Source organism: Lissotriton helveticus, chromosome 7 (genome assembly GCF_964261635.1).
Source record: "Lissotriton helveticus chromosome 7, aLisHel1.1, whole genome shotgun sequence".
Classification (NCBI taxonomy): Eukaryota; Metazoa; Chordata; class Amphibia; order Caudata; family Salamandridae; genus Lissotriton; species Lissotriton helveticus.
Genome location: NC_136068.1, coordinates 1476539051 through 1476827408, shown reverse-complemented (window position 1 = coordinate 1476827408; position 288358 = coordinate 1476539051). Strand labels below are relative to the sequence as shown.

Genomic DNA, 288358 nt, shown 5'->3' with positions numbered 1-288358 from the left:
TTGACTCAAGCCTTCTCAAGTTGGTTATTCTATCACCACCTCTCTCATTCTCGCCAACCAACGCTATTCCTGAATACTTCATGTCTTTCCAGGTTTTCCCTGGATGTGAGTTCAGGTGTTTAGCTGTTGCGTAGGTTTGGTCATTGTTCTGGATTGCTCTTGTATGTTCAAGAATTCTCTTCTTTAAAGGGCAAATTGTCGAGCCAATATACTTTTTTCCACAGAAACATTGAATTAGATATACTACAAATTGTGAGTCACAAGTGATTTTGTTCCGGATGTCAAAAGTCCTGCCCTTGGGATCAGTGAGTGATTTCAAATTTCGGCCAATCTTACAGGCTTTGCATGTCATGCATTTACTGAAACCCAATTGTCTCTTTTCCAACCAACTTTGAGTTCTTGTTTGTTTGAAGTGGCTGTTAACTAGAGTATCACGGATTGATGGAGCTTTGCGATATGTTACAAGTGGATTATCGCCGATTAGGCTGCCTATATCATTGTCTTTTTTTAACACATTCCAGTATTTTTGCAGGACTCGCTTGATGTTGTAGCTTTCCTTGGAGTATGTTAGTACTAATCGCGGTTGATCATTTCCATCATTATGTTCAATTGGACTCTGTTTTGTTATTAGTGTTTCTGCTCTGGTCTTGGCTCTTGCTTTTTGTTCTCCTTTGATTATGTCAGCATGTTTATATCCACGCTTGGAGAATCGATCTTTTGTCTCTTTAAATTTGTTCTCCATTTCGGTTTCTTCCGAGCAATTCCTTTTCATTCTAATAAATTCCCCATAAGGGATGCTCTTTTTTAATGAGGTGGGATGGAAGCTGCTTCCATGTAACACACTATTTGTAGAGGTTGCTTTTCTGAATACAGTTGTTTCCAGTCTATTGTTTCTGACATAGACTTTGGTATCAAGAAATTCTATTTCTTCTTTCTGTATGTTTGACGTAAACTGTAGTCCAACTTCATTCTCATTGAGGATTGCAATGTATTCCACCAGTTTCTGTTTGGTCCCCTTCCGAAGGAGGAACAGATCGTCTATGAATCTTAGCCATATGACCACGTCCGTGGTATATGGCTCATTTTCTTCTCCCCAAGCTATGTGTTTCTCCCACCAACCCATAGTAAGGTTCGCATAGCTTGGAGAGAAGGAAACACCCATGGCACATCCGCAGGTTTGTCTGTATACTTTTTTGTCAAAGGTGAAAACGTTATTGTCTAGGCAAAAGGTCATCATATCAATTACCATGTTGGTATGCCGTAATTCTGATATTGGTCTTTGACCCAGAAAGTACTTGGTTGCTGTCAGTCCGATGTCCCGCTGGATAGAAGTATATAACGAGACAACATCTATTGTTGCTAGCCAGTAATCAGGTTGCCAGTTCACTCCCATGATGATTCTCAGGAAGTCCCCAGTGTCTTTAATGTAGGAACTTAGAGTTGGAACAAGGGGTGCCAGAAAGTAGTCCACATATGAAGATACATTTTCACACAATGAGCCACAGCTTGATATTATTGGTCGGGCAGGTGGTTTGACTAAAGTCTTATGTATTTTCGGGAGAAAATATATTGTAGGCATTATTGGATGTGCAGTTGTTAAAAACTTTTTTTCTTCCATGCTTAGGAGGCCATTTTCTTGCCATGTTTGTATGCATGAATGCAGTTTATACATCATGATTGCCGTTGGATTCTCCCGTAAGACTTCGTAGTTATTTACATTGTTTAATTGGCGATTAGCTTCTTCCACGTAGTCTCTTTTATTCTGTATCACGATATTACCTCCCTTGTCCGCTGGTTTGATTTCTATCAGGACATTCGACTGGAGATTTTTTAGAGCTATGCGTTCCTTTTTTGTAACGTTTTCCTTTTTAGTGTTGGTGAGGTTATTCATAGTTTCAAGTTCTGCCACAACTAGATCATGAAAGACATCTATGCGACTGCCTGGATGCAATACAGGACAGAATTTCGATTTGCTCTGCAGAGTAGTTTTAGGACGTATTCCAATTTCATGACCCATTTGGGAGAGTATTTGAGTGTTAGTCAATTCCGTTGGATCCATTTGGTGCGCTAGCTCATAAGCTGTTTGTAAGCTGTTTGCATCCGCTACTGCCAATATTCCAAATTCATTATTGTGAGCTTGTTCACTAGCTGTGGTTGTTAGTTCTACACGCTTGTTTTTTGAAAAGAATTTTTTAAGTTTCAATTTGCGCACATATTTATATAAATCGATCCGTGTTTCAACTTGGTCCTGATGTTTGTCTGGACAAAAAGATAATCCTTTGCTCAACAAGGTCTCCTCCGGTTTGGTTAAGATGTAGTCTGATAAGTTGATTATCAGTCTTGGGTCTGATTTTGATGTTTCTTTTACTTTTTGACTGTCCTGTTTCGGAGAGGATATCTTTGATTTTTTTCCTCTCCGGGTTTTCCTCCTTGGGTGGGGTTTGCCATTCGTCCCCTTCCACCTCCTCTCACTGATATGTTGCCACGACCCCTTCCCCTTGGCTTTGGGGTTTGTTGATCTCTGTGGAGCATTTCTAGCTCCTCTCCAGAAGTAAGTCTTTTTGGCGGCACTCTATTTTGTTCTCCTTCGCTCACTTCAGACTCTGTTTCAATCACAGTGGTATCATATTGTGCATTTCCTGATACCGCATTTGGCTGTTTCAATGCGTCGAAGCGTTTTGCAAAAGTGAATATTGTGCCATTAGCGAAGTCAGCCTCATCACGTTTAAATTTCCGCTGTTTACGTTCCTGGATTTCGTTGTCATGCCTATCCAGGTTTTTATCCATGTTTTTACGTAGGTTATTGACAATTTCCTCATCTTCCCCTGTTGCCTGTATTTGGTCCTCCAACTCTTTTATTTTGATATGCAGGTTGTCAATATCAATTCTGGCATGCTTCAGTATGATTAAGATCATTTTTCTTGAACAGTCCATATTGTTTAAACCCCACTCTTCCAGCATTTCTCGGCTGGTATCCGGATGATTGGGTAGGGTGAATATGCGTAGTCCTCTCGGAATTAAACCAAGTTCTGTATATTTATCCAAGGTCAAAATTTCCCAGCTTTTTGAGATTTCTTTTCTCTGTAATTTTTCTAGTTGCTGGAATAGTTGTTTAGTTGTTGGTTTTGCGTTGGCGCCAGTTATGTTTTTGCTCGCCGTTTTGTTGGGCCCTACAGCGCTTTTGGAGAAGATGTTCTCCGCTTTTTCTGCGCGTTTGGCTGTTCTTTGTTCCATAGTGAGAAATGGCGGTATTTGGGATACGTTGTAGAAGTAGTTTATTCAATTGTGACTTTTATCTTTAGCTTCGTGACATATGTTTGTTATGGGGGGAATTTGTGCCGGTTTTAGACTTCACGGAACATCAGTGTTCCTCCCTCTTCAGAAAATATTGTTAACCCAGGAGTAAGTGAATCGCTGTTCCCAATATTGAGAACAGACACAATAAGACGCTTCAATCGTTTGACAGCGTTTGTTATTGTTTCTCTTGCTGCAGCTTCTGAGCGCACATTCACGTTAAACACAGAGCTTGTCACTTACCGGGAGTCTCCCGTAGCTGGTGGTGCCCTCCGGCACATCCAGTCGGCGCTCGACCGGTGACAGCGCAGGTTCCTTTCGTTTGTGTGTCTCTCGTTGGCTCCGCCCTCATTGATAATAAGGACACTCAGTCCACTACTAATATTAAAAATATAGATGAAATTGGCGCTTTAAGATGTGAGCATACTTAGCCACATCATCAACAGTCCGTAAGGACTGCACCCAGCGTCATGGTCTTTCTTCATTTAATTCAATTAATTGAGCATTATTTGTGTCGTGAAAATGCTGGGATCCGGCCTTTGCGGTGCATGATTTGGAATGAAACCAATCCATAAAACTACTGTGCCCACAATGCACCTTAATTGCCAAGTGGTGACTACAGGTATAAAAGGTGGAAAGTGATGATGGACTAATGTTTGTACCGTGACCAGGGACAGATTGTTGTCCGAAACGCGTAGGTGGGGATCCTACAGAAAATAAACCCAAGAATTTAACCTATGGAGTAGTGTGCGGCGTGTTTCTTTATTGAAACGATTTTGCTAAGAGGTATTTTGCGAGGGTGTCCTGAACCTCGCCGCCGGCACCAGCTACAGAGCTCCTCTCACTATTGGGACATTTGCTTATACATGAACTTTCCGTGAGAGGGAGCCCAGCCTCACTGCTTCGCTTGTTTGGTAAAATCGATCGATATTGTGCAAACCCTATGTGGATTACAAAGATCCTGCCAACACTAACGGCGAATCATAACGAGATCTGACGCCTCTCCGAAGGGTTTTCTTTTTCCAAAGCGGAGCCAACGAGAGACACACAAACGAAAGGAACCTGCGCTGTCACCGGTCGAGCGCCGACTGGATGTGCCGGAGGGCACCACCAGCTACGGGAGACTCCCGGTAAGTGACAAGCTCTGTGTTTAACGTGAATGTGCGCTCAGAAGCTGCAGCGAGAGAAACAATAACAAACGCTGTCAAACGATTGAAGCGTCTTATTGTGTCTGTTCTCAATATTGGGAACAGCGATTCACTTACTCCTGGGTTAACAATATTTTCTGAAGAGGGAGGAACACTGATGTTCCGTGAAGTCTAAAACCGGCACAAATTCCCCCCATAACAAACATATGTCACGAAGCTAAAGATAAAAGTCACAATTGAATAAACTACTTCTACAACGTATCCCAAATACCGCCATTTCTCACTATGGAACAAAGAACAGCCAAACGCGCAGAAAAAGCGGAGAACATCTTCTCCAAAAGCGCTGTAGGGCCCAACAAAACGGCGAGCAAAAACATAACTGGCGCCAACGCAAAACCAACAACTAAACAACTATTCCAGCAACTAGAAAAATTACAGAGAAAAGAAATCTCAAAAAGCTGGGAAATTTTGACCTTGGATAAATATACAGAACTTGGTTTAATTCCGAGAGGACTACGCATATTCACCCTACCCAATCATCCGGATACCAGCCGAGAAATGCTGGAAGAGTGGGGTTTAAACAATATGGACTGTTCAAGAAAAATGATCTTAATCATACTGAAGCATGCCAGAATTGATATTGACAACCTACATATCAAAATAAAAGAGTTGGAGGACCAAATACAGGCAACAGGGGAAGATGAGGAAATTGTCAATAACCTACGTAAAAACATGGATAAAAACCTGGATAGGCATGACAACGAAATCCAGGAACGTAAACAGCGGAAATTTAAACGTGATGAGGCTGACTTCGCTAATGGCACAATATTCACTTTTGCAAAACGCTTCGACGCATTGAAACAGCCAAATGCGGTATCAGGAAATGCACAATATGATACCACTGTGAGTGAAACAGAGTCTGAAGTGAGCGAAGGAGAACAAAATAGAGTGCCGCCAAAAAGACTTACTTTTGGAGAGGAGCTAGAAATGCTCCACAGAGATCAACAAACCCCAAAGCCAAGGGGAAGGGGTCGTGGCAACATATCAGTGAGAGGAGGTGGAAGGGGACGAATGGCAAACCCCACCCAAGGAGGAAAACCCGGAGAGGAAAAAAATCAAAGATATCCTCTCCGAAACAGGACAGTCAAAAAGTAAAAGAAACATCAAAATCAGACCCAAGACTGATAATCAACTTATCAGACTACATCTTAACCAAACCGGAGGAGACCTTGTTGAGCAAAGGATTATCTTTTTGTCCAGACAAACATCAGGACCAAGTTGAAACACGGATCGATTTATATAAATATGTGCGCAAATTGAAACTTAAAAAATTCTTTTCAAAAAACAAGCGTGTAGAACTAACAACCACAGCTAGTGAACAAGCTCACAATAATGAATTTGGAATAATGGCAGTAGCGGATGCAAACAGCTTACAAACAGCTTATGAGCTAGCGCACCAAATGGATCCAACGGAATTGACTAACACTCAAATACTCTCCCAAATGGGTCATGAAATTGGAATACGTCCTAAAACTACTCTGCAGAGCAAATCGAAATTCTGTCCTGTATTGCATCCAGGCAATCGCATAGATGTCTTTCATGATCTAGTTGTGGCAGAACTTGAAACTATGAATAACCTCACCAACACTAAAAAGGAAAACGTTACAAAAAAGGAACGCATAGCTCTAAAAAATCTCTAGTCGAATGTCCTGATAGAAATCAAACCAGCGGACAAGGGAGGTAATATCGTGATACAGAATAAAAGAGACTACGTGGAAGAAGCTAATCGCCAATTAAACAATGTAAATAACTACGAAGTCTTACGAGAGAATCCAACGGCAATCATGATGTATAAACTGCATGCATGCATACAAACATGGCAAGAAAATGGCCTCCTAAGCATGGAAGAAAAAAAGTTTTTAACAACTGCACATCCAATAATGCCTACAATATATTTTCTCCCGAAAATACATAAGACTTTAGTCAAACCACCTGCCCGACCAATAATATCAAGCTGTGGCTCATTGTGTGAAAATGTATCTTCATATGTGGACTACTTTCTGGCACCCCTTGTTCCAACTCTAAGTTCCTACATTAAAGACACTGGGGACTTCCTGAGAATCATCATGGGAGTGAACTGGCAACCTGATTACTGGCTAGCAACAATAGATGTTGTCTCGTTATATACTTCTATCCAGCGGGACATCGGACTGACAGCAACCAAGTACTTTCTGGGTCAAAGACCAATATCAGAATTAAGGCATACCAACATGGTAATTGATATGATGACCTTTTGCCTAGACAATAACGTTTTCACCTTTGACAAAAAAGTATACAGACAAACCTGCGGATGTGCCATGGGTGTTTCCTTCTCTCCAAGCTATGCGAACCTTACTATGGGTTGGTGGGAGAAACACATAGCTTGGGGAGAAGAAAATGAGCCATATACCACGGACGTGGTCATATGGCTAAGATTCATAGACGATCTGTTCCTCCTTTGGAAGGGGACCAAACAGAAACTGGTGGAATACATTGCAATCCTCAATGAGAATGAAGTTGGACTACAGTTTACGTCAAACATACAGAAAGAAGAAATAGAATTTCTTGATACCAAAGTCTATGTCAGAAACAATAGACTGGAAACAACTGTATTCAGAAAAGCAACCTCTACAAATAGTGTGTTACATGGAAGCAGCTTCCATCCCACCTCATTAAAAAAGAGCATCCCTTATGGGGAATTTATTAGAATGAAAAGGAATTGCTCGGAAGAAACCGAAATGGAGAACAAATTTAAAGAGACAAAAGATCGATTCTCCAAGCGTGGATATAAACATGCTGACATAATCAAAGGAGAACAAAAAGCAAGAGCCAAGACCAGAGCAGAAACACTAATAACAAAACAGAGTCCAATTGAACATAATGATGGAAATGATCAACCGCGATTAGTACTAACATACTCCAAGGAAAGCTACAACATCAAGCGAGTCCTGCAAAAATACTGGAATGTGTTAAAAAAAGACAATGATATAGGCAGCCTAATCGGCGATAATCCACTTGTAACATATCGCAAAGCTCCATCAATCCGTGATACTCTAGTTAACAGCCACTTCAAACAAACAAGAACTCAAAGTTGGTTGGAAAAGAGACAATTGGGTTTCAGTAAATGCATGACATGCAAAGCCTGTAAGATTGGCCGAAATTTGAAATCACTCACTGATCCCAAGGGCAGGACTTTTGACATCCGGAACAAAATCACTTGTGACTCACAATTTGTAGTATATCTAATTCAATGTTTCTGTGGAAAAAAGTATATTGGCTCGACAATTTGCCCTTTAAAGAAGAGAATTCTTGAACATACAAGAGCAATCCAGAACAATGACCAAACCTACGCAACAGCTAAACACCTGAACTCACATCCAGGGAAAACCTGGAAAGACATGAAGTATTCAGGAATAGCGTTGGTTGGCGAGAATGAGAGAGGTGGTGATAGAATAACCAACTTGAGAAGGCTTGAGTCAAAGCTAATAATCAGATTCAAAACAAGAAGCCCTTGGGGTCTCAACGCCGATGAGGAACTCTATGTACATTTATAAGTTTGATGCCTGTATTAATACCTTGTTCGACTAAATAAGCACTATAGTCCATAATTCTCGTAGGACATTGTCCCAGGGGGGGTTCCTCTTGTTGTTTTAGCCCTTCTGTTCTATCAGCGTTAGGAGTAAAGACAAAGGTAGGGGCTTTGAGTAATGACTTTAAAGAAGGTTTTATTGGGATATAAGTCTTCCTCTGCATAACAGAAGCAACAATCCTGTCTCGGAATCAGTCTTTCTAAGAGTTCATCAAAACAAAGGAGGGGTTTGGGACGTATCCGTCGTTTACACCATGGGGCTTCAGCCTTGTTTCTTCTCCTCGTTGCTGAAAGGCGTAGTATGACAGGTCCACCGGCACCCAAAAGCAAAAAGACAGGCAAGACTAAGGTTACTGGGACGTCCAATACGTACAGCTGTTAAGGAAGGGGAGTGAAGGAGTCAAGTGCACGTGAATCCCCTAATGTAACGCAGTGCTCGTAGTGCTCGTGAGGGTAAGGGCACAAGGGATACAAGGCACTCCCCGAGGCGGTAACTATTCAGTAGGGACGCTACCACGTCCAACCCACCCTGTTACCCGGCCCCGTACCTTGTCAAGCCACGTTCCTCCCTTGGGACCGTGGCAGGGCGAAGCGCCGAAACGATGGCCTCCTGGCTTGTCGACCTCAACGGGGCGCGTCTGGGGCTCGTCCTCCTTCCCGGTCTCAGTCGCGTTGCTCCTTCCGATCTGCACACCATACTCCTCGAGGGAAACGCCGTCCGCCCTGGAATCAGTACTTCCGCTTTTTGACGTTGCGCCGTAGAGAAGGGGCGTGGCTGCAGTACTCGGCTCGTTCCAATTAAAGGAGCCGTGTCCCATTTCAGGAGGGGTCCAGTAGTCGTCTCTCTTCTCGCTCCACTCGTTCTCAGGGGGCTGTGGGGACAATGGGCACGGTGAGAGGGGAGCGGCGGACCACCACTCCAGTTCATTACGGGGTTCACCCAGCACCCCGTCACAGACATGAAGAAATGAAATATTGTAGTAACAAAGAAGTTTCTGTGTTTATCAAGCCTAGTAACTTGTATTCAATGTGTGTGACAAGTAGTAAATAGATTTTGATTTTAATTATTCATGCATCGCAATTACTGTTGATCTACAGCATGGAGCGACTCAATGTATACTCACAGGCACTTAGCCCTCATTGATAATAAGGACACTCAGTCCACTACTAATATTAAAAATATAGATGAAATTGGCGCTTTAAGATGTGAGCATACTTAGCCACATCATCAACAGTCCGTAAGGACTGCACCCAGCGTCATGGTCTTTCATCATTTAATTCAATTAATTGAGCATTATTTGTGTCGTGAAAATGCTGGGATCCGGCCTTTGCGGTCCATGATTTGGAATGAAACCAATCCATAAAACTACTGTGCCCACAATGCACCTTAATTGCCAAGTGGTGACTACAGGTATAAAAGGTGGAAAGTGATGATGGACTAATGTTTGTACCGTGACCAGGGACAGATTGTTGTCCGAAACGCGTAGGTGGGGATCCTACAGAAAATAAACCCAAGAATTTAACCTATGGAGTAGTGTGCGGCGTGTTTCTTTATTGAAACGATTTTGCTAAGAGGTATTTTGCGAGGGTGTCCTGAACCTCGCCGCCGGCACCAGCTACAGAGCTCCTCTCACTATTGGGACATTTGCTTATACATATATATATATATATCAAAACAAAACCCTTTCAGGCATAGAGTGACGCATAAATTATGCAAAAAAGAAGGAGAGAACTCTGGGTAGGTCTCAGTTTAGGTGGAAAGCAGCTCCTTTTAGAGCACTCTCAACACCAGCGACACTCTAGATCTGCTCACCTCAAATGTCTGTTTTTCTATCAAAGTTTTTAAGCATAGGATTAGACAGTGCTATCCATGCCGAGATAGAAAATGACAAAGTCTTTCGCCATTTAAACAGCAAAGTCTTTAAGCATAGGACTAGTACAGTGCAGTCCTTGCCGAGCTGTCAAATAACAAAAGCCATTTATCACTCCAGGCACAATATTACAGCTTTGAATTGGTAAAATACCAACTCAAGCCAACCTGGAATGAATAAAAGCAACCCCTGACACCGTGTTTCGCTCTAATTAGAGCTCTTCAGAGAGGTATAGCTTTGTCCAGACACAAGGGAGCACCCAGTATTAAGTCAAAACAAAACCCTTTCAGGCATAGAGTGACGCATAAATTATGCAAAAAAGAAGGAGAGAACTCTGGGTAGGTCTCAGTTTAGGTGGAAAGCAGCTCCTTTTAGAGCACTCTCAACACCAGCGACACTCTAGATCTGCTCACCTCAAATGTCTGTTTTTCTATCAAAGTTTTTAAGCATAGGATTAGACAGTGCTATCCATGCCGAGATAGAAAATGACAAAGTCTTTCGCCATTTAAACAGCAAAGTCTTTAAGCATAGGACTAGTACAGTGCAGTCCTTGCCGAGCTGTCAAATAACAAAAGCCATTTATCACTCCAGGCACAATATTACAGCTTTGAATTGGTAAAATACCAACTCAAGCCAACCTGGAATGAATAAAAGCAACCCCTGACACCGTGTTTCGCTCTAATTAGAGCTCTTCAGAGAGGTATAGCTTTGTCCAGACACAAGGGAGCACCCAGTATTAAGTCAAAACAAAACCCTTTCAGGCATAGAGTGACGCATAAATTATGCAAAAAAGAAGGAGAGAACTCTGGGTAGGTCTCAGTTTAGGTGGAAAGCAGCTCCTTTTAGAGCACTCTCAACACCAGCGACACTCTAGATCTGCTCACCTCAAATGTCTGTTTTTCTATCAAAGTTTTTAAGCATAGTTTTTAGCAACCCCTGACACGGTGTCAGGGGTTGCTTTTATTCATTCCAGGTTGGCTTGAGTTGGTATTTTACCAATTCAAAGCTGTAATATTGTGCCTGGAGTGATAAATGGCTTTTGTTATTTGACAGCTCGGCAAGGACTGCACTGTACTAGTCCTATGCTTAAAGACTTTGCTGTTTAAATGGCGAAAGACTTTGTCATTTTCTATCTCGGCATGGATAGCACTGTCTAATCCTATGCTTAAAAACTTTGATAGAAAAACAGACATTTGAGGTGAGCAGATCTAGAGTGTCGCTGGTGTTGAGAGTGCTCTAAAAGGAGCTGCTTTCCACCTAAACTGAGACCTACCCAGAGTTCTCTCCTTCTTTTTTGCATAATTTATGCGTCACTCTATGCCTGAAAGGGTTTTGTTTTGACTTAATACTGGGTGCTCCCTTGTGTCTGGACAAAGCTATACCTCTCTGAAGAGCTCTAATTAGAGCGAAACACGGTGTCAGGGGTTGCTTTTATTCATTCCAGGTTGGCTTGAGTTGGTATTTTACCAATTCAAAGCTGTAATATTGTGCCTGGAGTGATAAATGGCTTTTGTTATTTGACAGCTCGGCAAGGACTGCACTGTACTAGTCCTATGCTTAAAGACTTTGCTGTTTAAATGGCGAAAGACTTTGTCATTTTCTATCTCGGCATGGATAGCACTGTCTAATCCTATGCTTAAAAACTTTGATAGAAAAACAGACATTTGAGGTGAGCAGATCTAGAGTGTCGCTGGTGTTGAGAGTGCTCTAAAAGGAGCTGCTTTCCACCTAAACTGAGACCTACCCAGAGTTCTCTCCTTCTTTTTTGCATATATATATATATATATATATATATATAAATAAAACGGGAGTGAGGCACTGCGCTCAGCGGTAGGGAGTCTGCTGACCCCATGGAGAGGCACCGCTGAGATAACTATAAATCTGGGGGCGCTCCAAAAACATAGTGCTTACCGACATGAAGGAGACAGTGTATAACACCGCAAGTAAAAGATCCAGTCCCGGTGGGCGGGGCTAAAAGTGGACAAGACGGTAACAAGGAGGGACTAAGAAGCCTCCTTACAATCAGAAACCAGCATTTTGCATGGAAGATGACGCTACCCAATAAAAAAGATGGGCGGGGCTTCAAGTCCCCTTCCAAAAGCTTCCAAAAGCGTATTGATTACAAAAAGCCCTCGCATGGCGAGAGCAGCGCATGCGTGCTGCTAACGGCAGGCGAGACCTAAAAATCTGTGTCAAAAAAATCAGAAATATCGGATAGAGAACCTAGCTGTGATTAACGGTCACTATCATAGATGGATGTGACTTAGAAAAAAAGAGAGAAGAAAAAGGGGAGGATACCCTTTTTCTTTAGTCCCCTCACTCACCGGAGTTTCCTTACGGTGACATGCTTCATCATTGGGGCCATCCCAACCCGCTGCGGGTTGAAGCGTGCTGCGACTTGCGAATTACGTAGGAGCACTGTAGGTTAGGACTATGTGTGGTGCAGTGTGAGAAACAGTGAGTGGAGTGGTGTAGATTAAACATATCTTACTAGTGGGTGGAAGAAAACTTTTATTCGTGCTCCTAGTAGGTATATTAAAAGGTGGGGTGGGTCTGTAGTTGAGTCCGGTTGTATAATGGGACCGGAAACCTAGTAGGTAGCCAACTAGTTTTGAGCTGTACCCCCCAGCTCTTCATCAGGACCTCACAGGGTCCGGCCCTGTGAGTGCCACTCCAAAGTGAATGTATGCCTAACAATGAGCACAGATATTCGATATATACATACGGCTTTTCAGAATTTCCGTCCTGTACCTAAAAATCTACAGGTAGGACTAATGGTACAACTGTGCAATGCTGCCACCAAAGGGGAGGGGGATACGGTACAACTCTAAAGCATCCCTGCCTAGTGGCTTCTATTTGTTTCCTTGAAATGCTGCATACATTGTGGGCTGCACCTGGCCAAACCTAAGACCACTGGTGGAACAGAACGCAAGTACTGCATTCCTCTCATCTGTGGTCGGAACCAAGCCACTGCAATACAATGAAGAGAGTGCAAGGACTTGAGACTGTTCTTTGTGTAGCGGGGGCCACGACAAGGAGGAGAACCACGCTCCCCAACATCGCAGCGCTACCTGTTATTTGCTTACCTCTCCGCTGGAAACGCTCGCTGTTGGGGGACCGGTGGCCAAGAGGGAGGCTGAACTACATCGCCCATAAGACACCGGAGCCAGGAGGCACCTTCCCACCACGCCCTCCACAGGTGCTTTAAATCCTGCACCGCGTATCGCGGGACGAGCCGGGCGAAGCCCGGGCCAAGGGCGGGCCCGTCTGAGCCCGTCAGAGACAGTAAGAGACTGGACTGGGCTACCTCCCTTGATTAACCCATACTACTAAGATTTTATTTACATTTGTGTAATAGTAATTATATTGTATATATTTGGTTAACTTACTGTTAGGTTTTAGAATCCTGGTAAAAGCATAGGCATCATTGGAGGGAAATGGCACTCAAAAACCCAAAAGGAAATAAAACGGGCAACAAGGGAGGGGGAGGAGGACTTACTGGTGCTTTAGATGCTTTTATTACTAGGGCTGCATCAGCTCTGGAGAAGGAGATTGACTTAACTGTACGTCGCCTATCCCTTGACCCCGTGTGTTTGAGAAGATCATCACTAGGGAGCATAGCACTAGTACCGTCACCTGAACAACCCCGTACCCAGAATGCTCCTATATCTCAGATTCACCGAGATTTATCGACTAGTCTAGATATAAGTGGGATTGATGCAAGTTTGGATTCTTTTTTGGCTTACCCGAGTGAAAAGCCGGACTCTAGCAAAAGTACCCACTTAGTTAATGAGTCGCTAACGAAACATAAACTATCTGAATGTACGCCGGTTTCCGCTCTTAAACGCAAACGTGGTGGAAATCAACAGAGGCGCGGGCGCACTAAGAAGTTTAAAGTTGTCTCCCCTAAATGTAGCGATAAGGAGAATATAGATAGAAACAAGACAGCTACACATGTGGAGAAAACTTGCCTTAAACAAAATAGTCCTATTGTTGAAATAATCAACACTCCATCAAAAGATGCTAGGAGTACAGTTTGCTCGCTGGAAAATGTCGAACAATTGATCAAATCCCTAATTCTTCCTTTAGTGGAGCGGACCAGAAGGATAGGCACTCAGTTAGAAATCCTTCAGGAGATCATACAGGCAAATTCAGAGCTGATGTAAAAGATGGTGTATATAAAATCCTCGCAAACTAGCGCATCCACATCAGCAAAAAAGAATCAGAAGCCTTTACCTAGGGAGAAGCTGGGGCAAGGTGGTAAAGAACTACCAAAGCAAGGAAGCGGTAAGCCAATCGGTAAGGTTCCCCGGCTAGCTAGTCCGGCGTTAAAAGGTAGACAAGTAGACAGTCAAAAAAATAGAACAACTAAGGGGCCGGAGGAAATTGTTACTGAGATGGAACCAGATAAAACCAAGGTTACAAGAAGTAAAGGAAATAGGAATAGAGTTGATCTCCCACCGGATTCCTATCCCTACGTAATTGTATTGGCTGGTGTCCCAGAATGGAAGTATGACAGGGATGAAACCTTTCATGAACTGAAAAATAAAGTTATGTTCTGGTTAGGAAAAAATAGGCCCCTTAGACCAGACCTACAAGGAGAAATTATAACTGTTAGGAGAGTAAGCTGGGTGGTCCATAAAGTAAAGGATATCGAGGGAGACTGTATGATAGTGAATTTAAGAGATTCTCGAGTGGTACAGTTTATCAGTGGTTTCCAGAATTATGATAATTCTGGTGGAATTTTCTACTTCGATTTAAGTTACTTTTATCCACCAGCCCCTGTTTCGGGCATTAGTTGGAGACCTTATAACTTACCTTATGGAAGAAAACATTTTCAACCAGGAAACCGTTTCAATGCCCAACCGGCACCTATAATGCATAGAGGCTGCTTGCCTAACAATTTTTATAACAGCAATCTAGCAGGGAATTTATTTAATGTTTCAACTAGCAACTGCTTTGAATCCCTGTCTGACCTGGGAGGGGGGTGGATTGACCAATAAAGGATAAGGTAACAGTGAATAGTACTGAAAATTCTTTGTCCCTACACCAATCGAATTTGGAACTCCTTGACCAATTGGGGCCATCTAAGGCTAATAAAGAACAGATATCCCCTGAAAGGTCCGATGTTATAACAACGAGGGACCTAAGTTTAAGTGGGGGGATACCAGATATTTACGTTGAAAATGTCGTGAATCTCGCTGATGATATAAAATGTAAGAATAGGGATAAATGGTCGATTATCTTTTGAAATATTGCCGGACTTAGAGCAAAAGTATATAACCCGCTCTGGTCTAACTCAATTAATGAACAAGATGTCATATTCTTGCAAGAAACATGGGCCAAGGAAGTGCATCACTTGAACGGTTTTAAAACTATATTTACCCCAGCTATAGGCTCAGTACATGGCAGAGCTAAGGGGGGGGCTCTGCACTTATGTTTCAAATTGTTTTAACTGTAAAAGTATTGAGATTTTTTATAATAATTGTTTTTATCATATAGTTGGTTTACATATGAATAATACTTTTTGTATACTGATTGTAAATCTATATAACAATGTCCCTTCAGCAGATATACCCTCAGTGTTCAAAGCCCTGAGTTCTGAACTTAACAGTGTAACTCGTAATGAGCGCAAAGAGTTTGTTGTTATATGGGGTGGCGACTTTAATTGTGCCCTTTGTAAAAGAGCTGGAATAGGGAATTGTGGTCTAACGGTGGATAGGGAATCTACACTGGCGCACTTTGAACACTCAGCAACGGGGGATGCCCTGAACGAGATTATGTTCATGAATGACCTAGGTTTTGCGACCAAACTGTGTCATCCGGAGGTACCGTTTTCTGCAACTTTTAACGGTCGAGGGTTATCCTCAATAATTGATTATACTCTGATTTCCTCATGCTATGGGGAGAGGGTTGCTAATTATAGCGTGCTGGAGATCTCCTTAAGTGATCACTTCCCTATCAGGGTAGCAATATCTGATCCTCGTGTTATTGCTGATAAAACCCCAAGGACTCACTCAAGAGATATAGAAATTGCCAGACAGAATGGTTATGCTTTAAAGTGGTCCAAGGTTGTGCCTGATGAGCTTCTTTGTAATTTAATTAAGGGCTGTAACATGTGTTTTTCGGCCTGTTTGGATATGAGTTCTGACGATACTGATATAATTAATAACTTCAGGCAAATCATAACATGTATCAAGGAAGGTTTATGGGTCAATATAAAGAATTCCAAAAGTAAAAAAAGAGGTTGGTTTGACTCAGTGTGCACTAAGGCGTATTCCAAACTTAAACTTGCCTTGTGCAGGCAGGATAGAGTTCAGAAACAGATTAGGGAGCTGTGAAAAGCATATAAATTGGCGTTAAAGAATAGAAGGGACATGATGAAGAGGGAAGCATGGGAGGCCCTATTAGAAGCGTCTGAATTAAAGGATATGACCGCCTTTTGGAAGGCAGTTAATGCGCCATATTTTAAGGATAACACCAAGGCACGGATAGAGCTTGTAATCTCCGAGGATGAATGGGTGAGTCATTTTGAAACTCTTTATAGCCCAATGGCCATAACTGTTGACACCCCAAGGGAGCTGACTGAGTTGGAGACGATCGATTTGATAAAAAGTAAAGAGGGGTTGAATCTTAATTTTACCCTGGAAGAAGTAATTAAGGGTATCAGCTCAAGTCAGGGGGGCAAGGCACCCGGTCCGGATGGTGTTCCGGTGGACATTTTTAAAAACAACCTTTAATGCTGCCTGTTCGGTGGGACTTGTCAGTACCTGGTACGAATCGATTATAGTACTTATCTTTAAAAAGGGAGATAGGGCTAGCTGTATGTGTTATTACCCAATATCCTTGCTCGATTCGACAATTAAAATTATTGGTAGGGTTATCCTAAATAGACTGCATTCATGGGCAGATGAGAATAATATTATTAGCGACCTCCAATATGGTTTCAGAGAAGGAGTTGGGACCATAGAAGGACTCAATTTGTTTATTCTCCTGGAAAAATACACTAAGGCAAAGGGAGGGAGGTTGTTTTTAACCTTTGTGGACTTGACATCCGCCTTTGACTGTGTTAGTCACAGCAAATTATGGTTAATTTTAACCCGGCTGGGTGTAGAGGACAATATTATCCAATTCTTGAGAGAACTGTATAATGGGGCAAGGGCAACGATCAGATTTGGTAAAAAGGGGGAGTGTACTAGAATGTTTAACATCGCGAGGGGTGTAAGGCAAGGATGCGTGCTTGCCCCTTTTTTATTCTCCATTTATATTAACGAGCTGGAGGATATTTTGCAGCGGAACTGCGTAGATATGCCTACGGCTTTAAATCGCCGAATACCAGCACTTGTCTATGCAGATGATGCTGTCCTGATGGCAAGGACTCCCGTAGCTATGCAAACAATGATTACATCTTTTACTACCTTCATGACTAATCTAGACTTGCTGGTGAACAGCACTAAAACTTTTTCTATGAACTGTGGCAGAAGAGCGAATCAGAGGAAAAGAACTATGTTTATTGGCTCTAAACCACTAGATCATACACCAACCTTCCCTTATTTAGGAATACTGTTTGACTGTACAGGTCAGTGTAGTAGTGCAGTTAAAAGTAGAGATCTGCTATTTACCAAGTCTGTAATGGCCCTTAAACTATTTAGTAAAAAGATGGGGGAAAAACGGTCAAGGAGCTAGCTGTGTTGCGGTGGCAATCTATGGTGCGGGAATTTGGGGTTATTCTAATGCCACTAGCTTACAGCTAACCGAAAATGGTTTTTTGAGATATCTCCTATCTATACCTGAGAGGATTTCCACCCATAATTGTCACACTGAACTCGGTATGCCCTATTTAGAAGACATCATTAAGGTGCAACCGGTCCTTTTGTGGCACAGGGTATGGGCTACTGATGAATGCCACCTGAATCGACTCATTCTGGGGGATGTCTTGAAATTGGACGGCGTCTATTGGGTGAAGTGGCTGAGTTACATAAAGTCTTTTTGCAGTAACATTGACCATCTTGAATTTTATGATGATCCCCTATCAATGACCAAGATCCCTAGGAAGGTGCTGAAAAAGTTATGCTTCACGTTTTTAGAGAATCGCAGAGAAAAAATTGAGCTAACTAAAAAGACTGTGATCTCTCATCAATTGATTTTAACACCGCAGGTCATTCAACCATACTTAACTCTGCAGATGAAAGACCACGAAAGGTTTCTATTGACTCGGTTTAGATTTGGGATTTTATTTAGGCTGTTGAGTTTTCCTGTAACAAATGATTGGACAAATGGAATTAGTAAATGCCCCTGCGATGACTTTCCACCCAATTAGATATTCATATTTTATTCTTTTGTAAATTTTATTTAATACCAAGGAAAAGGTGGATTATGCCCATATTAAGGTATATGAATTTAAGACAATGCCGTCCTGCCTTACTTGCGATCTAGAAACTTGATATTATATTTTTGGTGGCATCTGTCTCTGCTTTCCTAAAAAATGTTTTTTACTTACGGAAGTCGAAAATTATTAAAAACTTTTTATTAATATTGAGCCTATGTTATAAATTTGTTATGTTATTAATTGTGTTGATTGTATAATGCTGCGATTTTATGAACTTTTATGGTTATTTATGTAATATAACCGAATAAAGTCTTTGAAATGAAATGAGACTGTTTTATACGCACTATTGCACCAGGGGTAACAACAATGTGAAATGATTGCATCTTTGAACTTGTAATCTGCACCTGTATCTACGTCATGCTTCTTCCAACAAATAATTGGGAGACTATAAGCACCAAGATAGCCCAGGTGGAAGACAGCATGGTGAGAAGGGTGATGTAGAGCCCAAAGGGGTATTGTATGTATTGTCAAATTGGACTTTGTAGTATTCAGGATTATTGTGTGATTAAAAGTAAAGAAAAAGAAAAGCACTGGGCTGAACATTGAGTTATTGTTTCTGTAAGTTGAATGTTGACTTCTAAGCTTGTGCCTCCAAAAGCTATTACCTGCATGGACAGCGGCTGGGTAGAAGTCCTTTGCAACTGACCCGGATCAAATAACTTGAATCACCGACCAAGCTCCCTAGGATTCTGCAATTACTACAAAACAAATAATGAGTGGTTGCGCCAAACTCAGCCAACCATTACCCACAGTCAGTAGTTGTTGGCCTCCAACATGCAAGCTAGAAAGGGAGTGATACTAAGTAAATGTCCGCATTTCAAGATGTAGGACACTTTTAGATGGAGATGGCCTGCACAGTATTGACAATTGCTGAGTAACTTAAGAAACATCATAAATTCTTGCTTTTGATGACCTACTAGTACTCTACTGCCTACATACTTATGCCAATCTATATTGCTTAAGAGTGGTTGTATCTAAACAATAGGGCAAAAGCAGTGAAGTCTAATATTTGCTAGTAGAAGAGTATCTTTAAGAAAACAAATATTCATCAATAATACGGAATTCCTAGCTTTAAAATAAAGATGTGCAGGGCCGTTATTAAATCACGCTATCATGACTGTCCTCAACTTTCATGGCCATTCCATAATGGCAAAAAAAGAACCAATATGGCTCTATCTTGTCACACAATCATGGACATTTGTTTTGAAACAGTATATACTAATTTTCAGAGTAGAGTCCACACCACCTTTTAAATTTTCTTCCTTTACATCAATGAGCCACTTGCTTTGTCAATCTGTGAATCAAATTTCAGTTTGCAAGCAGGCCCTTCTCGGAGAAACACTGACTTATGTGTGTACTTTAGACACGTCAAGTTGAAAAAATACAAGCACTCTTCTGTGTGCTGAGCCATCATGATACGGCCTCTAGAATGAATTATTGGCATTTATTGTTGCAATTAATTTAACTTTTTCATCTTTATTTCGGCACATTGCGGCCATAAAAGATACATAAAACAACATTCATTGGAAGTTAAAATCGAATAAAAAGTTCGCAATATTATGTCCAACATAAGTTATTTCCTTGGGATAAAAGCGAATAGTCCATCTACAATAAATTTTTCTCATAAAAACATTTCCAACAATTACAATAAAAGTTCTATTCAAAGCCAATATACACCCTCGGCTGTACAGTAGAAAACTAGATCTCAATCGGTACATAACTTCTCCTGATGTTCCACATAGCAGCTAAAAATTTACTTACAGCAAAAACAATCACTGGGGATAAATCAGTTTTTAATATTTTGTAAGACTGCAAACATTGCCTAATCCCCAGGTTTCTGCATATGGGAACAATCTACTTTTTCCTGGGCTTCTCATAGGTAGGACAGAAGAAGAGTACATGGATGTCATTCTCTAGCTCTTCAGTACAAGCTGGGCAGTTTTTTGGAGTTGGAGAACGCCACCTACTAGTAAGGTCTCTAATTGGGAGGGAGTTGTGTCTCCATTGCAGGAACAACTTCTTGAGACCAATGGGGCTAATATTTTCAAGCACTGCTTCCAACTTATAGTAGTCTTTTGATGTGATAAATGTGCTGGACAATGTCCCACTTTGGGCATTCCGGAAGGAGGCAGAAAGATTGTAATCATAGTACCTATTAGCCAGAACTTTTCGTGGTACATTTCTGCAAGCCTCTTCTGGATTTTTCCACAGTGAAGGATAACCTAGCCTCTCAAATTCCTGCCTTATATATTTTAGCCAGGGGAGCTTCCAGACATTTGGGAGTTTCAACAAATCTGTAAGTTCCTGCCTATAGCTCAGGAGTTCTGGGGTTACCCACAAACGCCTCCAAAAGGTTAAGGGCTTGAGGCCCAACTCCTCCTTTAGTGGTCTCAATCCCAGGTCAAGCCTGAGGGGGAGGAGGGGCGTGCTGATAGGCAGGGAAGCCAGCTGTCTAATGAACCTGTTCTCTATGGCAGAAATCACAGGGGCACAGTTGTGGCCCCACAATTCGTCTCCATAAATTATTGCCCACCGTGCCTGCATTTTGTAAATTTCAAGGGGGGGTCCGACAGGTTTAGTCGTAGAATTACGCCATAATTTGATAATCCCCCCAACCTTTTGGGAAAGCTTTAACTGGGATTTAGTCTGGTGTTGGGCCCAGGACATATTTACGTTAAGGGTCAGACCCAGATACTCAAATGTCTGCACCCTTTCCAGGCACACAGCATCTATAGAAGGGTTTGGGCGGGTCGTCTTCGGAGGATTAAAAATCATAAATTTCGTTTTGGTGGTGTTTATTTCCAGTCCCCGATCGTGACAGAAGACGACAAACCCATCAAGGACTCACTGAATGCCCGTTGGTGTCTTTGCAAGTAACAAGGTATCATCTGCGAACATAATCGCTGAGATCCCTGTACCGGCGAGCCTTGGGACGTCTCTATTGGGGACGGCATTCAGATGCGGGATCAATCCGTTTACATAGAGGCAAAACAGGGTTGGCGCCTAAACGCAGCCCTGCCTTACCCCCCTGCCAACGGAGAAGCTAGATGACAGATTCCCTTCTCTCCCGCACCGGACCGTAGCGAAATTATGAGAATGGAGGCGTATTATGATCTCCAACAGGAATGCAGGAATACCCAGATCTCGTAACACGTTCCACAGTCTCGTTCGTGGGACCAAATCAAAGGCCGCACGAAGGTCTACGAAAACGGTGTATAAAGATCCGCCCTCCACCTTCACTGTTTTCCAAAAGAGCATAACCAGTCTGAAAATCTGGTCAGTGGTGGATACGCTCTTTCTGAACCCTGCCTGGTACTGACTTAAAATTGCTGACTCTTCCATTCAGTGCAGAAGGCGGTCCAAAACCAACCTTGCAAAGAGTTTCTGAGCCACGTCTATTAGGCTGATTGGCCTGTAGTTGGCCGGGAGCAGGGGCAACCCTTTCTTATATATAGGGACTACCTCTGCGCCCAGCCAAGTACTTGGAACCGCCATACCTCCCATGATGGCGTTAAAGATTGTCAAAAGGTAAGGGGCCCATACCGCGGGTTCTTGCTTATAGAGGTCCCCTGGGACCTTATCCAGCCCTGGGGCCTTTCCCGCAGGGAGCCTAGATATTGCTACTCTTACCTCTTCTAACGAGAAAATATTCTCGAATAAGCTATCAGGGTGCCTAATCAGGGGGTCCTCAGGGGGCACCTCCACAGTGGAACTATTCCCCTTATAGAGGGTGCTGAAATGATCCTCCCATGTCTCTGCAGCAATATTCGGCATCACTGCCAGGTCAGGCTCAGCCGAGCCAGTAGTCACCACCCGCCAGAACGTTCGTGAGTCCTTACTCGCAAGGGTTGATGTTAATTTAGCCCAGTTGTCATTCCCCCACTCCAGCTTGGCATGGTGGATTATCTGCCGGTATACCAGCCTCTTGTGTTGTATAAGGTCCCTACTGCTCTTCTCCTTTAATGCACAGAGTAGTTCTATCTTCGCCAGTCTACATGCCTTGTTATACCAGGATGGCTTCCTTCCCACCCTTTTCCTGCTGGGACATGGGGGATTGAGAGTCTCGGAAAGACCATTGATTAGTGTCTTGTTGAGTTCACCCAATCTTTCTCTGTAGTCGGGGGTGGGTTGATGCTCGACAAGATCACATACATCTAGCAACACTGGAATGACTCTTTCGTATACTTCCTCTCAATCTATCTGGGTTGTCGGCCACCTTATCCCATCTTACCCTACGTCTATTGCTTGTCAGGGTAGCCCTGCTTGGAGCATCAGACTGCAGGACTAAACCAGCCTTAGTGCCATCAGGTGACAGAAAATCCAGGATCAGGGGGTTGTGGTCACTCTCTCCCCTGGGCACAATCCCGAAATCGACTACTCTATTCCAAGCCCTACATTCAACAAATATATAGTCCAGATGTAACTCTCTCCCTATTTTATTGAAGGTTGGCTTGGGAGGGTTATCAGATTTTGTCCGGCCGTTACATGCTCTAATCGAATGTGCCAACGTCAAGTAAGTAATTTGGACCGCTAGTGGGGACCATGCTTTTGCTGTACAGCCTATCACTTGTGGAATTTTCCAGTGATCATCCTCCTCCTGGTTTGCAGCATCCAACAGACCCTCAAGTGGTTCAAAGTGAGAGTTGAAATCTCCTCCAACCACAAACAAAACCCCCTCCGGGATCTTAGTCAGGACAGTCGATAACTCTTCAACAGTTTTTGACTCAGAGGAGAGGCTCACAGGTCTGGAGTACACATTGACCAACGCAAGTTTAAAACCAGACTGCCACTCCAGGACCACGCATTGGACATCTTCCGTGGCTGTATCCAGAATTGCAGCCCTGCAACCCAGATGGATTGCAACCCAAATAGTCAGGCCCCCTGATGGTCTACCTGTTCCACCCCACCTTGCAGGGATTGTAAATGAAGCAAACCCCTCACGATGTTGATCTTCCCTGGCCCATGTTTCCTGGAAGAGGCATATCTCGTTAGAATCAACGAATGCACCCCAATCGGGACAGGCCAACTTGTTACAGAGGCCCGCTACATTCCAGGATAGGATCTTTAACGTATTTTCGGCCTGTGGGCTATCAATGAGTTGCAAGGGGGGCTGTGGACTATCAGTGAGTTGTAAGGGGGGCCCTCAGTTAAAGTTGTGGGGACACAGTTTGACTCCTGGAGATTGTTAACTTCCTGCAGATGGTCACTCTCAGGGTTATCTATTACCAGACCCTTCAACACTGTATTTCGAGCCCTCCCCTCACTTCCCCCTGCGTCATGTTCCTGATGAAGTCAATCTACCTGCTCGAGGGAATTAAATCTATTACTACAAATCCAATCACCTAGAGCAGGCCCATCATAATGGGGGTACCTGTGCCTACTCTCACGATAGCTAGGTCCCACCAGAGTCCACCCTTCTGCCATCCCCTGATGGAATCTAATATTCCGTGGGGGGTAGAAAAAGGACAATGGGAGGGGTTGAATGGCTGTATTTCCTGAGCTACCTAACCAGTTGCAAATGAGAGAGACAATGTGAGGATTTTTTAAATTGACCAAGATACAGTCGCCATTGGTTTTCTTCTGCGTCTTCCCCACCCAGGGAACTCTCCTGACTGTCAGTAGATCTGCTCTCATGTTCGGAGGGAGGGGCCTATGAATGTTTAACCAACTGATCACTTTATTTTTTAGAGAATCAGTGGTTTCGGGTGCTGAAATAGGCAGTTCCGGGACTCCAGTTAAAATCACTAAGTAGGGAGCCACCTCTGGTGGTAGGTTAACAGCCCTTTCCCTGCCTGGGCTGATTATGCTATGAGTGACGTGATCGCCAATCTCATTAGGCGTTTTCGGCAATCTAGTTAATTTAGGTTTGACTACCGTCTTAAGTTTCGTTGCTAGGGTGGGCGGTTGGCTGGGTAGAGGAACTAATAATGTAGGGTTGGAAATCGGGGGATTTGAGATAACTAAAGAGGGTCCTGGCGGTGCGGGGGTGGGTACTACCACAGGGATATTCGTGCCTATTGGGTTATGTGAGATTAGGGCGCATGGGGTCGTTGAGGAGACTCTTTGGGAACAACTAATATTCTTCAGTTTATCCTCAAGGCCCCCCGTAACCCTTTCTATTGCATTCAACCTTGTTTCAATATGGACCAGTCTGGCCATCAACGGGTCCAAATGTCTTTTCAGAACCGTGGCAAGGGTGTTAATTGAGTAACCCCCCTCCCCGTCCGGCCCCTCACCAAAAGCAAAGGATGCAGGCAGTGCCCTCCGTTGAAGTTGTGGGGGCTCAGGTGCAATAACAATTGGATTTGGATTTAAGGTTGGCGGGCAATCCACTATGTGCGGGGTATTAACCAGTATATTATTATTGTGTATGGAGTCCAGCTTACTTCTTTTCCCTCCCTTAAGCTGCCTCCCTCTTTTCCTTTTCTGAACAGCACCCTCCCGCAACCCTCGTAATTGGGAAGCAATCAAATCACTCCCCTCATGCAAAGTCGGTGTTGTCTCTACGGTAGGAGCACACTCAGGGATAGGCTGGAGTGAGTCTCTTCCTGGAGATGGGGAGGAGGTCCGTAGCTCTTGCAGGACAGACTCAATTGTTTGGTCAATGCTGTCCAGCAGAGCTATGTGGGAATCATCCAATTTTTCCGGGGTTCTGGCATTCGAAATTAAACCCAAAGATGATCTCCTTACACTTTCAATCCCATCTGAAAGTCGTCTTTCTAAAACAATCAATTCATTATCCACCACAGTGTTGGCTCTAATAAGAAAGTTATCAAGAGTACCTGCAACCATTGTTGTTGTTGCCGTGGCTTTCCTTCTCGCTTCCCTTGCAGCCATACCGCAATAGACAGTGATAGGGGAGGAAAATCAGGGGAGTTGGCCCGGTCCGGTCTTGCCCGAGCTTGAACGGGCTTAAACGGGCCCGCCCTTGGCCCGGGCTTCGCCCGAGCGCGTCCCGCGGGCGGGATGTGGTGGTGGAGTTATGTAAGAGAGAGTTGACTGACCTTCGTCAGGAAAGCACACAATTCCGGCCAATCACGCCCAGGATGTTATAGGTGAGGGCGGAGGCGGGAAGAGGACCTGCTGTGGCGAGTTGTAACACACTGCCCGCTGGTCCTCGCAGTCCCGGTTGGCGTTGTGGTTCCCTCTTGCGTTGGTCCGGGTGTCCGTGATCAAGGTTACTCCCCAGATGACAGAGCCAGCAGCACGAGCGGTCCCCGCACAGCGGGGGCCGTGAGGAGTAGGTTAAAGTGAGGCGAGTAAAATCCTGGTAAGGGAAATCAGAAGTCCAGCAGGGCAGCAGTATCCGTGTTACTACACAGACCCCCGTCAGAAAAGCACACAATTCCGGCCAATCACGCCCAGGATGTTATAGGTGAGGGCCAAGGCGGGAAGAGGACCAGCTGTGGCGAGTTGTAACACACTGCCCGCTGGTCCTTGCCGTCCCGGTTGGCGTCGTGGTTCCCTCCTGCGTTGGTCCGGGTGTCCGTGATCAAGGTTACTCCCCAGATGACAGAGCCAGCAGCACGAGCGGTCCCCGCGCAGCGGGGGCCGTGAGGAGTAGGTTAAAGTGAGGCGAGTAAAATCCTGGTAAGGGAAATCAGAAGTCCAGCAGGGCAGCAGTATCCATGTTACTACACAGACCCCCATCAGGAAAGCACACAATTCCGGCCAATCACGCCCAGGATGTTATAGGTGAGGGCCGAGGCGGGAAGAGGACCAGCTGTGGCGAGTTGTAACACACTGCCCGCTGGTCCTCGCAGTCCCGGTTGGCGTCGTGGTTCCCTCCTGCGTTGGTCCGGGTGTCCGTGATCAAGGTTACTCCCCAGATGACAGAGCCAGCAGCACGAGCGGTCCCTGCGCAGCGGGGGCCGCGAGGAGTAGGTTAAAGTGAGGCGAGTAAAATCCTGGTAAGGGAAATCAGAAGTCCAACAGGGCAGCAGTATCCGTGTTACTACACAGACTCCCGTCAGGAAAGCACACAATTTCGGCCAATCACGCCCAGGATGTTATAGGTGAGGGCGGAGGCGGGAAGAGGACCAGCTGTGGCGAGTTGTAACACACTGCCCGCTGGTCCTCGCAGTCCCGGTTGGCGTCGTGGTTCCCACCTGCGTTGGTCCGGGTGTCCGTGATCAAGGTTACTCCCCAGATGACAGAGCCAGCAGCACGAGCGGTCCCCTCGCAGCGGGAGCCGCGAGGAGTAGGTTAAAGTGAGGCGAGTAAAATCCTGGTAAGGGAAATCAGAAGTCCAGCAGGGCAGCAGTATCCGTGTTACTACACAGACCCCCGTCAGGAAAGCACATTAATACATTTGCAAGTATATAAAACAAACAAATACTTAAAATATCTTAAAATGCTTAAATCTAAATTTAAGAAAATCAGAAAAGTGCATTTTGTGAACCGACATCCACAATTCTTCTAAATAATATTTTGCATTATGGCATCAAGAAATGTACCAACGTTTGATAGAACACATGGGTATCAGAGTTCAGACCCAAGTTGATCACGTAGCAGATTGAATACCATATTTAACACATGTTAATTGCAACCAGGATCTCCTCTCATGGTCCAGCTACAGGCAGAGTTTAAAGCTTTGACGCATAATCGGAAAATGGCCTGTGTGGCTTGAAAGTGACTCCACTGACCTTAGTTCCCAGATTGGGATTAGGAGGAAGCATAATTGTATTTTGTTTGTCCCATAGTTAATCAAATTAATTTTCCTAGATATGCCTGGCTGAACCGGGTTGAACACTGGGAGATAATGTAGGGCACAAACTTTTTCTAACTAACCTGTTAGCCTAGATTTAATGGTCAACTGATTTGCAATTAAGGCCTTAAAACTTTATACATTTCGCATATAAATCAGTCAGCCAAGTTCCTAATAATTATATGTGATAGCAGTATATAATTTTCTTTTTCTAGTCGCCAGGTACCCCTGATGGAGCAGATTTCATCTGCAGTCAGGCATTGTTTTATTTTTTGTGCTTCAGACAGACTGCATTTAAATTTCCATGCACATTTTGGTGCAAGTTAAAAACATGGCACATGAAAAACATGAACATGAGGCCTATTCAGTCTGAAATGCTTTTGCTGAATTAACATGTGTTTTTGCAGTGTAGAGAAAAGTGGCCTTTTTACCTTTGAAGATTAATAGAATGTGTTTCTCTCTTCCCAGCTCATCCCATATAATCTACATTCACTATTTCTGTCTTAATAGACTTTGACTTGTTGCATATTTTGATAAATATTTTCAGTTAATAACACCTCTTTTTATAATGTGTGTGAATTAATAATGCACAAACACTACACAGGGGGCTAAATGCTTTGTGTATGAAAAGCTATCTAAAACACTAAAGCATGTTGCTGTGTGCGCTGTATTAACTATGTGTGCTTTTAAATTTTACACTAAAGCATGAAAATGCTATGTTGCACATTTCATATTTATTTTGCATGTTGTCATAAATAATAGAAAAGCTGCTTTTCACTAATAGCTTGGCTAGGTAAACATTTATAAGGGGTATTAGTATGAGGGAGGGAAACATAATGGGCTGATTTACATGAAATTAATATTATCTTTGTGTTTGTTTTATTTTTGGGGCCTACACAAAACATGGCTGCCTGTGAATCCATCAAGGCTATGGCTTGCAATTTAATGAGAAGGGAGCATGCGCAGACTGTGGCAGCTTTCCTCATGACAAGAAGTGAAGGACATCTTCAACTGTACATTCTTGTGATTCTGCCAATGTACCAGTGTTAGTTAAAAGTGTCCATCATACTACGCTGTGGAAGGAAGGAAGGAAGGAGAATTAGAATGAAACATGTTTCCTAGTAAATGTTGCAAATGTTTATAAATGTAGCTATTCATGTATGCTTCTTTTGTTAAAACTGGTAAAGTCAGGATTTTAGAATGAGTCAGGGTATTGAGAACTCATGCCATCATGACTGACCAATCACGTACAGGTTTTCCTGAAAGATGCTACATCTTTGTGTAGTCTGCCAATAATTAGGGTATAAAATAATGTCCTCTCTGAATGGGGGCTGGCTTTTTTTTTTCAGCTCAGCTGGCTTCTATGGGTTAGGTACGAGAAACGTCCCGGGAGATTGCTGAAGGGGAGGTGCGTCCGAGGAGATTCAGGGGGAGGTTTCTTGCTTCTACGTCATATCTTGGCACTGGAGGCCACATTCCTTTGAGGTCTGGTGAAGGGCGTGCTGTCTCCCTCCTTTTTTGCTCTTTAGACAGAGAGATGCACAGAGCAGCAACAGATAGAAAGGCTCTTTAGATTTAGATGCTAAACTTTGAGTTTATGTTTTGACTAATTAATTAGGTCTAAAAAGATGTATTTGTTTTATGCATTTATTTCTCTTAATGGGAGATTTTTGCCAACTATTTAATTATTGATTAGCTTTGCAAGACTATTATTCTTACAAACTCTTTAAGAATTGTGCGCCACATTTTCTTCCCTACATGTAATGCTTATATGCAGACTGTAATGTGTTCTGTATTATTGATATTTTCCCTGGTTTTCTAAATTATGTAACCTGATTGATATTTTACTAATGAATAAAGGGTCAGAGAAAAATTTACTTTTGACTAGAAGAAAATAAAACCCTTTAAAATACTCAACAACTCTCTTTATTGACTTAAATAATAAATTGCATTTTTGACTGTTCAGATTTATTTAAAGTCTCCTGAAGGTAATACATGGTGTGAAGGGCCCAACACCTTTTGAGCGGTAAATTAGAGGTAGCATGAAGGTTTTACATTGAGAAACTACCAGAAGAAATTACCGCCCCATCACCCCAAGTATGCATTTGGGGGGGTTTGGCTGGGGAGGCAATGAAGTGAGACATGCTTCTCTCGCTCTCCGTCCCACCGGGGCCCAATGTGCGACTGCTTTCCATGAGGGGTGCCCAACCTTGGTTTCGGGGGTCTCCGGTAGTACCCTACACTCGGTGGGACCGACCGGGGACTGTTACAGTGTGAACGGCAGAGCCCGGAGCAGCGGAAGACTCAAGGGAGGAGACAACACGCGTCAGGTGCCATATTGCCATTGGAGGCTGCCACGCTTCCTCTGCTGTATACTGCTGAGGAGAGCCCGCATTGCGTCAAGTGAAGCGTGCAGACTCCTGAGTGTGCTCCTGGGGCATTCGTCTATGTGCCTGGGTGGGAGCAGTCCCAGCTGATGCTGCAGATTCCCTGGAGGTGCCCAAAACCAGCAGGCCTGCAGGGCCCGCCACACTACTATGCAATGCCCAGATCAGTCCCCTGCCTTTCTGGGCATTATCTATCTAATCTAGGGTTGGCCAAAGACTTTGAAGGCCTAAGGGGTTGCTTGCGGAGGCAGAGGGGATGGCCAACTGCCTCCTCATGGGGCCTGTCGCTATGACTCTGCTGTGGGGACTGCTTGGCCGGGGGCCCACCCGGTGGAGCAGGGGCACTGGCCTGCCCTCACCGGCACCATGGGGACTCAAGGCGGCACAGGACTGCACCAACACAGCAGCCCAGCTTGCTCCCTCGCTCGGTGGGACCATCATTGAGGTCACAGCAGCGGAGTCCACCCTGTGGCACCCCACAGTGGGCCAGACGAATGCACTACTACTAAGAGCGGAACTGCTGTTGGGACAGACATAGGCTGTAGATTGGGTTGCCAGTGCATGCCAGCCGACACCAGGAGCTTGAACATTTAACCCTACCATATAGCAAAGTTACCGGCAGGAAATTGCCAGATCCTGGGCTTCGGGCCCACTATGGCATAGGGAGCGCAACTGCATGTAGAGGGAAGCAAGAGACTGAAAGCGGCAGCGGAGTGTTGTTGGCAGTGTGGCCCGAAGGCAGCCACATCCAGCCTGCAAGGGGAAGCATTGCCCACCACGGAAAGCAGTTGGCATATCTACACACGCCGCCTTGGGCCAGATATCCTGTAACGTTAAAGAGTTGGTCAGCACAACCAAGGTTAGAGCCTAATGGCAGGCGGAAACCTCTGTAAATGTGCGCTGCATGGACGGAGCAGTCAGACAGGGCCCCTGTCTGGGAAAAATCTGAGTAGAAGGCCCCTTAACCGACAGCTAGCAATCCCCCACAGACGATGCAGCCCTAGCCTGTGGGCCCTGCCAGGAGTGCTTGCACCCTTCTCACCAATTACCCAGAGCTTGCGGGAAGCGTAGGCAAGCAGCAGCACCACCCGCAAGAGTGCACTATCTCCATGTATCTGGACCCCTAAATGGAGCATCAGAGACAGAGGAGGCTGCACTAGCTGGCTTACCTGTGGAGGCCTCAAACACCATGCGCAGACGGAACTCACATGAGGCAGACCTAGTGGCGGAGTATTTCTGGAGCAGTGTATTATGGGAATGTCCACCCCCCTGGCGTGGGTCTTAACGACAGGGGCTACACAGTGGAGCGACAGACCACTGCACCCTTGGAGACCTTCTCGCCTACTATGCCACGCTCCAAATCAACCAAGGACAATCCAGTGATGTCTCTTTGGGTCAAGACCCAGCTGCCAGAAGCGGTGGTACCCCCCCAGTCCGGTCACGGAGGCAGTCGGAGGGTGAGCCCTCAGCCGCTATTACGCAAGGGTTACATGGATCACTTTCTGCAAGAAATAAGAATGGACATATCCTCGCTCAAAGAAGAGTTTTAATCGGGCCTACCTGACATACGGTAGAGGCATCTGAAATTGTGGACAGAGTGGATGACCTCAAGGGGACGATTAATGCCAGATGCAAAGATCAGGAGATGTTGTGGAAACAAATAGAAGACCAGCACAAAGATTTGTTTGGAAAACAGGAGTCACCGGACCAACATCCGCATACGAGGAGTGCCCCAGGGCATGGAGGGCACTGATATCATGGCTCTCACAGTAGAGTTACTACATGCAGTCCGGGGCAATGAGAACGCCTCCCCACCTGCCCTGGATAGGGCTCATCGGGTTGCCGCGGTGGCTGGGCGAGCAGACAGCTGCCCGGATATCCTGACCAGAGTCCACTTCATGGAGAAGGAAGCGATCATGCAAGCAGCCAAGGGCAAGACAGAGATTAAATTATAAGGCTACTCGATCCAACTCTACCAGGATCTCTCCCCTGTCATACTACAAAAAATGCTGCGACTTAAAATCCATCACAGACAAGCTATGAGCTCAAGGAATTCATTATCAGTGAGGCCATCCTTTTGCTCCTTTGTTCCAATGGGAAGGCAAGCGTCGCTAGCTGGTAGAAGCCAAGGCACTGCTGGGACTCTCAGACAACTCTCAGAAAGAGGACGATCCCCCCCCACCTGGTCCCCTCAGCAGTTCCTCAGCGAAGGCCAAACAGACAACAGGCAGAATCATCCTCCCAAAACGCAAAGAGAGACATCATTAGACACCTACCTACCTTCAGTAGGGGAGCATCCCCTGCTCTCTCTACCGCTGCTCTCTCTACCGCAGACCATGGAGCGAACTGGATATGGCCACGTGTGCAAAGAAAAGAACCTGCTGCCACATGTCTCTCCCCCCTGAACCACCGTTGAAGTTGATGGGCACCGGGAGGACTGGGGACCACAGTGAACTGGGCCCGTTGCCCACACTGCACTGCTGATGGCCACACCCCGTAGACTTTCTCTTCTAGAGGGTGACTCCTCCAGCGGGATTGGAGCACCTTGGTGCCGATTGCCGCAGGATAGTATACCCCACTGCCTCCCCATCTGTTGGTGACTGTTTTGATTTTGCGTTGATTGTACTTCGTTGTATTGTAGGCTCGATTGCTGGGTTACGTTTCCCCTTCTGTTGCCTGCTCCCCTCATTGTTTTGTTTTTCTGCCTGTTTCCCTCTGATGCTGCCCTTGTGGCCCCACCACCCGACCCAGCTGCTCCCGCCTCCCCTTCATATGGCGACCGATGCGCGGTCGCCCCTAAGGAAAGCCCCTCTGCGCCGTCTGCGCCTGGACCGCACCCAGCGCAGGACCCCCTGGCCCCTGCGATCACCACGGCACCAGACGGTGCTACGACACCACCACCCTTCACACACTCAACACCGGCAGACCCCCCACCTGCTTCCAGGCCACCCCGAAGATCACCCACGGAGCCTTCACCAACCAAAGCTGCAACTACATCTGCCAGCACACACCGGCACATCACACTCACTACACCAAGGCAGACCAAAACCACCTAGATGCATACTGCTCAACACCCGCTCCGTCCACAGGCACGCAGTCGAACTCTGGGATCTACTCGACTCATGCTCCCCTGAAGTCAAATTCCTGACAGAGACTTGGATGAACTCCTCATCAGCACCCAATGCCGCCATAGCCATCCCGCACGGCTACAAGATCGCCCGCAGAGACCTCACCAACAGGCCGGTAGGAGGAATCGCCATCTTCCACAGAAATACCCTCAGAATCTCGAACAACACCGAAGACACCTCAGCACCGAAGAACACCTGCACTTCAAGATCCACATCGACCCCAACACTACCCTCAGAGGAACACTTGTGTACAGACCCCCCGGACCCTGTCCACAGTTCATCGACTCCATCACAGACGCCATCACTGCGAACGCCCTGGCCTCCACCGACTACATCCTCCTCGGAGACCTAAACTTCCACCTCGAGAACGCCAACGACAGCAACTCCACCACCCTGCTCGACAACCTCCCCAACCTCAGCCACAAACAGCTCGTCATGACACCCACCAACTCCGCCGGACCCACACTCAACCCCATTTTCTCTGCCAGCAGTCACGTCTCCATCAGCCACACCACAGACCTCCACTGGACCGACCAGCGCTGCATCCACTTCTCTTTCAAGAAAGCCACCGCACACAACCACCACCAAGGAATCCCCCACCGCAGCTGGAACAAGGTCACTGAAGACCAGCTGATCACCGCCCTCCGACCAGCCCCACTGACACCAACACAGCTGCCCGCAACCTCAAGCAATGGATTGACGACTGCGCCAACACGCTAGCCTCGATCAAGAAACCCACCAACAGGTGCATCGACAGAAGAGCCGTCTGGTTCACCGTCGACCTTCAGACATCCAAGCAGACCCGCCGGAGACTAGAGAAGAAATGGCGCCACAAGCAAACCTCGGACAACCAAGCAGCCCTCAAAAACACCAACTGCAGATACCACCAACTCATCCGGTTGGCCAAAAGGACCTCCTTCAAGGAACGCATCGATAACAACACACACGATAGCAAAGAGCTCTTCAAAATTGTGAAGAAACTCGCCAACCCCAGCTCCAGCTCCGCCATCACAAGACCTCTGCGACTCTCTAGCTACCGTCTTCCACCGAAAGATCGCAGACATCCACTACAGCTTCAACACCCAGACCTCCAACAACCACAGTCACCCTAGACTCACCGTCCCCCCAGTCACACCGGCTGCCTGATCTCCTGGAACCACGTCAGCGACGAAGACACCATCAAGACCGTGAACACCGTCCACTCCGACTCACCATTGGACCCCTACCCCCATCACATCTTCAACAAAGCAAGCTCCATCATCGCACCCCAACTCTGCAAGTTATTCAAAAACTCACTCAAGACGGCCACCTTCCTGGAGTGCTGGAAACATGCAGAGATCAACGTCCTGCTCAAGAAACCCAAGGCCGACCCAAAGGACCTCAAGAACTTCCGGCCCATCTCCCTGCTCTCGTTACCGGCAAAAGTCATCGAATAGATTGTCAACAAACAACTGACCCAATTCCTCAAAGAAAACAACACCCTGGACTCATCCCAATCCAGATTCTGCGCCAACCACAGCACCAAAGCGCCCTCATCGCCGCCACTGACGACATCAGGGCCCTGCTGCTGGACAATAGCGAAACCGCGGTACTCATCCTCCTGGACCTCTCGGCCGCTTTCGACACCATCTGCCACCACACCCTTCACACACGCCTCTACAACGCAGGGATCCGCAACAAAGCCCTGGACTGGATCACCTCCTTCCTCACCGGCAGAACTTAGAGAGTCTGCCTCCCTCCATTCCGATCCGAAGCCACCAAGATCAGCTGTGGCTAGGTTGGGCAAAATACACATGGGCTAGTTATAGCAACGACCGGGGAATCCGAGAGCATGGTCATCCGCCTCCGCACGGACACATTTCGCACTCACTCCACTGTCAGTTCTCGCACACAAACCCCCGGCACTCCCCTTGGCCCACCACCTACCATGGGCGATCTTAAACTGCTCTCACTGAAAATGTAGGGCTTAATCTCTTCGTACAAGTGGAAACAAATCTGACGTTATGTGATGCAACACGACCCAGATGTCCTAATGCGCCAGAAGACGCATTTAGTGAAGACCGACCTCAACCGCATGACACACCCAAAATACCCCAAACAACACTGGGCATATACAACTTCTAAAACACTAGGAGTGGGTATCCTTTGCAAAGCTAGCTTTTATACTTCTGTAGTCAAAGAGAATAGAGATAGGGTGGGCCACTACTTGTCCCTACAGCTACTCCAGGGACAACAAAAACTGACTCTACTTAACATCTATGCCCAAACACTTACCAAGACGCGTATATTATACGCATTCTCCGAATGCAGTTAGACTGGGTGGAGGAGGACATTTTGGTTTGCGGGGGCTTCAATTTGGTTTGGAACCCCTTCTTAGATAGAAGCAGCGTGACATTTCAGAACACTGAGACTATGTCAGCAAATCTAAAGAGAGACATTGAGGATTGCGGGGTTAATTGATGCATGGTGCTACAAACACATGTGAGGGACTACTCCTTCTACTCACATGTGCATGCTTCCTATTCTCGCATGTATTTTGCCTTTACCACCCTCTCTATTTTACACCACCTGCACACAGCGGATATTTCGGACATCTCTATCTCTGACCACACCAACCTAGAACTAGTTTGGGATGCTGGGGCAACCCGCCCTGAACTCACTCCGCGCTGGCGCTTACCCCTACACCTTCTACGTAATCCAGTAGATGTAGTGGAGATACGCAACGGAATTACTGATTATTTTCAACTTACTGCCCTGCCCGAAATCTTTCTGCATACACTTTGTTACGGGTTTAAAGTTACTATCCGGTGCCCAATAACGACCATCGACATCGCAGAGGGGCGGGAGGTAAAATTGGTGGAATCTAAACTCACAGCAGCGATCAAGTAACTAGACGGCCTGGACACAGCGACCCCATCTCGAAGAACCAAAAGGCAACTGGCCCTGTTGCAAGGCCAATTGTGCGCCCACCACACGGTTAAAGCAGAGCGTACCCTTCTGTCCCTACAACAGAGATACTACGAGGGTAGTGATAAAGTAGGCAACCTCCTGGCCCGAATATTGCGCCACCTGAGCAAAGACACATATTGCTAAAATTCAAGTAGGGAACACAGGATGGGTGACTGCAAAGAGGGACAAGTTAGAGGCCTTTTGGAACTATTACCAGCAATTGTATTCCTGTGAGGACCCTTCCCCCATGAAGCTCCACTCTTACCTCGCCGAATGTAACTGGGAACCTTTACCCCCACACTATGCAGCCCTCCTGGATAGCCCCATCATGCCAGAAGAGCTGCGTGCTGCTGTTTGAAACCTCCCTTTAGGTAAAACCCCCGGTCCGACGGCCTTCTGTACTCTTTTACCGCCTATTTCTTCCCCAAATGCAAGAGCACCTCTTGCGTCAGTTCAAATCCTTCTTCCAGGACACAGGCCTTACCCCCACAATGGCAACGGCTGAGATACTCCTTATACCTAAGGCGGGCAACGATCCAGCACAATGCTCCTTGTCCCGTCCAATAGACTTTCTCAACACAGACGCCAACCTTTTCACTAAAATACTAGCTACCCCCCTTGACCTGTACCTCCCTGGCCTCATTATCCCCGACCAGGTGGGTTTTATTTGCCGGCGACAGGGAGCAGATAATGTCCAGTGCATAGCCCACATAGTAGAAAAAACACACCGACTGGACATTCCCACCTATCTTCTCTTGCTTGATGGGGAGAAGGCTTTTGGCAGGGTATACTGGTCATGCCTCCAAAGTCATGGCATTATACGTAGCCCTGACTGCCTACATTCGAGTGAATGGGTGAGCCACGAGGTTGATATCAGTGCATCGAGGCACACGGCAGGGATGCCCACTTTTGACCCTGCTATTTGCGTTAGGTGTAGACCCCTTTGCCATACGGGTTTGTGACTCAGACGGGATTAAAGGCAGGCCTTTTGGCGTCCAGATCCATAAAATGAATCTGTTTGCAGATGACCTCCTCCTCACTCTGACCCAACCTGACATCTCGCTCCCAAGTGTTGTAGAAAGCTTGCACGCCTTTGAGGCCGTCTCTGGCTTCGAGATCAATATGTCCGTCCTCAACCTCAATGTCCCAGCCCCAGAGGTAAAAGTGTTGCAGAACCTAATCCCCTTTCAGTGGTTGTCAGAGTCTATCAAATACTTAGGTCTCCATACCACCCCTACACTTACCCCATGGTCCTGTGTTAACTGGTCCTCCCTTCGCCGTTCTATCCTGGCGGACCTTCAGAGGTAGAAATCCCTCTACATCTCCTGGCTAGGACGTGTTAACGCTATTAAAATAACATTCTTCTGTGGGTTCTGTATATATTGCAGACATTACCCACGTTGATCCCACAGGAGTACATTTAGCACCTCCAGAAGGACCTGTCGGCCTTATAGGCAAAGAGGGGGCTCACCACTTTCCCGTCCCCTAACATCCCCATAGCGCGCAGCCCTGAATTTCCCCCAGGCTGCCGACACGCTCATTTTGTAGCTGGAGCTACGGAGACTGCTGGACACTATGGGACCTTTTTGTGGGACACGTCATGAAGTCCTTTGACAACTGTAGAACCGAATATGCACACCCGGCCACCGCGCAGCGCCAAAATCTCCAGCTGCGACATTGGGCATCACACCTAGGGGTTCACACACCGGGTGTTCACCCATTTACTCTCTTTGAGAAACTGGTACGTGCCTTTCATGGCACCAGGGGGCTGATATCTAAAACTTATCAGGTATTGCAACACTCGGCTCCGAACAGCACCCATAAATACCAAACCGCCTGGCATGACCCTACCCCGGGGGGAATAACCCCCAAACAGTGGGAAACACTTTGGCAGGACATCCCCAAAACCTACCGCAGCCCCTCCTCATGCGAGACAGCGTACAAACTGATATTACAATGGTATCATAAGCCTGCTCACTTGGCTGCAATTTATCGAACAAACCCTAGCCTGTGCTGGTGCTGTGGAAAGGAAGAGCGTATATCCTGTGCCATAAGTGGTGGTAATGCAAAGTTATAGCTACATACTGGAAGGAAGTCTTGGGACATATCAAAGGCATCATGGCTTTCGGCTCCCGCATCTGCACCACACGATTATCCTAGCCATACGTCTCCTCAACAAAACCGCAACGACTAACGCTGATTGGGCCCTTTCAAGCCATTTACTCCTGGCTGCGCGACAGCTCATACCATGTGCATGGAAGCAAATGTTGCCCCCTTCTGTGGCATAGTGGTTCTCTAGGATATGGTGCCTCCTGGTGATGGAACGGCTGTCCCACAACTTAGCCAACACAAATAAGAAGTTCCAGCGTATATGGCAACCATTGATATCCTACTTTGAGCGCATTTAATTCACATGCTTCAGCCCCCCAAAACTTAGAGCTCTCATGCTTTTTGAATAAGAATGATGCACCAACTCTCTCAGCTGCCGTGGGTTTCACTGCGTGGTCTGCTAGTGCCCGCCCCTTTCTCCCCTACGTTGAACAATATGGAACCTTTCAAGAGCCTCACACTTGGAATGCTCTATGACCTGTATAGACTTTGGTTACATATAATATTGCTACCCTGACCATAGAGGTCAGAATGCAATATGTTGTTTGATATCACCTGCATAAGACCCAATGACAACCCAATTGGCAAATGATGGGCAAGGAGTCAGCCAATATGGCTACTCTGAAGCATAGAACTACTTCCTGCTGATGTTTAACTCTTTTCAAAGGCAGGGACATTCACGTGTGATGCTTAGTGTTTATTAGGACGAGGAGCTAATACACGTTCCATGCGTACAGATGTCTCTCTGTTGTTCCCCCCTGGTATCTACAGTTGCTGAATTAATGCAGCCAGCCCTAAGGGGTTGTAGGCGACTTGCTGTGTATTTGTGTACCCACTGCTTTTGTCACATCTTACATATATATGCGGCAGGCCCGGTCTGGGCTGTAGGCAACACGCTGTGTTTAACAAAGATTTTTTGAGGATACCAATAAAATTGAAAAAGATTTAAAAAAAAAAAGATTTGCCTCTGTCAAAAACCATAATTTTAGTTTTTCCACTATTGACAATAATGTTTTTTGCAGGCCAGCCCGTGTGCATTCCACTACCAAAAGTATCATCAGTGTACTGGATGACCTGTACATAAAGTTGATTAAACTTTAGCTGGAAGGCGTTTACCTTTGCCATAGTTTCTCACATATCATGCGTATAAGGTTGAAAAGCAAAGGGGGCCAAAACAAATCTTTGTTTCAATCCATTGTTGGTATATATACTTTCTGAAACTATATTGCTCCGAGCTAGTTTTGATACAAACCTGTCTCTGTAGACTGCTTGAATTGTCTTTACCCCAAGTGCAGAGTTCATTCTATAGGAGCTCCTTATCAACGCTGTCAAATGTGGCAGTGTAGTCTATAAAACAGAGTCTCGTCCTGGCGGCGTGTACATAGTCATGGACAATCACTGAAATTATATGATATTGTTTATAGTACTGCACTATGGCCTGAAACCCATCTGTAGAATGAAAACAGGTTTTCCTATTCCCATGCCTGTAGATCTTTTAAGAGCAATCTTGTATGAATCTTATTGATAGCATCTGTAAAAGTTATCAGGAAATCGTTTTTTGCAAATTAAAATCTTCCATCTTGAACAGGGGAAGTAGTGTAGAATTGTTGCAGAGTCAAGTATTATCACTGTTGAAAGGCAGCTGTAATTAATGGAATGAGTTATAACAACCAATATTCCCGGTCTGTCTTGAGCACAGCGACAAGCAACCTGTTGGAGCCCACAGCTCCATCCAATTTTTTGAACATTTTAAAGTCCCTTTTTTTTTTTTGGTTTACTCCACCACGTCCTTTTGTATGGTGGTGGAACATTGTCTGCCTTATGTTGGATTACTACTACTTCTGACTTATACTTCTATCCACAGATTCCTCACCTTAGAACATTCTACAGGCAACAGACTAAGGGCCAGATGTAGGAGGCCAAATACCGGTCGGTAACGGACAATTTCGACCGTTACTGACCGGTTTTTGGAGTTTCAGATGTAGGGGGCCTTAAATGTACCGATTCGGCATATTTACAGATTCGGTAAATGTACCGATTCTGTAAATTACCGAATCGGTAAATTTGTGATGTAGGTGGCACTGAAAACAGTACCACCGGCCCTTAAGAATTCGTTATTTGGAGGAGGAGCTTCGCGTGCATCCAAGATGGCTGCGTGAGCTTGGGGCTCCCGAGACCCCCATAGCCCCCCAACTATATCCTGTCGTTAATCCTGTCTGCTGTGGAGTGCTTCTTGCAGTGGAACCAAAGAAGATCTAAATGCTGCAAACCGCATCCCGAAGGAGCCACGGATAGTTGACGGATTATCCTGAAGGGTCGGAAGCAAGGGACTTGAAGTGGTTCACCAACAACGATTGCTGAGTACCACCTCCCCGGATCCGACGACGAATATAGGATTGTCCCAAAATGGCGACCAAGCCGGAGGGGGACAAACGGCAGCAGAAGGCCACAAGGGGGGGACGGTATACGCAGTCGAACAACATGGACCGATACGCACACACTAAGGGGTCACCTAGTGGACTGGGAAAGTCACAGGAAGGAGTAAAAGACGCCTCTGCCCTGGAAGTGGAGCCTACATTGCAAGACGTGATGGCCGCCATTGATGGGATCAAGTCCTCGCTTGGACAGAAGATGGAGACCCTGGCTCATAAACTTGATGCTGTTTCCATTGAGGTTAATTTGATTCGGGCTGACCTCACAAAGACGAGTGAGAAAGTGAAGTCTTTGGACATTAAAACGGCTATTCTCACAGATGATGTCACAGAGCTACAATCTGAAGTACGGAATCTGAAAGCCTCCAATGACCTTGTTGTCCGTCGACTGGAGGATTTCGAAGGGAGGGCCCGGAGGAATAACATTCGTATCATTGGGGTCCCAGAAAAAGCAGAAGGGCAGGCAGCCGATCTTTTTGTGGAGGGTCTCATAATCAACCACCGTGGACCCAAAGCCCTGAGCAAGTACTTCACCGTCGAGCGGGCACACAGAATACCTGGAGGTAGACCGCGTGTTGGTGGCCCGCCTCGGCCCTTGATAGCCAGAATATTCAATTTTAGAGATAGAGACGCAATCCTCCAGGCTTCCAGATCGGGAGGCTCCTTAAAGTATGAAAACTCATCCATCACTTTCTTTCCAGACTTTACGCAAACAGTCCAGAAGCAGAGACTGAGTTTTATGGGGGTGAAGAGAAGGCTTCGTGATATGGGACTCAAATACGCCATGCTTTACCCGGCTAAACTGCGGATCGAACATGAAGAGAGAACTTATTTCTTTGATAAGCCGGAGATTGCTACAGATTGGTTAGACACTTTGACTGCCCGGCAAGAACCCCAGAGACAGAGTGGAGGAGAAGAAGGGGGTGCGCAAGAACAAGAATGAGACCTGTCATTCTTGGACCCGGGGAGAGCTGGGGAGAGGTCCATTCTTGTACTGTCTTGATTCACAGCTAAGCACAATACATAAGGGGGGGTAAACGGGCTATCGGTAGGTCTCTTTCCTCCTCGGACTTACTTTTTGTAGTTTAGTCTAGATGTGGGGGCGACAGGCACACTGCAAGTTGGGGAGGCTTGAGAGTCGTAAGCAGGGGTGCAGGGAGGGGGGTAGCGCAACGGGATGTTTGGGGGAAGTGGGGGGGAATTGTTGTTTTGTGGTGTTTTGTTCGTGTTTTCACAAGGCATTGTATTTCAAGATTGCTTCTTTATGGTGCGGGGCTCAGAGGAGGGTTGGGTCTTCTTTATGTTTCATGATGGGGGGGTAGGGGGCTGAGGGTATTGAGTTGGAACGTCAATGGGTTGGAGGATAAAATCAAGCGTAGTGTGGTTATACAATTCCTTAAAAGACATTCCCCAGATGTGCTCCTCCTACAGGGAACTCACTTAGTCGGAAATGTGTGTAAGGCGATGAATAGGAAGGGCTATCGGCTGGTGGCGCATCGGGATTTTACTTATGGGTCCGGGGTGTCGGGATCCTCCTTAGGAGTTCTCTCCCATTTGTGGCTGATTCGGTTGTTGCGGATGAGAGGGGACGTTGGGAGGGGCGTACTCTCTCTCTGGTTTCGGTTTATGTCCCTCCAGGTCTGCAAAACACGACCTTTCTTGAGTTGGGTAAGATTGTATTGGATCTTTCTAGTGGATTGTTGATTTTGGGTGGAGATTTCAACGCTGTAGTCTCTGGCACCTTGGACAGATCTCCGTCACGGGATTTGAGGCGAGCCCAAAGATGGCTGCCGGACTTCGTGGAGGCACTGGGCTTGGTTGATATTTGGAGATCATTTCATCCTAGTCAGCGGCAATACACCTTCCACTCTGGCGCTCATCTCTCTCGGATTGACTATGGTCTGGTGCCTGCGGCCCAGGCCTCGTCTATTGTCGAAGTACGGCATCTGGCCAGAGGTATATCGGATCATTCTCCTCTCTGGCTTAGATTTGATTTTGCTTCCGGCTGCAGTGGTAGAGTAGCCCCCATTAATCCCCGGTATCTGCGTAGTCCTAAAATCCGAAAGGATTTGCTACAAGTGTTGGAGCATTATTTTCAAGACAATGAGGTATCGGTTTCGTCATCGATTTCGTTGTGGGAGGCTTTTAAAACTGTAGTCGGGGGTCAGGCTTTATCCCTGATCGCTGGTGTTAAAAAGCAGAAAGAGGAGGATGTAGTGAGAATTGAGTCCGAAATAGCTAACATAGAAACGGAATTGGAACATGAGGTGACCCGTGCCAGACTGCATGTTTTACAGCTTAAGCAGCTTGAGTAAAGGACATTGGTCACCGACAGTGCGAGAGCTCTAAGTCGAGAGCAGCAGGGGCGTCTTTATGATGTAGGGGACAAGGCCGGTAAGTTGATAGCCTGGTTGGATAGGAGAGATAGAGCAGATCGGGTCGTCCCAGAGATTGAAACTACGGATGGGACTTGTGTGACCGACCCACAGGGGATAGTGGACCATTTTGCTGAATACTTCCATACTATTTATACTTCCGTTTCAGATAGACCGGAGGAAGATTTGTGTCAATTATTGAGAGATGTTAAGCTTCCGTGTCTGTCTGTGGAGGATCGTGACCTCATGGACGGTAAGCTTACAGCCGATGAGGTAGCTTTGGCAGTGCATTCCTTGAATTCCGGAAAAGCGACGGGTCCCAATGGTCTCTCTATCGAATTATACAAACTCCGACCCGATAGAGTCGCCCCCTATTTGAGAGATATGTTTTTGGAGTCCCGATCTCATTGTTGAACTCGGAGCCCAAGATCCTGGCCAAAATACTGTCCAATGGATTGATCAAAGTCATAGGTGAGCTTGTACATTATTATTATTTATTAAAGGGGCTTTTAAAGCGCCTGGTGACGCCTCCCGGCGTGTCCCCGCGCTGTGGAGAGAGAATCTTAATCAAAACCCAGGGAAGGAGGTGGGTTAGAGGGTAAACAGATGTGTCTTCAGCAATTTCCTGAAAGAGGCCTCATTATTTTCTAGCCTAATGGGAGAAGGGAGGGTGTTCCATTTCCTGGCCGCAAGAGTGCGGAAGGACCTTCCACCCATCCTAGCTTTTTTCACGAGCGATGTTTTAAGCAGCCCCATTCCCTTGGAGCGAAGGGACCTATTCGGTTCATATGGTAGGGCTAAGTCGGACATATAGGAGGGGGCTTTTTGATGGATAATCCTATGGCACCATAGGAGAGCTGACATCCTGACCAATCGGGATTTATTCCACATCGAAATACGGCTTTGAACCTGAGGCGGTTACATGGGGTTCTTGCAAGGGCGCATACCTTGCAGGAGCCTGCAATCATAGCGTCACTTGTCGCAACAATGGCTTTTGATACGGTGGAATGGCCATATTCATGGGCTGTTTTAGCTAAGTTTGGTTTTGGTACGGAGTTCATTAGCTGGGTATGCCTATTGTATACTGAGCCCCTTGCACAGATAGCCGTTAACGGTCGTGTCTCTGCGCCATTTTGTCTTGGGCCCACTTTCCCCCCTTATGTTTTCGCTGGCTCTCGAGCCTTTAGCGGCCTGGCTCCGCTGGGAGCCCTCGATCAAGGGTATTCGTTGGTCTCCGCAGTTTGAGGATCGGATCTCTTTATATGCTGATGATATCTTGCTTTATCTTTCCTCTCCAAGGATGTCCCTTATTGTTCTCTGTGATGTGTTGGCGTCTTACGGCAGAAATTCAGGATTGGTTATAAACTGGGCGAAATCTTATTTGTATGTATTATGTGATGACGCCCCCGTTTTGCCTCGGAACTGCCCCATCCAAATCGCAAGGGAGGGATTTAAATATCTTGGTGTCTATATTTCCATGGATCCTATGACCCGGTATGAGCTAAACCTTCTCCCTCCACTGGATCGGCTGAAAGTGATGTAGTTGGGTGGCAGAGACTTCCACTTTCGATGTTGGGACGGGCGGCCCTTTTTAAAATGATGTCCCTGCCGCGTTTCCTTTATGCCCTCCAAAAACACCTTAGATGTTGTACCTGCTAGCTATTTTCGCAAAGTGGAGGGTTTGCAGCGTAAACTACTCTGGGACGGCAGGCCGCGTATAGCGTTGACCAAGCTAACGCTCCCGTGGTATGATGGAGGGATCGCCCTCCCCGATATCAAGAGATATTATTGGGCGTCGCAACTAGGGGCTATAAATCATGGTACCTACGGCTCTGATGCAGATCCCGGCTATGTCATGGATAGGTGGGTACTTCCTGGTGGTAACTATAGCAGAGCGTTATACACTAGATCAGTAGAGAAAACCCTGACGGGGCCGACCAGGGTGGCGGTACGCATATGGGATGATGTTACTAATTCGCTTGGTTGGAAGGACCGCTTGACTTTGGCTACCCCACTCTTTGGATCGGATAGGTTTGGCAAGCTATGGAACACAAAGGGTTTTGACAAAAGGGAACTGATTGGGATTACTACTGTAGGTGATTTCTGGGCAAAGGGGAAGGTTAAGTCATTTGCTGATCTACAAACTGAATACGAGCTGAGTGGTGAAGTGTGGCTCAATGGTTAGAACGGCAGACCCTGATGCAGAGGTCTGGCCCGGGACCAGGGTTTAATTCCTGCCTCGGCGGGTCTTGGGCTCAATTTCCTCGGACCTGATAATTCTCGCCTCGGTGCCTATTCTAATCACGGGTCCCACTCTGCAACTCTGGGCAATAGCTTGCTTAATCTCCACAACAGCCCCAACAGCACTGGGATGCCTGGCTTCACCTTGGGGGTGCCCAGGAGTGGACATTTCACAGAGAAAAGCCAGAAAGGGTTCCACATGCGTTACAGCGCCAGGACACCCATGGGTATTAGTGCGCTTTACAAGTACAAATTACATTACATTTACATTTTGGTACGGAGTATTTTTGTTATGCGCAGGTTAGACATGCATTGAGATCGGTCTTCCCCGAGGGGGAGGGGATACCAGAGGCGTCCCCCTTGGAGAACCGTATACTAGATGGACATCTCCCCGATAGCACCATTTCTCTTGTTTATAAAAAACTGATCAATCACAGAGTGGATCTTCTAGTAGATCAGAGGGAGAGGTGGACCCGAGATGGCCTCGAAATTGATGATGAGGACTGGCAATCGGCAATCTCCTCTCCAAAGGAGGTGGCGATTCCAGCAAAACTGAGACTTGTCCAGCTGAAGATACTCCACAGAGTTTATGTCACGGGTCCACGATTGATTAAAATGGGTCCGGCGGAGGAGGGTCTGTGTAAGCGGGGATGTGGTCAATTGGGGACGTTTCTTCATATCATATGGGAATGTCGACATATGGTGAATTACTGGGGCTCTGTCCACAATGTCATGCAGGAAGTGACGGGTGTGGCTCTCTTGCCGGAGGCTAGGAGGTGCTTGCTGAATATCTGGGAGCCTACGGACTTAAAAACTGCACAGACCCAATGGGTCACGTTGGGGGCCATGATCGCTAAGCATAATATAGCACAGCTGTGGGGTTCTGAAAGGCCGCCAACGATAGAGGGGTGGAAAGAATGTATGAAGTGGTGTATGTTCCGTGAAAAAACTGTTTACCTGGCAAGGGGTCGTCCTCGGAAGTGGAACAATATTTGGGGCCCTTGGAATGATTACAGAGGGAATATTTGTGTACCACCTGCAAATGTAGTCTTTGATGTCCCGATTTCCCCATGATCCGTCTGTATAATCATTTTTTACATCGATGTATGGCCCCCCCCCTCCCCCTAACCAAGAATATTTGTATTGAATGTTGACGCTGATTGACCCTCTTCAGTACTATGCACCGCTGTGTTCATTGCTGCCTTGTTTTAATAAAAAGAAATATTTAAAAAAAAGAATTTGTTACTTACCATGACATACTGTGTCATGGTAAATAACGAATTCCTGTGTACATGCACATCTGTGCATGTACACCTGTGCCATGTGGCACACATACATGCCCTTAGGGCATGTATGTGTTCCACATGGCACACAAGCCAGAATCAGGGGTACAACAGGATGTCAAAGTGACACCCTGTCCCCCTTGCAAATTCGGTAATTTTACAGAATTGGTATTTACCGATTCGGTAATTGACATTGATTCCTATGGGCCTTAAGGGCCATAGAAATCAATGGCAATTAGCGAATCAGTAAATAAGGATTCAGTAATTACAGAATCATACAGATTCGGTAAAAATTACCGAATTTTATCCTACATCTGATTTACCGAATCGGTAAAATCCGGTATTCTAGAGTCGGTAAATCAGATTTACCTACATCGGGCCCTAGATCTCCAAACATTTCTCAGCAGTGCGCCAATGCACCACTAGGTGGCACCAAGCAGTTCAGAGTTGGCTCCGTAATGCCCTGGAAGTGACAGAGTGAAGCAGCATATAAATAGCACCACTGCACGCTGAGGTCCATTGCTTCCTCTTTGCACCTTTGGACACAGGTGTGGAACTCCCCTTCCAAAGTTTTTGGTGTTGCTACTAAAATCGAATCCAATATGCAATAGAATTCTGTCCCCTCCTGAAAAACTACAGGTTTCAGAGTATGCTACAACTGCAGGAAACAACAAAGACATGCGATGCCTTAGAGCACCGCGCGTACTTTAGAAGCTATTTCTACCTGGATATCGCAAGAGTTCCAAACTGGTAACAGCTAGTACGAGGATCTCAGTGCCCGGTGGCAGCCATCTTAAGATTTCTCTTGTACTGCAACAAATTCCAGTTAAGTGATTTAGAATTAGGGCTCCCGGTTTTATGGTATTTATTTTTTTGCCATTTCCGTCTGTATTTATCCATATTTATTTTTTGGGCATTTTTTCTGTATTTATCCACATTTATTTTTGCCGCAAGCAAAAGACGCTGCTACAGCTAGTATTTTTCCGCATTTACTTAAATTGACAATGCACACCAGTGCCCGGTTGTTATTGGTCAACACAATACATTCATCTGAAAACTTTCCCATTGTAGTACAAGCACATGTGCATTTCAAGAGACTTTTCGGACATTGAGGCTCTTTCTGGTTTGTTAATGAAATGAAGACCACCCCATAATAAGTTAATCAGAAACACGTCTAACTACTCGGTCAGACAGTGAGTGTGGGATACTACAGCACGGTGTATTTTCTGCGTTTGGGCAGCACACTTGAAAGCGTGTATGGCATTCCGGTGCATACATGTTATTTTTCAATTGAAATAGTCAGCATGAAGGATTTCATATTCAGGACTGGTTCGGTAACAAAGGAACATTCTTCTGTTGCCTCACTTTAAACCGAACCGCATCAAACGCACACCCACAGCAACACAGCTTGAACTACAAATGGAGTCCCTTTCACCCACTCATCTGTGCAGAGCGCAGTAGCTTTTACTCCTCTAACGAAAAGTTTGGTTGCGCTACATTTATTGTTAACGCCTCGATTCTGTGAGGACAGCTGTGTGCCGCTGCATTGCTAATTTGCATGTGTGTGTGTTTAAACAGGGACCCTCAATGCTGCTGGTGAGCATGACTCGGCAAAATGTGGGCAGTGGTGAGCTTACCCGCTGACAAAGGCAAAACACGCATCTCTCTGGCAAACATGCACAAGATCAATCATTCTGGAGAACACCGCCCTAGGTTATCTCTACGTGCTGGGGCGACTCTTCCTTTTACAGCCAATTGGCATGTTACACTACTATAGATAATTAACGTTTTTTTTACAACTAGCAGAGTTTGTAAACCGAAGAAAAACTGAGGTGCAAGCTGGAATTCCTTAAACCATCGTGTACATAGAAACATGCCTTTTTGAACGGAGTACATATAAATATGCGGGGGGGGTTTGGCGGATGTGCAAAACGCATGTGAGCACACGGATATAACCCCTTGCAGCAGCAGTGACTGTGCTATTGATTGTGTCCACAGGAGGGGGCCTGGGCACTGCCTGGCGGCTTCTCCTAATGGCCGCTTCATACGTGGGATGGGCAGGAGCGGCTTCAAGGCATTTTGAAACGAGGCCACATACAATTAGACGTACATTGGTAGTTTTTAATGGCGGCGGGCTGGCGCAGACCAAATCCGAGCGGCGGAGTCCAGGAGATGCCGAACAGAATGGCGTCTAAAATAAAGGGCTAAAGTTCCCAGGGCGGTGCTGAAGGTGTTAGCACGCCCATAGAGTGACGCTTTGCTAGGACCAGGATTGGCTCAGGGTCACCGGCGTCACTAGAAGACCCTGAGCCAATAGGTCCACACCACAGCACGTCACTGGAAGGAATTTCCAGTATCAGAACAGCGGTGTGGCACGAAACAAAGAAACACTGCAGTGCGCCAAGCACGCCAAATTTACTCGTATTTTTCCGTTTATATATATAAATACAGACAAAGGAAAACTTGTTTCCCGTCTGTATTTATATGTATAAATCCGTAAAAACGGCAAACCGGGAGCCCTATTTATAATGCTTGGAAGGTATTTTGCAAATCTTCCGCATTGAATTTCTTTTTAAACAAATTACAAGGGGTGTTTTACGTTGGTTTATCCTGTAGACTCTGACAGTACCCCTCTACAAGGGCAGACCTCCAGGCCGTGGCTTAGTTGGGAATTGCTTGTGAAAGGCCTTAACCAGTCTAGGAGCATGTACATCACTGTGTAATTTCCAAGATCTTTCCTTTGGCCAAAAACCCTTCCAATCTACCAAATAGTAGACTTTGTCCTTCACTCTTTATTAATCTAAGATTCTTTTTACTTCAAACGCTATGCCATCTTCCATTTACAAGGGTTTCGTGGTAGTTTCATTCTCAAGTCTGATGATGCTTTCTTCAATAGAGATACATGAAACACTGGATGAACCTTCATGTTTTGGAGTAGTTTTTATCAATAAGCCATTGAATTTACAACCTTTTCTATAGCAGAGGGACCTACAAAACGGGGTTGGAATTTTTGATTTCCTTTGAGTCTAAGGTTTTGGATTCCAACCAAACCTGATCCACAACCTGAAGGAACCTGGCTTCCTCTTTTTGTCTGCATAAAAGTTATAACATTTCTTGGCACGTGTTAGATTCTCAGTGGCTGACTTATGTATAGTGACTATACGCTTTTCTAGGTCCTGAACTGCAGAGATGGTAATATCTTTTGAACTAACTATAGAGTTTGGAAGTCTACCACAATTCAGGAAAAATGGTGAGTAGGCTGAGGATACATTTTTTGCGTCACTATGTTCCAATTTCTGAAGCCCAAAGGAGGTCTGGCCTTCTTGGTCTAAAATAAACATTTTTAAATACTGTTCTAATTCTTAGTTTACTCTTTCTAACTGACCGTCTGTTTCTGGGTGATTACTAGTAGAAAACCTAGTTTCAATGTTCAATCCCCTAGTAAAAGATTTGCAGATGTGAGCTAAGAATTGGGAACCCCGGTCTGAGATGATTACCTTAGGAATCCCATGAGCTTGCACTATGTATTGACTAAATTGTTGGGCAAGCTGTTCTACATTCAGATTGGTTTGTAACGCAATAAAATGGGTCATTTTTGTGAAGTTATCTATGAATACCAAGATGCATTGATACCCCTGACTTGAAGGTAAATCCACAATGAAATCGATAGTAATGGTGTGACATGGGTGAGGAGGAACATGTGAAGGCTGTAACAACCCTATAGCAGCAAGTCAGTCTGATTTTCCCCGATCACAAATCTCACAACTGATAACATTTGGCGACCGGAACTGATGTTTAATCAAATCATCAGTTTTGTAGATTCCCTTGTGTCTCGCTAACAGGCTTATCATGCGAATCATACATAACTCTTTCTTACAGTTCTTTAGTTGGTATCTACAAGGCTCCATTATGATATGGCAATTGATCTCGGAGTTCTCTTTGAAGTTCCTTTTTCAACCCTTTCGCTGCTAGGCCTTTTCCCCTCCTGTGCTAAGCCTTTTTTTTGGCTATTTGGGGTAGTGTGCGCTTAGGCCCCTGTAACTTTTTGACCACATAAGGTATCCACGCCAATTTTGCGTTCTTTTCTTCCAACATCATGGGGATTCCACCCCCAATCAACTGAGCTTGGTTTAATCCATCACTGACCCTGTGCGCTTTGATTGCCCTAAGTTGGCAGACGTGGGTCCCTTGCTCTCTTTGCCACTGGACTCAAGCAAACCTGGCTGATGACAGCTGATTAGCCAGTAACCGGTCCCAGTATGGTTGTTTCCGGGACAGGAAAGATATGGCTTGGCAGTTCGGGCTGGACTGTCCCCATGAGGCATAGGGTCATACTAATTTGCATATGGCCATGTCTGAACTGGGGTGCTGGAGTGAGCTACACCAACCAAAACCTAACATCATGGGCTTACCAAAATGGCCCCCAAAGGGGAGTAACCCTTGCCCAAGGGGCCACTCCCCAGTACATTTATAACATTTGCCAAGTGGGCAGATTTAAAAAAAATTAATAATGCCCCCCCAGGGGGCAGACAAAGGCAAAATATATGCACCAAAAAGGGGAGTGACCCTTGCCCAAGGAGTCACTCCCCACGAAATGTACTCAATTGGCACAGTGTGTCAAATAAATGTTTTTAAATTTTAATCTGCCCCTCCAGGGGGGCAAACAAAGCAAAAAGAAAGGCCCCCAAAAGGGGAGCGACCCTTACCTAAGGGGTCGCTCCCCTAGACAAAAAAAACATTGTGGGCCTCCTAAAATGGCCCCAAGGGAAGTGACACTTGCCCAATCGGCCACTCCCCAGCACATCTTAAAATTTACAATAAATTTGGCCCCCCAGGGGTGCAGACAAAGCCTTCCCAATTACCCGCAAAAGGGGAGCGACCCTTGTCCAACGCGGAGGGGGTCTTCCCCTGCCTTCCCCGTAAAAAACATTAGGATCGTGCACCCACGGGGGCAGTGCCAGCGCTCCCCCGTGGGTGGGTTTCATGACGAGCTGAGCTCATCATGACCAAAGCACGACTGTATGCCATGACGAGCTCAGCTCGTTATGAGCATACAAGGGGTTAAGAACTCAAGTTTTACTTCGGGAGTCATTGACCTTTTGATTTCCTTCTCCAAGGTTTCACTGGATGCGGCTCCCACAATATTTGATTCTGAAATAATCTTCTGAGTCTCTACTAGCTCTCTCTATGCTTCTGTGTTAATTCGCGACAAGGCCTCTGGTTTTCCATTTTTACTCCCTGGTCGATACATAATCACAACATCATAGTCTGCACAATATAAAGACCAGAGTAGTTGTCTGGGAGTTAATTTGAAAAATTGCAGATTCTTATAGTCAGTGAATACTGTTACTACATGTCTTGCCCCCATCAAGTAGTGTCTCCATTCCTTGAAGGTGTCTTGTATTGCTGACAATTGTTTTTCTGTAATGTAATTAGTCTCACTGGAGTTCTCTTTTGTGAACAGTAGGCTACTGGATTTAGTTGTCCTGTATCCTTGTGTCTCTGAGGCAACACTCCTTCAATGGCTTGGTCCGAAGCATTTCTTTCCACATAAAAAGGTTCAGAAGGGTCTGCATGAAGTAGGATTGGTTCAATTGTAAAATCCCTCTTTAGTGATTTGAAGGCTTTTCTGCATCATAAGCCCAAACAAAGGGAACTTCTTTCTTTATTAGTCAAGTGAATAGGATTATCTTCTAAGACAATTTGTTCATGAATCTTCTATAGAAATTGGAAAACCCTGTGAAACTTTGAACTTCTCTTACAGAAGTGGGAGACGTCCATTCTGTCACTGCCTGATTTATAGGCCTTTTTTTCTATGTTTTTGCAAAACCTCTCACATGACTTCTATGTTCTTCTGAAATCGAGTACATCAAGATATTGTCAATGTATATAATTGAATACTTGTCAATACATTTATTTAACAGATTGTTAATGAAATAAAAAGACAGCTAGAGCGTTACAAAGCCAGTAAGGCATGACTTGATATTCAAACAGACTGTTATTGGTTCTGAAGGCAGTATTCCATTTGTCACCTTTCCCGATTCTGATAAGATAAGCTCCCCTCAAATCCAATTTTGTATAAATATGTGCTCCTTTCACTTGATCCAAAAGAACTGAGATCAGAGGTAGAGGATAACGATTTTTTGCTGTAACTCGATTAATGGCCCTGTAGTCAATACATATTCTCAATTCACCTTCCTTCTTTAGAACAAAGTATAGTGGTGAAAACACTAGGGATAGAGTGTCTGATGAATCCATGCGTCAGATACTTCAGAATATACTCCTTCAAGTGTTGATTTTCACTTTCTGTTAATGCATAGATTTGACCAGACTCCAGTTCTATCTTACAGTCATATTGACAATGGGGTGGAAGTATCTCTGCTTCTACTTCATTGAGTACATCTTTGAAATCCTCATATTCCGATGGAATGCGATTAGTGTGTATCAGACACACTAATGGCATTCACATAATATGGTTGCTGGATTGGATTCTTTAAGTTCAGGACATTTGTCAAAACAATTCTCCTGGCAACAATCTGAATTCATCACTATAGTTAATTTTCTCCAATCAATAGTTGGATTATGCTCTGTCAACTAAGGTAATCCCAAAATGATTAGGAATTGGGGAGCTTCAATCAAATTTAATTGAATGACCTCCTGATGGCCTTCTTTGGAAATGTACTCAACTCATTCTGTAAGACTGACAATGGGCCCTGATGAGAGGTTGGTTTCATCCACTGCTTTACTTTTGGACTTTTGTATAGTTTTTTGTCTGATTTTCTAGACAAATGTTAGATTGCAGAAATGACCTGTGGCTCCCTAATCGATCATCACTGAGATCTCTGGTATGGTAAACTGACGAACCTTTAATGTCACTGAGTCAAATGAGGAGCTCAAGATTGAAGTGTATTTGAAAAAAGATGAATCTGTGGATTCTTCTTCTTGAGCACCTACCAGTCCAACCCCTCCCACTGATGGTATTGCAAGTTTTTCTTCTGCAATACCTTTGGCTTCTTTGGACAGATCTTTACGAAGTGACCACTAGTACCACAATACAAGCAAAAATTATTCTGACTTATCTTTTCCTTTTCATCTTTGGTAAATGGGCCTCAAAATGTGCAAATCTACATGGGCTCTACTCCTAAATTATATTCTGTTGACTTGACATTTTCTGTTATTATGTCAAGCCTTGGAACACTAGTGTAGAATTCTTTATTTCTCCTTTTCTTTCAGTTTTTCTACAGTTCATATCCAAAACCAAGTCTATTAATCTTGATACTTATGTGGGCCTATTTGGTGTCTGAGCCCCAATAAAGCAAGGCCATGCTTTTATTCTCAGGCCATTTGGTTTCCACAATTACTTTGGTGAATTGTGCAAGATAAGCAACAAGATTTCTATTACCTTTCTTCAGTTCCAACAAATCATTATCTGAAGCTTGAGAGATTTTCCTTTGATCAAATATCATGAGAAATTCCTTGAAATTATATAGTATAGGAGCGTACCTGGATACCAATGGCATTGACCAAGCCACTGCATCACCACTGAGGTGGGATAGAATAAAGGCCACTCAAGATTGTGCATATAGTCATGGACTTGATGGGGGACTCTGACTTGGGACACAAGGAGATGGTGTTTTCATGGACACAGGTGCTCCGGAAGGACGAACATGCTGGTAACACAGACTGGGGCCTGGGAGGGGCTCTGGTGAGGTTGCCTGGAATGGAGGAGAGTATACTGATTCTGATGGTGATGCTCGGTGGGTGGGGGGTGGAGGGGGAGGGGGTGGCGATCGATGATGACATGATTGTACTGTTGTTATATGATAAAATGCAAATAAAAATATTTTTTTTAAAAAGTGCATCTAGGAACATTGAAGGGCAACACTGGGTCTGGAAAATGTGAGCCTTCTGAGGATCACCGCTAAAGCGCTCGGGGGGAAAGGGAATCACCAGTGATAACAAATTAATTACTTGAGTGGTTACTCTGGGTATTGGGTTTGGCGTAGAACTAGAGGCTTCATCCAATAGTGATGAAGGGGCAAAATTAAAATTAACTCCTGACATCATCCGCTCATCTTGGATGTTAACTCCCTTCTAGAATCTATTAAACCTTTATTCTCTTTTCTAACAGTTACTAGCTCCTTTTGGATTACCTTTAATATTTCTCCCACATTCTTTAAGTTATATCCCTCAGCCATTGTGCTCAAGTAAAAAAATTAAAGTGGGCACTTCACTTTGTCAGATTCTCTTTAGAGTGACCCAACCTTCATGGAGCAGAATGGTGCCTTTCCCAATGCCTTCCCCGAACCCCCTCACGTTCTACACTGAATCCGGAGACATAAGAGTGCTCTGGAGGGGAAAGGGAATGGGGAGATATAAGAGACTGCTTGTTTTATTTTACTGGTTTTCCTCTGTTACTTGTCTTGCTCTATCTTATTAAACAGAGAGGGTGTGGTACTGAAGAGTAACTGTAAATAAAGCATTAACTACACATCAATAATTCTCCACTGACTATTGTTAGAATGTAAATACATGTACACATATCTGTCTAGGCATCCAATTTTCGAGCGTACCCCATACAACTAAAGCATTAATCCTTCTTCTGTTGTCTCCTTAACAAGTACAGCAGTTACCCGTGTCCTTTAAGGGCCATAAGTCTGGCAGCCAATATATGGGCCAGCAGGGGCATCAGTCCTAGCATAACACCTCTGATATGGGAGCAGCAATCAAACTGCTTTAGATTGCCCTTAGTGATATCTGTTCACCCGGTGGGGGGCAGGATTCAACACTTCCTCCCAGGGCAGCGCTCAATTACTTCTGACGGATGGGTCTTACAAGTCGTTTATAAATGGATATGCCCTACTTTTTCCATCTTGCGGCAGGACAAATTCTAAATGCTCATGCTGACACAGATCCTTGGGTTTGCAGTTTGTGTATTATCATTTACAAGTCTTGCAGTCCCACAAATGTTACTTGTGGTTCAAGTTAAGACAAGAGCATTTTCAGCTTGTTGTGCTACCTTTCGGCCTCACCAGCGCCTTTTGGGTGTTCACAAAAGTGATGGCGGTTGTTGTGGTCCACTTTTGGTGGTTAGATATACCAGTCTTGCCCTACCTTTATGACTGACTGTTGATCAATTATGACCATCTCTGGAACATGGCGAACCTCTTGACGTCATTGGGGTTCATGATGAAAGAGCCAAAGTCAAACCAAATTCCTTTAGCGGCTTCTGTTCATTTGAGCTGTCTTGGGCACAGTTTAGTTCCGGGCTTTCTCTCTGCTGCAACAAGTCCAGGACATTTGGGGTATGATCCTGATGTTTGAGACGTGGTCCTGAATCATGGTGAGAGCAGCTATGAGATTTTTTGCCATCCCAGAGTCCTGCATCCTCCTTGTAGGCTACGCCATAAATAACATTAAAACAGGTTCTGTGGAGATGGTTGCTCTCAATTTACCACTTGATTTTGTTTAGCCACCAAACGTCTCATCTCCACCAGTATTTATATTTTAAGCACAGCATCAAAAGACCACTTCATTGGCTTCATAACATTACAATATTCCTATTGCATTTGTATTCTAGTGCAGCCTAGGCTGTATTACTGAGTGGACAAAACAAGGACTTTATACAGAAGGTGTTTCTGCAATGTTCTATGAGGAAAGAGAAGAAATGTTGTAAAAGAGCCGTATGTGGGTTCAAAATCAATATCCAACTAGTTTATTACTATTTATTTTGTGTATAGTTCCATCAAACATTGTTTGGGGGCTTGCAGCAATGCACTTTAATAGGAAAGAAACACTGACAGAAAAGTTAGAAAACATGGACAGGAACACTTACCTGCATCACAGCTGGAGGGACATCCCTAGGAAGATAATGCCTTAAGACACTGGTATCCAACAGAGGTCCAAGAGGACCAAATCTACTCTCAATGTGTAAGACATTTGTAGGAAATACATTCAATTATTTAAATATAAATCACTAATGTTGGTAGTGGTTATCCTGAAAATCTGTTGAGGACCTAGGAAGCCTGGTCCTATACTCAACAATACTGCCTTAGACGTTCAGAAAGAGGGAGCCTGAATGTAGCCCAATATCGTGCAAGTATCAGTTCACTGTTAAAAATGAGAGGATCCACAAATAGGAACTGTGTAAACAAGTAATGAGTGGAAGGAGTAGAAAGCATTAGTGGCCAAGGTACATAGGGAGCTTGCGTCTATGGGAATGAAGAAATGGCAGAACCTGGGGCGGAGGAGTACACATGGTTATCCACTCTGGGAGCAGGAATAATCTGGCATAACTCAGCCAAGGTTTGGACTTACAAATGCTCCAAAAGTCCCTCCAGAGTTTACCACTTTTTAGCCCCTTTAAAAGAACCTGCCACTTACTCATCTGCTGCCTGTGAAATACATTTGTGAGTGGGTCATCCTGTGCCTCTCTCTAATAAAGGTGGGAGAAGGTGACAATCCAAAGTTCTAAACACCACACCACAACCTAATTCCCTTCCTACATAAACCCGGGTGGTAAGACCCACTCCTGATAATGTGGAGTTTGTTCACTTTGGCAGGAGCCAGAAGAAGAGGAGTGGTCTAACAGGACAAGTCATGAATGAAAAAGCATAAAACAGACGCGGAAGCCAGGAGCCTCCGTTTCTCCTAGGCTGCTCAAACTATCCTTCCATTTTCACTCACTACATGACTGGTCCGCGAATACGTTTAAAATGTGCTCCTTTCTCAGAAATTCAACTTTGCTCTATCACAACTCATGAACTCAACTTCAACTGCCCTATCACTGATTCGGCCGTGTGTTATGGTGTCAGGAGGATGGCGGAGTTGCTGAAAGTCTTGAGGGAAGGGTAAGGCGAGGGCATTACACTACTGGGGAAAAAGAGAAGCCTTTAGGTGTACGAGAGTGGGTTAAGGGCAGAAGACTTAGTGGACGATATTCCCAAGGATATTATTTGGGGAACGGTCTATAGCCAAGTGAAGAGACAATAGTTACAAACCAGTGAATATGGAAGGCATTGATAGAATGTGTGATGATATAGCCCAACAGTACAGAAACTAACCACCCAGTTGATAAATCAACGATTCATTTTATTAGTATAAATTGTATATATATTTAATCTTTTTTTGACACTTACTTATTATTTCTTTTAGAACTTATAAAGCACATTTACAGTTCATGTACAACATGTATAATTAAAATCACAAAAACAACGAACAATTGGCGATAGACATGACAGATGATGGAGGCAATGCGGTAGGATGAGCAACTACACGCGTTTCGGCTTGGCAGCCTTCCTCAGGTGACCGTCTATTGCACTAAAATGTTACAAAAAATGGGTGAGAGTTATGCAAACACTTTATATACAGTGGGCATGTTAGGACAGCATACTATGTACAATATACATTGAGTGCACTGCATCTGAATTCATCTTGATTTATACTTTATGTGCTAGGTAAATTTGTGTCACATGTTATTTTGTTGGTTCCTGATAGGCATACGAGAGAGAATCGACATAAAGAAACAACATGAAAAATATAGTATACAGCATTGCATGTTTCATATAGTAGACACATCGATGTGATATTTCATACTTTCATTAATCGATAAACAACATAGTAACAGTCGTTTCTTAAATGCAAAATTAGACATAAGGAGAAATTTAGTGAAGGTCTTATGTCAAAAGTCTGTGTAACAAGTTAATACGTTCATTCTTAGATGTAGGTCTCTATTACAGATGCTGGATCCGTATTGTAAGACATGCTCAGTTTTGATACATGGGAATATCGACTGTATAGTAAGTTTGGTCTCGAAGAGACTGTTCAACTGGCTAATAATAATCGCACTGCAATACATAAGGGAGTCCAATTAATGTAAGTGAAAGTATACTTACAGAGAAAGAATGATGATTATCCAGGCCATGCAACGAAAGAAAGAAATTGGATAAAAACCACCAGTCATCGAGGGCTAACTGTGCTGATTAGGCTAAAAGGAAAAGAAGATGATGCAAAATGGGTGTTCACGAACTGAAATTACATGTGAAGAGGACGTAGTGGGATATTTACAGATGATATCTTAGTATGCTAGCAACTATACAGCATATATGTCCTGCATCGCATTCTAACTATAACAAACAAGAATGATGCATAACAAAACAACGATGAGGGGGGTAGAGAACGATGATATGGAGTTGTGACACTGCAAATGTGCAACATGTACTAACGTAAATGGACTTCCTATCATAAAAGCTTACCTGATGATATATCAAAGTGGGTATAATGGACGATGCCGCAAAGTCAGATAATGATAATAGTAATTCCTAGTAGATGGAAAAGAGAACTTAAAATAATGTGGGAAGTACATGTTACGCCCGTAATTATACTTAGGAAAAAGAGAATGAATACCTTAAAATGAGTCCTGTTTTGACAGCGTGGGTGCAACTATGTTCGATTTTAAGGATTCAAGGCTTAATGAAAAGGAATGATGTGATGATTTTCCGTTCGGAACAATGGAAATCTTCTAATCTGTAGTGGAAGGGATACTATTGTTGCTAAGAATGAAGATATACGGCGAAAAATAAAATGCAACTAAGAAAATAATAATTAAAAAAAAGTCATACCTATATATAGCGGCGTGCTGATGGCCGAGAGCTGGGGATGTAATAATATTCCGAAAGTGATGTCTACTGAAAATAAGACAAACACGGAGTTGTGTCATGAGGTGCCTCGAATAACGATAGAGTGCATATATAATACTGCTAAATATAACACCGTAATGGAAAAAATAAGCATTAGCGTTTAACACCGTGATATAAAGGTGAGCATTGCATGGAGACATACGGTGTATATATATGACATGGATAGACTAAATCTGCTCGTTCCTCAAACACGAAAGGGCGAATGGTTAAACTAAATCTGCTTGTTCCTCAAACGCGAACGGGCACATAGGGGTAAATGAATTTATGCGGCAACTTACCCTAAATATAGAAATCAGTTGCAGGGTATGGCTCTCGGTAACGAATGAAGCACCGCACGAATGCCGGTGTCTGATAAATGCCTGGGTAAGGCCAACTGCTTATCGCCAGTCGCCATCTTTATATAGGGTTGTTTGAGAGGGTGATGAAAACATCGATGACGGACTACTGGTTGTTGCGTGTCAACAACCCGACATAGAAACAAGACTGGCGTGAGACTACATATATCTATGGGGCTATTGCGTGATCATGGATGCCAACTTATGTAGAACTACGGACGATCAGTCAACAACAGAATAAAAGTAGGAAATAGGAAAAGACCTGGGGTGCCGTCAGCGAAAAGTAACCTCGTATTGAACAATAATTCTAGCTTTAGTCTGGCATTATATAGCAAAACATTCAATTATACATAATAAGTATAAGGCAAACTGAAAAGGCGAATTTGTTGCACCATAGATATACCTAGAAGAGATATATATTGCAGTTCAATATATTTATTGCCACAGAGCGAACATGGTACAAAAAAGTTACTTATATGTTTACGGCCAGTAGTGCTGCTGACCAAGCTAGAACGAAATATACGATGTTCCCATGTTTACATTCAGAATAAAAGGAAAAGAATTCTGAGAAAAACTGTTGACAAAACATGATTTCTTAAAGTGGACCAAACAAACTTAGTAGTCTTATTCTGCAACTTGGAGCCCAGCTATGAACCGATAAATACTTATGCAAATAACATGTATGGAAGTTAAATGTACACAGTAATCTATAAATACTCCAGGGATCATTTCGAAGAGGTAAACTCCTTAGATAATAGCTTGGTCCCATGGGATTTCTAAATTTAAACCATTGGTAACAGTATTTAGCATAAAAATGTAGTAGACTTCACGTTTTTTTCTCACTTTATCACAGCAGAGCCCTGCTGTGGGTGTGATCTTTTCTAGTATGAACCAACGTATGTCATTTGGAGAATGATTGTTTTCCACAAAATGAGATACTATTGGTGCACACAGTTTCTGTGTGCGGATGGCAGATCGGTGTTCTGTCAATCAAGTATTCATGGTTCGGGAACTTTCTCCTACATATGCTTTCTGGCAAGGGCATAGCAGTAGATACACTACATTTTGTGATTTGCAGTTGGTGATGCCTTTGCTTGCCACAGTTATGCCATTGTGGCATATATATTTTCTTTCAATACACTGAAAACACGACCCAATACTGAAGGAGGAGTTTTTTGTACCGAGGCCCCGCCCTATTGACGAGAGGTGCAGGCTGCTACCCGGACGTGCCGACGGGCAGGTGTGGTGAGTGTGAGGTGGGCGGAGACTGGCTGAGGCCGTGCAGCTGGGCTGCTGCGAGCTGTGCGGTCAGGGAGCAGGGAGTCGGGAGCCGGGAGCCGGGAGCCGATTGAGGTCCGGTTTGGGGGCTCCAGCAGAGCGGCGGTGTGCCGGTAAGTCGGCTAATTGCGTGTGGGAGGGAGTAAGGGTGTGGAGAGGCGCCCCGCCACTGCTGTGGTAGGGCTGGGCTGGATAACCGGCAGTAGGAGCTGCTAACAAACGCGATACAAGCCCCCTGCCCTGAACCGCACGCACGTCGCATAGAGCCACTGCTGCCTGCTGCTGAGAGATCCCCAACCCTGTACATCCTGTACAGTCACCCTGGTATCTCCCAGGTCTCTCTTGTGTTGCTCCTGATTTACTCCTGATTTACTCCAGAAGGCCGCCCGGCGAGCAAGCTCCCCTGCGGCGCCCTGTGTCGGTTTTCCTGCGCAACCTCACCTACTGGCCTGGCTGTCGGCCGTGTGAGTATCTGGCCGCCCTTTTTCAGCTCTGGGGCTGCTCCCCACGCCGTCCTTCCTCCCCCCCCAGCCTGCCCAGTGACAGCCAGCCAAGCTGCGAGCCCAGCAAGCTCAGGACACTAACAAGCTGAGTCGGCCTGACACACACCAACTTCCCATCTGTGTTCAGACTCCGAGCTCAGTCTTGAGCCCAGTCTTGAGGTGTGCGGCTTGGCGGGCGGCCGTGGGTTAGGCGGAAGGGGTTGGTTAGTGAGCAAAGGGCGTGGGGGTGCCACATCCAAAGGTACCTCAAGCGCAGACAAAGCACCTGAGCGCGCCCAGTGAAGGGCCACAGTGCCACTTAAATAGCTACCTAGCTACCCATCATCTAGCTGGGCAGCCACCGAAGATCAGATCAATCAAAACGGAAGATAGTGGAGAACAGATGCGGAGAACATAAAGGAACAAAAAGGAAGGGAGCAAAAAGGAAAGGAATACTGCACTACCAAGCATAGCGGACCCAGACGGAGAGATCTGTACCGGTTGAACTGGCAGTACCCTCAGACTGAACACATTGACCACACCCGCCAGAGCTCCAAGGCTATTAAATCCCTTCCAACTCCTCAACAGCAGAGCCATTGCATAGCTATCGGAGACTTAAGGCTATAGCAACCCCCTTTTTTTGACTATTTTGGACTACTTTTAGGCTCTTATCAGCCTTGGTAGCTTACCCTACCTCCATTTAATTGAGGCAATGAGATCGGGGAAGGTAAGAAGGACCACAGCGGCACCCAAACGGAGGACTACAAAACAACCGGCATCCAAAGAGAAACCCCATCCGGGTAGCCATTCAACCCTCCTGGGTCCCGAGGAAATAGTGACAGCGGTAAAAGCTTCTCCAACCAGCTGCTGCCACTCAAGTCAGAAAGGCAAGAGTTCGGACATGCCAAAAACCATGAAGCACACAAACCTGTTGTCCTACTTTAAGAAAACACCACCCACGCTGGATACGCATCCACAGTCCCAGCCCCAGGACGCAGCAAGGCTTGATGCTCCGGACCAACTGGCCGAAATAAGCGTGCCCCCTCCACAACTGTTATCCCCATTACAGTGGTCAATGAAATCCAAAAAGTCTGTCCAACCCCCGGGAGTGTATATCTTTGGATCAACTTTCAACGATTCTATCTCGGCTAGGCCAGGGGACGTAAGTCCTAAACAAAACCCCGCAGTCATTTTTCAACCACAGTTGCAATTAGGACAGCAACTTTTAACCGCTGGAACAGACAAGCAAGGAGTATGCCCGCTCCAGTCCTCCCCGGTGGACCTGCAACCCAACCCAAGTTCCTTTTCAGATTACAAACCGAGATCAGAGTCCCCTGCACTTACCTCTCAACAAGAGCGCGCCCCGTCAAATGAACCTTCAATGGTCCCCCACTGCCAATCAACTCTTGCACAAATTCATGTGCAAAATTCCCATGTGCGCAATATCACTCTCCAAACGTGCTATTCACCCCAAGTCATAAACTCATTAAATCAGCTCCCGGTCACGCTAAGTCCCCAGCGCATAGACAACGTCGTGTCAAGTCCTCAGCACTCTGTATTCTCACCACCAGCAGCAAAAATATCATCCCCTCGAGAAACAGCCAAGAAAACCGATCCGAACAACCAGCTCTTAGCGGATCTATCATTCTTTTTTAAAAACACTCAAAACTCCCCCAATCACACGCCAAATATTAACTCTAACAAAGAAGACCTAACAGTAACCGGAGTCTGGCCACAACTCCTCCTAACGTTTCAACAAACAGTTAATGCACTAAATTATCATTCGGACAAACTGGACGTGCAGGTCGACCTTTTGAATACTCTAGCCCTGTTCACGGCAGGGATAGATAACAAACTCGACAAATTGAACAACTTAATATTAGGAGCACAAGCCTCGACCAAGCTCGTACAGTCTGTCTGCTGTTGCTCCCCAATCATTGACTCACTTTCTTCGCTTCCAGACTTTCTATCCAGTGTCATAAAGGAAGTTAAGTCGCTGAAGGGGGGTAACTTACCCACAAATTCTGGTCTGCAACAGCAAAGACCATCGGTAACGGACCAAGCCTCTACTAACCCATGGTCCATTACTAATAAAGGCTTAAAGCCAAGTGGTGGCACAGAACCAAGCACAAACCAGCTAAACGATCAGCCAAAAAGCGGACACCTCCAACCAGCAACAACAGGTTCTGACCGAACTGAAGTGACGAGTGAAAACGCCGGGGCGTCCACCGGATACACAACCTGCATGGATAACCCTGTGACCAGGTCAATGGCCAGCCCAGCGGCCTTGGTACCCTCCAAATCAGAAGCGTTGTCAGCCCCCCCGCCACCATGCAGCAAGAGAGAGCGCAAACGACAGCGCAAACATAGAAACAAAACAAGAGCCAAAGCAAATGCCGCATACCAGGACTTCTTTCCCCTCTTTGCGAAGGCAATTGATAAGAAAGCCATAAGTGAGACGGATGTCCCATCAACTTTAACTAGTCCCAGTGCCCCCAAATTAAAAGGGGATTCACCAGCAAGCGCCACCCAGCCATCCTTGGGGGGTATCCAAGATCTTATCGAACCAGCTAGGGGAGCAGCAACTGAAGAATCAAGCATAGCTGTGGAAAATTTAATGACCAAAACTGTTGAGCCAAGCCCAATAGGGCCCACAGTTACTTTAATAAAATCTAACCCAACGTCGGTCACATCCCCTCCACGCTTGGACACTGTAAAAACAGGAATGAATCTCACAAAAACAATTTACATCCAAAATACAACTGTGCACAAAACCAGTCATCCTTCATTGAAGGTTCCTAATTGTCCAATGCAACAGGTGCAGAAAACAGATGCAGGACAGTCTACTAATAAAACCAACAAGTCGGCCCCAAGTATACCCAAAGAAGAGAATAAAAATGATTCCTCACTCTTTCACATCCTACTGGCACCAGAATATAAATCAAGGGGTCGTCAGGATATCCTCAACAGATCTAACATAATAAAACTCGTGGAAGGCATCCCAGGGTTCGCAGGCCTGGCATCGGAGGACATAGAATCTATCGAATTTCTCCCACCAAGAGGCACCCAACCGTCCGAGGTAACGCTAGTGTCACTCAAGTCGGCCAGCTGGGCAGGAGTCTTTTTGAACCATAAGACCACCTTTCGGGACTGGGGCATCAGAGTGTATCCATATTCCGCTCCAGGTTACCCCACCTCCCTACTAATCCAGCCGACACCTACTCGAAATGCTGGTACTACCAGACCAGCGCCCTATCTCAGACCGTATTCGATCTTAAAAAACGCGGCAGGATCCGAGGAACTATATAATATCCCCCCAACGGTGGTCTCCAACGTCGACACAAGTCTAGGCTGGGAATGGCTTCCAGCAATCCTGTCAACCAAAAGCTCAGATTGACCCTCCGAAGTAGAGCTTTCTGCCGACAACTACAAACCCCAAGCAATGCCAATTCCACCAGTAGTTTCATCTACAACCGCTCCAATTCCAGAAGCTGATCCAATTTTTCTTATATGTTCTTGGAACATTAGCGGCCTCCACCAGAAAATTACGCACCCTGACACTTTTTCTTTCCTATGCGAACATGCCGTAATAGCCCTACAGGAAACCTGGGCTACAGAAGGATTTCCTGTCATTGGCTATATTGAATTATGGAAACCCGCACTCAGGGAAAGCCGCTATGGCCACGCCAAAGGTGGCCTTTCAATATACATATCAAATAACCTAAAAGGCCCAATCTCACGACTAAGTACCAAGGAAGATTGGCTACTCGGGGTTAAAATTAACTTGTGGCGAAAACAGCGCCCACTTCTTCTTTTTAATGTATATATCAACCCCAATACACGTACAAAAAAAGATCACTTGGCACGCCTAACGGAAATAATGAGCGACATAGCTGCGGAACACCCCGACTCAGACTGCATTGTCACGGGGGATTTTAACACCAACTTATTCCAGGGGGACCTAGCAGACACCGACGGGCCTTTCTTATTCCCCATTACTGAGGCCCTGACACAAATCAAACCAACCAATCAAGCCTATTGCGGTCTGGGTGAGATCTGTGTGATGAAACTATACAGCGCCGGCTACCTGGTAATGAATGGCAGGTCTTCGGGGGATATCCCCCCGAATTGGTCCTGGTCTAACGGTAGCAAACACTCTTATCTGGATTACACCATCTGTAACGCGGACCTGCTTCATTGTTTGACCAGCTTCTGTATCCTTCCACGTTCTGAAAGTGACCACAGACCCCAGGTCATATCCCTTAACACAAACACAGTGAAGCACAAACCCGCACCCTCAGCGTGTCTGGGAACATATACGGAAAATCTTAAGCGCCTTAAGTGGAGCGATGATATCAGCCCAACTATCCTACAGGTATGCATGGAACGTATAAAAGGTGGAAACGATCAAGATATCTCCCCTATCGTAATATGGACAACGCTGTGCTCCCATCTGACCAACTGTTTTCCAGTAATACAGCAGGCCCGAAGCACAACTCAGCCTCACAATTTCAAACTTTCATTACAGTCAAAGGTACTTAAGAAAGCCAGGAATAAGGCCCTGCGGTCACTTGCAAAAAATCCTGGGAACAACGAATGTTTAAATCTCTATCAAGCTGCCCAAAAGTCATTTAGGTTGGCGACCTTCAAAGACAAACAGAACCACGAAAATCAATTTTGGTGCAAACTGGTGTGGGAGAGTAAGAGCAAAAACCCAAGAAAGTTCTGGGCCCTAATAAACCACACCAATTCGAGCACCACCAGCTTCGGATCAGCAAATATCCAAGAGTCTGAATGGGCATCATTCCTCACAGACCATTTCAGTTCCCCAGAACATCTAGGACCCATAGGATGTGGACCGTTGAGAGAGACCGCGATCGGGGCCAGCACCCAGCGGAACACACCCAATGAGCCATCAAGCTCACTCAATATGGATCTTCAGGTGTCCCAAGACAGAGTAGCGACGGTTGTGACTAAAGCAAGATCAGATGGAGCACCGGGCCCAAATGGCCTGCCACAGAACCTTTTCAAATCTGATGTAGCTTTTTGGTCAGGAACTCTAACAAACCTTTTCACCTACGCCCTGAGAACCGCAACCATCCCAGATTCATGGCGGGGTGCAATAATACATCCAATTTATAAATCAGGATCTCGCGCTGCCCCTAACAACTACAGACTCATAGCTCTTTTGGACATTGAGGCTAAGCACTATGCAGGCCTCCTCTTGGAGGACCTGAAGCATTGGGCAACGGAACACAACCGGATCCCGATGAATCAAACGGGGTTTGTTGCCAACTCAGGGACTATGACCAATCTCCTAGCAGTGTCAACCATCGTCGACAAAGCACTCTTAACATCCAGGACAGTGCTATGCTGCTTTGTCGATTTCAAAGCAGCATTTGATAGGGTTCCTAGGGCGGCCCTATGGGAAAAGCTAAGGAAGTGGGGAATCCCTGACAAACTACTGGAGGCCATGATTCAACTTCACTCTCGTACCTGGGTACGAGTGAAGTTAGGGTCCGGCACGCATCTCTCCCGGAAAATTATGACAACGAGAGGTGTAAAACAGGGATGCGTGCTGGCCCCCCTTCTCTTTAATCTGTTTATAGCAGATCTGTCACAGACCCTGGATGAAACTAATAGTCATCCTCCAAAGGTGGGCGGCACGGCACTCAGCAATCTGTTATATGCCGATGACCTAGTTCTTTTCAGCCTCACCAAGGTCGGGCTGCAAAGGCTCCTTGACACACTGCTTCGCTACACAATAGCGAATCAATTAGAAGTCAATCTAAAGAAAACCCAAGTAGTCCCCTTTGGGAAGAAACGACATGTCTGCGGTGGGTGGACTTTCAACAACATAAGCCTCGCGATTGGTCAATCGTATAAATATCTTGGTGTCCACCTGGATTCAAGGGGCAACCTTTTAAAACAGCGTCACGAGATTGCAGTTAAAGCCACGACCCTTGCAGTATCTTTAACCAAGCTTTCGAAAAACCTCTCAGGTCCAACCCTTTCGCCCCTCCTGGAAGTCCTGAGAGCGAAAATCGGCCCCACCCTATCATACGGGATAGAGTCATTCAAGGGTAAATTGAATACGGCCCTAAATCAACATACCACCAAAATCTATAAAAAGGTCCTCCAGTTGCCAACTTCTGCATCTGCTGCACAGATAAGACTGGAGATGGGGCTACCAAACTATGAGGTTTTGAATATTGGTGCATATCTAAACTTGTGTCACAAGCTGAGGCAGGCTAACCCAGGCTCACTAGAATCTCTAGTCTGGCTGGAAATCTCCCAGAAAAATCCAGGTGGAACGTTTGGTCGCCTTTTTAAGGACTACATTCAACAAATGTCAGCAGGTGACCTATGGGCTCTTAACCCCAGTCAGACAGCGTTTAAAATCGCCATCAAAAAATGTGTAAGAATGAGATCACTCATCACAGACAAAGCACTCTTCTCAAAACGCAGCCATTCTTGGGCCCTTGTAAATTCTTACAGTCGGCTACTCCCCGCCGCTTACTTTTCCTGCACATATCCACTGTATCTAAAACGAACCCTTATAGCCATTAGAATGGGTGATTGGCGTTTTCTGCAAGATTTACCTCCTTGGAGACGGACAGTGGAAGATCTAACCTGCAGAGGGTGCGGTAAAATAGCCGAAACATTGCTACACGTGGTTTGCCTTTGCCCAGCCTTTAACCTCCAACGCAGGTGCAAACTAAAACCCGAATGGAATAGGTTGGGCGCCCGAACCTGCAGGCAAGCCATCATTGTGGCTCTGAACCCTGAAAACACTGACTTGAATATCAGACTCACAAAGTTCATCCAGCAAGCTTATCGTAATTTTAACTTAAAGAGGTCCTGCTAAATCCTCCCTCTTATTTCCTTTTTCTTTTTTATTACTTAATGACCCTTACGATACATCCCAAATTTCTAGGGGGATGAAACGAAAAGAATATGAGTAGTACCCCTAGGAGAATTGGGTCGTTTTTTAGTTGTTTGATATCCAACTCAGTGAGAGTAAAGAAAATGGGGTGAAGTTCCCAGTATATTAGATTTTAACTTTTGTACTATTTTTATTTTTTTTATTTTTTCTTCTGGTTTTTATCCTTTATAAAAATAATTTTTTTTTATGGACCTAGGAGGCTGAGGATGCGGAAGACCCCTATTTTTATCATGCCTGGCTAATTGACTGTCTTGTTGTTTTTATTTTTAATAAGTTGTATACAACGTGAACTATGTAATCCTCTTTTAAAGATATCTGTGTTATATCTAAATAAAGAATTTCTACTTTAATACCTAATACCACGACTTACATCCGCCACATTTAACATTTCCCTGGATTGGAAGGGAATCAACTATGCTGCGTTGTGTCGCTTGTTTAGGGGCGGGCATACGGGAACTAACCACTAAATCTTTAATATTCCTGTTCTTGCGATAGGCAAACATGGGTTTTTGGATGGTATCCTGAGGTGGCTTATTTGTATTCAGTAAGTACCAATGTGAACATATAATTTGCCGGATTTGTTCATTGAGAACAGAATGTCTTGTAACGAAGTCCAGGTTATTGTCTGTGGAATTAGTGTGACCAGATAAAAGATGTTGACGGTCAAAGAAACGCGCCCGCTTATAAGCGTCACGAATCACTCGATGAGGGTAGCTGCGATTTTGGAATTTGAATTTCATCTCATCAGCTCGACGGTCATAATCCGCTAATTTGGTACAATTTCGGCGCAATCGTAGGAATTGACCAAACGGGATGGCATTTTTTTGTTTCAAAGGATGGAAACTGGTTTGATGGAGAATGGTGTTTCGAGCTGTGGGTTTAATGTATAGGTCAACATAGAGGGAACTGTTTTCATGTTTCACCATAATGTCTAAGAATTCAATTTCAACATTGCTGTGATGGGAAGTAAATTGGAGGTTGTCATCACATAAGTTAAGCCATTGAATGAATTCCGACAGGGTGTCCTGGTCATCATCCCATATGAAGATGATATTGTCTATGTATCTTGACCATTTAAGGACTGTCTCAAAATCACGATATTCCCAAGGAGACAGACAAAAAATCAACTAGAGACCTAGACAGGATACTTGTTGCCCTCTAACATAACACTGCATCATAAAGCAAAATAGAATCCATTATCTGAAGAACACACCAAATGATACACGCTCATGTGAATATTATTCAAAATGTATTTTTATTCAAATTCTCTTCATAAATGTATTTGTCATTTCTGTTGTAACAGCGCATGGAGTGGAGCACCACAGAACAGGCACAGCTACTACACATCAATTTCAAGGATCAGATTTTAGTCCCCCCTCTTCCAATTGACTTCCTTTATTTTGCCTTGACTATTTATTCTAAAGCAAAATAAAGTTGATATTGTTCAGTGTTACGACTGCAAAAAGAGGCAGTGGCCTTCGAGGTTGCAACCTCAAATCTAGGTATCATTATTTTTATGTGTAACTTGATCAGAATACAAAGACACCCAGTTATTTCATTTCACAATTGAATTTTCTATGGAAAACATTTGCTGGTAATCCATATGCTTACCGATCTCTCTCATAACCCAAATGGCAGACTCTCTATCGACTCATCTGTGGAGTGGAAATCATTAAAGTGACTGTCTATTCCAGACGGGCGAAGGTGCATCTATAGCTCCCTAGTGACCCAAAATCAGGCTTGATAGAAATGCAAGGTTGGTTGAATATACAGACGTCAGTCCTAGGGGTTAAAGAAGAGAACTAAACACATAATTAGATTATGAAGCAGCATAGATAGTCTAGGAACACAACCCTCCAGGCAGGACCCAAAACTGTTCATGCACCAGTGGTATTCTTTTCAACAGCAGGAGAGGGCCAAGTCTTTGAGAGAGTAATTAAGAAGTGTCCTTTTAAGACAAAGCATCAGAGCATGACGTGGCCTTGGGTAGCCTCAAAATAGCCTAGCAAAAAGATCCAACGCTTTTGTAAAGTGACCTCAAAACATACCTTTGTGAGTATATTGAATTTGGGCAAACCTCTTTCCAGTGGAGAGCAAAATACAGAATAACTGTTATAGGGGAAAACTTTGGCAGACGGATTCCTTGTGGCACTGGACCACAAAGCAGCAAGGCTTGAAGGCACATTTGTATTGTAGAAGTACACTGTAAAGAGACATCAGAGTCAGTTCTGCTGAACAGGAGGGGGTTAACGTAGTTCAGCAGGTTGAGCTCCTGTTTCAGAGATGTGGAGAAGTGTGGCTCACTGGTTAGAGCAGGCAGACCCTGAAGCAGAGGTCAGACCCGGGACCAGGGTTCAATTCCCGACGCGGCAGGGTCTTGAGCTCAAATGTCCATGGACTCGATAATTCTCGCTTCGGTGCCTGACCTAATCATGGGTTCACACTCTGCAACTCTGGGCATTAAGCTTGCTTAATCTCCACAACGGCCCCCCTGCGGCGGGATGCCTGGCTTTCACCTTGGGGATGCCCTGTAGGGGCTATCTCACAGGGAAAAGCCAGGAAGGGTTCCCAAGGCAAGCGCGGAGATACCCCTTCGGGGGTCGATTCAGGCGCTATATAAGAAACATAATAATAATAATAATAAACCAGCCTTTAATCTTACTAAAATGGACAATAGGAATACCACTGGGTAGAATTACAAATTAGAAACTAAGTGCAGATTCAGTAGCAATTCGGACTGTTGAGTGCATTATACAAATTGGCAGTTGTATTATTAATTGACGTCCTCCATGTAGGAACAGGTCACATACTGGACATTGAGAAATTTCTCAATAGACTAAGAGATGAGGGTTGCTTTTGTAGCAGGACGGATTGGGTAATCTTACACTAGGCCTGAAAGCAATCTTGAGAGAGCTGCAAAAACGCTAGTATAAACACATGAATGGGCCTGTTGTTGCAGGACATTAACACTTCGGGGAACTGTCAGACCCTATAGCATTAAGATGTTTTGTGTTCCCCCTCAAAACTGCATATGAAACCGATTCGTTTTTGCAATACAAACACATATTTGTTGGGAAAGCCAACACATATTCACAGGGACAATCAGACAGCTATGCTATGCTTGCTCACTGAATGCAATATAGGGCTAATACAACAATATTTTCCAAGGCTGCATGTAGGTCCCATCTAACCCTTGCATGGACTCATCAGGTTGTCACCTTTTACCTGTTACTCCAGTTAATGCAGTGACACAGGAGACCAAATCTGCTACAGTATACTTGAAGTCATGTAAGGATCAAAGTTGGACTGAGGCAGCATCAACAACCATAAGATTGCTGTCCACTGAGTCCAACTGCTACAAACCACCGCATGCACCTTGGCAGAATAGGGTCCGGTCCTAGGACCAGCCTTTTACTAAGACAGCAACAGAAATCTGAGTGGTAAAATGTACAACACTATATTTATTGTTACATAAATAATCTTATATCAATACAATATAGAAACAAATATATACAATTGAAAATGCATGGCATACTTTTGTGTTAGATCGGAGGTCTCTTTACATTTCCTGTCTCGTCCATGATTAGCGGAATTGCATGATAGTCATCATGGGTAGTGGGGACAGAGATATTCCAATCTATGACTAGTGCACAAACATGGTTATGATACAACCTGTTCTAAAGGGAGTTCTACAGCTGTATGCATAAATAAGATGGCAGGAATATAGATCTTCTGAACAGAGGGAAAACGTGCTTGCTCTTGAAAATCAATTATACATTATCTAATACCATCCTTAAAGAATGCACTAAATTGAATTAACTTAAATGATGCTGATTGTCAACGTTCATGGTATAAAAATTTGTGAATACTGTACAAAGAAATCAGTTAGGGGTCTAGAAGAATAGTCTATGCATTCTGATTATTTGGTTAAATTATTCACATACATATACCTCAGCATAGGAATTTAGCTATGAAACAGAGTTTAAAATGTAATTTTCTATTCATAAATAATGTCATCATTCTTGTAAATTTCAGTGAATACCACATATGGTGAGTTATGCAGGATATCAGAGTTTCTAATACCAGGCATGGATAAGATGGTCCTACCTCTCTACATGTCTGAACTCTGCTAAGGTGTGTGAGGACAGTGAGGAGTGTGCCCAGGTATATGCACACTTTATAAACATTGCTTCAACCATCAAAGCGATGACATGAGTGTGGGTACTAACACAACACCAAAAGCATTGCAATCCTACTCAAAGGGATAAAGAAAATAAAAGCAGCAGATTATAAATGTTTCCTTGCCCCCAACTGCTGATATTAATCTTAAAACAGCTTTACAAAATAGAACTAACACTTTTTCAAATCTCCCAAATTCTTTTAAGTTACGTAAATGGGTCTGGTATCTTAAGAGCACCAACAGCAGTTTAAAAGAAAGAAATCCTGAGTGACCTTGAGTTGTGTATTTCCTTCATTCCAAAAGCACATCAGACCAGAGACAGGTCAGAGAACAACTGCCCACAGATGACTTGACCACTTCTTACCAGATTTATATTGGGGAACATAATACCCACCCAAATTGTAAAGCACCCTGATACCCACCTGGGTCAAGTTTGCGCTATATAAAACGTTCAAATAAATAAATAAATAATGTAGGTAAGAAATAAAGGAGTACGCTTATATCAATATAGTGGTCATCACAAAGATGTATTTCTCATTCTAATTCAGAGAATTAGAGGCTGGTGGTGTGATGAAATCTTGGGTAAGTATCCTTACCAAAGAAAAAAGTGAAAATAAATGACCAAAGACTAGAGAATTATGTGGAGAAAAACATCTGCAGAGGCTTAAACTGGCGGCATCTATTGAAGTTATCACCGCTTGAAGCGGTAGGTGATGGGCAGCAGCAGTTTGCTTTTCTTTAGTGCCTGGACCTTCTCGAGAGTCTCCTCATCCAAGGCCAAGAAGCACCGCCGAGAGTACTCCAAGAGACGCTCCTTACTGGAATCAAACTCACCAACTTCTGCCAGTTTCTCAGGTGCTACGATCAGCAACTCTGCAATGGGTGTAGTGAGGGCGACAGTGTTGCGGTCTACACGATGGTGCTCAAATGCTCGGCTCATGCTCTGCAACTTTTGGAAGGTAGCGAGTATCTTCTTGTAGCGGCACAGGACTCCGTCTGCATCTTTCACTGTAATGGTGGGAGCAAGGGTCAGAAAAAGGTGAGGGAGTTGCATGCAAAAAACACCCACAAGGAAATATGAAGTCAAGCACAAGAAGGAAGCACACGTGTAAAGGAGAGGGAAGGGGAATGAAAAGAAGTGTATAAAAAAGAAGAATAAATGGCTACTCGGGACATGACAGATATAAGTTTCGAAATCCAAATGTTACTCTTAAAAAATGCCTATTCAGCTGGTGCACAAATAGACTAACTTGCTTACACTCAAACTAAAGCCATGATACAAACCAGGTAGTTCTATGGCATTCATCCCTGTATGAATGTGACTTTCTGAACACAGTGCTACAATTCAGCACAGAATACTATCTCCTTGATATTCCCCTAGAACTTCACAAGTCATTCTCTGCTAAATCAGAGCTGCATATATTACCCTGAAGGCCAAAATCCTTATACCATTATCAAATGGTAGCCAGTTCAGAATGTATCAGCCCCAATCTTACAATGTTTAACTAAATTAAGCATAGTCCACCTGTTCACCATGTCTGCAAGAGCGAACTATAATAACCCAGTATACATTTCAAATTAGCACTACAGTATAATACAGCTTTATTTAGTCTCCTTCCTAATTTCGAACTAGAATTCTTGGAAATATCAACAGCCCATTGCATCCAAGATTCTGTGTCATTTTGTGCTGGAAAAGAGAAAGGACACCCAGTCGCAAATGTAACACCAGGATTCTGCACTGCAATTGGAGTTCCAGCTTGCAAAGCCAGTCTGAGAGCTCCATGGTTTATCCAAGATAATACTTTCAGTTACACCTCTATGAATGTCTCTTCTTTCAGCTGCATACATGGCCCACTGTTTCTTGATATTTAGGTTGTGTAAAACCTACTTGACCTCACTGTAAAAATACAAATGGTGGCACCATCTGGAGTCTGCACCACGTCAGCGCATTAGTTTATTCGCTAGAGAGTCCTATTGTTTCTACTGATTTGCACTGAAAGCAAGTTGCCCAATGTCAGCTTTGAGTAGCTCTTAAAGTTGTAGTTTTAAAGTATCAGTTTACAAAGAAAACAAGCATCGGCATAGCGATAGGTCTCGCCTTTTGGACCTTATAAGTATTGAGCCATGCAGCACATTATCCTGGGTGGTTCAATTATAGCTTAATTTCTGAATATGTGAAAGGTTATATCAAGCCGAATTTAGAACGCATGGATGCTCGTGGCATTGGGAGTCCATTCGGGTAGCTTGCAGTGGTGTAGGGGCATTCAAGGGAAGCTTGCAGAAGAAAGGAACACATGGAAGCTTGCGTCATTGGGAGTAATGTCAGGTAGCTTGCAGTGGTGGCAGGGCAGCCAAAGGAAGCTCGCAGAAGTGAGGAACGTGTGGAAGCTCGCAGCATTGCGAGCAGTGTCAGGTAGCTTGCAGTGGTGTAGGGGCAGCTAAGGGAAGCTTACAGAAGTGAGTCCCCATAAGCAAATATACAAAATCATTCCCAAAAACAAAATGAAAAATAGAGATTCGGGGTAGAGTACGTGGCACAGTCCCCCTTATATTCCTCTAATTAAGTACTGTCCTCCTCTTGTGTTTCTAAGACAGAGGTGGGCAAAAAAGAGTAGCCTTCTTCCACCAGGGAGCAGATTGACACCTTATTGAGATTAAATCACTTGCAGGCAAGGCTCTGCTCCTGCTATTGGTTCAGGAGGCACATGAAAGAGAACAAATCCAGGAGCCAGAGCAGCATTTCACTTCAGGCTGTGCGAGGCTGGAGCAGAAGAGCGAAGAGGGATGGATTGAGCACCAGGGGCAGACAGCCTCGGAGTGTTCTGAGAGCAGCACCTGAAGAGCCATGCTGAAAGAAAGCGTTTTTGGACTGTACGGACGCTCAGCTGGGCAATGTTGTAATCTTCATGGCTGTGTAAAAAGACCACTCCCAGTCACCCGACTTTAATTCTGTTACGCGGGAGCTCAGGAGACCGTAGGGAGGAGACGGAGGGTGGTCGCGTGAATAGTTATTTTTTTATTCTGTTTCCCAAAAACAACGCCTCAAAAAATTGCTTGTATAACAAATGGGCCGCTGTAACTTCCTGTAGCAAACAAAAGCAGTTCCCCGTTTTTGTGCTTTCACTCGCACTGCGTTGAATACACAGTTGGGGCGTTCAGGAAAACATAAGGGAGGAAGGGGTTAAGGGTGGACGCATGGAAGGAGGGTAACTACACAGGCCTTTCGGTGGGGGGGGGCACTGCAGCAGTCACGGCCGGCATGACGGGGGAGGGGTCGGGCTGTCGCGCTAGGATTTAATTTAATTTTATTAATTTTAATTAATCAGCATGAAGAAGGACAGAGTGTGCATGACTGGTTTGGGTGGCCCCAGAGCGCAGATTAAATAGTCTTTACCCACTCCTCCCCTGCCTTGCTCGCACAGCAGCCAGCCCACCCGCAAGCAAACATAAAATGGTAATAACTGAAAGTTATTACAATTTTATGTTTCTGCTTCTCGCACTTTGAGAAAACAGCGGGGCATGTTCCTCCGCCCTAGTGTAGTGCCCCTGCACTGCGGCCTATCTGGACCTAACTGCAAACCCTCAAACTCCACCAGGTCAGGCTTCAATACAAGTACTTGAATACCAAGCATATTATTATAGTTCAAGATTAAGGAAGTCCCTATTACCACACGAAAGCCTTGACATCATCGTATTAGAAAGGCTGGCTATTTACTTGTTGCAATTTGTCCAACACTTATTTCTCTGCACAAACTTAACTTGATACATTTTACTTTCTTGTCATTCTTTTGCGATGTACTTTCAAAGATACAAATTCTTGAAAAACAGCAATGCGTTTTAAAAATTAGAAATGATTATTGTATGAAAACTGCCAGCAGTTTTCACAACGACCATTTCAAAACTAGCAGTCTAGTCATAGAGGTAACCTTTTATTATTCTTTGAAAACTCCCTTATAAACTCATCCATACATAGGTTTCCGCGAGCTCCTTTCTCATGTGCTAAAATAGTCAAATTATGAAAGATAAAGCATCAATCTGTAATGCAATACAGCAGAATGAGACACCCATCTAGTTGCTGAATTGCACAATGTGAAACTAGAAATCCTGGGATAAATCCTAGCTTCCATGCTTGACCAAATTGTGTGCTCCTAGCCAAACCTTTATTTCCCTGAGCCTCCTTTATTCATCATCACATAAGAGGCCACCTTCAAATACATGTGTTCTGGATGTGCACTGTACAAAACACATTTTCTGTGAGAACAAGCCCGAGCAATCATACATCATTTGATGTATGAGTGCTCGGGCTTGTTGTCACTTGTAAGGTAGATCCCTATGGGTCACATATCGGGAGTGTGGGTGATTTCCTCCTCCCTTGAGCACCATAGCAACTATTTACGAATTAGGATAATACCGCTAAGAGTGAGCAGCAACACCACATAGGACCATATCACCGAACATGGAGTTTATTTAAAAACACATTTTCTGTTTGATTTAGTCTACTATAATAGTGCTTCATCTGCACTAAGAAACTAAGCCACAAGTAAGGCACACATAACAACAGACTCGCCTTTTAGTTTACTAAGGGCCATATGTAAAACCGTTTTTTGCAGTCAACAAAGGGCAATTGGTCCGTTTGCAGCTGCAAAAAGGGTGTTGGTATGTACAAATGCTATTGTACAAGACTGTATTAGGTAGGGGCATTCCAAGGGCATCCCTTCTTAATAGCGAGCCGCATTTGTATGTATCATTGTTTTGCAACCGCAATTGACGGAGGAGTCACCAGGGGATCCCTCCCTCTTTGTGAATGGATGCAAAAATATTTTCTAAGAGCGGGCAGTGGCCCCACGGACCATTGCCTGCTCTAAAAAATGAAACAAACATTTCATTGTTTTTCTTTTTGGAAATGTATCCATGTAAGGTCCTTTGATGGGAAGAGGAGGTTTCTGAGGTGGAAGTATAAGGCAAGTAACCCTATTCAGCCTACCTCATTCCCAGTCTTCAGAGAGAATCTCTCTTCATTACTACCTGCATAGATACCTGACTCTGCAGCACACTCCCTTCCAGGCCTGATTATCCATTATCTACCATCCATCTCCGGTGCACCTTAGCTCACAGCTAAACTTGGGCCCCAGCCCCATAGCAGCCACCATCCAACTCCATTTTCATTATTCCTGGTAAAAACATTAGGAAAATTACCCTCAAACTTAAATCATTGACTATAACAGTAAAAATAAATGATCACATACCTTAAAATATATTCCACAGAGGCCCTAATGACCTGACTGCTAATTAAATAAACAAAAATAGAAAGCCTATTTAGCGCTGGTGCAAAAGTCTTTATTGGTGCCCCACCTCTGACCTCTTTCTCCATAGATACCTTTACTACCACCCTCCAACAGTGCCCTTCATCTCTCCATAGCTCCTCTCCCTCATGCCTTCCTCCTTGGATGTCCACACTGCCACCCTCCAACAGTTCCCCACATCTCTACTAAGCCTCTCCCCCTCATGACCTCCTCCTCAGACTCCCTTACTACCACCCTCCACCAGTGCCCCTCATCTTTCTGTAGCCAACACCCTATGACCACCTCCTCGGATTCCGTCACTGCCACCCGCCACCATTGCCCCTCATCGCCCCGTAGCCCCTCCCCCACTACCCCCTCCTTGGATTCCCTCACTACCACCCTCCAACAGTGCACCTCATCTCTCTGTAGCCTCTCCCCCTCATGACCTCCTCCTCAGACTCCCTCACTACCACCCTCCACCAGTGCCCCTCATCTCTCTGTAGCCCCCCTATACCTCATGACCACCTCCTTGAATTCAGTCATTGCCACCCTCCGCCAGAGCTCCTTATCACTCCATAGCTTCTCCCTCTATGGCCCCCTCCTCGGATGCCCTCACTGCGAAGCTCCACGAGTGCCCCTCCTCTCGCCATAGCCCCTCCAACTCATGACCTGATCCTCAGACTCCCTCACTACCACCCTCCACCAGTGTCCCTCATCTCACCGTAGCCTCTCCCCATCATGACCTTCTCCTCAGACTCCCTCACTACCACCCTCCACCAGTACCCCTCACCTCTCCGTAGCCTTTCCCCCATGACCTCCTACTCAGACTCCCTCACTACCACCCTCCACCAGTGCTCCATATATCTCAGTAGCCCCTCTCTCATATGCACTTCATTAGTTGTATAGCGCTACTCATAGTGTAGAGTGTCACAGTAGTTTACATCGTGCCCACATTATGCAGAGACAATCAATCATACAAGTATGTAAATCAGCTTATTGGGAATGTCGCATAAGCCAAAGAGGATTACCAGGAGTAGGAATCACATGTCATCCATACTGGTGGGCAGTATGTTTAAGAGAGTTTGGTCTGGAGAAGCACAAACACTAGATTTAAAGCATACCCCAGTGGTCGTGTGGGGGCGGTGGGGGGCTTTACTGATTAAAATGTATGTCTGTCCTAACTAACTCTTTATAGCAACATTAGAATAATAAAAGACTGGAGAAATATTAACTACACATAAGAAGAAGTTCTAATTATACCTTTCAGGTTTGTATGCAGCTCTTTGATGACAGTTTATAGGTCACTGTCCTGTTAGGATTGTAACTTCTGAACTGCAAGTAACAAAAGGACCTCTGTAACCAAGGCAGTAACCTACTCAGCTATCCACATAAACTACAGTTTATCTGCATTTCAAAACTACCAAAAGACAAAGGATTGCTCTCCAGCAGGATCATTAATCACCAGAAATATCTGGACATTTTTACTGGTGTCTTGCATTCGTGTCAAAGAAAGGATTTGTCCCCTACGCCATAACCCTATTCTACCTGCACAAGTGGGCAGGGGCACAGCCCACCTTTCTAAAAGGAGATAGATGATTGGGGGGGGGGGTGCTGTGAGAAAGAGCCCAGGCCCAATCAAGCAACTACTGGAAGAAGAAAAATAACGTTCAGAGGAACGTTTTAAATTTCAGTGGCTATTTTCTGTTGGACTTTTTAATGTCGCTGCCAGTGCCAGCTAGTGACATTTAAAAGTGGTGAGGCGTAAAGTTAGGGATGACTTAAGTAGCAAGCGAGCACTGCATTTTCTTTTACTCTACGTTAGCCTTATTAGTTTGAAGACTGTGTAGCCCCATCAAAAGGGTCCCATCACACACATTTCAACAGAATCACAATTACAACAGGAGTATGCGACCACTTTGTGCTCTCTGCCGAGAGGCCAAGGATGGACGGCCATGTATTCTGAACACGTTTTTTACTGACTGCAGGCACTATGAGAAACGTGCAGTGCCCTCAGTCTCTGCTCCAGAGCTCTCAAGTGTGGCATAAACACATAGCGCTGCTGGTGCGACTCGATCCAAAGGACCGGTGCCTAGAATCTTGAGTGATCTGATTTATAAGGCGTTGTCTGCCACATTTCACGTTTAATGTTGCCATATTATTGGAGTGCCTTGCCTGAGCACCAGGTACATTACACAAGGAGAACACATTCAGTTTTGGTTTACACACTCAGATCACAGACTATTCCACATTTCACCGAGTGATTGGCTGTAATTCAATTAATCAAGTCTGTTTAAACGTCATTAAGAGCTGAGCATTTGGTACAGCAGAGTGGGCACAAACCACGGTTCTTTTTTTTAAATGTATTTTTTTAACATTTTTATTGAAATAAAACAGACATACAAAAAAAAAAAAAAAATTCACGAGGCAGAAACATAGTGGTACAGTACCAGCGGTCCATGCGGGCAGAGCTCAAAGGCTGAATGAATACAATGCAATAGGATAGAACGGGGACTGGGGCGGACAAGGAAACAAGCGGAATCATTGACAACAAAAGAAAGGTGAATGCCAATTAGGGGGACGAGGAAACATCAATGGGTACATCCTGTGGGGGAGAACATATATTGTCACGATAAACATTCCATTGGGACCAGACTCTACCCCATTTCTTGGGCCGTCCCCGGGAGAGGTAAACAGTCTTCTCCCGGAACATGCACCAGTCCATGTTTTCTTTCCATTTGGATAAGGTAGGCGGTCTATGTGAACCCCAGAGCTGGGCAATGTCCCTCTTCGCGACCATATTGCCAAGGGTCGCCCATATAATCTGTGCTGAGCTGTAGTCATTAGGCTCCCAAACGTTCAACAAACAACGCCTGGCTTCGGGCAGCAGGGACACACCCGTAACACTTTCCATGACGGCATGCACTCGGGACCAGAACCTGACCATCTCCGGGCATTCCCACAATATGTGGAGAAATGAACCAGACATCCCACAGCCACGCCTACATAACCCATCCAAGGAAAAACCCATGCGAACCAGACAAGGCCCAGTGACATACACCCGGTGGAGTATCTTAAGTTGGACGAACCTCAAACGAGCAGGAATGGTGACTTCTTTGGGCGAGGACAGGGCAGATTGCCAGTCCTCATCGTCTAATTCCAGTCCGTCAGCACACCACGCCGCCCGGAGGCGGACCAGCAAGTCAGCTCTGTTGTTGATGAGTTTCTTATAAATCAGTGAGATCGTGCTGTCGGGCACATGACCATCCAAAATGCGGTCCTCCAGAGGGGAAGACTCAGGAATATCAGTACCCGCTGCAAACACAGACAACAGAGCATGACGGATCTGGGCGTACCTAAAGAATTCATTGGCACCAAGATCGTACTCCACACGCAGCACATCAAAGGACTTGACAGTACCCTTTGACCACAGATCGCCCACTCTGCTGATACCAATCATATCCCATTTATCAAAACCTTTCGTCTTCCACAGATGGCCCAAGCATTCCGAATCATACAAGGGGGTGGCCCAAGTAAACCTGCCACACCAGCACAAAGCCACATTTGCATCACTCCACACTCTCACTGCAATCTTAGTGGGACCGGTCAGCGTTCCACGGAGATCACCAGAGTACAACGCTCTATTAAAGGTCCCCCCTGGCAATATAAATCTATCCATGGAAAAGCCGGGGCAGGGCTCGGTGCGTAGGTCGCATGATTAATCGCACTTAACTGGGAAGCCCAATAGTAACGTCTGATGTCCGGGAGGGCTATACCGCCGTCATACCACGGAAGAGTGAGTTTAGAAAGAGCAATACGGGCACGCCCATCCCAGACCAGTTGTCTCTGTAGGCTCTCCACTTCCCGAAAATAGCTTGAGGCAGAGACATAATTTTGAATAGCGCCGCTCTACCGAGGGGCGACAGCGGCAGCCTACGCCAGCGAGCCACATCAAGCGTGAGCCGCTGAAGGGGGGGCAGTACATTAAGCTCATATCGCCTGGAAGGGTCCAAGGAAACATAAACATAAATCCCCAAGTACTTGAAACCGGTTTCTGTCACTTGAATCGGAAATCTACGCGGCAGCGGAGGGAGGTCTCCAGCCAAGACGTAGACGCAGGATTTAGCCCAATTGATAACAAGACCGGAGTTCTTTCCGAAAGAAGTCAGAACATCGAAAAGTACATTGAGGGACTTTTGGGGGGAAGTGAGATACAAGAGGATGTCGTCCGCGTATAGCGAGACTCGATCCTCGAAATCAGGAGACCACCGGATGCCCCGCATAGACGGTTCCCAACGGAGACACTGCGCCAAAGGTTCGAGAGCGAGATCAAAAAGCAAAGGGGACAGCGGACAGCCCTGTCGGGTACCCCATCCGAGCGTAAAAATGCAAGACACTCTACGGTTAACAACTACCTGGGCCAGGGGACTCTCATAAAGAAGTTTCACCCAGGCTATGAAGCCCGGCCCAAACCCGAATTTCGAGAGGGTCGCCTAAAGGTAGGGCCAATCGATAGTGTCGAAGGCCATGGTAGCATCAAGAGAAGCCAAAATGGCCGGTTCGGTAAGCGTCTCGGCTCTCGCGAGAACCCCGTGGAGTCTGCGCAGATTTAAAGCAGTATTGCGGTGAGGGATGAAACCGGATTGATCTGGATGGATCAAGTCCCGGATCACAGTGACTAAGCGATTAGCCAATAGCTTAGCCAAAATTTTGGGTTCGGCATTGAGTAAAGAAATGGGCCTGTACGAAGTACAACGATCCCGGGGCTTGCCCTCCTTAGGAATGACAACGATAGTAGCGAGTCGCTGGTCCAAAGGGAGGGAGCCAGACTCCAGGGCCTCGAGGAACATATCCCATAAATAGGGCGCCATTTTGTCGGGTCGCAGCTTATACAATTCAATGGGCAAACCATTGGGGCTCATCGCCTTACCCGAGCGGAGGGAACGAATAGCCACCGCGATTTCATCTACTGTAAGCGGAGCATCCATGAGGTCTCTGTCCGAGTCAGAGAGGCGAGGCAAACCAATGTCCCGCAACAGCAATCGGGAGTCCTCCTCATCTCTATCACAAAAGGAGGTGTACACTGTCTCAAAATGGTCCGCAAAACATTGAACGACCCCAGCTGGATCAGTGACACTCTCACCATCAGGCCGCTCAATCACGGGGACCACACGATTCACTCTCTCCTTCTTGTCCAACCACGCCAGCAATTTACCCGCTTTATCACCCACATCATACAATCGTCCCTCCTGCTCCCTATACATCACCTTCGCAGCATCGGTTACAAGAGCCTTGTAGTCAGCTTGTTTCAAAGCAAGGGAGTGCAACTTGGCACCAGAAACGCCCATCAGAAGATCGTCCTCCAGAGCGGCTATCTCAGACTCCAAGCGCACAACCTCCACATTCGCAGCCTTCTTAGCAGCGACAATCAAGGATAAAGACTGACCACGTACAACAGTTTTAAATGCTTCCCATAAAGAAACAGCAGAAGAAACAGAACCCACATTGTCGTCAAAATAATGCTCAATTGCTTTAACAAGGTCCGAGCGGGTCTTAGGGTTGCAAAAATACCACCGGTTAATAGGGGCAACTCTACCCTCATCGCCTGCCCCTACTTCATAACGGAGCCACAAGGGGGAGTGATCGGAAATACCCCTAGGGAGCTGACGAATTTCTCTAATGGAGGAGGAATGAACCGCTGGCATTAAGAAATAGTCCAGTCGAGAAAGGCTGCCGTGTGCCCCATAGTGGAAAGTATACTGCAACTGTGTAGGGTGTAATAGCCTCCAGGCGTCTACCAGCCCGAAGGTCTCCAACAAGTCACTCAACCACCTTTGCGACCTGGATAGATCCCTGGGAGGATGACGATCAGAGGTGCCAGAAACCACCGAATTCAAATCCCCACCCAAAATCAGGAGCCCCTCGGGAAGGTCCAAAAGGACTCTACACAGATCATCATAGGTTAAAGCCTGCAGACCCGGGGGGACATAGACAGAAAGGATGGACAGTGTCTTCCCCTCCGACCTGCCAGTGAGCACCGCATAGCGCCCCCTGTCGTCAAGTTTAACCTCGTCAACTGCAAAAGGGAGAGAGGACCGAATGAGAATGCCAGCTCCCCAAGACCCAGAAGTAAACCCCGCGTGAGCCACCAACCGATAACCGCGCCGATTCATTGCCTGACAAGCATTACCTATTAAGTGCATCTCCTGTAGAAGGACAATATTGGGGGAATGACGTCTAAGGAATCGCAAAAGAATACTTCGCTTAATTCTGTCCCCTAATCCATTGACATTCCAGGATAACAGTCTCAACTCGCCACCCCCCATCCCCGAAAAGTATAAAGAGCAGGACCCACATAGAACCCCACGATAAGTACAGACAAGAGAAACAATACGGTGCCTCGCGAATTAACAAAAACACATACACCCCCCCACCACCCCCCAACTTGAACGCGTTACTCCCCCCACCCTGCACCCTTGCGTAAGACTAATAAGCCACCCCAACTTGCAGTGTGCCTGTCGCCCCATTACTAAACTAAGCTACGCAAAGAACCCAGGAGGAGGAAGAGTCCCCATTCACCCCCCGCCACCCCCAAGCTGATCCAGGCCTAACAGAAAACACAAGTCCAAACTCAGCTGAAACAGCAGAAAAGACCAGACACCGGGAACCACCGATGAAGTCCTCATTCCGCCGCACCCCCTTCGGCGCCTCCGGGGTGCCCAGTATGTTCATCTCTTATAGGCAGAGAGTCGAGCCAGTCACTGACGTTTTCATGGCGATCAAAAAACAATACACGTTCCCTATTCAATCCGGAGCCTGGTAGGGAACAACAAGGAGTACTTAAGACCCAAGTCTCGCAATCGCTTCTTAACTCCCTGAAATCCAAGTCTTTGTTTTTGGACAAGCGGCGAAAAATCAGGATAGAAAGAAACTGAGGCATTTTCAAAGTTCACTGGGCCCTTGTCCCGTGAAGCCTGTAAGACAGCGTCCCGGTCCCGAAAGTGAAACAACCTGGCGATGATGGGCCTCGGAGGGGCACCTGGCTTAGCTTTCCCGTTGGGGACACGATGAGCACGCTCAACCGCAAAGAACTTGCTAAGTCCAGCGGGAGAAAGATAGCTGGCAATCAAGTCCTCCACCAAGAGGTCGACCCCCACAATCTCGGGATTTTCCGGGACACCAATAAGGCGCACGTTGTTGTGACGGGCCCTATTTTCGTAGTCCTCGAGTCGATGAGCCATTAGATCATGCGAGGAACGCAAGTTGCCGATCTCAGTCTGGGCCTCCGTGACGTCCGCAGTAAGACTAGAGGTCTTCAAGCCCAGCGACTCGACCCTTTCATTAGTCTTCTAAAGATCCGCTCTAATCAGCGTAATGTCCACGGCCACCGTGTTGATCTTAGAGGCTAGGGCCTCATACTACTGTCCCATAGAGGCCTGCATGTTGGCTATGGCTCCCATGACGTCCTGCAAGGATGGGTCTGAAGACGCTGGAAAGAGGTTCTTAGGGTTATCCGAAGCACGGGCAGCAGAGCCAGGCGACCCCTTGACCTGCGAGTAGGGATCCATAATGTTGGTCTGATTTTGGCCGCCACGGAGAGGTGCCTTGGTCTTGCGCTTCTCAGGAGGCTGTCCGGAGGCCATCTTGGAAGAGGGACCCCGAAGGGTTCCTCGCGACCTGGTGAAAATGGCCGGGCGCGGGGTGTCCAGACAGCCAACAAGACTAGATCCGATGATTGTAGGCACAAAAGGGCCGAGTTGTAGACAGTCAGGCGGGCCAGTACCAGACAACAAGGAGACAACAGGCAGCCAAAGGTGGAGAAAGGTTTCACTTCTGCCAATCAGGGCCGGGAGTAGAAAACGAAACCGAAAGTCAGGAGGGGCCGACCAGAGGGGACCCCTGCAGCCATTGTTGCTCGACTACTCCACGGCCTGCCCAGCAATCGAGCCCCCGGTCCGCCTCGGGGTGGGCCTCAAAAAGAAAAGACGATGGAAAAGTGGACCCCAGCGTCCAAATTCGATTTTTCAAAGGGTACGAAGATCAGCAAGGATGTGCAAACAAAAGCCCGTCCTCGAAATCAGGATAGTGCCCGGATATTCGTGAGGGGCGGCGCGGGTCCGGGGAGCTCTGTGCTCACGCGACCATCTTGGATGCCCGCGAAGCTCCTCCTCCCAAACCACGGTTCTTAATTAAAAGAAAATCCTCGAGAAGATCTTAGACATCTTCTGAAAATACGCCAATTCCCACCTTGAGGAAATGTCCTCACCAAATGCGGGTAAATAACTGCCTCCTACATTTTAAACAGCAGAGGATCTCTGCTACAGAGGCACAACTAGAGCCAAATTCCGAAGGGAGGGGGGGAAGTGGCTGATTCTTCCAGCAATATGCAGAGTGGAGCTGCCGGGGTTCTAAGAAGGAGTGAAAAACAACAACGCCTCATTAATATGTAAATTGTCTTTTAAAGACCTGTGAAGTGCTTGGATGCGGGTGTGTGTGTACCCCGGAAGCTGTCTCAGCTGCAAGGGCCAAGGTTCATGTTTGGGTGGGCCAGGTTCATGTTTGGGTGTGTCTGGCCCACCCGGCCCACCCGCTAGAACCGGACCTGTAACTAAATGAGGGAAATAGACACAACTCACAAAAAAGCCGATTGTGAGAGATTATGTGGCATAATTGCATGAGCAGAGGACTTTGAAATTGGGGAAGCGGGTTCAAGTCTTGGCGTTATTAATTTCATGTATAACAACTCCCCAAGTGGAGGAAATCTATTTGTATTTGATTACATTTCATAGCAGTGGGAAGTGCTGATTGATGCCCACCCCACAAATCTTAACCGGCAATTCATGCCATCATGAGAAGTTCGCAACACTCTCTACCTGTGCACTTGGCACCCGTCTCCATGCTTCATAGAAGCCTCGTGCACGCCAGATGACAACACTGACTCACCACACACCCTTAACAATTATCACCACTCACCTGCTAGGAAGCCTGGCAGGCTTGCTGTGCAATTCTCAAGGCTTCTCTGCATTCAGAAGAGGAAGTGAGTAAGAGGCATACCAAATATGAATGTGAGCTTGTGTAAAGTAACTAACTGGTGGTCATGTAAAGTGCTCCAATAACTTTGGCAAAAGTTCGCACCACATTTAAAAACTGAAACAACAAGAAAAATGAACACACTACCAGCCAGCAGGGCAGAAAGGATAAGGGTCTGCGTTCAAAGCATAGCAAACTGATGCAGTATATAAATAATGAAAGCGCGATATTTGTAAAACACGTGAGTTAGTTAACATCAAAGCCTTTAGTAGAACAACAGATGCAACATGAAACTAACAGATAAACCAAGCAATAAATTGACAATAAACTGCCAAACTAGAAACTGTTACAATATTGTTTGATTTGAGCTTCTTGCCATTTCAAATAAATTGTATTTGAAAATATATAAAAAAGCAAAATAGCATCTCCATAGGTTTTGGATAAGATGCCATGTATCAGAGACGCTTTTCTCCCACGGTATCTACTATACTTCCCTTTCCATCTCCCCCGCCATCAAGTAGTGTTGAACAACGAAACAAAAGAGATGTTTTTGCAACATTGTTGCTGTTGTAGAAGACAAGCAGCGAGGAAACGTGTGGTAGGAATAGCTGTGAACAGCGATGGGCGCAGCAGCTGAACAAATGCCACCACATAATCGTGGTGGCCGTGAATCGGGTGCCGCTCTAAGTGCGAAGTGCTCCAAAAAGCATAAGTGTGTGCAAATTAAAAGAGCATCGAGCATAGCGCGTGTGCCACAACAAACACTTGAGAGCAGTGCTTGCCATGAACTGGGTGTCATGCTCAGTGGGAACAGCTCGGTGACAATGTAAAATTAAAGTTCCAAAGACAGGACATTCAATAGCAAAAAGTGAAAGAGGCAAAGTCCTGGGGGCGATTCATGGGTGTCAACAATTAGGAAAAAATGTGGGACGATTAGGAACCCTTATCCAATTAGAAGCAAAGTTTTTTAAAAGGAAAATGACAAAATCCATTTAGAAGCTGGAGGCAGGCTGTAAGCCCACAGATTGAATACATCATATCGAGAGACAGCGCATGCACTGCCTAGGCTCGACCTAAAACACGGTGAACTACTCAACAGCTGACAGGGGGCACTCTGGATCTCTGATATTGCATTAAAACATATTTCAATATCTGGCTCAGCATGTACAACTCTGCAGCTCTACATGCCAAGAACAGATGCATTCTGGTAAGTAGCATTTTCCGTTCGGGGCATATGAGCTGCAGATTGTACACATATTGCATAGAGTATACAGCACTTACCTCCTTAGAGGTGGCTACCTGTATCTGTTGCAGTAGTTTGAAATAGTGTTTTAGTACAGCCTGGCCCACACTAGCTTGTTGTTTTGCCTGCACATCTACACAATAGTGTTTGTGAAGGTGTGTGGTGTAGCCCATGTTGCTGCATATGTCATCTAGGGGAATGTTCCCTAAGAATGCCATAGAAGCCCCATGTTTGCGTGTAGAATGTGCTCTAGGGGGAATGGTTAATGTGCATTTGGCTTTGATGTAGCATATTTGTATGCATTTTACAATCCACCTAGCAATTCCAGTTTTGGATATAGGATTACCTTTATGAGGTGGGGAGGAAGCCACAAAAAGTTGTTTGGTTTTCCTAAAGGGTTTTGTTCTTTCAATGTTTTGCTCTTTTAACATCTAAGGTGTGTAAAGCCCTTTCTGCCACTGAGTCTGGTTGAGGAAAAAATACAGGGAGTTCAACAGACTGGTTCAGATGGAAGGCAGATACTACTTTGGGTAAAACATTTGGGTTAGTTATGATGGATTTGTAAAAATGGTTCTTGTATGGTTAATGCCTGGAGTTCACTCACTCTTCTGGGAGATGTGATAGCAACCAAACAGGCTACTTTCCAAGAGAGGAACTGTAGCTCACATTTGTGGAGAGGATAAAAAGGAGGATCCATTTGTCTGGTAAGGACTACATTAAGGTTCCACACCGGAGAGGGTGGAGCTCTTGGTGGAATTATTCTTTTAAGTCCTTCCATAAAAGCTTTGATAGAGAGAACTCTAAACAAAGACAAGTGTTGTCTATTTTGTAGGTAGGCCGCTATGGCGGCTAGATGTGACCTAATAGACGTATACGCGAGGTTACATTGTTGTAGATGCAAGAAGAAACAGATGATGTTCTGAATGAAAGCATCTAGTGGGTTGATCTTGTTGTGCATGCAATAAATGACAATTTGCTTCCATTTTGCCGCATAGCATGCCCTTGTGGTAGGGCGTCTGGTCTCTTTGATAATGTTCAAACAGTCTGGCGGGAGGTTGCGGTAGCCAAACTCTAAGATTTCAGGAGCCAGATCTCAAGGTTGAGCTGGTTGGGATCTGGGTGTCTTATCTCTCCATGGTTCTGAGTAAGAAGTTTGGGTGAAAGGTGTAGCTTTTGATGTGGTACTACTGATAGTTCCAATAGAGTTGTGAACCATGGTTGTCTTGCCCTTGTTGAAGCAACTAGGATCATTGTGAGGGAATGTTGTTTGAGTTTCTTTACCACTAACAGAATGAGTGGGAGAGGTGGAAAAGCGTAAGCAAATTTGCCTGACCAATTAATCCATAGCGCATTGCCTTTGAACAATGGGTGTGGATACCTGGATGCGAAGTTTGGGCATTTTGGTTTTTGGTGTGTGGCAAACAGATTTATTTCTGGATGCCCCCTCAGGCGAAAGAATGGAAGAAGAACTTTTAGGATGAAGTTCCCATTCATGGGTCTGTTGTGCTTGACGGCTGAGCAGATCTGCTACCCGATTGTGTACCCCTGGTAGATGTTCTGCCATGAGGTATATTTTTTGCGGAATGGCCCATCTCCATATGCTTTGAGCTAGGTGTGATAGCTGTAGGGAGTGTGTCCCCTCTTGCTTCTGTATGTAATACATTGCTGTCATGTTGTCTGTACGGATCAGGACAGCTTTGCCTTGAAGTTGCAGTTGAAAAAATGTCAACGCTACGAAGATTGTTAACAATTCCAGGTAGTTGATGTGAAATTGTTTTTGTTGGGGGTTCCAGATACCTTGAATGGTATGGGTTTGAAGATGAGCTCCCCAGCAGGTGAGCGATGCATCTGTTTATAGCACTATCTGTTGGACTGGCTCGAGGTACGACTGCCCTTTGGAAAGATTCTATGTGTTCCACCATTTCAGAGCGCGATGGGTGCGGTCGTCCACCAACACCAGATCTGTTAGCTAACCTTGAGCCTGGTTCCATTGATGTGCTAGGCACTCTTGTAATGGACGCATTTGTAGTCCTGCATGAGGAACGAGAAAAATGCAAGAGGCCATCATCCCTATTAGTTGCATGAACACTCGTGCTGGTAGTTTGTGTTATGGCTGAAACCTTTGAACTAGCGCCTGTATAGCTCTAATCCTGACTGGGATGGATTATGCTAGGGATGTGGAAGTATTTAGTGAAGCTCCTAGATAGTGGTTTATTCTGCACTGTTGGAGATGGGATTTGGACAGATTTACTGTAAATCCCAGACTGTGAAGCAGTTGTATTGTACGGAGTGTGTTGAACACAGCTGTTGTGGGATTTTTCTTTTATGAGCCAGTCGTCCAGATAAGGGAAAACATGAATCTGCTGTCTTCTCAAATGGGCTGCACCCACTGCGAGGCACTAGGTGAAAACCCTGGGTGCTGTGTTGACCCCGAATGGTAGAACTTTGAACTGGTAGTGCTGACCATCTACCACAAACCTGAGATATTTCCTGTGAGCAGGATGAATGGGAATGTGGAAGTAGGCGTCATTTAGATCTAGAGTGGAGCGAAAGTGCCGAAGTAGTGGAAGAACTTGTTGTAAAGTGCCATTTGGAAGTGGTTTGATTGGATGTAGAATTTGAGCGGTCTGAGGTCTAGTATTGGCCTGTGAGAGCCGTCCTTTTTTGGAATTAGAAAATAGAGGAAATAGACCCCTGTGCCTTGATGAGGCAAGGGAACCAGCTCTATTGCATGTTTTTGTAATAGTGCAAGAACTTCTTCTTTGAGAAGCATTGGGTGTTCTGATGTCATTGGATGCTGTTTGGTCGGTAGTAGAAGTGAGTTCCAGGCAATAACCATACTGGATAATTTGCCTTACTCACTTGTCTGTTGTGATGGAATTCTAGACAGGCAGGAACTGTGAGAGGTATCCCCGACAGGAGTGGGATGATTGGGGGAAGCGCAGGGAAGTTCCTGTTTTATATTAGGGTGTTATTACCCCTGCCTCTGCCCTTGTTGTTGTTCCCCCCTGTAACATCCTCTAGTGTATCCTCTGGAAAAGGAGCCCTGGTATGGACTTTTGTAGGATGAGGACGGGTGTTATGTTGTATTTGTTGTGGAGCCTGCTCTATAGAAGGAACACCGAAAGGAGCCTTTGTTAGAGGGTGACTGTAGAGCTCCCCTAGACTTGGCAGTCTCTATGTCCTTTTTTTATCTTTTCCAAAGATGTGTCCACTGCAGGGCCAAAGAGGTGCTCCTGGTCAAAAGGTTGATTAAGGATGGTATTTTGTACCTATTGTTTAAAACCAGATACCCTGAGCCAGGCATGTCTGCGTAGCAAAACACTCGTATTTACTGTGTCGAGCGTGCATTTGATGGATGTATTAGTGATTAGTTTGCCTTCCTGTATAAGGTCATTGGCCTTGTCTTAATATTGTTGAGGTAGATGTTGAATGAGCTTTTCTAGCTCATCATAGTGAGCCCTGTCATACCTTGCCAGAAGGGCTTGTGTGCTGGCGTTTTCCATACGTTTGCCTGACGCGTCTAATAATTTAGATTCTTTATCAGGAGGTGGTGTGTCACTTGACCCCTGAGAGTTTGGTCTTTTACGTGCATTGGCTACAACCAGGAACTCTAAAGGAAGTTGACCATTGATGTATATGAGGTCAGTGGGAGCTGCCTTGTATTTCTTATCTATTCTGGGGTTAAGAACCCTAGCTCTAACTGGGTCTTTGAACACCGCAGGAGCGTGTCTAAGAAGACCTTTAAGCATTGGCAAGACATGAGCAGATTTTTGTGGCTGGTCAAAGGTTTCTAGAAGAAAATCCTCTTCTATAGGGTCTTAGTGTAATTTGACTCCATGGTATGTTGTGGCCCTATTAATTAATTGGTCAAAACCCACATGGTCATATGGCGGGGATGGTTTTGAGGGGTAGAAGTCCGAATCATTATTTAGATCAGGGTCTGTATTATAGTCAGGCCCTGGGTCTGGTTCCTATGGTGGATCATCAGGATCCTCAGTGTCTAATGGTACTATATCTTCATCTTCTTGCCCATCATCATGTGCATCATCACTATCCTCTGGTTGTGGAGAACGTGGTGGAGAATTGAGTAAATTAGGGTTAATTGGTGGAGGGGGTGAAGGAAGTGGTGAAGTATTAGTAGGCATGTGTAATTTCTTTAGAGGAACTGGTGCCTGTGGTAAATGTTCTGGTTTCCTTTTTTGTAGGTAGCTTGGTACATTGGACCAGTCTTTGGATGAATTAAGCTGGTGGTTTTCTTTGGATCGGAGAGAAAAAGTTCTTCGGCATCGCTAGTTTTCTTTGGTGTGGAAGATTTCTCCTCAGAAACTGGTTTTGGCTGTTAAGTGACAGTGTCCGGTATAGAAGCTTTTCCTGGCTCCGAGACCTTTGGTGCGGGTTGTTTCGGCTCCGGAGGTGTTTGTTTAGGAGGCTTAGTTATGGGAGGCTTGTATTTTAATGTTTTCAGCTCCGAGGTTTTCAGTGTCGAAGTCTTTTCTGTGTGCTTCGGTGTCGTGGTCTTATCCAGCTGCTTCGGTGCCGAGGTCTTATCTGCCTGCTTCGGTGCCGATGTGTTATCCGCCTGCTTCGGTGCCGAGGGGTCTTTTGCCGGTTTCGGTGCTGAATGTTTTTCCGGTGCCGCCGGAGCAGGGCGAGGCTTCTCGGACACCTTAGCTTTCGGTGCTGAACATGGGTTTTTGGGACCGGGTTGCTGGCTCGAGCCGGAAGGCTTTTCTTTGTCCTTTGGTGCCGGGCTCAGAGACGGGGTGCTCAAAGTCTTTGTATGGTGTGGACCTGAGCCCGGAGGCAAAGGTGTCACCGGAGCCTTTGTTATGGGCTTGGGTAGGGTGGGGGTCTCGGTACTCATGTCCCTTTGAGGGTGGTGTTATCTTTGGCGTTGGAGATGTCTGCTTCGGAGTCCGGGACCTGTTCTTCCTATTCTGGTTCCGGAAGGCTATCGGGGCCTGGATGGAAAATGTCCGGAATGGAACCTATGCCTCGGGACATCTAGTGGCGTCGAGCTTGAAGATCCCGAATGGTTTTCTTGGACTTCAAGGATAGACAAGCCTCACAGTTGTCCTCTGGATGTTCTGGAGAGAGGCACAGATTACAAACAGGATGGAGGTCCGCATGTGGGGATTCAGCACCACACTCAGGACATTTCTTAAAAGGAGTCAGTTCCATCGATGTCCGTCTTTACCGGCGTGGGTAGGAGTAACGGCCCGCATTGAAGTATTCAAAAGTTGTCGGCGAGGGTGAGCGTCGAAGGGAACGTGATTGTGACAATACCGTCGGTTAGCTGTGATTGCACGTCGAAAGGGGGTTCGATAACGACACCAACCGGGAGCGCAGCCAGTCACATCCGAGCCCGCTGGCGGAAACAAACAATCTAACGATGGAACCAAAGCCTATTCGCACTGTCCAACGAAGGAGGAGTCACCAACCTCGTGACTACAAGACTTTCCTCGAAGACAAAAACAACATGCAAACATCCGAGCCCAACACCAGATGGCGATCTATGCAAAAGTGTACAATCTGCAGCTCATATGCCTCGGACCTATTTTTATGGCTACCGCAAGAGCCTTGAGAGCAAGGCTCAACATATTCATTCAAGGACAACACCCTGGGGGAAAGCTCCTCATGATACATTCATCTGTCAGAAAAAGAAAGAGGACTTTGATCTCTCTCAAAATGGAAGCCATCTTTAAAAAGGGAAAGTACTCCTCTACCAATGTCAATTTCATACTAGTAACTGCCCTTAAAAAGTACTCCAATGGAAAGGACTTCTTTCCTCCCCCAAAGAGGCAGCCATCTTGAAATGGCTATGATGTCATCCACTGGAGAGTTACAAATTGCAGAGGCCATCCTGTTAGGCTTAGCCCGAGCCCACTGACCCAACAAACATGTCCGACTAACTTCGAAAAGTAAAAACTAGATCTCTCTCTACCCTAAGAATGCAGTGTGCTTCGCAAGGCTGCGGATGACCTCACAACACCCATCTTTACTCTAGCAATGGTCTACTAGGTCATTCCTATAACTTACCGTTCAGTATCAGCCTCCGAAATTGACATTGATGCCTCTTGCCCCCAGCTCCCCTCCACTGCGCCCTTCCAGATCTGGCACCATGCTTTTAAGATCAATTACCCCCCCTCCAAATCTTTCCAAATACGCAAAGAAAAACCTAAAATATAGGACATTGAGAGACTTCCCGGAAACCGGCTTCACAGACCAATACCATACTGCCAATGCAAAGGCGCCCTCAAAAGCGACCTCCTCCTTTGCGAACGCACAAAACTGACTCAGGGATCAGGCCCTTAGACAGTTTTCTCCCATTCACCGCGCTCTTTAACATCCCCTTTGAACGCAAACTCAAAGGGGGCTCCTGCTTTCCAGCGCCCCGTAAGCACTTTTTATTTCCTTGCCGGAGCCCGAGGAGGGGGCTCTGATCTTGAATATGGTGGGCGCTGTTGTGCCGTGGCCGAGGAGCCACAGACCAGGAAGCCAGGCAGCTGTAGCCTTGTTGTGAGCGGGCACCCGTAGTCTCGAGGAGAGCCCAGCGTGCTTCCAGAGACCGAGGAGGAGGCTCCAACGTTGCCAGTAAAGAATGCTTGACTAGCACTCTGTCGTTACATTTCCCGAGCCCGAGAAGATGGCTCCAACTTTGCTCATACCGAGCCCGAAAGTGGAAGTCAGGCGAGGAGAGCCTGACCTGGGGCATGGCCGGCCAGAGGAAGCAGCGCCAGAAGTCAGGCAAGCCTGTGCCTGAGTGTGGGCGGGGGGTCCCGTGTTGCTGGTGAGAGCCCTGCGTGATGCCCAGAAGGAGAAGGAGCCTTGCAGGCTCACCGGATGCAGAGGAAGGACTGGGCTCCCTGCTGCCACGTCCCGTCGATTGGCTCTGTAAAGAGGAGAAGCCCCGGTGAGTGGGGCTTGCAAGGCACACTGTTGGTGCCTGTTTTAAAGTCAAAGCTGCACCGCCGGATCGCGGGGGCAAGTTTTGCACCTGTTTTGGGGGCAAGGGTGAGTTGCACCCCAACCCCCTTTTGAATTGTGCACATGTTCCTGCTGCATCGGCAGTGAGGGGGGCCAGTTTGGAGGCCCTGTGTGAGAGGAGACAGGGAGCAGGTAGAGCCCTGACTTTGTGGGACAAAGGGCATTGCGGGGAAGCCCAAGTCGGCCCCCGAGGTTAAGGCCAGCCGGCCTGATGTTCGTCTCTATAGGTGGGGCCTGATGTGATAAGATCACCTAGGTGCAGTGTATGCCTAAGGGGGGCATAAGGTGTTATGAAATGATGCATTACTGATGGTCTTTTCTGCCTAATGTGTATATGCTAAGTGCACTACTGCTAGTAATTGCTGGTTGTTTTTATTTCAGTGCTAGTGAGATCTAATGATTATACCAGTGGCCCGATTGGCCCTGTATTGTGTATAATCCCCTGTAAAGTCGTACCTAGTGCCATGTGGAACAGTGTATATATGTGATTATGTTCTAATGTGTTTTATGGATAATACAAAGGCTATTTTTATGGCTATTTTTACATAACTTTGCATGGAGTTGTTTATGTGGTGTGCCTAGTGTGTTGCTGTTGTGTGAGTGTGTTGCGTAACTGTTTATGTGGTGTGCCTAGTGTGTTTCTGTTGTGTGAGTGTGTTACGCAAACGCTTTACACATTGCCCCTGGGATAAGCCTAACTGCTCTGTCAAGCTACCCAGGGGGGTGAGCAGGGGTTATGTTCTGTGTGTAACTCCCTTTGCCCACACTAGAGTGGTGGTTTCTGCCTGGCTTAGGCGCCTGCCCTAGCCAACCAGAAATCACATTTCTAACACTCTTCATCTCTCAACTTATCACCTTGGACAACGCTATCTTCCTTGGTGAATTCAACATCCACTGGGGAGGCGAGGGTAACAGCTATGTGGACACTTTAACCTCCTTTGTCAAAGACAGTGATCTCCAACAACACTGCCATAAACCCACACAACACAAAGGTGCCATTCTGAAGCTGATAATCTCCAATTACCCCAACCTACAGTCATATGACCACATTCCAATCGACTTGTTCGAACACATCAAGAAACCGTTATCCCTATCCTGCTCTTATACCAAAGTTTTGGGGCAAACTAAGAAAGAGAAAATATGGTTCAGGGACATATCCAACCTTGACACAAAGGCCATGACCATCATGGCTCTCCCTACCCTAACTTCAATTACATCTAATCTTGATATTAACGAGACAAACGACAAGTTCAACTCCTGCATGGAATCCCTTATCAACAAATATGCACCCCTGAAGTCGGGGTGAGGACGCCGGATAGGCATACAGTTCCTTAGTGTTGTGCGAGTGCCGTTGCAATGTCAACTGCTGAAAAGATCAAGAGACCATTGAGAGGGTCAATATGGTTTTCCAGCCAGGATACACTGTGTTTGCTGGTCAGCCAGTACAATAACTTCCCTGGTTTGTCCCCCAATTTGTAGACTTTACCCAAGGACCTCCATCGAGCAGTTCGGCCTTTTCCAAACAATTTCTTCTTTATCTGGGTCCTACAAAGATCGCAGTGTCTCCGAGTCACCCTGTCAGCGACTCCACTGGGTCATCTGTCGCTGGAGTTCTTTAAGGATATTATCCAATAACCACCAGTTACTGAGATGCCAAATGCCTTGCTGTTCTGGAGGCCATCGTTAACTCCACTGGCGCATCCAATAGACCCCGTGATAGAAATTGCATAAAGTGTAATCTGCATGCATTGGTGACTGAGAGAAAAATATAATCTAACATGGAATGCGAGCTGTGAGAGTGAGAACAGTATGTATATTGTCTATGTCGTGGGTGCGTCCTGTGCCATATGTTTATAAACCCTAGTGAGGCAGCCCACTATCTCACACATGTTCCTCTTGTCGAAGGGGTAGGGTTACTGGTATCTACGCAGGGGCATATCACAGATTTAAAGTCACTTGCTTTGTAGTTGTAGTGGGCCAAGGTCCAAAGTGCTACCAGCAGTTCTGAGGTGCCGGGTTTTTAAGAACCCGGTGGTGTCAGGGGATAACACCCGAAGACCTCTGAGTTCCCCCTTGTTTCGGATCACAGAAACACGGAGTCTTCTAGTCGCAGTCAGAGATCAAGTTTTATTGATAGCTACCAAGTAACAGGTGTCCTAGAAGCATGACAAGCACGGGTCATGTGTTCTCAGGAGACTGTTCGTTTTTACAGAACCAGCCTTCTCCTTATATACAAAAATAATAGCTGCAAGCAAGAATTCTTGAGTGGGGCGTGGCCACGGAGCCGACGAGCATGGACGTCTGAGCCCTGAGCTCCGGGTCAGTCTCGGGCATTATCCTGTTAAAAGTCCCCCCCGGCGGCGCTGACACCCGGGCTCGACTGCTAAGAGCCGCGGGTCACCCTGGTGCCGAACGGGAGTGTGCTGGGTCCCGAGGGTGTTGAAGATCGCGCCCCTCGGTGGGAGCTTCGGAGGCGGCGGCCGGCCATCTTGCCTGGGCCTGCACATCGCGGCTGATCCCCGGCCTAGATTTCCGGAGGGCCGTTGAGATCGGACCCGCCGTGGGTGGCTGGAGGCCGGCGCTAGCGGACACCCTGACCCTGTGAGCGGGCGGCCGCCCTCTGGGGGCCCGACGACCAAGTCCCAGCAGGCCGGGCACCGGAGCGGAGGACGCCTGGAGACCGGAGCGGTGAGGAGACCTGGAGAGGTGGCGGAGTGCGGAGGTGCCCGGCGGCTGTGGTGGCATCGGAACGGCGCTACCGGCCTGGTACCCAGGTGCGCCGCCCTGGGGGCGAAGCTGTTGGGCCCCGATGGCGCGGTGACGGGACTGGTGGCCGTAATCACTGGGGGGGCCTGGGAGTACTTGGAGGAGCTCCTCGTGGCCCGGCAGCAGACTTTGGCGGCAGCGACCAGGTCACTGCGGATTTCCTGGGGTGGCCATTTGGCGTTGAGGGGAACCCGGTCCGATCGGCCCCCATCACGGACCCTCACATCGGGAACTGCTGGCGGAAGCGGCCTGGACAGGGAGTGAGGTTTCCTGGCGGCGCTAACTGCGGACTGCGGAGGCCCGGAGTGGGGGGAGTCGCATTGGAGGTAGAGTGTGTCGAGATATAGCTGTGCTGGCTGCTGGCCCACTCCTCTTTCTTTCTCGTCACCGAGTTGGACACCGCTACACTTTCAGGCTTATCGGCAGGCCAGTGACTTTGGCCCTAATCGAGGTACTTATTGGGGTGGCGTGGTGGTGTTTGGTGGCGACGCAGTCGCCGGCTGGTCTTCATGGGGAAGCCACGGAAGGGAGTGGGCGCAGTACAGCCGGGCCAGGTGGAGGACTCCCTTGACCCCCTTGATCAGCAGCAGGCACTGGATGAAAGGTCCGCAGGGCTGCAGCAGCAACAGATGGACCAGATTCTTAAGGCTATTGGGGACACGAGGGAGGCGCTGCGCCAGGACATCGCCCAGGTCTCTACGAGCCTCGGCCTTTTGAAGGCAGATCATGGCAAGCTTGCGGACCGTGTCAAGGCCACGGAACTGGCGATGGAGACACTGGAACCGGCCCAGAAGGCGTCGGATGCCGCGCTGAAGGACTTAACTCGCAGGGTGCAGCAGTTGGAACGGAGGGCGGCTGACGCAGAAGGGCGCAACAGACGCAACAATATCCGCGTGGTGGGCCTTCCCGAAAATATCGAGGGGGACGACATGGTTGCGTACCTGGAGAACTGGCTGCGGGAGGTGGTGGTCCCAGAGGGCCTGACGCACTTCTACACTTTGGAAAGGGCACACAGGGTCCCGGCTCGTCCACTGGCCCCGGGCCGTCCCCCGTGGCCGGTGATAGCTAGGCTGCTCCACTTCAGGGACCGAGACATTATACTGCGGCGGGCTAGACTGGCTGGCCCTTACAAGGTGGACAACGCATCTGTGTCGATCTTTCCGGATTACTCCCAGGAGGTTCAGCGCAGCCGCTTTTCCTTTGTCACCATCAAGAGAGTTCTCCGCGACGAAGGGGTCCAATACTCCCTGCTGTTTCCCGCCCGCCTGAAGGTGCTGGTGGACGGAGTGGCGACGTTCTGTGAATCCCCGGATGATGCCTGGCAGTGGTTGGAGCGGTACAGGGCGGGCAAGGATGGCTCGGGTACCTGGACGGAGAACCCGTGGGCCCGGCCGAGACCGCGCAGGAGCAGGCGTAATCGGCGGAGAGAGCAGGGCAGGAGGTCTCCTTCGGCCTCTCAGACTGCGCAGGAGAGGAGGGATGCCCTGCGAGCGGTGTCGGACATTTCAGGAGTGGTGCCAGAGACTCAGATGGTGGACTCGGGTTCGAGACTGGGCTCAGATGAGGCGGAACCGGGAGGATCGGATGAGGCATCGGACAAGGAAACGGAGGGGCGGCCTCGGATTACGCCGCAGACGGCGGATGGCTTACTGGATGAGTGACTACGGGACGCTATGAGATTGACAGTAAGGGGGTCAGCTGGCCCAGAGGTGTGGACATATTAGGGGCCAGTGGAGCCTTGTTCTTTGGGTGGATGGTCCGGTGGCTGTGCTCTGCTCCTTCTGGGGGGTGCGGGGTCTTGGGCTTTGTTGATGGGGGGTGGTGCCGCCGGGGGGGGCTGGGGGAGGATTCCTCTTAGCCGGGATAGACCTTCCTGGTGTGACGGGTTTTGGATGTCCGGCTGGCTGGTGGGTGGTCACCTCTTCGACCTCACGTAATCTGTGAGTCTCTGGTCTTTACCAGAGTTTCCCTCGTAGTCGGGGGTAGGGTTTGGATGGGTGACAACTGTTTGATGCCTGTTCTGGGGGTGGGTGGGAGGGGAGTTGGTTGGGGATGTTTTGGGATTGTTGAACTTCTGGGAATTGTCAGTGTGCCGGTGGGAATCCGGGGGCTTGGACTCTGCTATGTGCCCATAGATGGCGGCTAGATTAGACCTGAAGTGCATTACCTGGAATGTGCGGGGGCTCAACTCCATGAGGAAGAGGTATAAGGTGCATGCATACTTAGTCCGGAGGGGGGTTCAGGTGGCTTTCTTACAGGAGACGCATTTAACTTTGGCGGAGGGACAGGCGCTGCAGCGGCGATGGAGAGGGCAACTCTTCTATACTACTTACTCTGCGCATGCTAGAGGGGTGCTTATTTGGGTGCGGGCGGGTGTCCCCTTTCAGCCATTGGTCACCAGAGTGGATCAGGACGGGAGATTTGTGGCGGTGTCGGGGCGGCTGGATGGCCGGGATGTGGCGTTTTGCAGTGTGTATGCCCCCAACTTTGATCAGGTAGCGTTTTTCTCTGTTTTGTCAAGCCGCCTATCGGATGTGCTCGTCAACACGGTGTACATGGGAGGGGACTTTAACTCGGTGGCAGATGTTGAGATGGACCGTTCCCATCCCCCGCTGGTTGGGTCGGTGGTGCGTAGAGTGGCCAAGGCTCGAAGGGATTGGCAGGACCGCTGGAGACTCCGAGACGCGTGGCGGACATGCCACCCTGCGGATAGGGACTATTCGTTCCACTCGGTACCACATGACTTACATGTGCGTCTCGACACTTTTCTTTGCTCAGGTGGGGCGCAGGAGCTCACGCAGGATTGCGAGTATCTAGCACGGACCATATCGGACCATAACCCTTGCCTGCTTACGGTCCTCTGGACCAGGCAGCGGCAGCCGGTCCCTACTTGGCGGCTGAACCCGCTGACGCTGGAGGACCCAGTTTTCCGAGCTGAACTGCAGGATTGCACTGAGCGTTACTTCCTTGCGAACGCGGGGACTGCGTCCACTCGAGCAATTGAATGGGACGCCTTCAAGGTGGTGGTGAGGGGCGCGTGCCTCTCGTCTTCGTCGGGGGTTCGCCGAACGTTTCTGGCAGATGTCACACGGGAGGAGGATGCACTGCGGCAGGCGGAGAGGAACAGTCACGTGGCGGGCGGCAATAGAGACGGAGTGCTGGAAGCCCGGGAACGGGTGGCCGCCCAGGTGGAGAGGCTCCGCTGCCATGACTACCGGGAGTACATGGTCCGAGCGCATGCGGAACGGGATCGGGCCGGTTCGCTGCTAGCATGGTTGGCAGCCCCTGATACTAGGGGCACACCGATTTTATCGTTAGCCACATCGGCTGGGGAAGTGGTCCATTCACAGCTGGAGATTAACACTCAGTTCCGGGATTATTACACGGAACTTTATCGGAGTCGGATGGCGGAGTGCCCTGCGACACTGGATGCCTTTCTTGAAGAGGCTCAGCTACCACGGCTAGATCCGGAGCAGGGAGCCTCGCTTGGGGCGGCTATCACACCGGGGGAGATTAGGGCGGCGATTAAACATATGGCCAGGAAGAAAACTCCGGGGGGGGATGGCCTCCTTGTTGAGTTTTACGCGGCGTACGTGGATCTGCTGGCACCTCGCCTCCACCAGGTCTATGGGGAGGCCTGGGAGCAGGGTAAACTACCGGCGTCGGCGCGTGAGGCGATTGTAATCCCGTTGTTGAAAAAGGGCGGCGACCCCACGGCTAGAACGGCGTACCGTCCGCTATCGATGCTCACGGTGGACTACAAGGTGCTGAGCAGAATTTTAGCAACGAGGCTGACTGCCCATATGTGCTCGCTGGTTCACCCGGACCAGTCGGGCTTTATCCCCACTAGGAACACCTTGACGTGCATACGGCGTCTGATAAGAGTCATGGAGGTTGAGGGGGAGGGCCCTGCGGGGGCGGCCGTGTTATCAGTAGACATTGAAAAGGCCTTCGACAGTGTGGAATGGCCTTATCTGTTCCGCGTCCTCCATCGGTTCGGGCTGGGAGATGGCTTTGTCCGCTGGACGAGGCTGCTTTACGAGTCGGCTACTGCTAGGGTTCGAACGGGCCGCTCTGTATCTGCGGCATGCCAGGTTGGTCGGGGCACCAGACAGGGTTGCTCCTTGTCTCCGCTCCTTTTCGCTTTGGCAATTGAACCGCTGGCGGCGCGGGCCCGACGGGGACAGTCCTTTGATGGGGTATTGTCCCGAGGCGATGTGCATTATATCTCCCTGTATGCCGACGATCTCTTGCTGTTCCTGGCAGATGTAGATGCGTCCGTGATGGGAGCACGCTCCTTGCTTCGGGAATTCGGGGACCTATCGGGCCTTCGGGTTAACTGGTCTAAGACCTGCCTATTCCCATTAACTTCCTGCGGCGTTCAACCAGCGGTGTTGGATGGTCTGCGCTGGGAACCGGATTGTCTGCAGTACCTCGGAGTTCATATATATCACACTCCGTCGCTCCTGTATGAGCGGAATGTGGGAAGAGTCATGAGGGGTATTAGAGGTAGCATGAGGTTTTGGCGTGCCCTCCCGTTATCTGTAGCAGGGCGGATAGCCTTGCTGAAAATGGTGGTCCTGCCGCGATTACTTTATTTTTTTCGCACGCTACCGGTGTGGATCCCATCCTCTTTCTTCCGAACTCTGAGGTCTGTGGTGATAGGCTTTATCTGGGGTACTGGAAGGCGTCGCGTAGCCCTGAATATTTTACTTAGGTCCCGGGAGGAGGGCGGCCTGGCTGTGCCAGACTTTGAATGGTATTACTTGGCCGCACAGCTTCAGTGGCTCACGCAGGCGGTGGCGCGGGAATTTAGGGGACCGGACGGCCCGCAGGGTCGGCTAGTACAGCGCCATGTTCTGTCCTTTATTGTGCTCCAACAGGAGATTCGGCTGGAGCGGCTGACTCTCGAAGAACGCACTCTTCGCAAGTGTTGGCTGCGTAGCCATAGACGGGTGGGGTGTCGTGCGCCGTATGCACCGGAGATTCCCCTGGGGATGTGTACTGCCATCCCGCATGGCGGGGACTGGTCGGCGCTTGCCAACTGGGAGGAGCTCGGGGTTCACATGCTAGGGGACTTATACCGGGACGGAGCTTTGATGCCGTTCGGCGCTCTACAGGAGGCCTTCGGGCTGCCGAGGGGTGACTTCCTGTTACATGCGGCCTTGGTTGCTGGGATTCAGAGGCGATGGAGGATGGGGCTGGTGGAACCACCCACGTCAACGGGCTGCCAATATGTAGTGATGGCAGCTGGCACCTATAAGGCCATCACGTGCCTGTACAGGAGGCTGGCACTAGCTGATCCCACTCCTCTTGATGGGCTGCGGGAGCGCTGGGAGGCTGACCTTGGTCGGCAGATACCGGAGACGACCTGGCCCCAGCTTGTACGTAGAGCCTGGAAGGGCACCCGTAATGTTCGGTTCCAACTGGTCCAGTACTACACACTCCATAGGGCGTACTGGACGCCTGCCAGGATTCACCGGATCTTCGGAGGCGCGCAAACGCTTTGCCCGCGTTGTGCTGCGGAGGACGCTGACTTTGAGCATATGTTTTGGTCGTGTACAGGGCTTGGCACGTACTGGATTGAGATTTTCACATGCCTGAACGAGGTCACGGGTCGGCGTATTGATGCGGACGCGGGTGCATGCCTACTACTCTGGTTTCCCCACACTCCTGCCACTAAGATCACCAGTAAGTTTTATGATTTGGGGTTCATAATGGCTAAAAGGGAACTTACACTACACTGGAAATCTAGAGGGGGACCTAACTTCCTGAGATGGCGGAGGTGCTTCCTGCAATGGGCCTCGTATGAAGGTTCTCTTCGTTTGCAATTAGCTATGCGAGCAGCAAATGATAAGGCGCTAGAGACTGCGAGGGCATGGAGCGCGCTTGTGACAGATTTGCAGTCACTTATGGAGGCGGATGATGGTGGGGAGGCGGGCGAAACGGCAAATATGGAAGGGGACACGGGACGGGGAGAGGAGGAGGTTGCAGAAGCAGGGGAGGGGACTTAGACTGGGAGCCCGGAAGCAGGGAGGAGGCGGGCCACGTGCGATACCGAACGCTGGGGTTGGAATGGGGGGCTTGGGTAGTGCTGGACCATACCTGAACTTTGATGCGGGCAGCGGACGGAAGGGATTGATGCCTGCCGTATGAAGGTTGGATATGACTAGTCGTAGCGGGGGCGTGGAGGCACACTGACAAGGGGGGGGTGAGGGTAGAGGGGGAGGGGGGATGTCATGCTTAGGATTGGTTGAAGGGGAATGTGCGGGAGGGACAGACAGATATGGAACATGAGAGGGTGATTGGAGAATTGAGATTGTATGTTGAGCGCACAAAATTAATAAAACAGTTTAAAAAAAAAAAAGAAAAAAAAAAAAAAAAAAAAGAATTCTTGAGTTTATGATATGGCTATATACATATTTCTACAATAATACAAAAGAGCGAAGTCATGTAGGCAAGCCCGTATTTTAGATGTCCAATTCGTGATAGATTACCTAGCCAGGCCCGGAATTCCCATCAGATATCGGTGAAGCCCCAATAAAAGAAGGCACCTCCTAGTCATAAAACTGGCCATAAACAGGGAGCGTGGACAGGTGTGTATGTGTGTAGAAAACATGATCTGTATGTGGTGAAAGGTTTGTGGTATATTGTGCATTGATGCTATCGTGTTTGGCCACTGGGCGAGGAGCTGCCTAAACAGGTTTGGCTGGAGGCAAGGGAGTCAGTTGGGACAGGTCAGGGGGAAGTCAGGGAAGGTGGACGTGTCCTTTTAGATCAAGCTCGACCTTTAATTGACTTATCATGAGGGCAAGACACAAGATGGATACCGTTTACAAAATGGAGTCTGGGGGGTCGGGACGGAAACTACGATTCAGGGGTGTTAGCATGCCTCGATCATAACGCAAATGCATAGGAATGATGTCCTAATCATTATCGGTTCGTCGACACCAAATTCGTCATGGTACGTTGATGTTTCAGGACACGGGTATTGGACCTCGACACCGGGACAATGGTAGGGTCCAGAATTTCAGAACCACAGACCCTCCTTTTGCCCTCATATAAGGCAATAATTCATGTTAATCCGACTCTAAATCTGTATGAAGGAATTCGTGGAGATGCTGTTGTAGCATCATTCTGTTGCTCAGTTCGTCCCTTGACACAGGCTTCCGTACACATGACGTAGCACAGAGGCCACACAGTGCAGGAGCGCACTGTACACACAGGCAAAACATAAACAGAAGTGCTAAGATCATCCCAATGAAGATCAATGTTTTCCATCCCCAGGTAGCGATCAGTCCCCAGAACCACACTAGCAAGGACCAGTCCCCTTTTTCTACGTGAAGGGAACCAGATATCTCATGTAACTTAGAGATGGCCTGGTACACCGTCGGTGCGTTATCAGGGATGAAAATGCAACAACTGGATTGGATCACTCTACACACACCACCACGATCGGCGAGTATGATATCTAGGGCAACTCGGTTCTGAAGAGTCATAAGTCGATCCGACTGAAGTTCGGTCGTCAAATTGCCAAGAGCTCGGGCCGTTGTAATCACGGCGGATTCAACTATCCTCGATAACTGGCGAATATTCCTGCTGTGACCATAGGCCCCCAGAATGGCAGAAAACCCTTTGCGAAGTCAGCGAATTCCTGACCCGCGGTGTCGTCTTTACTCATGACACCTCTAGCTGTCCTTGTCCGATGATAATCTGCTCTGGCCGTGTAGGTGGGAGGCAGCAGAAATGCGATAAAGCATGTACCTGAGAAGTCAGGGGGCAACCAGGTGTAAGCTTGGTCATGGCAGACGAAATACGTGCCTTTGGCTGCTAATAGTATAGGGGAAGTTCGGGAAGCGAACACATACGTTTCCGTGCATATACTCTTTCCTAATTGTGCTTTGGGATCCCTGCCGATACCTTGTAAACATAAGTGACCTCGGTTGGGTACTATCCAAACTGGGCGGGATTTCTTTGCTGTCTGGCTCTTACTCAGGTAAACCCCATATTTAGTTACGTTCCAACGAGTGTACGGAGTGAGTTCATCTTTGGGAATCGTAAGATAGGTGTCGAACTCTCTACTCATATTTCTTATCCCTGCTATTAGTGCCTTGTTACTGGAATCACTTTCAGTAGAACGTGTCGGGTATGGTTCTAGGGCGAATAGAAACATGGTCTGGAAAGCCCACAGAGAACCATAATAACTGAAAGGCAGGATGAAGTATGGGATACCCTTATCCGTTGTGTGTGGCATGAGTCCACATATCCAACAGTTCGATGTGTTCATGATGGACTGGTGTTGGTGTAGGAGTTGAATGAATGAGTTATTTACAAATTCGAGTCTTCTGGCAGATTCGTGTTCAGGTAGAGGGTGAAAGTAGTGTGGAGAGATAGTAGGAGGAGGCTGTGGCCGGGTGTCATTCGAAAAGGTAACTTGGAATACGAATAGAGTATAACCAGTCAAAAACATCGTTATGCTACACAACATTAAAATACATGTTATCAAAAACTTTCTTTTGGCCAGTACAGTGCATAGTTGTCTTTCAATGTTCGGGAATCCGGTAGGTCTCTTTACCCTAGGAAACTCCATCCTCTAGTTGCTGCCCGCGGTGGTAGGTTGGTTCTTCCAGGGAGTGCGCTCTGTTCAGTCCGGGGTAACTCCCTTGGACCAACCAGAACCGTTGACCTAAACGTCCCCAGTTGCACTCCCCAGCCTTCAACCGCGACCCTAGCAGCAGAACCGGATGGCGGTTCGAAAATCAAAAATGAGCAAGTTTCCTGAGAGTGAGAGAGCTGAAAAATCAAAAATAGTTCTTGGGGCAAGGGAAAATCACATTCGTTTTTTTTTTTTTTATTAGTCTCTTTGTCTTGACCTTAGATTATATTGTTGTTTCCCAGGTACGGTGTGGTCTTCAAACAATGTCTCAGGTTCGGTAGTGTCCAACTGCATAGACTGTGGCACAAATCCTTGTAAAATATGATCACTCTCCTTTTCGGTACCAGTTTCTTTTAAACGTGCATCGCTGAAAGGGATGAAACGAGGTATGGATTCTGTCTCGGAGTCGGCAATTCCTTCGTTGACCCACCGGTCGTATGGAAGGGGCAGAGGGACCCGTTTACAATGGGTCCCGTGCACCCAGTTCTTTTTGCCTTCCACCCGAACCGCTGATTTCGTGGAAAGAAGTACCAGGTAAGGTCCGGTCCACCTCGGCTGTCCGTTGTTTGTGCGCTGGAAATTCCGCACCAAGACCCACGGGCCGGGTGTGATGGAGTGACCTGGATCGTCAGAGGCTGGTGGAGAGGAACTGTGAACCTGTTGGTGTAAAACACGCAATTTAGTTGTCAATTCGCACAAATAGTCAAGCAGTACGGGGTGCTCTATTTCGCTGAGTTTGTTTGGCCTTGGCACGCCCCAGACGTTGGCTGGGCGGCCAAACACTATCTCATGGGGGCTAAGTCCTAATCTGGAATGGACTGTCATTCTGGTTGACAAGAGTGCTAGGGGCAAGGCGTCAGGCCATTTAAGACCTGTACAGGCTTGGATCTTGGCTAGTTTGAGCTTTAAAGTGCCATTGTAGCACTCTACCAATCCAGCTGATTGGGGGTGATTCGCAGAGTGGAATTTTTGTTGTATGCCTAAACATTCACACACTCTTCATCACGCGTCCTACGAATTCACTTCCATTATCACTCCAGACGATTCTAGGCATGCCAAATCTCGGGAAGAACTCTTTGACAAGGGCTTTGGCAGTTGACAAGGCAGTATTGTCTTTAAGGGGGTACGCTTCCACCCACCTGGAGAAAGCGCAAACAACAACGAGCACATACTTCAGATTGTTGCATCTCTCCATGTGAATGAAATCGAGCTGCAAAACCTCGAACGGATACGTTGGAGGCGCAAAATGACCAGCTGGAGTTGGGGTTCCCCTACCGGGATTGTACTTCAAACACACCATACAGTTTCTGACCACATTCTCTGCATATTTCGGGATATTGCTGTTTTGCCATACTGGGGCCAATACTTTACAGATTCCTTTCGGACTGATGTGCGCAAATCCATGAGCCATTGTTACTACTGCAAGTACATATGCGTTAGGTAATAGCCATCGCTGGTGTTCTGACAATTCGACCCAACAACCATTCGCATCTAACCTACCCTTACTTTCTCTCCATTCATTCACCTCTTTCTCAGTTGCCTCGGCTTGTATAGATTTCACGCTTTCGATGGTGTCCTCACACATTCCTACATCAGTAATCCATCTAGCGGGACCTACAACATACATTCGACTCATTGTGTTCCTTGCAGTCTCTTTTGCAACCTCGTCTGCAAATGCATTCCCGCGGCCAACATCATCCTGAATCTTTTTGTGTGCACTGCATTTTACAATGGCAACTTGTAGTGGCAAGGTCAGTGACTGGAGGAGCTCATTAACTAGCTGACCATGTTGTATCTTTGCACCATGTGACGTAAGAAACCCACGTTCACGCCACAGTCTCCCAAAACTGTGAGCCACACCAAAGGCGTATTGGCTGTCAGTGTACACATTCACTCGCTTTCCTTTCGCTAACACACATGCTCTGGTAAGCGCAATTAGCTCTGCAGCTTGTGCAGAATTATGGGAAATGCGCGCGGTCTCTATAATGGTGTGTAATGTCGTTACGGCATATGCTGCAGCCGTATCATCATTCGGCAGCTTGAAACATGAACCATCAACCCATAAAGTATCGTTGCATTCAGGAAGGGGAGTGTCCTGTAAGTCTACTCTCCCTTTTGTCTCTTCTTCTGTCCTAAAACAGCAGTCATGGTTATCAATCTTGTCTGTTTCTGTCGGAATGGGTAATAACGTTGCGGGATTCAGTGTATCGCACCTCTTTATGTGGATGTGACTTGCTAGCAGCGTAAGTTCGTAACTGGATAGTCGAGCGCTTGTAAGGCGTTGTGTCTTCGTCCTGTTTAGTAAAATGTCTACTGCATGCGGAACCATAACGATCAGAGTATTATTCATGACTAATCCAGCGGATTGTCGGATGCAGACAGCTGCTGCGGCGGTAGCCCTCAGACAACTTGGTAGGGCTTTAGCCACAGGGTCTAGAGTTGCCGAAAAATACGCGCATGGGCGCTGTCTGTCCCCAAAATGTTGTGTTAAAACTGATAAGGCACAACCTTCCTTCTCATGGACATATAATGCAAAAGGCTTACTGTAGTTGGGGTTTCCCAATACAGGAGCCGAACACAATGCATCACGCAACTCGTGGAAACTCGTCTGGCAATCTTCAGACCAAGGCATAGGATTTGGCGTGTCTTTACAGAGTAGTGCCAGCAAGGGTTTAGCTAGTAGTGAGAAATTTCGGTATCCATTGTCTACAGTACGATGTAATGCCCAAGAAAGCTCGAACCTCTCTCTGTGTTCTTGGGGCACTCAGTTCTGCAATTGCCTGTATTCTTTCTGGTGTCAGTCTCCTTCCCTCCTTCGACAAGATGTGACCTAAGTAGGTTACTTCTTGTCTGCAAAATTGTAGTTTGGAAAGAGAGACTTTGTGCTTCATGTCACATAAGTTACGTAATAATGATAACGTAGCTTTCTTGCAAATCTCTTCAGTGTCTGCAGCGATCAGCAGATCGTCTACGCACTGAATCAGAGCTCAGTTGGTAGAGCATGAGACTCTTAATCTCAGGGTCGTGGGTTCGAGCCCCACGTTGGGCGCCAACTGAGGTGCCGGGTTTTTAAGAACCCGGTGGTGTCAGGGGATAACACCCGAAGACCTCTGAGTTCCCCCTTGTTTCGGACCACAGAAACACGGAGTCTTCTAGTCGCAGTCAGAGATCAAGTTTTATTGATAGCTACCAAGTAACAGGTGTCCTAGAAGCACGACAAGCACGGGTCATGTGTTCTCAGGAGACTGTTCGTTTTTACAGAACCAGCCTTCTCCTTATATACAAAAATAATAGCTGCAAGCAAGAATTCTTGAGTTTATGATATGGCTATATACATATTTCTACAATAATACAAAAGAGCGAAGTCATGTAGGCAAGCCCGTATTTTAGATGTCCAATTCGTGATAGATTACCTAGCCAGGCCCGGAATTCCCATCAGATATCGGTGAAGCCCCAATAAAAGAAGGCACCTCCTAGTCATAAAACTGGCCATAAACAGGGAGCGTGGACAGGTGTGTATGTGTGTAGAAAACATGATCTGTATGTGGTGAATGGTTTGTGGTATGTTGTGCATTGATGCTATCGTGTTTGGCCACTGGGCGAGGAGCTGCCTAAACAGGTTTGGCTGGAGGCAAGGGAGTCAGTTGGGACAGGTCAGGGGGAAGTCAGGTTTACTGGACGTGTCCTTTTAGATCAAGCTCGACCTTTAATTGACTTATCATGAGGGCAAGACACAAGATGGATACCGTTTACAAAATGGAGTCTGGGGGGTCGGGACGGAAACTACGATTCAGGGGTGTTAGCATGCCTCGATCATGACGCAAATGCATAGGAATGATGTCCTAATCATTATCGGTTCGTCGACACCAAATTCGTCATGGTACGTTGATGTTTCGGGACACGGGTATTGGACCTCGATACCGGGACAATGGTAGGGTCCAGAATTTCAGAACCACAGTTCTGCGGGAACTCCCCGGGTTTTACCGGGAGCAGGGTGGTGGTGAGGTTGTAGCTAGGCACACTTCTGTGCAGGCGGACCACCTGGAAATAGGCTGCACAGGGGCACAAGTCTGAGAGCTTAAAAACGGGCTTAGGTCGCAATGGGTCTTGGAGCAAGGGGACACAGCCGGTTCTTTGGAACCCGGGCTGGGCGGCTAAGGTGCAGAGTGGTTAGGGCGCCTCGGCTGGTGCGCGAAGATGCTACTTGCAGTTAGAGGCAAACAGCTGGCAGGAGCAAAAGTCAGGACAGCTGGGAAAGTCATGAAGTGGGTCTCAATGATGCTGACGTCCCTCGATGGCTGCTAAGTTGTGGTGCAGGGGGAATCCAGACTGGATTTTCACTGTTGGTGAATGGTGCATGTCGACTGTTACCCTGGTGGTTGGTGCTGCACAACTCTGGTTCATCCTGGTGTCTTCAACCTCAGTGGGGAGACATATCTGACCTTCCAGAGCATGAGTATCTTCTCTTGGCCATCTGCGGCGTCGGTCGGGATGGGGAGCTGTAAGTCAGTGGACCGGTCTCTGCTTGTTGGTGCCTGCAGACTGCAGGGGAGTAGCTCACCTTTTCCAAGGGAGACTGTAGGCAATTTTCGAAGTGCTGGCAGCCTACACAAGGCTTTGGTAGCTCTCCATCTTGCAAGGCAAGCCACTCTATCATGACTGTCAGATGAGTTGTGAGCACGCCAAAAGTTCTCAGCTTTTCTGCTGTTCTCTCCAGGCAGTGACTCTTCTTCATCTTTCTTCTCTTGATCTATCGAATCGGAATTCTTGTGTTAAGGGGTGCCACCTAAATACTCAATCTGGGGGTGTTAAGGGGAGTGACAGGTAGTAGCCAATGGACTGCCTACCTTTGAATGTCTTCACCCTGTATATGACCACATCCTATGGGAAGTGGGCATAACCCTGACCCTAGAATGATAATTCAGTCCAAAACAAGATGGAGGAATATGAAAAGTGGAGTCCACATCACCTAGTCCACCTTAGGGGTGGTGCTGGCTTAATGTGGGCACACCTCCTAAACTTATCAGGACAGGGGGGTGGGTATCACCACTATCAGAAGAGACCTGGTTCGTGTAACAAAGGGGACAAGGCCTCTGAAGCTTCCTGCCATGGAATGCAGTTCTTTCTTGGAGGAGGTGTAGACACCTCTGCCCACAACAGGCTTTGTTTCTGACCTCTGAGAGCAAAGGTTCTCACATCAGAGGGTCAGAAACTTGTCTATGGTGCTGCCAGTCAGTGAACACAGTAGGGATATGTAGGCTTTCGGTGGGCACCTCTAAGGTGCCCTCAGGGTGCATTTATTAAGAAATACAGCACTGGCATCAGTGTGAGTTTATCACCACGAGGTGTATGGTACCAAACACCTTGGGGTACACTGTAGCGGGGAAAATCGTAATGATGAGTAACCAGTCAGTGTACTTGGTATGACTTCACTGTGCACTGGTGATATCTAAGGGTGAACTTAGATATCAAAGGGACACATCCACTCCGGCAGATATGCCCACACATGGGTATAGTCTATGTCAGATTGTCTTAATCTGATGTCGCTTTGCGGAGACAGTTTGGAGATTGAGACGTTTGGATTGTGAAGGCCATTAAGGACCCCTTAGGTAATGTCTCCTAGTACTCCTATGTCTACAAGTTCTAGTGCTCCTCCAACTCGCACGACCATCGGAGTCCAGTGCTTGCTCCAACTGTTTATGCAGGTGTTGTGCGTGCTCCTCCACCCATGACCAGGCGTCCTCTGGATTCTCAAAATGTTCTGCTTCGTTGCTACACCAATCAAGTACAATCCGGGAAAATTAAACTTTTTTAGGTCCGTAAAGTATTTCCCTCTGTGTCCTAGTGAATTGTAGAATCACTTCCCTATCTGTGTAGTTTGAGAATCGGCTATAAGGTCCAGGGGAGGGGATCACCAGGGGAGGGCTTGCTGGCCCAAGGCCCTATAGCATCACTCAATTATGAAATAGAAGACAGCTTGTCCAAGGGGAGGAGATTGCCCAACCATCGTTCCAGGATGTGCTCTAGAGTATTCCCCTCCACTCTTTCTGAAAATCCCACCAGCCGCAAGTTATTTCGGCACTGTTGCCCCTCTGCATCCTCCACTCTGAAGAACAGATCCAGGTTTGTGGCTTTTAATTTATGTACCTTGGCGATTAGAGATTTGACTGACTTTTCCAGTAAGAAGAGTCTGGGTTCTGCCTCCAAATCTAGGCCTACTACGTTTTTCAGATCTTAGCGGAGCAAGGTGACCTCCGAGTCCCCTGAACCTATTTGCCCTTCCAGGGACGCAGCAATGGCCTGCAATATTTTGTCTGTGGAATCAGGGTGTTCCCCAAGGATGCTGCCATCTTTCCCTTGGCCTTATGCTTTGGGGGTGGGAGTGTCGGTTCCAGGTGATGCCTTGTACATTTGACTAAGTGTCCTTGCTCAGTGAGCCTTGCCCTTTTTCTTCTCCTTCATCACCCTACTTTGAGAGGATGGGGGGTGGGGGTGGGGGGTGGAACTTCAATCTTGCATGCAGACCTACTGCCACCACAGGATGGTAAACCCTGGCCCCCCAGTCCCCAACCGGATGGCAAATGCAGCCAAGTTTCAGATCGTATTGCTAGGCTGTCCAACGAGGCCACCGGTGTCGCAACAGATATCAAAGAGTCCTTGAACACTGGCCCACCTATGTCGCTGTGTATGACATGCACCAGCTTCACAGGAGTAGTCCAAATTTGAGTCCACAACGCCTTCGATCTCAATGACTGCAGTCAGGCCAAGTCCTTCCCTTTTTTCCTGCCTCTGTAGCTAAAAAATGAAGCAGTCCCCAAGTGTGGTGGCAGCGCTAGCAGTCCTCTGGGTCAATACTGGAAGCAAAGCATAGAATCAGGCTTGTGGATGGAGACTGCACCACGCAGCTGAACTGCTCCTTCTCAAAGCTCCCCAGTGCACTCGTCAGCCATGCCAGCTCACCACCTGCCTCCAGTCAATCCAACCTCACCTTCAGCCCGCAGGGGGTTATCAGCATGGGGATGTAAGATCCGCCTGGGGCCCACCAATCAATCAGTCCCTCTTTGCAATGTAGGTCACTTGTATCAACAGTTGGGGCTGCCGGCTGAGCCAGAGGAATGGCACAGCACTGCCCTGAGGCGTCAACAACGGCAGCAGAAAGTAGTCCGGCACCCTCACCCCACCAAGAGTGTGTGTTGTAGGTTGTAGCATGCTTAAAGCACAGGATGTTAGCAATTGTTTTTAAACCTTTATTTTTCACACAGCCAACATAGTAGCAAACGACAGCGCAGCATAGGATAGGATATACCAAATAACACGTAGAGAACACAATTTATCCTGAGGTCAGATATATGCAAATCTTCATCCACATGTAGGTGAGTCAGTGAGCGAGACAGCTGTTTGGATGGGGAAGAGGGAGATTAGTGTGAGCCACTGTCCCGTTTGTTCGCTTTCCTGTTAGATAAATATTGTCTCAAGGGGTTCCATATATCTCTAGGATGAGACTTTCTCGGCAAGAGTTCTCCATAGAAGTCTATCTGGGTGTGACAAGTTACTAGGTCTTTGGTCCAGTGTGCTATAGTGGGAGCTCTACCCTCGCCCCAACGTTTGCCCAGTAAAAATCCCATGCCAACGAATTTCTGTACAGCCTTTGAACCCAGAAGAGCCAGCATGGGGTCCGTGCTCTGTGTCAGCTCTGCCATGGCATTCAGTTCTCTAAATAACTTGTCTCAAAAAATGTTAATCGGGGGCAAGTCCATGCAAGGTGGAAGATATCAACTCCAGAGGCGCAACAGTGTGAATTATCATGCCTAGCAAACCGCGCTGTGTCAGCGTCATCATATTATTGTTATTATTATTATATTCCAATACTTTTTAATGGGAAGGTGCTGCCATTTTTCAGTAGCAAACATGTACTCTGTCATAATGAAAAACTGAACCAATAGACTTCCATTTCAAGCACTGGTATGTCATGATCCGGACAGAAGAACAAGTTCACCTGCTACAGTGAACATCACTGTGCTGCTTAAGTGCACCTTGTACATAGGGAAAAGCATCTGAGGGCTAGCTGAGCTTGTCAATTTACTGGTCCCTTCACAGTCCCATTTGTGGCCCCTGCTGATTGGGCAAAGGTGCTATGGGGGGAAAATGTGTGTTGTCCACTGGCATGAGCTTGAGAATGACTGAAGTTATTTCTGGGTTGGTGCCATGAAGGGCAGATCATAGTGATGACCTATGATGTGCAAGCTCCGCTCACACAAAAAGGTACAGCACAATTAGCAAGCTTATCTGTTATGTTATGTTATATGTTTGTTAAGCGCGACAGCTGCCCCAGCAACGGGGCGTCCCGGCGCTAAGAACCAAAGCACAACCTACAGGGGGAAAAGAAAAAGGGGAGGCTTACAGAGGAAGGAAGAGGTGAGTTTTTATTGCTTTGCGAAAAGCGGACAGGTTGTCAAGGCGGCGGATGTGGAGGGGAAGGGAGTTCCAGAGCCTTGCTCCCAGAAGTCTGAAGGAGCGACCTCCGATGCGGCAGAACTTCGTGCGGGGAACCACTACTAGGTGTTGCCCCGTAGAACGAAGGTTGCGTTGGGGGGTGTAGGGTGTTAGAAGCGAGCGGAGGAGTTCGGGGCCATCAGTTTTCAGGATTTTGAAAGCAGTGGTAAGGGCCTTAAATTGAATGTGGGCTTCCACTGGAAGCCAGTGGAGTCTGTGTATGGTGGCTCTCGCAGAGCACCTTCTGGGGAGGCCTACTATTGCCCTGGCCGCTGAGTTCTGAATTCGCTGAAATCTAGTTGTCTCAGCTTTGTTAGCGCCCAGTAGTAGGACGCTAGCGTAGTCTAACCGGGCAAGGATGGTGGATTGGACGATGAGCTGCCGCGTTTTGGGGTCGAAGAAGCCTAGAATGGGATTAAGGCTTCTCAGCAGCCCAATACAGGTAGCGGCTACTTTTTTGGTGTGGGTCTGGTAGTTAAGCGCGGAGTCCAACCATACTCCCAAGTTTTTAACCAGAGATTTGGGAGGGGGAGTAGGGCCCATCAAGGGGGGGCACCAAAGGTCATTCCAGCAACTGGGGTTCTTGCCCAGGAGCAGCACCTCGGTTTTCCCTGCATTCAGTTGTAGGCAATTTGCAGTCATCCAGTTGGCGACAGCGGCCAGTCCATCCCTAAATCTTGTGGCGTCGGTGGAGGGCATCTCAGTGAGGGTGATTACCAGCTGTGTGTCGTCGGCGTACGACACCAGCGTGAGATCCCATTCTTTGGCCACTGCCGCAAGAGGCTGCATATACAAATTAAAAAGGGATGGACTGAGGGCAGAGCCCTGCGGGACTCCTTGGCCGATAGCTTGTGATTGGGAAATAAATGGGGGGGCTGACACACGGAAGGACCTGCTCGTAAGGAACGAACGGAACCATTCAAGTGCCAGGTCCTGGATCCCGATGCTTTCCAGGCGACTCAATAGGATATCATGGGAGACCGTGTCAAAGGCTGCGCTGAGATCGAGCAGTATCAGCGCAGCACTCTGACCGGTGTCCATAATCCTCCGGAGGTGTTCAGTGGTGGAAAGGAGTGCGGACTCCGTACTATGACCAGGCCTAAACCCGTGTTGGGAGGGGTCCAAGATGTTATTTTCTGCCATATGGTCATTAAGTACGGCGTTCGCATGGGCCTCTACTAGTTTGGACACCCAGGGGAGCAGTGAGACGGGCCTGTAGTTCTCCGGTTTTGTGGGGTCTAGGGTAGGTTTTTTGATTATGGGAGTGACCCAGGCCTGTTTCCAACATATGGGTACTGTGGCCGATGAAAAGGAGAGATTGAGGAGCGAGGCCAGAGGGGAGAAAGAAGTCCAAAGCTCCTAGAAAATGGGCTGGTCTCATGGGATCTGAGGGGGCACCGGACTTCACCTTCCTGCAGAATTTAGCTAGGTCCTCATGAGAGATAGCTGGCAGATAGGTGAGCCTGGAACCCTTGAAGGGGACGTTGGGAGAGCTAGTGCAATCAGCGGGGTTGTGTGAGAAGGTGTTGTAAATCTTCCTCACCTTTTCTGTAAAGAAAGTGGCGAGGTCCTCACACTGCTGAGTGGAGGAGATATACGAGGCAGGGTTACCACCGTTTTGTAGTTTTTGGACTAGTTTAAAAATTGTTTTCGTGGGGTTGGGGCTGGAATCGATTTCCTTGGCATAGAAGGATGCGCGGGCAGCGCGTATAGCTTTGTGATATGATTTCAGCATGGCCAAATAAGAATTTTTGTCCTCGTGTCTGTAGTCTTTCCTCCAGTGACGTTCCGCTCTTTTGCATTCTTTTCTAAGTACTTTCAAGTTCTCGTCATACTATGGGTTAGAGGGCGTGTTACGTCCTCTAGTCCACTTGGCCGGTATAATAGTGTCCAGTCCTTTGGTGATCCAGTCTTGAAAAGCAGCATACGACGCGTTAATGTCGTTTGTATATTCGAAGTTGGGTTCTCCTAAGCTGGCATAAAAGTCCATATTATGGAGTTTGTGCCAGGGCCGTTTAAGACAGGAGGCGGGTGCCGCCCTGTTGGGTTGGGTAGCGGCCGGAATCGCAAATGTGACGAGGGAGTGATCAGTCCAGCCCATGGGTTTAGGAGGATCAGCTCTGGCGTCTGGAATGTTAGTGAAAACCGGGTCAAGTATGTGGCCAGCAGAGTGAGTAGAGGATTGTATAAGGGGGGTCAGCTGCAAGGCTGTTAGGTCCGCTAGGAGATTACTGATGGTTGGATCCGAGATGGCATCAAAGTGAAGGTTTAAATCTCCTAGGATCGTGAAGTTAGTGGAGCTAGTGATCAATGCATGGGCTATCTCTAGGAACTCCTCTATGAATTTAGAGGTGGGCCCCGGGGGTCTATAGATAAAAAGGCTAGAGAGGGAGAAGTGAGGGCTAGTGGTGATTTTGAAACGCGCGCATTCGCAGCCCGTAATGTCTTCCTTTAAAAATGAGCAGGTATAAGATGTTCTATAGATGGCGGCATCATGGAGAACCCGTCCGGTAACGTTAGATTAGGGATGCTAGTCAGTTCATCCCTAAGCCAGGTTTCACACAAGAACATAATATCTGGGTTCTCGTCCATCAGTAGCGTTTTTACCTCAGCATGGTGTTTTACCAGGGACCTGACATTGAGCTGGGAGATAGTGAGCGAGGCATGGTTCCTCCTGATGGCTTTGTGTCGGGGTAGTCGTGGCTCCGATATAACTAATTTACAGGATTTACATTGAAGAGCAGTTTGTCCAATGCAGCCCTCTAACTTGTTACAGCGTAGGCCCGGGTTGAGTGCAAAGAGAAGATCCCTGTCATAGTGGTATGCCGTCCGTGTTTTTTGAGCAGGGGGACTGGCGAGAGGCGATGACTTGGCGAGGACGGGCGAAGACGGGCTTGCCTTAGGTGCGCCTTTGGCGCGCTGACGGCGCGCCCGCTGCGCTCGTCCGCTGCGCTTCCGCCACAGGCACATGTTTATAGTCCCGGAAGGATAGGGGGAGGGCGTGGCCTAAAAAGGGGGCGTGGCCTCGTTGCACGCCGGCAATGGTGTGATCAAGTGATTGTTCGTTTGGGTCCAGAGAAGAGGTTTGTGGCCCAGGAAATGTTAAGCAAGGTGAGCTCAGTTTTAAAAACAATGAAATACAAGTGACACTCAAAGATTAAGATAGCAAAGTGGAGCTCCCGGCTTTCCGCCTCAGGAGTACAGATTCTAGGCAGCGCTAGTATTCAGCGCCTTTTAAGCAGGGCGGAAGGGGGGGTGGCCTAAAAAGGGGGTGTGACCTCGTTGCACGCCGGCAATGGCGTGGAATGAAAAGGAGTAAAGCATGCTTACCAGATTGCCATATCTCTTGTGCAAACTATTTAACCAGGCCACTTGTCTTAGCCTCCAATCTAATGCAGTCTAGGACATGCATTATTGTTTTTAGTATTGGTAATTTAGTAGTAAGCATGTGCTCAAATCTTGCAGAAGCGCAGGAGATTTTTGGGGTGGAACCGGGGCATTCCTCCAGTACACCAAGCTAGCACAAAGGGCAAAAAAAGAGTGGCCTTCCTTTCCGAAGGTGTCACTATATTTACAGACATTGAAGATGCTGCTGGCCTTACCTGGATGAACTGCCCGATTTCCCATATATTTCACTCACTGCGAGCAGATAAACCAACGCAAACATTGACAGTGCAGGACCAGTGGCATATACATCTAAAGGGAGAGCTCACTGAGAAAGAGTGGATGAGGGACTCTTAAGGACTTAAACACAGCGTGGACTGATGCACTGTTTAGGTTCGGGCAGTAGAACTATATCCATATGACCCATTACACTCCCGCTGGTCTGCTCAGAATTTACCCCACTACCGCCCCACACTGTGGTAGGTACGAATACTCGAAGGCTGACTTTAAATACACGGTTTGGCACTGCCCCATTACACACGCTATCTGGTGCAAGGTGGCCCAACCCATTGGCACATACATTGCTAGGGGAAGGACACCTACTCTTAAATAATCGATATTGAGAGCCCTGCTGATGGTAGGAACACTGAAACGAATGAAACAAATTCTTTCTTCTGGGCACAATAGCGTAACAACGCATTGCAATCTATGGATTAGCTCGCTGGCGTCCTAGAAGGAAGGAGGCCTGGGTCCAAGATGTCTTGGAGTGGGCAGAGGAAGTATGCGTGCAAAAAAGTCAGAAGCGATGAGGAACTAGCAGATCAATCAATCTGGGATTAATAAAATGCGCTACTTACCCGTGAGGATCTCAATGCACTGGGGGGGGGGGGGGGGGAGTGTGGGGTAGGCAGCTCCAGCTCAGTCGAAGAGCAGGGTCTTGTGGTCTTTCTTGAAGATGTGCAGGTTAGGGGAGCGTCTGATGCTGGCCGGGAGCTCGTTCCAGGTTTTGGCTGCGATGAAGGAGAAGGCCCGTCCTCCTGTTCTGCTTCTGTGGATGCGGGGTGTCTCCGCTAAGGCGAGGTTGGCGGATCCGAGAGTTCTTTTAGGTGCGTGGAAGCAGACTCTATCGTTGAGGTATTTGGGTCCGATGCTGTGGAGGTATTTGTAGGCATAAGTGAGAAGCTTGTAGGCTAGTCTCTTCTCGACACGACCAGGAGCCAGTGAAGGTCTCGAAGGTGGTGAGTCATGCGTTCATGCCGAGGGTTCCCGAGGATGAGTCAGGCCGCAGCATTCTTGATGGTTTGGAGCTTGTGTAGAAGGGTCCTGTTGATGCCGGCGTAGAGGGCCTTTCCATAGTCCAGTCTGCTGGTTATGAGTGCGTGGGTGATAGTTTTTCTGTGTTCGGGGGGATACATTTGAAGGTCTTTCGGAGGATGCGGAGGCAGTTTAAGTTGGTGGAGGCGACGGCGTTGATCTGGTGTGTCATGGTGAGGGAGGAGTTGAGGATGACGCCGAGGTTCTGAGCGTGATCTGTAGGGGTGGGAGGACTCCTGAGGGCCACCATGTGTTGTCCCAGCAGGGTCCCAGGATGAGGACCTCGGTTTTCTCAGTGTTGAGCTTCAGGTAGCTTTCCTTCATCCGTGCTGTGACGTCCCTCATTCCTTCCTGGAAGATGAGCCTGGTGTCCTCAGGATCCTTTGTGGGGGAGAGGATGAGTTGGGTGTCATCGGCGTAAGATATTATGTTAAGCCCATGCGGTCTGAAGATTGGTGGCGAGGGGGGCCATGTATAGCGTGGGGCTGAGTGATGATCCCTGTGGTACTCCGCAGTTGATCTCTGTGGGTTCGGAGATGAAAGGGGGGGAGTCTGATCCTCTGGGTTCTGCCGGAGAGAAATGATCGGATCCAGTTGAGGGTGGTTCCTTGTATCCCCGCGTCGTGCAATCTGGCTGCAAGGGTGTGATGTGAGACGGAGAGCAGACTTCATACAGGCTGATACTAGGTCCCTTTGTACGGCAGAAGCACTGTGAAGATTGAGATAAAATCTGTGAGTATACTGGCAAGTAGCGAGTAGACGCTAATACTTGCACCAAGAGCTTCCTTGAATGGGGAATGGTGGATGGGTAATGGGGGCCATAGAAGTGGTTAGGGATTATTGCCGAGCTGGAGCAGATGTAAAAGGCAGGACTGGTGTGCTAGTGGAAACTCTGAACGAACTAGGGGCACTGTAACATATGGGACCAATATTGTGTACTGTTATCTGGACAAGTTGTAACTGGTTGAGTTCTTGTTTCCTTACGCCCATGCAGCTCTGTTTCCACATTTAAGAAGGGATGTGTATTTTGATATATACTTCTTGATTGGAGTTGTAAAGGCATTAAACACAAATAAAAGTTACAAAAAAAAGTATGGGCTCAAATCCAAGTGTAAAAGTGCTCCTGGCTTAAAAGATATCTTGTGTGTGTCATGGGGTGACTTGATAGCAATGATAAAGAACTACTTCGGCAGCAGCTATACATTTTTCTGCAACCAAGCCTGCTACTAAGCATAAGAAATCATGGGTGGGTGGGTGTGGTCGGATGCAGGATTGCACACAGTATATTTCAGTGGCCCTTGGTTGTATTGACTTGAAGATGACTGCTGAACTGGGTGCTGCTTGAATCTTGCGGGCCTACCAAGCTTGATAGCCATGGCCCTGGGTACTGTTGCCACATACGAGGAAGTATACGTGTCGCTTGGCTACTGTTTCTGAGTTGAAGACTGGTGAAGGAGTGGAGTTTTCTGGAAGCTGCAACCAGAGTACATATTCCAGCTACCCTGTGTGCTGTATTGCAGCTGGAACGTAGGAAGGCTATTGCAGTGCATTGTCCTGGAAGCTGGTGTCAGACCCTGATGCTGAATGTTGCTTGATAGTGTGTTTGCTAGTAGCACCCAGGGCACTCCTTATGGATCCAGAGGGCTGCTTGGTGGTTGGCACAGATACAGAGCACAAGGTGTTTGCTGCTACAGATCCCGGTGTGCAGAGACTATGTGCTTGGCTGCTTAGTTCAGATCTTCGGGAGCAAATAAAGAATTGGTCAATTATTCATGGGAATAGTAGAAGTGGAGAGTGCTCCTAAAGCTGGAGACTGTGAACACAGTTGCATATGGGGATGACTGCTATGTGGGATACCGGGTGCAACAGAGTCGGGACCGTCCATAGGCCAAGACTGGTGGCTCCATTAGCGGCTAGGCACTGGGAATGCATCGCAGAGCAGGTGCATTACTCTTTAGCCGGAGTGTCTGAGCTTAGCATGTTCCAGCAGAACAGTTTAAATCTTCTTATGTTATTAGGGCACAGATATCATCAGAAAGGGAATTTCTACGCACAAATGGATAGGGCAAAACTTAAGTTAAATTCTAAATTCTTAATAGAATACATGGAGTCTTGGTAACAGTTGATCCCTTACCTAGGTTTCCCTGAAGATGTTTATGTCTAAAGAGAGATTCATTTACATAGGTCTCTGGTGGTACAAAATGCAATGGGCCTTTAGACTGAGGGATAAGTGTGCCCTCGAGAGAACAGGAAATTGTGTTCATGATGGAGCTGAAGGACACATTTTTAAGAGAGTGTTTGACAGAATAAAATTTAAAATAGAGTCTATATTGTTAAAATGTTTCATGAGGTGAACCCCACATCAGCATTTCATGTGATAATTAAAATGTTTTCTTTGACCAGCGTGATGGTCCGCCGTATCTATTTTAAAATTCACAATTTTGTTGCATTTAAAAAACATTCCCCTTTCTATTTCTTTCAAGGCTAGGCACTTTGACCCAATCTGGCAGGTGGCTTTGATTTGGTACCAATACATTTAAAATATTCAAGATATACCTCAAGTACCCCATTAAAATTTCCTTTGAAACAGCCATCATTGAACAATGCATAGTCTTGGAGCTGCTTAGAGAATATATCAGGAGAGTATAAAAAAATTAAGCATTTTGGAAGAAAACCTTCTTTCTATCGTGTCTTTAGTAGGTTCCTAAAGAGCACATACATTTTTTTTCAATCCTTTGCTCATATGATAGCCTCCCCCTCAAAATCAACGCGGTCCCACGTTAAACCCTAAAACCTACTTTTCGCCCATCAGTAAATATTAGCGAGTAGCCCTGGTACACATAATTGAAAAGACTTGTAGTAGGACAGTTAGACCCCAGATCCAACTGCATTGGCAGCAGGTCTAGACACATTTTATAGCACTGTTGTCATTTGTATGGCTAAAGTAGCACAGTGAATATTCACTGCTTGCATATATCACGGGTCACATACTCTAATTGGCGCTGTTCCCCTTCCCTGGACGGGAAAGAAAAATGAGGAGGGTGAGGAAGATGACATGCCTGGGGGCTAGATACTGGCCTTGGAGCATGGCTATTTTATTATTGTGGCACAACGCCCTATCACATAATCGACCCAACCTGGGACATATTATCTCCTGGCCGTCAACAGCCAATCAGCAATTAGGTCCTACTTTTCCTTCTGTTCTTGTTACTGTATTGGGAGCATCCTCCTGCCTTGGCATTTTTGGATAATGGCACAGTGGGCAAGGCAAATCCTGTTTGAAACTGTTAGGGCCATGCAACAACAAAGGTATTCACCTTTCACGATAGTCATGACCACCTTTGTCATATGCTCTGCACCTCAACCAGACGAAAATGCCCTTAAAAGTCATAGGGTCATTTTTTTTATATTTCTTCTTAGCTTTATGAATTACTTATTGGGTGAGACTACATGTTCTAACATCAAGCTTTTGCAACAAACCAACTTAAGTGAAATAAGATATTTCTAAAAATGTTTGTAATAGTGCTGGTGCAGCTCTCACGTGCTACTACCTACCCCTCTGCCTCTCTCGGCCCTTGGGTTTGCCAATCCGCCTCTGGCCCACTCTGGCTTTCTGGACGGGCTTCTTGCGCTCTGCCATGGAGCTCCCTTCCTCGGAATGATTGCTGATGGAGGACAGCAAGCTGTCGTTGTCAGTGACATCACCGTTTCGACACTCGTTGGGCTCTGCCCACCGGGTGACTTGTTTACTTCGGGCATGGTCTTCTGAAGAAGTAATAAAGGACAGAAGGTGGGAGAAGGGAGTGAGGACAGAAAAGGAAAAATGGAGAGAAAAATCAAGGAAATAATAATATTGTTATGCTGCATTCAGAAATAAGTATACATAAATGTGTTCTGTAGTGAATTGATAGCTAGAAGCGAAGAAAGGAAGTTTAGTTGCAGAGTACTCTGTAAATGACAACTACTGTTAATTTCACAGGATTTCATATGTATATCTAAATGATTTCATTTGCAAAATGCATCTGTTCCTATTCAGTGACTTCCATCTCTCTCTTCCCAGTATCCACACAGCATTAGCAAAGGATAGCCAAACGGCTCTAGGTCAAGAGGACATCATGATCTTCCCAGTTCAGGGATTTTGTTATACAAATTATGTTTATTAGAGAGGTGTGTTAGCCCAACTGGTCCAAGTGATGCTAAGAAACTCTGAGGAAACGTATGAACAAATTCACACAAAAAAGTCCAAGACTAAAAGAACAGTGTCCTCATTACATAGGGCGAAATATTAACTCTATTTTTCGTTCTCCTCCTTATGGTTGAGGTTAGCAGCTTCATAAGAATAAAGAAACAAACAGAAATGATTATGAAACTGGTAAGGAAGGCCAATTACTGCCTAGATTATACATTTAATAATAAAGCTTTAAGTTCTATGAAAAAATAAATAAATGCAATTTCTTTTTTTTGCTCTATTATTACTATCATTGGAAATTAAAAAAAAATGAATTATCTTAATTCTAATTCTCTAGGTTGCATCGACACCTCAACTTCATTTAATTATTCAGACCTGCTATGTAAGTGCAGGGAAACCACAAATGGTGATCGCATTGAAAATTTTGTTTTGACTTGAAGCCTTTTCAGGCTATTGGGAAAGAGGCTCGTTGAAATGAAAACACAAAGATTATCCTTAATACCAGAACACATCCTCTCATTCAGCCCCATATGCTCGGTGCTTCATAAGAAATCTCAAATCCCCAGCCTTAAAGCCCAGCCCTCCTCTGTTGAACACCCCAGCCATTGAGAACTTTACTCAGGGAGATTTATGGACACGCAAAGGTAATTTCTTATCATTACTGACAGACCCCAACCACACCCACTGTTGGCCTTTATTAGAAAATTTAACCTCAGAATCAAGGCACAAAACACGCTTTGGTTCCACACATTTTGGATCAGTCTTCCATACCTTTTAGCATGAAAAGCTTAAGAAATTCAGACAAAATCAGTATTCCACCACCACAAGTCTGTTGCCGGTTAGCACTCGGCTCACCTGCTTCAGTCTTAGCACAGGATATGAACTTGTCAAGCTGGCAGCGCAGAAAGTCTCGCTCCTCCTCCAGATCCTCAATCCTCTTCTGCAACCATGAGTTCCGCTCCAGGGCCATGTGCAGCTGAGCCTTCATGTTGGTTATGAGAGCAAAGGGTGGGCTGCCAGAATCCGTCGTCTCTGCAAAACAAGAACCAAACACAGCTTCCAGTGAGCTCAAAGTTTACCATACTTAAGCCCCAAAAACTAAAAGAAGTGGCAGTGGCTGATGACCATTTACCTGTAGGTTTGCCTGCTGCAAGGTCAGGAAAACATCAGGGGAATTGTAATTGTTTTGGACAAAAAGAATGCATTTTGTAATAAACACGAATGTACTAAATGTTCAACTTTCTAGAAACCGTTCTGGAAAATGTAATACCGAATAAGACGCACTCTCAACCTTCTTGTCTCTGGATCTCCAGCAAGAGTTGTGGCTGGATGACTAGACTATTTCTATTGGTTGTATCAGGATTTCCTGACATTGCAATCGTGATAACGTTGAGAATTGAAAACGAGGCAGTCCATAAATGAGCCAATCCGAGGGATTTCATGAGGTAAATTTCTGTATTATGAATGAAAAACATCAATAAAGAAAGAATTACCATTTTGACAAGGACCCACAAGTTTGTGATTTGCGCTGACTGGTAAAATATACTCAAATGGGTTTGTTGCCTCTCTTCTTTGAGTTAAAAATGTTTTAAATGTATGCTCAATGAGCAGCTGGCCTTTAGAGGTGGGCAATGTGGGTGTACTGTTACTGTGAATATTCCAGGTGGTGCGGAATTGGGTTCCCTGGCTACTTTTGTTGTTCAGACTTGAATGAATAAACGCATTTGTTTTAACAAACCAATACAGCTTTGACACTCCCTCCTTAAAACACCTTTTGTGGCAATTTGAGCTAACACTTAGAAATTGGGATCTTTGCATTTTAAGAGATAGGGATGTCGCATGCAAATGATAGCACACACGTTTTGTTCGATAAGTTTAATAAGGCACAGCAAATTACCCACAGGTTTTCTGAATGCAGGTTAAAAGAAAAAAACGTAGACAGTCAATCTGCTCAAATCAGTAGAGAGATATTTCATCAACTGTTTAAAGCAGATGTACAGACTGAGCACTCTTCTCAAATCTGAAGGTAGAAGAGTTGCAGATAGAGGAAACCACAGGAAAAAAGGCTTTGCCACTCTTAATACGTACTCAAAACCGAGAACATTCCACAGAAAAGCATTGGCTGAGCACTGCTGTAAAAAGAAGATATACTGGCTCATCCACTTTCAAGAGGGTTCACACCGAAAAGAGATCCTAGAACCATGCAAAGCTAATTAAAAGCAATTTTTGCTTGGATCTGAACGCCAATGCTGTTTATGAAAAATAGGATTCTGAGGCAATTGTGTTCATCAGCATAATTTGCCCAGTCTGCATCTAATTCAATTGAACACAAAGTATCTGTACAAATGAGTGTACAATTTAGGCAACATAGTGGAAACCTAGATGAAGTAGATCACTTATGTCAAACCTCAAGCTGGCTACTGCTGCATCTATGAAGTGTAAGGGTGGGCATGAATTTATTCAGTTTCTTAAATTACAAGGGCCATGAAGAGATGACAGAATAGACCTGGCCTTTAACATGAAACTGCGGACCCCAGACTTAACACCTAGATCTGTTTTACCATATTGAAGGGGCAGAGGCAGAGACCCATCCTTTTAGACCAAAACGTAGATCTTCCAAAGATTCGCATTTCCATCCACTGCCAGGACCTCTGTCTTCATTAGATTTCAACCACTATTTCCACACTCACTACTTGATCTTCACAAAACACTGTTGGAGACCTTTATTTGAGACAGTATGATGCTAACGGTGGAATTAATTTAGAAAAAGAGCTGTATGTCAATGGGGCGTGATAAATGTACAGGGGTACGGTGCTAATGTGCTGGACATTGCAGCACTGCGCAAGGAAAGAAGAAATGGCTTACGGAGGCTCTTGACACCATCTTGCCACCTATCTCAAAACATTCGGGTAGAACTCACCCCCTGCTCCCTGTTTTACTGACACACTTAGATTAGAAAGGAAACAACGTAAAATATTAGAAAGACAGTGAAACTTTATGATGAGGAGGCCAAGCCTCAGTATGTGGTGGCTTTGAAAAGGTATCATGCCCTCTGTAAATCGGCACGTGCCAAGTACTTCACTGAAAAGATTGCCAGTTCTCAATATTGGCAGAAGACTCTTTTTAGGGTGCTGAAAGAACTTTCGAAAGCTAGTAACACATTGTCTCCGCCCTCTCTTTCACAAAACGATTGTGATCGATTAAGAAGGTTTTTTTCTTGAAAAAGTTGATAAGATTCTCCGGCAATTAGCAGCAGATCCTGTGACTACAGATACCTACATGTACATGAAAGCCCCTACTTTAAGTCATGAGGAAGCCTCTCTTCCGGCAAATAAGTCGGAAGAGACCAATAAAATTAGGGCATGGTCTCGCATGGATCTTGCACTCCATTAACTCTGGTTCTCAGCTGGATCAACACCCTCCTACTCAGCTCAGACTTTTAAATGATCCTGTCTTAACTGTTATTTTAAAGCTTCTTAAAACGTCTTTTAGTGATGGCAGCATACTCCAGAATTGGAAGCATGCTTTGGTTCTCCCCATTCTAAAGAAAGCAAATTTGGACCACTCTTGTTGGTCTAGCTTCCACCCTATTTACCTTCTTCCTGGCTTCTCCAAAATGTGGGAAAAACATGTTAATATGCAACTCTCAATATTCACTGAGACCCATCAGCTCCTCCATCCTTCGCAGTCCGGCTTCAGGGCTCGCATAGCAAACAGTCTGCTCTCCTTGGTGTAGCTGAATGTCTTAGACAACATATAGACTCTGGAGGCACGGCTGCTCTCGTTCTGCTTGACTTGAGCACTGCGTTTGATATAGTTTCTCATTGTATCCTGACTGGCAGCCTTGAGCTCTTTTTTAAAGGGCCAAACCTTCCAGGTCTCTCTAGGCTAATGTGAGATCTAAGACACAAACCTTGGCTTTGGTTGTTCCACAGGACCCATTTGGAGCCCCTTGCTTTTTAACATCTATGTTTGTTCTTTAGCAGATGTAATTGAGAAATGTGGACTTGCCCTTTTTTCATACGTGGATGCCACTCAGATAATGTTTTCGTTATCAGCAGCCAAGCACCGTGATCATTCTCTGCTTCACTAAGGCCTGAGGAATATTTCCTTATGGATGAACAAAAATGTGCTGAGGCTCAATGGTGATAAAACCGAGGACTTGGTTTTGGGTAACAATCCTGCTCTGGCCGGACTGCCTAGTGCACAGCTTTCCAAACTTTCCATGTTAGTGACACACTTTCTAGACATGCATCATTTCGCGACACGGTAAAGCAGTGTAGAGAGCGAGCCCGAACCACCTAAGGGGATTCGGGGGGGGTGGGGGTGTTCTCAAAGTACGGATGTTACACGTGAGGTACAGTCTAGTAAGGACTAAATCAGGTTACCCTTTTAGTCTTCTTTTTTCTAAAGCTAACATTTCAGGTAAAAAACACCAGCCTCCAAGATCAGCACAGACTTCTAGCTGTGCCTCTTACTCTTTTTTTGTTTCCACATATTTTATTTGCATTTCATAAATGAGGACCAAAAGTCTAGTACAGAAAAGTTTAACAAGTACTGCAGAGGTGAATGGCTAGCAAAACTAGCAGATGCTGCTGAAATGAGACCAACCAGCATACCGACCTGTAAGGCCTTAGACAAGCACGTGTGACGCCACAGCCAGACAGAGAAGTAGAAAACAAAAGGTGGAGGAGCCAGAGGTCTGTGGACTTGGCAAACGGGACTCGGGCTGCAGAGAAAGCTCTGGGAATTGTCTCCTGCTGTTTAATGACAGCCCTGTAGGTATTTAAACGTCCCCCATTAGAATTTCTAAAGACAAAAAACACGTCTTTAGAAATGCATTTGGAAGCGCAGCAGCATCACCATCAGCCGCACTTCAGAGGCTCCCGTAAAGTATTTACTAAATGCAGTGGAATCCTTTGTAGTGCGCGCTGATTGTAGAGAGAACCATTTTAGAAATCTGAAACCTTGGCAGCTATGCATCATCCCGCGACACACCCACACATGGTAGGCAACACAGTACTGTGTCCCGACACAGAGTTTGGAAAGCTCTGGCCTAGTTCCTTTACTCAGTCCGTCTACCAAGGTCAATACTCTCGGTTTCATTATTGATGATAAACTTTAATTGAAACCACAGGTGTCCAAGGTCACTGCTACCTGCTATTCAGTCCCCAAATGGCTCAGAAAGATTCTTTGGTTAATCCATTTAGCAGTGCATAGAACTGTCATTCAGCCTCTAGTCATATCCAGACCGGATTTTGGCAATGTGCTGTACCTGGACGCAGATAAGACCTTGATTCAATGCTTACAGACTATTCAAAACGCGGCTTCACGTTGCTTCTTCGGCTACCACAGTGTGCCTCAGTTTCCCCTCTGCTTCAGGAACTGAACTGGCTTAAGATCTCTAAATGCATTGAATTTAAGGCATTGTGTTATATGTTCAAGGCCAAACATGGCCTAGCGCCCTCATACATTCAGGAACTGGTGGCTCCTTATTTGCCTACGTGTCTGCTGAGGTCCACTAGCCTTTCACTGTTCGCCATGCCTAGATTCTGTCTAACCCGCATGAAAGGCAGTTCCTTTGCCTATCTAGGTTCCAAAATGTGCAATTCTCTTCCAGCCATCCATAAGAATTGTAACACCTTACTTGCTTTTCGTAGGAACCTGAAGACTTGGCTACTCTAGCTATCTGTTAGGATCACCGTTATCTGCCTCCATTCTGCCCCAGGAAACCCCTTGGGGTAGCTGCACGCATTACAAGTCTGTCAAATAAATAAAGCTTTGAAATTATAAAGTGGTAACTACATGGAATGACTTTGGTCATCCAGAAACAACTTAAACCATCTGAGGAAGAAGCCACTGAATCCTATTTCTGGAATCCTGGTTAGCAACAGTGCATAGCAAAATGTGATATGGGCACAGACCTCAGCTCCAACTATGTTGTCAATAGCAGCCACCAGTAAAACATCCATGTTATGGCCAGGACAAAAAATGATTGGGCATCATCTACAATGTTGCCATTAGCCACAAATAAGGTTTCCACATGGCTTTAAAGAATCTTAGCTGCTGCTGGCAGAAGGAAAACTAGCCAATAACGCTTTGGCATGGCGGAATCAAGGCTGACATTTTGTATTGATGGTTATACTTTTTTAAAGTACGGAGGTCCTACGGCTAGTTTAAAAAAATGAAATGTAAAACATTAGACAATACACCAGCAACTGCATGACACAGTCTTACTAACCAAAGATCAAGGTGAGGAACTTTATTACAGAGCAGAAACTGCAAGCGTGATATCTGAGATCATCTCCAGATTAAGAAAGCTGGAGAAGAAATGGTGCTGTAGTTTTCACGGAATTTCAAGTGTTCTGAAAAGTTTCTGGACACTCCCCTGTATGCATATCCTGATTTACAGCCATTTGGACGCTATTTGGAAATTGCCATCCATTCAGGGTTTTGTGAAAGCCAGCCTGCTTATTCCTGAAACTCTATTACTTAGAATTCCCTACTCTCTGCTTCGTCTTTACCCATGCAGGCCAAGGATGGGTGGAGGAAGGCAGTTCCCCGTGGCTTGCTGCTGCTAGCCTGCTCACACCTGATGCAAATGATTACTGTGAGCTCTTTTAAGCCCCAACTCCCTTCAGTCCAGCGTTGGTCATTGTAGCTATGTACCGGTGAGACCACCCTTGTTTCCAGTGATTCCTGAGCTTTTAATATCCTTGTTTCCAGTGTTTCTTGAGGTTTTGAATTACTTGTTTCTAGTATTTCCTGAGCTTTTTGTAATCCTTGTTTCCAGTGTTTCCTGAGCTTTAGTTATTCCTTGTTCTTGAGCTGCTCCTGTTTTCCTTGTTCCTGAATCAGCACTGCCTGCGGTGCTACCTTGACTCCTAAGCCTTACCTTAGCATTCCTTGTTCCTGAGATGCAGTAGTTTCCCTTGTTTCTGAACTAGCACTGCCTGCTGTGCTGCCTTGGCTTTTGCTAAATTCTTGTTCTTGCTCCAGCACAGCCTTCATTTCTACTTTCTTTTCTTGACTCCTGATCTAGCACTATTGTAGTATACCCTTGTAGCCTTCCCTTCTTTATATTCTTTTCAGCCCCTGGTTTTCTTTCCATTTCCTTGGCTCCAGTTCCTAGTTTGATGTCTTTCCAATCAGCTGTCTTGCTTCGATTACCTTGTTGCTTGCTTTCTATCAAGTGTGCCCTGTGACTTATTTATTTCCTGTTAAGCACTCCTCCTTGCTAGCGCCTTGTCTATTGTGCTTGTGTTTAGTTCTACCCCATTGCTGTTGCTGCCTTGCGTGTTCCTGTTTGATCGCCAGTATCCGTGGGCACAGCTGGTGTTTTTGTTCACTGTGAGTATTGTCTTTGAGTTACATTTATAACATCACTATTGTTATCAGCATCACAGACCCTGCCTTTGCATTCATATCCTTATGTGGGTATTTGCAGTTAGTATATGTAACAGCAATTATGGGTGAGGAACTTACTGACCTTCAGTCCTACCGTGTGGAGCTCCCGAGTACTTTACCCCACAATCCCTATATTGTTAATGTTGTTTTATATATAAGTGTATTGCACATCCGTCCTGGGTGTAGTGATTCTTAATGCTGAACCGCCTCATGAGTGGCAGTCCTTTCTATGTCTTAGCCATTTTGTTCCTTCGTGCAGGCTTCCCCTTTGTATCCCTTTTCTCCTCTGACTTCCTGTGTGATTCTGGGCAGTGCTGTACTACTTTTTCTGCTTCATTTTCTACCCAGTTGCCAGTCTTTGCCCAAGTCCCTAACTGTGTCCCAGAAAGTCCCAGACAGTCCCTGACAAGAACAACCTTGTGGATCTACAGGTTCATACGTGATAACCTTACTTATGTAGGAGGTACATTAACAACCCTACGACTTATGACTTTATCAGCGTCATCCAATTGGTTTTGGGCAAGTTGAAGATTGAAGCTCTTATGAAGCAAAATCCATTACCCTGAACAGAATGAAATTGCCAAAGATCAAGTAAATAAGAATAGTGTTGCCATGTTTATACTACTGGTACTCTATGTGGCATCTAATATGCTTTACAACCATGCTTGAACAGCTCCACAAACAGGCATTAATGACAAGACATTGTGCTGGATCTACTCCTTTTTTCAAATCAAACGCATCATCTCAATCCCTCTTTTGACCACAGATCATCATTCTATGATGTGCAACGTACTACTGAGCTCTCTAAATGTTTCAATTTCAATCCTGTTCAACATCTACCTCAAATCTCTGCCCTATTCTATCAATCACTTCAGCTGGACTTACTAGAATTATGCAGACAACACAACCCTACTCAAAAGCAGACTGCTTGCACTCTGCAGTCTTCAACTGGCTGACAAGAAAGCATCTGAAAGCAAACGGTGTTAACACTGAAAGCCTTTCCTGCAAATATCTGGTCCAGATCATTATGATTATCAAGAACTCCTCTATCCAGTTTGTACCTAATTGGGACTCTCTCCCTGTATGGGTTTCCCTCACTGGGTCCAGGTAAAAATAACTCTTGTTCTATTCATTTTGGACACTGTGAAGACTCTCTTATCTTTGCAGTTCCCAAGTAGCATGTTCAAATGCTTCAATTGATATAAAACTCAGCAGCATGAGTCATGCACCAGAACATCAGCATGGAACAAGTACCTTCCACTGACTTCTCCTACTAGGACGTAAGCGGAACTAGACCCACCTTCTTCCAGAAGACTGTTTTCACATACGACCAGCGGCTACCTCTGCCTTCAAAAATGCAATTCTGAATTTAAATTCAAACATACAACAAATCACAAATTGTAGATCAGGATTTTCTGTTAAAACTGCAAAACTTTAAACATCTACCCTGTTCAGACAGGGCATATTTACAATAACCTAGTGTTTCACAAAGCACTGAAGAAATGGCTCTTTCAATTCACCTTAGATGTTCATTGTAAGCATCAGAACATGCAATGTGCATCTACATAACAGAATGCTACTGGGTCCAACAGCCAAAGACTCAGAAAAGGAACAGGAATGCAAGTGAATGCAGAGATACATTTATACCCGTCACTTATTTACACTCTGTGACTGATTGCAGCATCCAGAATTGGGAACATCTTTAATGTTTGACTGTTATTTAATTGTATCATAACTGTTTTCAAATATTTCTGTAAACTGGCAAACTTATACTGATTGTTTACGTGGTTTTAGTTTGCTGCATAATTCATTGTAAACACTCTATTAAATTAATGCAATTTCAAATTATTACAATCCATGTGTTGTTACTCTTCACTGGTTGTAGTACACCCATTTTCACATCTGGGCAGGACAGGTTTTTGCTAGGTGCATCCAAGCAGGTTATATGATTGTAATATTGTTCAGTACAATAGTGCACACGAGGCCTGTGACTGAGGTGGTGGTGTGGAAATGTTCTAACCACATTGATCAACCTGATGCATACATGTTGGATAATTGTAGCCAATCTCACCAGAGAGCTGTAGTTTTTTAAGTGTTCTGAATGTTCACATAACCAGACAGAAATATAGACCAGCAAGCACGATACTGGACAGCCGCATTTACTCTTTTTCTCAAAACAGACTGGTCAAAATTATTTCAAACAGTCAAAAGGCAGCTAATGAAGCCAAGCGTTTTGCACTTGCTAAATATTGTGGACGTTCAAAGATTGCTGACATGTTTTAGTTATTCTCAGAGGAATATCCCCATTGATGTTTACATAAAAAGGACACATTTAAAAAGAACACATTTGAGACTACCTATACAACTACCCCACCCTAAACTTCACCAACATTTTGTACCAAATGTAAGCCAAAGATTTTTAGCACAATAAAGGTTGTCTTTAGAAAGGTAAATTCCATATCTTGTTTGATGAAAATTGTGGAATATCTGCCAAAGGTATAGGCAATCAAAGAAAATAATATCAATGGAAATCACATTTCAACCATAACTACCGAGGTGGGTATGCCACCACTGTGACGAATGGTTAACAAATACAGGATAGTACATTATAATTTCCCTTCTGGTCTGAAAATGTAACATCACAATTGTTAAAGGTGTGTGGAATAGTATGGTATTTAACACAAGCAACAAGGTAGCCTGAATTAACATTTATACATCCATTGTGACACATTACTTGGTATGATTTTTTTGAAATAGGGTCTAAAGGAATTTGTGTCAAAAGAGTATCTTTTACCAAACAAGAAGAATAAATGTTAATACAGGGGAAGAGGTATTACTTTGTGTTAAATACCATACTACTGCCCACACCTTTAAAATTGTGGTATTACATTCTCACTCCAAAAATATTTGGGAAAGGTTGTTTCAAAGGATAGACTTTTACCCATCTGAGCGCATTAAGATTGGTCAAAATGTTGTGGTTTTTCAAATAATTTTGGGTTCTCTATGTATATGAGTAAAGACGTTAATTGCAAATGGTGCATTTTAAGACCAGGTACAGAGGCTACAATTTGGTATAATTTAAATACCACTTGACAGATGGGTTCCCCCTCCAGAAATATTTGGGAAATCTAGTTGTATATGGTGCATTATTAAGTGAAAGCATAGTAGCATTGGCAACAACTCGATATGATCCGAAGATCACTTTAAAGATTTGCTTAGGAAAATGTTAAAGATATGTTAATTAGTATGTTACTCAGTTTTAAATAGACAAGGAGGGATTAAAAATTCCACTCACGATTTTAAAGGGGTTGGATACTCCAAATACTCTTATATGCGTGTAGAAGAATTTTTACATAGAGAGATGGAATTATGTATCAAGTATAATTGTTGATCTTGTCAGAGATCTAAATCAATAAAATAAAATTTAACTGAATTGATCTGAGGAGGATATGAGATTACTTGCATGTGTCTAGTGTGAAATCGGGCAATGTATATGAGTCAACTTCTCAAAGTTCACAGCATAATGTGGAACTGCAAAGGTCAAGCAGCCACTGAGATGCACACAGGACCATTGCGATAAGTCATTTTGGTAGCGGGATTGCATTTTTAAAAATCCAGACATGCGTTAGCGAACTGGTCCAAAACAAATTTGCTTTAAAATGGGTATGTAGATTTTTCAAACAGAGCCCAAATTCAGTGTATCATAAACTGGCTTTGAATCCAAGTCTGCCTGCAGAGTATTGATTTATCTGCAATTTGAGCTGTATTTTCATATACATCATTGTTTGACAAATTAATTAGAAATTAAAGTACCATTGACTAAAGGACAAGGGAAAGAGGAAAACATTGTTTAAAGTCTTTCCTGATTATACCGTGGTGTTCAAGAAACAAAGGTTTCTCATAAGCTGCAGCTGGTTTTGACCACCTTACCAACATTGAACATAAGGTACAGACAAGGGATCACCCATGCATCACCATCATTTAACTGGAGAAAATGAACAACTTGTCAGACTGCCTGGTATATTTGATTTATTGTTAAGAATTCTTGCCAAAAAGGCGGACACACAAGAAATCACCATGTTATTCTTAAAGGCTTTGCTATAAGCCAATTCTAGAGCAAAATAAATGAAAGAAAGAATCTGTAAAATCGTAGCAATAGCAAAAACAGTGAATGTAAACATTATCAAAGCAGAAAACATATAATAAGGTGCATTTTTAAGAATTCCTACCAGTCTTATCTTTAAGCACAAAACGTTTTGCCATAATGAGGTTTAGGTATTTCAATAGAGTCAACATACATTTGTACCAGGACTTCATATGTTTTTGGAGTTCGTGGCCCAGTCTGTAAGACAATGCCGAATTTTGTCTCTGCAAGAAACATGTTCTGGAGTCAAATTGTACATATGACCTTGGTGTGACTCAGCTTGGAGTCACCCTGATCTGCTGCCTAGAATGTCATCAAAGTTCCAAGCCCCCGCACGGAAACGACTGTGACCAGTTCATGTGTGCCATTCTAATAGTTTATTTTGAGAAAAAATAACTCTGTGATGTCATTAAAACTCATGTAAAAGATCAAAGTTTTTCCCTAAGCACCCGCTATTCAATGAATACATGAATGTATGAGCTACAAGCATACTTTCAAAACACATTGTAAATGAAGTGCAAATTATTGAACAACAGTGAAAGTAAATGCATCAGGTGTTGCAAACGAATAACAACTGCTATGACCTAAAGCCTCCATGAGCAACTAAGTAAGATTATGATATTGGGAGTAAGTAGTGGGAATAAATATGTCAGGCAAAATATAGTACCCATCGAGACTTGGACATAGAGTCTTCCTTTTTCATTTAAGAAATCTTTAAATACAACTCGACTTCAATGGCATGCACAGAATTGCAGAAAAAAAGAAAGTTTAGGGTTAGTTTGTTTACCTGCAGAGACCTCAGCATGTCAAAATACTTGGAAGTGTAGCAAGGAACAAAGGTTTGAAGTGAATTTATTGGCGCTGGAAATTGGGACCTTCACTTTAAATTAAATACATGTTTCTGGAATGGAATTCATCTAAATGAATGCAGGTGCATAATATGAGAACAAGAACTAAAATATGTTCATATCCCTGAAGCACACAGCGAAGAACCAATAGATTTTATTAATGATCCTAACAGTTTTTTTTGTGCTACAAAATGTTTAACATTTTTAAAGTTGTTTCCTGTCCCACAATGTGAGTAGAGTTGCCAGGCATTAAACACATGCCAGGTCAGTTCCAGTTTTCACTATCTGTCCTGGAAAATATCAGTAAATTTAGCACCCGTATAGGTTTTTAGCGATAACTGAGTGAACACAAAGGGTGAGCAAGTGTTGATATGTTCCAGTGCAAGCTACATTAGCAGCAGTAATCAAATAGCAATTTAATTAACACATAATATTCATTCTGTACCCGTAGACTGATGCAAAATTGTAGTCCTATTTCTATATTGTGAGACTGCCTCGTGTTTTGCCTTTCAAAATCTGGTCACCTTAAAAGTACCTTCCTCTTGATTGTTAATTAAAACTTAAATAACTACCAGGAGAGGAGAGCAGTCCTCTTAACGCCCTGAGATACAAGAGACATGTCTGGCTGCAGAGTGTTTTCATATATAACAGAGAAGTGGAGGTTTGCAGAACAGAAGGAAGAACATAGCACAGGTGGTGAGGAGACAACCGAGAAAAGCAATCCTGTGGCATGCGTTGTGTAAGGGAGCTGCTTCTCACACGTTCCCTTTGGTGCAGTTATTTTGATAGATCCGCAGCGCCTTGCTGAGGTGGGCATTGAGAGACAGATGAAAGAACTGGTAGGCCATCCAGCATGAGTCCCACCGCTGCTTTTCTGTGTTGAGCACTCTGCTGCATATCTCAGCTGAATCTGCCAAGCATTACATCAAACAACAAGGTAATGTATGGAAAGCTTGAATGAATCTGATCTACTGGCAACTGCTCCGGCCGCATACCAGTCTATTGTTTTTCATCCACCATAATAATCTAAACAATGGCCATCCTTCTGTAGATCGGTACAGACTCAGCTCTTCATGGGAACAGCCCACCCTGAACTGCCAGGTGAGCCCCTCCCCCTGATTAAGAAGGCCCAAATGACGAAGCCCTAATAGGCCCAAACCGATCCAGGGTTGCTTGTGTTTCAGTTTAAAGCGACCAGCCCAGGGATTTCAGGCTGAACTATTCCTATGGAGCAGGACTTAGGAGAATTTGCATATGGCTGGTTCCTGTAGGAGGTGTCATAATGGGCACACAAACTATGTACTGGGATGCCGCCTGAGTAAATACAAGTAGCTGAGAATAAATCAAGACATTCCCACATCACCTTTTATGTATTCCTCAATACGATGGGTATGACCAGACATGGAGCAGACATGGGGCCACTGCTCACTGTGCCCGGGAACCTAGCTACCCCTACAGATGAGGCACAAACAGACTGAAGCCAGTCGAGGGTGCTTGTGTCCCAGGTCAAAGGAGACCTGGACAGGGAGTTCATGCTGGACTATTCCTATTGGAAAAGGACTAGGACAGATTGTAATAAGGATGTTCCTTCTTTGAGGTGGTATGGTGGACAAAGAAACGTAGGACTGACAAGCAGTGTAACTAATTACCAGTGGTTGAGACTAATTCAAGCATTCTAGTGATCACTTTTCTGTATTGCTGAGTCTGCTTAGCAGACACTGAAGCGCAATATCAGGGCATGCAATGCTACTCAAGCTTTATTATGGATTGGGGCACTGAAGGCTAAAACCTCAGCCTTGACCCAGCACAGAGCTGATTCAGCAAAACATCCTGTCCCTCCTGTCCCACTGACTTGTTGGGCAAAAATTCATGGTTTGGGTGGCAGGTTTAGACGCCACACAGAACGTGTGCCTGCCATGCCTGCCACTCATCCTACAGAGAAGAGTTAGCAACACCAGCTCGCTTCAGCGATTGCTGCCAGTTGTGAAACCCCCGATGGGCTTCAACTGTATGAGCTTCCACAGGATCTGGAAAACCTCTCTTGTGGAGGTTTTCAGCTTGCCTTCTCTTTCACTGTGGAGTTTTGGCTCTTACCTGAGAGCCTATTTCATGTGATACAAGGTGACTCTCGGTTCTTGATGTGAACCGGTGGTTGCAGGTGGGGCCCATTGGCACACTTTTTTAGGGACCAGGATTTATTTTTAGTCATTAGACTTTGACCCAGAACATGAGAGAGCAAAGCAGCGTAGAGGGAAAAGAGAGGAAGAAAAAAACGGTGGCAGTGGGAGAAAGCAGGGATGAAAAACTTCAATAGTTCGATATAGGGGCAGGGAGATAATATTGGTGGATGAAAGCCGCATGAGGTGAAATAAAGACTAACAGCCTTGCTATTTGACAGGTCCCATCTGCACTTACCCTCTCGATATTCTGGTCATCAATAGTTTTCCTTCAATATTTTGGCCACACAATATTTTTGCCCTTGATATTTATTCTGTTAGACAACCACCCCAACACGGAGCACTTTTTTAAGGGCTACTTTTTAGTAAATATTCCAGTCCTGGTATTTATTCTTTCACTTACAACAAACCATGATGTTGGCTATTATTTTTTCACCTTAACTCGTCTAACTAGTATGGAGGTTAGTTATCCTACTTCCTACTCAGGCCTGCCAAGTATCACGCAACAGACGTGACTCTAACGCATTTCAGTGTGGTGTACCGCATCCCCGCACTGAAATGCATTGTCAGGCATAGCGCCTCAGCCGTCACTTAAACTAGCGCTGCCTAAAACTAAACAGGAGTGGTGGCTGGCAGCGTGCCGTGGCATGTACACGCTGCTCCAACTGGCCTGGGGCTCACTAATTGAGCCACCAGCACCTGCTGCTGCACGCAGTGCTACAATGTATTTTATGAAAAAAGATTGATTCCCGCTGCGGCACGGGTGACGTCACATCCTGCCGCTGCTGCCGGAGTTGTTGGAGCCTGGCTAATGGTATTTGCATCACATTATGGCGCACACAGCAGCGCCGCCTGCTTGCATCGACCCCACATCGTGGCTCAGCTGCAATTAAAAATCAATGAACGCCCCCATGCCCTCGAAGGTGCTGCAGCAAATTCATTTTACAGAAGGAGATCGTCCTCGCCAACTAGCGGCGGGCCAGTGACCTTTCTTCAGTCCGCAATCCCCTCCAATTTGGTTGCACGTGACGTATTCCCCCCGATTAATGCTAAGTCTGTCCCAGTGCCAGGGCCAAGGAATGATTTGTTTCCTGAGGAATGACCTTAGCTTCACGACAATGAGGTAACGTGGTGTGTCAAATTATTTCAATGTGAAAAAACAAAAACAAGGAATGTCAGTTTACGCTCCTGCTCACCTGAAAAGTGGTAGCATTGCAAACAAGAGCAGCTGCAATGTCCTGTCCAATGTCTGTCTACAAAGTTGTGTCACTCATTTAATTTACTTTTAGAGGGCTTGTGAGTGTAATTTCTGATATTTATATGTTTTCGAAAATTGCTTGATTTTGCTCGCGAGAAATTGTCACTCATAGTTGTTGAATGTCACTCATAATTACACTGAAATTATGACACTGTCACTCATAGCAATCTGAAACCTTGGCAGCTATGCCTACTGCTCTTCTTTAATAGTCTGGCAATCTTTCAGAAGTTGTGTTGCAATGCAGCCACACTTTTTGGCAGGCTCATCTCTGTCTAAGCCTTCATTCTTGTCCTTTTTAGGTCTAGCCTAGGCAGCACACATGCCCTGTCTGCAAGACCTGCTGCATTCAGAAAAAGGACTTTGATCCAGCCTGTTGCTTACCATAGGTTGACTCCAGTGTTGCTCTTCTCTGCTGCCTCTTAACTGGTTTGCGCAACCGATACGCCACTTTCATTCTTAGTAGAGGAGCACTGGCCAAGTACAGTTTCCTTACACTGTGATTGTTTATGTGTTGTTTTGGAGAATTCTTTTTTTTAAAATTGTTTCCTGTCTCGGCTCGTGTTTGGCTTTGTACGACTTTCATTTGATGTATGTGTATGCTTTTTTAGGGTTCTCCGCTGGCACTTCCTTCAAGTGTGCGTTTGTGTGGTTTATCACTGACACTACGTGGAGAGCACATTCGATCCCACTGGCTTTAGGGGTAGGTCCTCCTGACCTTCCATTTTTCGCATGTACTGTCCACACTCCTCTGATTCTGTGCCTACATTCTTTGCTGCCTCCCTCTAATCTCATCTGCTCTGTGGAATCTGCATTCACTGTGTGTAGACGTATTTGGCCGTAATGTCAGCATGATTAGCCGACCACCAGCCATTCATCCTCACCAGCCACGCACAGTGTACTCTTGAACACATTACTTCGACTAGCAGCACAGAAGAGCCGAATGAAGCCACAATGTTGAGTGACTACCAGGCATTCGTTGCTTGTGGCATGCGTGTATGCACTGTGGTCGTCATTCCACTGAGGAGGATGTTTGTTTTGTATTTGAAGTAACCTGTATGTCTCCACACTCCATACATAGCCAACCCTTTTAAGCATGACAGGCGCAGGGTAAAGGTTGTTCAGGGGTTCCTGTTTAAATAAATGTGACCAGAATCAGACCCTAACCCCTCCTCCCTGCCCACTGTCAGCTTGCCACCCCCATTCTCAGCCTGCTTCCGCTCCAGCCCTCCCTTTCTATGCCAGTCATCCTTTTTCCCTGCCGCTCCGTGGAGGGTCCTTTCAGTCCTAATAGCCACCCGGGTAGGTCCTCCTGACTTTCTAGTTTTTGCATTTTTGATACACACTGATTCTGAGCCTGCTTCAGTTGCTACCTCTCTCTAACCTCCTCTTCTCTGTAGACGCCACTTTCACTGTGTGCAGAAGTATTTGGCTGTAAGGTCAGTGTGTGGTTAGCCCTTGCCACCCCCATTCTCAGCCTGCTTCCGCTCCAGTCCCCCCTTTCTCTGCTTGTCCCCCTATTTTCACTGTAGCTCCGTGGATGGTCCTGTGCAAAGGTATAATTGTAATCTTTCATTTGCTTATGGCTGTGTTTGGGAGTTTAAATGTTGCTAAAGAGTTGAAACCTTTGCCAAAATAGTGTTAACGCATACAAATGACACATTAATTAAATACTATAAAAAAACCTGTCTCATTCTCCTACATAATTTTCCCTTTCTTGCTTCATAATTTAGTCAACCCTGCCACATAATTCCATTGTCCTGCTATGCCGGGATCCCTCGTTTCATATGTATTCTTATTTTAAGACTTTTTTACTTCGTTCACTGCCCATGAGTTAAAATGGTAGATTTCACTAGCTTATAAGATTCAAGCTTGAGCCTGCAAGCACGATGTTCCGTCATGTGAGTCCTTGATGCAATTACACTACGTCACTCTGAGCCTGGCCTGAAGGACTCTAGAACCTGCCCTATTGCTGTATGTTTCACAGAGAGTGCACAAGAATGTGAGTTCTCTGGAATCTGCAATGCTGCCATATGTGAGCTTGAGAGCACTAGATCAAAAGCACTCTAAAACCTGCAAGATTCCTGTATGCTTGAGAAAGAGCACGAGATAATGAGCTCTCTGGAACCTCCAGTACTACCGCCTGTCTGTGTGCTTTGCCGAGCTATTGGTCATCCCTCAGTCTCGCCTCTCCTGCCTGTGCTTCATCACCAGAGCTCCTGTTTAGCTATATGCCATCTGCTTCTGTTTGTTTCCTACTGCCCGTATATTTTCTTCTCATGCCGTGTGCAGGAATACTTCTTTCGTCAACCGCCTTGTCCCAGTGCACACCATAACATACCCTCGGCTCAGCTGCAGCAAGGAGCACCTTCTGCGGGTTATCTTCATAGGAGGGAAACTGACTGCAACTTTTTAAATCGTTTACGTATATGACAGCAATGAAGTGTGGCTCCCCTTATTCATTTTGCAGCTAGTGGACACACATATCATCTGTTTTTGTGCAATATCAGGTCTGATGTCCTGTGTCTTTCTTCGTTTAACCCCCTCCTTCTGCGCCCCACCCCCACAGTCTAGAATTACTTGTGCATGACAAGCACCAAGGTTTCTGTCGTCACCCGACTTATGTGTTCCCTGTGATGTTACTGAAACGTCTCTGTCTGTCTACCATTTAAATGGCCTACTTAAGGGAAAGCATCAATTAGCACAGAGCATTTACGTATAATCCCTGTATTTTTATTCTGGTAGTAGCTGCCACATTGGCTTTGAGATTGTGAAAGCCACGTACTGAGATCTAAATTGCCTCATCCAAAGACAACAGCGAAGAGCAACATCAGGGAAGGCTGTCTGTTCTATATGAAATTTTACCCTAATTACTATTCACTTTTATGAGCAATGCATGCTCCGTGTTCGTACATTTCAATGCTCTTCCAATCAACAGAATTACACTCAACGCCACAGACTTCAACGCCACACAATTCAACTCTACATGTTTCCAATCCACACCACATAATTCAACAAACCAGTTACTTCAACTTAACTACACAATTACACAACACACCACATACATCTAATCTACACCACAGAATTCCACATCATGCCACAAAATTTAACAGCACACCACATAAGTAAACTCAACTACATACCACTCCACAACACAAAATACCAATCCACATAGTTACATTCCAACACGTTCACACTCCACATAATTCCAGTCCACTCAATACCACATAATTACTATATACATAATTCCACTGCACACCATGCCACATAATTCCACTCCACAAATCCACTCCACACAATTCCAGGACTAACAATTCCAATCCAACACACACAATTCCACTCTGCACCAAATGCATTCCACTCCACTCCAAACTAAAACACATGGGTAAAAGATATTATCATTTACTACGATAGCTCTAACTCTGACAATTGCAAAACCTATTGCTTGTTTCCCTTTGCGATCCTACTCCCGGTAGCTGGTATCTTTCATCCCTAGTTTATTTTTAGCACAGTTTAGTTCAATATTCTGGAGAAAGTTCCTGCTGGAAGCTCCTAGATCCTAAATACACAATGTGAGCAGAAAGGCATGGTGAGAGGTGCAGTAAGTGAATGAGTCTAAAACTAGCTACGGGGTTCGCTGCACATCTTTATTTACTGGATACCCTCCTGACAATTAAAACATCTCTGAGCTCCTTCCTCTCATTGAGGGGGTTGTAGCCCGTACCTTGACCAGTGCTTAATTTGAGCCGGAACTTTCAGGTGCTCAGCACCTGCACTTCTTTCACAGGGCCGGGGCTACAATTTCTGCAGGTGATGGTCTCAATATTAATTGTTCAAATTCAAAATAAAAAAAATAACATACATTGCATGGTTTCTGGCTGGTAAATGTTCATAGACAGGCCAGCATACGCCTGTCCAGTCAGGCATGATTGTGTATCACCAAGTTAGTGATGATGTCATCTCGCCGATCACAAATCAAAGAAGTAATCGACAAACTATTCCCAGAGTCTGCTGCACCATGCCACTGCCTGAGCATAAGCCTCCCATTGAATAATTGTAGCTGGGGCTGGCTCAAGACGGAGTTGAGGCAAGGAAGCTGCGAGAGCGCATTTGGAACTTGGAAGTGAGGGCTCTTGAGGAAGAATGAACGAAAGTGTGGACTTTCCACTTGCTGTGTAGCCAGAGTAGCATATCCTGCAGCCTTGCATTGCTGCTATCCTCAACGTGCTCGATGCGGCTGTGGCCCAACACAACTTTTGTGCGCCATGTCGTCACTTCTAGAATCTGTGCGCTGCACCCCAGCATGGTAATTGCTGAGCGTACATGAGTCCAGTAGGCACCACAGCCATACTTACCAGCATTGGCAGCATTACGGCTGGGGATGATGCCTGGGCTGTAGCAGGCAGGGTCACAGCAAGCTGAGCAGTGGATGCCAATGCTGTTGCCTTACCTGGACCTACTAATTACAGGCAGCACTAGTAGTGACATCACCTGCTGTGCTCGAGCAGCTACCTGTTCTGCAAATAACCCAGTTATACTGCACTGATTAATATATGCAAAAAAAGAATTTTCATTTGGTGTACTTTTTGTTTTTGCACTCGGTGTAGGTAAGAAAGTAAAACACATGTCATCTTCCTCTTCTTTAGGAAAGACAACAGGAAAACGCAGAGTTCAAAATAGCAGGGACATGTACAGGCTGACGACAGGGGTCACAGCAAGCAGCAGTGTTATAGATGAGAGAGAGAGCAGGAGTAAAGAGGAGAAAGAAACAACAGGAGAGGAGAGAGATAAGACGGAGCTAAGTAGAAGAAAAGGAGAGCAAATCAGATACAAAGGGAAAGCAGCCATGATGTGAAGAAGAGAGCATTAGGAAGAGAGAAGATAGAATGAAAGGATGTAGAGGACAGGACAGAGGAAAAAAAGCAGACAAATGATAAAACGGAGACACAGCTAATCACTGTTCGAAGAGTGATCGTAAAGAGCCAAGATCGAGGGGAGAGAGAGCAGAGCATGGATAAAAGTGAAGATGAAAAAGGGCAGGGGTAGAATGAATAGAGGGTAAATCAAAAATGCAGGGAATAAGTTAACACACCAGGTGTGACAAAGATGATAGAAAACAACTAGAGAGGTTAGAAGATAGACTCTTAGAGTAAATATGTAGGGAATAGACAACAGATCAAGGTTAGAAAATAGAGACTGAGGCAGTGAGAGTGTTGAAAGTGGGGCTCACCGGAGGAAGAAGTGAGCTGTGGCCTCCTTGGCAACATTTTCAGCACCTGCACTTCTTTTTTTTACAAATTAAGCACTGAGCCATGACTACGCTTCATGGTGCGAGGAGGTTCCCCAATGATGAAGCATGCCACCTTTGGTGGGTGAGGGAAACCGTCCTTTAAAGGGACACCTTTCTAGGTCTTGCTGCTGCCCCTTGTAGCCTTACCTCTCTATTTAAAGTGATTCCAAAGGCATGAGAAGTTATTTCTGTCACAGACACATAATTACAGGGGCAGGGGACGTTTGCTCCATTATTGCCCATATCCTGAATGTTTTTTACATTCCAGCGGGGTGAATTCCCCAGTATCACATGCACCACATAAACACTTCCAAATGTAAATACAGAAGAATGTGCAATGATGGAGGGCATGGAGGGATTGGAGCCCCTTACCCTCAAAGTGGTTCCGATAGGGGCTGAGACTGTAAAACATCTGAGGTTCTATGTGGGCTGTCTCTTCGAAGGGGATGGAGATTTCATGCGTCTCATCATCCTGCTTCACTAAAGGGAGAATAAAAAGAGAATGATGGCACTCACACCTGATTGGAAGCAGATCAACACGAGTGCTGGTAAAAAGTGCTAATCAAGTGTTTGCGCAAGTACAGGATCCAAGAGATCCCAGTATCACAGGAACAAAGCGATAGCTACCATGGTAGATCTAAGAAAATAAAGAATGGTGATACTAGATGCACCAGCCTCATCTATACACAATCCAGAGTAAAATATCAATTTCCTTTGCATGAATTCCGTCATACTTTAACATGGCTACACACTTTTTTTTAGGTCTGGTGCTGCCAAAACGTTGTCATCGATCAACAAAAAATACACAGAAAGGGTCGTAAGATCAGCCCTATTGGTAACTGCTTGAATAAGGTGTCACTCACATTTTGGTACAGCTCAGAGGACTATTTCCTTCTCGCCACAATGCTATTGGCTTTCAGTTGTATTAGTTATGCTAAAGCAGGCTTCTCCAACGAGTAGTTTGTGAGCTACTGGTAGCTCTCCAGCTACCTGTAAGTAGCTCTCCTGTGCGCAGTCCAGCCTAAAACATGATAAGTTATTGGTTGGTTGAATTAATATTTGCATACCGAAATTGAAAGGTGTGTATTTGAGATGAAACTATAAGCATTTACAGAACTCATAAGCTGATGTTTAGCGAAAACATATTTAAGTGATAACCATGTGTCACTGGGGAGACTTATTACTAACATCTTAGTGCCAGAGGCAGTACAACAATGGATATTATGTATTACCAGGGCCACAAGAATTTGGCAATTGCGGCTGTGACGATTTCGCGTAATTATAGATTTGCTGTATTTGCCATATAATCCTTCATCTGCCGCATAACAGCAACAAAATTGGAGTTATTTGCCACTTGTGTCTTGGGGTTCATCTTCGCATAGCTCCGCTCTGCAACCTGGGCGAAACACACCTTTCCTGTACTTACTCTCAGGACGAGCAGTCAAAGGCTTCTCAGGTAGGTAATGTGGGGTGACGTGATTTAGAACTCGGAGCTGGATCCTATGCTGGTCAGCATCACAATGTTGGTGTCTTTGTTGGCGTCAAGGGACAACGGGCGATGGCCTCATTCATCAGTCGGTCCACTGAGATGATTAGTAGGGATTGCCTGGTCGGTGAGTGTTCATCTCCCACAGTTGTGGCTTCTGGGCCTTCTGCTTCGGAAGAGATGACTGCTCTTTGGATGTTCCGGCATACATCAGGCAATGGATGCACTAGTACTTCAGGCATGCTACAGGGGTGTCAGACAATGAAACAAGCAGGGTACCTTTGTATCTCTAGGAACATGGGAGGAACAAGGTCAACTGAATTGCGGAAACACAAAAATTGAGCTGCAAACATCTGTAGTGAATCGGTCTAATAAATACATCACATACAGTAAAGATAATTCCATGGTATGTTGAAAAACTCAAAGCATATATTCATTTCATTCAGAATGGTGATAATTCCTAGGTACCCTAAATGTGGGTCAATTGGGGCACATGGAAGAAGGGCTCAGGAACCCCAAGGTTTATCCCTCGTGGATCACCTATTGCTGCTTGCTCCATCCTCCCAGCGATTGGGCCTAATCACTGGAAGGAGCAAGCAGCACTAGGTGATCCAAGAGGAACTCACCTTGGAGTATGAATGACTACAGGGGTTCCTGAGTCCTTCCTGTAAGGGGCCCAGGTGACCCACATTTAGGGTACCTAGGAATTGTGAGGGATGACAAAGGTCAGCCCTGATTTATAGTGACACTAACAGGAGTGTATGCCACAAAATGATCCAGTGTTCCGTCCTGACGAATGCCACGGATTCTTTTGAGCCAAGAGACAGAAACATGTTGACGGTTTGAGTGGTGATGGGGTTTTGGTTCCCCCTAGTGTCCACACTGGTTTTTAACACCAAATGATATCTTGAAATTGAAATTGAGTGGTATTTATATAGCGCATGGCTACCCAAAGGCATCCCAGCGCTTTGTAGAGACCAGGGCAGATGATCATGCGGGGTTTAGGGAAATAGCCACGTCTTAAGAGATCTGCGGAAGGAGAGATGGTTGGATTCAGCTCGAAGAAGGTGTGGAAGGGAGTTCCACAGTTTCGCGGCATTTAGAGAGAATAGTCGACCTCCGCTTCTGGTTTTTTAAATTTTAGGAATGGATGCCAGGATAAGTGATTTGAAGCGGAGGGTTCTATTAGGCTCATAGCGCTGTATGATGTTATTGAGAATAGGAGGGTCTAGGTTATGGAAGGCTTTTTGGGCAATGCATAGTGATTTGAAATTGATTCTCTCCTGGAACCATGCCAGCGCAGTTCCAGAGATGCCTAGATTGTGAAGCCTTTAATTAGAATCTGATGGTTCACGGTATCAAAAGCCGTGCTGAGATCGAGCAGCAAGACTACCGCTGTGCCGCCAGAGTCCACTGCTTTCCTAGCTTCTTCCACAAACGAGATCAGGGCAGTTTCTGTTCCCTGAAGAGGGCGAAAACCCATCTGGGTCCGGTGGAGGAGATTGTGGGTCTCTAAGAAGGATGAGAGTGTCGCATTGACATGTTTTTCCATGATTTTACTGATCCCGGGCAAGAGTGAAATTGGGCTGGAGTTTCCTAAGACCAGTGGGTCAAGGGAAAGTTTCTTCAGCAGGGCCTTCACCATTGCTTCCTTCCATGCGGGAGGGACCACTCCTGAGGCAAGTGAGGAGTTGATTAGGTCTAGAATCACTGGGAGAACTACCCCAGCTACTTGTGTGAGCACTCGTAGGGGAACGGGGTCTTTGGGTGAACCGCTTTTAACTTTGGCAAACAGAATTTTTAACTCTGGTAGCTCTAAGAGAGGAATTACATCAAGAAGCGGCCGAGTTCTAGCTGGAAATGAGGGTACCAAAACTTTATTTGTGGGGGAGAAAGACGAGAACATGGTGTCAATTTTGGTGAGGAAAAAAATCAGCAAGAGTATCACACTGAGCTCCTGATTTATCCGGTGTAATGGGGTTGGGGGGGAGTTTTGAAATGGTTTTTACAATATTGAAAATCTCACGCGGGGGTTGGATGCAGCTAGAATTTTTTCTTCATAAAACGTGGCCTGAGCGGATCTAATTTCTGCTTTGTAAATGGTAATACTTTTCCTATATTGTTCCTTTATTTCTGGGGAAAAGTCTTTCCTCCAGACTCTCTCTATTTTTTTACAGTTCCGTTTCAGCTCATGGAGGGCAGCTGTGTACCAAGGTTTTTTGGGGTTTTTAATCTTGACTTTTATTTCCTTTTCGGGAATAAGGGTATCCACAGAATCTTTAAGCCATTGATTAAAATTTTTGTTGGCTATGGTTACATCAGCCGAAGGTGCTGGTCTAGTAGTTTCCAGGAGATTGGCCCATTGCTCCAAGGGCAGTTTGGACCAGGGCCTGGATTTCAGGAAGAGGGGAGCTCTGTGAGGCGTTTTTCCTGGTGGCGACCAAATAAATGGTATAAAATAATGGTCTGACCACGGGGTGGGGATGGGGTTTCCAACGACCAGGGTATCCAGATTGGAAAAAATTGCGTCCAGTTAGTGACCCTTCGTGTGAGTGGATTTGTTAACCTTTTGTGTGAGTGGAAAGACCGTAAGGTCTTTAGTAAGCTCAACTGCAGAGGTTTGTGCGGGGTCATCAAAATGGAGGTTGAAATCGCCCAGTATGGAAAAGTTACCAGAGGAGCTAGTTAAGTTAGCAACCACCTCAGGAAAGGTTTTACAAAAGTTCGTCGAGTGCCCTTGGGGTCTATATATCAACAAGCCCGAAAAGGTCAGAACAGGCCTGAATTTAATAGTAAATGCGACATTCTCACAATCGGAGGCAGGACTACCCAGTACTCGGCAGATGAATCCATGTTTATATATTATTGCAATTCCGCCGCCTTTCCCTAAAGGGCGATCTAATCTGGAGATGGCATAGCCCAGGGGCAACGCTTGGACGAGGTCAGGCTCAGAATTGGGGGAGAGCCAAGTTTCTGTGAGAAATAATACCTCAGGTGCTTCATCCTGAAGCAGAATAGAGATTTTGGCGGCATGGAAAGGCAGGGATCTGCAGTTGATTAAAAACATTTTAAAACTTAGCCGATTAGTAGGGGGAGCGAGTGCGCTATTACCAATCTGGGATCTGCAGTGTGGACAAAGGGGAGGGAGATTTTTGGGTGTGAAGAAATGTTTACAGGCTTCCGTCGCTGGGGGATCCAAGGCATGGAGAGTCTGAACTGTAGCAAAAATGATGGATTGCGCCGGGAGCAGGGTCTCTGGCCCTTGGCCCCGGTCGGCCGCGGACGGGCGCAGACGGGCATGCCTTAGTGGCGCATTTGGCGCGCCCGCTGCGCGCGTCCGCTGCGCGTTGAGGTTGTCATAGTTATTTTTACACTCTCCTGGGTGGCGAGAACGAATAGAACGCTGGAATACCGGGAAATAACATACAGATGTCCATCATATCCTGGAACGTTGCTGGGCTAAAAAGACTGCTTGGGTGCAGATCAGTAAAAAAATACCTTTGCGAAAATGACATCCTGTGCTTTCAAGAGACATGGGCTACCGAACCTCTAACTCTCCCTGGCTTTTTCGAACTTCACTGTGCAGCCATAAAACGCAACATCTTTGGGAGAGCATCTGGCGGGCTCTCAATTTTTATTAGCCAAGCGCGCAGTATAGAGGCAACTTCACTAACAATGAACACCGCTAATCTGCAAGCGGTATTGCTTTGCGGATTAAAAAGCAACAACAACCCAATTCGTCTCTTGTTAATCAACTGCTACGTCAACCCCGCTTCCCAGCAAAAAAAGCAAGCACTAAAAATATTGTCAACTAAAATGGACCATCTCCTAAATAAATACGTTGCACATTTTCCAATTATTGTTGGGGACATGAATGCCCGAGAGTTGGGGCACCGAAAAACGGCCTCCCTCGCCAAGATCAAACTGGCCCCCCTACAGCGCCTCCTCCTCTCTCACAATATGATTTCTGCCCACACAATCAAAGAAGCTGTGGATCCCCTCTGGTTCCCTCTCCCCACCTTCAGGGACAAGTCAACAATCGATTACATCTTTATTGTGGATAACCTGGTACCAATATTTAACAACTTCGAAGTGGGAAATAGGAATGAGAGCGACCATAGACCATTGATGGTATCTCTTCAGCTAAACGGAAAACTCGCAAAACAACTAGAAACACTGGGGTTCCCAACCGGAGAAGAGCACCACGAAGTTCTGGGGAGAATAAAATGGTCTACAAATTTAGGTACAAAACTCGAGGTTTGGATTAAACAAAAAGAACGGAGCTCCTCAGGCACAAGCCTTGAATCCCCGATGGAGAACACTCTTAGATGAATTAAAATCCGTCCTTGTGGGACGTACTGGAACATTTAAAACTCAGGCCTCCCATCCCCAATGCCTACCAGCAAAAATAAAATCAAGGGATTTAGTTCAGACCAAACACAGTCTCTCAAAGTCCTTGAAGGCAAGAAGAAAAGGAGTCCTAAACTCCCAAACACCAGTAATATCAGCGCTTCGCAGGGAGCACAAAAAGTAAGTATGGGAAATGCGACAGGAAAAAATCGAGGCTGAGTGGCTGAAAATATTTAATTTTCTCAAAGAAAAGGGTCACATCCAACTCTGGAGACACATTAAGCAACACAGCCATAGCGGACAAATCAAGGAAAATGAGGTGGCAGCCTCGGAGTGGGTCAAATACGCAAAGCAACTATTTACAACACACCAGAACAGGTCTTATATCCAAATACAACCAACTCCCCTAGAAATACAAAAAGGCGTCAACCTAATTAAAAAAATGAGAACAGATGGTGCCCCAGGCCCCAATGGAGTCCCTGCAGCAGTGTTCAAAGCCTCTCAAGGTTTCTGGGCAGAACAATTAACATAACTCTTTAAGTATGCACTTGCCACGTCTATTGTTCCTTTGTCATGGAAAGGCTCAATACTTTTTCCCATTTATAAAAAAGGGGACCGCACGAAACCCGAAAACTACCGGCTTGTTGACCTATTGGACATAGAAGCGAAGGCATATGCCAGAATTCTGTTGAAAGAACCAGAAACCTGGGTTAAGGATAACAACATCGCCCCCTTCTTCCAATCCGGCTTCAGGCCTCAAAGCTCTACTATAGACAATATCTTAGCACTGGGACACCTGTCACTCCGAGCGACCCAGCCATCACAACTACCCCTATTTTGCTGTTTTGTCGATTACAGCGCAGCCTTCGATTGAGTTGACCGCGGGAAGCTCTGGGAAAAACTGGACTACTGGGGCATTTCTCAAAAACTGTTAAGGGCTATAATCGCCCTCCATGAGGGGACCTGGGTTCGTGTCAAAACCAGTCAAACGACTGTAACATCTAAGGTTCTAACCAATAATGGACTCAAACAAGGATGCGTCCTCGCCCGCTACTTTTTAATCTTTATACAGCCGATCTAGGCAAAGCTCTGGAGGGGGAAAATCTATTGACCCCAAGGCTGGGGAATGAGCGACTCCAAATCCTCCAATACGCAGACGACATCGTCATAATGGACCACACCAGGACAGGCCTACAGAAAGCCTTAGAAGCTCTGCATGGGTTTAACCAAAAAAACAATCTCGTGGTGAACCAAGAGAAGACCAAGATAATTATCTTTGGGAAGTACCACCGAAAGAAGACAGCACAATGGTGCCTAGGATACCTGCAAATTAGAACATGCAGAAGTTATAACCACCTCGGTCTCAGGCTATCGGACGGGGCCAAACCAACAGCCCATCTGAAACATCTAAGGAGCAAGGGGGCCAGCATTACATACAGCCTGAGAAATCTCAATAGACGTCTACAGAGTCCGACTGCCGAACCCATCCTGAAAGTTTTAAAAGCAAAATTAATCCCCTCTCTGAACTACGGCCACCTAGCCTTCCCCGGAGCCTTCACCACGTTTCTGATAAACCATCACATTTCTGCCTATAAGAAGGTTCTAGAACTTCCACGACAGGCCAGGAAAGCAAGAGTAAGGTTGGAGCTGGGTCTCACCCGTCCAGACATCAGCTGCTTAGGGGATATTCTAAAATATTATATTAGCACCCTAGCTAGAAATAGATGCTCAAAATGTGCACAATTTAAATATTCCGGTAACCGCATGGAAAAGAACAGTAAACACACAGGTAAAGAAAATATCCTACGAAAGAGATCTGGAAAGTTTACACATCATCTCAATCTCTCTGCACTGGACGCTTCCTACACAGTGGGCAAACCACAGCAATACTTTGAGCAAGCACTGACAGTCCCGGCCCGGAAAAAAATTGCCTATATGAGACTGCTCGCACTGCCTAACGTGGATTTTAACTTAGCCTGGGCCCGGAAGGACAACTTAGCAGCATGTCGCCTTTGTAGCTATCACCGGGAATCCTGGCTCCACCTGCTGTGCTGCTGTCCTAGCCATTACTGGAATGGGGTAACCCAATAAGGTTCAAGGACCTGGGTGAAACGTTATATAGAAAAACAATGGTCCCAACCAAATAGTTTCTTTCAAAGAACAAAATCTGTACTGAGTAAATTGTTTAAATGAGCTTCTTCAATCAATAACGCTCTATTGAATCAATCAATTTTAGCAAAAAACAATTTTCAACACATTAATTTTTGTCGAAAAACCTGACACAAACCAAAGTATTATTCGAAACAGTTCGGAGTTTAATGTTTCACTCCATTAAAACTCAATAATTGAATATATACACATTTTTCATTTATATACAATTAGGACTAACGGTAAAAAGAAGAGCAGTCAGCTTCTAAAAGAAGTGCAGAAAAAAGGGAGAAGAAATAGTGATTGTGATAAGAAGGGTGCAAGCCTCAAAAGAAAATTAGTGACAAGTGAAATAGAAATTCGGATTTGATTTATGCTGTACTCAGAATCCAGCTAGTTATTTTCTAAATAGGCCACAGATAGTTGTTATTATCTCCACTCATTTATACAGTCACAGGTGACATGTATAATGGTTTCCAGCGTGGTCCTATTTGTATAGCTTAAAGAAAGGCGTCGACGTTTCGACCCGTCTTTTGGTGCGTGGGCAAGTTGGAGCCTCGACCTGCGGGTCTTCCTCAGGACGGATGTTGCACATGCGTTTTTACCGTAGACTTCACACAACAGTATCCCAATGATTATTTATGGGCTGCCTCCATCATCCTATTTCGAATATGGACGAAAGATGTAATTCAATCGTAGAGACCCACCCTGAACTGGGTGGTACGGCGTCTGAGTTGGTTGTCCAGACCTTGATGGTTAAAATTCAAGCAGAACGTCCCTGGACACTTCTGTGTCAGGCGTTGTGCATATCAAGTGTCAGCCGGTTGGAATTTTGCAATTGTTCCAAAACAGTTCCTGATTGAATAAGTTACCAGGCGCTCTCTGACTCGCGTCTGTTGCCGCAGAAAATGCCGACCTGCCGTGTCAAGTTCAGGCGCGACGTCGCGCCTGAACTTGACACGGCAGGTCGGCATTTTCTGCGGCAACAGACGCGAGTCAGAGAGCGCCTGGTAACTTATTCAATCAGGAACTGTTTTGGAACAATTGCAAAATTCCAACCGGCTGACACTTGATATGCACAACGCCTGACACAGAAGTGTCCAGGGACGTTCTGCTTGAATTTTAACCATCAAGGTCTGGACAACCAACTCAGACGCCGTACCACCCAGTTCAGGGTGGGTCTCTACGATTGAATTACATCTTTCGTCCATATTCGAAATAGGATGATGGAGGCAGCCCATAAATAATCATTGGGATACTGTTGTGTGAAGTCTACGGTAAAAACGCATGTGCAACATCCGTCCTGAGGAAGACCCGCAGGTCGAGGCTCCAACTTGCCCACGCACCAAAAGACGGGTCGAAACGTCGACGCCTTTCTTTAAGCTATACAAATAGGACCACGCTGGAAACCATTATACATGTCACCTGTGACTGTATAAATGAGTGGAGATAATAACAACTATCTGTGGCCTATTTAGAAAATAACTAGCTGGATTCTGAGTACAGCATAAATCAAATCCGAATTTCTATTTCACTTGTCACTAATTTTCTTTTGAGGCTTGCACCCTTCTTATCACAATCACTATTTCTTCTCCCTTTTTTCTGCACTTCTTTTAGAAGCTGACTGCTCTTCTTTTTACCGTTAGTCCGAATTGTATATAAATGAAAAATGTGTATATATTCAATTATTGAGTTTTAATGGAGTGAAACATTAAACTCCGAACTGTTTCGAATAATACTTTGGTTTGTGTCAGGTTTTTCGACAAAAATTAATGTGTTGAAAATTGTTTTTTGCTAAAATTGATTGATTCAATAGAGCGTTATTGATTGAAGAAGCTCATTTAAACAATTTACTCAGTACAGATTTTGTTCTTTGAAAGAAACTATTTGGTTGGGACCATTGTTTTTCTATATATAGTGCTGCTGTCCTAAGCTGGCTAGCGAGCGGCACCGGCTGGTTCTTCCCATCTGCAGGTCCTATGGCCTAGCACGATGTAGAGAAGTCTCAGACCTGTGTTTTTCTGCTAAAACAGCCCAAATAGTTGCGCGGTTAGGGAAATTTACAGAATCAATCCGAGCAGCCCTGTCACAGAAAACTGAGTCACAAAAACAAAACCAGCTGGGCTTCAAGCAAGAGAGACTATGACATTACTCTCCACATAGTTTTATGCACTTGCACTTTATTGCCAGTTTGGATAAACTGTTTTTAATGTTCTAAACTTTTCTACAGTTCGTAGCAAGTTGTGTTAGATCTTAACTTTTTTCTTCTTCCCGTTAGATTATTGTAAAAATAGTATACTGTAACGATTTTAAGTAATTGAACAATAAAGCTTAACTCACGAATAGAACGCTGACCCTCCCCCCCAAGATGTCGTCCACGCCGACTAGCGGTATAGCCCGGGTCTCCCTCCGCAACAAACGGGAACACCCGCGGTGGAACAGGGAGTAAGGGCAGGCGAGGATTACAGCGGGACAGATGGGGTAAGTGTGCGGATCAAATTAGGTATTTTTAAAATACAATTAAAATGCAACAGGTACAAAGACTCTAATTTTTAAAAAGACCGGCAATAGTGCAAATAAGCAAAGTGCAATGATAGAAGCAAGTTTCAAGCTGTGGCGCCCTCAGCGCGTGCCTCTGAATGTCAGTGCCGCGTCCGGGCCCACAGTCCTTGGTACACTCTCCTGGGTGGCGCGAACGAATATAACGCTGACCCTCCCCCCAAGATGTCGTCCACGCCGATATCTCACTTAAATTAATAGGTAGTTTGATCTATCACATTGGTTTTTAGTGATTTCATATCACAGGTTCAAGGGTTAGGTCACAAGTCTAGCAATGTGTCAACAGGACAATAGATAGAAGACAGGAACCGAGTACTCTGATTTTGTCGCTATATTTTGGAAACTCTTATGGTGCACTTGTACAATACGACAATGCTTCAACTTCTATAAAGATATTGGCCTGGAGTATGAATTTGTTGGTAAATATCACTAAACGTGCAGGGAGGGCAAATACTGATTCAAGAGGGTTTGCTAAATAACATGCGTTAAATACCAATGTTTATGCGTTTTTACTGTGTACAGCAGAATCATTATTTAGCGCTATGAGTTAAATAGTGAATGTATGTCATTTAGCACATGTGGTAAATCCAGCTCCCGATAAATAGCACATGCACAAACCTTCAGGAAGTGCAGATTTTAAGGCATTGGACGTTCGTTCCTGGAGTGAGGGAAATAATGCCTAGAGAGCAGAAACAGACAGATGAACACATAAAAGGACAGTAGGACTCCCTTGAAATTACACTAACAACTACCCCTCCCCCCCCCCACATGTGTGGGAGTGTGCAGGCATTCATTTTGTGTGGACACAGCACCTTGAAACAAGACAAACAGAATCCACTGCTATCCTCTGATGTCACTCAGCCATCATACGCAGAAACCTGCCAGACTCTTCCATCATAAACCCAGACTGGGAAAGAAAGTAAAACTTTACAGATCGTGAGCTGGAAGTACTGTCCAAGGAAGTGGTAAGACACCATAGTGGTGTGCCATCTCATGGTGAAGATGCACCAAAAACAAACAAAACCTTACCTATGTAAAAGATAGATAATAGACAAAATCAATACTAAATCAACATATCTACATGATGTTGAGAACATTAAAAACAGGTTCCAAACCTTGAAATTCTAGCTACTACGTGAGTAGCCAAGCACCATCACTGAAGCATAGCAACTGGTGGTATTTCTCCACCTCAGCTCAACCTCAAGCTGTAGAAAATAAAACGGATGACCATCCTCAACATGTCTGGAGCGAACAAAAGTAAGTCTCGAGGTCAGGGGAATCCAAGGTATGAAATATGAAAATTGCAATGGAAGTATATATGATTTTCAGAAAGTTGGCTTGCTCGAGTATCATGATTGAAAAGAATGACTGATGTAATTTGTTACACATAGTCACATTGATCCATGTGAGAGATGTCATAGGAGGCTAACAACTCTTTAATGGTACTGATGAAATTTTTTGAGATTGGATTACATCAATGATAATGCATCGTAACCCTGATGGTGAAGGGTTGATTTGTCTGCCCAATAGCCCTGGGTGATGTGTCACTATAGTACGACTAATGTTGCTTCTTGTCAGGATCATGACGTGGTATTACCCGGGACATCTAACCCTACAGATCAGGATACACAGACCCACTTAACACAGCATTTGCACTTAAAGAGTACGCTTCATTTTATGGTTTCAGACCAAGTTTTTGTCTACGTGAGGTCATCAGGTGTACATGAATGCAGTCAATTAGCCCTAGGATGTCAGGAAAACCTGCTTAGCATGGATGTTTGCTTTGTTAGCATTGGGAGTTCAGGGTAACTGTATATGCTGCTCACTCACTACTTGTAAGGCATCCATCATTTAGTAGAGTATATTGCTAAAAGTTGACTGAGAAATGACATGCACTAATCAACACACAAAAGGATAGTAGGACATGGTCTGCTGTGTGGTGCCTATTGCAAAGAATTCTAGTGCTGCTAACATTTACAAGAACCGGGGATGGCAGCAGATCAATATGTTGGGTTCCAGAGAATCTATAGTGAGGAAACAATGTTTTGTATGGTGTTCATATCGAGCCTGTGCATCATCTGGATCTCAGGCAGATGCAGGCTAATGGGTTCCGTCCCTACCCTGTCAATCCTGGCTCTTATGCTGCATAGCTGCACCATTTATGGTCACTGATTGGTGGCCTGGCATGTTGCAGCAGAACATGGCTCTGGCATTGCATGATATTGTGGCCTAGCAGTGCAGCAGCAATGATGGTGTACTGCAGAATGGACATGTAAGTTGCTGCAATCAACCTGTGAGAGCTTCACCTGTACATGGCTGTTTATGTAGGTCAGGGCCTGTGTGCAGGTGTGTGTGAAAGTGTATTTGGGCATTTCAATCAATGTACAGGTTTTTTTTTCATTCCTCTTCTTTCATTCGCTACATTTACAAGGATTTTTACCACCTGCTTTTGGCTGGAGGTATTTTTATGACCTCTCATACTTGTAATTGGGTGTTATTTACCACGTTATTTGTAGCGTGTAGTAAATACCATGTGGTAAATAGTGGATGTGTTAAATAGCGCATGTGGACTACAAATGTGGTATTTAGCATATGTGCTAAAAAAACACACTAGGTTTTTTACTCGTAAGCAGACGATTTGTTAAAGTGATGCGCTATTTACCCCTGCATGCAATAATTACCACTAGGCCTAACTCATAATCAGGGCTACTGTAAATATATAAGCCATAAGCATGATTAACAAAACTACAGGGCGTGTGGGCAACGACATTGCAGTGAAAATGTGATTTTAAGAGATGTCTGCCCTCTGTTTTTATTCTTCAAAAACAGCCATCCATGATACTTTCTCTACAATAAACCGAGTACAGTGGAATTGAGCATACCATGGATAACGTGATGCAAAGATATTGTGTTTCTCTGGAAGCGAAAGGGGTGAATGCCACTGCTCCCTCCTTTTCTGCAATGGGGGGTAAGATGCAAACCCCCTTGGGGACGTGATGCACTGAAAGACAATCTGCAACAGCCTGTTCTAGAGAGAGAGGTGAGCTGGGCATATAAGTAAGGAAAAAGGCGGAGACTTTCTCTGTGTCCAGATGTGAACTGGCATGGGTGCACCGACTAAGGCCTGTAACAACAGGCCCTGGTCAGCAAGGGCTGAAAGCTGACCCGGGGCATTGGAGAAGAGCAGCAACAGGGCAGTGAGACCCCCTTGAAGTGAGAGGCCTATGGGCAGAGAGACCTTGTTAACCCCCACTATTGGTCTGATTTATGGTCAAAATAGACCTTGTTAACCCCCACTATTGGTCTGATTTATGGTCAAAATAGACCTTGTTAACCCCCACTATTGGTCTGATTTATGGTCAAAATAGACCTTGTTAACCCCCACTATTGGTCTGATTTATGGTCAAAATAGACCTTGTTAACCCCCACTATTGGTCTGATTTATGGTCAAAATCATTGCATATATTTACATGGTTTTATAACTTTTGTGTATTAAGTATTGTGAAAAATTTTCACGATTGTTTTTTGAATTTCTTTTGATTCTTTCTTTGACCTCTTGCCCCCTCCCTTGTCGTCAAGTTTGTTCTATGTGTTTTGCGTCTTGTGAATTTTTAGGAGTGTGAGTTTGATTGCAGAACGAATGTTTTTGAATCTGGTATGTGGGAACCATGTGTCCATTGTACAAATAGTCTTGTCTTACCCTTAATTCGTGTGTCCTTGTTGCTTTACACATATATATAAAAAGGTTATGTTCTTTAGGTTTTGTTGTTGACGAAATATTTTCTACTAAAAAGTAATAAATGATGATGGATTCATTCCAATAGTCGACTAACAATTGGGTGTTTGTTAGTTTTGATTTCTATTAGGCTGTGTTCTTTGAACTAGACTCAGTATTGGCATTTTCTTTGTTTATTCTATGGGCAGAGAGAAGGCATCACATATTGGAGTTTGTTCTAGTATCACTAGGTCAGATTACATTGATCCTCCATGTATTCTGTTCTTGTAACAGTGGTATGATTCAAGTGGGCTAATTAGCACTACCAACACAGAAATGTGTCCAGGCTCATTTGCTGGGTGGCACTTTCAGTTAGGAGGTGTCTGCCGAAATTCAACTAATGCATTATTTGAGGGGGGCATCACCCACTGAGGGAAACCTCAGAGATGTGTGGTATTTTTCCATACCAGTGTGATTAATTAAGCTGGTATCTACTTTTGTTAGCATATATTGTAAAGCTCTTTTGGACATCAGAATGTTAAGTACACAGTCTAGAATGCATGGGTAGGAATTTAATATTGAGTCTGAGATGCAGTTGATGTGCTGATGTCTCTTGTGGATGGGATCTTTTGTTACCTGCATCTTAATAAAAGAAGTTATCTTGATCTACCTGAGTACCTTCTTCATTACACTGGCGACAAGGGACTGGTGAAAAGAAACCCTATATTCAACTTCAAGTTCTGACTACAAGATCAGGTTTGAGATCCCAACACAATCGTTTGTCCTCTGGATTTCAGCTATTTAGCGCAGCAAAAAAAAAATTAAAGACAACATAGAACCCAAGCAATTTCTTTTTTTAACACCAAAGCAGCTTGTGTCAAAGTAGATGGAGGAGTTCTTAACTCCTTCGCTGCGGTGGCAATTCTGCCGCAGCGCTAGGGGGAGGGGGGGGCCGAGCGGCGCTCGCATGCTCTTGACGGAGCCGCTCCGTCACGAGCCGCGGTTGCGCTGTGCTCATGACGGAGCGGTTCCGTCATGGCCCCGCCCGCTCGATGGAACGTCCAGCGCAGGCGCGAAATTCGCGCCGCGCAGGGGCGCCGAGCGGGCCATGACGGAACCGCTCCGTCATGAGCACAGCTCAACCGAGGCTCATGACGGAGCGGCTCCGTCATGAGCATGGAAGGAGTTACTCAATAAAGGTATTAAACACAAGCGTTGCTCTCTCTATCATCCGGAATGCAATGGCATGGTAGAGAGGTTTAACCGAGGACTCAAAGAATCCATACAGTTAGCTAAAGAACAAGGCGAAGATTGGAAAATTAAATTGATAGGGTTATGGTATACAGAATCACACCTCACTCCACCACTGGTGAAATACCTTTTGTATTATTTAGAGGTCGGACACCAAACATCTACATGTTTCAGTCTTGGATGAGGAAAATGGGCGTTGAGGCCTTGAGTTCCAATAAAACACTTGGGTTAGACAAACAGCATGTTAAGTCCATGAATAGGAAGTTACATTTTGACACCAGACATGCTGTTGCTCACACGAATGTGTCTATTGGTGATCGTGTTAGAGTTCGTCTACCCCACAAATCCTCTGGGTCGAAGTTCTCTTCTCCTTTTTATGTCACTAAGCTTTTTCGGAATGCTGTTAAACTGAATGATGGGCGCATATGGAACTTAAATTGAATTGCACATATTCCTTTGATAGTGGCCAAATGTACACGTGATTCCAAGTTCAACCAATTCACGTAGTCAAACCTCTGTTGATAACTCTCCACGTAAAAGTTCTCGTGTGACAAGAGTTCCGACAGCTCTACGTGATTATGTGCTGAAAGAATTCTGTTATCAAATCTTTCTTGTTTTCATGTACTGAACAAAATGTTTATTTTTTACCATTGTTCTTTGTTAATTTTTATTTTTATTTTTGTAGTTTCGAGGCAAGGTGCGTGATATCTTTCCATACCAGTGTGTTTAATTAAGCTGCTATCTACTTTTGTTAGCATGTATTGTAAAGCTCTTTTGGACATCACAATGTTAAGTAAACAGTCTAGAATGCATGGGTAGGAATTTATTATTGAGTCTGAGAGAGAGTTGATGTGCTGATGTCTCTTCTGGATGGGATCTTTTGTTACCTGCATCTTAATAAAAGAAGTTATCTTGATCTACCGGAGTACCTTCTTCATTACAAGAGCATAATCTCGAATGTTGGGCCCAGCATTGTTAATGCAGTAGCTGAGTAACAATGCAAACTGTCTGTGCATCTGAAGCTTCGCTTTGTTTTCCCACAATTCCATATGGACTTTGATGTGGCTCCGAGACACAGAGAGAACATTGTTAGAAATGAATCATACAAGCAGGCCCAATCCGACAGATTTTCCCAATACGCTACTCAGCTTGTACATCAAAAAATTGAATTTCCACAGACTCAAGAGCAGGAACTAGTTGGCAAACCAACACCCTCTGATGTTCTAAGCACTATTAGCAACTAATGCTCACCATTAGAGCACACATCTGATAGATTATCAATTGAAATGATTCCCAACAGAGCAGGATTTACAGCATGCCAAGACGTTCTAGTTTCTTTGCATACCTTCCTTCACAGCTGAGCCTGCAGTCAAAATATTGTCTTTCAGTATGCCCCCTCAGCATCTGGACTGTGTGTAACCCCTCCAATTTCAGGCTTCTCTTATATACTACTTTGCAATGAATCCCTATGGACATGGGATCTGCAATCCTCCTCAGCATATTTGTTGCTACTTCTATGTGCAAACCTCATACTCTTGCAGAAGTTCATGGAAGCCAGCAATGCAAGAACAGTATTGTTTTATATACAGGGTGCAATGTTCCTGTTTGCATCGTGGTACACCTTCAAATGGGTCAGTAGGACACGTTTTTGCCCCTTTCTACCATTAGGGCGGTGCACTCGCTGTGTTCCACCCCTATGTGGCACACACTCAGCCTCATTACAGCCTCTTTGCCACGACACCTGTATCTAAAACATGCAGCAGGTACAGAGGGATAGCACACCTGCCAATTTATGAACATTTTTCATTGCGTGTGTGTGTGGGAGGGGGCGCGAGTGGGGGTAGGGGCGTGTAGGGTGCATGGTCTAGTGCCGATTTTAGCCCGATGCACTTTTTAGTCCACTATCTCCCCCCTCAAACACAAAAAAATAAAGCTGTGGATGCTGTCGCCAATGTCCTGGGGAAGTTTCACATCTCGTAGTGGACATTGGCTGCTGAGAGCATTCCAATAATTAGCTAGAAAACTGCTCTCTGCAGAGGTTTCCTGCTAATTGTTTGCACACCATGTGATATCGGCTCCTCACTGGGTGACTGTGCAATGGGAGCCAATATCGTGTGACGCACAATGGGACTGTGTGCGTTGGAAGGTCTAGAATACACCCCTTGATAGCACGTCAAAGCTACATGTGCAATGACGTTATGTGCATTACAGAATAATTGACACAAGTGTCTATGGCTCCTTCTGTAATATTACAGGGCTCTGAGGTGGGAAAAGCAGACAAAGATGCCTACTATGCCCGTAGGGCACTTAGTGTAATTCAGCCTCTGGGGTCCTATGGGAAAGCATGCACAAGCCCTATACCGGCTGAACTGCGTGACTCAAAACAGTGAGAGCAGTAAATACAACTGTTGATGAAGAAAAGAGCCAGACAGCAAGCAGATCTAGTGTTACATCTGTTTTGGAATCCGAGTCATGTTACCTTGAAAAGGAGGAATATTTGCAACTGATTAGGAAAGAGCAGTTCTCTTTGTGGTGACAGGCTGAAAAGTGGTTACAAGCTAGACAAAGTTAGTGATGGTGAGAAACCTTTCATGTTTTTGTTTCTTGAAACAGCCCAAGAATACTTGAATTTCAAGCCGAAAGGTGGATGAAGCTCCAAAGGAGGGAAGTCTGCCTGCCACAGCTTTTCCCCAGTGTGTGGCTTGTGCTAGTAAATAAATGTATTGTGTAGGATACCATAACCCCCATAGAGGCGAGAGAGAACTTCAAATTAAGTTGTGTGCTTTTGTATATGAGACATTCAGCCAGATTCATCAATGTCAAATTCTGCGATTTCTAAATTGCGAGAAATAGCGAATCGCAATTTAGAAATCGCAGAATGGCATTCATGATAATTTGCAAGAAAAAAAGAGATTCGCAATCGACCGCAATCGCTGATTGCGAGTTCCCAAAAATCGGTAAAAATTCGCAGAATCGGCCGATACCCGTGTTGAAATTGCGATTTCGCAATTACCGAAATCGCAAATTACGATCTCGCTAATTGCGAGATCGCAAAAACGGGAAGTCGCATTCTGAGCACAGTGATGACATCACAACCAGGAAGTAGGCAGGTTCCACCCTCATTCAGCAGTGAGAGCCTGAAGTGGAATCAGCATTGCCAGAGCTCCCCTCCAGAGTGCCTACAGGTGAAAACCAGGAGACACCCAAGTGCCCAGCATGTCACAGGAAGCTGCAGGAGAAACTTCCACTGGAAGAAAACGGAAATTTAAATTTTCCGAGCAAGATTTCGAATATTTGATCGAGGGAGTCTGCAAGGACCATAATCGGCTCTTTGGTAAAGACTCCCGAAGGGTGCCTGAAGCCGATAAAAGGCAGATATGGGTGCGCATCCGCGCAAAAGTGAACTCTGTGGGGGTGACCCAGCACACTGTTGATGAGATCAAGAAACGTTGGTACGATCTCAGAGGGCGGGCAAAGGAGATTGCAGAGAGGCTGGGGGAGAGTGCTGCGACAGGTGGAGGGGATCCCACTGTCCCACCAAACACACCACTCGAGGACCGAGTTGAGGACACCATTAATCCGCAGGCATGTGTGGGGGTGATCCAGCTGGACTCCTCCCGACCCACACAAGATACACAAGGTAAGTGCCATGCGACTGCAGCCCCCTGTCCCCTAACAATGTCCATGACTCCAGATCATCCCATTTCAAACCCCAGTCATGCAGCCAAAGCACACCACAAAAGCGCTATTGCATTGTGGGAGATGTAGTCTAGCCACAATTACCATCTAGCCCCATTAAGCCAGACCTGTTTAGTGAGAGTCTATCCAACAGTGAGTCAGGGAATGGTAGCCTGCATGCATGTAGGAAGATCAAATGTGGAAGAAACATGTCACTAATCAACGTCCACTTTACATCACAGGTGGCGCAGAAGACCCCAGTTCAGACAGCGATGCCCTGCAAATTGAGGATATCCCAGAGGACACTGAGGGAGACTTAAATCTATCACCACAGCCAGGACCATCAGGGCAAGCTGCCGCACCAGCGGTCATTCCACCACCTGCCCCTGTGGACAGTGCCACCTCTGCGCCAACAGGCGCAGCAGTACCACAGCGCGTCACTCAACCACCAGTGGTGCTGACAACACCAGCAGCATCACGCCGACAAACCCGCCGCCCTGCGGCTGTGAGGAGCCAGTCAAGCGGACTGGTGAGGGAGCAACGCAATAACACATCCCGCGCTGGCAGGGGAGCAAACGTGCGACCAGGTGGGCTCTCTATTGAGCGTCGTATGCTCCATGTTCATCAAACCCAAGCCCGTCATCTTGCGGCTATACACCTCCAATTAAACAAGACCGCCAGGAATGTTGGTCAGATGTCTGACTGCATGGAGAGGATGACAGTTGCTATGGAGGCCAACACCCAGGCCATGTACAGCCAGCGGAACCTCTACCGGCGCAGACACCGGCAGCTGCTGACCCGCCTGTCAGCATACACGCGGTCCAATTACATTATTGGCAACACGACCTCCCAGCTCTCGCAACGCTCCTTGGCCATGCAGGTCCAAATGGTCCAGAGCTGTCAGGACGTCGCAAGAGCTCTGGAGCAGGTGACAACAGCAGTACAGGCCATGCAGGCAACTGGCCATGGCCAGGCGGGGGGTTGGGGGGGTGACGACACCAGTGAGGCTACTTCCAGCCATAGTAGCCAGTCCGTGCCACCGGTGGTAGCACCCCGCCGCAGCAGCAGGCCCTCTGCTGCCTCACGGCCGAATCAGGTGGAGGATGTTGAAAGGAGGTTGGGAGCATCTGCCCGGTTGCGGCATTGAACAATTGAACATTACCATGAGGGGCCATGCTGCTGCTACAAGCATGCCCTCCTCAAGAACATGGGACGTATGACGAAATATGTCAATCATGTAACAGTTTGGGAAATCCCCACTTTATTGTGCTGTAACAATAACATACATTCTGTGTAACTCAATCTGACTCATGTCATTATTACTATTGTCATGCATGAGTGAAGTAATGGGTGTGGGGAGTGGGTGCCCTAGAAATAGTTCATGCAGATTTGGTTACGGCGCCTGTGTCCTTCTGCAGGATTCTCCCCGCGTGCGTGACGCACATGTGCAGGTGGTCGGTTGTCCCCTTCCGACTCACTGCCAGAGATGTCTACAGGTATCCTGCGCTTAGTAGCAATGTTGTGGAGTATTGCACACACGGCCACGATGCGGCAGCAGACCTCTGGCTCGTATTTGATGGCCCCACCAGTCTTGTGCAGTATGCGGAATCTGTTCTTTTTTTTTTGTGTTGAATTTTTTTATTGAATTATGCAATAAAATACATAGTAAATATCAACGTAATAAGGTAAATAAGAACACCTTATTTGCAAAATAGAATAATGAATTGATAGATTATGAAATTTACTCCTAGTAATAGAGATAAGGAAAAAGTTTACCAGTACATACTCTACAATCTGTTATAAAATAACAATACAAAAGGTATGAATGTATCTTATATGTAACGGAATGACTAAATAAATATAATCAAGATTAAAAGAAAGAAGAAAAACAAAAAAGGGTGCCAGAGTAACAGAGGGGGGGGGTGGGGGGGGGAGAGAAGGAAAGAGAAAGGATAAAGAGAATGAAATAGTACAGGAAAAGCATATGAGATAATAAAATTAAGTAGGTAAAGGATGCACATTAGAAGAGGGAGTTGGGTTAGAATCGTCATCCAATGTGGTTTCCAAAAAGGGGGACCAAGTTTGAAGAAAGATGTCAGCTTGGTCCTGAAGATTGTAAATTGTGCGTTCATGTAAGGCTGTCTGCATCATTGCCACCAACCATTCTTCCTGAGAAGGAGCAGATGAAGACTTCCAATGGCGTAAAATGCAAATTTTGGCTGTAGCCAAAGCAGTGTGAAGAAGACGAGTCTGTGGCTTAGAACGTTTTGGAAAACCACGGAAGTCATGTAAAATAGTGGTAACATTAATGTCATTGTAGAGTTCAAAGTTTTGCCAACAAAGATCCAGAAGGGTCTGGTGCGTGGACATTCGCAAATGATATGTGTTATGTCACAACCAGGATTAGAACATCTCCAGCAAGAAGTAAGCGATAATAACCCAGCTTGATGCAATTTAACCGGTGACCAGTGCCAATCATGAAGAATTTTAAAAATGCAGAATTTGATACTCACTTCTCGAACGCCTTTGTGCAACCCCTCCAGAATTTGATCCCATTGAGCATTGGAGTACATAATAGATAAGCGAGATTGCCATTTATTCCGAAGAGTATGTGAGAGAGGTTGTGAAAAAAGAGGGAGCAAAAAGGTTTTATAAAGACCAGAGGTCACCCCCCTAAACTTCCCCCATAGTTGCAGATAAGATAATATTGGAGAAACCTGAAGCCACCAAGGTGGAGAGCCTAATTGTTTTGTAAGACATTGTTGAAGTTGAACGTATTTAGAGGAATGTAGGAGTGGAAGATTAAATTCCTCACAAAGTTGGGGAAAAGTTTTAAAATCTCCATCATGTAAGAGTTGATCCAGAGAAGAAATGCTGGCTTCTCTCCACAAAGGCCAGGATAAAGTACGACCATTGATACGAATAGCTGAATTATTCCACAAGGGAGCTTTAATGTGAATTTGCGGATTCGAACTTAATATGCGATGACCCCTCTGCCAAAATCTATGCATGGCTGATAAGATAGGATTTTTAGGATCCAAAGAACTAGTACCAGTACCGTATAAAAGGGATAGTCCTGAATCCTGAGATAGAAGATGACGTTCAATTGATACCCATTGTGGAATGTCTTTAGATTTGGGTAGAAAATATGAGAGTTGAGAAATGTGTAGGGCAAGTAAATAATGTTCAATGGATGGAAGACCCATGCCTCCATATAACTGATTGGCCTTTAATTTAGCAGCAGCAAGGCGCGGTTTAGCTGTGCCCCAAATAAAGAGCTTTATCTTGGAGTCGATTGATCTAAGAGTAACTAAAGGAATTTGGAGGGGAAGCATACCCAAAACATAAATGAATCTTGGTAAAGTAACCATCTTAATAGCTTGAACTCTACCCCATAAAGATAATCCTAGAGCTTTCCACGCTATCCCTCTGCATTTGAGAAAATAAAGGAGCTAAATTATCCGCAACCATATTTTCCAAACCTCTATTAATCAGAATCCCGAGATACTTAAGGTGTGAAGATTGCCTGTGAAAAGGGAATCCAGAAAATGCTGATTTCGTAGTGCCAACTGAAATAAGTAACGCTTCACTTTTGTCCCAATTTATTTTATAACCAGAAAAGGAGGAAAAATCATTAATAATTTGAAGAAGGGCTGGGAGAGATCGGGGGAGGTTAGTAAGAGTAAGAAGAATGTCATCTGCATATAAATACATTTTAAAATGGCCAATTGGAAGGGGGATACCTGTAATATCATCAGATTGGCGAATTGCAGCAGCAAGAGGTTCCATCGCTAAGAGAAAAAGAAGAGGGGACAATGGCCAACCCTGGCGTGTACCTCTGCGAATTGGAAATTGGGTAGATAAGAAACCTCCACAGTTGACTTGGGCTAATGGGCTATCGTATAATAAACATACTTTATTAATAAATCGGTCACCCAAACCAAATCTATGCATTATTGTAAAGAGATAGTCCCATTCAATGCGATCAAATGCTTTCTCAGCATCAAGTGAGAGAGCCAAGGCATCTTCTGGAAGATGTTTAGCAGTCCATAACGTGTGAGCCAATGTACGAAGATGTTTTCGGGAAGAACGGCCTGGGACAAAACCCACTTGGGAATTATGTATCAAGGAGGGTAAGACTTTGCGAAGACGGGACGCAAGAATACTAGCTAGAATCTTAATATCCGAATTTAAGAGGGATATAGGGCGATAACTTCCGCATAAAAGAGGGTCTTTGCCTGGCTTGGGTAGAACAGCTATAATTGCTTTATTAGAAAGGGGGCCCAAGGAGAATTCTTTGTCAGCCTCTAGAAACGCAGCATGTAAAGTATCTATCATATTCTGACCAGTCCATCTATAAAATTCGGCGGGGAAACCGTCCTCTCCAGGGGCTTTATGATATGGCAGAGCAGTGATAGCTGAAGAAATCTCGTCTCTCGTGATATTACCTTCAAGAAAGGCTCTGCCATCATCCGAAAGCTGCGGAAGATCCACCTTCTCTAGAAAAGTTGACATTTTATCCAAATCAAGCTGATTACTTGGGGTATATAGAGATCTATAAAAGGAGGCGAATTAATTAACTATTTCCTGAGGTCTGGTGAGTATTTCACCCTGGGTCGACTTAATAGCTGGAATAGCCATAGCAGCTTCTCTCTGACGCAATTGTGCAGCCAATAATCGGCCAGCCTTTTCTCCTTGTTCGAAATGTCTCCCTTTCATCTTCTGCAATGCATACTCAGCCTTAGATGTAAAGAGACCATTAAGAGACATGCGTGTTTGTTCCAACAATTTGCGATTCTGTAAAGTAGGGTTCGAAATATATAATTGAGAGTAATGTTGAATGTCTCGTTCTAGTTCTGTTTGTTTTGCAATATTATTCTTGTTGATAAGAGCAGCATCCCGCATTAACTGCCCTCTAATAGTGGCTTTTGCTGCTGCCCAAATTGTTCTCTTAGAAGAACAGAGTCCTCATTAATAGTGAGATAATCTTGGAAATGAGATTGCAAAAGAAGCTTACCCCCAGGTGTCCTATATTTCTGTAAACTCATTCGCCATGGTTTGCGTCCTGGTTTAGATAAACCTATATCAAGAGATATAAGAACAGGAGAGTGATCAGATAAAGCAGCTTCCAAAATGTTAGAATCTGTGACCAATTGAACCGCTTTATGAGATAACAGAAAATAATCCAAACGGGAAAATGTGCCATGCAAGGAAGAAAAGAATGTATATTCCTTATCATGAGGATGACTGAGACGCCAATGGTCAACCAAACCATTATCAGAAAGTATGTCTTGTAAGATGGCCCTTTCTGCTGCATTAACCCTGTCAAACTGACCCGTTTTGTCGAGGATAGGATCTTGAACCAAATTCCAGTCCCCTCCGATGAGATATTGGGAAGCATTGATCTCAGTAAGAAGACGATTCAATTGGAGGAAAAATTATTTTTTAGTACCAATCGGAGCATAAATGGAAGAATTCCCAATTCGTAATTTAGCGAAGACATAGCGACCATCTGGATCTGACCATGTCTTGGAAATTGTAATGGGAAGTGATCTCCGGATGAGAATAGCCACACCACATTTACGGACAGGGTTAGGGTTGGTGGGGTCATTCCTACGTATGCTGCTATGAATGACCTTCCCAACCCAGTCTCTACTGAGTTTGTTAGATTCAATTTCATCCAGGTGCGTTTCCTGCAATAAAGCTATGTCCACATGTTTGGACTGCAAACATGAAAGCACTTTCTTTCTTTTAATGTAATGGGTGAGACCATGTACATTCCATGTAACAACAGATAAAGGATGAGCATGAGTCATAGTGGAAAATATTCAAAGAAATAATAAAGAAGAAGAATAGGGGGGGGTGGGGCAGAATAGGAGAGGGAGTTACTCTGGTTATTAAGAAAGAAAAGAGGTGATAGTATCAGAAATGTATAAGATAATAGTGCAGAGAAAGGAGGGAATCAAACAGGATAGAGGTATGTGAGTAGTCAAGTAGAAATGAGGCAGATGTTATGTATTTCAAAGAATAAATAGAAATAGAAAAAAGTTGGGGAAAGGGAGATTAGAAGAAGTGGATGTGAGAATAAGATATGAAGAAAAGTTAGGAAACCTAGACTGTGAACCGCGGGCCTGGGCGCACTAGAGCACCGCCGCAGGACAGGACCCCATCTAGGAAAAGAAAAAGTATGGATCAGCGGAGTAGATGATAGTGTAAGGGAAGGAGCCCTGGGGAATGATTTAACAAAGAGATATAGATACAGTAGAATATGATAGAGGAGTGATGAAAACAATCTAAGAATGCCTTCGGTAGTAATTAATCAGCCAAATACTATAATGACTATCTTAGATTATTCCCTGCAGTATCTTCTTACAGCTTATTAACGAAATATGAACAAACAGAACCTTAACATGGGAAAACAGTAAGAATACAGTATGGGAAGAGTGCAATAAATGATGGCAAAATTATGTGGAATTCAAACAACAGCAGTTTTTAACAAAATATGAATGACCGATAAAATGAGCACTCGTAATTAAAAGAACTCAAAAGGCACATAGCATATTAGCACTTAATATCCAAGCAAAAGCTAGAGAAATACATATTAAAATGGTATACTCTAATGAAGGGTAACGTGTTGCACTATAGAATAAAATAAGGGGGGGGGGAATATGCATAATCAGAGAATTTGGACGTATAAAGAAAGGTAATACCAATATCTACTCTAATCCACTGAGCAACATAGGAATGATAAAAGATGCAGAAATAGATAAAGTAATTCCAATACCCTGAAGAGGGATTGAGGATGAAGAAAAAACATGCAATTTACTAAGAACTATGTCTAAGCATATAAAAGGCAATTTAATAATAGGTAGATACACATCTCATAGCAGAAAAATAATACTGAATATAAGTTATCTAATAGTAATATTGATGAAGAAAAATCAGAATTGAATACAAGATATGGTAAAAGTACAACAAAGCACAGAAACAGACAGTTAAATAATAGTAAACTATTCAGTCAGCATCTGAAGGAGTTTTAAGAGGTGATCTAGATTTGTCTCTCTGCGGCTCTTTTGTAAGTGTAGAGACAGAATGCAAAGCTCAGGCCTTATCTTCCTGGGAACGATTGACTCTATTCAAGTCTCTACCCCGTTGTCTGGAGTTACTAGATGCTCGTGGGCTTTGCACCGGCAGTTGTGGGGAAAAGGAAGAAGACGGTTGGAACTGTTCACAATGGGAGGACTGCGTATCCATGTCCTGAGATTTGATGTCATCTAAGAATTTTTGTAGAAGTTCAGGGTCATAGAAGTCCTTGGTTTCTCCATTTTTGGTAATACGGAAGCGTGCAGACTCAAACAACCCATATTTAATGTCTAACTGACGTAGTTGAGGCCGCATGGAGAGAAACGCCTTCCGTCTGTCATTCGTCTCTTTAGAAAAATCCGCTGCTACGTGAATATTATGACCCATAAAAAGAAAAAAGCCTCGTGAGCGAGCTGCAGTCAATATTTGTCGGGTTTGCTCATGACGAAGAAAACAGGCAATAATTGGCCTCGAGCGCGCAGCAGGGTCTGTGCGTAGAGGGCCAATTCTGTGAGCTCGTTGAATTTCAAGAGTTGGAGTAAAGGAAATTCCAGTCATTATTGGAAGGGCATCACAGAGGAATATTTTCGTGTTGTGTCCTTCAATATTTTCGGGAAAGCCAAAGAAGCGGAGATTGCCTCTTCTACTGCGATCTTCTAAGTCAATGATTTTGCTGTGCAAAAAGAGAAGATCTTGGTCTGAGCTTTGGACTGTATCAAGGCGACTCTCCATGGCCATTACTTTAGAGTCAAGACTTTCAATTCTAGTATGAAAAGTTGTAAGGTCTGCGATCTAATCGATTTAGTTTCTTCAGCCAGAGATGTAATTGTGATATCCATCCCTTCCCATCGACGATTGACCCCAGAAAGCTCCTGCAATATTCGTTGCATGGTGTCTGTTAAAGTTTGGTCACCATGAGAGGGCGCAGCTTGGGGCATATTCGTTGAAGAGGACGAGTACCCTTTCGTTGGCTTAGCAGTAGATTGTTTCAAAACTTCTGTAAAGAGTGATTGTTTAGGTATTTTACTCCCATTCCTATTAGTAGACATTTGTATATTGCGCTTCATAGACGCTCTACAGTAACGTATTGATGTGGTTACGTGGTGAGAAGCAATTATGAAAAATTCACAATTGACAACAATAAGCAGAATAACAAAAAAGACCATGCACCATTCCTCAAAGATGACACATAATATTGCATACAATATCATGAAAAGTCCTCTTGAATAACTGAATATAGAAATTTCTCCTTCACATTATATGTCAAACGCTAGTAAAACAATATCAACATATATGATTAACAAATCATAGCTATTAGAAAGAGTTTTGTTTGTTTACTACATTGTTTTCAGATGTATGAAAAGCCTCTTGAAATAAAGAGTCGTGTGGTGCGTCCCAAAAAAGTCCCTCTCACATTATATAGCAAAAGTCATTAATAACAGAATTGCCATGGAATGAGAAGAAACATGTCGAAATTCACCTCATATCAACATCAAAATAGTCACAGCCAAATGAAGCTCCTCATAAAATTTCAGGAAAACATTATAAGCGAGCAATGACTAATGATTGCAACTATAAACTTCATAATGTTGAGATAATATGCATAAAAACTTCAAACCACTGCACCAGTCTTACTTATTAAATTTGAAAAATAAAGGACTTCCAGTGATACTGGTAGTATTAATACATTTGGAAGTGCTGTTCTCTGACTTTCCCTTAACGAGGTTTCCAAATGACAATTGAGGAGATTCTGTGGTAAATTATTTTAGAAAGCTGTTGATCTAGCTGGTGACATTCTGAAAATAATTATTCCTCACAAATACAGGAAGTATTGGTTCATGTGGAAAGCTGCTCTTTAATGTTCTTGTAAAGGTTTCCAGATGGCTATTAGAGAGGTTGTAAATAAGAGTTTAAAGCTAATGGCAGCGCAGAAAGGCAGCGTGTGAGGTGCTTCAGCTACTCAGCTGTGCTTCGGTTTTCAAAATGCCAATGAAATAATAATTTTAGTCATAATTAACCCCAGAAAGGGTCATTGAGTCACAGGATTCAGCCACAGTGTAGAAAGGCAAAGACAGTTCTTACCGGCATGAAATTATTAGAGCATATGCGAATGTTTTCCAGTCAGAGTGAACCCTAAAAAATGTATCTTCTTGTAAATTCAGAAGCGCCTCAATTCAATAACAGCTCCGTGACTGGAAAGTCACTAATCTCTGCTGTCAAGTTCAAGTGTTCACAGGAAGGCAGGCCTGTGCAATGCTGGGCAAGTGCTCCTCTCCTCAGGCCTTCCTCATTATGCAAGGCCGGGGATTCCAAATAGGTCATGAGGTCAAAGGCCCTGGCTGCGCTCTTCTCCTCAGGGATTCTTCAGCTTGAGAAAAGCCCTCCAAAAAAAGGTCACCAGTCAGAACAAAACACACAGTTCATGACCGGATAATTTCACCTTCTGGAAAATGTCAATTTATTAGCCCAAAGCTCTCTGTAAATGAGGCTGCCTCTGGATGGGTGCTGTCCCGGAGCGGAGCTCTTCTCTCAGGCGGCCATTCTCCCTTGTGGCCAGACCACGCCCCCCCGGAATCTGTTCTTCAAGAGGCCAAATGTCCTCTCAATGCAATTTCTTGTACGTATGTGTGCAGCATTGTAATGCCGTTGCTGTGGTGCTGCAGGGTTGAGGTATGGGGTGAGGAGATACTCACGGAGAGCGTAGCTGCTGTCATCTGTATGATAGGAGCAGAGGGTGAGTGCCTGTTCTGCGCAGCTACATTATCACAGTGTACTATTGTGGGTCATGTGTACTTACCTAGTAGGTGTCCTTCACCAAAGTCTCCCCTGGCCAGTCGTGTATGAATGCCACTGTGCCGGAATATGAAGGAGTCATGTGTGCTCCCCGGGTAATGTGCCACTATGTCCATGATGATTGTCTTGGCATTGCACACCATCTGGATATTGAGAGAGTGGTAGCACTTGCGGTTGCGATACATGTATTCCGTTTGTGCTGGTGGACAGATGTGGATGTGGGTACAGTCAATGCATCCTATGATATGTGGAAATTGTGCTACGTTGTAAAATTGTAGCTTGGTGTCATTCAAGTCCTGTTGGCTGGTGGGGAATGAGATGTAGTGGTGTAGCCGGGTCAGCATTGCATCCAGGAAACTCCTTAGGCAGCAGGACATGGTGGGCTGGGATATCCCCCCTGCAACAGCGACTATCCCCTGTAAGCTTCCGGAGCCGAGAAGGTGCAGGCTGCACAATACCTGGACATGTGTGGGCACGGCATTGGTCCTCCTTGTTGGGTGCTGCATCAGGGGGTCTAGGTCCCGGATCAGCTTGATGATCATTGCCCCAATCAGGCGGTACTTGGCGTAAATTTGCTCCCTGGTTTGGCCCAGAAGGGTGACCCGCTGGCGGAATATCCGCTCCTGGAACCTACGTCTGTTCCGTGCTGCTCGTTGTAGCCTTCGCCGCCTGACCACCATGTAAAGTCCTGGCATTGTGAGAGTCCTCATGCTCCAGCTTCATGTCCTTAAGTGTGTTTGGTCAGGCCTGCACCTGTTGGTAGTTTGTCCTCGTTTTTTTGAATTATTTTTTTTTCCTTACTGGTTACCACCTGGTTTGGGTTCTCCCTAAATTGCGCGTCGCAAATTGCGATTTTCAGGTTTTTCGCATTTAGCGATTTTCCATGAATAGCGATTGGGATTATTTTGCGAGTTCGCAAATGATTTCGCAGAATCCATGGTTTCTCGCAATTTCAGAATCGCAAATGGCCTTCTTCAAGGATTCTGCGAATTTATTTGCGAATTAGCAATTTTTCTTTAGCGATTTCGCTTTTTTGGTATTTTCACTACCATGAATTCCTTTTAATCAAATTGCGATCACAATTGCTAAATCGCAGCTATTGCGATCGCAATTTGGCTTCATGAATCTAGCTGTTAGGGCCCTATTACGATTGTCCACCCGCCACCGTAACGGTGAACAGGACCATCCACAAGAGGTGCGGCGGTCCCGCTGTGGCCATTAGGATGCCACTGCCACCGTGACATCCCCCATTCACAACATTGTTGTGAGCACCGCCCGCCACAGTGCTGTGAATGCACGTTGTGCATTGGCATGCACAAGGTGACAGGCACCGCGCGTTGCCTGCCACCGTGTCCAGACACCGGTACTATATTGGAGTCCTTTTCCGCCTCGTCGCCTGTCCGACTGGCGGAAAACTGGCGGATGGTCTTTCCGACCGCAGGGATCCCCCGGTCATCGTAATATGGTTGGGGGAAAGTGGTAGGCGGGCAGTGGGAAATGGCAGGTCGATCGCCGCGGCTATACGGGGGTGGCGATCCGCCCGCTATACTAATAGACCCCTTAGTGTTGACGGTCTGAAGCTTAGAATGGTTGGGGCAACAAGAAGACCACAAATGTTACTCTGTGTTCCTTCTCTATCCTGCCCTCACCCCACACCATTTTGCATTGCATATTTTGGAGGTCTGAGTGAAAGAGCTAAAGCAAAGCTGTAGGAAACTAGAGAGGATGTGGAGAAGTACACAAAAGATGCAAGATAAGAACCATTATAGGGAATCCATCAAGAAATACAAGGCTGAAATTATACTGGCACAATCGGTGTTTTATGAACAAAAGATAAGGACGGCAGCTAATGCCCCGAGGGAAATCTTTCGGATCGCCAAATCTCTGACTAAAACCCCACTTATTCCCCCTAACCCAAAAGAAGCTCAAAACCGCTGCGACAAGCAGGCAGAGTACTTCTTCCAAAAGATTCAATCCATCTCCCTTTCTTTTACCTCTAATGAACAGAATCTTGTGGATGCAGAAAACATCTCTGCAAATTTCAACTGCCAGTTAATGGAAATTCCACTGCTCAACGAAGACTCCTTGAATGCATTAATGTTAAAAGTGACATCGGGCTCTCCTACCGATCCTGCTCCTTATCAGACCAATTATCCTAAACATCCTGAATACCTCTATCATTACAGGAACCGTACCAAAGGCATGGAAATGTGCTCAAGTTACGGCTTTACTGAAAAAACCTACTCTCGACCCAGAAATCATGGCTAACTATCGCCCAATTTCCCTTCTCCCCTGGGTGAGTAAGCTGCTTGAGAGGCACATCAATTCCACCTTGGTTGACTATCTGGAGTTTAACCACCTACTCCATGACTCTCAAGCAGGCTTTCGCCCAAAGCTTGGGACGGAGGTTGCCTTGCTGACAGTAACAGAGCTAGCCCGGAAGCACATGGATCAAACGGCACCACGGCAATTATGCTGCTAGACCTGAGTGCCGCCTTTGACACCGTGAACCATAATATCTTAATTTCTCGCATAAAACATCTCGGAGTGGCAGGTAAGGCTCTCTCCTGGCTGCGATCCTTTCTAGAGGATCGGAGGTTTCAGGTGTCAGAGGGTGCCACCCAATCCAAAGCTTGGAATCGCGGAGTGCCCCAGGGCTCCTCTCTAAACCCTACCCTTTTTAATGACTATATGGAGCCTCTGGCAGAGATTGTGCGTCCCTATGGCTTTGAAATTGTAACCTATGCAGACGATACCCAACTAGTGGTGGCTCTGAACCAGCTAGGGGGCACAGCCAGCAATCTGGGCAGTAGTCTAGAAGCAATAACAAAATGGATGGCCCTGTCCCACTTAAAACTGAATGGGGAAAAAACGGAGCTGATGTTCCTAGGAAAATCTGTTGTACCAAGAACCACCATTGATTGGCCGGCTTGCATGGGTGCTCCCCCAGAACCAAAAGATCAGATTAAAAGTCTGGGAGTATGGCTATATAACAACTTAAGCTTCAATCAGCAAGCCACCAAACTCTCTGCCACATGCTTTAGTCTGATGAGGATGTTGAGGAATATCTTGCCTCTCCTCCCCTTTCAAGCTCGAAGGATAATGGTACAGGCCATTATCCTGTCCCGCCTTGACTACGGGGAACGACCCTTTACGTGGGCCCTCCTGTCGGCACTATTAAAAAACTCCAAGTCATCCAGAATGCGGCAGCACGTCTCCTTCTTGGACTTTCTCGGAGACACTCGGGCGTTGCTGCCCTGAGGAAATTACACTGGCTGCCCATACAGGCCAGGGTAAAATTCAAGGCGATGTGCTTAATGCACAAAGCTATGTGGCAAAAAGGTCCCGCAATGATCTGTTCCTTAGCCACTCCCTACCATCCACGGCGATCGTTGCGTTCCAGTACAACCTTTTTGGTTACAACCAAGAAAATCAAATGAGCCACATGGGGAGGCCGCTCTTTTTTGTGGAATGCGGCTGCTGACTGGAACTCCCTGCCGCTCACCTTGCGCAGTAAACCTGATCTCCTAAAATTCCGCAAAAACTTGAAAACACTGCTCTTTCACTAACCCTTAGCTGGTGGTTATCGTTTCCTTCCCGTCCTTAGCGCTACGAGGCCTCCGGGTAGTAATGCGTTTTATAAAACTCTATTAATAATAATAATTAACAATAATAATAAGTGATAGCTGATGATGGCTCTCCAGTAAGGTAATATAAATATAAATCCATCTCATGTTCCAGAGTTAGATATAGCAGTAAATCTTGTGTTTAATAAAATTAATGGTATTGTTACTGCCACAATTTAAATGGTTTACTTCGGCAAACAATGAAATTTAAAATGTAAATAATTTCAATGTCCAAAAGAGTACTTACCACAGTTTTTCCCACCTCCTGCCTTCTATAAAAGGAAGGCGTGAGCGAGAGAAGAGTTTGAATGAATTGGCAGCTCATAAGTGGCCTGTTAAACTCTGTGTTATTTCTAGGATATGGAATAACCCGTAATAGGGTAATGATTAGGGTTGGGTGAATAATAGGAATTATGAGATTTTAGGTAATAATGCGTGAATTGGTGTTTCTGTATTGAATCCCCAAAATTTTTCCCCAGAGCTTCACACTGAGATTTTGACTGCTTTAAGCAGGAGAAACCTTCTGTGAATTAAATACATGATTTATAATTTTACTGGGCCCAGTAACATCTATTTCTGGGTTCATGAGAATTTATCAGCTACCCTTACTGTGGGCCTATGGTGAAGTAGGAAAGTTAAAACTAAAAGTAAAGCACAAAGAGACTCAAATAATAGGGATGAGTGGACAGATAAAGTTATATGGAACGAGTGAGGTGTTGGAGCTATTGAGGAAAGAGATAAAAGAATAATTTAATAAAGATAGGAAAGAAAGAAAGAATGTTCTGTGTGCCTCTGGAAGATGCTGTCTCTGTTTCTGCATGTGCCTGCAGTTAGAACGGATGATGCACTTCTGGTGGGTGACAGTTATTATTCGCATCGCAGGCGAACTCCAAGGCACACTCATGACCATCTCATGCACAGTGGTTGTTATGCCTAGCATCATGGTGGCCATCCGTGTGCTAACTGTGGGCAGCATGTTGGGACCATCACAAGTGTAATGCCTGATGTTGGAAAAAGTTCAGTGCCTGGCATTTTGTCGCTATCCTTGTTATAATTATGGCCATTGTGGCGTACCGGTATTATACCAACAATATTGGTGCTTGTACCCAATTTAATGGTGTCCATTCATGACAATAATGGTTTATATCCTTTGTGTTCCTGGAACATTAATGGCATGTTGTGGGTACTGCATCCTTGACGTTATTAGGAACATCCCTAACATAATGGTGGCCATCTATCATATTGTAGCAATTGTTGACATAGTAGTAGAGGTTTGTAGAGATCGATGTATTTAGCTAGATGGGCTGCTCAGGTGCTCTCTGTCCTGTGCAACCAGCTCCCTATTACCGCCACTATGGAGACCTCCATCACAGTGAGGGTGAAGTATTACCATAGTTTTTGTACCTATTATGCAGTGTCATCAACACAACCTTAGCGTTTCATTTCTCTCTGGGTACAACCCCATAGGCGAATAGTTCCTTGCCATCCTGCATCTCCTGGGATATGTGTGTGTAATCTTCGTAAATTTTCTTTTTTGATCATCAACATTCAGGACAGCCTGAGATAGAGGCCATTTCATTTATTGCTAATATTGGGTATTGCCATCTCATACCCAGGTATTAATATACAGTCCTTTTGGACAGTTATAAATGTATCTTGGCACTGTTGCTCATTAACTGCGTGGACCTGGGTTTGTAATTGAATTTATAACGGACATCTGCCTTCTACTCTGAGCATGTGAAGTCATCTTTATGTTATGCAATTGTTTGACTGTACATTACAGTCAAACCCCCCCTTTTTTCTGCCCTGTTTCCTAATTTAGGTTTTAGAAGCCACCTTGAGTGCGTGCGCAGAGGATGAGTTGCCATTAGCTTCCCCGACAAGTCGGGTAAGCACTTACAGAGAACTCTCCTCATCATTTCTGTAGCCACGTTAAAGACTTATCACACAATATATACCTGTGGCACAACAATTAGGGAGGGCTAGTGGAAATGTGTATAAAATCTTTGTTTTAAACACTTGTCTCTTCACAGGGAAGATGCTGCCCAGAAGACTCTTACGACTGATGCATCAACCTAATAGTTGGCAGTACCCTTTTATCCCATCGACCAGACTTGTTATGGTGGCAAGGTTCACAAACTCACATTGTTTCACATTTCACCCGGTCCTAAAGAGAGCCACGTCACCTCTGTGGCAGGCATTTAGGCTGAAACATGTTGATCAATTGCCCACATTGAGACCATGCTAGGTTGAATCTTCCTGCCATGGCCCATATACGTATTTTAATTCTATCCCCTGAATGTCCCATTAAAATTTATCTTTAACATACCAGGTAGTAAGTTTTAACTTCGCCTTCACTAATTTCACACATTCCCTCCTTCACGCCCCTGCTCATTTGAAGGTTTTAGTATACCTTCTTACAATCTCACATAAAACATAAGGTTCCGGCCATCGTGCATGAGAACCTTAAGCGTACCATCGGATACTACTATTCAGCGCCCCGGAGACCTGTGCCGATCCCCGCACTCGCTCACCTAACTGGACCCCCACGGCCCGTGCCGCCTCCACGGCTCGCCGCAACCAGCCTGATCCTCGATTCTCCAAATCGGTTCACAAGCATTGCCTAAATTGATTGCCTCGATTCTACCCGACACCTGTACGAGGCAGTGTGTTAAACAACCAGGCAATTCATTTTGGTAGTCCTGAAGATGATCCCTTAAATTTAAGAGCTTGGGATCGAAACGTCGACAATTGAAACAGTGCCACTACTTTGTTATTTGTATGAAAAAATTTGGTCACTGTGTTGGTTGGCTTGCTATATTTCATGAACAGTCAAAAAGCCACCTAAGCTCGAATTTTGCCTGAAATCCTTCATGTTTAAATGTTTTATGTTTTGTTCACTCTTTTTCCTAATTTCGGGTGCAGGACTGCGTCCCGTTATATTTCATGTCACTCGTTATGTAAAATATTTTTTGACTACATTGCACATTAAAATTCTCTGTCCGGCTGGACACTGAATGGTTATAGTACCCATCAAGGTCTCTATGTAATCTTTTTTCTGTACTTTTTACCTATGGACCATTGTTCTTTCAAAATAATTGATACCTGTGGCCCTTAGCTACTCATCGGGTCCCCTTGTTTGTTGAAAATAGGTTGAATCTTCCTGCCATGGCCCATATACTTATTTTAATCCTAGCCCCTGACGGTCCCATTAAAATTTATCTTTAACATACCAGGTAGTAAGTTTTAACTTCGCCTTCACTAATTTCACACATTCCCTCCTTCACGCCCTGGCTCATTTGAAGGTTTTAGTATACCTCCTTACAATCTCACATAATACATCCCTGAGTTCCTCCCTCACAGTGAGGGGGTTGTAGCCTGCACTATGACTAAGTTCGCAGTCCGAGGAGGTTCCCGATGATAAATCATGCCACCTATGGGTGGGTGAGGGAATAAGTCCTATAAAAAGGACTCCCCCACACTACTCGGTCACAATTTTGTCCCAGGGTGGCTTGTTTCAGTTGCCATAGTGGTAGCCTCGTCATAAGGTTGTCACCCTTAGTTCAGTGCGATCATCCTTAGTAAGACTGTAGCAAACATTGTTAAAATAGTGCAAAAGTCTGGTGTATTGATGACTCTGACAGAAAAGTTGCCTCCCTTTGCATTATGGGGTCAGGGAACACACAGTGGTGAACTGTTGTAACGAATAAATGATGGTGCATACCCAAGCAGACTGGATTGAAGATGATGGTTTATTAAGCTTGTTCCAAGTTACAGGTAATGCCCCAATAGAAGCAGCATCCTTGCTACTTAGCCCAATCAATACGTCTCATAAATTCACAATGCAACAGTGCAGATACCCCAAAAACTGAACACAGTGTCACTCAACCCACTTTACTCCTTCTGTATAGTAAACAGGACAAAGAAAACGTACACCCATACAACCTTGGGCTAAACACATGCCCCTACACCTTTAAACCCTTAGGAAGGGCGGACACTCATCTAAGCACAAACACTCTCAACATTCTAATGACCTCACACAGTGGCTGATCAGCAGGGACATCGAAACGTGGGGAGGAGGCATAGCAACCAAGGCAAGTCACAACGTGAACCTAGCATACTGTGGGCATTCTAGGCATTACTGTGGACATCCTGGTAAAATTGTGGTTATCCCAAGCCTAACTGTGCCTCCTATGATATGGCGACCAGCCACGCCATCTTATGGGGATCCCCGGGTATAGAGTAGGGATTTCCACGAGTTATGACTACCATGGTACACAATAGATAATAATGTTATGAAATGGTAATATACAGGTGAATGCGGCCAATTCTGTCCTCATGGGACAGTAATGCAAGGGAGTATGTGATGAAAATGAAAAGCTGATATTTGGGGATCAAATTCTGGAATTTAGTAAAAATGATAAAGGTGATATTATGGGACACAGAAAATATTATTCTAGAGAAAATAGAAACATTTGTTTGGGGAAGTTGAGTTTCTTTACCCAAAAATGGAAACCTGATATTTGAATCATAATGCAGATATTAAAAAAAAAATGTAAGTTGGTGTTATGGGCAAAATAGCTGCATTCGCAAAACATATATTAAGATAATATTTGACTAATAACTTGAAACACTATTGCAGATGTTTTTCCTTGAAGTAAGGGGGCAATTGTGGCTATAACTATTATTTCCCAACTAATGTGGAGACCACACATCATCTATCATGCGAACTACAAATTGAGTTTGTGTGATATGTGTAACTTTTAATTTTCCCACCTTTTACCTGACAAGTAGATTCTCAGTCGTAATATATCATCTACATGGAAGGTGGAGAGTAGCTAAATGAAAGAAAGTGGGAGGCAAAAGTAAATAAAGATGATAGGGATGTCTTGAAAATTGAAGGACTGTCAAACTGCATATCGTAAATATTTGAATTGTCTGTAAAACCTGTAGGTTAACCCAGCCTTGAAAAATACACTGTTTTATCAATCTAATTTTCATCATTTTTTGGGGGTATACTTCTGGAAAGTTTGGGCTTGCTTGTCACACCATATAAGTATTTCAGGCACAAGCCTTCAGAAATGCCTATAAGACTTAGGGCCAGATGTATGACCTGTTTTTGCATGCGCAAACAGGTTTGTGAACCAGTTTGTGCATGCAAAAACATAATGGGCCATGTACAAAGCCTATTTAGCGGGTCACAATGTATTTGTGACTCACTAAATAGATTTTGCGACTCGCTATTTGGAAGGGGCATTCCCTTCCAAATAGCGAGTCTCAAACCCATCTACTAATGTTTTGCAACCGCAATAGCAGTCGCAAAACACTCACAATTACCACCTACTTCAAGTAGGTGGTAATGCATTCGCAAATGGAAAGGGGTCCCCTTCCCCTTTGCAAATGCATGCGAAAATATTTTTAATGGGCAGGCAATGGTCCCACTGTCTGCACTTAAAAAATTAAACGAAAACGTTTAATTTAAAAAAAAAAAAATTAAATGCAGCCCGCTTTCCTTTAAGGGAAAAGGCCTGCATTTAAAAAAATGGCTTTATTTCAAAGCTGTCCCAGAAATGGTGGTCTGCTGAGCCCAGCAGGCCACCATCCCTGGAAGGGCCTGTCATTCCCAATGGGCTCACAAATTGCGAGAGGCTCAATATTAATGAACCTCGCAATATGCGACCCCATTGGGAATCGTAAACAGTGTTAAACACACTGTTGTACATTTTATTTTGTGCCTCGTAATTTGCAACTCATAATTAGTCGCAAATTGCAAGGCACAAAATAAAATGGTCGTACATCTGGCCCTTATTGCTATTACCTGATTTATTGGAAAAGTGTGCGCTGTAAAAAGCACAACTTGGCTTTTCTTTTAAACAGAACACCACTGGGGACGTTGGGCTCTTTTTGCCATTTTTGCTGTAAATGGTTAGGCAGCTTTATACATCCCACCATACAACCGCTGAATAAGAAAATATGAAATCTCCTTGAACATGGAGCTGTCTGCAGCTCTTCACTAGAGGATGTAACTCAACACTACAGAGGCAAGTGCTCGTTATAAGAAAACTTCTTCTTAAGAACCCCACTCCTTTGATCTGAAAATATAAGACATATGTGTGGATGGCTCCCCATGCGCTTTACCTGTTTGTGCTTGATGGTTGTGATTTGCCATTGAGATTCTACTCCAGCGTCCCCCCTTCTCAGAAAGCGTTCTGCTGGACAATTTTAAGCGCCACTGGTTCCAGTGAGGTCTGGAAATAGAAAAGGCAAATAAAGACAGAGAGCTGCATAAACAGTAGAAGGTGGATGTTAACCATGAGGCATCAATCAGCATCAGCAACCTTGTTATGCCACAAACTAGAGTCAGGAAAAAAGGGGGAGGGGACAGCTCCTCCATCTCACAGTGGACCCTTGCGCAAGCTGCATTTCATTGACGATGAGCCGAGTTGCTCCAAGCCTTGACAGTTGGAAGAAGCTAATGAAAACAAAGTAGGTAGCTGAACCGTTCCTGATAAAGAGTTATGTGCATTTGGCGTGACCGGGGGTGTACATGTGGCACCCTGGGGCATCCATTTTGTTGGATATATTTGCCTCACACACCCGAATGGATGTCATGCTTCATCATTGGCGTTTGCTCCTCGTCGGGGAGGCGGTGCAATCCCTGACGGGCTCACCTCAAAGAGGGGCTCTTTATCGGAGATCTTTTAATCCAACTGCCTTATGGTGAAGTGCGGGTATGTGGGAGAATGGAGCAAGTAGCCTGGAGAGTGATTAAAATGTAGTAGGGAGTACCAAAAAGTACTACTTTATTCTGGGGGTCTCCCGCTACGGTTAAAAGTGTGAATCCAACTCACTGGGTACCACCTAGTTAGGTGTGATGGCACTAAATGAAGATGGATATAAAAATGGTCAACATGTTTCTCGTCTAAGGAATTATCCGCGATTCATCAGGACCTTAAAAAAGGGGTAGAAATTATAAAATATGCAGTTATTCAACAACATGCTAGTGTCATGTGTGAAATGCAAGCAAAATCGGTTTTAATTACCTCTGTAGTAATATCCTATGCCTAAAGGTCGGGGATTATATACTGCATGAGTGTTCGGCGGTAAGAATACATCAGGAGAGCACCTTAAGATGTTGCTCTATCAGCCTGAGTTCCTGTCTTCTGACCTACCCATCGCCGCCGAGCTCGGATAGTTGGAAGAAGCTACCTGGAGAAGTGGAGGAGGGCCACTTGAGACAGGCGGTGGGCCCTATGCTGTACAAGACATGGCCACCTCCTTGGACAGTGATAGACACCATACAGTATGCCTCCCAGATTGTAAGAATCAGTGGAAGATAACATACATCAAAGACTACAATTACAAGTATTGCAGTAATAAAGTGCAATAGAAAATTGCAACAACACTTGTCATAATAAAAGTGTGCATGATCTTTTGCACCTGGTTCTTAATAGCTTGAGAGGAATGCTTTACCAACTTTTTCACGCTTCCAGAAGGGAAGGAGCTCTTGTAAATCATGGGCCCACCCACTCACTCAAGAGACCATCTCCCACTTCTTCGGGCAGTGGCATTCAACTACTTTTTCTAAACAATGATTGTAAATGTGACTTTAGACATGGAAAGTTTCTCAAGCGAAGCATATCAGTAAGGGGATGCACCTACTGCACATATGTGGATAACCAGGAGGTCAACTAGTTTGAATCCTGACTAGGCTGGCTGAAACATGAATCCTTCTTGTGTCACGTGTAATTGAGCTGTCAAATAATACCATCTTTTATCAATTTCCTAAAGTTAACACTATTTAGTTGCACAACAAAACTATTCAGGCTTCGCTTATGTATCCATGTGCAAATATGAAGCTCTGTAAATTTTGGTAAAACTAAAATAATCTTAGGGAAACATGCTGTATAATTTATGCGTTCTGAACAGACACTAAAACATGTTAAAGATAGTTCAGTGAGTTGAGCACATGCTGCACTGATCTGAATACAATTTGTTCAGAATCCAGCAAGTAAAGTCAAAAGTCACTGCAGAGATGTGTCCATGGGTGCAATTCAGTAAGACAGGCATATCAGTTAATGCACTTTAGACAGAGAGCTCTAGACACAGTCAGGTGTTTCATTGTTGTATTTCGGAGTGTGTAATCAGCAGGTCAAAGGCCAAACAGTAAGATAATTTAAGGTTAAGGGGTTATGGGGCCTGTTAAACTGATCACTGCCGCTGTGTAAGTCACAAACTGCATTCCAATTTGGATATCTTAAGTGGTTAGTATTTTTTTTTATTGTTTCTTTATTTTCATATTAAGCAACCTAAACCCTTACTGGGTGGCAGAGTCAAGTGCATAACACACACAGAGACGCAGGTATAGTAAATTGCGAAGTGTAAAAAGACAGGTAAAGGGGTTGCGTACAATAATTAGAATGCTTGGGAACTACTGATGTGAGCTTTCTAGTTTAAAAAGTAAAAGCATTCTAGAGTCAGATGATTTAGAATTGATAGGTAAAATACATAAAATAGATAAATCACCTGCAGTGATGATCATGGAAATATGTCCTCAAAGTCATAATGGTATTTCGTGTGTTGGGTAGAAAGTACATGATTTCCCTCAAATTCTACTGTTCCATGGAGGTTGCAAGAAGAACGTATTATGTATACAGCCGAGATCTGCCTGTAAACTGCAGATCGCAGGTAAGACATTCAACAGTGCTAACTATCTCAAAATGAGCTGAATAGCTCTGCTTTTCCGTCTTACAATTTACTCCAATTAGTTTCATTTTTCACTTTCTTAAATTAAGTGGCTCCCACTTAAACAATCACAACAACAGGAAAATACACCTCTCTATATTAGATGGCTGAACAAGACTATAGTTTGTTTGATAAAGGCACCAGACAGCACTGAAGCCATCCTCACCGGATACAAGATTGTTAGGCAAGACCGTCAGCACCAACCCAGTGTTGGAGTCATCATCATATTCCTGATTCCACCAACTGCACCACGGACACCCGCAACTACATGGAACATCACACTTTCAAGTTAAGCCTCATAGCCAACTTTTCCTTGGGCAAAAGCCTAGTATACAGACCAACAGGACCCCACATAATTTTTGCCAGCAACATCACACACTTCGATGATCCCCTCATCATTAATGCCAGCACCTTCATCCTCCTGGGACACCTTAACTTTCACCTAGAAGACCGCACCGACCCAGACTATACGACCCTTCTAGAAAACTTCAGAAACCCTGGCCTCAATCAGCACATTACCCAATCCATCCACACTGCCAGACACCTACTAGATCCTCAATCAGGAACATCACAGTTGACAAGCCAGCAGCTATGACTCAGGCAAACCATGGCCTCATCAATTTCAACATACACATTCCGCACCATTACAGATCTACTACCAATGGAATCGCCCACTGCTGCTGGAAAAGCATCTCAAAAGAAGAGGGGACATCTAACCTCACTGAACACCAGCCCGAGCACACCAGCGACTTGCAGAAAACCATTAAAAACCTAAAAAGCTGGATGACTATGTGCCGTCACCTTAGCTCCCTCAAGCATAACTGAACGCAAGCGCCAGGCCACAGGCCAGCTGGTACACAAAGGAACTCAGGTTGAAGAAACACCACTGAAAGCAACTGGAGCACAGGCCGAGGACAAGTTGAGACACCGCAGATAAAGAAATCTTTAAATCAGCCCTATGACGCTACCACCAACAGATACAGAATACCAAGCGTACAGCTCTTGCAGTTTACATTGACGCCAGCACGAATAGCAGCAAGGAAAACTTCACCATCACCATCAATTTCACCACGCCTCCGGCCAGACAACTCATACTCACGCCTTTCGATATGCAACTGATACTCACCCTCTTGGGCAAGACCCCCAACACAAGAAATAATGTTCACGTTAACTGGTGAAAGCCAGCTGTCTTAAGCTCAACACAAACAAGACAGAAGTAGTGATCAATGGCAAGGACACATCACCATGGGATTCCAAATAGTGGCCGGCCTAACTCGGACCTACACCAAGAACCCATGCCAGGAATCTCTGAATAATCATCGACAGCAAACTGGCCATGATCGGACAAGTCAATGCATACTGCTTCCACTCCCTGAAGATGGGGAGGAAGATCTTCAATAAGCAACACTAGAAAAATTATCACTCACACCCTATTCACCAGAAAGTTGGACTGAGTTCACCTTTTATGCTGGGATCTCCAAGCAACTCACTAGAAGACTACAAGCAATCCGGTAGCCAGACTCATCCTCCAACACAGAACTCACATCACACCACACCTCAGAGCTACACTAGTTCCTAATACAATACACAAACACATTCAATTCAGACTCCTCACATACATTCAGGGCACTACACATTCAGACCCAACCTACCTGCACAGCTGCATTTTCTTCCACCAACTACTCAGATACGTCCGCTACGCAAAACTCCTACTCGCTGATGCAGCGCTACTCCAGAAATAATTTCTAAAAGCATATCACCTTTCCCTGAATCACCAAATCATGCATTTACTCATCAGTGGGGCCCATAACACTGTGAGCTACTCACAAAACACTTCCAACTTACGTCATGGATCGGTGAGATTCAAAGGAGAGCTGCTGTATCATAGCGGAGTGTCAAAATTAAAACTAACTATTTATACTATTTACACTTGCAGTTTAAAGAGTTTTACCATGGTTTTTATTAACAAAACATTTTATTTAGACACACCACCATTTTGGTCAACGGATCTGCTATTAAGAAATTAGGCGTAGGAAAATACCAGACCAGCTTAATTCTCAATTTTTATTAAAAGCAAAATTTAGCATGTCTAATAGTTTATTCGCTTTATTTATTTCTTTATTCACAAGATGACTTTTAAAAAGTAAAAGTTTTATCTCAATCAGTTATATTCATTTTTATTTCTGAGGTTCAAAAATAGACATTATTATTTAGATTTCAGAACACAAGTATTAGCAAAAGACAGATAGTTCTCAAAATTCATTTTCTCCTAATTTCCCTAACTAATATCCTCATCTAAAGCTCATTTCTCATCCAAAGAAATAACAGAAAATTATTCAAAGTCTTACATCTCAGGAAAAATCAGCATACCATCTGCATCTCAGGAGGAAATTGAAAGAGTTTTTTCTTAAAATCTGCACTTTTTATACCTTCTTCACTAACTTTATCTACAAAAGTAACTATCAGCATAAACTTGAGTTCTGATTGGACAATTTGGGGGTGGATGAGCATCACCTCATCATTCTAATATTCAATTTCCGTTGTGTCAGCCGAATTTTAAAGAGTCCTTTGTTTAAGAAAGTCTTTGGCCTAGTCACATCCTCAACTAGCAACTCCATGGACTTTCCCCACGTTCAGTAACTCATACGTCCATTCTTTTTGGCAGTCCTCAGGACTTCCAGGGCATGTTGTCCTTGAACTGGTTTTGTTCATGCACAAGCTGCTCGCATTCAAAACTCGGACATGGGCTGCGCGTGCTCAGTTCATCTTCTATTCACAGTTAATAAAGCAGCCATATTTTCACTAGGCCTCACAGGCCAGAATGTGAACTATCATAGAAACAAACACAAATAAATGTTAATTATTAAAATATAAATGTAAATGTGGGATTCTTGTAAAGCGCACTGTTACTCTACCCGAGTGTCCTGGCGCTGTAGACCGCTGGGGAACCCGTCCTGGTTTTCCCTGTGAGATGGTCCCTTTCTGGGTATCTCCAGGGTGAAACCAGGCATCCCCGGCGTCTGTGGGGGGCCGTTGTAGAGATGAGGCAAGCTTAATGCCCAGAGTTGCCGAGGGTGTTCCCTGGTTAGAGTAGGCACTGAGGCGAGAATTATCGAGTCCGTTGACCCTGGTCCAAGATCCTGCCGCGTCGGGAATTGAACCCTGGTCGCGGGCCGTTCTCTGCTTACAGGTCTGCCGCCTCTAACCAGTGAGCCACACCACTCCACACTCCACAACACAACACAACATATAGCCCTTCTGTTTACCTCCCCCTATACTAAGGTTTCCCTATTAGTTGTTACCTAGCAAAATAAGCAACACATATGCGATTTATACTCACTTATCCTTCGGTTTCTGACACAAATACATGCACAAAAAGCACATTTATGCCACTTTTAATTATACCGAAGCTTTTGCATTATTTCACATCACGACAACAATATTAATTAGTTAGTTATATTTTTGTCATACAAGCAGATTAGTATTCCCACGTGTATTTGTGTGTGCATTCTATACTATGTTGGTTAATATTTTTCCACATCACGCAATTAATAAAGGTTATAGTTATGAGGAAATTACTTTGCGAGGGGTATACAAAATTTTGTTTCTCCACCTCGCTCCATCAACTCCCTCCATTGGTGATCTTATCACCAAATATCTCCCAAAATTTTGCACATTTTTATCAAAACATGTTTCGAGTTCTTCAAATTAGTATGGGTTTATACTCTAGTATCTTCTTCTCTAGTTTCTTTAAAGACCTTTTCTCAAAATTCCTCCATTGCTATATCACAGTTTTCTCTTTCTCTTTCTCGTTTTTCTTGAATTGCTTTCTTTATTAACTTTCTTGCATTCCTTCTTTTTCTATATATGCAACATAATCTTAATATCAAAAACACTAATACTATTACGGGGACTGGAATTAGTATCTTACCTATAATAGAACTACCTATTTCTTAAAAACCAATGCTTAACGGCTAAAAAACTTCTCTCAAGTCGTTCAAGAACACCATCAACCTCCAGTGGTTCAATTTCCTTATGCAACTCTGTAATGTTTGTAATGTACTTTTCAATAATTTGACTTTTATCTGGAATGTAGGTACAACAGTGCTGTACCTTCAAAATTCCACAAACTCCTCCTTCTTTTGCCAATATTATATCAAGAGCAGGACGATTTTGCATTACCATAGCTCTCATAGCAACCATTTCGGTGTTTACCATTAAAAATCCACCGGCTGTGTCTGTTGACAAACGATCTACTATCGTTGACAATCTTCGAATTCGATTTGCATTAAAAGATATTCCCACTGCTGGTATCAGTGCTCCAAAAATATCACTTGTTATTTCTATAACACTCTCTCTTTTTCTACGACTTAAAGGTTTACCTATCTCATGTATCCCATTAGTACCTCTATCTACATGAAAGATTTTTGGAAAGACCAAACCCACGTAGCATGTCCCGTACCAGTGGTCAGGTAATCTATAATAAGCTTTGTTTCCGCATATGAAGTATTTACCAGGAAAAACTGGATATTTTCCCCTTTTAAATCCCCAACCTCCTATGATTCTATAGGTGTCTTTACATTGACTTGCTCCCACAAAATAATTGTCATACACAGTGTTGTCTCTCATAATACAAAATTTCCCTAACAATGGAGTGTCTATATTTATGGCCACATTCACATTTCTATCATCAAGATTTTCATCTTCAAACGTCCAATATTTGGATTTTTCATGCTTTACCTTTTCACTACGTTTATAAACAATTCTTCTCTCTTCAACCATATCTAAAAATGCTTTCTCCTCAACTCTCATTTTACATGTCAAATTATTTTTGATACAAAAGGGGATGATGGACGGAGCGTTTGAGCAAATCAAACACTCACCCCCAGTCAACTGATCTGGGTTTAATCCATCACCATTCTTTAGCCCACTCAGCCACCCCAGTTCAGACATGGCCATATGCAAATCAGTCTGACCCTGTGCCTCATGGGAACAGTCCAGCCCGAACTGCCAAGCCATGTCTTCCCTGGACCGGAAACAAGCATCCTGGGACCGGTTTCGGATTCATAATCCTCATCAGCCAGGCTATCTTGAATCCAGTGGCCAAGTGAGCAAGGGACTCACGTCTGAGCATGCCCTGCCAACTTAGGGTGGAAAAAGCGATACAAAAGGGGATGATGGACGGAGCGTTTGAGCAAATCAAACACTCACCCCCAGTCAACTGATCTGGGTTTAATCCATCACCATTCTTTAGCCCACTCAGTGACCCCAGTTCAGACATGGCCATATGCAAAATAGTCTGACCCTGTGCCTCATGGGAACAGTCCAGCCCGAACTGCCAAGCCATGTCTTCCCTGGACCGGAAACAAGCATCCTGGGACTGGTTTCGGATTCATAATCCTCATCAGCCAGGCTATCTTGAATCCAGTGGCCAGGTGAGCAAGGGACTCACGTCTGAGCATACCCTGCCAACTTAGGGCAAACAAAGCGATACAAAAGGGGATGATGGACGGAGCGTTTGAGCAAATCAAACACTCACCCCCAGTCAACTGATCTGGGTTTAATCCATCACCATTCTTTAGCCCACTCAGCCACCCCAGTTCAGACATGGCCATATGCAAATCAGTCTGACCCTGTGCCTCATGGGAACAGTCCAGCCCGAACTGCCAAGCCATGTCTTCCCTGGACTGGGTGTGAGTGTTTGATTGATTCAGATGCTCCGTCCATCACCACCCCCTTTTGTACCGCTTTTGGCCGCCATAAGTGTGGCAGGGTATGCTCAGACGTGAGTCCCTTGCTCACTTTGCCACTGGATTCAAGCAAGCCGGGCTGAAGACGGCTGGAATGCCAGAAACCGGTCCTCGGAAGCTTGTTTCCGGTCCAGGGAAGACATGGCTTGGCAGTTCGGGCTGGACTGTTCCCATGAGGCACAGGGTCAGACTGATTTGCATATAGCCATGTCTGAACTGGGGTGGCAGAGTGGGCTAAAGAACGGTGATGGATTAAACCCAGATCTTTTGACTGGGTGTGAGTGTTTGATTGATTCAGATGATCCGTCCATCACCACCCCCTTTTGTACCAAATTATTTTTGAAGGCGTACTCATGACTCAATTCGTCTATTTCTAAAAAGAATTCCCCCATAACTCTGGCAGGCTTTTCTTTATTCATGGCATCAACAATTTTGAACTGAGCAAAAACATCATCTGAATTTGAGTAGTAATACTCTAGCTTTCCTGTTTGGCAAAACAGGCTTGCAATCACACTACACGTGACTCCATATGTAAGTGGAAGGTGGTGATACGTCACCCCTTCTGAAACAGATGCAGGTAATTTTACACAAACATAGCAGTCACTAGCATCCATTGTCTTACCATACTCTGATAATATTCTTGAAAACGTATTCTTAGTGTAATCACTAATGGAGCTATCCTGATGCATTTCTTGTCTATATACATGCTGCTTGTTAGATTTTGATTCCACATTTTGTCCACTTGAACTCACATTATGTTTCAACTTCACTAAGTTATCCTGAATGACAATTGCTAAGATTATCCATATCAATATTAGTAATCCTGTACATATCAAACATGATCTACACTATTTTCTAAAGATAGAACATTTCGTTTTATGGTCATTGCTAGACATTTTTTATTTTTTTACATAGCGATTTTTCTAACAATTTTTCTTTGACCTTTTGTCACCTATGGGCTTTCACCTTTCACTTACAATGTCTTCTTTTATAACACGATTTCAGGTTTCACCTTTACTCTGTACCTTTGATCAATTATCACTTTTCTCTGTGATTCAGTTCTTTACTCACTTTTCCCAATTGACTTTGGGCTGTATAAGTTCTTTTGGCTACTGTTTACTTCTTTAATAGGAGGTAGAACATTATAGGACCACTCAGGTGATTTATATTTTTGATTTGGTCTTCTCACTCTTTTTGGCCTTTGAACAACTTCTATTCTTTTTTCCCAACGACTCCTTTTGACTGGTTATTTCATTTACTTGATCTTCTGGTTTTCTCGCTTTGTTAACCAGTTTAAATCTCAGTCCATCGGCCTCTTTTGGCCAATTATCTCCTTTACAACCTTTTTTTGTCTTAGGCTCTGTGGTATTATGCTCCACTCTCCAGGCCCCTTTTCTTGAACTCTTTCTCAATGGATTTTCATCTGCACTGCCGTCAGTTTCACTTTCAGTCTCTTCGACAGTTTTATTTATGACAAACTTTATAGTGTCTTTGTCTTTTTCAGAATCAGTTTTCTCCCTTGACAGTTCTTTCACTCTGTTAGGAACATCTCCATAGCTGGTACTTGGAATCTCATCCTTATTGTGAGTTATTTCCTCTTTTCCAGTGTCAGGATTTTCGTTCCTGCTTTCAGAGCTTTCAGACTGTTTTTCAGTATTTTCTTGATCACCAGTTTTATCTCCACATTGCTCAGTGTCCTTACTGGTGTCAGTCTCAACCAAATCTCGATCTTCAGATTGATCTTCAGAATTCGGTATTTCGACAATTTCTCCTTCTCCTTCAGACTCCGAACTTGCATCTGATACTTCCAGATGTCGACGTTCTTGTCGAGCTCAGTATCTGGATTTCCCTCTGGCTCACCTTCAGAGTCAGAATACGTTGTGCTTTCACCTTCCTTGTCTGGATTCTCAGGTTCAGGCACACAAATGGTATGGCTTGCGTGCACCCATCTTTTTACTCCGGCACATTTAACTGCAGTGGTGCTGACCAACATGACTTGTCTTGGTCTCTGCCAACGAGGCACCAAACAATTTCTTCTGCGATGTACCTTTATACGAACCCAGTCTCCAGGAACTAGATCATGAGCTGGATTTTTCTCTTTCGTGTTTGATTCAGTTCCCACCTGATGGAACACAGAAGTCACCACGTCAGACAGGTTTTTGCAGTAATCCAGTATGATGTCATCATTAATAGTTAACAGTTTATCAACTGGTACAAATGCTTGTCTCATCACCCTGCCCATTAAAACCTCATGTGGACTTAATCCAGTTTTTCTGTCGGATATGCTCCTTAAGGTAATCAAAACAAGTGGTAAGGCATTTGGCCACTTTAGTCCTGTTGCCAAACACATTTCTGCAATCCTGTTTTTAATGGTTCCATTTACTTGTTCAACTACTCCTGAAGCTTCAGGTCTGTAAGCACACTGCAGTTTCTGACGAATGTCCAGTGCTTCACATATCATCTGCATGAGTTCATTTTGAAAGTGAGTGCCACGATCAGTTTCGATCGTTACTGGAAATCTGAACCTCGGGATTACCTCACGTAAAAGCAATTTTGCAACAGTTAGCCCATCATTTCTCCTCGTGGGGAAGGCCTCTACCCACCGAGAGAACAAACAGATGATCACTAAAACATATCTGAATCGGTTACAAGGTGGAAGTTCTATAAAATCCAACTGCATTCGTGTAAAATGACCTCCCTCCTGTCCTATGGTTCCCAGACTCACAATTGTTTTTCTGTTTGGATTAAACTGCTGTCACAATAGACATCTCTGGCACAGGCTTTCAGCGATCATCCTAAACTTGGGATTGTACCATATCTGTCTAAACAGACGAGGCATGGCATCTCTTCCAACATGAGCTTGACCATGCTACATTCGGGCCATATTTGAGATCATGCTATCGGGCATTACTGGTCTTTCATCTTTGTAAACCCAAATTTCATCTTCCTCTCTTTGTTTGCATCCTGCTTTTAACCAGACATTTTTCTCTTCCTCATCAGCTTCTTCCTGCATTTGCCTCACTTCCTGCCAAGTTTCAACTACTGTTGTTAGCATTAAAGTACTTGAAACATGCTCTTTTTCTCTTAGCACAATATTTTGCAATTGAATCTACGTACTTGTTACCTCAGGTGATATAATCATCCCCTTCTTATGAGCTGCACATTTTACCACAGCAATCTTGTCAGGTAATTGAATTGCGTCAATCAACATTCTCACAAACTCTGCATTACGTATTGGTGAACCTGCAGAAGTCAAATAACCTCTTTGGGACCACAGCTGTCCGTAATCATGGACAACTCCGAATCCATACTGACTGGCAGTCACTATGGTAACTTTAATTTCCTTTCCCAGTTCACATGCTCGAATCAAAGCAATCAATTCTGCTATTTGAGCAGAACGAATCCCTTTCAGACCAGATGCTTCCAGTACATCTGCCACTGTACAAACGGCATATGCTGCACTCAAAACACCTTCATTTGTTCTCAGACACGAACCATCAACAAACATCACATAGACGGATTTAGGCAATGGCTCATCTCTGATGTCTGGTCTTGGTTTGGTACAGTATTCAAGAACATCTAGGCATTTGTGATCAACTTCATTTCTCACTTCAGTTTCCATGGTATCAGGCAATAGTGTAGAAGGGTTTACATTTACGCATCTAGAGATTGTCACATTTTCTGCTCCCAGAATTACTTTTTCGTACTTTGTCATTCTATTGTTGGTCAAATACTGTGTTTTTGTCCTAGTGAGGAGAATCTCCACAGAATGAGGTACATACACCCTCACAGGAAATCCCATTACTATTCCTTCACTTTCCTCTAGACTTACGCTTGTAGCTGCTACTGCTTTTAGACAACCTGGCAAATCTTTTGCAACTGGGTCTAAAACAGCTGAGAAATACGCAATTGGCTTTCTCAGTTTTCCATGTCTCTAAATCAGTACTGACAATGCACATCCTTCTCGTTCACTGCAGTACAGTTCAAACTCTTTTTCATAGTCAGGCATTCCTAAAGCTGGTGCTTCACATAAGCTCATTTTTAGCTGTTGAAATGCTTCCATCTCAGTTTTGGTCAGTACTATAGGATCTCTGATATTTGCTCTAGTTAATCTCTGTAATGGCTTTGCTATCAGTGAGAAACCACTAATCCATTGTCTACAGTATCCTACCATTCCCAGGAACATCCTTACTTGTCTTTGAGTTTTTGGTGGCTGCATTCCTTGTATAATTTTGATTCTTTCTGCGGTGACTTGTCTAATTCCTTTGGCCATCTTATGACCTAAGTATTGCACTTCTTTCTGACAAGATTGTAATTTTGATGGAGACACTTTATGTCCCTCTTCTGCCAAATGATTCAGCAATGCAACGGTATCTGTTATACATGCATCTTTTGTCTTTGATGCCACTAGGAGATCATCAATGTACTGAACTAATACAGACTCTCCAGGCATGTTCAAGCTTTCTAGTGATTTCTTTAGCAACTGATTAAAGATAGATGGACTTGTATTGTATTGTATTGTATTAGAGACTTATATAGTGCAAAACTATCACCCTACGGGTATCCTGGCGCTTGGATCAGAGAGAAGCCCGAAAAAGGAGAAATCAGAATCAACTATTTAAAAGATATGCTTAAAACCCATTGCTTGTGAATAGCCAGGTTTTCAGGCTCTTCCTAAAGCCAATCAACGAGCTAGCCTGTCTAAGCATTAGAGCAGTTCATTCCATATACGAGAGGCTATGACTCCAAAGGCTCTACCACCTTTCCGAGACCTCTTAAATCTGGTGGTAGTTATCAAGCTGGAGTTTGAAGAGCGGAGCTGCCTACTGGGATTGTACCAGGTAAATGTTTCCTGTAGAGGAACTGGGCCCTGACCATGTACTGCCTTATATACAATGCAAAGGGATTTAAAGCGGCTTCTCTCCCTGATGGGCAGCCAATGAAGATCTCTTAGGGCCAGCGTCGTAGAGGATCTGCGTTGTCTATTTAGGGCCAGTTTTGCTGCCATCGATTGAACTCTCTGCAACCCCTGTACAATATATTGTGGTGCTCCCAAGTACAGGGAGTTGCAGTAGTCCAATCTACTCAATATTATACTCCTCACTATAAGAGGACGGGTGTCTTCTGGGAGTAGGGGAAGGATTTTCCATAAAGTACGGAGCAAGGAGAGGCAGGTACTGGCAGTTTTATTAGCCTGTGCATCCATTTGGAGGTTTTCGTCTACCATAACTCCCAGATTGCGCACCACTTTAGCCGAGGCCAAAGCGTCACCCTCAGGAGTGAGCTTAAACTCTAACGGTAAGTGGTAAGACATTCTCGTGGCAGGCCAGTATAGTACCTCAGTTTTTCCCTCATTAAATTGTAGGGCATTTCTCTTGAGCCAACCTGCAGTTTGACACATAAACTCCTGGAGGGTATCAATAGATATCGCTCTTTTCCCCTCCAGTGAGAGTATCAATTGGGTGTCATCTGCATAGTTGATGAGATCTATCCCAAAAGATTTGATAATGGGAAGTAGAGGGCGTAGATAAATATTGAAAAGAATCGGGCCTATTGCTGAGCCCTGTGGTACACCATGGAGTACTGGGGACATGGCAGAGGTAAATGGCGATAAGGATACCGCCTGTTGTCTTCCTGACAGGTATGATCGTAACCATTTTAAAGCCTGTCCTTTTACCCCTATGTCTTCCAGTCTCTCAACCAACACTGCACGGTTAACCGTATCAAATGCGGCTGACATATCCAATAGTATCAGGACAGATGATACCCCGTTGTCAGCACGCATTCGCAGGTTATCCATTGCCGTTACCATGTCCCGGGCGGAAACCAAACTGATCCCTGTCCAGCAGTAAATTGTCCTCTAGATAGCACGATAGACCTTTACTAAGTACCTTTTCAAGGATTTTAACTGGGTAGGGCAGTAAGGAGATTGGTCAGAAACTCGCTGGGTCAGAGGGGTCCAGGGAGTTTTTTTTAAGAAGTGGAGTTATAATAGCTTGCTTCCAAGCCTCTGGTACCACCCCTTCCTCCAATGACTGGCAGCAGATCTTCCATAGCCATGTTAGAGTTTCTTCCCCCAGGGTTTTCCAGATTTTAGGCGGGGAAAGGATCTAGCGGGGATCCTGAGGCCACACTTGCTGGTTAAAAGAGTCCTCTGTGGGAGAGTGGAAGATATACAATATGGTAGCTGTTTGAGATTCAGAGGCAGATTTCTCAGCTAAGCCAGCCACATCGTTAGATTGCAAATTCCAAACAATTTTAGTTATTTTCTCTTCAAAAAAGTCAGCGATATCATCACATAGCTTCTGTGAAGCTATTACCTTATTACTAGCACATGCTGGACTAGATAGGTTCCGGACGATATCAAAAAGTGCGTTGGTACTTTTAGGGGCTTGCAGAATAGAGTTGGCATAAAAATCAGCTTTGGCCTTGGCAATAGATTCCTTATAATGGGTCTGTGCTGATTTCAAGGCTTTCCTATCCAAATCCAAATATGCCCTCCTCCATTTCCTCTCTGCCTTTTTACATATTACCCGTAACTGTTTTAATTTGTTGTTGAACCAGGGGGCAGAAATTTTCCTCCTGTTTTTTAGGCGCTTTATTGGCACCACTGTATCAAGGGAGTCCGCCATAATCTTGCAGTAGGTCTGATAGTTTTCACCTACAGAAGAGGAAGGGGTAAAGGACATCCGGCCCTGGAGAGGCAATAGAGTTTTATTTTTTATCAGCTTGGCCCATTCTCTTCCCTTGCGGAAACTCAATGGAAGATTGCTGGTGGCCTTTCAGTATACCCCTGAGGAATTCGGCACCATGCCAAAATACGATCTCCGAACCGGAACGCAAATATTGGCTGGGTTTTTGGGTGCAATGGAACTGTAAAGAACGCATTACACAGATCGATCACAGTGTACCATTCTGCATCATGGGGAATTTGATATAAAATCACTGCTGGATTTGGTACAATCGAACTACATGGGATGACTATTTTATTAACCTTTCTCAAATCCTGTACAATCCGTAAGGTTCCATTTGGCTTGTTCAATCCCATTATCGGTGAATTACAAGGACTACTTTCTATCTCTCTCAGTATACCTTGCTCAATCATTTTGTTTATCACTGGAGTTATTCCTTCTATTATTTCTGCTGTCATTTTGTATTGGGGAATTCACACCTTCTTTTATAGAGACTTTTACAGGATCTACATCTTTCATTAATCCAATATCTTCTCATGTTAAAACCCACACCTTCTCTTTCACTACCTTTTTCAATTCATCAGGTATTTTTTCTCGATCAAACACAGGAAACAATTTATTTTTCTCTGCCTCAATCATTAGCATGGTCATTTTATACAGGCTATCTTCATCTGGGGTTTGCAATTCTATGCCATCTGGTGAACAGTATATGGCACAGTTCATCTTACACAAAATGTCTCGTCCTAACAAATTTACGGGGCTACTATCACACACCACAAATCGATGCATGTCTTTGAAATTTCCAATTTCTACTTCAACTGGTTGAGTCAAGGAGGTTTTAATCTGTCTATTAGCTACACCTACAACTTGGATGTGCTCTCCCGAGAGAGGAAGATTTTGGACTTCTACTGATCTAACAGTAGAACAGGTAGCACCAGTGTCCACTAGGAAAGTTATTTCTACATCATTCACCTTTCCGTTCACAAATGGACCAGACTGATCTACCTCAAGAGTGGCTCCAAGCACACACTCTTCTCCCTCTCTCAGGCACCGTCAGAAACTTTCATTCGACTCACTCCCGCCTTCCTCTTGTAACCAATACTGGGGACTCACATTCACTCTGGGCGATCTATTTACCTGCTCGCCTCCGCTGAATCCTGTCTCTGCACTGTATCGCTGTAGGTTTACACTGTGTGGAAGTGGCGGTTGTAGCACCTGACTTTGCTGAGTAACTATCTGCTGCTGCTGCGGTTGCTGTTGAATTACCTCATGCTGCACCTGTGGATTCAATTATGTATTTTCTGGATTAACTCTTGGTGGATACTTACACTCTTTCCTCCAATGCCCTATTCTGCCGCAATTATGACAAGGGAACTTTTTCTTGAGCTCTTCTATATTTCCTACTAATTTTCTTTTGTTGAAATTTCCTTTCAATTTTCCTTGACTTGCATCAGTATAATTATTTTCCAATTGTGCCACTTGGTGTTTTGCTACCTTCACTTTGTCCACATAGCCTTTTCTATTAACTTCTTTTGTTTGGCATCAATTTCTTCACTACAATATTTTGCTTTTCTTAAAACATCATCTACAGTGCTCGATTGCCATCCTATCATACTATGCTTAATCATATCTCAAATTTCTGGTCTTAATCCATACACAAATCGAAATATAAAATGACTCATGTCCTTTTCGCTCAACTCTTCATATCCACTGTATTGTTTAAATACCAACAACCATCTTTCATAAAATGCATGTACAGATTCTTTCGGTTCCTGTGTAGTTCTGGCTATTTTGACCCAATCTGTTTCTTTTGGTGGAATTTTATTCTTCAAGAACACTATCACTTGTTTGTACTTTCGCATCACTTCAGGTGACGGGGCACCTGTTACTTTGTCTCGAGGATATTCCTACTTCGGCCAATTTACAGTTATTTTACACTCAGTCCACAAATCTGCTGGCACGACTATATCAAATAATCCATCCAGATCAACCCATAGCACTTTTGAAACTTTCACAAATCGATCTACCTGTAGATACCATTCTACTGGCTTTTCTCTCAATCTGAGGAAATCATTTGTAAATGATAATATATCCTGTCTACTTCAAGGAACATGCACATATCCTCCTCCCGGTATTTCTCTCATAGGAAAATCATTTACTGCTGTTTCCTTTTCTCTGACTGGGAACGCTAATGTAGATTTATCACTAGCCTCTTCTTTCTTCTTTGCCCATTTCACTCTCCACTTATTCACATCCCCCCATCTCCATAACAGCACAATTAATTCTTTTATTTGGGTTAACCTTCCTGCAGTATTCATATTTTCAATGTCTTTTTCTGAAAAATCTACTCTGTAGGATTTCTGCAATGTTTTATTCTTTGCGAATTCTACTTCAAATTCATTTGCTAATCCTTCTAATTGATCATGTACAGACTTCGCTTTCCATGTTATACTCTTGCACATGAACTCATGTTTATCATCTTGATACGTTTTTAATCTATCTGTTCCAATTGTTCCAATAATTAATTCTTCCATATCGATTTTTAATCTTGCTACATCTAATACTTTGGGTTCATGCTCTTTTAATTTCAAAGTTTTAAGCCAATCACTTAATTCTTGTTCCGACGGTCCTATAGGAGTTTGTGTTAAATCTATTTTCTCTATGCTCTTTTCAGGTGTAGCAGAGTCAGATTCTGCTCCGGTCGCATACTTATAGGGTAAACTCTGATTGAAAGTTAAGTCAGGCGGATTTACATTATTTGCTCGTTTAATTTCTGATAAATTTGGATAAATATTTTCTTTTACCTTTTGCAAACTCTGTTGTAAAGGGATTGTCAGACTTGGCTCTTTTATTCTTTGGTTTTCAAACACTGGAATTACAGGTCCTATCGTTACTGGGACTTTTACTGCTTCTATGTTTTTTGAAAGCTCTTGTATCTTTTCTGTCAGTTCATTTGTAGATCGTATATATTTGGCAGTACTTGTTTGTTCTTCAGCTTGCTTTTCTACTCTATTTACGCTTCTTCTTTCATCATCTTGCTTAGACGTACCGGTAAATCTTGTTTCTGTTATTGAGGCATTTGGATTATATCTCACTTCTACTCTTTCTGGTATATCTTTAAAATTTGAAAATTGCCTTGGGGTTTCATTAATTCTTTCTTCTACTGGCGGAACATTAGGTGTAGTCTATAAAGAACCTGGTTGATATGGTGGCAGTCTCCTATTTAATATTTCTTCCAGTACAGCATCTTCTGATTCACTATCCCCATAACTTTCTTTCCCTGTTTCCACATTTTTCCTCTTTTGTGTACATTTCCGCCCTTCATATTCATCAACTAATCTGACTGGATACATTCCATCACACAAGTCAGCGTTTCTCCATCTGCGCATTCTACTCTCATGTGTCTCTCCCCATAAACCACGCAATCTACCTCTTGGTCTGATATGTCTTTCCGACCTTTCTCGTTCCATTTCGTGCATCTCATCTTCCCATTCAACTAAAGCTTCAAACTGAGTCGGTCTAGGTCTTGGCTCAAGCTTCATCATTCTCTCTCTCAAGTTTCGCAAAACGGCCAAATTAAAAGATCCAACTTCTGGGAAAGCTAGCGCACCATCATTTCTGGTATACCTAGTCAAATTCTCTAACCAAACACATGTATGGTAACCATATTTTGACAACATATAGGAAGCAGGCGTTTTCGGCGGAGGAAGTTATTTTCCCTCACTTGTTACTATCGCCTTGTCTTTCACAAACACATTTTTCAACTATTTAAACCATGAAGGTTTCTTCTTTTCCTCTCCGTAATAGTAATCCATTTTTCCGTAAATTCCCTGTCTTTTAAAAGATCGCGTACTGTTCTGTTGCTATTCCGTAACACCAACCTATCACAGCGTGGTTTACACTAGCGTACCAATTAGAACAAGATACGTCTCCTTAGTGCTTAACCAATAGTTTCGCTGCTTTTCGTGATGCACCAATCAGCCCTTACTCTTATTTGGTCACGAGGACCAATCCTTGCGTGACACTTTTGACGTCACCAGCGCTCCGGCTTCTGCAGTATACGACAATACTACTTTTTGAAACAGACTATGCGGTGTGCAACTTCACTTGCCACACTTCCTCTGCCTGCAGACAGAGTGACTAGTTTCAAGCAATCTTCGGAAGTCTTTTCAGGACTACATGTAATGTAATACGAACTCAACAGATGTTAGTCATAATTCTGTACATCAAAACTCTTATATATCACTCTATACATAATCCTAGCTAATTCTATAGCAACCAATGCTCTGCTACTGTCGGGGCGTGGCTTGGACGCGAGGCGGAATGGCTGCTTAAACCCGCAGCTCCGCCGACCGAGCTAATCAATCCGACATTTATACATCAAACTGACGAGGGTCCCGGACCTTTCCCACTCAGAAGACCTGCGGAGTGGAGGGGGTCACTTGCTGGCGGTACAAAATCGAAGCGGACAGTCCGACTGCCCCGGACTGTGGCGGGCTGCCTGCGAGCTGAGGGACGGCCCGTGGTGAGACGGAAGCCGGGACCTCGCGTGAGCCGAGATCCGGAAGAGGGCGGTGAGGAGTTCGGAGCTGCACGGCCTGAGCCACGGAGGCCGGAGAGAGCGCTACACAACTGCACACCACGCCGCGGAGTGAGCCCGGTCCCTCCATGAATCCGGAGTGGAAGTTACGTGCTGACCTGGCCCTGAGCGGTGAAACACTGTGAGGCGGAGCGTTCGGAAAGCCGCACTAACGACCCGCTTGGAGGCCGACCCGGTAAGGAGCGCAACAGGGGAGGCTGACGGCGGATCAAGATCCTGCTGGGTGCGGGGGTGCCGTACCTGGGCTGCAGACCCGCCGCGAAGCCAAACTGCGTGGTGGGGCGAGCGGACGCGCCTGGTGCAACCGTTCCTCTCGCATAGACTTGCTCACTGCCCCCTAGGGCTGCTTAACACCGGTGGTGGAAGCACACGCTTGAAACCTTGGCCCTGGGCTCGGTTGGAGTGGTCGAAATAAAGAAGCGGACCTTGGTGTTTTGGCGCGAGACGCCATTTTGTGCTGCCAGACCCTGTGAGGGTTGCTCCATAGCCGCGACTGGTTTGCAGAGGACATTCTGGCCCCGAACCGCATGTTACACAAACGAGCACAGTCACACCAAACTGCAGTGGCGCTGGAGAAACCTTGGCAGAACGTGAAACCTCAGGTTGCAGCCCTCACTAGACGGAGCAAACGCACAACTAAGGTCCCTGAGCTCCCTCTGTCGAGATCGCCAGGCGCGATGGGGAAACCGGACACTAGGCAGCCGAAGATCACCTTTGACAGGACCAAGCAGAGGACGGCAGGCCAGGAGCAGTCGGAAGATGAGGCAGCCAAGAATGATAACGGGGGCACGCAAACATCTGAAATTAAGTCCATGTTTCAGGAACTTAAAACGAGTCTCCAGGGGATTGATCACAAGATGGACGACTTGGCGGCTCGTATGGACAGCCTGACCAGGCGCATGGACAAGCAGGATGGCCGTGTGGACGTGTTGGAAACGCGAGTGACTGAAACGGAAGAGAGTCAGACTGCCATGGATAGGAAAATTCGTGGCATGGATAAGGTCCTGACGTTGATCCAACAGAAGAACGAGGACTTGGAAGCCCGCTCAAGACGCAACAACGTCCGCATAACGGGTGTGGCCGAAACGACCAACATAACAAAAATGGAAGTATATGTGGAGACCATGATGTCGGAACTGTTCGGGTCAGGCCTCTCCCAAATGTTCCTGGTCGAAAGGGCGCACAGGACACTGGGCCCCCAGCCTCAACCGGGTGCTCCGCCGAGAGCGATAATAGCGCGCATTCTGAACTATAGAGACCGTGACTCCATTTTGCGAATGGCAAGAGATATCAAGGACCTCCAGTACCAGGGTAACCACATCTCTATCTTCCCGGACTTCACCATGCAAGTTCAGGCAGCTAGGAGGGAATTTGTCCCGGCCAAGAAGATATTGCAGCAAATTGGAACCAAATATTCGCTAATTTACCCCGCCAAGTTGAGAGTACAAGGCCCGGGCAAGCCTTCCTTTTTTGTGGACGCCAAGGCAGCGTTGAAATACGCAAAGCAACTGTCACGCGACCAAAAGAATCAGCCGTCTCCTGCAGAACCTGAAGCGGGGGCTGCCCTAAGTGACATAGAGTGACGGAGAGACGAACTTCGAACCACCATGGCTGTCGCTACACGTGGCGAAGGCCCGAGGGGCCTACCGATGGCATAGGACACTGCAGATCCTCCGGGTTAAGATAAGTTGGCCTTTACAGATACATGTAGTGTGTGGGGGGAGGTCCACACGGGAGCACTGTCAGGCTGGCGCTCGGTCGCCCTGGCAAAAGTACAGGGTTAGAGTGCGTACGACCCGCGTTCCCCGAGGGATGACTCCCATTGGCTTTGAACTGTTGAGATGCTTTACGGGGTGTTTGATGTTTGGGTGGGAGGGGAGGGACAGAATTGCACGACCTGATTGGGGGGTTGGAGCGGGTGGGGGCTGGGGGGGTTTGAGACTGCAAAGCACTGTTGCTTATTGTTTTGTTGAGAGACTAGTGACACAGGCAGCGTATACCTACATGGTTGAACGAGACAGGCCCCAGAGATCATCTGACATCCAGTATTGTATGGTGACTAATCATGATAGATTGTGTTGTATCCTAGTGCACACGTTGCAGCAGGGTAACGTTACATACTCACTAATTCGGCTATGGCACACATTAGACTGTTAACCTGGAGAGTGCGCGGCTTGAACGATAGGCGTAAGGCCCGGCTGGTACAAGCCTACTTGCAGCGGAGAAGTATAGACATATGTTTTCTGCAAGAGACCCACCTAACTGCCAATGCCGCTGCAATGCTCCGTAGTAATAGATGGGGGGAAACTCTGCATGCACAATACTCCAACTACTCCCGGGGGGTAGCTGTACTCATTAGGAGGGGTCTTCACTGGACAACGACAGAGGTGAAAATGGATACGGAGGGGAGGTACATAATAGTAGTGGGAAATCTATGTGGAATGAGGATGATTTTGGTGAATGTGTATGGTCCTAATGATGACAACCCTGAGTTCTATAACGACCTTTGGTACAAAGTGCAGGCTCGTGGGCAGGCAGCGATTATATGGGGAGGTGATTACAATGTGGTGATCTCAGACACGATGGACAGACAGGGTATGGCTAGAGAACACCACCCCAAGGCGGCAGCCACACTCGGGGATATCATCTCGGAAGCTCGATTGATAGACTCCTGGAGGGTACTGCACCCGGGAGCCCGAGAAGGCACATGTCTAACAATGCATAGAGCCGCGTGGTCTAGACTAGACTACTGGCTACTATCCGGGGATGTTCATACACTTGCGACAGACGTAACACATCTACCACGCTCACTATCAGATCATGCACCAGTCTGTCTTACACTAGCCACCCCAGCACAATACATCCAGCCTTTCAGCTGGAGGTTCCCTTCCAGGGCGCTTAGAGACCAGGTGTTTAGTCAAGAATTGCGGGAAAAACTGGAGGACTACTTCGAGCTGAACGAGGGGTCGGTAGATTCCCCGGGCACGCTGTGGGAGGCATGTAAGGTGGTGATAAGGGGATGCTGCATGTCACTGAAGACAGGGGTACTCCGCTCCATCAGGGGCACCTTGCAAACACTGGAAACTGAACTAGAAGCGCTTGAGGCACAACTTCGAGAGACACCTACGGACAGTGTGAGGGCTGATTTTCGTACGAAACTCACGCAATACCAGGAAGAGGCAGACAGAGAGGTGTCATTTCTAGCAAAAGATGGGCAGGCCCGACGATACGGGGAGGGGGACAGAGCGGGCAGGACGCTGGCCAACATGCTTCGTGCTCCCAGGGGTGCGGCCTATGTACTAGAGATCAGAGACGAGGGAGGAGACGTAGTGAGGGAGCCCAAGGCCATCCTCGAGGTCATGACAGACTACTACCGCACACTTTACACGTCCAAGATTACTCCTGACGACCAAACTATTACTGACTATCTGGACACGATCGCCCTGGCCTGGTTTAACAATGGGGCCAGGCAGTACATGGACTTACCGTTCTCGCAGGAGGACATACGGGCAATAATAATGAGCATGCCGCCTGGTAAGACGCCAGGACCAGACGGTTTAACGTCTGAATTTTACAAGGAATATGCAGATATTCTGGTACCCAAACTATACAGGGTCTTCGAGGAAGCGGTCGAATCAGGGATACTTCCGCAATCAATGCGCGAGGCACTGATCATCACCCTACTTAAGCCCGGGAAGGACCCTCTTGAGCCTGACTCATACCGGCCCCTCTCACTCATTAATGTGGACGCCAAGATCTATGCGAAACTGCTGGCTGAGCGACTTAAGTACATGCTACCGCAAATTGCACTGTCAGACCAGTCAGGGTTCGTCATGGAGAGATCCACATCACACAACCTGAGAGTTCTGTTCGGGTTGCTCCACTATCTAGACCCCAAGTCGAAAGCTGCTGCCGCGCTACTCGATGCGACTAAGGCGTTCGACTCCCTGGAGTGGAAGTTCCTTTACGCACTTTTTACTAGAATGGGTTTCAGCCCGCTGTTTGCCAGACGCATCGGCGTGCTGTACAATCACCCGACGGCAAGGGTACGTGTGAATGGGCAGACCTCGGACTCGATACAGATCACGAGAGGGACGAGGCAGGGATGCCCGCTCTCTCCCTTGCTGTTTGCCATAGCTACAGAGCCGCTTGCCGCACGAATGCGCCAACACCACACCCAGAGGAGCATTGGCTTCACGTCGCGCGGCCTGCTTATCTCCCTGTACGCGGACGACATCACGATCTACATGATGGACCCCGAGTTGAATTTCGATCCGCTGATGCGGGAGATGCTCAGATATAGCGGCCTCACTGGGATTAATATCAATTGGTCAAAGTCGACCATGCTGCCACTAACGGATAGCACGGTGAAGTGCCACACTGAATTTCAGATTGACTGGGCCGTGGAGGAAGTCAAGTACTTGGGCATTAAAGTGAGCCGCACAGTTCATGACATCTGGCTCTCGAACTTTGGAGTGGCAATGGAATGGCTGGAGGGCAAAGTTAAGAAGTGGAAGACGCTTCCGCTTTCACTGATGGGTCGCATAGCTCTTGCAAAAATGGTGGTGGTCCCCAAATTCCTGTATTTATTCATAAACATACCTCTGCCGTTAACAATGGCATTTTTCAGCAGGCTCCGGTCTGCGGTCATTGAATTAGTCTGGGCGGGTCGGCAACCTAGAGTGGCCTGGAACCTCCTAACTCTCCCGTTCCGGCAGGGTGGATTAGCTGCGCCAGATTTTGAGCTCTATGCGTACAGTGCACAAGCTCAGTACCTTTACTACTGGCACCACCCGATCCCGTACCAACCTCACGTAGCTATAGAGATAGATGTTGCGTCCCCATGCCCCATCAAGACGGCGGTGTACAAAAAATATAAGAGACCGCATGAGGACGTTGACACAGTAGAGATGGTGCGTTGGGCATGGGCGGGCATAGCCAAACGGGCGGGCGTGAGCGACATGTACGCCCCAAGCATGCCACTGGACGGCAACCCCCTGCTGGAGCCGCTCACGGATGCTGCAGTGGTCCGCAGAGCAGGCGAGAGAGGCCTGAAGGTGGCCGGGGACCTATACCCGGATGACACTTTTATAGAAATACAGGACATGACTGACTCTACGACCCCTACGGCCACGGAGCTCTTATTGTTTTACCAACTGCGGGCTGCGTGCAAGCGTAGATACCCGGGCTTCCCGGAGGCACTGCCGACACTAGCGGCATTGGAGGATGTTCTCTCGAATGCCTCCTCCCACAAACTGATAACGAGGATCTATAGAGCCACACAGAACTCGACACCAGTCCCACACACTGACTCGAGGATGGCCTGGGTAAGGGAGGCGGATATACAAATATCGGAAAAACAATGGACGTTTTGTTGCACGCAACTAGAACACCTATCCCCAAACTACAGGCTCAGGCTCATACACTTCAATTATCTCCACAGAACGTACCGTACACCCTTGCAACTGGTGAGAATGGGACTGACGGCTGACGCCTCCTGCTGGAGGTGTGGTGAGAGGGAGGCCACTTTTTACCATTTGTCTTGGACGTGCGGTCCGGTAGGTGCATACTGGGAGAACGTGTTTCGCACTATAAGTCTGATGATAAATATACCCTTGGGTCCTGACCCATTGTTAGGTCTTCTGGGATTTGTGCTGCCGGTGCCGAGCGCGTCCAGAAAGCTGGTGGCGATGTTACTCCTGCTTGCCAAGCGACAGATAGCGCTTAAATGGAAACAAAAGTCCCCACCAACGATGTCTGGTTGGCTAAAATCTGCTTTGTACTGCAAAGACCAGTTGTCGGCGTATTGGGAAATGATGCCACTCCGCTCTAGGCCTGCCGATATTTGGCAGCCAATGGTGGACTGGCTGGCCCACTCGGGGGGAGATGAGAGTGATTGAGGGCAGTACTGTGGGAACCTACAAAGAGGGAGTGGGGAGGGTGAGGGAAACGGCTCCATGCAGACTACCAGGGACTGCTGGCGGCGAGAATCGAGATCAATTACTGGACACTGCTTGGGTTGACCTGTGACTTTCTCTCACATGTCTTTATGTTAGAAGTTGTATGTACATAATATATTATCTCAGTGCAAACTGTACACTTATTGCTAATTTGCTATGTGAAAGACGAACATATGCTGCCTGCCTCCGGGTTGTGGGCTAAATAGCGGTGTACAGATTACGAATACAAATAAAGGTTTTTGAAAAATCAAAAAAAAAAAAATGCTCTGCTACTGTCGCAGGGATTCTGCTACTACACAGAACTGCGCATAGAGACTTGGAACCTCAGTGAATTAGGGTGTGCCAAAACTCACCTTAGTAGCCAAAATCCCCTACTAGACTAGCAATCAGTGTCTCATTGGTTCTTCCATACCCCCCAATGAGTAGACAACCCAGAACATGGACTTCGAACACCTCAGGTAACGTGGAACACATAAACACTCTTTCGTTATACTATCATACCAGTCCAAAACGAGGAGTTAATGAAGACACGTGCAAGTTTGAAATATTTTTTTCTAATGCCGTGTTCTCAGGCGCAGTATCTTAGCTAATACAAGCAAACATATTATAAGCAACAAGGTTATCAGCATAATTACTATTCCATAAAATACAAAGGGAGAAAACATGTTAAAATGCTAAAGGGAAGAAGGCTAAATGACACTTCAGTATTACCCTCCCTTGCTAGTATATTATATTATATCTACAGAAGGTCTCTTTGGGTTTTAGAAGGGCGGCCCCATACCTCTGGTCTTAATAGAAAGGGATCACATCATCTTCTACACCAGTTCTCTGCATGCGAATATTCATCAAGTGTGTGTGCATGCTCTGCGCAGTGCATTATTAAACGCGCCAAAACCAGAGTTGGCCACAGCTGCATATATGTTATGTCTAGGACGTGCGCTGATCAGGCCCGGCGTGCGGAAACTAGTTCCGTCCGCCAAACAGATTAAGATGTTGTAGACAGCCGTTCCCACCGCCGCCTAAAAAACACCATGTTGATAATGGCGGAAAAACAACAACGGAGAGGAACAGCCAATACAGTATCCATCCAAACCCCCGGAGCCACCATGGTTCCTGCGAGAAAGGCCTCCCGCTGCTCTACCTGCTGCACCTCTGGCAGACAAGACGTCACTGCGCTCAACATAAGAGGTACGTACCAAACATCTGCACGCATGCAACCCCTGAACAACCACAACTCCCAGCAAGCATGGCAGCACCACAATGAATGTGGCACCCTGCCAAATGCAAAGTACGAGGCTCACCCAATCCTCACAAGTAACCCTCGTTGCCCCTGCAATCGGCAATTGGGGCCAATGCCGAGCCCCGCAGTTGCAGAGCACGTACACTGCAATTTCAAAATATGTGCGCTGCTGATGGATCACATTGGGTGATGGCTCACTCGCATAGTGTGTGTCACACCGAGGCAGCATGGAAGCTGCGCCCGCAACCCTGCATCATTTAATTGGGGCTAATGCGTGTCATCGCTGTGGATGCCAGCTACCGTGCATTCAGACACATCCTGCATTTGCATTGTCCCCATGCAAATTGCATCACACCTCACACCTCATTCGCCTAAAGTGAGTGGTGCACCCCATGTGTAATGTTGTGGGCCATGAGGCCCCCATGCATATCAAGTGACTACACACACAGACACAGTACTTGTATGTGAGAACTGGCCCAGGGCACGTGCATCTGGCCCTGTTTGTTGGCAGGGTCACAGGTCAAGTGACACCTGTGCTGGGTGGTTTTGGGGTGGTGGGTAAGCCAACCCTCTGAAAATGGCTGGTAAATCCATGGCTGGTACATCAGAACAACTAGAACAGTGACCAGCTGCTCACTACACTGTGACGGTATGAGAGAGTGGGACCTTTGAATCAAGTCATCACACACATGGTATGTCCAAGAAAATAGAGAGAAATGACATACATTGTTATTCTCCGTGGCCAGCATGTACTGAAATGGATGAAGGAGTCTAAAAGGTCAAAGGTCTCTTGCACTGTTCCAATGTTGTGCAATGAAACATCCAAATTGTGAACATCGCTTGTATATCGCTTGACATCTGACTTGCGTCTCTTGGCCAGGGGTCGTCTTGTGAAGGGCCAGTGATGTAGGCGGACAATAAGAGGTGCCCATTGTCTGCAAATCAGACATACTTGTAATCCCTTGCACATCCAACACCCATCCTGGTGTGGCCTGCAGTCTGCCCAGCTGCCATTGCCTGTAAATGTCCTCACACACGTCATAGGAGGGCACATGTGGAACAAACAAACATAGCTCTGACCCACATCATCGGACATTGGCAGCGATGTGGGCATGTATACACAATCAATGATTATTTGTGCCTCATTCAGGTGAACATTGCAATGTCTGTGACGCTAAATCCTCACACACTCCTGCGGGACTAACCCCATGATGTCCACATGAGTCTGTTCCCCGTGCTGTACATCCATGTTGCGTTGTCCTGATGACACTCACTGCCCTCATTCTGCAATGTTGTCGTGAATAGGGGGACTAAAGTTTGCGGCCGTGGAGTGACAGCAGCTACATGCAACTCAGCACTGATACTGGGAAACACATGTGCTGTGCCATCTAAACAACATGGCAGTTCATCCTTGATGTAGCAGTGTACCATATGCCATACACATCAAGTTCTTTTGACGTTGCAGTGTCAGTATGGCGATTGAGCGAAGAAAAACAACGTCTGAATGCAGGTCACTTGTACATTTCACGTGACCATGAGTCCCCTCAATGTTGTGGTTGTGTGAGTCTCTAGGTAAGCTGGTCACCACATCTCACCTATAACTCAGCTCATGCTCGTGTACCCTGACATATGTAGGAGGAAACCACCCATCTTTCGACCTGTCCCCGACCTGGCGACGATGGAGGACATCGAAATCAACCAGAAATTCCATTTGGATCCCCGCACACTACGGAACCTATGTGCCCAGTTGGAGCCCCATGTGAAGCCCAAAAGAATACATCCGGCTGCATTGTCTGCTACTGTGAAGGTTATGGCTGCACTGCATTTCTCCGCTACTGGGTCTTTCCAGTACACTGTGGCCAGCGCCGGTGGGATGTCACAGCTCATGTTCAGCATGGTGGTGTGTGACATTCTGTCAGCATTGATGCTTTACAAGGACAGACATGTCCACTTCCAGAGGAGGGATGAATTGACAGATGTAAAGAGGGAGTTTATGACCTGGGAAAACAACCGGTCCTAGCGGGTGGGCCAGGCCCACCCAATCATGATCTGTTGTTCTGGCAGTGATGGCACGAAGGCCTGTAGTAAATGGCCCCATTCAAGTGAAACGTTCCTCCGAACGTTGATTATCTTCCTGTTCTTGGAGTTGCGGATTTGGGCCAGAGCCTTCTCCCACAGGCACCCCCAATCAAACATCTCCTTTCAGAAAGGTGGGCTGTGTCCCCGCCTACTTGTGCAGCTAAAACATGGCCATGGCGAAGGGGACAGATTCTCTCTTCTGCACCGGGTAACCTTAACCGTTCTGCTGTGCGGCTATCTCCTTTTCAATTCCAAAGGGAGAAGAAAAGGTTATTCTTCCGGATTCACCTTACCTGGCCACTGCAGCTGCTTATCAGATCGGGCAAAGTGTAAGAACCGAGCAGGTGAGAGAATGTCTGGCCATTTTATCTTCCTAAAATCATCAGGGAAGGCCCAGCAAGACACATACTACCTGTTTACTTCATTGAAACAATATGTGTCTTAATCAAGGCTCTGCCACTGATGTAAGCCAACAAGAAAAAGGTCCAGATAACTGGTGATTAATGATCGTGCCAATCCTTTGTATGTTGGCAATTTTTAAATGCAGATAAACTGCATTTGATGGGGATAGCTCAGTAGGTCACTGCCTTTGTCACAGAGATTCCTGTGTAAGTAGCAGTACAGAAGTTACAAAACTATCATAGGACAGTGTTACAGGCGCGGGAGGAATGGGCAGGAGTCGTGTTCTGGTCAATGAAGGTTTTATTGATGCAAACAAGTAATCAGTGCAGGTTTTTCTTGTGTGTAAGGTTCGACTTGGGGATCGGCTCCGACTCCGTCTTCGGACCTTTGGCTTGGGCGTCTCGGCTCTCCTTAGTCTCTCAGGGCTCTTCCTCGCTAGAGGCTCGTCCACGTCCGTGATGGCACACGTTCAATAATAACCAAAAAGAAAGAGAAGGGAAGGGGAATCAGTAAGGGGAGCAGCCAAATGGGCAAACTGGGGAAGGAACCGCCTATAGTACCCTGCTAGGCCTAAGAAGGCTCTCATTTCTCGCCTGGTTTTCGGGGAACGGGTTGTCTGCAATAGCCCAGACTTTTTCTATTTGGGGCTCGATGAGTCCATGCCCCAAAACATATCCGAGGTACTTCACCTTTTGATATGCTATACGAGACTTTTTGGCATTGATCTTCAGGCCCGCTTGTTCCAGGGCCGAAAATACAGCATGTAGGTGCATCAGGTGGGTTCTCCAATCTGGACTGTATACGACGATATCGTCAAGGTAGGCTGAGGCGAACCCGGTCAGGTCTTTTAATACCGTGTTCATTAACCGTTGAAAGGTGGCAGGTACCCCGTGAAGGCCAAAAGGGGAATTCGTAATGACCATCATCGGTGGAAAATGCCGTTTTCTTCCGATCCTCCTCCCTTAGGGGCACCTGCCAGTATCCTTTGGTTAAATCCAGGGTTGTGATATATTTGGCTTCTCCTAGCCTTTCCACGAGCTCGTCAACGCGTGGAATGGGATAGGCGTAAAAAATCGAGACTTCGTTTAATGCCTGAAAGTCCATACAGAAGAGTCTTGTTCCATCTGGATTCGGTATCAACACTATGGGGCTGGACCAGTTACTTCTCGAAGGTTGTATGACTCCCAGGTCTAGCATGTCGTGCACTTCCTTCCGTATGTCTTTTCTTCGGGCCTCTGGTACCCGGTAGGGTCTTATCTTGATTATCTTGCCTGGTGGTGTCTCGATGCAGTGTTCCGCCAGGGTAGTTCTGCCGGGTATATTCGAGAAGAGGGACTCGTAATGTTTTAGAGTTACTTGAAGTTCCTGTGTTTTCCCTTTCTCCAGCTCATCATTAATAACCAACTGACCCAGGGTGGACGTCCGGGTCGTGGTCTGGATATCGGACGCCAAATGCACTCCGGAGGGAAGGGGGCCCAGCCATTTTTTCAGGAGATTGATATGATATTTCTGTTTCTTGTTTGGACTGATCTGGAGCTTGTAACTAGTCCGTCCGATCGTGGAAACCACCTTGTACGGACCGACCCACTCTGCTCTGAATTTCTGCGTGGACGATGGGAGCAGCACCAGGGCCCATTCATTTTCCTGCAGGAGCCTCCATTTCTTGCCTTTGTCGTAGGTATTTTTTTGTGTCGGTGTTGACTCTTTTCGAGATTCGCGTATGCAAGGCCCCGCAGTTTCCCTAGTTTGTTCTTCAGTTTCTGGGCGTATTCCAGGGTGGTCATCGTTTCTTCTGGTATCCCCTCTCCCAAGCTTCCCGTGTCATATCTAATAGTGACCGAGGCTGTCGGCCGTAAAGGAGCTCAAAGGAAGAGAGGCCTAGGCTGCTCTGGGTCTGTTCTCGGATCACGTAGAGAGCCAGCGGCAACAGTTGATCCCAATCCGTCCCATTGACTTCTAGCATCTTCTTTAAGGTTGTCTTTAATGTCCTATGTCCTATTATATCGTTCCACCAGACCGTCGGTTTGTGGGTGGTACACCGAGGTCCGTATTTGCTGTATCCCGAGGTTATGACATACCTCTTTCATGAGTCGGGATACGAATGGGGTTCTGTCAGGATCTCCTTCGGGAATCCTACCCTGCTGAATAGTTTCACCATTTTGTCAGCTACTTGTTTGGTGGTTGTTGCTGTTAAGGGGAAGGCCTCAGGGAAACGGGTGGCGTAGTCCACCACGACCAAGACGTGCTGGTACCCCCTCTTGGTCTTGGGCAGGGGTCCGATGAGGTCCTTCCCGACCCTTTCGAATGGTTTCCCGATGATTGGGAGTGGCTGCAAGGGGACGGCTGGAGGTTTCGTCATGTTCCTGCGTTGGCACACTTCACACTCCCGACAGTATACCGCTGCGTCCTTGTATATTCCAGGCCCAAAAAATGCCGAAGGATGTTCTGTGCAGTCTTTTCAGCACCCGTATGTCCTGCGACCAGGTGGCTGTAAGAAAAGAACAATACTTGGTCTCGGAAAGTGACAGGTACGAGGAGTTGGGAGGGGTCGTCCTTATTGCCTTGTCTATACAACAGATCATTGAGGATAAAAAAACGGGCATAGGTGTTTGAGGTGTTTTCCTGGGCTTGATGGGCTTGTTCCCAGGCGTTAAAGAGGGTGCGATCATTGGCCTGGGCGAATCTAAAGCTCCTATCCAAGACCCATGGTTCTGCCGATACAAATGCCGGGGAGGGCTTGTGCCTGAGCGGCAGGGGGAGCCGGGTTCCTGGTCTAGGGTTTTGCGAAACATGAGCAGAAAACCAGGGTTATCCATGCCGATTATTAGGTCCTCGGGGAGAGAGGACAGGACCCCTACCCTAACAACATGGGGCTCTCCTTGTGCTGGATGTATTGGGACCTGGGTGACTGGATAAGGTCTAATGTCCCCGTGTACACACCGGATGTTTACTATCTCTTGTGACATGTACTGTGAGGGGGCTACGTATTGGGGTTGGATCACGGACTGCCGGCAACCCGAGTCCAGGAGGGCATGGATGGAGGACCCGTTTACCATTACACGTACCCGAAAGGTGTTCCCCATCTCAGCGGAGTATAATACGGCCTTGGTGAGGCTGCAGACTTCCATTGGCTCTTCCTGGGGTTTTCGGCGGGGGCAAAGTCTGGCTATATGACCCTAATAGCCACAGTCAAAACATTGAGGTCCCGAGGGTGTAGGGGGTTCAGGTTTCCAATTGCGAGGCCGGGGAGTCTCTGGCCCCCGCGGGAGTCGTTTCTTGGGCTTAGGAGCCGGTCTGGTGTATTTGTCGGATTCCCATGCTGGGGTCTTCGGTTGGGCTCTAGAAAAGGTTGCAGCCATTTCAATGGCCTGGGTAGTAGTGAGATTATGGTGTTGTCGTAGCCACCGCTGGGTGGCGTAGGGCAGGGCTTCAAGGTATTGCTCCAAGTAAATCCGGTCCATGGGGGCGGAGCTAGCTGCGCTTGGAAATGGCCACTCTGTAGGCGAGCTCTCCAGATCAAGCCACTATCCTGCAGAAAATCCTGGGTCTCAACGTGCTACAACCGACGTACTAGGCCTGCTGTAGCGGTTCTCCGGGGTGTGGGAGCCGGTAGTGTACGCTCTGTGATGTTCAGACAATGTAGTACCTGCAACTCGCCACTGGAGGGAGCCTGGCGGTTGCGGAACTACAATCCCCAGAAGCCCCGTAGCCGAGGAGGCGGAAGTATGGCAACAAAAGCCTTCCGCGGTCAACGGCTCGGGGCTTGTCAATCAAGACTGTGAGAGTGATTCGGACGTAGCCTCGTTTGTTTCCTTGCATACGGATTTGGTACTGAGTCTCCCCCAAGCAGCGGGAGCTGCTTCTTTGAAGTTTTGTGTCTGGAAACGCGAGTCCCCGCAGGTTGTAAGATGGGTGGCCTCGCGTTGTGTTTGAGTGGCGTCTGTGAGACCCGCGCAGGAGCGCGTTGCCGTCTCCGTCACTGTGTACTTTTCCTTGGGACATTTTGTGCTCCTGGCGTGCCGGTACCGGTACGCACACATCCAGACTCCTTGCTGATTTTGCCTTTTCTTGTTTACCTTCCTTGCTGATTTTGCCTACCTTTGGAGACTCCTGTTGGTTTCTTTTGTATTCACCGATTATCTGGATACAGCCGAGGGGGCTGGTAACTGTGTCCAGGATTCTGATGTTCGTGGGTTGCTGCACTTGAAGGGATACAGACACGCATGTCCAACACCACAGTCAGTACTCGCTTTTTGTGTTCATATGTATGACTTTTCTGACTGTAAAGGGCTGGGCGTCTAATTGTTCGTTCTTGTTCTTCCCTCACCTGCAGTATCCCATCGCGGGCTCTACCAGACCAGCGAGGGCGTGGGTGGACGGCATTCTACATCCTTTCGGAAGCCCCACTGAACAACCTTTTTTATTTTATCCACTTCCCTTTTCCCCGGGGGGCACAACGTACATAGCTGTGTTTTTCTTCACACTGTGTGTGGTGCGTCCTGGAGAGGAGGGGGGATATTCGTCTCTCCATCGTTCCTGCTGACATCTCTCAGAGGTTAGTGGTTTCTTGCCATTGACGTCGTGACAGATTGACAAGCCCACGATCGTAATTCAGCCTGAGCGATGGATACGAATACTGTGTTGACTTCCCTGTTGGAGAGTTTGTCTACTCTCCAGCAGGAGGTCCAAGCCACAAGACAGGAGAACCATGACCTTAGAAACGAAGTAGGTTCCCTGAGACGGGAGGTGGCTGGCATTGCTCGGAAGGGGAGAAGTTACATTAGAGAGGGAACACTCCCACCCCCGACACAAAACCCGGATGGGGCTTCGGCGGGGGGTGGATTCTTTGCTACACCACCCACAACTCCTTCTCTTTCTGGGTCAGTTCCTACAGTCCATGTCATCCAGAACCCCGGTATACCTTTAGCACCTCCTGAGCGATTCTATGGGGACACCAAGAAGTTTGAGACTTTTCTGAATCAATGTAGACTCCATTTCCTCTGTAAACCAACTGTTTTCATGGACGATGCCTCAAAAACCTCATTCATGATGTCTTACATGGGGGGCAACGCTGCCAGTTGGACCATTCCGTTAATGGAAAGGAATGATCCAGTGCTACACAACTTCCAGGATTTCTGTAGTGAGATGAGGAAACTATTTGATAGAAAAACGCACATGCTGTCCCTAGACCGTGAATTAATGACTCTTCGTCAAGGATCACAAGACTTGTTGACTTATATCACCACCTTCAATCGGCTTATAGTGGAAACGGAATGGCCTCCTGAGAAACGTACCTCTTTGTTTTATCAAGGTCTTCGAGGTGAATTGAAAGATGTGCTCTCCCAAGTGGTGCAATTACCCAAGACCTGTGATGAAATGATAGACCTAGCTGTACAGCTCGACCATAGAGTGCAAGACCGAAAAGGCGACAAACATAGAGGGGAAATGCGTTCTTGCTTTCCGAAAGCTCGCCCTCCTCCGGAGGACTACACCAAACCTGGAACAGGAGTGGAACCCATGCAAATTGGAGGGGTCAGGGGTCCGTTGACTCCAGAGGAAAGAGAAAAAAGACGCCTACAAAAGCTGTGTCACTACTGTGGGAAGAGTGGCCATTTCATAAGAGAATGCCGCGCACGCGGAAAAACGTCAAACCCTGGTGGGGGTCCCCGAAAACAAGTCGCGGTAACACAGGAGTCGGAAAACTGAAGAGCCCAAGTATGGACGGGGTCTCCGTCTTGGGTTCGGTGGATGAGGAAAAGATCCCATTTTATCTTGCTAACACCTTGCAACCGTCTGTAGCTCATATGAACATTACAGTTGCATTACGGGTCACAGAGGATGAGTCATTTACAGTGTCTGCCTTGTTGGATTCAGGGGCCACGGGGAATTTCATTGATCAGCAGTATGCCAGGAGTATGGGCATTCCCTATGAAAAGAAAAAAGTTCCTGAAATGGTAAAAGCGGTGGATGGAAAGGCTCTGACCTCAGGACCAGTCCGACATCATACTGTGCCTCTAGCGATGTGTGTCGGTATAAATCATCAGGAACTCATCCAGTTTGATATCATTGACGCTCCCCAGTTTCGCCTGATCCTCGGCATGCCCTGGTTAACCTTACATGATCCAGTGGTGAAATGGGCTGCGCGTTCTGTATCTTTAACATCCCAGTACTGTCAAGAGCATTGCTGTCCCCTCGGGGCGTCCAAAGCAACCCATGAAACACAGGCATCTCTTCTCGCCCAGGGATGCAGCGATGAAAGGTACTGTTGCGCTACCGCACTTCCTGGAGAGTACGCGAAGTACCAAGACGTCTTTGACAAAAGGAAAGCAACTCAGTTACCACCTCACCGACCCTATGATTGCCGGATTGATCTTGTTCCAGGGGCGGACATACCCTGTAGTCGTGTGTATGCCCTTACTGAGCCTGAAACGTGCTACTTGAAGACCTATTTGGAGGAAAATCTTGCTTCAGGGTTTATTCGACATTCCACCTCTCCGGCGTCTTCTCCGCTCTTCTTCATAACGAAGAAGGACTGTGACGAACTCCGCACGTGTATAGACTATAGGTCTATAAATAAAGTAACCATCAAGAACAGATACCCGTTGCCCCTCATACCAGTACTGTTGGACCAGCTGCGGGGGGCACAGGTGTTCACCAAATTGGATCTCCGTGGGGCCTATCACTTGGTACGAGTGAAGCCAGGCGATGAATGGAAGACTGCCTTTCGCACCAAGTTCGGTTTATACGAGTACCAAGTGATGCCTTTTGGATTATGCAACGCCCCGGCTGCCTTCCAGTACTTCATGGATGAAGTACTGAGAGGACTGTTAGAAACAATCTGCATCGTTTATATCGACGATATTCTGGTCTATTCTCGTAACATCACAGAACACGTTTGCCATGTTAAAACAGTATTGGATCGTTTACGGGTCCATTCCCTGTTCGCCAAGTTGGACAAGTGCCTCTTTCATGTTAACGAGGTGGCCTTTTTGGGATATGTCATCAACGCCCAGGGGTTCCAAATGGACATGAGCAAAGTGGAAGCGATCACACAGTGGGCAGCCCCAAAACATGTCAAGTCTGTACAGAGTTTCCTTGGGTTTGCTAACTACTACAGGAGATTCATCAAAGACTTCTCTCGCATAATCACTCCGATATCTAGACTACTGAGAAAGAACGTACCTTTTGAGTGGACGCCTGAAGCAGACCAGGCATTTGAAACACTCAAACAGCGTTTCACTCAAGCTCCGATCCTGCGGCATCCAGATCCTACACTGCCGTTTGTGGTAGAAACGGACGCTTCTCAGTATGCCTTGGGTGGGGTGTTATCCCAACGACATCCAGATACGGGGCAGCTACATCCAGTGGCCTTTTATTCCTGCAAACTTACACCCTGTGAAGTGAACTATTCAATCACAGACAAGGAACTGCTGGCTATCAAGAGGGCCTGCGAGGAATGGAGGCACTACTTGTTAGGGGCCCTGCATACCATCGAGATGTATACGGACCATCGGAATCTGTTGTTTCTGAAAACAGCGAGAGCACTGACACCAAGGCAACTTCGATGGTCACTCTTTTTCTCGGACTATGATTTCATCATTAAATACAAACCCGGTCCCCAAAATGGTAAGGCAGACGCTCTCTCCCGAAAGGTCGACCAGCCAGGACCCCCTCTCGTTGATGAGACAACACCCCCTACCATTCTTTCTCCCTTGGCTTTTCCTGATACAACGCTGGCTTTCGTGATTTCCAACGACTTCCTGGAAGACCTCAAAGTCACGGTGTCTGGGATTGATGGCGCTGCATGGATTCAGGAAGACCCTGTTCACAGAAGCATTAAGGACGATCTGTTGTACCATTTCCATGCTTTGTTTATCCCCTCAAGCACGCTCCAGGAACTGATTATGCAAATGTGCCATGACTCTACGTTGGGAGGTCATCTGGGAGAATATAAAACCATCGCCAGTATAGAACGATCCTTTTGGTGGCCTTCGCTGCGGAAGGATGTTAAGGATTATATACAGAAATGTGCTGTTTGCGCTCAAAGCAAATCCAGTCATTCCAAACCTGTGGGGTTGCTACGACCTATCCCAATTCCTCCTTCTCCTTGGCATACTGTATCGATGGATTTCATAGTGGAGTTGCCCCCTTGTGAGAACTATACCACAATTTTAGTCTTGATTGATCATCTCACGAAAATGGGTCACTTCATTCCTCTGAAAAAACTGCCTTCCTCTTCAGAATTGGCTTTGGTGTTTCTCCAACATGTAGTAAGAGCTCATGGTATACCTAGAGTCCTGATTACCGATAGAGGCTCCCAATTCACTTCTCGCTTCTGGAAAGCGCTTTGTCAGGCATTACATATCGAGGCTCGGTTGTCATCCAGCTTTCATCCCCAGACTGATGGCAAAACCGAGCGGCTTAACCAGTCCCTGGAACAATATTTACGTTGCTTCACCCTACAGAACTCAGATGACTGGTTCCCTTTAGTTTGGATGGCGGAGTTCGCCTATAATAACGCAGAACATTCCACGTTGGGGTGCTCCCCCTTCTTTTGTTTATATGGGTTCCATCCTGACATGCTCCCCTTCGAGTGGCCAGTCACCTCCTCTCACCCGTCCATACAGGAGCATCATGCTCACCTCCGGGCGGTCTTAATCGATGCCCGCAGCCAATTGGCTCTGTCACAGGAGGCCCAAAAGCGTTATGCAGACCGGAGGCGGGTTCCCGAACCCGAGTACAAGGTCGGGGATAAGGTGTGGTTGTCGACTAAGAACCTGCGACTGAAAGGGAGAGGGAAGTTGGCACCTAAGTTCATTGGGCCCTATGGCATTGAGGGGGTGGTTAACCCTGTGGCTGTCCGTTTGTCCCTCCCCCATTCTTGGCGCATTCACCCAGTATTTCATGTGTCCCTCCTTCGTCCCTGTCGGGTGGGTATGCGTCTTCCCTCGCGTCCGGGTCCCGTGGAGGTGGATGGGGAGGAGGAGTACGAGGTAGAGGAGATCCTTGATTCCCGTTTGAACCGTGGGAGGTTGCAGTACCTTGTGGCATGGAAAGGGTATGGAGTGGAGGACAGGACTTGGGAGCCTTCCGCCAATGTACACAGTCCCTTGTTGGTGGATAGGTTTCATGCTGCGAATCCTGGCAAGCCTGGTCGACCGCCGGGACGTCGGTCCTCGAGAGGGGGCTCTGTAGCGGTTCTCCGGGGTGTGGGAGCCGGTAGTGTACGCTCTGTGATGTTCAGACAATGTAGTACCTGCAACTCGCCACTGGAGGGAGCCTGGCGGTTGCGGAACTACAATCCCCAGAAGCCCCGTAGCCGAGGAGGCGGAAGTATGGCAACAAAAGCCTTCCGCGGTCAACGGCTCGGGGCTTGTCAATCAAGACTGTGAGAGTGATTCGGACGTAGCCTCGTTTGTTTCCTTGCATACGGATTTGGTACTGAGTCTCCCCCAAGCAGCGGGAGCTGCTTCTTTGAAGTTTTGTGTCTGGAAACGCGAGTCCCCGCAGGTTATAAGACGGGTGGCCTCGCGTTGTGTTTGAGTGGCGTCTGTGAGATCCGCACAGGAGCGCGTTGCCGTCTCCGTCACTGTGTACTTTTCCTTGGGACATTTTGTGCTCCTGGCGTGCCGGTACCGGTATGCACACATCCAGACTCCTTGCTGATTTTGCCTGGTCTAGGGTTTTGCGAAACATGAGCAGAAAACCAGGGTTATCCATGCCGATTATTAGGTCCTCGGGGAGAGAGGACAGGACCCCTACCCTAACAACATGGGGCTCTCCTTGTGCTGGATGTATTGGGACCTGGGTGACTGGATAAGGTCTAATGTCCCCGTGTACACACCGGATGTTCACTATCTCTTGTGACATGTACTGTGAGGGGGCTACGTATTGGGGTTGGATCACGGACTGCCGGCAACCCGAGTCCAGGAGGGCATGGATGGAGGACCCGTTTACCATTACACGTACCCGAAAGGTGTTCCCCATCTCAGCGGAGTATAATACGGCCTTGGTGAGGCTGCAGACTTCCATTGGCTCTTCCTGGGGTTTTCGGCGGGGGCAAAGTCTGGCTATATGACCCTAATAGCCACAGTCAAAACATTGAGGTCCCGAGGGTGTAGGGGGTTCAGGTTTCCAATTGCGAGGCCGGGGAGTCTCTGGCCCCCGCGGGAGTCGTTTCTTGGGCTTAGGAGCCGGTCTGGTGTATTTGTCGGATTCCCATGCTGGGGTCTTCGGTTGGGCTCTAGAAAAGGTTGCAGCCATTTCAATGGCCTGGGTAGTAGTGAGATTATGGTGTTGTCGTAGCCACCGCTGGGTGGCGTAGGGCAGGGCTTCAAGGTATTGCTCCAAGTAAATCCGGTCCATGGGGGCGGAGCTAGCTGCGCTTGGAAATGGCCACTCTGTAGGCGAGCTCTCCAGATCAAGCCACTATCCTGCAGAAAATCCTGGGTCTCAACGTGCTACAACCGACGTACTAGGCCTGCTGTAGCGGTTCTCCGGGGTGTGGGAGCCGGTAGTGTACGCTCTGTGATGTTCAGACAATGTAGTACCTGCAACTCGCCACTGGAGGGAGCCTGGCGGTTGCGGAACTACAATCCCAAGAAGCCCCGTAGCCGAGGAGGCGGAAGTATGGCAACAAAAGCCTTCCGCGGTCAACGGCTCGGGGCTTGTCAATCAAGACTGTGAGAGTGATTCGGACGTAGCCTCGTTTGTTTCCTTGCATACGGATTTGGTACTGAGTCTCCCCCAAGCAGCGGGAGCTGCTTCTTTGAAGTTTTGTGTCTGGAAACGCGAGTCCCCGCAGGTTGTAAGATGGGTGGCCTCGCGTTGTGTTTGAGTGGCGTCTGTGAGACCCGCGCAGGAGCGCGTTGCCGTCTCCGTCACTGTGTACTTTTCCTTGGGACATTTTGTGCTCCTGGCGTGCCGGTACCGGTACGCACACATCCAGACTCCTTGCTGATTTTGCCTTTTCTTGTTTACCTTCCTTGCTGATTTTGCCTACCTTTGGAGACTTCTGTTGGTTTCTTTTGTATTCACCGATTATCTGGATACAGCCGAGGAGGCTGGTAACTGTGTCCAGGATTCTGATGTTCGTGGGTTGCTGCACTTGAAGGGATACAGACACGCATGTCCAACACCACAGTCAGTACTTGCTTTTTGTGTTCATATGTATGACTTTTCTGACTGTAAAGGGCTGGGCGTCTAATTGTTCGTTCTTGTTCTTCCCTCACCTGCAGTATCCCATCGCGGGCTCTACCAGACCAGCGAGGGCGTGGGTGGACGGCATTCTACATCCTTTCGGAAGCCCCACTGAACAACCTTTTTTATTTTATCCACTTCCCTTTTCCCCGGGGGGCACAACGTACATAGCTGTGTTTTTCTTCACACTGTGTGTGGTGCGTCCTGGAGAGGAGGGGGGATATTCGTCTCTCCATCGTTCCTGCTGACATCTCTCAGAGGTTAGTGGTTTCTTGCCATTGACGTCGTGACAGCCTGCTTGCTGAGCGGATGGTCTCCGTTACCGGTTGATGCAATCCCCGTGAAAATCGGCCGCCATCAGGGCGAAGGCTCCGACACGCACCGGAAGTAGCGAGGCACTCTCCCCGACCGTGCGTGACCATGTAATCGCTACGCAAGCCCGCAGCTGTGAAGGCGTGATACAGGCCGTGCCGGCCACAAGGAGCAGCGGAGACTCGGAATCACTCCCCACTGAGGGCCAACTGGGGGTTGAACCTGCTATCCCGCACTGTCCCCGTGGCGTGGGGCAGCAGAGGTGGCAACATCGGGACGGAGGTGAGGAAACGCTGCTGCGCCTGCCGGACTTAGACAGAACCCATCTTCCATAAAACGTGGGTGGCGTATGTGACCTGCTTGCGCCCTGATCCTGGCTATCCTGCGTCTCCGCTCCGCCGTGGTGGTGCATGGGGGACCCCCTGCACACGACTCAACCGAGACCTGCTCTGATCATCATACACTAACTACGTAACTGTGCCTGTCTGCTGGGCCTGCTGCCCGCCGACGCGCCATTTTGGGTGGGCCTTGCTAAATAGGCCGCAACAAGCTGCTGCTCCTTCCCAGCTCTGCACTCAATTACCAGCTCTGAAAGCCTGAGTAAGGCCGGTGGATATTGTGGGGACGCTCTGACTATAGCCCTCGCCACAACCGATCACAGATCGGAGACCATTGACTTGCTGGGTCCCTGCCGGGCGCTGCCGACGGAATTTATCCCTGCTCATTGACCACGGCCTTGCTGCTGAGGAGCGCGGAGCCGAGGACGGACAGTTACGGCCTCCACTGTCTGCATCCCTAAGCATCATCATGGGCAAACCAGAGAAAACGCAAACGAAAATTCAATTCGACAACCAGCGGAAAATGCCCACGCCGTCCACCGACCGCCAGGCACCGATCGTGATACCCCGCGCTCCCCCACGGCTCAGACAACAATAGATGTTCAGGCTATGTTCACAGCCATTCAATCCACCTTGACCAACATAGACGGGAAGATTGACTCCCTAACTTATCGGGTGGACCGCATGTCGGAGCGCTTGGATAAACAAGCTGAGCGCATGGATATGGCGGAACGCCGGATATCGGAAACCGAGGACGCAACACAACAACTTGAACTGAAACATAAAAAGGTGGACACACTCATGCAAAGTCTGGCGGCTAAGACGGAGGACTTAGAAGCACGCTCGCGGCGATGCAACCTGCACATTTTGGGAATTGCAGAGACGACTCATATAAGTAACATGGAAGCATATGTAGAGACTCTCCTGACCACCATTCTGGGTAAAGACATATTTTCCGCGGTATTTATCGTGGAGCGGGCACATCGCACGATGGCGCCAAAACCGGCGGTTAGAGCTAAACCGCGCCCTATTGTTGCCAAACTACTGAACTATAGGGATAGAGATGCCGCGCTCCGAAAATCCTGTGAACTCGGAACTCTCACGCACGAAGGCATGCAAATCTCTATATACCCAGACTTCACTTCTCAGGTACAGGAGGCTAGGAAACAGTACATGGACATCAAATGGAAGCTGAGAGAGAACGATATTCCCTATGCAATGCTTTATCCAGCGCGCTTAAAGGTGACTCTGAATGGGAAAAGCGTGATCTGCAACGCACCTCGAGAAGTGATTAAATATTTGCAAGCGAATCATCCTCATGTGCTGAGACGCAAATCGCCACGTGGTCAACAGCACGAGCAAGACCCCCCTTCCGATGCGGAAGAACTGCCATTCTCCGCTGTTGGTAGCCCACGCAGTGCAGCTGCCACATGGCGGAGGTCATGAATGCTCACCTGCACCTCTTCTTGTATCCTTGATAGAATATGTATGTGCAATTGCATGGCTGAAATATTTGACGGAACTTTATTTGGAAGGTTATGTCTAGCTGATTGTGGGAAGCGGTACAATAAATATCCAGTATTGCACGCTGTGACGTGAGCACTGAGACACCCAACTATTACTGACTCGCACTAATGCGAGTGGCTTGATCCCCCGGCATATCTATGCTGGGTAACTGGCGGGCTGCGACCGGTCCCCCCCTGTGTGATCCACACTAACTGCCCTGTTTGGGGACCCATGTTCGGAAGTACTCTGCTGTTGTGGGTACTCACCTGTTGCGGGCAGACTGTTCCGGGTGTAGGCTTTGACATGATTGGGATGGCGAAGTGGGATGTGGGTGGGGGAGGGGATTATGTTAAGGTTAGTACTGTCACAGTATGCTTCTGTCATATCAGTGCTTCTAGATCTAGAGACTCATGTATCAGATTAAATGGTGTAATACACCTGCATTTACAATGGAGATGCTCGAAATGTTATGGGTAGACACTTAAAGTTGATGACATGGAATGTTGGGGCCTTAATAGTCCTAAGAAGATCAGGCAGGGCTTTGCTTATCTGGATCGTCACGCCATAGACCTGGCACTCCTACAAGAAACACACCTTCTCCCTGGCAAGGCTAAGACACTAGGATACAAATGGGCTGAACACTCTATTTCGGCCACGTACTCCTCCTATGCCCGTGGTGTGACGATCCTCATACGTAAAGGGGTACAATTTCGCTTGGAGTGCACAGACATAGACCAGCAAGGCAGATTTGTTACTGGCACACTGCGGGGCACTAGAGTGGGTATTGTCAATGTATACGGACCCAATGTCGACGATCCTGTTTTTTACATGTCCTTGTTCACCAAATTACGAGATCATCCACCGGTAGAATGGCTCTGGGGTGGGGATTTAAATGTTGCCATTGACTCTGCTCTTGATCGCTCGCATGATACTATGGAGCACCATAAACGTGCGGCGGACACTCTCCTTCATGGCATCGATGAATTTCATCTACGTGATGTCTGGAGAGACGTCATCCAACCCTACGAGAAAGCACACACTCATCTGCAGCGCACGCCAGCTGGTCGAGGCTTGATTATTGGCTGCTATCTGAGCGGGCCTCCACATGGGCCACAGATGTCACACACCTCCCTAAAACGCTATCGGACCATAACCCGGTGGTACTGTCCCTTGCAGTCCCACATACATCCCGCCCCCGTTTACATGGCGCTTCAACGCCGCAGCGCTCATTGACCCACTATATAAAGAGACAGTACACAAGGCCATAGAGGACTTCTTCGCTGTCAACAGTAAGTCTGTGGATAGCGCGGGCACCCTCTGGGAGGCTTTTAAGGCGACACTTCGAGAGGTATGTATCAGCACCACTGTTGGGATCTTGAAAGATATCAGAACACAATTGCAAAACTGTGAGAACGATATTCGACAACGGGAGACGGAATATGACTCTACACAGGATGCAGGGAAATTACCTGACATACGCGAGGCGATCACACGATATAACGAACTGGCAGACGACTAAATACGAAACACATCTAAGAGACACAGAGTGCGCAGGCTCCGGGAGGGAGGCCGCCCGGGTCGTTTACTAGCACAGAAGGTATGCATGCAATATAAGCAACAATTAGTTTCGCAAATAGAGGATGATAAGGGACAGCTGCACTTTGACACCCCCAATATCCTACACACGTTTGTGTACACATATCGTGATTTCTACACCACACAGCATACGGCCACAGAATCTGAAATCTTAGAATACATTGCAGATGTAGCGCTGGTGTGGTTATCGGACGCACACCGTGAAACCTTGGCACTGCCCATAACAGAGGAGGAAACGCTTGCAGCTATCAAGTCCCTACCAAATGGGAAAGCGCCAGGCCCCGATGGGTTTACGGCAGAATTCTATAAAACGTATGCTGAGGATATTATTCCCCACCTTCTCGAAATGTATGACGAGGCCCATAATAGTGGCATTCTTCTGCAGACATTGCGAGAAGCCCTTATAGTGGCCCTACTCAAGCCCGATAAAGACGCATCTAGGGCGGACTCCTATCGTCCCCTGTCATTAATAAATACGGACGTAAAGATACTGGTGAAAATAATTGCCACAAGATTGCAACCACTCATGCCCACGATTGTGCTACCTGATCTATCGGGCTTCATCCCTGACAGGTCCACCACACAACAACCTGCGCACGATTTTTGCTTTAATGTACCAATTAAACCCGGATCTCAGTGCCTTGGCGGTGCTATTAGATGCAGCCAAGGCCTTTGACTCGGTGGAATGGCCGTACATGTTTTTGATACTGAGGCAGATTGGCCTACCCCTACGTATGCTAACCTGGATTAAACTGCTGTACACGAAACCTACGGCCCGAGTAAAGGTCAACAGATATGTCTCTGAGTCCATGTGTCGTGTATTTCTATAGGTTCTGAATCAGTCCCCCTATTCCTGACCCTATTCTGGTTAAACTAACTATCAAGTTAACTAACAGTCAGCCCATGAGGCAAGAAAACCCCCATGATGCAGATACCGTTATCTGACGCAGTCACACTACGGCACAGGAACGTGTTATCTGATTAGGTCATAACGCTTGAGATCTAATTAGACAAGCGACATTCCTCCAGCCCCTGATAAGGCATACGACGTTCTCATAACAAATCAAACCTATGACAACCTGGATAATCCGTGCGGCCATTGTTTTGATTTCACAGAGAACTTTTGCAAAAGAATGTGCTAACGAGCAAGTCGTATGACATCTTTATTGACGTACCTATGTCCATCCTTACGTCAATCTCGGCACCTTTAAGGTATAAATATTGCCGACCTTGCCCTATGCAAACGCACGCGTGGTGACAAGACGGAGCAGCCATACTTGCCGAAGCCGAGAGCAGAAGCAGACCCCGCTGGCGCAGCCCCGCCTTCCTGACGCGCTGAGAGACGCGCTGCTATCTCAAGCCGAGAGACCCAGCACCGGCGCTTTCGGGCAGCCCTCGCAGGCAGCCTGGAATATCGAGAGCAGAGAAAGAGATACCATTCCTCATTCATCCTAAATTCCAGGTACAGAACTGAATAACCCCTCACAGAGAATTCTTTAGTTATTCACTTGGCAAAAACAAACTTAACTTAAACTGTAACTTTCTATTCCCGCCCACGCATTAGACTTAGGTCAGGTACACGGGGTAGGCGTATTTAGAAACACCAGTTGAGTACGTTTAGTCAAATGTATATGTGTATGTAAATATATTTTAATCATTTTAAACATCATATGGCTCAGAAACCATATCAATGTTTTTACAGTATTATTTTATACTATTGCTTTTAATGTATGCACTTTACTTAACTATAAGTATTGCAATAATATCGATCCATTTCTCATGTATGAGAAAAGAGACTGATCAATAAATAACACCTTTTTATTGAACACGCCCGTCTCTTCCTTTTCTCTACATTCTGATGAGACTAAGAATGCACGTACTGACTGAGTAAAATAATTGCCTTGTGCTCACACGACTCTCGAGATTGACTCTTGATTAGGGGAGAGCAAAGTTGTCATGTTCTATGGTTGTCAGAAACTAAATCCCTTCTTGTCTAATCAGGGAAGTTAATCCTTCCTTGAACATTCGAGAAAGTTTCTAGCGAACTCTGAGCTTAGCTGGCAAACCCAAAAATTAAGTCTAGTATCGACAGTAGTAGACCTAGTTAACGTCTGGCCTAGGCCTTTACTGCTGTAGGTACTATTCCAATGCGCAGAGCCTATTGGGAAGATAGGAACTACACTACATGGCGCCCAACGCGTTTGGAAAGGGCGATAAAACTAACGTAAGACATTTAGAGTAACTCAGTCGTGCTTTCTCACTCAGACCCCTTTTCCCAAATACTCCAAAGACGTCTGGAGTGGGTGAAAGGTTATATCCTCCAAAACCTCGCAGGAGGGAACTCCTATGTATGGTTCTTGGTCAAGTCAAAGTTGAAGGATAAACAGTTCCAAAATATTGTACATCTAATCTTTGTTCCATAAAGAAACCTGATCTGCAAACAAACATAATACCATCCTGTCTGTAAAATGGCAGAGAGTGATGATGAAAGAGAGGCAGTTAGATTAGCAACTGAACTCGCAGATGCTGATGCTACCATGCAAGCAGCAGACGCGGATATAATACTCATTCCGGTCATTAAAAGGAGATCTATAACCTTAAAACTTATAGAAAATGGACTGACACCTAGAGGTGGCACAGTCATATTCGTAATTGAGGCACACGAATATCGGCAGACAGAGGTATACTATTCATGGATACATTTTCCAGCAGCAAATGCTGTAACAAAGTACTTCCACTATTACAAAGTAGAGGAACCTCCTGAAAAATACACTCCTTTCGAGGAGGTGGAAGTACCACTCAAATTCCAAGAGCATTTGCTCTTATTTGATGGCGCCCTAAAACATAACAATCACATTACAAGGCTCGGTCCTTTAGGAAGACCAGGAGCAACGTGGCCGGTCTTAGCCGGATACACACCACATCCAGACATCGAAATAATGCCTGCAGCAGAGCTGTTAATACAGCTAAAACAACTACTAAAAATTCATAGACAATTAGTTCAGTATGTAATGCGGACTTCAACAATTCAGCCAGCGATTAAACTTCCACAGCTGACCCCTCACCAGGGGAACACAAATAAAATCACACCACAGAACATCCAATCCTGCCTAGGTAAAGTTCCAGCTAAACGGGAACAAATACCATTCTGGTTGGCACAGAAAATCACCCAAATAGAGGCGGTGTTTCCTGACACCACCCCGCTGGAAAAACACAGGATTCTGACTATATGTCTCCCAATGGGAATCGCACCACACATTGAGGACTGTGACACTTGGGGTACAGTCTTTGCTTCCATCTACACAAAAACGCACGGTGTTCCATCCATTTCGGTAATACCAGATGTGCTAAAACAAATTCAAGATGAATACGGTCCAGAACCTGCTTTAACTCTTGGTATGAAATTACTAAAAGACTTCAAGCAGGTCTCGGCTATATTATTAGCCAACATAAAAGGTGAAGCAGCAAACGTGGCGATCCGCCAGAGGTTAAAAGAGACAGATATAGCAGACCAACCAGCTGAAATTGCCAGAATCATAGAAAAATCCTATGAAGAACTAGGCAGAGATAGTCTAGGTGGAATACCAGTAAAACCGCAACTGACTACAAGTCCAGAAAAAATATTTTTTAATAATAATAATTCACCAAAAAAGAACTGGGATGGAAACAAACAATCCAATCCTAAAGAAAAGAAATTCCAGTCCAGAGGAAGGTCTCCGAGGCGAAGAGAGAAATCTCCAAACCAAAGACAGAGGTCACCGCAGAGTGACCCCTCTGGGAATAGATATAACCTTAGAAATAGGGATAATATTAAAAAACCTGATAGATATCAAGACATTGATACACGTCCCTCTCAATCTTTTCAGAATTCCTCGCAGAAATCGGAAAGAAGAGGACGATCAGAAGAGCACGCCAAGTCCAAAGACAAGGAATCTGCTCAGCTAAAAAAGAAATTACAATTTCCAAAAAAGAAGGTAGCCAGTATCAAGGTAGTTAACAATGCCGAGAATACTGAGGACACAACTGAAAAACGGAGAGTGGGCTCAGACAATGCTAGACAGCGCAGCAGAGGTGAGCATAGCTCGCAAAGTCCTTATGAATCATCTGGAGACAGTGGACACGAATGAATACCTTCAAGTGGAAACTGCAGACACCAGAGTTAGCAAGCCCCACAAAATATACGAGATAACATTACGTATAGAGGGAGATAAGACTAGGAAAATAAGGGGACTATTTTGGGATAACCTCTCCAAAGGCTATGACATCCTTCTAGCTGAAAAAGACTGGCCACCAGAGTTTGTCAGGGAGTGCCCTCATGGCGAAGAAGTAATTATGCCTGCCTTCTCGAATCAAATACCGATTCATAAAAAATACACACTTGCTAGAAAGTGGGCAGTGGCCTTAGCACCTGCTTTATATAAAAATCATGTAGGATGGGATGAGGATTCTCCTCCTCACAAAATCCAGTTAAAATCACAACCTACTGCACAAAGGCAGTACCCAATTAAGCAAGAAGCTAAAAAACAGGTAAATGAAATACTAGATCAGCTAGAATACCAGGGGGTGATTGAAACTTGCACCTCACAAATGAACAATCCTTTGTTTCCGGTCTCCAAACCAGACAATTCGTACCGTCTAGTTTTGGATTACCGACACCTTAACACATGTTGCAAAACCTTTGCAGTGCAAAACTCACACAGTGCTGCACTAATGAATAACATAGTGCGCAAAAAATACAAAACAACCTTGGACATCTCCAATGGATTCTTTTGTCAAAACATAGCACCAGAGAGCAGATCTTTAACTGCATTCTCAGTAAATGGCACTCAAAAACAATTCTGTCGGTTAGCCCAGGGGTACAAGAACAGCCCGGGGGTATTCTCAGCGAGAGTAACAGAATTACTACAACTATATGATGATGAAGCGTTATCTAATGTCGATGACATTTACTTAACAGATGATGACTTGGAGACTCACTTGAAAAGGGTGAACACCATAATACTTGGGTTCGCTGCAGAGGGTTACAAATTCAACTTCAAAAAGTCCAGAATTGCCCATCTGACAGTCCTATTCTTAGGATATGAGTTATCAAGTGAAGGTAAAAGCCTGGCAGACAATTTCCTAGAGAAATGTGCCGTAATCCAAGCTCCTAAAACACTAAAAAACCTACAGTCAATTCAAGGCTTCCTAAATTTCGGAAGAACATACATTGCAAATTACGCAGAAAGGGTCAAACCCCTTTATGATCTAATTAAACCAGACTTTAAAAGATCCAGTTGGACTCAAACACACACAGAAATTTTGAGATCCTTACAAACAGACATGCTAATTAAAACAAAATTAGAAACACGTGATAACACACGCAATCTTGTGATTCGAGTCATCCCAGGGAGATGCGGATTCACATACCTGACTTCTAATGAAGGAGAAAAGGTACCAATTGCATTCAAATCACACTTGTACACAGAAGCTGAACAGAAATTCAATAATACAGAAAAAATCATTCGCGCAGTTCAAACCGCAATAGCTAGAGAAAAAGACATAGCTGACGGTAGACATATCACAGTCAGAACAGCAGAATCAGCCTTTGAGGCACTAACAGCACCGTGTAATTTACCAACAACAACATTGAATCCGGAATGGATACAATGGGTGAATTCAATCACAATGGACAAAGTATACTACTACTTTGATCCAGAACTAGAAGAATTAAAAAATCTAAAATATGAAAAGACGTATCCTCTGCCAATCGACATTCTGCCTCTACGACATTACGCCTGTGTAATCTATACAGACGGACATGCTCAACCCTCCGTTTGGGGAGAACAAGCATACAACCCCACATGTGAGATTACAAAAGAAGTGTGGCGCGGAGGTAAACTAAGACCTCTATTAACAAAATCACACTCAGTAGAAACTAATTCAGAAAAACAAACTGAAATAATAGCTTTGAAAATGGCGCTAGATAATGCGGATCGCGAATTTCCGACACTTATAGTGTCAGATTCATATTACTGCGTCAAAGCATATACCAAGGATTTGCAGACATGGATTCAGAACGGTTACAAAGATGACACAGATGCACCAATAAAGCAGAAACTGCTCTGGGAACAAGTAGCTCTTTTGAAAAAAGAACTACCAAAGACTCACGTGACACACTCACTGAGTCATCAGCGTGATGGCGTTCACGTTGTGGGGAATTCATTGGCTGAAACAGCCGCAGCGGCAGCCACTAAACCGGCTCCCGTAGATCGAAAAAAGCGTACATTAAAATACATTGACGGTGAAACAATGCTGGCGGTGAAAACGTCATCAAAAGGCGACTGCTCAGCGTTACCGATCAACTGTCCACTCAATTATACATACATAATCGATGCAAACTCCGTCCCTTTTGCTCGAATCCCTGGAGTGGGGGATAGAGTGATTCCAAACATGGACAGGAGAAACTTGTTAATCGCAGACGCACACATGGGCGAGGGTCACAGACACCTTAAATTAAAAGATTCTCTGGAAGAATTACAATCACGGTACTGGTGGCCAGGCATGAGCCTGCACTACACCATGTTTGTAAAAAACTGCCCAAACTGCAACAGAGATCGCAGTGGGGAGAGAAACAGTTTAATACCTCGTCGTATCAAGGCAGATAATATTACCAGCAAAAAGAATGGCTTGCGATTAACATATACAGGCTAGTTTCCACTTATAATGTAGATCACCAGCACTCGGCTGACGTCCGGACTATTATACAAGATTTGCGAGTCTAAATGGCATATACGCTAAGAGCATGCTACGTTCGACCATTGTTTTCACTCAGGCAATCCAGCCTGGGGGGGAAACATGGCCAAATGAGCACAGCCCAGCGGGAATCTTCTCACTTCCTTCCTGAGGGTACTGGATGGTGTAAAGAAAAAACCAAGGCAGAAAACAATCTATAATGGAAAGGATATTAGGTTCGGGAGCTGGGTGGGTCAAACATCTAATAAGTGTCCAACGTAGTCTAAATAACTTGCCAAGAAATTCTCTGAAGGGATTCAGTCCGTACGAATTATTATTCGGAACTAGGATGTTGATCTCTGACCTTGATAGTCAGACTTCAGTGGTAATAGAAAAAACCTTTGATGTCAAAGACCGTTTGGCTATTTTGCAGGACTTAAACAAAACAAGAAAAGACCTGAGCAACATACAGTTGAAACAACAGCCAACGACCACTGAAGAATCACCACCTGTCCCAGCAAGACCTGTCTGGATTCCAAAAGTCGGGGATCTAGTCAGGGAGAAGATCGCGGTAAAGAAGGAATTTGGGCCTTCTTACAGAAAAGCAGTTCCTGTCTTGTCTGTCAACGGGACAAGATCAGTTGTACTACCGCCACTTGCTGGAAAAAAGGAGAACCGAGTTGTATCCATCGACCTGGTAAAACCACAACATGTGGCCGATAACAAACAGTAGGCCAAGTGGACTCCCAATAAGTAGCAGAACACCAAGGTTTGCTACCAGTACAGAGGTCCTAACAAAGAGGCTCATCACATTCGAAACGCCTGCAGAAGAACAAGAAAGACTATGCAACAATGCAATAGAACTCAGACCTCTGAAAACCCAAATAAAGACATTTAGCAGAGACACACCAATCTATACTGAAGTACCAAGTGAAAATGCAAAAAACAAAAATCCTGAACCAATTGGAACAATTGACAGAACTGCATCTGGTTACTTCATCAACTTCGATGATTCCTCTGACGGCTTCAGTGAATCAAAGACACAGCCATCATCAAAATCCTTTAAAGACAAAGCGAAGGAACTTTTGAAACAACTGAAAGAAACATATCTGATTTCTCCATGGATTGAATTTTGGGTGGGTTTTGGTGCATTTATCCTCATACTTTGGCTCATCATGGTATTTACTTTGGGACGCTTCATTGAGGGAAAATATGCTAAAATGAACACAGCAAGTCAGAACATCAACTTGGTCCTCAAACCACACACATCTTCACACGTCGAGAAAAGAGAACTTTCTCCAGAACTTTCTTAGCCAACTTCACAGCCAATCCGATACCTGGTGGGGTAGCCTGGGACAACACTGACTATGAAATTTATGGTCCGGTCGAAATCCTGAAATATCCACACCAAATCAAGATCTCTTTGAGTGATTTTGCAAAACCAAACTCATTTGCTGATGATTGGGACTTCGAAAGCATTAACAATATGATGTCTGATTTAGTAATGTCTGCTAAATTTACAAAACATGATTATTTGCAAGGTTCTACAAATTATGATAGTATGTATTGCTATAACCATTATGGTAACCATTTTTTGCATAAATCGGCACAACCTAGAAATGTTTTAAATTATAATCAATGGGAACATTGTGCTACACCTCCAAAAGAGAGCTATAGAACTGTTTATGACAAATATTCATATTTTTCAGGTTTTAACACAAGTAATGCTGAAACATTTTATTTTAAATTGTCAAACAAGACAGGGATGAAAACCATGATAACCAACACAAAATTGATATATTCAGATTCGTTCTTTGAAAAAATGAATACTTTTGGATTTGATTATTGGGACAAAAATGTTGATTTGAAAAGTGTTTGGGGTACAAAAGAATGGCAAGTACAGGGTTTAGAAGCTTTGTTTAGAGCCTGCATGATCCCAGAACAAATGATATTTTTAAATGACACTGTTCAACAAACCACCTGTCTTGGCTTAGCGAAAATCAAAGATTTAATTAAACCGTCTATTCCAAAGCCAATAATGTTTAGCAATAGCTCTGATACAGATGAAGAGATAGACGTAAACCATATACTTAACCAAAACAGAACACATCCTGATTGGAAACAATGGTTGATCTGGCCCACAGATACAAATAACTGTCAAGATAGATTCCTGAATAAAACACAGGGTTTCAAAATGACCAGGCCAGACCCTAGATATCCCCAAAGACATCACCCAGGGATAATAACAACCTACAGTGTGGGCAAATTATGCCTTCAATGGCTACAGACTTCCACACTGCCTGAAATTAAGCAACACCTAACTTTACTTACTGATGGTGCTGACTTGCGTGATTTCATACTGGGACCACGCAAACAGCGTCAAAAGCGTTTCATGGGAAAGGGGTACCTTAAAACAACATGGAACCTGCCCTATTCACATGCATGTGTCAGTAATAAAGGACAGAAAGTGTTTCTTAGTGGCAACAATTGTGCTATGTCACTAAGCGGCACGCTTCTGTGTAACGGAATTAGTTTGCATGGAGCCTGTGAAGGGAATTCATACAACCTTTCATGTCACCAGCAAGGCGCACCTGCAACTGAAATAGAACCATTCTTTCAAAGACTCTATAATGGGAGTTACATTCTTATTGTAGACCGCAGATGTTGCAGTCTTATGCCCGGGACTCCTTATCTAGTAACTACAACGGCGAAGGTCAAGTGCTGTGGACGTTCTTTATTCCCCAGCTCCTTTCCAGACAGGGAGGCAAGGGCATGGCCCAGTTTGAAAATTACTTCTATTCGAATAGACACTTTAAGCAGAATGAAAACAGTGCTTCTTCAGACGCCTACAAGGCTCACGTCATCAAAAGAAACATATGATCTACAAGTCGCAAGGACGACTGCAGAGATACATACATTATTATCAACTAATTCCCGCGTACATTTCGCGGAAATCCTGAGCGAAATCTTAAATATTTCTGATACCACTGGGGTCTCAAAGGTATTTAAGACAGTATTTTCGATGGCATTAACACCATTCAAAGCCATACTGGGTATTTTTCCAGATTTCGTCCATTCGATTTTTGGCGGACTTCCCCTGATCCTGGGACTAATTGCAGGAATCCTATTCCTAGTCCTTATTTTTCGTTATGGCAACCCATGTCACAGATCAAACTCTCGCGACAATGGAAGATACGATCCTAGCCATTGGATACCGGGACCGGATATCAAAAATCCTGGGACTCTCCCGGCTTAGAGACCTAAACATGACTTGGTTTCTATCATTTCGACCAATGTGGCAAAGGTGTGTTTTACCTGTACTAAGGTGTCTGCTATGCGGAGAAGAATGCGTGTTAGACACCTGTCTGACGCTACAATCGGATGCGCCAGTGGATGCAGATACACTGTTGGTTCCTACCAAGGTTCACGCTTTGTGCTGCCCTCAAAGGCTGCCAATCCTGATGACGGCATTCCTGGAATCTTCACCACTATGATTGAATAGTAGTGAAGTTCAAGATGAAAGCAGCATCGAACAGGTACGACCTTCTGTCAGCAATGCAAATCAGAATGTCAATGGAGACAATCATGCGCACGAATGCATGGTTACCCCTATTTCCGACTTAGTGGAACTTTCCCATGAAGCTGTTGACAGTTTTTTCGAAAGCCTGAATGATATGATGTTCTCTCCAGAACAGAAATAGAGACTTTTGAGTAAACTCGCACACGGCGTTCCCTGAATTCGGCCTTCAACTTTAAAAATAAAGTCACATGAACAATTTAACTCCAGTTCACGGACAGCAATTTTTTCAGCATGCCCCTTAAAATATTTTTCTACATATTTTTTCCTGGGACACTGATCTTCTGCTTAAAGTAAGAAACTATTCCTAGAGAACTAAGATTTCTATTTTTAGATACTTTATATAGACTTTAGCTGCCCGCTGGTATGTTCACAAATATTTTATTATGTGATGAAATGGTCTCGAACTTCCTTTCTGTATAGCCATATTAAGAGCCATTTCATGTGTATTTCTCATATACCGATAAGCAATAATGCATAAAAATGCGTTTTTACTTTTGCATTTAATTCATAGCTTAAGTGCATACAATATATATGACTGCAATTTTTCAGTATATTTGAAAATTTCGAAATGCATTTATGTATTTTGGGGTGGTAAGGTATACACTATACTCTATAGTATGTTGTACTATGTTATACTATGCATAGATTAGTAGATATGACCATAGTTAGCGTGGAGTGGGTGTCGTGTATTTCTATAGGTTCTGAATCAGTCCCCCTATTCCTGACCCTATTCTGGTTAAACTAACTATCAAGTTAACTAACAGTCAGCCCATGAGGCAAGAAAACCCCCATGATGCAGATACCGTTATCTGACGCAGTCACACTACGGCACAGGAACGTGTTATCTGATTAGGTCATAACGCTTGAGATCTAATTAGACAAGCGACATTCCTCCAGCCCCTGATAAGGCATACGACGTTCTCATAACAAATCAAACCTATGACAACCTGGATAATCCGTGCGGCCATTGTTTTGATTTCACAGAGAACTTTTGCAAAAGAATGTGCTAACGAGCAAGTCGTATGACATCTTTATTGACGTACCTATGTCCATCCTTACGTCAATCTCGGCACCTTTAAGGTATAAATATTGCCGACCTTGCCCTATGCAAACGCACGCGTGGTGACAAGACGGAGCAGCCATACTTGCCGAAGCCGAGAGCAGAAGCAGACCCCGCTGGCGCAGCCCCGCCTTCCTGACGCGCTGAGAGACGCGCTGCTATCTCAAGCCGAGAGACCCAGCACCGGCGCTTTCGGGCAGCCCTCGCAGGCAGCCTGGAATATCGAGAGCAGAGCAAGAGATACCATTCCTCATTCATCCTAAATTCCAGGTACAGAACTGAATAACCCCTCACAGAGAATTCTTTAGTTATTCACTTGGCAAAAACAAACTTAACTTAAACTGTAACTTTCTATTCCCGCCCACGCATTAGACTTAGGTCAGGTACACGGGGTAGGCGTATTTAGAAACACCAGTTGAGTACATTTAGTCAAATGTATATGTGTATGTAAATATATTTTAATCATTTTAAACATCATATGGCTCAGAAACCATATCAATGTTTTTACAGTATTATTTTATACTATTGCTTTTAATGTATGCACTTTACTTAACTATAAGTATTGCAATAATATCGATCCATTTCTCATGTATGAGAAAAGAGACTGATCAATAAATAACACCTTTTTATTGAACACGCCCGTCTCTTCCTTTTCTCTACATTCTGATGAGACTAAGAATGCACGTACTGACTGAGTAAAATAATTGCCTTGTGCTCACACGACTCTCGAGATTGACTCTTGATTAGGGGAGAGCAAAGTTGTCATGTTATATGGTTGTCAGAAACTAAATCCCTTCTTGTCTAATCAGGGAAGTTAATCCTTCCTTGAACATTCGAGAAAGTTTCTAGCGAACTCTGAGCTTAGCTGGCAAACCCAAAAATTAAGTCTAGTATCGACAGTAGTAGACCTAGTTAACGTCTGGCCTAGGCCTTTACTGCTGTAGGTACTATTCCAATGCGCAGAGCCTATTGGGAAGATAGGAACTACACTACACATGCCAATACAGCGGGGCACCAGGCAGGGATGTCCGTTATCCCCACTACCCTTCTCAATAGTGCTGGAGCTGCTGGCCTGTAAAATTCGCCAAAAATATGCTCACACGGCGCTCAGATTTCGCCTCCGACCTATCAGTATTTCGCTCTATGCGGATGATATGGTCCTCTACCTCTGGGACCCAGACACTAATTTATCCCCAGTCCTGTGGGAGTATGTGAAGTTTGGTAGGCAGTCAGGCCTTAATATAAACTGGAACAAATCTGCTGTGATCCCATTGACCGCATGCACCAGTCCTCCGCAACTAGACTTCCCTCTTGTATGGCAGGATGATCCAATCAAATACTTGGGCATTTGGGTGCACAGAGATAGGGAACTAGTTATTCGACATAACTATGGCACGGCGGTCGACCAGATAGAAACACAGATACAAAGGTGGAAGACACTTCCTCTATCCCTAGCTGACAGAATCTCCTTGCTAAAAATGGTAGTACTCCGAAAGCTGTTATACTTGTTCGTCAATATACCGATCACTCCTCCTTCCTCGGTCTTTGCCAGACTCCGTGCAGCATTTGTACAGCTAATTTGGGCAGGAAAGCAAGCCAGGGTCAGCCTCCGCACCGTCACTCTCCCATATAGTGCAGGCGGCTTCACGGTACCAGATGCCTACCTATACTACCTATGCGCACAAGCATAGTTTGCATACTAATGGCACCACCTGGTGCGGTATTTGCCACATCTAGCTGTCAAAGATGGTGACGCTAACCCGATACCTGTTACGAGCATTTTATCACACACTAGGCTGCATCTTGCAGTACGGGAGATAAACACAATCCGCACCACGACTCATGCATGGGAACGACTCAGCCCATTGGCCCATAAATCCCCTATGTATGCACCAGGCCTCCCGCTGGCGTGGCATTCTAACCTGTCAGTCACGAAGGAAAGGAATAACATGACACTCCTAGAACAGGCGGGCTTCTTGACTCTAGGTTACCTATATCCCAATGGTTCATTCATTACACAGGACGATCTGGCATATATTAGTAACCAAACGCTGCCCTTCCGTTTCCTATACCATCGACTGCGTGCCGCGGCTTGAGAGCTATACCCCTCCTTTCCTGACGAACCCCCAACTCTACACTCTTAGCAATTACTGATCACCACACCTACTCAGGCTCACATTCTGCCCAAACTATACAGGCAGGCACAGGACGAGAAAGGCGCTGAAACCGCTCCGATGAGAGATAAATGGTCTGCAATGTTAAATGCCCCCCTTAAAGAGGAAGATTGGATGGCTGCCTGCACACTAACCACACTCTCACCCCCAATGGTAACCTGCGTCTCATTCATTATAAATATCTCCACCAGATATACCACACTCCCCTCAAGCTGTATAAAATCAAGCTACGTGATGATGTAAAATGCACACGATGTAATGTAGATGGCGCGGACTTTGCGCACCTGGCTTGGTGTTGTGAAAAGGTGCAGCAGTATTGGGTGCATGTCATCGCCCATCTGACGAAGCTATTGTCGTGTGACTTTCCATGTACCCCTAGGGTGTGTTTGCTGGGCTTGGATGTTCCCCTCAGAGTGAAAGGGAAGAAACTCATGGCTATATTACTGCTACTGGCGAAACGCAGACTTTCTATGCACTGGGACAGCAGGCGCGCCCCAACAATTAAAGACTGGTTGATAGATGCTGCCTACTGCAGGGATAACTTTCTGCTCTACGCAGAGGAGTTGCCGACCGCATCAAAACCCTCAGACATAAGGGACCCGCTGTCCGAGTACCTGCGTGCCAACCTGGAATTAACTAAACAGGCTCCTGCCACCGTGATATAATCCTAACTTCCAACTTATGCCATTCCTAATAGTAAGGTTTTGATGTTTATCTGTATTATGTACGATGCCTCTATGATTTTGTGATACTTGCAGAACTTGTGTCTTGGATCTCATGCTATGTACACGTCATGTATAGTGCTTATAACTGAAGTGTGACATGTTTTATTTTCTTTTTCTGTGATAAAACTGATAAATAAAAAAATAAAATAAAAAAGTAAATCCGGTCCATTATCTCCTCTTTGGAGCTGGTGTTGGGGGTAAGCCATTTGTCCGCCGCCATTTTAAGTCTTACGAAAAGGGTTTTCGGATTCTCCCCAGGGGAGCCACGCTATTTGCAAAACTTCAGACGGTAGGCTTCAGCGTCTAGCCCCAAATGGTCTAATATTATACGTTTCACATCTTGGTATGGGGTGTCCCCGGTGGGGTTGGCCACTTGGTATGCTGCCTGGGCCTCACCTACTAGGAGGGGGGCTAGAAAAAAGGGCCATTTGCTGACTGGCCATCCACAGGCACGGGCCGCCCTTTCGAAGTTGAGGATAAAAGAATCCGGGTCTTCTCCAGGTTGATATTTTTGCAAGGAGACCCCCGTTGGCCCGCGAGGAATTATCCGCTCTTCACTGCCCCCTCCCCGTGCAGGGGATTCCATCCATGACTTTTGGACATCGACATCCCTGGCTGTTAGGGCTTGCTTTAGGATTTCCCGGTCTGCCTGTGCCGAGTTTAGTTGTTGCTCTACAATCCATTCCAGGCGTTCCTGCCCTTTCACCAGTTGCTGCACCACGGTCTCCATTTCCATCTCTCCTATACAGATGGGCGCGCTGCCCGCATTCTCCACCACTGTTACGGGCGTGGGAGGAATGGGCAGGAGTAATCAGTGCAGGTTTTTCTTGTGTGTAAGGTTCGACGTGGGGATCGGCTCCGACTCCATCTTCGGACCTTTGGCTTGGGCGTCTCGGCTCTCCTTAGTCCCTCAGGGCTCCTCCTCGCCAGGGGCTCATCCACGTCCGTGATGGCACACGTTCAATAATAACCAAAAAGAAAGAAAAGGGAAGTATTAGGGGAGTGTCCGTAAATGTAATAGTGAAGGGACCGGGGAGTGAGGGAGAATCCGTAGTGCAACACTCAGGGCTCTCAGTCAGTGAGGGTTAGTGCTCAAGGATAAGGGTACCGGGACGGAGCGGGAATCCCAATCACTCGTCCGAACCACCCTTCCTCCCAACCCGCAACTCTCCGTCGTACCTGGGCTAGCCACACACCTCCCCCGGGTAAGTGGCTGGGCGAAGCGAGGTGACGTTGGCCTCCTGGCTCCTCCTCCGTCGATGGTACGGCTCTCTCCCTCCACGTATCTTCTTCCAGTTTTTTACTCTTCTCCACGCTGCTTTCTTCTCCCGACTCTCTCTCCGCTCTCCAACCTCCGGTGTACAAGCACACCCTCTCGAAGTCTGCTTCCGCTTTTGATGCCGCCGCGTCCTTTGGAGGCCCCGCCCACTCATCCGAGTGCTGCCAGTTAAAGGGCCAGGGCTCTTCGCAGTCCTCGGTTGCCCTGGCGATGTCGAGGTCAACAGAGGGGAGTTCCTTCTGTACCGGGGAACAAATAGGGGGTGTTGGTAAGTGCCCTTTCGCATAGTCCCCAAATCCGTACCTGGGGGAGCGGGCAGCGCCACCCCGCTACAGACAGTGACCTAGGAACTGTCATCAAAGAGCTGCATGATAACCTGAATTAATAGTCAGAACTTAGCTTTATTTCTGGGTTGTAACATATTCATAACTTTCCCAGTCTTTCATCATTCGAATGTTGCTATGAAGAGTTTTTTTGGGCAGATATACACCTTTATCAGCTAATCCAACCCCTTCACCACTGGGCTGTGCATTAAATCCTGAGTCAGCGCTTCTCCAGACCAAACGACTTTAAAATATCCTGCCCACCAGTATGGATGACATGTGATTCCCACACCTTGTAATCCTCATTGGCTTTCGTGACATTCCCTGCAGACTGATTTACTTACATACTTGCATGATTGATTGTCTCTGTACACTGTGTGCATGATGTAAAGTACTGTCACACCCAACACTGGTATCACTAGAGCAATACAACAAATGAAATGCACATGAGAGAGTGGCTATGGAGAGATGAGGGGTGCTGGAGGAGGGTGGAAGTGAGGGAATCCGAGGAGGAGGGCATGAGTGAGGGCCTGCGAAGTGTCACTTGCCTGATACTCTCACCTCAGGAAACCTCCTCCTCCCATCAGGAGGCCAGCATATGGAAAAATACTTTTTAAGAGCAATATATCTAGAAAGAGATTTTGGAATAAAAGAATGCGTTTCACTGCTCCTTGTAAAACTGAAGGGAGATAAAGGAGGGCCCAGAAGCAGCCTTGGCGAGAGATATAGGTGACAAATCAGTGGCCCACCCAAATGCATCGTTGGCCCACCGCAATAAAATTCCTGGAGCCGGGCCTGCCAAATGTTGTGGGAGACATTGATGGTACCCACATTGCCCTTGTTCCACCACAGGCAAGTGAACCCATCTAAAGGAAACGCAAACACTACCACTCCATTAACGTGCAAGTGGTATGCCAGGCGGATCAGATCATCTCACACGTGTGTGCAAAGTATCCGGGGTCGGCACATGACTGCTACATCTGGCCGAACAGCACCATCCCCCCGCTCACAACCCACACGATGACAGAGTTGAGGAAGAAGGCCTTGCCCAACTTCAACAGTACATCGTCAAATACTTCCGTTGAGTGGAAGTTAACAATGAGCGACCATGACTGTGTCTGTGTGCCTTGCTGTTGTCTCACGAACTTTGAGAATTGTTCATGAGATGTTGTACACATACTGAACTATGTGCAGGATTAGAGAACTTCGGTATGCAGTGACTGAGCACCCCTAAGCACTCTTAAGCCCAGGACACAATTGCTATACTGCCTCACTATCTCTCCTACTCACTCAGAGGCATTCATGCGCCTGTACACAAGTAGATATAATTTGAAGACAAGAAACGGTTTTAAATGTTAACTTTTTAGTACAGTGTCAAAGCATGCAACATATGTGACACAACAGGTTGAGGATGCATGAGTACCTAACCAGTGACCACAGTGACATATCCTTTCACATGAAGCAAGATGTTGCATTAATAATCCCTCTGGACATAGACCCCCAAGCATATTCACCCACCCCTTGCAGGAAGGAGTTGTATGGGATGTCCCTGGTATATGGGCTTTGTCAGCAGACCCCATTACTCAGCCTGTACAAGGTAAAATTTACATCAAATTTGCTGTGTCCCTCCCATCACTGGATGGATCATTCTCCAAGTGTGGGGCATCTAGCCTGCCTTCCCATGACATCTAAAGAGGATCCGTGTCCTCTGTCAGCTGTGAGACTTTGTTGAGTCGGGTGGCTAGGGTCAGACCAGACCAGAATGACAAGGGCCAATGTTCTCCGACCACAGACAGAATGTACAGACTGTACTCCTGGAACGCGCAGAGAACAAGCTCTGCGGACACTTCTCATCTGACAGACATATACTAAGGTACCTGCAAGGCACAAGTTCTTTAAAAAGAAGTGGGGGAACTGACCAAGTAAGACAAAATGCAAATGACCTCACAACGTCACAATGTAGCGCTATGAAAGAAGTAAAATAGTGTGACTAAAATGATTTGTGCAAATACTGGGACAGACTAACCCATCTGACAGTCTTACAGTTTCTACATTGATATACAGGGACAGAACAAGGCAAAAGCATGCCTCTCTTAGTTACCTGTGAAGAGAAGGCAAGCTGTGTGCCTATGTTTCCCTCAGTGGCATCTACAATTAAATGTAAGGTGAAAAGCGCCCCCCAGTCAGCTTATACTAACAAAAGGAGGCTGGATGGCCCCTTTACTTCGACCCAGCTGATGGTGAAAAAAGGCTCCCTCGCTGCCTGCACGTTGCTGCTGGGAATGGAAATTAGTCAACGTGCAGGGGCTGCTAACCGTGTCCTGGTGTCTGTAAAGTACACCAGGACAAGTTAAGCATATTTCTGTGGGGAACAACTCCTTGGCAGGGGGGACGGCGTCCACCCCTTTAAAAGAGGGGGGCGCCGTGTACCTGTGTGTACCCCCGACTCGAGCCCTGGGTACTTGCAAAACAACTACGCCATGTAATATTCGTGCGCCACAGCTGCAAAATGAAAGTCGGACTCATGCCAGATGACAATGTGCATGACGATCAGATGACAGCCTCAACTTGTTCAGGTCCGTGGTACCAAGCGAAACAGACTGCAGAGCTCAGCATAGTCACAGCCAATGCAGACAGGGCTAAAGTCAGAGAGATGGATGACAAATCTTGTCAGGAGGCGTGAAGAAAGGTAAACGAAAATTGAATTAGTCACCAACAGTTCCTGTTAAGTAGTTACGAATCCAAGAAAGCACAGGCAACTTCGAAGGCAATCAGTTCCAAAAGGTGATCCAAATCATCTTAAGCAAAAAGGACCGCCCTACAATCCAGTAGTATGAATGAACAAATGTGCTCCTCGCAGCACGAGGTTGAGAGGAGCATTCCATCGCAACCAGGGAGAGGTTCGAGGTAGGCATGAGCCATTGCGAAAACGCACACGCGCAGCTGTCAGCCTGTCTGACATATTGAAAGGCATCCCATTAAAGTGTCTCACCGAAGCAGTCATGCTCGTGGACCAACAAAGGACTCACCCACAGCTCATGATTCAGGGCAGCAAGGCATGTGTTTGAAAGGCAGACACCCATGGCCCACTTAAACATACATCTTCTGCAGGAAAAGACAGGTTGTGCGCATGTGAAATAGGCATAGCAGGACGTTAGCCTATAACTGCACAGCCAATGGGACACATTCAAAGAGAAGCTGCATGCGGTCGCGGGACAGTTGCAACTGACAGGGCTCGGCCTGGCCCACAGGACAGTCAGACATGGCGTGAAAGCACGCTAAAGTAATGATCTGCAACCGCTAAATGCAGAATGTAATTTTGAGGAATGACACCCGCTGGTACAACCGGAGAAGCAAGAAAGGAAAGGACAAGGCAGAGCCCACAAGTCAGAAAAAAAGTTTGCAACGGCCTTCAGTATCAGAGACAGAATCACGCGGGACAGTCAAGACAACTGGAATTCGAAGGTCTCCGGGATGATGTGGGAGCGACTACTTGTCTACACAGAGGCCCATTTTGCATGCACACTCATTGAAGTATTCTTTCGCTGTGGGAATGTGAGGCCACAAATGACTATCCACAACCACATACGTGAGAGTTAGGATTGCCATACAGGGAACACGTGGTGCAACAGTTCCTATATGCATGATGCCTGGTCTGTGCATGCAGCAGTTGTGCTGATACAGGAGAAGCTAAGTATGTTTGGAAAATAGATTAAGCTTGGGTATGTTGTCAGGGACTGGTGTTCATGTGGGTAAACATGCATAAATCGCAGATGTCACATGAAAAGCCCTGTACAACAGTACTTGAGAATGTGAATTCGACAATGTCACCATCGTCCACATGATAGGATGTGATGTGATGATGGCTCTTCTGGGCACACTGCTAAGGATTTCATTGTTCTGCGCTAAGTGAACTGTGACAACTTCCGTCATGTCCATGTTGATGTCATTAGGCGGGTGGGAGCACACTGCTTCACCTCCCAGTGTAGTCCATCCCTTAGCATCCTGGTAAATGCAGTTCAGTCATGATACTTACTTGTCATGGGACTGAAGTGTCTCACCTGACTTGGGCAGGGAGAGGTACAGAGACTCGAGTTGATTGTGGCAGCTTCCTCAGCAGACACCGATCTCAATGTATCTTACCTCTACTGATGTAGGATGATAACGCAACACACATGAGTCTAGAGAATCACAACACTGACCTGCACCGACCTTGGTGACACACGACAACAATGACAGAAGTAATCATTTAATCTGAACTGCATGTACCAGGATGCTAAGTGGTGAACTGTGTTGGGAGTTGTAGTTATGTGCTCCAGTCCCCCTACTGTCCATGTTGATAGTGTTGGACGGTGTTCTCTGGAAAGCATATTGTACAGTGTTGCCTAGTGGCGTGCTTTTGCGGTTATTCCATCATAGCTCTACGCACTGTTATTTCCTTGTGTCTATCCAGGTTCCTCCACTCTCTCGATGCATTTCCGTATTTACATCTTCGGATACATTGCGATGTGAGATAACAGGGTACTTACTGTGATGAAAATGCTCTGGACACCAAGGCAGACTGTTGCGAGCTGTGTTAATTATACAATGAGTGACAGGTGAGGGGTGAATTTGAAAGTGATTGTACACAGATGGTTAGGGTAGAACACACAATGGTAGAGTTCCAAAGTCCAACCGAACACTCCCATCCTGGTGGCAATGTGTGTTCTGATTCACAACGGTGGTGACATCAGCGGTTGCTCTGAGAACTGGTACGGCATGGTGCTGTGGCACGTGATCGTCCCGGGGTCTTTTTCGGACACCCCCTCTGCCGTTTGCCAGGGGGTAACCTGCTGCATGCTCAGAGGTGTCGCAGGATTCTCTGTGGTGTGACTCACCCCTCCCTGTGGCCCCTGGTGAGGTGGTGTGACTATCATCCGGCTGGCCAGGGGAGGGCGGGTAGCTATTAGAGCAGCAGGGATGTCCCTCAGAACACCCACAAGCTGGCCTATGTACTCAGCACATTGTCCAAAACGAATGTCCATGGATCTCTGCAGCAGGCGCTATTCTCACAGTACTTCAAGGACCTGGCCCATCTGTCCCTGGTTCTGCTGGTATGCACCAAGGACAGTTAGCACTGTCTCCACAGCCTCTGTCTCATTGTAATCCTATGACGGTCCCCCAATTGGCCCGGACCGGTTGCGTTGCCTTGCGCAGCCGCCGCACACCGTCCGTGTGCCTGGTGGTATTCGCAACTGCTGGCACAGGGACAGTGTTGGAGGCAGAGGTAGTGATGGTGGTGGTGGCTGCCACACAGATCGTTGCTGCAGGGGTCTGCTTTGGCGGTGCAGCTGTTGTGGGAGTTGTGGTGGTGGTGGGTTCATTGAGGGCCTCTGCATCCGAGGGTTCACCTTCCGGGGAGGGGGGGGGGGCTGGCTGGGCTCGTCCATGACACAGCCTCCTGCTGTTGCGAGCGGATCACCTGTTGGAGTGAGGTTATATTGTCAACATGTTCGGCACACAGCACACCTTTGATGTTCTTGTTTGGAACATTTATTTTGAGCTACCCGTCTTTTACCTTAGCATTACTAGGCATTCATGCCAGTTTGTCACCAGTCGCACATGATGTTGATGTATATACAGGGCTTTAAAGTGGAAGCTTTTTTAATGTTAGATGCACGCCATAGTTGCTGCTTCTTTATCATTTGCAACTGACAAACATTGACAAAGTCAGTAGTCCGTAATTGTAGTAGGTATCATGTTACTTCTTGTATCATATGTCTGGGTGCAATGGCAGTGATAGAAAAATGGAAATCAGGTAGATCAATATGCTAAGCACAGATTTATGGTTAGAATGTTTAGGCCACGGCCCTTTGAGAGACCCCCCCAGTTTTTTCATCCCACTTAAAGGCCAGGGTACCTACATTGCTCGTTAGCAATGTGATATGGCTAAAGGGCCAATTTCATATGGACAGATATTGTATTTCTGAGGAGATGTCCTCTGGTACGGATGTATGTCATTACATCGCATACTAATACCACGCATGCCATTACAACGCGGGTATTACTACGCAATGTCAATGACATCGCATTCCATTACATCGCATACTTTTACCACGAGTATGCCTTTACCACGCATGCCATTACAATGCAAAGGCATGCGTGGTAAAGCTATACTTGTGGTAAAAGTATGCAAGGTAAGTGACAACGCTACCCCTACACCTACACCTACACAACACACTACTCCCACCCCTACACTACCCCTAACCCAAAAACACTACCACACTACCCACACTACTCCCACCCCTACACTAGCCTAAACCCTAAAACACTACTACACTACCCACACTACTCCCACCCCTACACTACCCCAACCCAAAAACACTACCACACTACTACACTTCCCACACTACTCCCACCCCTACACTACCCTAACCCTAAAACACTACTACGCTACCCACACTACTCCCACCCCTACACTACCCTAAACCCTAAAACACTACTACGCTACCCACACTACTCCCACCCCTACACTACCCTAAACCCTACAACACTACTACGCTACCCACACTACTCCCACCCATACACTACCCTAAACCCTAAAACATTACTACGCTACCCACACTACTCCTACCCCTACACTACCCCAACCCAAAAACACTACCGCACTACTACACTACTCCCCCCTACACTACCCTAAACCCTAAAACACTACTATGCTACCCACACTACTCCCACCCCTACACTACCCTAAACCCTAAAACACTACTACGCTACCCACACTACTCCCCCCTACACTACCCCAACCCAAAAACACTACCACACTACTACACTACCCACACTTCTCCCACCCCTACACTACACTAAACCCTAAAACACTACGCTACCCACACTACTCCCACCCCTACACTACCCTAAACCCTAAAACACTACTACGCTTCCCACACTACTCCCACCCCTACACTACCCTAAACCCTAAAACACTACTACGCTACACACACTACTCCCCCCTACACTACCCCAACCCAAAAACACTACCACACTACTACACTACCCACACTTCTCCCACCCCTACACTACACTAAACCCTAAAACACTACGCTACCCACACTACTCCCACCCCTACACTACCCTAAACCCTAAAACACTACTACGCTACCCACACTACTCCCACCCCAACACTACCCTAAACCCTAAAACACTACTACGCTACCCACACTACTCCCACCTCTACACTACCCCAACTCAAAAACACTGCCACACTACTACACTACCCACACTACTCCCACCCCCTACACTACCCTAAACCCTAAAACACTACTACGCTTCCCACACTACTCCCACCCCTACACTATCCTAAACCCTAAAACACTACTACGCTAACCACACTACTCCCACCCCTACACTACCCCAACCCAAAAACCCTAAAACAGTACTACGTTACCCACACTACTCCCACCCCTACTACCCTAAACCCTAAAACACTGCTATGCTACCCACACTATTCCCACCCCGACACTACCCTAAACCCTACAACACTACTACGCTACCCACACTATTCCCACCCCTACACTACCCTAAGCCCTAAAACACTACTACGCTACCCACACTACTCCCACCCCTACACTACCCCAACCCAAAAACACTACCACACTACTACACTACTCCCACCCCTACACTACCCTAAACCCTAAAACATTACTATGCTACCCACACTACTCCCACCCCTACACTACCCTAAACCCTAAAACACTCCTACGCCACCCACACTACTCCCACCCCTACACTACCGCAACCTAAAAACACTACCACACTACTACACTACCCACACTACTTCCACCCCTACACTACCCTAAACCCTAAAACACTACGCTACCCACACTACTCTCACCCCTACACTACCCTAAACCCTAAAACACTACTACGCTACCCACACTACTCCCACCCCTACACTACCATAAACCCTAAAACACTACTACACTACCCACACTACTCCCACCCCCTACACTACCCTAAACCCTAAAACACTACTACGCTTCCCACACTACTCCCACCCCTACACTACCCTAAACCCTAAAACACTACTACGCTACCCACACTACTCCCACCCCTTCACTACCCCAACCCAAAAACCCTAAAACAATACTACGCTACCCACACTACTCCCACCCCTACACTACCCTAAACCCTAAAACACTACTACGCTACCCACATTACTCCCACCCCTACACTACCCTAAACCCTACAATACTACTACGCTACCCACACTACTTCCACCCCTACACTACCCTAAAACACTACTACGCTACCCACACTACTCCCACCCCTACACTACCCTAATGCACTACAATAAACAAACACTACAACACTACACTACCCTAAAACCTAAACCACTACACTACATAAACATTACACTACCCTTCCTAATACAATACACTAAACAAACACGACAACACCACAACACACACTAAAACGTTTTTTTTAAAACACTACATTTCAACTACCCAAACCCTACGAAAGTAACCCCAGGCCCCACCCCATGCACAAACCCCCTTACCTCTCTCCTCTCCAGCATCGCCGTCGGATCCTGCTTCCTCCTTCCTGCTTGCTTCACGTCGTTGTGAGGAAACAGCCTAAGTTTCCTCACAACGACGTGGATAGCCGCCCCCGCTGCCGCCGCCACCATTACACATTACATTGCATGCGTTGTAAAAGCACATGCGATGTAATGGTATGCGTGGTTTTACCGTTGTAACATCGCATGCATTGTAATGCATGGGATGTAAAAGCAACGCGTGGAAAAACCCGCGTTGTAATGGTTGTTCCCCTCTGGTACTAACTTGTTGCTCATCCAATTCAGTTAATGCTTGGACATTTGGGAATTTTCGATGTCTATCTGACTACTATGCAGCGGCTTCATGAAGGTTTCCAGAGTTGGCTACCAAGTGCGGGACATTTGGCTCCATGCTGTTTGTGAGGAGAAACAGAGGGCCTTGTGGGAGTTGTGGTCTTGCTGTCAGGTCTCAACAACCGCTTCCCAGTAAGATGACTAGCTACCTTTTGGGAGGCACTTTCGGCGGTGTTAACTGCCACATGGCTGTGGAGTGGGGAGGGTATGCCATGCTGTTTGGAAGGCAGGCCAGAGTGCATCAGCTGACCACCTACCTGTGAGGTGAAGTTGAGTAAGGAAATTCTGTACTTGTGATCCATTCATATTAAAAGCGTGCATTTAACATGAGTTTGATGTGGGCGGGCGATTGGAGCTCACTTGTTGTGCACAACAGTGCATTGTAGTGTGATGTGATCATTTTGTTGGTACTTACCAGCCTCCAGTCCCCCTCGATTCATGTGGGACTCTCAGTATGCATTATGGCAGACACCTTCTCCTCCCATTCAGTGGAGGTTAAAGGTGTAATGGGAGGCCCGCCACCAGATCTCTGTGCTGCGGCTTGATTCCTCTGGGCCCGACGCTTGAGCCAGGCCTTGGGGGTGGAGCTACCGCATTCTAATTTCACGCACAGTGTGTAGGGTGGTCACTACGGATTTGACTTTGCTGTGTTTCCTTGCCCACATCTGATTAGTGCGTGTAAGTGGGGGGTATTGGACCAGGTTCCCATACAAATGTGGTTCTAACCTTGATTATCTCGTCTGTCATCACTTTCAACTCTGAGTAGCTGAATTTATGTTTTTTCTTGGGGTGCATGGTAAAAGGTGGTGATGGAGAGATGTGATGTGTGTGAGGTGTTTGGGTGAGAGTGTTGTTGTGTGGAGATAGGTGTGTGAAGCTGTGCTGTGGTGTCCTGTCTCTGTCTCGACTCTGGTCTGTAAAGGATGTTGGTCCCGGAAGGGGTTGGTTTTCTACTGTGGTATGTGAGTGTGTCCACATGTTTGGTGTTCTCCAGATGTCTCTTTCATGCTGCGCATGTTTTTCCTTACCAGGGACAAGTTGGGGTTATCATTGTGGCGTGTGTGTTGTGATTGAGGGCAGCAGGGAGTACAGGCACACCTCAGGCATTGTTGTGCAGTTGGTTGCGTCCGCCATTCATATGGCCTACGTACGTGCGCGGCGGTCAGACGTAGTGCTTGGTCCGCAGCTCCGCATTCTCATCATAATTAGCCGTGCGGTCATACCGCGGCAGATGAGGCATTTCCAGGGCGCCGAACAGCTTTCCACTACCGCAGCGGTCGGATTTGCAGCTTATCTGACCGTGGTGGACGGTGTTTTGTGTCATCATTCTGATTTTTGCCCACATTGCACCGTGATTTGACCGACCGAAATGCCGCAAGTCAAGCGGGAGGTATTTTACGATACCATGTAGGACGAAAGGCTTTTCCATCCGGCATCGTAATCGGGCCCTATGTTCAGTCTTTGCACTGAGGTCAGAATGCATGGCATTATTGAACTTCAGTAACATATTCTCCCCAAGTGCGATGTCATGGTCATCCATTTCCACCTGAGAAGAGGCTCCTCTTCATTCCTTTTTAGCCCTCAAGGCTCAAAGAACTCCTCTTGAGCATTTTATTTCCTGGCTGACAGGATTATGATGCCTGTCCAAGATGGCTGTTACAGTGGTCAAGTGAATAACAGACATTCCAACAAAATAAATCTGAAAAAAGGAGCATCAGGAACCCAGGTCTGCTGCAAGACCCGGGCTCTCTAGGCCACTGTGCAAAGGAAGACACCAAGCAACACCAAGCTCTTGGAGCACTATCCACGGGCTAAAGAACTGAGGGAGCCGGCATTCACCCATGCCTCAGCTTCCTGGCATCACCTTTCGCCTCATCAGAACACCAAGGTGGAATAAAATGCTTACAGGCCCGGTAAACCAAAGAGACACTGAGGTAACAGACAGGTCATCTGCCTAGTCATCCCCTCCCGGTGCCCACTGCCTCCCCTCCACCAGAGAAGATGAGCAAAGAGAGAAATCAGTTTGCCACTTCTGGCCTCAATTGTAGAAGCTCTGCATCAGGTGGGAGAGAAAAAACAGTGCTGCGCTGTTCCTCATTTCCAGGACAGCATGCAATTCACTCTACCACTTATTGTGATCACCACACTGCCATCTTGAGCTCTGGCTGACTCTGCTCTTTAGAATGGATTTTTTTATACCAATGTTTATTGAAGTTTCAATAACACATTTTTATAGACTGCAATAACCAAGAAATACTGCACAACCCAACATACGATCAGTATCCAACTGAGTAAACAGAACATGCATGTTCCAACATTCTAAAAGTTTATTTTAATCCATTTAGCAAAGAGCTCTTTTTACGTGTGTGTAACTTATTCATGACATTTGTTAAACATATACACCAGAACACAGACCTAATTGTCAAGAGTTGGGTAGAGTACTGCCTATAATGTGGCTCCTCCTGCTTTTAGTAAGTAGGAGTACTCAGTTCACATCACCCACAACTTGCATATTTGGGAGACATCCTCATCCTTTATAAACGTATTTCTCTATAATAGCGCACCTGCACCCAGTCTCTTAGAGTCGGTTTTGTTTCAGAGTTCCACCTACAGCCAATGTAACATTTTGCAAGGATACATCATATCACAATGAACATGCAGGTACACTGAGGTCTGCTCTCTTCAACTAGTAGGCCTAGCAGTGTTGTCTGTCAAGTGTTTGGCCAGGGCCAAAAGTGTATCTGTGACCAGTATCTCTTAATTCCTAGACATAAGCAGATCACATGAAAAAAGAAGTCCTTTTCAATTAAGCTATGGGAATATGAAGGACGAGCTTCACGGCCCATCGTCTAAAGCTTTTCGGTGCATAGTAAGTTCTGTGGGTGCGGAGACAGAATATTGAGTGCAAAATATCGAGTTGCACAAATATCGAGTCATTAATATAGTGCGTCAGAAATATTGACAGCAAGAATATCATGGTCAAGAAAGTCAACTTAAGGTAAGTAATATCGAGTTTCAAAATATCAAAGTGTTTAATATCGTTTGCAAAAGTATAGTTGTTAAAAAAATCGTTTTTTATTATTGTTATGTATTTTAGTGCATATTCTATTTGTATGTGATGTATTTTTTTGTCTAAGAATTGTTTGCATTTGTAATATATGTGTTACATTTTGAATAGTTTTTTATTTTTTTTTATTTGAATCTTGCCCTTTTAGTTCCGTAGTGGGTTGTGGGTTTATAGGGGAATGGGGTGGGAAGATACTTAATTATATGAATTTTGCATTTTTAGTTCCGTAGCGGGTTGTAGGTATATAGGGGAATAGGGTGGGAAGTAATTTAATTATATTAAATGTATTGATTACATTTTATTTATTATTTGTTTAATTGAGATGATATAGTGTTAAATGTGTAAAGTAATTTATTATTAATTAATATTTGGTTAATAATTCATTTTAATTAAGCAATTGTCATTAATTATGGTAATTTTGCAATTCATTTTAGGTGTGTTTTGTGGTGTTTATCGGTGTAAAGGGTGGAAAGTAATTTATTTTTAATTTAGAATTAATAATTGGTTAATTCATTTAAATTCATTAATTGGTAATTAATCATAGTAATTGTGTAATTAATTTTAGGTGTGTGTTATGGTTTTTATAGGACTAAAGGGTGGGAAGTAAGTTGTGTTTAATTATATATAGTTGTTAATTCATGTTAATTATTTGATATTTATTTTGGGTTCATATTTTGTGTGTTGTTTTTACTTTTAGAGGGGTAAAGGGTGGGTATTAAATACATTTTAATTATTTAATTATTAGTTGTTAACAGTAATGTTTTTTTAATTTTAAAATATTTTTTAAATGTTTTATTATTTTATAGTTTAATTTAGGTGTGTGTTGTGGATATTATAGGGTTAAAGTGTGTGTAGTCAACTAATGTACATTAGGTTTTATTAATAATATTTTTAATCCATTATTAATTATGTTAATTATGTAAATAACTTTTATTAGAAATGTTGAAGTGTTTAGTTATTGGTGTGGCGTTATAGTATAGTCCAAAACAGTGTAATCAATGAAACATTGATGACATCCCTCAAGGCACTCAATCTGGTGTATTCCTCCATCGCCCTTCATCGGGGAGCATCTAAAGTAAAGACGATATAAATTGTAACCATCATGAAAAAAGTATCGGAAATGTCAACAAAAAAAAAAAAAACGTAAGGGATTCCTTAACCCGATATAGACACCAGAGTGATTCTTAGCGTGCTATGGTAAACTCAATGTGGCTGAACGGGTAAATGAGCAGTTTTTACATTTCCGATACTTTTTCCATGATGGTTACAATTCATATCGTCTTTACTTTAGATGCTCCCCGATGAAGGGCGATGGCCCGAAATGCATTGGAGCTGGATGCAATAGTATACACCTGTGAAGTTGGATTTTTGAATAACTTTATTTGCAATGGATATGAAATGAATACCATTTATTGAACTGAAAATAAACCTTGTGAAACATATTTACTTCTTCGTGAATATTTGGAGGAATACACCAGATTGAGTGCCTTGAGGGATGTCATCAATGTTTCATTGATTACACTGTTTTGGATTGTTAATCACTCGCCCCAGGATGATGGGCGACACCTAAAGCGCACCTACAAAATTGAAACTTTTTTTGTCTGAAAATAATTCAAACAGCTTGTGCACGGGCCAACTAATTCATTACTTGCGTTATAGTATAGGACATACAATAAATACGTTTATGTTTTAATTAATTTTTTTGTTTATAAATAGTTTCTAGTTTAAAAGAATTATTTTTTTGTAAATGTATTATTTTATTTAACATTTGTAGGTTTTTGTTATATGCAATCAGTTTCATAAGTGTTCTTTTTATATGCTTAATATTTCTGTTTGTTTATTAATTATATATATATATATATATATATATATATATATATATATTTTTCCCCCTAAGTGTTTGAGTGTGAATAGTGAAAAAACTCTCTGCTAGCCAACACTTTCCCTACTGTTGCATTCACTGGAGAGGGAATAGTAATTTTTTCCCCTTCGCTATCCAGCACTTTCCCTACTGTTGCACTCACTGGAGTTGGAATAGTTATTTTTACCCCTCCGCTATCCAGCACTTTCACTACAGTTGCACTCACTGGAGTTGGAATAGTAATTTTTAACTATCCGCTATCCTACACTTTCCCTACTGTTGCAATCACTAGAGTTGGAATAGTAATTTTTTTTATCTCTCTGCTATCCAACACTTTCCCTACAATTGCACTCTCTGGAGCAGGAACAGTAATTGTTACCCCTCCGCTATCCAACACTTTTCCCTACTGTTGCATTCAGTGGAGTGTGAATAGTAATTTTTACCCCTCCGCTATCCAGCACTTTCCCTACTGTTGCACTCACTGGAGTGGGAATAGTAATTTGTACCTCTCCGTACCGCTATCCAACACTTATTCTACTGGTGCACTCAGTGGACTGGTAATAGTAATTTTTACCCCTCCGCTATCCGCTATCCAACACTTTCCCTACTGTTGCTCTTACTGGAGTGGGAATAGTAATTTTTACCTCTCCGCTATCCAACAATTTCCCTATTGTTGCGCTCACTGGAGTGGGAATAGTAATTTTTACCCCTCCGCTATCCAACATTTTCCCTACTGTTGCGCTCACTGGAGTTGGAATAGTAATTTTTACCCCTCCGCTATCCAGCACTTTCCCTACTGTTGCACTCACTGGAGTGGGAATAGTAATGTTTACCTCCCCGCTATCCAACACTTATGCTACTGTTGCACTCAGTGAAGTGGGAATAGTAATTTTCACCCCCCCCCGCTATCTAACACTTATCCTACTGTTGCACTCAGTGGAGTGGGAATAGTAATTTTCACCCCTCCGCTATCCAGCACTTTCCCTACTGTTGCACTCAATGGAGTGGGAAGAGTAATTTTGACATCTCTGTTATCCAACACTTTCCCTACTGTTGCACTCACTGAAGTTAGAATAGTAAATTTAATTATTTTGCTATCCAACACTTTTTTGACTGTTGCACTGATTGTATTGGGCGATTTAGGTTGAAATATTTTTTCACAGTTTCATGTTTTAATGTATTCTTGATTTGTTTATATTTTAAATGATATATATATTTATATTTTGTTTTTATATATTTTCAAAGTGTTTAAGTAAATTAAAGATAATAGATGATTAATTATTTTACAGTAAATATATATATATGTATAAATTATTGTTTGTGTGTTTACTTTTTTAAATAAATGTATTTGTAATATTTAGTAAAAATGCATATTAAATGTAATTTATTTTGTTAAAATTAACATTTAATATATATAATTTAATTTATTTATATATTTAAATCAATTTTTTACATTTATATTTTTTACATCGATATTTTTGCTTTGATATTTTTGTACTTACCTGTGTAGGTATGAGAGTCGATATTTTTGTAGGCTATATATTTTTTCGATTTTTTTAACATCGATATTTTTAACATCAATATGCTAGTAGTGAACCAGTTCTGTGAAAGTAATTCAAGTGTATCAGGCGGATATCGCAAATGACCTTGATGCCATCCTTAGTTCGCGCCATTCTCCGTCGTCCAGTGTACCTATATCTTTCTGCCATCATTTCCCCAATATCTTTCTGCCATAATTTCCTCAGACCATCGAGTAGGTCCAATGTGTCCTTAATGAGAGAGCGGTAAAGTCTAAAAACGCGCCCTGCTTTGCATGTTAGTGTGAGCTTGGCCTCACGCGGGTTATATTTTAGGGCGGGCCACGTGTTTGACTGTATAGTATCAAAAAGGCTCCTGAGCTGCACAAATCTAAAGAAATGTGAAGTATGCAAGTCAAATCAGCCTCTAAGGTCTTCATAGGATTTCATTTATCTTCCTGCGTATACATTCTTCAATTGGGAGACCCACCCTGTTAAACATTGGGACATTTAGGAACTTGCCAGCCAGGTCCCTTCCCAAAGAGGGGTGATCTGTGTGGGTTTACAATATCAACTGATATGTTTTAGTGCCTTCTGCCAGGCTCATACTGTGGGTTTTGTGGCCTTTGGCAGGAAGGGTTGAATCCTGGAGTCGGGAAGCAGGATTGTAGCACCCACTCCCTTAACAGCTCCCACTTAGGTCTATATGTAGGATTATCTTCATCCCAAAACAGCCACTCATTAATGACTGATATGTGTGCTACCTTAGAATGTATTTTATACGGAATTCTGCAACAGGAAGTGATGATTCTGGCTCTAGGAAGGAGTATGCACAACATGGGCACAATGAAGTGTGAAATCTCTGCACCTGGATGTCATCAGCCTTTAGAAACATCCAAAGAGACAAATGGGGCAAGCCCTGCCTAGATGTTTCCCTTCAACAACTAAATCTGCCTACTCAACCTCTTTCCACGACCATTAGCCCAAATGGCAGTGCTCAAGAAGGACTAATCATCAATCTCCTACTAAAAGTAATCACAGAATTTCTAAAGGCAGTAATGTCGCCATCCTCATACTTCAGCGTCTAGGGTTGCACCCCCAGCCCAGGAAAGCAGGCAACATACTTCCACTGTTTTGGAAGGCTGCACCACAAACTTCATCTTGTGCCATGTGAAACCAGAGGCAATTTAATAGATTCCTCTGGTCTCAGCAATCTTACGCTCAAATCAGCGTTCTGCAACCATGCACGATTTACACAACATACACTCGACATACAAATGAGATGTCAATGGAAGGATCTGGGTGTCTAGCAGAAGTGGAACTTTACACGAGTGAGGCAAGTAGGAGTCACGCTCCTTCTTAAGCATATATACAGGCCTATCCAGTGATAAGATTATAAAAAGGGGCCTTTGTCCCCACTGTTTAATGACAACCCATGACATGGACAAAGTCCCACAACAGCTAAAGGGCAGGTTTGGTGCACTCCACCAGGTCTCATAATCTATTGCAGGACCTCAGAGTCAAAGAACTTGCATACACTTCAGTGAGCACATTGGATCAGCACGTGAGCTGGGCTGTAAATCAGAATAGCAAATATCGAATGCAGTAGAGTCATCCACAATTAGTAATTCCCAGTTACTAATAGTAATTCCGAATTAAGGGGGTCACTAAGATGGTGGACGGACTTTGTCCGTCCGCCATCCTGTCGTGGGTAGGGACCGTCCGCCATAAGGGCGGAGGTCTCGTGCCTCGAATTAGGACGCACACGCCACAGTGGCGGGTGCATCCCGCATTTTTAACATGTTGCATTTAACAAATGCATGTTGTGCATTTCAAAGTACAACATGACAGGCACCGCAAGGTGCCTGCCATGTTGTACTTTGAAACGCAGGGGTGTACCATAGGTACCCCCCATGTGCACCCCCCACTCCCTCCTCACTATGGGGGCCCACAACGGGCCCCCAAAGCAAAGACCGTATGCCTTTCCGTGGCGAAAGGCATTCCCCAAAGCACATCCTAATATGGCTGGCGGTGTCTGATAGACACCGCCACCATATTAGCCCTGTTCTGCCACGGACACAAGTAGACCGCGGCGGAAAAGCGGCAGACGGTCTTCCCGTCCGCCGCGGACCCCCCAGCCATCCTAATGTGGCGGGGGGTCATTTCTGTGAGGATGGCGGATGGATTGCCCCCGCCGGTGGCTACCGCCAGCCCGGCGGGGGCAATCCGTCCGCCATCCTAATCGACCCCAAGATTCCCTTCCCCCAAAAATACCACCCTGAGATATTTTTTAATCTTTTTCCACGCATTAGCTGTGGTATACCCATGCAGCTCTCCGAGCTGTGAATGCAGCTTTCAGCGCGATTAATGATTAACATTTATATCCTGAAGGATATATAGTCTATTTCAACGCATTATAGGGATACCCTCAGGATGGTGAAGAATGTATTTATTTAAGACTTAGCCTTCCAATAATTATTATAATAGGTTTGTTTTTACGTTTCAGGCATTATAGTAAAATTATTATTAGCAGTGTGCGAAGTAATGTTGATGGACCTGCAACTTTACAGAATTTTTGTATGCTTCAAAAGCTTTATATAGTTTTTTATTTTTAAGAGCAGCTTTAGCAGCCCTTAGCTGCCGTGCGTGAGAATACATTCCTGCTGTTATTCAAGGCAGAGAGATGATCACCATTGCTCTGTAGCTGCTACCGGTCCACTGAGCGAAGCCTCCACTCACTGGCAACGTCCCCTGCCTTTATTGAGAAGTCTTTGCAGTCCCCCGCCTTCGACCTTGCCATTCACAGCACTGTATATCACGCATCCTGCAGTGCCTTCTCACATCTTTTAAAGCTGGCTGAGCACGTGGAACATTACCGCTATTATTTCCTGTTGCAGGATGTCCCACCCCACAGGACATACTACAGCTGGGTATACTCAGCAGGAGTAGGTTAAACTACTCGCAAATTCAGGAAATTTCGTTAAGAGCAATATTTTGCAACGTTACGCAAATATGTGGGTAAAGTATAAAACTAACACCGCCCCCTACCTCCCTCCCCCCAATAATAATCATGCAGCTCCCATGATGGTAAATGCATTCTTTGTTTTTCTCAAGCACAGTGGTATTCAGCTAAAATCTGGTGATCTAAAGACCTAAGTAAAATCCACCTATATCCCCGATTACAACTGAGGAGCAATTTATGTGTGGAAGTCCCGTAATAGGCAGGAATCTCTGCACATAATTCCCCTGTTACAAGTTAAACCTCAAGTAACAGGGATTAATGTGCCGGACCGGATTTACCAGGCAGAATTCTACATTCCGAAGGAGTGATTGCAGCCATTTACCATCTGCTCTGAGTAGGTGGTATATGCCTGTGAGGGTCCAGTGAGAGGTGGGCAAGATGATGGTAGTGAAGAGAAGGGGAGAACATAGCTACATTACATGCTCCCCATTGTCTTGGTGGAGGGTCGGTTGGGGGCTGAAGGCTGGTGCGTGGTTCTCGGACCTTGAAAATCTCATTGCTGGAAAGCCAGGCAAGATTTATGTTCCACTCAACTTGTTGTTAGGCTTTGTGGTGAGGAAATCACTGAGCATAACTGGTTTTAGTTATACCAATGCATTTCTAAGGCTTTGGTTTTCCAAAGTATCAAGGATTCTGTAAGGTGGGGCAGGTAGGGAATGTTATGTGTTGTGAGGGAAGATGTTCTTGTGACAGCTTGGTAGAAGTACAGCAAGGAAGAAGAGGACATCTCACTGTACCTTGCAGGGAGGTCCCCAGATTGTGTTAAGCCATTGGGTATCAGAAAAGAACAATGTCAGCAAAGGAGCTTACCTGACACCCCGTGGGAAAGCAGGAGCCGCCAGGGGAGCTGGAAACGTTCCTGCCACAGCAGGATTCCCTCAGATCAACTGGGATCAGTATAAATGCTCACCTGCAAAGAATTCATAGAAAACATCCATTAGGTAAGACTGAGAGAAGATAGCCACTACTTAGCCTCATCTGACTATATCTCCTCTTCTCACTGTTGGGCTCGCTACATATATATATTTTTTAAATAAATTACCATTTGCCTCAAAGACTTAGCTACATTTTCACATGATCTAGCCGAGCTTTGAAGCAACCTAATCATAGGTTTTGAAATATGGTCTATGCACAAGAAGCGATGGTTAAACAGAATGATCTACAATCTTCGCATACTGAAAGATTTACAATGAAGTGCTGGATGGGGAGTTCGCCCAGAGCGAATGAGGAAGGCTATGAATGTTCTTATTTTATGGAACAATTCTTTTTATTTCAGTCAGGTTGAAGCAACAGTTACACAGCGTATGCAGGAAATACACAGCTGTGTGCCTGTGTACCCGGAGGCAGGCAGTGATTGATAACCTGAAGATATTGTTAGCTAGGCTGCCAAATAAGAGAAGAAGGAGGAAGGAAATAGATGGAAAAAGGAAATCGGGAGTGCAAAAGGGGAAACATGAAAGGGAAGAAGAACAGAGTGTACAAACCTAAAACCCCGGTCCCACTCCCTCCCACCCTCCTCTCCTCCGCACCCGCCGTTCGCAACCATTCCCACCTACATATCTCCCAATGCGCTTCACTCTATTGGCTGGGACTCCGATGTGCTTGCGGCTAGGGGGGTATTAAATGCAAGATCTGGAAGTATTTGGGACATGTCACTTCCCTAAATTCTGTTGTGAGCAGGAGTATAAAGGGAGCCCATAGTTCCACGTATGTCTCCTTTGTTATCCACTACCAACAATAATCGTTCCATTGCTAGGGTCGGCCACAACCTACGCAGCCATGAGATATGCTCTGGGACCTGCCCTGTTCCCCATAGTGCCAAGATAACCTGGTGTGCCCCGTTGAGTTCCAGGGTCATTTGACGGCCCCGCAAAGAGTGGAGCGGGAATGTTAGGGGGTTGGATGAACCGAGCAAAGTGTGTGCCGGGAAGCAATGGGATAGAGGTGTCAAATGAATAGTCAATGCCAGTTATTAGCTGGTCCCAAAACCATGCCAGTTTGGGGCAGTGCCACAAAAGTTGCAACAGGGAGCCCTTCTGCCCACACCCCCTCCAGCAGAGCTCCGACCTTTGTCCCACTGGTTAATTCGCGCTGGAGTGTAGTACCAGTATGATGCAACCTTGCAAGCTGCTTCAGACCACGCTATATTGTATGTGGTGTGGTGCGCTCTGTGAAATATGTCTGCCCATTCTTTGGGAGAGAGTGTTTGCCCCAGTTCTGCTTCCCATCTTGAATGACCCTTAGTCTTAACTGGAGCGCCTTCTCTCGTGAGCACAGCATATAGCTCTGAGATAAGGCATCTGTCGCCAACTTTACGGACCAGTCATTTCTCAAACGCGTTGAGCGGACGTGAGGCTGCTGCCTTATAGGTTGGGGAGGTCACCCAGTGTCTCAGCTGCAGGTAGGCGAACACATCAGCGGCCGGTCTAAGTTGCCCAAAAAGGATGATCCCCACAGGGTAGAAAAGGGACCCCACCCTTTTACAATCAAGCTCACGCCATCTGTTAAAAACGTCCGACCCACACCCAGGAGGAAAATCAGGATTGTCTACAATCGGGATAATCGGGGAGGGAAACATTGTTAGTTTCTTGCTCAGGCCTTCCCTGTCCCAGACTCTCATCGTCATCACTGTGACCCGCAACAAATTTAGTCCCCATGCTCTGGCTTTACGGGGAGCCAGATTTTCTGTCATATGTTGACTCCCGCTACTGTGGTCCATCAAGGGCCATTGCTTTTCAGAAAGGGGTCTGTTCCATTCCACAACATATCTAAGCTGGGTGGCTTAATAATATTTACTGATCATGGAGAGTCCTAGTCCTTCCTCGCCCTTCGGCCTGGACAGTTGTTTAGCTGGTACGCGCTCCCTATACAAACTTGTTAATCGCTAATTGCCATGACTGCATTGTCGTGGGTGGCTATTGAGATCATTTGAAATGTATAGAGAAAGCACTGGAGTACCGTCATCTTGACCGCCGTGATGACAAGAGATTGTGCATTGTCCCAACATAATACAAAAAACATAGCAAACAAATGAGCTAACAAACCGTGACATCAGTCCGTCACAATGGGTGTAAACAACAGTGTGATGGCCCGTGGAGGCAAGGGAAGAGAGTCCCAGATTCTGCTAGGACTTCGCCCATTCACGTCCAGGGCGTGCAGAGAAACAAAAGTATGGCTCCTTTGCCTCCCGGCCCCACAGCCCACCAGGCATCCCGCAGAACAGGAGTGGAACATTCAAGGAGATTCCCGGGGCACTGGAGGGCCTGATAGTGTGGTGAGAACTGCCTGTCTTTCTTTAGCCATAGTGGCTGTGTCCGGTTTATGGTTCCCAGTGGCTTTCCCAACATGCTTCCAGTGGTGCTGTGTTTTTCAGTGTTCGTCCCTTGCCTCCTGATCTACGCCTGTCTATGCATCTTCTTTCAGGCCTAACACCGCTTGTGCTTCTTTTAGTGATCTCAGCTGCCAGAGTTTGTCCTCCTGCCGGAAGATGAGACAAAAGGGGTGACCCCATGAGTAGGCGATCCCCTTTTCTATGAAGAAAGTCATAACCGGCCGCAACTCTCTGCGTTTATGAAGGGTAATCACCTAGAGATCTTGAAACAACATTGGGGAGTGGGCCCGGATATGGATCGATGGGTCTCACAGGCTCATCGAAGGATCGCTTCTTTAATTTGGTAGTTGTGGACACATGTCAGTATATCCACTGGTAGTGTATTACCAGAGCGTGGCGGCCTGACCCAGTGCCCTGGGTCTAGTTGGATTTCTGGCTTGTTCCTGTACCCCAGGATATGTCGGAACAGTGCCCCAACATAGCTATGTAGGTCTGATCCTTCCGCCTGAGCTGGGATGCCGTGGATTTGTACATTATTCCGGCATGATCTATTCCCCAGGTCTTCCGTGTGCGCTTGCAGCCTCACTTGTTGCTCTTTTAGTCTAAGGATCTCCTGTTGCATCATCTCCAGCTCTCCATCCCATCCAATTTTGCGAACTTCCAGCGCTACCATGTGCCCTCCCACCTCCTCCAGGTCTCGGCACACTTCCCTGAGGTCCGCTGAGTTTTGTAAATCTTCTTGAAGCAACGTGAAGAGTAATGTCATAAAGGCTTTAGTCATGGGCTCGTCTACTTCCTCGTCTTGTTGATCCCTGTAGTGCATGGGGATTTTGAGAGATGCCCCTGTCAGCGTTTGCTTGATCAAGCATGCCCTCTAGCGATCTTTCCTTCTTGGGCGTACGGAGGCCATGTTTGTGTGGCACTCCCAGACTTCTCCGCCACTGTGGGGTGTTGTTTTCTCAAGTGTTCAAATTCTCAATCTTCCCTTAAGATTCGCCTAAAACCTGACGGTTGCGGAGCCACAGCGTACCTGCAACCATCTCCAATATGAATACCGTGTCCTTTGATCACGTGTCCTCGAGAAGACTATCTAATGTCTAGCCCCCGTGCCGCGTCCCACCATCGTGTTTGAAGTTCCGACCTTGCTATGTCTCAACCTATTGGAGCTGGTCTGCAAATACAGCGGCACGAGACGCCGGGCTCTCCGCCAGCCTCCTCCACCAGTGTCAAGCGGTGTCATGAGAGGGGGAGGGACCTCCCCACCACAGTTCACTCCCCTGCAGTATTGGCCATCGCTCTGACCTGCCGCTGCCTCAGGCCACAGACTTTGTCTGCCTGTGTTGACTGTGCTCTGTTGCAGGGTCGTTTCCATGGGTTCCGGCCACTACTCGGTATGCGGCTCCTCTCCCCGCCGCAGCTGTCTCGTACCATACAGCGCCCCGTCTTGATCACCTGCTATGTGCGTCGCGGTGAGTGCAGATACCTTCTTAGTGGTCGCCTTGACACTCCCCTCTGCACAGCAGCTATCTCGGGCCTCGGCTCCGGGGTCTCGCCCACTGCCTCTTTTGATTGGGCAAGGTGTTCACACACGAGCTGTGAGGTGAGGTCGCCCTTTCAAGGGGGGACGGATTCCCTTTGGGCTCTCCTTAACAGAGTGTCACAACTGTCTTGTTGCTGTACATCTCAACCGCCATCTCTCCACGATGGTGGCTAGAGCCGCGGGCTCCAGAGCTGCGTCCGCGCCTCTCCCCTGCCGGCAATGATCTTGGTCCAACAGTGAGGTTCCTTACAGCAATCCTGGTAGCGGAATTCCTGGTGCCCAGGCTGGGCTACTAGCGGGGTGTTTTTGTCCGGCTGCAGAGGTGAAAAAGCAGATAATTCCCTGCCTGAGCGCCGAATGCGGAGCCTCCACGATGGCGGCTAGGTTCTGAGAAGGCACCCTACGCCGAGATCGGAGACGGCGCGAGCTGCCAGGACGGGGTGAGGCGTACAGACCTGTAGTGGAATGCAGTAGGAGCGGCTGTTCTGGGGACGAGGTTAACGGCGCGATCTCCTGGACATTGCAGCACTGTGTTGTGCCAAGAAAATGGCGTATGTGGGCCGTGGTGACGGGCCCTGATGGCAGGGGAGGTGCGCGTCAGGCCAGGGAGGTGTGGTGAAAGGACACCAGACGATCGGAAATCGGTATGTGTGGACCATGTGAGGAGCGCTGCAGTGTGCGCTCCGTAGCCTGAATTACACCGCTGAGAGGTGAGAAAGCACTGGACCAACCCCACAGCGTAGGGAGTACTGAGCAGCTACTCTGTGGGGTGAAAAGTGGCTGCCAGACTGGGAGTGTGTGCCTGTTAAATTACATGAGCGCTGGATAGGAGGACCACGGCAGATGAGGAGCGCGGCGCAGACACAGGGCTGTACTGGGGCACCTGTGACTTGCTAGTAGGGACACATCATTACACCCCTGAGCCCCACTGCTGCAGGAAAGCGTGGGTGGGAACACAGAGATCATTCATTAAGCAGAGGGCTGGTCCAGAGAGTGTGGAAAAGTGGAGGCAATCCCGCTGCCTGTGCCGCGGCCCTGAATCATCCCCTGGGTGTGTAGAGCAAGCACAGGGAGGCTGAGGAGACGACAGGCAGAGCGACTATCAACCCTACAGTAAGTCTTAGTTTCCCAGTAACTCCAGGATGAGTGCTGCCAATTGATCTGTGACGATGCCCCCGGAATGAAACCATGAACATTATTCATAGCATGGAGCAGGATCAACATGGCCCATGCCCGGTGGAACTTTGATGGAACTTTCGATGGACCTTTAACGATGCCCCCTGGGTGGATACCAAAACTGTTTGTACTTACCTTGATGCAAGAGCAACCTTGGCCGATTCCCGGTGGAGCTGGCATAAGCAGCTGTAGAGGAGTCTTGCCCTGGTTTCACCCCCTCGGCCGTCACCTACCCAGCCGGTCATCTGACATTGTTTTCCTTGTTTCCCCTTGGTGTTTCCCTCCCTCTGTGATTCTTTGATTTAATTGATGCAACTATGTAACCTGTAACTCTGGGCGGATACCAAAACTGTTTGTACTTACCGCGATGCAAGAGCAACCTTGGCCGATGCCCCGTGGAGCTGTCATATGCAGCTATAGAGGAGTCTGTTCTAGGTTTCACCCCCTCGGACGTCACCTACCCAGCCGGTCATCTGACACTGTTTTCCTCTTTTCCCCTTGGCGTTTCCCTCCCTCCCTTCGTGATTCTTTGATTTAATGATGCAACTATGTAACCTGTAACTCTGGGCGGATACCAAAACTATTTGTACTTACCTCAGTGCACGAGCAACCTTGGCCGATGCCCGGTGGAGCTGTCATATGCAGCTATAGAGGAGTCTGTCCTAGGTCTCACCCCTTCGGCCGTCACCTACCCAGCCGGTCATCTGACACTGTTTTCCTCGTTTCCCCGTTGTGTTTTCTTCCCTCCCCCTCACCTCCCTCTGTGATTTTTTGATTTAATTGATGTAACTATGTAACCTGTAACTCGCTGATCCTCATGTAAAGCGCTCTGATACCTCCGGGTCTAGCTAGCGCTATATAAAACTTTTCAAATAGATAAATAAATAAAAAAATAAGCTCTGGGACTCAGCTTCCCTCCCTTTGCCAAAAGCTTCCAGTGCAGGGTGCGCAGTACACCTCCCAGCCTCTGGCCTACGCTGCGCAGCGACCTAACCTGCTCACCGACCTAACCTGCTTACCTTTTCATCAGGGCGCCGCGGGTGCTCCCCGGTGGGCTGTGGCCCAGCCCAGTGGGTTGTCTCTCATTAACGGAGAGCTGCTCCCACCTGCGCAGCCTCTACACTGCGTTGTGGGCTTCTAAGTTAGACTGCTGCCTCATCTTCCACAGCTGGAGGACTTTCACTGTCGGCGGTTCTCCCCTCACCCCCTCCGCAGGATCGGAGCTCGGCACCGGTCGGGAGCTTCTCAGGAACAGGTGTGTATCTGTGCTGAGGTTTGACTGCTGCACACGCCTTCAGACGCCGCCTCTTCCGACACTCGCGGGCCTGGTTTGCCAAGAGGTCTGCAGGCCTTAGCTCTCTTGTGCACTGCTACACTTCACTGGCCCCCCTAGATAACCCCACACAGCATGGGGTGTGTTAGAAATGGGGTAGCATGGTGCAGAGCGGGCAGGCCAAAATCCTGAGGACATGTGTGAAGCATCCACGCAGTACACACAGACGACACACAAGGCACACCACAAAAAGAGACACAACACCAATTTTGGTGAAAAAGAATAACTTTTGTATTGTACCAAACCTACACAGGTAATCACAGTTATCATTATACTGTGCCAACTGGCGTCAGGGCAATATATACAAGGGGATTATTTACAGGGCAGGGCCAGTCGGGCCGCTGCTAGAACCATTGGGAAAGGATAATGGATGAAGGAAGCAGATAAGTCCATCAGGGGAGAGGGGTTGGCCTAACGGCTAAGGCGCTCGACCTCGGACCTGGGGATCTAGGTTCGAGTCTCGGTAACGATGCCAAAAACCCCCTGTGATTCTGGGCAAATCACTTAATCTCCCCGTGCCTAAAAAAATGAAAGTGTGTCCTCATGTAACGTAACTGGTGCTATGTAAAGTGCTCTGATAACGGATTCGGTTCGGTTCTAGTTCGCGCTATATAAAACTCAAAAAAAAAATACAAAAAAAAAAAATGCTGTAATAGAAAAACAAAGCATTATCATTTGACATGAAAACTCATTAGGCGTCAGCATTAACATCAGGCAGGAACACCTGCCATAAGTCTCTTAGCAGAACATACACCCTAGGCATTACTGCGAGTAGGGTGCACTTCTCAATCATCAGGCAATATTACTGTAAATACCTCGCAGTCCTGTATGAGCAATCTAGGCAACAACATAGCCAAATAATCAAGGCATCAAATGGGTTGGATCAAGAACATGCAACACTACCATTACTCAGGGGAACACTTCAGGAGATCCCATAAGGCCTCAACCTGGCGCAGTAACAATTCCCCTGCAGGTGCGTTAAAGTGAGCCTTCCGTAGGACTGGTTACATTATAAAACATTTCATAAATCACTTTCAATATAAAGCATTTCTTGTACCAGGGGAACTTTGCAATAATTAAACAGAGGCACAAATATCACCACAGAATCATGCTTAGCATGAGCCCGGCATCATTAACATTGTCTACGCCCACATTCTTTAGGGGCAACAACTAGGCTACAGGTTTACCACCTCAGGGGAACTCATTAAACCAGTAAGTAGCACGTTGGAGCCACTGGGGGTACATCATCCCTTAACTCTCTGGGCAAATAGTTAACTATTGTACTCAGGTCGGCTGAGGCAGTCCTGTTCTTGCCCCAGGATCCAGCAGTTTCCCTTGGGAGGGGCCGGGTTCGTGAGCTCCTCGGGTCCCCAGGAGCCCCTGGGGACACCTCCGTCTCTTTCTCAAAGGGGCCTTCCCCTAGCGCAGCCCCAAGCCCCACGACTCACCCGGACAGCTCAGGGCGATGCAGGGCGCCCCTGCCCTAGTCGGCCGACCTCTCTGCTCCTCTCGGGCTCTGACTGGGCAGGAGCGGCTTTCTTCCTTGTGTTGTGAGGGGGAAAGTCACACACCAGACTCTCTTCGGCCGGGGACCCCCTCTCGGCTCCTCTCGCGGTCCCGACCCAATCTGGTTGCGGTAGTCAGGGGGGGCCGGCTGCCGGTCCAATAGTTGCGGCTTCTGGTGGGCGCGGCTCTGCCCGACAATGGCAGCGCGGCGTTCAGGGGGGCGCAGCCGGCGCCCTGATCATGTGACGCCACCCACGCTGCCTTCACAGGCCCAGCGCGGCCATCCTTAACTCTGCGGCGGCCCTCCCCAGACCTCGGGGCCGCAGCGGAGGCCCCGGTGAGCAGCGGGAACCTTCCTGGTGTGGCGCCGGGCCGAGGCAGTGATCTACGGCCTGAATGCTTCCAGCCAGCGCGGGCAACCCCCCCCCGGACCCCGGTGGTGATGAAGACGGACCTCAGGCACACTCCGTGCAGCGGCGGTAAATCCCCCACGCCAGCGCTTCTCCTTTTTCCTTGCCCCGGACTGCGGCAGTGATTTGCAGGCCAGATCAAAGTGCGGCGATCTGCGGGGTGGGCACCCGCTCATTAAATCTGCATGAAGCGCCGCCACTACTCGGGATGGGCACCCTTGGTGCTTCCTAACTCAGCACACATGCGGCCACAAGGCGCTTAGAAGATAGCGCTGCAGGAGCCCAGCGCAGGGGCCACAGGTCGGGCAACAGCAATCTACACAAGTCCTGGGCAAAGATAGCGCTTAGGCATTGTGGCGCTTTGCAGGTACAGCGCTTTCCAATAAAACAGTTCTCCTTGGCCCCACAGTGCCTAGGCGATGGTAGCGCTTCAGGGACACCGCAAAAGGGGGCTCGGTCCCCTCAATCCAGCGCTGTAGGCCTCAACTTCTCTTCCCCTGACAGACCAAATGCAGCCCTCACCCAGGGCTACCCAGCCCGGCGTCGCAGATTGGAGTGGGAGCGCTCCTCACCTCTGGTGCTTGGGATATAGCGCTGCATCCTCCAAGCGCTAGTCAGGCAGATAAGGCACTCTTCTCTTCCAGGCGCATGCCTGCAGTCAGGGCCCAGGGGTAGCGCTCCTTCTCTCTTCAGGGCCCAGGTAGCAGAGCAGCAGGCACTACTGGGCAAGGTCAGCAGTCAGTGGGTACTCATCAGGACAGGGTGGTAGGCTTTCACCATCCTCCACTGTAGCTTGGCACTCCTCCTGTTCAGCAGCCTGTACTCCTGCAGTGGGGCTTCTACTAGCCCTGTGGACAGCAGAGAGGTTTTAGTTGGGTGCAGGGTACAGCACACAGGCCCAAGTGGCGGTACCCCCTGGCAGCAGGTCCCCTCACGTTCAATTCCCTCCTCTGTCTGAGCACATGGTGGCATGGCCCCCTTATTTATGCGCCCCTCACCCCCTAGAAGCCTCTGGGAAACTGGTTCTAACTGGCTCAGAGGGAGGAGTAGAGCACCCTGGGTGCCAGGCTTTCCTTCCAAAAGCTGGGATGGCTGGGAACCGAACATCTAGACTGCTGACCTACCAGTCAGGTGGCACAACACACAGCCATGGCATCCATTTTAAGAGCGACGTTTCACCAGGGTGCATTTTTACAATGGGGGGGTTAACAAGTGCACACACCATGGCATTGCATTTAACCTGGCGTCTCACACCACACATGGCCTATACATTTCTCAACCATGGGGGAGACATCCTAAAACAGGGGGTGAAAAGCGAAAAATGTTGGGAAAAAGGGCCATGTCCAACACAGTGGTAATGTCTTCACTGGGGCTGCTTCGCTCCTGCCCCAGCAGGGCGGTGCTGTCTGTTGCAAATGCTCAGAGAGGCTGGAGAGACTCGAAAACACGTCTCACACGGTCGCCATCTTGGCCATGCCTATTTCTAATGTTCTTATTTTAATGCTGGGAACTGATCATTTGTCACGCCTCTTACCCGCCTTTCATGTTAATTAATATCAATGATACATTTCTCAGTAAGAACCATTTAAGAAGGCTAATGGGAGTGATATACATACTAGTCAAAAATATTAAAAAGGCTTTGGCCCCACACTACCAGGGTGATCTCACGAGGATACTCTTGGTTCTAGGCGAAACTAAAGATATAATTTACTGGTCATTGTTAACTGGGACACTTCAAAAGTATTTAACAATGTTAATTGGTTCTACATTCTCAAGATATGTAAATTGGAGTTAGGGTCAAGCTATCTTAACCGCTTCCGTGCGGCGCCGATTCCGCCCCTGTGCTGGACATTCCAGAACAGGGTGCGGTCATGACGGAACCATTCCGTCATCAGCACAGCTCAGCCGTGACTGATGACGGAATGGTTCCGTCACAAGCATCGAAGGGGTTAAACTGTGAAATGTATGTTATTTGTGGCATGAATCCCAGCTAATATAACCCAGCCATTTGTGCATTAAAAATGGACGCTGACAAGAGTGTGCTCTATGCACCCTCATTTTGGCATTGACTATGGAGCCCACGATCTGGTGGGCCTATCAAAGATTTGTGGATATGGAAAATGGGCAAAAACCAGATCCCATGTGTGCCAGTTCCATAAAGTAAGTACTTCTAAGGGGGGGGGGCATTGATGACAGCTTGATTCTAAATTAATTAGGTCAAATAGGTCGATGAGCAGTACCTAAGCAATAAGGACATCTGTGAAGTGAATGTGACATCATTGTTACTGACAGTATCACTTTGCATTCTGAGTTTCTAACACTACTTATAAGGAACATAGACTTGCTTTCTGGTTTGACTAGTTGATTTCGCAGGTGATAAAGTCCATCTGTTTTTTTTATTATTATTAGTAAGACTTCAATCATACACACACTTTTATATCAAAGTGCCAGGCTGCACCAAAACCCGTTTCAGATATTACTCATTCTCAGTACCATCCATCACACTTTAAAACTCGTTCTGCATCTAGAAAAAGAAACTACAAAGCTTCGGACACTAAAATGAACCTCACACAAGCCACAAGACAGTACATATGAACCTATTAAACCCAAAGGAAAGTACAGGATAGTATACCTTCCAGGTGCAGACCAACAAATTCACATACTACAAATATGAGCATGCACAGTGGCAGAATCTGATTCGCAGCCGCATGACAACAGCACATCCTAACATCATACCAGCTCTTCCCACAAATGTCACACCAGATGCCTGTGTAGCCACAAACCAGGCCTACAAGCGCTTCAGACACTTAAGAGTGCCATTGTGCCACAATAGTGGAAGTTACATGCTACAGAAATGCCAGATAACACTATAGATTACAATAGCAGCTCAGAAGAGTTATCACAAAGGATATTCACTGGTCAGATCACAGAGCAATACCATTTGAGATTGAAGTCAACTTGCTTTTTACTGCTGTGACGATCATAATACAAATAAAATATGGAAATGTGAACACCCATCAGGGAGTTGAATTCTATTGCCTGATGCCCAGGACATATTGTTCTGGGTTAAGGACAAGAGGTCTGCATATCGGCCCACGTTTTTTCACAGGCTTCTACCACCCTCCTGTGGTCCCGAATAGCTGAGAACTATCTTTTTCGAGCAGGAGCCCCGCTGGCCATTAACAGGAGCCCCATCATTTCTTCATCTGTTCGGAAGGTCACTGTGATATCCCACGACCTTCACCCCACATTTTGCGATAAGTTGCACCGCATCAAGAAATTCATACTCTTAGTGTACTACTTATTTTGAATTCATGTGTCGGTATTTTTTTGTTTTGCCATCTCCTCCCCTTTCGGTGCTGTTTTTAACGTGCTTCTGATCACTACTCCTGCTGCGCCCGTTTCATTCTTCCAGGTATTGCATTTCTATTTTAGTCTGTGCGTCGGTATTGTATGTCATTATCGGCTTGTTTACTAATATTTGTTTTGCTTTACCAAACACTACCTTTTCATACCTGTTTACGTCTCTAATATGTGACCTGATATTTATGAAATTTTCTATTTCTTGTTAGTATATCTTTTCATACCTTTTAAATATATTTCTAATATGTATAGGCCTGGCATATACGGGATTTGGTTTGTTACACTTATATGGATGGATAATTGGTTTTCTATCTTTTCTGTCTATTCCATCTCTTTTTTTTGTCTTTATTTTCGTGAATTTTTCTTATATGTCTTTTTACGTGTGCTCATGTTTTCACTTTTGCTAATTCTAATTTTCATTATAAATATCAATATATTGAACTGTCAACCAGTGCCGCTGTGACAGCCTTATTGGACCACTTAATAGCGATACATATATATATATATATAAACATGTATGAAGTGCTCTTTGAGTATGTAATCCATATGACTATACTGAGTGAAATGTATATAGTATATCTCCTATTGTGAATAGATCAAACTTTGTTCATTAATCATTTCAGGCACTTCCCACCACCACTTCCTTTCTCCGGTACATGCGTCCTGAAGAAGGGGAGACCCATCGTGGGGTCTAACACCGAAACGCGTGTCGGCGCAACGTTGTGACGTGGACTTTTTATGATTACATTTCCTCCCTCTAAGTATTCATTATCACGTCATGGACATGAAATGTGTTTACCAACTGATAATTTAGCTGATCTTTATTGATTCATCTTGTCCATCCATAATGATTTTTTGCTTTAGGTGAACAGTATCTTCTATGTAATAAACCTTTTTGGAGAATCTGTCCATGTCTATGTACTGGTCTTATGATTATTGTATTATGGATGTCTGAGTGTATTGGACGTGTGACTATGAGTGGTTATGAATTTGGATGTTTGACTTTGTTGAGAGCGTGTGGTGTGGGATTCACTTTATGTCTATACTATTCCGCTGAGAGAAAAAAAAAATCATAAAATAATGCTTTAGTGAACATAATAATAATAATAATAATAAAAAATCTTTTTTATAAATTCATTTGTTATGTGTGGTCTGGTCACATTATCAGGCTTGTGTTGCCAGTTTATTTAAAATAGTGACATACAGCTTTAGACGAATTGCATAGGAAGAGAACTTGTTCTTTTGAGTGTTCCTTATATTAACTTGGACAGAGCTAGGACTCTCACACCAGTGGTGGTTTCTCCACGAGGGCATCGCCCCCCTGTCCACTGCAAGCCAAGGGTAAAAAATATAAAATGATATAACATTATTTATTTTCCATTTTATGTTTTTTACAAATGTGTGCACCGCAGGGCCTCCAAGCCAAAAGACATGCGGGTGTGTTTTCTGTTGCCGATTGCAGCATACAGGACAGGATCAGTGGCTGACTGGATGTTCCAAAGCGTGCATGCCAGTTTGTCCGGCTGTCTTATGACAACGAGCCTGACATGCTCACTTTGAGGCTCTCCACCCTGAGCTGTCTTAGACACATGGTGGAAAGTATGCACAGGCCTCCAGGGCCTGTAGCGCATCCGGCCAAACCATTCCATCCAATCCTGGCACTTCTCTCAATACTGGTTAATAGCATGAGCCCAGTGTTTGGATTGATTAGCGGAAGTCCACAGCAGACCAGTTTCAGAACACAGAGGAGAACGTGCTGTAGTGGGTAAGTACCGTTAATTATTACTTTATTTATTGTAAACGTTAGTGTCGTTTTAATTTGGGCTTTTGGAAGGAGGGTGTATTTATGATTGGGCTTTTAGAGGGATGGGGTGTTTTATTTAGTTCTTTGGGCAAGCAGTGGGGCACTTCGCTCGCCCAATCACTTTCTAAGGTTACCAGCGCCCCAGTCAAGGTGAAAAGAAAAACTCAGGATACCAGTTATTCAGGGGGATTGTAGTCCCCGCACAAACACAGGTATCATGCTGCACTACTCTAGTTTCTATGTTGTAGGCCACGCTTCACGTAAAGAAGCCCTAGTAATGCTTCTTTTGCCAGACACGTTTGAGACCCTCGTCCCCTTTTTTTCATCTCACTTAAAGCAGTTAAGATACCTTAGAGGTAATGTAGTGACTGTACCTATGGCCTATGGAAGCAAGGAAAGCACGCTAAATTAGAGCCCCCGTATACTCAACAATACATGCATAACATAACATCTGCCCGCCTCTCCCAGGGGCACAAAAACACACACAAGAGGCAGTCTCGCACAAATATAATTTCTTACACAGCCTATCCCAGGGAGGCAGTACACAAGTATGCATCCAGGGAAGAGATGCAAATGTAACGGATACAATGATTCCTGCGGAGGCGGCTGGGGAACTGCGTCTAACCAGCAAAAAAGCACCAGAAATAACAACGCTTAAAAGGGGCTCACCCACTCGAGCACCTGCACCCAGCTTGAGAACCACTGTTATCCAGTCCCTCCTCTGGTGGCCAGGGAGTGTCTACAAACTCCTTTAGTCCTTCAGAACTCTGCCTACGCTGCCCATGACGCCTGCAACGATAGTTTAACGGCAGCTGTACTTTGTAGACCGTGCCTCCCTTTCTTCCAGGGACTGTCTCACAATTCTTTCCCGTGGGTGGAAAAAATTAGCAGAAGGCGGATTTAATGAAAATGTACCTGGATTGTATGTGACTTTGCAGCTGTCGTATTTTACCAGGTTTAATGGAAAACAACGGTTTCTAGTGCATCAGTTTGCCCGCTGGGGGCAACCACCGTTTTCCCTTGTGATGTGCAACGCCGCACTTGTCAATAGGTTAAATCTAGGCATTTAATATTTGCAATACCACTGTAGAGAATTGGTTTTATCTAATTCGCATAAAGTATTTATAATTTCATACAGTTTTGACCAATATTTCAGAAAGCATTTGGGGTGAACTGTAGACACTTCCAATTTCGAGAATTTAGCCGCTTAATTGCTCGAGAAGTCACAGCAGGTTGAAATCTTTATAATACCAGTTTACTCCTTCGCCTTTCTGATGTCGAGCTGTAACCGCTAAATAGCACGAGTTAATAACAGTCTCTTCAAAGCATTCTCTAGGCTCAGATGTAAACGGGTTTATAAAGCCGATTAAATTCCAGGCATGTTCTACGTCTACCATTGAAGAGAACAGGACTTTCTGTTCTCTATGCTTATTCACTGGTAGCCAGTGAAGGCATTACACAAGGGTGAGAGGTGTCACGGCGGTGGTGACCACAGAGATCTCTCAATTTGAAGCCCCTGTATCTTCTCCACTATACTTAGGTATGTCTTTATTCCAAAACCATAGCCTCCAGGGGTGTAGGAGACACTAAAATTCTGGGGGGGACAGGGACAACCTTTTGGACTTTCCAGTGACCTTTTACAAATCGGCCATTGCCTCAGAGCCGTACGCTCTGTTAAAAGAATACAATCGCATAGTTTTGTGGTGTAACATTGATAATGGCAGGCATGTCGTCACAGTTTGCAAATATGCTTTAATTGTTATTTACATTCATAAAGTAATTAGACCAAATGTGAAAAAACATGTTTTTGAATCTTACACTGTCATGCACCAAGCAAACAAAGGTGGGACGAAAAAAAGGAAAAATAAACGGAGTGCTCTTTGCGACATTCCTGTTCTCAGAATGCAATTGGACTAATATTGAAGTGTACTGGAGACAGGCTGCATGCACACAGAGCTGTTAGAGCAGATGAATGTCCACTTTCTAAAAGTGGCATATCTTAAATAGTAATGTGCAACCCATCCTTACCAGTAAAAAGGATTTAACATTGCCATTCCAAAGTTTTAAAACATGCCTCTCCTACTCCTTTCTAACCAAGAATTACACCTTAGAATAGTGTATTAAGGAATTCCCAATGTCAATCTATGAGAAGAATAGGCCTCACATTAGTGAAAAATGAATGTAGATGTTTTTCACTACAAGGACACGCAAAACATAAAAGTACATGCCCTACCTTTTAGCAGCATAGCACCCTCCTCCATGGGCTACATAGGGCCTACCTTAGGTGTTGTGAAGTTAGCAGGCTAGTGGTTGTGGGTGGAGCTTAGGGGGTGGACAGGAAGAGGAGGAGACCGACGAGGGAGAGGCAGTTAGAGTAGGGACAGGAGACAGGCTGGATGTACAAGAATAAAGCTCCAGTATTGATGACTAATAGTGTCTGTGGTTATTGTAGCAGGATGCTACAACTGGCGACGAGGATGGGATTTCACTAATTGTGGCCCACAAGATCACATAGAGACACCCTGTCCCTTGCAGCGTCGAGGGAAGAGCTCCGCTGCTGAAAGAAGCTGAGGCCGGACGAGGAAGGTCAAGAGCAAGCGACCGCGGTCCTGAAGACGTCGAGGAACCCCGAAGAAATTCCGACCTGGGAGCGCTGAAACGCTCGGTCGAAGAAACCCCTGAGCGCGAGTCCCGCCGGGGGTGTGTCGCCCAGCTGCCGTGCAGAAACAGGAGTCGGGAGCTCACTCCGACCCTGTCCAGTGCCCCACAGTGAGTGAAGAGGCACCCTGGTGGAAGGGGGCGCTGCCCTGAGAAGCTGCCGTCAAGCGCGGCCAAGTGCGCCAGAACCGGAGCCTGTGCCGGTGGAAGTGCCTACCTCACGCCTGATGCGTGGGTTTTGGCACGCGGTCGGCCGAGAAAAGCGGGAAACCGAAAGCAAGGTGGGAGCCCACCCCAGCCCTACCTGGTCGCAGCAACAGATGAGGAGAGGAAGATCCTGAAGCGTGCTGTTGCTGAAAACTGCCAACCGGTGAGTCCAGAGTGGACGAGCGATCGAGTGAGCAAAGGGGAGAAAACCTCGTGTGTCTGCAGTGACGGCGGCCATCTTGAAGTCAGGCACGTTTCAAGACAAACCCCTTGACTGTTACACGGCGGCCATTTTGAAGTCAGGCACGTTTCAAGACAAACCCCTTGACTGTTACACGGCAGCCATTTTGAAGTCAGGCACTGAGGAAAGAAATAAGCATTGGCAAAGAAACAAGCTTTGGTACCCGAAAATAAACAAGCATTGGCAAAGAAACAAGCATTGGTACTCGAAAATAAACAAGCATTGGCAAAGAAACAAGCACTGGTACCCGAAAATAAACAAGCATTGGCAAAGAAACAAGCATTGGTACCCGAAAATAAACAAGCATTGGCAAAGAAACAAGCACTGGTACCCGAAAATAAACAAGCATTGGCAAAGAAACAAGCATTGGTGAGACCAATTGAGTGTAACAAAGACGCAATCAAGCACTGCAAAGATGTCCGATGTTGATGACAATCCGCCGACATTGGCTGATGTTAAGCCTCAGGTGGCAAGGGGGTCGCACCTGCGAGCACCCGAACCTCTCAAAGTGACCACTGGGGGAACCATGGGTCCCAAATGGCAAGAATGGTTCGAAGAATTTGAAGATTACATCGAAGGATCAGAAGTGATCGAGGACAAAAAGAAGTTGATTGCCCTGCGCAACTTGGCGGGGCGGGAGATAGTCAAAATAATCAAAGACCTTCCTGCCGCAGAGGCGGACACCTATGACAAAGTGCGTGACGCATTAAACAAAAGATTTCTTCACAAAAAGAATGTCGACTATGAACGCCATACATTCCACTCGGCTCGTCAAGGGAAGGAGGAACCAATGAGCGCTTTCATGATGCGCCTGAGTAGACTAGCCAAGCATTGTGCATTTGATAATTCCTCAACAGATGCAGCAATTAAGTCACAAATAATTGATGGGTGTCACTCCGACCAATTGAGGAGACGATTACTGAGAAAGGAACATAGCCTCGACGATATAGAGGAGATGACACGAATATTTGATCAAGCAGAAGAGTATGCAGCAGACATCGAAACGGGACACAAAGGAAGTCGCGAACAAGTGCGACTCGTGCACGCCAAGAATGAGAATCGAAGGAGTTCGAGAGACAGACACTGGAGGTCACGCCCGTCATCACGTCGAGAGCAATCAAGACATCAGCGGCGAGAGCCGTGGAAGAAGGAAAGGAGATCAGAGAACGTGAGGAAATGCTACCGTTGTGGGTATGATTACCCCCATGTAGACAGCTGCCCTGCCATGGGTCAAAGATGTCGGAAGTGTGGTCGAACGAATCATTTTGAAGTGATGTGTGGGGAATACAATAAGGAGAGACGAAGTGGTGCCACAAAGACAGCTCAGCCTGACTCACGAAGAGGTACCCCGAGAATGTCCCGATCCGGCACCCGTAGACACCATGCACGAGCTGTCCAAGAACAAACTGAACAGTCTTCTGGGTCGTCACACTCCAGCCGAGAGTCACGTCGGTCCAGGTGGGAACGGAGGTCACCATCCAAGGAATCTAGGCCGTCATCCAGAGACTCAACATACACCATTGAATATCTGAACTTAGCCGCAGATCCAGATCAGCTTAAGACATACCCCCGGCTAGACATCAAAGTTGGCAATCATGATACAAAGTTTGTACTAGACTCAGGTGCGTCCCTGAACTATATTCCAGTCACCGAATATGAAAGAATGAGTCCGCGTCCTCCTCTGACCTTTGCACCAGTCAGAGTCTTCACATGGATGGCTAAGAAGCCACTTCCTTGCCTCGGGAAGTTCTTGACGACCCTCCAGCATGAGGACACAACCATCCCAGCGGTCATCCATGTTATTAAAGGCCCAGAAGCGGACTGTCTACTGAGCCTCCCGACAGCTGAACGTCATCACCTAGTGGAAATCCTTTTCAAGGTCAGCGGAAACCAAGATGTGACCCGCCAGTTTCCCAGACTATTTCAAGGACTAGGCAAGTTAAAAGACTGCCAAGTACGATTGCATATTAATGAACAAATCAGACCCGTCGCTCAACACCCTCGACGGGTACCGTTCCATCTCCAAACCGCTGTGGAGGAAGAACTCCAGGATTTGCTAGCTGCTGATATCATCAAGCGCACTGAGGGTCCAACACCGTGGGTGTCCCCAGTAGTTATCGTTCCCAAAAAGTGCACGGCCAACAAAGTCAGACTCTGTGTGGACATGCGCCTGCCCAACACTGCAATCGAAAGAGAACGACATCCGGGACCACATTTGAGTGATATGATCTCGGCTCTAAACGGGGCCAAGATATTTTCCAAGTTGGACTTAAATAAGGGGTATCACCAGTTGGAATTAGAGGCAAAGTCAAGATACATCACCACGTTCGCAACCCATCTGGGGTTGTTCAGATATAAGAGACTCAGTTTTGGGGTTTCCTCAGCAGCCGAAATATTCCAAGAAGCCATTCGGCAGGTCATTCAGAACATTCCCAACACATTCAACTATAGTGATGACATCCTTGTCTATGGTTCTGATCTACGAGAGCATGATATCGCACTCAATCGTGTCTGCCACGCACTACTAGAAGCAAACCTGACTCTTAACAAAGAGAAGTGCGAATTCCACCAGGACACACTGAAATTCTTTGGTCATATCTTCTCAGGCGCTGGCATGAAACCTGACCCCGACAAGATTGGGACTCTGAACAACACCAAGAGTCCCCAGGACGTCAGTGAACTCAGGTCATTTCTTGGAATGGCCAGTTATTGCGCCCGCTATATCATGGACTACACAACAATCAGCCATCCCCTTCGCCTATTGACCAAACAAGGCCAGCCGTTTGAGTGGACTCCCCAATGCGAGAAATCATTCAAGGAGATCAAGAAGGCGGTGGCATCTGCGGATCACCTGTCATATTTTAACCCACAAAGAAAGACTGAAATAACTGTGGATGCCAGCCCTGTCGGGCTTGGTGCCATCTTGGCACAATATGATAATGACTCAGATCCACGTTGAATCATTGCATATGCGAATCGTAGTTTGACTGACCCGGAGCGGGCTTACTCGCAGCCCGAAAAAAAAGTCTTGCCGTAGTGTGGGCATGTGAACATTTTCATGTTTTCATATATGGTAAACACTTTACTTTAATCACAGATCACCAAGCTCTTGTCACCATTTACGGAAACCCACGATCCAAGATGCCCCCAAGAATTGAAAGGTGGGGCCTAAGGCTACAGGAGTACACGTTCACCATCATCCACAAGCCAGGGAAGTCGGAAAACCCGGCTGACTATATGTCCAGACACCCAGCTACATCGTCAGTCTCTAAATCGTCCATTGTGGAAGAGTACATACATTTCGTGACTGATCAAGCTCTTCCTCCCGCTATCCCAATGGACACCATCCGAGAGAGCACAGCACAAGATGTCATCCTGCAGAAGGTCCTGCGCAGGATTCGACACAACAGGTGGAGGCATGATTCTCAGGATGAAGAGACTGATCCTATCCTTAAGAAATGCAGGCTTTCCGGCACGTGTGCAGTGAGCTGTCAGCCACCACTGATGGCATAATACTGCGAGACCAGCGAATCGTGATTCCCACTCAACTGAGACAAGGAGTGGTTGCCCTTGCCCATGAAGGACATCGGGGTATTGTGTCAACCAAACGCGCATTAAGAGAGCGAGTGTGGTTTCCATATCTCGACCAAATGGTAGAAGCCACCTTGAAGGACTGTCACCTCTGTCAGCTCACGAGCAAAAGTGACCCTCCAGCACCACTGAACATGACCCCTCTACCACCTGGGGTGTGGCAAGAAATTGCTATTGATTTCTATGGACCCCTGGCATCGGGCAAATACGTGCTGGCCATCATTGATGAACATTCTCGATACCCCATTGCATACTTTGTACCGTCCACAAATGCCGCAAGTACTCTCAAGGTACTGGACGAAGTCTTTGCGGCCTGGGGAGTTCCCTCAAAGGTAAAGACGGACAACGGACCCCCATTTAATGGAAAAGACTTTGCAGCATTTGCGAAACACCTAGATTTCCATCATCGTAAGATTACACCCCTCTGGCCACAGGCTAATGGAACGATTGAAAGATTCATGGCCACGCTCAAAAAGACTTTTCAACATGCGACAGCGGAAGGAAAGGATTTACAAGTCGCCCTCAACGAAGTCCTCCGAGCGTACCGGACAACTCCTCACGCAACCACGGGGCAATGCCCGGCAACACTCATGCTGGGACGTCCCATGAGGAATCGTATTCCAACGTGGGAAGGGGCCTTACGACCATCATTGTCACCCACTCAAGATCTTCAAGAAATGATGAAAACAGACCAGCGCAGAAAAGACAAAGTGAAGTCATATGCAGATCACCGGAGAAGAGCGAGGTCGCTCTCATTACATGAAGGAGACCGGGTGCTTGTCAAGCAAGAACAGCAGAAAAAGACCGACTGCCTGTTCAAGGATGAACCGTTGCTGATCACGAAAAGGAAAGGAACTATGTTGAATGCAGAATCAGAGCAGAGACAAATCACGAGAAATATCTCGCACTTCAAGAAGTTGCCACGCGATACCACCGGGACCCTACCGAGTGAAATGGACACTCCCTGTTCGGAAGAACCACCTTTAGTCAGTCGTGAGAACACTGGTCCAATCAATGAGACACGGAGTGACACAAATCCGAGAATCGGGTCACCATGACCTCACCGTGACATACGTCCACCCAAAAGACTTATTGAAGAAATGGACTAAGAAAGTCAGTGTGTTTATTTGTTTTGTTACAAAGGGGGGAGATGTTGTGAAGTTAGCAGGCTAGTGGTTGTGGGTGGAGCTTAGGGGGTGGACAGGAAGAGGAGGAGACCGACGAGGGAGAGGCAGTTAGAGTAGGGACAGGAGACAGGCTGGATGTACAAGAATAAAGCTCCAGTATTGATGACTAATAGTGTCTGTGGTTATTGTAGCAGGATGCTACATTAGGGGTGACGTATGTGTAAAAAAAGGAAGTTTAAGGCTTGGCAAGGGGATTTTAATACCAAGTCAACCTGGCAGTAAAACTACACACACAGGCTCTGCAGTGGCAGGCCTGAGACATGTTTAAAGGGCTACTTGTGTGGGTGACACAATCAGTACTGCAGATCCACTAGTAGCATTTCATTTACAGGCCCTGGGTATATAGCGTACCACTGTACAAGGTATTTACAAGTAAATATAAAAGGCCAATCATGTATACACCAATGTTCACATTTTTAAGAGAGAAGCACATGCACTTTAGCACTGGTGAGCAGAGGTAAACTCCTCAGAGTCATAAGGCCAACAAAATTAATCACATAAAGAGGAGGTAAGCAGGCAAAAAAGTTTGGGGGAAGTCCATCCTAAGGCTGACAGGTCTAACAGTATGGTGTAGGATTCTGTGTGTCTGTTTGAGTATTGAAGTCAGTCGGAACCTTTTTGGAAGTCCCAGGTTTAGCAGGGAACGAGAAGAAGAGCGAGAATAGTTTCTCAAACACTGTAAGTTTATCACCTGCATTCTGGAGGGTGGAGAACCCCTCAATGCTTCGCAAAGTATACAACGCAATACAAAAACATTTGTTGTCTAATCTATGAGAAGCGCTATTGCAGATGGATGACATAAGTGTAGAGTGCAATCAAACCACATTATCTTGCAAAAGAATATAAGACACCCTATAAGATAAATTTGCAATAAGAATTATCCTTGTGTGGGATGTCACAAAAATGAGATTTACAGTGTTTGTGTGGAAGAGAGATGCTTACCAATGTAAAACAGCCTGCTGTGAGAGACACAAATGAGATTCTCACAGAAGATAGATATAGTTAGATATGCAGAATGAATTGTGTGGCCAAGCTCAGATATGAGGTGTTAGTGATGAACATCAGAAACAATGTTTGTGTGTGAAGCTTACACATGAATACAGTAGGTGGAAGGTCACAAATGAGAAGTGAGTGGGATGCAGGAAAGCACAAAAACTTTGTTATATGAGATGCTCACAAAAACTATTAAAATGACCAAACTAGTAAATAGGCCTCATGCTAGAATTTTTCTAGCCAACATATTGAGCATTTAATTGATACAATAATTGAAGGTGTGGATGAGGCCTTGCTCAAGACTATGATGATTTATTTATAAGAGACATTTGGAGAGTTGGGTATTAACAGTGAAGTCATCTTTGGGGAACAGTTATTGCGACCAAGAAAAAAGGTCAGATGGGCAGGGTAACTTGGATATGGATGGGGATGCTCCTGAAGATGAGCCAAACTCTGCTTCTGAGCATATCCGGGAGGAGTCTGGAGGCCCCTTACTGGAGAACTCTAGTCCCCCAGGGAACAGTTCTAGTGACACAGAGGGAGGCCCTAGAGGTATGACCCCGTTATTCCTCCTGGGAGGGTACAAAAGGTTCAGGGGAAGTCCCAGTCCTCCTCAGTTAATTCAGCATCCTCTGCCACTTCAATAGGGACTTCCATCTCTGGCAGGAAGTGGGAAATGTTTTAGAAAGGAAATACCACCTGCTCAAACTTTAGCGAGCCAAGCTCAGAATCAAGAAGGAGTTAGCCCTAGATAAGGACACCCTAGAAGGGCAGAGGGCTAGGAAGAATTTAGTATTATAATCCCATGGTGGCAGGACTAGTGAACCTAGAGTTAGGGAAGATCCCTTTGACACTTGGAACTGGAGCAGGATAGTCCCTCCTTACCAGGAGGGTGATGACATCCATAAGTGGGTTACTGCTTTAGAGAGGGCCTGCAAAGTTCAGAAGATTCCTCAGGGGCAGTGGGCAGTTATCCTTTGGCTCTCCTTTGCTAACAAAGGTAGAGACAAACTCTTGACTGTAAATGAAGAAAATGCAGCTTTTAAAGACAAGTGGAGTGCCCCCCACACTATACTGGAAAAGAAAGGTGAGGTCACCTACTTAGTTGACCTAGGTGCATCATGTGAATCACCTGAAAACGTTTATAGATTGGGCTGACACAAGGATGCTCGTGACCTGATCTTCTCTCTCAGGACCCAGTTGATGGATAAGTTGAAGGAGTAGTCTTGGCAGACAGACTCACTGATCAACAGCAAGCTGATTACAGACATGTTCTCAATCAGTTTCCTGGTCTCTTTCTCTGACACCCAGTCAAACCACCTGGTGTAGCCATGAAGAGGACACAGGGGACAGTCTGCCTCTGAAGAGCAACATTTACAGACAGCCTGACCATGCCAGAGATGGCATCAGAAAATAATCCCAAAAGATGCTGGAGTTGGAGGGGTTCATTGAGCCTTCATATAGTTCTTAGGCCCTTAGGCTAGCACTGTAGCCATTGTACCAAAAGCTCATATCCAGGATGGTAAGAGAGATTAGGTTTTGTGTTGACTATAGAGGTCGCAATGCAGTCACTAGGACTGATGCCTATCCATGAACTGATTGATACTTTGGACTCTGCCCAATGTGTCAGTACATTTGACCTGACTGCTGGTTATTGGCAAATCAGACTTTATGAGGATGCCAAATCAAAAAACAGCATTTTCAAACACCAGTGGGCATTATCAATTTATTGTGATGCCTTTTGGTTTGAAAAATGCACCTGACACACTTCAGAGGCTGGTGAATAAAGTCTTAACAGGTCTGGAAATCTATAGTGCAGCATATCTAGTTGATGCATCTGTTTTTAGCTCCACCTGGGAGGATCACCTGGTCTACCTCAGAAATGTACTCAGAGGGCAGAAGGCAGGCCTCACTATGAAGATCACAAAGTGCCAGATAGGGCAGAGTAAAGTTGTGTACTCAGGCCACCTTGTAGTTGGAGGCCAACTTCCAACATAGGAGAGCAAAATTTAGACCATCATGGACTGGGTTGCTCCCAGTACTCAGACTCAGGTCAGAGCTTTCTTGGGCCTGAGTGAGTGCGACAGAAGGTTTGTTAAGGCCTATGGAACCATAGCGACACCCCTTAATGATCTCACCTCCAAAAGAATGCCTAAGAAAGTTCAGTGGACAGTTAGCTGTCAGAAGACGTTTGATGACCTGAAACAAGCCATGTGCTCTGCTCCAAATCTACAATGTCTGGTGCTAGAAGTATGATCCCATGTACTGGGGGGCTCCTTAGCGGACCCCCATGTACTCCCGGTAACAGTTTCTTAGGGTCTGCCAGCAAGCTAGTGCTGCTGCCAACCACAGACATGATTCTGCCCTCCTGCCACTGAGCTGAGCTTAAGCAGGGGAAGGTAGAACAATAGCTTTACTGTCACAGGAATTGTCACCCCCTCCCAGACAGGATTTAGTGTATTGGGCTGGGTTGGGATCCCCTTCCAGGCATCCAGACTGTTATGAAGGGCATACTTGAGTCCCTCTTTGCATACTCAAGTTTGAGCTAGTTCAGGAACCATTGCTTCCTGCTCTGGCGAGAAACTGGAGAAAGGCCAAAGGACAGGATCATCCCCTCTGTCCAGCCTCTCCTCTAGGAGGGACAGTGGTGAAGTTCTAATGCTTTCTATAGGGTACCGAAGTTCTCCACTGTGGGTGGTTCCTCATACTCATCGTAGAACAAGAATCACCTCTGAAACCAAGATGGCACTCTTCGACTGTCTGGACACTTGAACTTCGTTGGGCTTTGACTGAAACCGAGACTGCATCAAGGAAGAGTCCTGCTGCTCCTGGTCTTGCTGTCAAGTCTACTGAGTCGTCTGTGTCTGTGCTTCATCCAGGTTCTCTAGAAGGCCTGTAGGCATCACGGACATCCTTTGCATCTGCAGGCACCGCAATGAAGCTGACTGGTCTGCTGCTCCTGTCGTTCTGCGGGCTTCCTAAGGCTCAGCAACACAGGTGGTGATTCTGCAGCTCCCTCGAGGCCTGACCTGCCTTCTCTGCAAATTTCAAGACACTATCCCTCGTTGGAGGCGCTGGGACTGAACCCCTGTTTACCCCGTCTACTTGCCATTGCCAATGCTTGTTGGCTCTGTATTCCAGAGATCTTCGGGCTACAAGAAGCTCTAGCCTCCAGTACCTCATCCGTTGAAGATCAGCACCCTCATTGCATCCTCTGCAACCTGGGCCTCCATCTTTGCTGAGCTGCCTGAGGTCCTCTTGTGACTCCTGTGCCTTCAGCCTGTGGGCCCTCTCAAGGGTCTTACTTTGCTGCAGTAGGCTCCCCTGCTTGGTCAGGGCCTGCTCTGATTCTCCTGCTGTTGGTGAGTCCCTTGGA

At 45.9% G+C, this 288358-nt stretch overlaps 1 protein-coding gene across 2 annotated transcripts; it reads right to left on the bottom strand.

Moving 5' to 3' along the window:
- Positions 1 to 71123: 71123 nt before the first annotated feature.
- On the bottom strand, positions 71124 to 276832 carry CCDC106 (coiled-coil domain containing 106). Of its 2 annotated transcripts, none has more exons than XM_078654871.1 (6): positions 276775 to 276832; positions 262453 to 262552; positions 183153 to 183262; positions 124060 to 124236; positions 122571 to 122780; positions 71124 to 72868 (listed from the first exon to the last, which is right to left on the bottom strand). In XM_078654871.1, the coding sequence occupies exons 3-6, from the start codon at positions 183181 to 183183 to the stop codon at positions 72552 to 72554; spliced, it is 735 nt and encodes a 244-aa protein (XP_078510997.1). In that variant the 5' UTR covers positions 183184 to 183262; positions 262453 to 262552; positions 276775 to 276832; the 3' UTR covers positions 71124 to 72551. The 2 variants fall into 2 exon arrangements, with proteins under 2 accessions (XP_078510997.1, XP_078510998.1); XM_078654872.1 differs by having other exon boundaries at positions 122571 to 122777.
- Positions 276833 to 288358: the final 11526 nt, after the last annotated feature.

What these genes read in the sequence shown, in the direction of transcription:
- CCDC106 (XM_078654871.1), bottom strand. Translation starts at nt 183,183, where the DNA reads ATGGCAAATCACAACCATCAAGCACAAACAG. An exon ending in CAACCATCAAGCACAAACAG is followed by an intron (nt 124,237 to 183,152) that starts GTAAAGCGCATG and finishes CTTGTTTTGCAG; the next exon opens with AGACGACGGATTCTGGCAGC. An exon ending in CTGTGCTAAGACTGAAGCAG is followed by an intron (nt 122,781 to 124,059) that starts GTGAGCCGAGTG and finishes TTACTTCTTCAG; the next exon opens with AAGACCATGCCCGAAGTAAA.